Source organism: Ciconia boyciana, chromosome 8 (genome assembly GCF_034638445.1).
Source record: "Ciconia boyciana chromosome 8, ASM3463844v1, whole genome shotgun sequence".
Classification (NCBI taxonomy): Eukaryota; Metazoa; Chordata; class Aves; order Ciconiiformes; family Ciconiidae; genus Ciconia; species Ciconia boyciana.
In genome coordinates, this window is record NC_132941.1 from 44,383,595 (window position 1) to 44,629,046 (window position 245,452).

The window sequence follows — 245,452 nt, forward strand, 5'->3', positions numbered from 1 at the left end:
GATCCCAGGGCGCCTAAGCGAAGAATGATGGAGATAAGTCCGGAGCCCTGCAGTAGGCGGTGGCTGCTGTGCTAGCAGGTAGGCATGTCTGTGTCCAGGTTAGGGGATGCCAGCAGAAGAGAGGGCCTCTGTAGGTCTAGGTGTAGCTTAAGGAATTTCCCATCTGAACTGGAGCAGAGTTATGTAGTTAAGGTGTTTATTTCCTCGTATTTGAAACACTATGATTGCGAGTTCCTCTGATTAGGACTCAGTGAAATATAGATATGTATTTCAGAGATGGTGAGAACTTTTGGTGGTCAACCATGCTTCCCTAACAACTTTAAAGCTGTTTCTGAAAGTCAAATGTTAAGGCCCAATTATAATGGATAACGTAATAATCTGGTTTATGAGTCATTGTACTTTTATTTAGAAAAGTAAAACTAGCGCTTTCTCTTATTCAGCAGTTTTAGTGGTTGTATTGCTCAAAGGATGTGAAACCCAAGAGAAAGGAAAAACCAAAATCCCTTAGTTGAAAACTTTTTGGTTCTTGCTTGTTTTAGGACTTTTTAAGCATTTCTGCAAAGATAGGTTTGAGTCCCTGAAGCATATAACAAAGGACAAATATCCCCAGAGAGTAACACTAAAATGTGCTTTGGAACTCTTCTGTACCATGATCCCCCAGCCTGTAGACTACTACTACTAAGATATTCTGAATTAATAATCCTATTTTTCTCCTTCAGTAATAGGAAGAACTTTTTTTTGCCCTTCGTGTTCTTCTACGGTGTTTATTTCAAGGAATTATTCGTATTCAAAGACAGATTTTATGAAACTTGCCTAAAATGCTCCTGACTGTGATAGATGAGAAACTTGGAGCAGGACAGAATCCATAATGAGAAATAGGCTCAGCCCAGCCTGGCATAAAAAGGGAATAGTTGGTGTTTGCTCCACCGCAGCTGTGGTGACTGATTTCTTCTCCCTGCAGCCTTCTGGCCCTGGCTGAAAAAAGTATGGACTCTGTTCTAGATACACACCTGTCTATGTAGCATTACAGGTAGTCTCTAAGTGAAGGACAAACAACTGTGGTTTTTGCTGGAGCGGTAGCTACCTCTCTGCCTAGTGACCAAGAACTAAATCTGCTACCTGCAAGTAGCTATCAAGGGTGGATAGAAGTCTCCTGGCAATATGGCAAAACCTTCTGCCACTGCCAGGAGCCTTCAGCATTGGAGAGTTTGTGGGGAATCTCCAGCGAGATGATGTTCCCAACTCTGCCTGCATGTTTCATCTGTTTTATCAGCCTACAGCTAGAGACCCTGACAGGCCTCCTGCCTTAGTGGTGATGGAAAATAGCCTTCCTCTTTTTACTCCAATTTCCTTCTCTGCTCTGGCTGCTCCTAGGTGGGCCCTATGTTTTCAGAGCCCTCCTTGCCAAAAAGTAATTGCGTTACCTCCAAAGCAGAAGGTAATGGTATGAAATGTAAGTTTTGGACACCTCCCTGCAGACCTCCCAAGCCCAGCAGGTGCTCAAGTAATTTCTGCCTGGCTGGGTGCAGAAATCACAGTGGTTTTAGAGTTTGTTGCCTGGTGAAAGCCATATAGCTTTGTGCCCCAGGTGGATTTAGCTTCATCCTCTCTGTAGACAACTTTCTACTGGCAGAGACAACAGTAGCAAGGGCCTTTCTCCAACAAGACTTCAAGGCAGCTGTGTGTGTTTTGCCCACAGGGTCTGCGTCTCTGGGTGGAAGCAGCAGATGCGGGTGTTGTTGTTGTCTCCTTTGGCATCGGGATCCGAGCTCTTCCAAGTGATTTGGTGGAGAAGATGGCTGGTGCGTTCGCTCGCCTCCCGCAGAGGGTGGTGTGGAGGTGAGGAGGGAATGGGATTCCTCTTAACTTGAGCTGGATGAAAAATCAGTGTTGAGGGGTGATTCATCTAAAAACACAGAATTTACTTTCCATCTCTTGATCTGACTGAATTTATAATTGTTCTCTGTGTGTTTCTTTTCCCTTTTTTCCCCCCCTCCTTTATCTCCTCCCACAGATACTTTGGGCAGAAGCCAAGAAACCTGGGTGAGAATACGCTGATGATGGGGTGGCTGCCCCAGAACGACCTGCTAGGTGAGGTTGGGCTCTGTGTGTGTGTGTGTGTGCCGCTAGCAACTTCCCTGGAGTTTAGTCCAAACCACAGCAAAGGCATACAAGGACAACAGCACCTGTGTGGGTCTAAGTCTGTTGCTTGTTGTGAGTCTGATCTGTATAAAACATGGTCCTCACCTAACACCTGCTTGAAGCTGGATCTTGGTCCCTATCTCCCTACTCCTCCAGGCATACTCGGCAAGTTTTGGGCTGCCAAAAGCCAGGTGTGTTTCCAAAGAGTAACATCCTCTCTGCTCAGTATGCCTGGTTTTCCCTAAACTTACATCAACGCTGTGTGTTGAGGAAGCCACCGGTAGCCCTGTTTCAGCGTGGAAGGCACTGACCTGCTGCTGTTTCTTTGCCTGCAGGCCATCCCAACGTGAAAGCCTTCGTCAGCCACTGTGGGATGAACGGAGTGTTTGAAGCAATTTATCATGGTGTGCCAGTGGTGGGATTTCCTTTCTATGGGGACCAGTTTGACATCATGACCAGAGTGCAGGCGAAGGGCATGGGCATCCTCATGGACTGGAGCACAGTAAAAGAAGAGGATCTTTACCAGGCTGTTGTCACAGTGATCTCTGATCCCAGGTGAGGCATCCAAAAGCATCTAGCTCTTCCTTGATGCAGGCTGCATGTAGGGACCAGCGTGTCTTTGTGTTGTCCCCTACACAGCCTGTGGTGGCTTCTGGACCAAGCAGAGTTGCAAGCATTGCTCAGCTGGCCAGACGTGTTAGTGCCTCGAAATCCTGACGTGCGTCCAGGAGGAGATACTCCACCATTTGCTGTTAGAGTGTGATCTAGTCCTGTTTGGCTCTGACTGTAATTTTCTTAGAAAGCTTTCTGAGATGCTGAGGCACAAACCTCTTCCCCTTTTAATGCCAGCCTGTCGTCAGGGAAAGTGAGATCACAACCTCACCTTGGGATCTCGCTGGCCTTGTCCAAACAACTTTCTGTAGAAACAGTTAGCGTGGAGAGTGGACTGCAGGTAATGCTCCATCTGTTCCTTCTGACAACCACATACTCTGCCCTTTCCTAGATCTGCTGCAGTACAGTGACGCAGGGCTCTTGCTTTCTAACAGGACATATGCAACTGCTAGTGTTTGAAATGCTGTCCAAGAGCTTCAATTTTTTGTTTGGTTGGTTTGGTTTGGTTAGCTATTAGGAGTTCTCAACTACTGACCTCAGTGTCAGTTGTTAAGGTGTTGCCACTCAGTACCTTGAAGGATTTGGCTAATCATCAAGTGTGTGACTCTTGCTTGATGCTGGGTGAAGTCTTTGGGTGCAAATTCCCTTCAGAAAGCAACGATCCACATGAACCCATTGAGCAGGGTCTTGGGAGCTGAACTGCCAGTCTTGTTAACAAAACACATAGTAAATGTACTCTGGCTTGTGCTGCCTTGGCTAACAATTGCCATCAGAGTGGCTTTCAGAGGCAGACAGGAAGAGAATTGTGGAAGGAATTTGCCACTCTCCCAAGGTATCATTTGGGACTTGACACCTCAGACCATTTCTCAGCTATGCAGCTCCTGTCAGAAGGATAACTTCTTGTCTTCTTCCCTTGCAGCTACAGAAAAGCAGCCAAGCTCATCTCAGCTCTGCACCTGGACAGACCGATGCACGCTCTCAATAGGACAGTGTACTGGCTGGAGTACATCCTTCGTCACGATGGGGCACCATATCTTCGCCCTGCTGTCTATGACCTCTCCTTATACGAGTACTTCTGCCTGGACATCTTGGCTCTACTCTTGCTGTGTCTGGCTGGTATTGGATTCGTCCTCTACAAATCTGTGGTGTGGTGCAGAAGGAAGGGGGCCAGCCCTGTGTATCAGAATGGCAATTGCATGAAAGGCCACTTCACAGAAGAGAAGAAATTGCAGTAGTGGCTCAGCATGTTCCAGGGCACGTCCCAACACTGTGAAATGAACTGCTGCTGTGCCAAGAAATGTACGGCATGCAGGCACGGAGAGAGGTGAAAGATCAGCAGGTCTGGATGAGAAGAGAATGGGGAGGGAGGAGTATTGCAAAGTCCTGCATGCACACCTCTGTGTACAGCACCTGTGGGTGGGGGCGTGAATTCAGGCATGGGTGGAAGCACTTGGCCAGGACGCTGGGAATGGGGCATGGGTAGGTAGACTTCCAGGGAGGAGTGCAAGTTGTTCCCTTTTTATTGCACATTGGTTTAGATGCTGGTGTTGCTCTTCTGGCTTTTTGGATCTCCGTGGAGGCTCTGGAGGTAGGAATAGCATTTCATGTGTGGCAGACACCATTTCTCCTCTGCCTTGTTACCAAAAGCCCCAGGAGTCAGGATTCCTTTATGTGCAGGTGAGGACCTGAAGTAGAGCTGTGGACAGGAAAGGGCACTGAAAGTATCATCTACAAGAGAATGAAATTGGTCTTTTTTTTAAGTTCTGTGGGTAAATACTGTTCTTCCTGCTTCCATCAACCCTCTGCAATCCTGTTTGTGTTTGAGCTAAATTATTTTTTTTAAATAAAGTTATATTCTTTCCCCTGTGTGGCAGTTCTCTCAGAGTATTGTTCAAGCAAGATTAAAGCACTTTTTCTTATCACTGCTGCTATGGTCTCCACTTACCTCTGGATCCCTACAAACCTCTGTTAGCAACTTGGTTTGGTCTTCCCACAGCGTTTCAGGCAGTGCCTTCCCTCTTCTGCCAGCATGTGACACGCACCCATGCCCATGGAGTCTCCAAACCTGTGATAAAAGAAGAATTTGGAACAGTTGCAAGTGCCAGGACCACAGGAAGAGCAGTCAGTAGCTCGGAGAGCTGGTCATAGGCAATGGGCCATACAGCTCGTTTATAGAAGCAACAAGCTCTGCTCTTTCTGAAGAAAACAGAAAGACCCGCTCATTTCAATGTGAACAGACATACTGTAGTCCCACTTGGGGACATGGTATGGAGCGATACCCTTGTGTTTCTACTCACCCTGGGCTCTAAGGCAAACCTATACTTGGGTGCAGTTGCACGACCCACCTGCAGCATTGGCTGATGGTCCAACTGGTGATGCCCCGTGCCAAGGGTTGAGGGCTCTGCTCCATGCTCTCAGCTGGGGCCATCACAGTGCTGGCATAAGCTGGAGAGTAATCTCATTGCCACAGCTGCCCTCACCGGTGTTTCCAGGCTCTGCTCTTGCTTGCTATTGCACGTTTCCGTTTCCAGATGAAAGGTGCGTTGCCATGTGCAACCTAGTGAACAGCAGTTTGGCTGGGCTCCTGGGATGCTCTGGGTTGGGACAGTGCCCAGCTCTGACTCAGTGGCTCCTCTGAGGCTCAGCAGTGCTGCTTTCCCTCCTCAGCCCTCAGCTTGCAGAGGGGCTGCAGTGAAGAAGGCTTTGGACGAGAATCTCATTTGCTGTCAAGGACAGATGAGAAAAGCCCATAGACGTAAGGTGGGACCTGTAACTATCCCATGGCAGAAGTTGCTCTTCCTGGAGTTTCTTGCTGCCTCCTGGGATGCTGAAGCCTGACCGTGGTTAGTGGTGGGCATGGCAACCCATTGGTCTTGCTCTGTAGCAGTCCCTTGTGGCTTCATGCCCTCTGAGCTGAGGATGTGGAGTCTAATTGTCCCCAATGGGGGATGGGGGGACATCGGAGCAAGGTGAACTGCTAACAGATAGTAGGGGAAAAGCAGGGGTTGTAGATAAGTGGTAGAAACACTGGCTACCTGGCACCTTTCTGCCTGTGAGTTGAAATTTCAAGGTTGATGGGGTTGGGTTGTTTTGGGGGGTTTTTTTTGGGGGGGAAAGATACTGGTACAAGTTTGCAGCATGCCTGCCCGTTGCCAGTTGTACTATGGTGGCTTTGTTGTCATCTCCTAGCAAATAAGTGTGGACAAGGGAGTAGAGGTGGGGCATTTTGCTTAGTTCTTTGTCATCTCTGGGGTGGAAGAGGGAGATCATTACTGCTGCCTACATGAGAGTTTTGCTGTTTAGATTAGGCTGAATATAGCAAGCGAGTTGGGAAGTTTGTGGCTTGGTGTCAGCGTTGGATTGCTTTGAGCTTAAAGAGAAGGCAAAAGAGCAAGAGGACAAATGCACCATGTTTGCAAACTGATGCCTCAGCTGAGTGGCTTGTCTCTATCCCCCACAGCCCGGCTGTGTGGCAAAACACATTGAAGGCGAGGGGCTGCTTCAGTTTGGCTGTGCCCCACAGCAGTCATCTCTGGCCTTGGAGGAGCTGCAGGAGAGGGTACGAGCATCAGCCTTGCCCAGCAAAATCCTCCAGGCCAGAGGCAGATCACCAGTGCTGGCACTGCAGAGGAAACGGGCACCATGGCCTGATGGGGCCAGAGACCTGCATGTCGTTTTGCTTGCAAGTAAAAGAGCAGAGAGAAATGTAAAAGAGCAGAGAGACCCAAGGAGCCTGTGTGGGCTTACAAAGACGTGAGTCTATTTTCCAGCTTACTGAGGCTGCTGCCATCTTGCTATTGACAGTTTCAGAAAGAAGTTCAAGCCAGCACCACGTGCAGCATTAGCATGTTGTCTCCTATCAGATATGTCCTTAACTCCTTGAGCTTTTCATGACTACTTTCATTTCCAAATGTATAGCAGAGTTCGGAGGCATGTCTATCCAGGGAGTCAAAATATATATAGTGTATTAAAAAATTATTCAACAATTTGGTGAGAACTATTTTTGATGAAGTAAAGCACAAACCTGCCCAAGGATCCTGTGAGTAAGAAGCAGACATTCAAAAAGCATTCCTGAAGTGAAAAGAGTCTTCCCCAGGAAAAGCTGTGTACAGGCTTAGAAACTGTCAGGAGGCATTCTTTGAGTTATGGGGGGGCGGGTCTGGAAGTATTTGGATATACTCATTAAAGATGATGGCTCCTCTAGCTTTTCCAGCTTTATTCCCATCCTCTGTAAATCTTCTCTCTTCCTATTAAACACATAGCTTTCTCTCTTTACTTTTCTCCTTGTTATTCTTCCAGTATTGAATACAGAAGGAAAGTATAACAAAGCCTTAAGCTAGTTATTAAGTTCAATTATGAATAATGAGTAGCCTGTCACACATATTAAAAGCCTTGGTGGGGGAAGGGACGTAGGTGAGCTTTATCATTCAGGCAGCTCTGCCTTCAGCTTGGTACCTGATCTCTGGGCACGGTGCCTCTCAGTTACTGCGTGCCCTCCCCTGTCACAGGCACTGAGGCGGGCAGGTAGGGCTGTGGCGTAACTTAGGAAATTAAAACCGTGGTTTATGAGGCAGCAAGCAGGGAACAAGCCTTCCCCCCCCAGGGAAAAGTAGGACATGAGTCAATACTTTTATGAGGGCTGAAGAAGCCTCACCCAGGAGCTGCAACACCAGTTGAGCCCTGCGCAGTGCAAAGCTGCCTTCTTCCCCCCGTCTTGCTCTTGGCAAGGCACAGGGGAGCCTGAGCGGGATGCCAAAACGCCAGCAGCCTCGCTACTGCGTGCAAAACTCCCTGTGAAGGCCCCGAGTGGCTCCGCGGGCGGGGAGGCGTTTGGGGCGCGCGTGAGCCAGCTTTTCAGGTTTGCCTAGCCCCGGCAGCTCCTCGCAAACCTGCTCAACGCATGAGGCACAGCAGCCCTGCGAGCAGGAGCCATCCCAGTGTTTGAGACACCCGGGGTTTGCAAATGAGTGTGTTTTCCAGGTGATGGCCATGCAGCTCTGCCCAAACCCTGGGCTGGGGGCAGCATCTCTGCTGGGAGCAGCTCCTTGCTGGCAATAGGAAAGGGGAGAAGCCACATGCTCGCACCGCTTCTGTTGCAACCCCTCTCTTAGGCCAGCGTCAGTGGCTATACCACTGCTGGAGCACACAGCGGGGTCTGGCACTGCCTCAAGTGCTGCTCTCCTGCAGGACTTTGCAAACAGCTAATAAGCTACTGCTGCTTCAGCCCCAGTGCTTTTGTTTGTGGGAGGGTCCTCACATGTCCCCCGGCAGCATCCCTACCAGAGGGCCTGGTCGTGGGCAGCAGCAGGGCCACGTCAGCTCCGCGGCTGGTTTTTCTAGCCTGGTAAGGTGGCGGCACCAAACTGTGTCAACAAAATTCGGCTAATAAAGAGGAGCCATCTCCCTCTGCAGGTGAGTGTGAAATCGCTCCAGCTGTGAGAGGAAAGCCCCAAGGAGGACGGGCTCCTCGAAGATGATGATTTTGACTGACCCCACCATTAAATGCCAGTGAGCAAAGAGCACCTCCGTGCCAGGAAACCCTTCTCTTTGGCTGATGCAGGGATCTGTGCATGGCTCAGCCCCAGCCACTCGGCCCCAACAGGCAGGCTCTGCCCATGGACCTCTCCCTCGTGGTCTCCATGCACCTCTTCAATGCTCTTGAGATCGTGGGCAATGCCACCTTCTGATGCTTCCACGTTGCAAATACTTCCCACAGAGGAAGGGAATGAGCCCAAGCTTTGTGGGTGTCCAGTCCCCAGCAGTGGCCATTTGCCATCGAGACCACTGTTGGAGCGGGCAAGTCCTCCTGTCCCCGCAGGGACCTCCCTGGGCCTGTGTCACAGCAGGTGGAGCTGCACAGCAGGTCTTGCTCCTGATACCTATAACCACCCCTGTTCCCGGGAGCAGGGAATTATCAGATTGGTGCAAAGGTCCTGGTTTATTTGAGGAGGGAGGTTTCCTTGGAGGGACAAACTATATTTCAGCGGTGGGGATTACCTGGCTTGCCAGCTGTGTTGCAGGGGCTGGAGTGTTTCAGACTGCTGGAGTTACAAGTCATCTCCAGGCAGTAGCTGTTTGCTGCTGTGGTGTCAGCCCAAGGGGCAACACACAGGAAGGGATATTCCAAAATAAAGCACCGCTCTCCCCAGCATCAGTCTGCAGATTGTTATTCCTTGTTCCTGGCAGAGAAAAGCCAGCTGCTAAGCTTGGCACAAGCTCCCAGCAAGGTGCATAAGGGACAATGTGACACAAGCCACCAGCGGTACCCGACAGGAGTACTCCCACTGTCCCGCCTAGGCAGTGGTGTCAGGCAGGGATGGCAGATGGAGGCGAGCTGCAGAGCAGCGGCAGGCGTGGTGGCACGGGGGGGGGCTCCTCTGCAGTTGGCTTACAGCAAGAGCCTGCTTGGTCATGATGTGCAGGGACCCTGCAACAGCAGCTCCTCGGGTGGTCTGTGCCCTCTCCTGGTACTGGAAGTGAGAGAAATTCCACTTGCAAATATGGCAAAACTTTTGGACAGCGAGGTGATGAATTTTTGGCAGGCTTTAGTGGACGCACCAACACTTTTGTGCTTGTAAATCAGATTTGGTGCCTTTCAGAGAGGAGCAATGTAGCATAAATTACAGGTCGCAACGTGCATCATCCTAGGGGTGCAGGGGGGTATGTGAATGGGCTACTCCTTGTTGGGGTGCAGGAAGGACCAGCTGCTCTGCAAGGCTCAGGAGCCCAGTGGGATGGCAGGGTCAGCGGGGCAGCACCTCCTTGCCAGGGCCAGCCAAACCACAGAATGGGGGGAAGCTCATGCCAGGCCCTGACACTTGTAGCAGCCCCTGCTTGTCTGAAGAGCAAAGGAAGCGAGTCCCAAAGGCATTGCAATGGAAAGCATCTGTTCTCCCAGGCGCTCAGACAAGGCATGATCTCAAACACCAGAAAGACCCGTGGTGCCTCCCAAGCTGTGCTTCAGAAGGGCTCCCCGAAGGCTTGCAAACGCCAGGGAGACATTACCCACGCCACGGGTGCTCCTGCACCACTCAGCCAGCCGGGAGCTGGGCACTGTGTCTTTCAGGACAGCTGAGGGCAGCCAATTGCTCCGAATAGCTGACAGGTCTACCGGGGTTCAGGAAGCTCCTCTCTTCCTCTCTCAGCCTCTTCCCTCTTGCTGAGGGACTGCGGCTGGGTAAGATGCCTCTCACCCTCCAGCTGAGCCTGTTTACCCCCAGCAGGGCCACTCTACCTGCTGCTATAAAAGACTCTAGGTGGGATGCCACTGGGGCTAGCTCCTTCTCAGCTTCTTACAGCTACCATCGGTGGTGTCTGTAGCAGTAATGGCTGTGTAGCAATCTTCTTAAGGAAAACTTTTGAATTATAATTTAATAATAAATTTGTACCAGTGCTATGGTAGCAATGCTGTTGACTAACCTAATCCCTGACTCCTTTGAATTCAGTTATATGTGTTCTTGTAAGGCAAGCTCTTCTGGAATCGAACCATGTGCTGACGTAAAACTCGGCAATCTCAGTAAAGAGCTTTGCAGACCTGAGTTTTCTTCTGTTATTGGTAATCCTGGAAGACCAGAGTGATCCTGCTTGATTGTGAAGAGGTGAATGTGCTCCAAGTGATATGTAGAATGATTTAGCAGTAGTTTAAAGGAAACAAGATGGCATTTTGTTTTTATGAAATCTGAGAGAACACGGAAGCTTGGAGGAGTTATTGAAAGCAGAATGGTAGTGTTCATGAGGGTAAGGGCAGCCCCATATATCTAATGTCTGCTCTTAGAATAAGCATGTCAAGTAACAGAAGAATAATAGCTAAACCACTCTTGAAAACAACACAGATTAACCTGTTTATCTTGCCACAAAAGAAAAAAAAATAGAAACAACATTACATGTTCTGCAAGTGGTAAGCTCAGTGTTATAATCCCGATGATATGAGTTCAACAGAGGCTTTGGCTGGAGTTAAACTTCAGTGCCCCTCATGCTAAGCTTCGGGTGAGGTGATCTATCAGTTCAAGCAGTGGTAATGCTGGATTTTGGGCTCTAGGCAGGGAAACATTAATGGCTGTGCCCTGAAACCACCAATGAAATGCATGGGCTGCTATTAAGGCCAGTCTTTTTAAAATCTAAACTAACTGGGAAGAAGGGTTGAATGGTTAATTTTCATTAAAACTAAACTGGCAAGAAGCTAAGGGCCTCAGCAAGAACAAAAGACAGAGATTGGTAAAAAGTGATCTTAAAAATGAATTGCTTTGCTCTCTTTCCTCTTGCACTTGCCCCCTGGATCAGCAGAGTGAAGGATGGTGCTAAAGACATATTTTTGGCAGGAGATGAATGAACAAAGCTGAGAGTAACTACAGATAGTACAAAATCGGCTGAATTAGGACTAGGCCTGGAGGCATCTCAGAGGAAGTCTAAAATAATTAATTGTAAGCAGTGTGGCTGGGGTGGGAAGTTACAAGTAGGACTGGGCTGGAGCTGGTGGGGAGGAGAGCCCTTCAAGCCATGCATGAGCCTGTGTGCTGTGCTGCTGCCGCTGCCTGCAACTGCCTAACAGTAAAAATATCCACCTTCTTGTCCCAGGTCTGTCTGAGGTGTCCCTCAGGGCCATGTTCTTGTTTCAGAAGAAACATGTTTTTATAATACTCCCACCTCCAGACCTGTGTGCATTCCCTCAGGCCTTGGCTCTGGCTGCAAAGCTGCTTTCTCTTTCAGCCTTAGCTCCTCTGAGTCAAATGAGCCGTCCTTTCCGTGCCTGTAGTTTGGGTTAGGAGGTGGGGAGGACCTGAAGAAACAACTTCAGACCTTTTGGGCAGCACACAGACACCTTTCACAGTTCAGTGTTTGGATTACAACCCATCGATGGTTTGTCAGGACTGCCCAGTAGCAAATGGAGCACCTATATTGTAAGAATAGGTTGAGTCTGATCAGGGAAGTTGTATTACAGTAAGCCTTGCACCGAATGGGTTGAAAAAAAACCCAAATGTCGAACCAAAGGCTTCAAGACTGTCCTCCTTTGCAGGTTATACCTTGCCAACCAAGGAATCCCTCTGACTGTATCAGTTCAGTGCTGGATAAAGGAGCATGGGCTCTCATTAGCAGGACTTTCCAAAGACATTTCACAAGGGGTTCTCCAAAAAGCTGCAAAAAAGAAGGCAAGTAGCTGGCAGTGGCGAGCAAAGCTTTACCAGGGATCAAAATAGCCCTGAGACAGAATCAAGTAGGATGAATGCTGATTTTTTAATTTTATTTTTGTGAAAAGGCAGAGACGAGCACTTTCTGCTCTGGTTACAGGAATAGCATTTTAGTCCCACTTCTGTAGCCAGCAGGATTTACAAAGCAAAGTGCTGAACTTTTATTTTGCTCACTCAACTTTGCCTGGGATTGGCAAATAGACCAAGACTCTGCAGCCTTGACAGACTTCAACTGGAGGAAAGAGGTGAGGTTTTGTGTGTGTCTCGTGTTGGTGTAACTTCTACTAACTGTAAGTGCAGATGACTTAATTGGGCTTTGTAGCAGGAGAATGATGAAGTGGAGAGGGGCCGACATAGAGCCATTGGCAAGGTCTGGCTATGGGAATGACTCTGGGGATAATCTGTTTGGCTTAGCAAAGGAGAAGGTGCTTTGTATGTTTGAGAATGCAGGGTGGAGAGCTCTTACACACCGTAGCCAATGTAGGCAACAACTCACAGTGACACTTTCGTTAATGCGATGATGTTGTTACTGCACTGTGATTTATTTTATATGTGGCTTATTTTATATTTATGATTATATTAAAGCACCGAACCTGTTCTGGCTGAGAAATTATGAATGTTTTGTACAAAGTCTCTCTAATGAACAGTTCAGAAAACACGAATAGGTACAGGCATGAATGCCTATAGATGTTTTTTAAACTCAGCCTGAGCTTTGAGCCTTCTGTGATAAAGATGTAGCTGATCAGCTTGTTTAAAGGACACCGTTGATCTTAATCAGAAGTCTTTCAATATGATTTTTGTACAGGTATTTGTTCAAGAACTTGTTAGGTAGTCAGACTGGTCTCCTTCAGCCTCTGAATTTTCAGCTGTGAAAACAGACATTGATGGATTAAATTGGCAAACTCTCTACCAATCTCAGGTTCTCCAGATTCTGCATGTGTATTCAACTGTTTGTTTTCAGAACAAAGTTTTAAGACATAGAAACTAGGCAAAATCCCAGCTGCTCAATTAATGCACTTGTCTTAATCACTGTTTCCAAACACCAGTTGGCCTACTTACAGGATCCAAAGAACAAAAGGTTTTGTAAATGCTACATGCTAACACAAAGCCAACAAGAAAGCTCCTTAGAGGTGATTTGCATCCTTGGTGTTTCATATGGGATTTGTAACCCTTAGCTTAGAGCTGTGATAGCATTCATCTGAAGGGTGATTGCAGATTATGACATCTTTGGGTTAATAGCTCCTGATGTCACCATAATTTTGTTTAACCCTCAGGACATTAGCTATCTCTTACATTATTATGTAAGGGGTAGCTAATCCCTTACATTATTATGTTTCACAGTGGTAAGAGCAACTAGGCCAGAGAGCAAGCCGTAACTTGGAGCACTAGTAAGGACTCCAAGTAGTCCCTTCTGAGAGTCTTCATCCTCCCTTTTAGTGGGTTTGCTTTGCTTTTGTCCTGTTTGGGAAACACTGTCTTGCCTGGAAGGGGGAAGGCAGTCCCATCCAGCGTGTTCCCCAGAAGCAGTCTTTTAGAGTACATATGCATCAAGGAGACAATGCTTTGGCTAGCTCTATGCAAAATTGTTCTAAAATGTCTAACTTTCTCAGTCATCATACACATCCTTCAGAAGGACCATGCCAAAACACTGTACAGACATGAGGGCTGCTACTTATGGCTGTATCATGCCAGGGTAAAAAAGAGACATTATTGCTGAGCTGTGTCTCAATGACTGCCAGTCAAATGCCATTCAGGGATCTGCAAGGAAGGACTATTTCCTCTGGTGCTGTGAAAAATTTGAACCTAAACTGTTTGTATCAGCCTATTTGGGTGACTCTTGCAAGGAAATGCAGCTGACCTGAGACTGGGGAAGCAGAAGGAAGACAGATGGACTGCTTGCAAGGAGCAGGGGATCCTCTCTTCTCCCTGGGCCTGAGGGTCCTGCTTCTCCAGGGGAGGAGAGCTAACAGCTCAGGAGTCTCAGGAAGGAGCACAGCCAGCCTCCTGCCTGCTCTTGCTTTTGGGGCGTGGAGGGCTCTGCTCAGTGGGTGATGCCTCCCTGCACTTTCGCGGGCTTTTGCTCCCCCCTAATAGCTAAAGAACTGAGAGCTCCTTTGCTGGAGACCATGGTGCCACGGGCCCTGGCGACTGGTGCCAGAGAGAGCCCTTGTGCTAGCAGACCTGTGAGGCACTGAGCCGACTTCAGCTCCAGGCAGGCTCCGGGGTCACCCAGCACTGCCTCAAGCATGGGGCCAGGGTCTCCCCCAGCTCTTCCTGCAGCTCCCATTGCTGGGTTTTTCCCTCCTTGTTTTCTGTTCCACCTCCCAAGAAATGCACTTGTGTCGTGGTGGCTGGGAGGAAGGGTTACAGCTGAACTTGGGAAAGAGGGGCAATGCAGGCAAGTTGGTAAATCTGCACAGATCTCAGAGTCTTCCCAGAGTCAGCGCCGCCTCCTGCCTACACCCCTAACTGAAGCTCTCTGCTTTGGCGCTTGCACTGCAGCTCTTCCCTCTCGTTGGAACAAGTTATGCCCACTGCCTGGGTTTTACCCAAACCAGCTATAAACAGTCTTTTGCAGACTTGTGCTTATGAGGCCTCGATCTATACAAAAATGCGTGTGTTCATGTGCTCGGAGCTTTGGCTTTCAAACAGCTATGCTATTTATTGTGTTGCATTACCTGCTGTTGCTCTCTTTTAAAAAAAGCCCTTCAGAGCTGCCCACATTTGAAGTGCCAGAAAATGTAAATAATATCTCACTTTGCATCAGCTGTTGCATCTGAGGATTATTATAGAATCATAGAATAGTTTGGGTTGGAAGGGGGCTTTAAAGGTCATCTAGTCCAAACCCCTGCAATGAGCAGGGACATCTTCAACTAGATCAGGTTGCTCAGAGCCCCGTCCAACCTGACCTTGAATGTCTCCAGGGTTGGGGCATCTACCACCTCTCTGGGCAACCTGTTCCAGTGTTTCACTACTTATGTGGGCATAAGGTTTGCATTAGCTGAATGTAAGCCTAACAGCCCAGGGTAATTCCTCCAGCATCTTCTGTTGAGTTCTTTGCTGCAATAGGTGTTAAACCTAGCTTGCTTTCCAAAATTAGGGAGTCAACCAGGAGGAAAGTTTCTTTCCTTATCCTTACCATTTCTTCCCACCTCTTAAACCTACTTAAACCAAACTGCAGTATGTGTAACAAAATCATAGCTTACCTGCCATACCACCTCTGTTGGCGTTAAAAGGGTTAAAAGATATTTTGATCAAGAACACAAGGATTGTTCTTTGTTTTCATAGTGCCGTCAGTGTGGTGGAGAAGCTGCCCCTGGGAAGGGCCCATGTATGATATCATATTCTCTGCAGTTGAGGGGGACATACGGAATCAGGGCATTATCCTAAGCTTTAATGAAAGCCTGCAGTGCTTGTGCAAAGAGATCCCTCAATGGCTTCCACTGTGCACTGATGTGTAAACCACAGCAATCGCAGGCAGTATGACAAGCTGATTCAGAGGTGGTTATGTGCTATCTTGGCCTGCTCATCCTTGTCTCCTGTGCAGAAAACTGGCTGTCCTCTGCACTGGTGGGGACAACAGCATAGCTCAGACCAGCATGGGTCTGTCTGAGCGAGGCTGGCTTTGTGTGCGCTCTCTCTTGTCCTGCAGAGACTGTCAGGGCTCTCTTATTTAAGGCCAGCCTGAACTGGCATATCCTACCTGGAATTAAAATAACTAAATAAAACATTTTTTTTTTAAAATCAACTACTCTGCCTCCTTGTTTCCACGTCCCCACCTGTGTGGAGCAAGTAGGTTATTGGTGACAGTACAGTACAGCTACAGAGTCAACTAGCCAACAAGCAAGTGAAGACCTTGGTGGCCACTCTGCCCCTGTCCCCCGTGCTGATAACATTTTGCCACTGTCCTAGTTAGTGTAGCTGCTTTCTTGTCTCCTTCTATACATCCACTGCATTTCAGCCCTTCTACAGGCTGTGCTGTACAGCCTTTTTGGTGCCATTTGCTACAGAAGTGATTGATCTGCAAGGCCAAGGAGCCATAGGTGCTTGTTGTTGTTTACCTTTCCCAAAGCTTAGTTTTGTTAATTTGTCTGTGAGATTCTTAGGAAAGACATTACCTACTCTATCTTCCTAGAAACCACTTCCTGCACTTTGGATCCTACCAGGATTTGATATGATGTTACTCATCCTGGATGGTACCTGGAGTCTTTCACAAACACCTTTTTGCTCTTCAGACTTGGCGGAAGTAAAACGTGCTATCTACCAGCAAAGTCGTTAATTTGTTACTTACTGTCCTGATATAGGGAATTGTTCAAGACTCAAGGTATAAATTGTCATATTTGGGCAAAAATAAATTTTCTTGTAATGTTGTCCACAGGGCAAATGAGACTGTAGGTGATGCTCAGTCACCGTATCAGAAACTAGTCCTCCTTCCACATGTACTGGTGAAAAAGTGAATCTTTACCAGAAAACTGAAATTCTTGTTGCAAATAGCAATTTGAGCTTTAAATGAGCATTTAATATATTCAGGGCTACCTCAATAAGGTTTATTTCTGGAACGCTGTAGAAGCAATCTAATGGGAAACCCCCTCTCTGGAAGGATCCACAGCCTTATTTCATGGTCCTCAGGAAATCGTCCTTTCTCTTTCAGGTCCCATCTAGCCATCATGGGCTCACATTAAAGGGATGGAGCCTTTTGCTCCGTAGCGTCTCTGTCTCCTCCCCACTGATCGGAAGGACAGAAGGATAAAGTCCCTCTCTCCCACCAATTCAGGATTGCAGCTCTGATGTTCCTGAATGCGAACAGTTATGTGTGAATTGTTGCTGGGGCTCTGCTTCCTCACCTGCAGCAGCTGAGCCCTGTGCAACTCACTGCGATGTGTGGAAATAAGTTCAGCTGTTTATTTACAAATCACTTAGATGTCTACATTGCATGTCAGCTTCTAAACCATCCTGAGTCCAACAGCGGCTCTGAGCACAGTGCCAGTGACCAAGCACTGGACTTGGCAGCTGCCTGTATGCTAGTCCACCCAGAGCTGGGAGTGCAGACAGGTGTATTTGGTATCGGGGAGGAAAGAGGATAATGGGAATGTCACAGCTGTATCTGGATTGCTCAGCTGAGCTTTCAGCCTGTCAAAGAAAGCTCTGCCTTACTAGGCAATGCAGGTATCTCGGAGGATGCTGAGGGCCTCATCGCTGCTGTCTGCTTCTGTTCTTTGCATGTGTTGCTCTTGTTCCCTTCTGCCAAGGAGGCACCTGCGGAGGGCTGCCAGCTGCCTGCTCAGGTGGTACCAAACACCTGCAGTCACAAGCTTCTCCTGCATCTTAAATGAACATGCCACGACCCAAGAGATGGACAGACGGACCTGCTGTAGGAGAGGCATGGTTCTTGTTCATGTGGCATGAAGCAATTTCAAAGTGAAAAATTTCACTACTGATCCCAGGACTAGGTTAAGAATAAGAAATTATGTCAACATCACCACCTTTTTTACCCAGCTAATCCAACTTGCCCTTCCATCTCCCAAGGGGTATTTAGAGACTTTTCCTCTTGCAATATGGAGGTCTTGTTTAATAATAATAAAGGAGGTCTTGTTTAACAATTGCTAAAGTGTAGGTCAAACAAGCAGGTATTTTGTACTTGTAGTCCACCAAGCAGCTAACCACTGTACTCCATCTAAGAATGGCAAATCTACAGGGAGTATGCAGGCAAAGGAGTCAGCAACAGCGAAACCATTGTCCAGAGCATGGGGAGGGATAAATTTATAAGGTGCCCAACATGGCTTTGCTGTAATGAGACTGAATGTCAACTTGTGTGCATTAGAAGCTGGAGCAAAAAAATAACCTGCTTGTATTACTGTGCTGTCTGTGTTCTGCTCTTATCCTTGGCTTTATTGGTGGCTGCGCCTAGTCTTTCAGCGTGTAGAGGCCCTTGCAACAGATGAAAGTTGCCTTCAGCACGTACGTGTGCTGTTGGTGTCCTACTCGGTGACGCGACTGCCCAAAGTGGGGGATGAAAGACAAGTGGCCTGACCTTTCCAGAAAGTTCTCTAACTCATGCTGGATGGCTGCTGAGCTGCAGGGACTGCAGGTGGGAATGTGAGATCTTCAAACACTTGTTGCTCTGTACAATTTCTTTTTTGTGTGTCTACTAATACAGTCTTTTTGTGTGCATCTTTCACATGCTGGGTGATCCCTGTTATAAACTCTGTTCTGTAAAAGTCTGTTGTTGAAACAAATATGACGTTTCCTCTGATAGTTTTCAGGTCATGACCATGCCACCCTGGCTGTAAAACTGCTGTAACCAACAGCAGAGCCTTTCTAGGAGGTCTTTGCTTAGCCCAGGGAACAAGCTTCCCTGTATCTACAGGAATTCCCCTTTGAGAGTAGTTGACCGTAGTCAGAGATAGATAGTAAAGGTATTAATAGTTCACAATTAATAAATTAGAAAAGTGTCTGCTGATAAGCAGGAAAAGTATATGTTAAAATATCCCATTAAGGATGGAGGGTGTAATCCTGGAAATACTCTTCCTCGGGTGCTATGTCAAAAAAAGTTGCCATTTTGTGTTACATGGCAGGAATGAAAAAAAGCTTTACACTTTTCCCTCAAGTTTTAAGAAACTACAGGAAACAGGCTTGGAAATCACCAGACCTGAAAGATAACCTTGACCCTGCGCTAGTGTAACTTCAGGGCATCTACTCACAGCGTGCTCCACAGTCAACATGACTGGATCTGGTAATGTTCCCTCTTCAGCTCAAAGAGGAGCCTCTCCTCTACTTGCAGGCACAAGTCTTCATTTTTTGCTGTGGTTTATGTGATCCTGATCTTTGGAATCCAGCATTCCATGAAGGAACAGAGAGGCTACAAACCATGCACACCACTGACCCTGTGGTCCCTCAGTCTGGCCTTGTTCAGGTAAGAGCCTTTGCTAAAGCTGGAGACAGCTGTAAACCTTCCCTCAGGACTGGACTGATGGGAAGTTCTGGGTATCCACTATGTCATTAGGGAAATAATTTTTTTTTTCCCCTTGGAGGCCCTTTCCCATAAGGGGAAGTGAGCTGCTCATACAGGTTGTTGGTTCCCCACCAGAAACACTCCAGCAAGTCAAATGAGTTGCAGAAGGACCTCTGGGGACTGTGCTTGAAAATCATTAGTGGGTAGATTTGAATGTGAAGTCTGTAAGAGCAGAGATCCTCATTCAAAGAGTGCTTGACAATTATAAGTTTGATTTGAGGTCTATTACTCTTAAAAATGGAGATATTTTTTTTCTCCCCACTTTTTTCTAATCCTGTTGTGTAGGAGGTGGGGAAAATTCTGGTACACTCACAGAAGCACCTTTCTTATTATAAATCTAAAGAAGGGCATGAAAGAGGCTGGGAGGTCCTCTCTGGCTGGTAGCATAAACTGGTTGACTGTATCAAAGTTACTGACAATTACCAGTCCTTGAGTTGTCTTTCCATTATGCTTTGATACAGGGGAAAAAAGAAAAAAGTATGAGTAGTTGCAATGGCAGGAGAATGATGGTATGAAGACAGGGTTATTTTGCTGCCCATTTTTTAGAGACACCTTTTAAGAACAGCCTTGTACTACTGCCAAGTTCTAGCTCTGGGTTGTTTTTTTTTCCCCCCAGCCATGCAAGATGTGAAGATCAATCTAAAATATCTGTTTTCAAACTGTCCAGTCTTACGGTACTGGTTTCCTGCAGTGACCGTGAGAATGATTCAGACCATGCTCCGCAATTAAACAAGCAGATGTCAATTTTCCAACATTCCCCTCATCTCCACACCCTTTCAGTCTGTTTGGTGGGAGGGAGCAAAACTAGACTATGGCCACTGTAACTCCAGAGGAGTGTCTCTGCCTATGTGCACAAGTGGGCTTTGGTCAAGTCTAAGGGATGCTGGTTGCCCTCTGTGAGGGCAGGGCATGGCAGTGGTCTGTAAAATCACAAGTTGTGGGAGGGAGGGGTCAGGAATGGCTGTTCATGGTCTGTTCAGAGACAAGCTCACGCAAATGAAACGTATAGGTTGATAACAAAGGAAAAGGGATGTTTCTTCTCGTAAGCTGTAGGAACTGCCTGCCACAGGAGGTTGTAAATGTTCCCTGGGCATGCACTGTTGGCCCCTGTCAGGAGATGGGACACCAGAGCAATTGTCCCCCTTTTCTGACCAGACATGGCAGCTCTTACTCTTGGGTGCCTCTTCAAGCAGTGGAAGCAGAGGGTCTAACGAGGGAGCATTCTTCGCTGCTCAGACCTTGGCTGCTGCCATCCTCCAGGAGCTGCCACATGGCACCAGGCAAGCCAAAGGGCCATGTTGGTGGCTCACAGTCTACTTACTCCTTGTGCCTTGCTGTTGTTCTGATGTGAGCAGCAGCAGCCCTTCCCTGCTCTGTCTTCCAGAACTATGTGTGTTTGAAATCCTGGCCAAGAGGTCTTGGGCAAGCCTGTGCCCAGCAAATGGGGAGCTGAAACCTGCTTGGAAGTCTAAGACGACAAGTTTGTTTAGACGTCCTCAATGCTGCCCTGGGCATTGAGGTGGAGTTAGCTGAACATTCTTAGGTGCAGAGCTGTCGGAGGCTCTGGTGGGGCCCTGGGCATAGTGTTCAGCTCTCCTCTGGTTTTCTTGCAGTGCCATTGGGGCCCATTGCATCTGGAAGCAAATGGCCTTCATCCTCTCTACCAAGGGATTTAAGCAATCGGTGTGTAGTCAATCCTTCTATGTCCACCCCATCTCCAAGCTTTGAGTCTATTTATTTGTGCTGATGAAACTCCTGGAACTGAATGAGTCTGAAATTTCTCCTTATCCTATGTGTTCATAAAGCCTTTGCTTTTACAAGCAGGTTTTTTTATAAGTCTCTGTCCAAAAGTTATTCGGAGAACAGGGCTGTCTAACCATGCATGTGTCACTCATTTTCTTGCTCCCTGTTGCTCAACCCAGACGACGTGCTCGCCCTCCACGAGCTTGTAGCCTGATGTTATTGCTCTGGTTTGGTCCCTGGGCCAGCACCTGGACTAGGCAATTCTGCACTGGGGATGACTGAGGCGAGGGGGCAACAGGCAGGCAGGGGAGGACTGGGCTTTCCACCCAGTTTCCGTCAAAAGAAGTACAGAAGAGCTGGTCTGAAGTGCTGTGTAGGTAGAGCTAGGTAAGCAAGCCTGGGGCAAGGGGCTCTTGTACCACAAACATGCCAGCAGGTAGGTGCCTACATGGGCTTTATTGATACGGATGATTCCAATGGGAACCTAGGTTTTGGTGGGATCGAGCCACATAATGGCTTCAGCATTGCAGCTCGCTCATTCTACCTCACATGAAAACTTAAGCAACTGCTGTGCTTTTACATGACTAACAATGCACCTCTCCCCCAACCCAAGGTGACACCGAGTTCATTGTTCTCCAGAAAAAGAAGCTCCTCTTCCTCCACTGATACCACCACGTTATCACGCTGATCATCACCTGGTATGGCTATAAGGATATGGTGGCTGGCAGCAGCTGGCTTGCAGTCTTGAACTTCAGTGTCCCTGCTGTCCTGTACTCCTACTACGCCATGCAAGCTGCAGGCTTCCAGTTATCCCGCTTCATCGCCATGGCAATCACCTTTTCACAGATGCTGCAGATGCTGGCATATATAATACTGAATGTCTTGATCACCTTCTGGATGGAGGATAAGGTCTGCCACACCACCTGGCCAACTGTTTTCCTTTCATCCGTGATGTATCTCAGTCTCCTGGTGCCCTTCTGCAACTTCTTCTTCAAGACTTATCTGAGGAGCACCCAGAAATCAAAGGGGGAATAAAACCAGGGAGGGAAGAAGAGACTAAGGTGGAGGGGGTGAGAGGGAAAGGGGAAACTTTTCACTCCTGTCTGGAGCTCAGGTGCCTGCTGGGACCGGTGTGATGGGGGTTAGGAGGAGGTCACTCTGGATAACAGCCTTCAGATTAACCTGCGCATTGGCCTTTAGTGTGTCTGCCTTGCAGTGGGTGGCACGCCAGAGTGAGGTGCGGGTTGTCACAGGCTGATAGCAGGAGGAGAGGGGAGGTGGCCGGGGGCTGGAGACCTCAAAGCCATGGTTCTGCTTTTTCCTCTTCTCTGCATCACTCAGGTTTGCCTTGTGCCTCACCTCCTTCCCAGGGACTGCTTGGATCCTGCATGCACCAAGTCTATCCTTGGGAAACAGTAGGGAAACTCCTCTTGAAACAGCACTGCCCACTCCATGGTCCCCAATTCTGGGGGAAAGCAGGAGAGCAGAGCCCAAACCTGCTGCTATTCTGTGTGCAGGGCAGCCCTGGTATATTGCCAGTGGGAACAGCACTGAACTGGAAAATCCCTGCTGTTTTTTAAGGTTGTGTAGGAAGGGGAAACAGGAACGTCTTTTTCATCCTGAAACCAAACTTGTAAGGCTCCTTCAGAGCGGCTTCTTCCAGCCAATATGATGTTGCCTGGTTTTAGGCTCACCCAGCTAACGTAGGGAGAGGAAGAACCATTCCCTACCTCACATGGTGCTCCTCTTGGCTCTGTCCTGAGCCATGATGAAGACCCCTCTCTGCCTTTGTACGCTGGTACTAGGAGGGCAGGATGTGGGCCAAGGCACTCACGTGCCCTGGGACCAACCTCGTCACACCTTTGTACCATGGCCTTGCACAAATCCTTCCTTCCAACTCGGTGCCTCAGCTTCTCCTCTTAGCTTAGAGTAGCACTGACCCCCTCGTACCAATCTGTAGGGACAGGGCCTGCTTAAAGAGCATTTTGTGGGCAGATGCTGTGCAGACATTTAGTGCTGTGCAGCACTCATGGCTCACCACGCCCGGGGCAGTCAGAGCCTGAGCTGGCTGCATGTCCTTTTTCCACCCAGGCCAGAGGGGTGACACCTTCCCCCTTGTGTCATCTTCCAACCCCAAAAGTAACCTGTGTCCTCAAACAGGGAAGCAGAGCACGTGAGCCTCAAGGTTGTGGCTAGCACGTGAAACCCTGTCGGGATGTTTCCCTTCCCCAGTTTACACCAGTTTGGGCTTTACCAGTGTAGCAGTGATGTTGGCCCTCAGTCTCTGCCCCTCCCTCAGCTCCCTTCCCCTGGGGCTGGAGTAAGTGCTGTCCCCACTGGCGTCTGCCTGGGCTGAGCTGGTAGCAGGAGGCTGACAGGACCCCCTGGGGGGGCTTGTGACCCATAGCCCCAGGAGGGGCTCAGTGGGGTCCTTCCCAAGTGCCACACACTCCCTGGAGCTCCCCAGGAGGGTCCTGGGTCAGGAGATGAGCGGTGGTGCCTCCTGCAGCCAAATCCCAGCCGCTGGTCATAGGAGCACAAAACGTACAGCTGGAAAAGCAATGCCAAGACTGTGAACTGAGCCCAAGCAATGACCTGACTAATGCCTTAGCTGATCTGCTGTAAATGCAGGTTTAACTGTTACCCCCCCATACCAGTGATCCAGCTGAAATGAGCTTCTGGGCGATGGGGTTATCCGTGAAGGGCTCTGCCCAGGCTCTCCCTTCTCCTCTGTGGTGCAAGGAACTGAATCCCATGAACTTTAATGTCTGGTATCTGGGGTGTGCCCCTTGTACGATATTAAACAATCTGTTTAACCTGACTAGCTACTGCCTCAGACCCTGGGAACTGAGCAGGGCCCCGCTCTGCCTTGCAGACCATGTCAGGCATTGCCTACAGTCCCAGCCCAGGGCCAGCCCCGTGGGCTGGAGGCAGAAGGGTCCCAGAGCCAGCTCCTCTCAGGGTGCATCTGCCACTGTGTGATGTGTAAAAATGACTAATAAATGCTGTCATGTATGTATTGATTTATTTGATGCCTTTTTCATACCTGACCTTTGTTCTGAACTGTGAGAGAAGCGTTGCTTTCTCCATCTCAATCCTGTGTCTTCCTGAGGGTTAGCAATGCGAGGTGTCCCACAGGCTCTGTCCCTCTGTGCTTCCTCCTTCTGCAGCCACCATCAGCTGGTCTCCTGCTGCCCAAGCTCCTTTGCTCACCACCAGGGAACTAGAAACGAGAGGGAGATGATAAAAAAATCAGGCTTTTGTTTTACCAGCTGAACTGAGCGTGTGGTTGCTCAAAGGCATCGTGGTTCATAAAGCCAAGACAAGCCTCGGAGCCTGAGTCTGGCCAGGAGCACCCCAGCATCCAAGCCTCTGGGCAGATGCTGGGTCCTGCCTGGTGAATGGGATTTGGCCCTTCGAGGCAGTGAGCTGGAAAGCTACCGCAGGTCTGTGGGCTGCTCTTCCCACCCCGAGAGGTGGCAGCAGCCTGCACCCTGCCCAGCCTTCCCTGACGAGCAGGGCTCCTGCTCTGGACTTCCCAGAGCGGTGGGTAGGAGCGGAGCAGCACCTTCCCCGGCTTTGGGAAATGCAGAAGCAGGCAGCTGAGGTGATGGTGTTTGGGAGGAAGAATAAACTGTCCTCCACGTTTGGAAGCTCTCTTTAGAGAGGGGATGGTGAACACATGGGAGTAACGGAGTGACTTCTCTCCTGCGTGGTACTATTTGGGACACTTTCTGTGACAGCCGTGGTCCCGGTGAGGCAGCCGCCAGCTCTCTCCTCACACATGCCTATGGCTGCCCGAGCAGCGCTCGCTCAGCTGCACCAGGCATCCCCCCAAGCACAAGAGCATAGAAGAAGTTGTGTTTCCACAGTTGCTCTTTTCTGCCTGAACTGCCTGACGTGTTCTTGGTGCTTCAGAGGTGATGCTCTGTGGGATGAGGTCAGCTGCCCAACCGCCCTCGCCCTCACTCAGCGGTGCAGAGCAGGGCACTGGAGGCAGGGCTCTGCATCTCCAGAAGGCTTCATCACTGGAAGAGCTCTTTGCTGCCGGTCCATCCATGCAGGCTGCTGGGGTGGGAAGTATCTTTCACCAGGCAGGAATCACCCCAGCAGAAGGAGGGTTTGCTGGGAGTGTCTTTCAGGAACCCTCTCCCCCTCCAAGAGGCATTGCAGCTTTTCAAATGGCCACATCCCTCCTCCCAGAATGAGGGCACTCCCTTTCCAATGCTGCCAGGAGAGCTTGCCTTACCCTGCCTGCCCTGCGCCCTCCCCAGGGAATGCACACCGTGGGCCCAGCATCAGCCCCTTCGCTCTGCTGTTCTCTCCGGTTAAACAAGAAATAACAATAAATTGCCCAGACCTAGGCAGGGGAGGAGTGATTTCTCCTGTGTTTTATATTGCTGCTGCTGCTGTTTGGCAAGTTTTCTGGAGTGCTGAGCTGTGAGTGTGAGGAAAGTGGCGGTGCTTGCTAGGGCTCATGGAGCTAATAACAGCAGCCTTCTTCCCCAGGCCAGCGCCAGGTCCCTGAAGCTTTGTGGAAATGACTCCTCCTGGTACTCTGTGAAGAAAAGTCCTTCTTATGTTTTGCTGGTGAGCTGAAATAGCCTGTTTTGGAGGGGACATGTCTTGAGTTTTTGTCTATTTTTGTTCTTTTTTACTTTGAGGGCACAGACAGCAATTAGTTGCCTCTGTTGTGTGGGAGCCGTTGCTCAGGGGGAGCCACGTCCCCGCTGAAGAGACCCTTGTGCAGCTGGGGCAGCTTGGCTTAGGGGCGGCAGAAGGGGTGCGGGGAGCAGGGGAGCAGCCCCGCAGCTCTGGCACAGGCCGGGCAGGGGACGTGCTGCAGAGAGGAGGACTTCAAGGGAGGCGGAGACGGAGCCCCAGGCCGCAAGAGGCGGTGAAGCAGGGCTGGAGAGCCGGCGGGGACCGGCGGAGGATTTTTCCGGAGGCTTCTCCCGTCCTCCGGAAGCGGGCAGGAGCGCGGCAACCCTCACCGCTGCGCCGCCCGGGCGCCGCTGCCGGCGGGGGCCGCGGGCCAGCCCCGGGCTGCCCTGGGTGCCGGCAGCCGCCAGGTGACTCCACTCACCGGCTCTCGCCGGCGGCCCGGCCCGCCCGGCTGGCGGGGGACGCTGCCCGCCCCCGGCGCGCTGCGGCGCGGCGGCCCGGCTCGCCCCGCGGGGCTCCGGCCTCGGCCCTGCTGCGGGCGGTGAGGAGCGCACCCCCACCCCAGCCCTTCCCGTGCCTGGCTGCGACCAGGTCCTAAAAGCAATTAAGACAGAAACTCGATCCACCTCTTACAGCTATCCGTCTACCTGAGCCCAGTTTTTAATACCTCCAGCTTGGATGTTCACATGCAGGCTGCAGTTGGGAGCTCTGTTGAGAGACGGTGGTAAAAGCTAGCATGCACCAAGCAAGAGATGTCAGAAAACAAGTCTCCGTTGTATTAACAGTAAGAGACTAACCAAAGACGGTGTTGCGCTGCTTTTCAGCAGAGAGGGGAAACACTGACAGCAGCCACTGCGGAGGCCCAACTGTTCAGTGCACTTTGCGTTAGCCTTCAGACAGACAGCTATGGGGAAATGGATAGCACAAGCCATGCCGGTGATGGGGGCTAAAAGTCTGGCCTTGAATAAGGAAAGTGCAGGTAAGAGAGTATTTAGATAAACGGAAATTTTTCAGACAATCTGGGCATGGTGAACTTCACGCAAAGCGATCCCAGAAATATTTGCTGTTATCTGTGAGAACTACTGGGGGACAGTGAGGCACGGAAAGACTGTAAAATGCAAACTTTGTACCCCCCCTTCAAAACAGGGAGTGGGGTCAAAAGCCAGGAACTGCTGACAGTTAAATCCCCTCGCCCACCCACCGCCCAAAAATGCTGGAACAAATAATCTCACTATTTGTAAGCAGTGGAGATGAGCGGGAGCCATACAGACCTCTCAAGAACAGAATCTGGTCAAAATAATCTGATCTTCCTCTATGACATGGGTAAGGGCGCGGTGAAGAAGAGTCCTGGCTGCCATTTAAGTGGCTCTTAAGGATGTTGATCTTAAGGATGATGATCTTAAGGATGGGATGTTGGGTAGGTACAAAACCCACTGGAGAATTATACCCAGAGACTTATCTATGGTTCCCTGTTGAAAAGGAAGAGGTCTGTTGAGTGAAGTTCAGCGACATCTGTTCCAGGTCTGGTATTGTTCAGCATTTCCATTAATGACCTGGATGATGGAGGTGAATGTGCACTTGCTAAACCTGCAGATCGGGAAGCATCCAGTGACAAAGTTACTTGCCTAACAGGTCTTTAGAATAAGCAGGACCCTGCTAAAAACCGCCTGCTTGGGTTGCAGTACCAAGGTGGTACAGCTAGGGAGGTATTGGGGACTTGTGAGAGGGAGAGGTCCTGGAGAAGGTCTGTAGTACATCTGCTGTATTTGTGCTGGACCAGAGAGCATGATGTCCATGTCTTGGCCCCATGGGGAGGGAGCCAAATGTGGGAGACTGTACTGGCTCAGCTGCATCAAGAAGGCAGGTGGGATCTGGAAATCAGGGGACCTCTCCCAGAGCTCCCTGCTGCCAACTTGCTCACTTCTTTATTTCTGATGTCTGTAGATTTTAAGGTTTTCCTGAGGTTGTGTCAGTTATTTGGTGCCATTGTACAGAGCGCTCTCAGCTCAGAGCTAGTTTGTGGTCTGCCTTCTGGTCTGGATCCTACACAGTGCAATACCTCTGACTGCAGAAACAGACCCCATCATCTTCTCTGTACAGGATTGGGAAGGAGGAACTTCAGCCAACTAGCCAACCTGCAGAGCCACTGGCTCTTGCATGCACCAGTTGCCTCATGTGGGTACTAACTGAGTCTGTCCTGCTCAGAAGTCAGACTGGTCTGGCACAACGTTAATTGAAATTGACTGCATGGAAAACCTCACATTGAAAAATCAGTACCTAAACTAGGTCTTGACTTTTCTCCACTGGCTCCAACAGGAGATCATGAGAACCATGTGTTGGAGTTGGCCTTCTGCTCTGTATATTTGGGCGTATCTTTCATCGGCTGAATCCTGCAACAGTCAGCAGCAGCCAGCCTTGTACACCCCCACACCAGCTGAGCCTCATCTTCTCTGTGGGACATGTAGAGGATCTTCACAAGCATCATAGCAACATGGAGAACAACCAAAGCTGCACAGAAACTGCTCAAGGCAAAGCACAGCTACTAGAGCAGGTTAAAAGGGAAGGAGGAGCTCATGTTGCTTTTGGCTTCAGCCGGGGAGAAGAGAAGGGAGAATTTTCTTTCCCACCACAGACACGTCACCCAAGTGAAAAGGAAGCTTCAATTTCTTCTCCAGGCAAAGCCGCATCTTTATGAGAGATGCTTGTTCTGGCTTTGCTGCGTTCCCACCTGTGCTTGAGATTAGCACAGGGTGGAGGGGCAGGGTGCATGGAAAGGGTGTAGGGGAAGGACCAGGCTCAGCTCCTTCATCAAGGAGTAGGAGAGGATTGTGGCACCACCTGGCTTGGGCTATCAGGGAGAGGAGTTGGACTTAGCTGCAAGTCAGGCTCAGTGGAGGAGAGGATATTAGAGAGAAGCCCAGGCCCTTCTTTCTTCCCTTAGGGGGAAGAGCCATGGCAGAGAAGGGAGTTAAGCACAATAGCACCGAGATGAGGCGTGTGTTTGGTGGAAGGCTGCTGGATGGAGGCTCCAGCACAGAACGGAGACTAACCACTGAAGCTACCTCAGCAGCACTGACGCCCAGCAGCAAGGTAGGATCCAGATTACAATGATTAGTCTTGTCTTGGATGTGCTACGTCTATGTTTTAGATGTTTATGTTTGATCTTTGAATGCACGTTGCAGATAGGGTTGTGCTTCCAGCAGTAGCTGTTTCGGTGCAGTGTAACTTGGCTCCATCATTTTGGATTAGCTCAGAGCAAAGAATCATTTTGTTACAGTGAAGTTGGGCTGACATCTGTGACTGCTTTCAGCATCTGCTCACCAATACCTTCAGCAGCAGCTGCTCTCTGTGGAATAGACTTTGGCAAAGACCGAGTGGTTTATATGATTTGCTTGTGAGGGACCTCTTACTGTGTCCTAGTGAGGATACCTTCTTAGCAAAGAACTTGCTTCCTCTCTGCATGCTAACAACGTTGCAGAAACGGTTTATGCCAGGTTTGCCTGTCCCATTCATCCAAGTAAGATAGTTTGTTGTGGTGATGTGGTTTTGTTGGTTTTTTTTTCCTAAGAGAAAAGTAAAATATTGGGGTTGTGCTTTCCCCTTGGAGCATGTGCCTGATGAAGGGAAAGGAGGCTGCAGTGGGTAGGGGTGTCTTGCTCCCCTGCTGCACGTGGAGCTTCCTTGGGCCTTTGGAGAAATCAGCTGCATCCCTCTGCATTGGCTGAAGCAGCAGGTCCCCCTGGTGCATGTACATTTCAGGAGAGCCACCTCTGTTTTACAGCTTTCCCAACAGAAACTGCGCAGGGGCAGGCTAGCAGGGCAGGTTGCTGCAGCTGGTCTCTCCCCTGGGGACTGCTGTTCAGAGTAGGAGTGCCTGGAGGGGCTCCCCTGCCCTGGGCTGCCGGGAGCCCAAAGGCACTGGCCCTATCCAGCACGGCAGGGAAGCCTGAGCCAGGAGAGGCTCGACCTTCCTGCCGCAGTAGGTGCATGCAGATAGGGAGCAGGGAGGGGTCTTTTTTTCCCCTTCATACTGTGTCGGGGGCTTTTGCTGTCCTGAGAAGCCAGGTGTTTGATTTGCAAGTGAGGAACAGAGATGGCCTGTCCAAACCTCAGGCCCCTGTTCTGACTCGGGCTGCCTTGTGCTGGCGCTCCCAAGGATGCTCGCTCTCACCTGGGCTGCTGGTGCTCGATTTCTGAGTCTTCAGACGCAGGTTCGTGCTCTCAATAACCAGACAGGCAGAAGCCTTAAAGGGATTGTGCCAACTTTTATTTTATTATCTTTTTTGGAAATGGGATTTGGAGAAGGGAAAGCAAGGAGATGTGCAAGGGGGAGCTGATTGTTGCAAAAGGGGATGCTTTGGATGTACACTGGCAAAGGTGTTCCTGTCTGACTGGAAATGACTGAAGCAGTAAAGCATGACAGGCAGGACGCTGCCTCGGTGGATGTGCTTGCTTTACAGGGTTTTTGGTTTTAAGGTCTACTTTGTAGGTTATTTCATGTACAAAACAAAAAAGCGTATTTTAATGTCTATATATGTATTTGTATATATATATAAGATATATACACACACACATATTTTATATCCTTACAACTCCCAGTTCCTAAAGGCTTCAAGTCTGAAGGGCCATGCGTATATATGCATTATAAAGAGAGATGCCAATCGACTGAGACAAGGCTTTCCTTACTGGCTGTGTGATAAATAAGTGGGCAAGACGTCTTTGACTGAAATCTCACATGCGTGCAGGGAGAAGGGGTCAGCCAAGCACCGAATGGCAGCCCCGCATTGCCCTGTCCCTGGCTGTTCCCTGCAAGGGTGGTGTCCGGGTGCCCGTGCTGTCCCAGGGATTTGGGGACCTCACCCCTGGGGGGCTCGGAGGGGCAGACTGAAACACAGTTGGTTCTGCTGCCCATGGGTCAGGCATTCCACATGTTGGGGCTCCTATTTCCCCATGGGGCTTCCAGTAGACTGTTTTGGTTTCTTTACCACAAAGAAGGAGGTTTGGTGGGCAAGAAGGGAAGGGGTTTGGGAGGGGAAGGACAGTCAAAATTCACCATACAATAGTTAGACAAATCTTCATAGAGGTCCATCTGCCTGCTCGCCTCTCGCTCTCGCTCTCTCTCGCTCTCTTGCTCTCTCGTGTTCACTCTCGTTCTCTGCAGGACATACGCTGTTGTAGGGCTAAAGGTCTCCTTTTGTCAGGCTAAGGTCAAGTCCCTGGTTGGCGGAGGGCAGCCCTTCATACGGGCCTGTCCACGGCGTATTGGCAAGGGCTCAGGTTGGAAGCTGCCGTCTGCACCGCTGGGTAGGTGAAGTTAGCGTGCTGCTTGGCCTTCAGTCGCAGGCTGGCCAGGCTGGAGTTGCATGTGTCCCTGTACATGTAGGGGCTGGCTGTTGAGGCGTAAGGACAGGCACTGGATGAGACAGCAGAGTTGAGGCTTGGGCTGTTCAGGTTGTTGATGTTTCCCAGGTTGTTGAGGCTGGAGGCCGGTACTCCGGTCACCGCAGAAGGGACCATGGATGAAGGCATGGTCATCGAGGCGATGGAGCTGGGTGGGGAGAACATGGGCTGGGAGGAGAGGGGACTGACATTCATGGAGTTGAAGAACGGGAAGCTCTTGGCTGAGAGCGGGCTGGTGGCAAGCCCCTTGGTGGCCCAGTTGTTGTAGGAATAGCTGGAATACATGTCATCATAAGGCTGCATCAGTCCGTTGAACTGGGCTCCAAAGCTGTTCTTGCACAGTTCAGCCTGTTGGTTCCTCTCCCGTTTCCTCCACTTTGCTCTGCGGTTTTTGAACCAGACCTGAGAGAGAGAGAGAGAGGGAGGGGATGGGAATTGCTCTGGGCTGTCCCTGGAAGAGGCCTTGCTTCAGTCTCTTTGCACAGCAAGCCAAGAGCTGTTGAAGGGCCAGGGATGGTCCCAGGGGGCTGGGAGGCTGAGTATCAGGAAAGGGTTGCAGCAAGATGTCTGGGCTGCAGGGTCATCTTCCAGTGAGAATCACCACCTGGATCAAAACCCAACCACTGCCATTTTACAACGCACAAAATAACCCACCTCACTCAACAAATGGATGCCCTTTATATGGGGAAAAGGGAGGAAATACTTGCTGTATTTCCAAGTGACCACATCCCAGGAGGAGGGGTTGGGGTTGTGTGACTTGGGAGCAAAGTATTTGGGGGATGTGACTTGAGAGCTGCTGAGTGGAGGAAACAACCTCTCTTGTTTTAACTTCACCTCTGGACCAGCTTGGGGTGGGGTGTTAGAAGTCTGTCTCCTAACAGGAAAATCTGTTCGTGTTGGAGGGACTCAAACAATATAACTTCCTAGAGCATGGAAGCTGCTGGAAGGCTATTCATGGTGCTGCTAACTCATATTTCTAGTAGCGGAGAGAAGCTCTCATTCCAGCTGGAGCCCTGCCACGCTATGCCTGTGACTGACTGCATAGTGGTTTGGGAACCCCAAAGACTGCCCTCCAGCAAGGCTAAGGCTGGGGGATGATGGCACGGCTGGGCAGCCAGCTGATGGGGCTCTGTGGGGCAGAGCCTGGGCTTTGCGTCTCCCTGTGTTATTGCAAGGTGGCACTGGCTGAAAAAGGCACCACCAGCATGGGGTATGTGTGTAGCTGGATGTGTCAAATCTCAGGTGTAGAGCCTGATGAGGTGTTTTCAAGACAGGGAAATTTTCTAGTGCCCCTAATTCCTTCCTTGGTTTGGGGACAGCTTGGTGACTTGTATCACAGCTGGCTTCCTCCCCACAAGCTCGGGCCTGGGAAGGCGGGAGGGCTGCAGTCCTACCCGGACTCGTGCCTCCGTCAGGTTGGTCCAGACTGCAATCTCCTCCCTGGTGCTCATGTCTGGGTAACGGTTTCTCTGGAAAGTGGCTTCCAGCTCCTGGAGCTGCTGGCTGGTGAAGTGCGTCCTCTGCCTCCGCTGCTTCTTCTTGAGTGAGCCGTCTTCAGGGTTGGAGTCGTCTGTCTGGTTTTGCTGGGACTTCTCGGTGTCTGTGCAAGAAACAGAAAGATGGGAGAGATCCCCTGAGTTAACTCAGGGGCTTGGATGCATTTGCAGAGCCCATCCTTGGGGCAACCAGTGCATGCTCAGTGAGGTCCCCCTCTGCTGTGGCCACCAGCAGCTCCAGCTGCACCCACAGGAGCGGTCCCGTCTCCCTCCCTCACCCTTGTGAGCTGGCATCCACCCTGCAGCAAAACCAACAGCCCCTTGATGCAGCATGGCTTGCCCTTGTTTCACTGCTGGAATGGATGTCAGCTTCCAAGTGACTGGATTTGGATTTTCCAAACTTCCACTCTCTGGTTTTCATTTGTCACAGTTAAGATGGGTGATAGTGGCAGAACTTACCCAGGCCAGCAGTTTCCTACTCTGCTTAAAACTCCCTGCCTAAGGCGCCCTGTAGAAAAACTGAACAGAAATTGCCACTTATGACACAGCAAAAGATCCAGTAGTGTTTTTGTGAAGTGATGGGAAAAGGCAAATTGCCAATGACAGCAAGTTGACGCTCTTAACTAAACCTGAGGAGCACAAACTTTTATGCTTCCTCCCTTCTTACTCTTCTACCTTCTTACTTAGGTGCACGTAATTTTACTTTTTAAAAGTAGGAAAAGGCCTCTCTTAGACCTTACCACGAAGTACTCCAGCATTTCCCTGTCCTTCTGCCCCTGCCCTCCTCCTCATTCGGAGATCCCTCTCCTAGAGCCAGCGTCTTTCATTTCATTGACCCTTAAACGAACATCTTGAAACTCTGCAGTGCTCGCACTGGTATCTAACTGAAAAGTACAGCTCAGCCTCCTCCTGGGCATCAAGCCCAGGCCTTAATGCTGAGCTTCGGGCTGCCGTGGCTGGAGGTGGGCAGCCAGATACTTCCCTGTGCCACAGCACCTCCTGGGGCTGTTGGTACTCTGCAAACAGGGGCAGAATGCAAATATAAATACCTTCCATCATCAAAAGAAAACGTCGCATTTGAGCTCTTGGGCAATCTATGGAGGACAACTACATGGAGGAAAGCTACAGCTCGTGTTTAATTCTGCTGGGAACCAAGACAAGTCGCCATAGAATAAAATTATTCCAGTGAAAACAAATAATTTGATGTTCACCTCCTCCTTCTTCTGATCTAGAAGCAAGGTGAAGCAGTTCCAACTGAAAATCAGGTTTTCAGCAGGGAGGGGATGTATTCTTTTACAGTGGGAAATACTCAGCTAAACTAAGTAGAAATTATTGCAAACAGTTACCAAACTGTTGCATCTGGGAGAAGAACCTTTAAAAAAAATCCTGGCATCACTCTGCTGAGATTCAGATTAAAAGGATTTTTTGTTTGGTTGTGTTTTTTTAAGTGGAAGGTAGCTTAAAAGGCTTCAAAGTCCAGAAAAATCCTAACATGGAAGGTGTCTTGTACAGCTCCTTAAAATGCAGGGAGGCAAGAAAACAGGAACCTGGAATACAGCTGGGCAAGGAAAAAAAAGAGTTTCTCAAGTCAGATGGATGTGCTCTGGAAAAATATGCCCCATAAAACCTAAATGGAAAAGAGAGAGCCTAAGAGAGAGGCTGAAAAGCACTTGAGCCCCAACAGAGAAAGGACTCTGCTGCAGGGCAGTGCTGTACCCAACGGCAGGTGCTTTAATGGAGCCTGGCCCTGGAGGACACTCCTGTCCCTGGAACCTGGTGCCACTACCCCGTTCCTGTGGCAGCATGTTAATTCAGAAACCTCTCCCTGCTGTTCCTGGGAAAACCCTCCTTGCACCTGCCTTCCTCCGAAGGGAGCAATGCTGGAGTCACGGAGAGCGTCTGCAGGAGAGGCACTCACTCTTCATGGAGGAAAGCCTGTGTGAGGTCAGAAAAGGTTTGTTTCTATGGGTATGCATTGCATTGACTGAAGCAATGTGGGTTCCTCACAGGCTCCCCACCGGCCGCCTCCGCTTCTGTGGCACGTTTAATGCTATCCACCAGCAGGAAACCTAATGCAAGGAGAGCAAGCTGGCTATTGCTCACAACAGCAGGGTGCAAGCTGGTTCTGCTGAGCAGGAAGGTGCTGTCTCCCGTTCCCAGTACCAGGACCAGCTCCTGTTTCCATCCAGGGTGTACCCACAAGAGAACTTTCCCAGTGCACTCTTGAAACAGATGAAGCCATAGGACCTGAAAAGTGGAACGGTAGGAGCTGGCTGTGGTCTTGTGGTACTCTCCTCCTTCCCATGAGCATCTTCATGTGGGGATCCCATGTTCAGCAGAACTCTTGGAAGCATGCTCTAATGTGAATCTTTTTTATAGTTGTTTTTATGAAGGAGATAAATCTGATTTCTCTAGCTCAGAGCTCTAAGCCAGTGTTGGAAGAGGGAGATTCCCGCATTATCCAACTCTAAAACAGATTAAAAGGGGAGTGATGCCACCACATCTGAGCTAGTTATTAGGGATGGCTCAGTACAGATGAAGGGACAACATTTGGTTGGTTTGTTCATCTGCTAAGTCTGGGTTAATTAAGAGCCTGATGCATACAGGGGATATGTTCCACAGGAGCTCCTGACAAATGCCAATTTCCAAAGGGGCTGCTGCGAAGCCAGAGGCTGTGCCCTAATCAGGAGCACCTCCTCAGGACTGCCCTTCTTCACGCAGGAAGAAACTGTACCGAGAGGGAAGGAGAATGGAGCGAAGGTACCACTGGCTTACGGGCTGCATCTGGGTGGAAGAGCTCACCAAGTATCTTGCTTTGGTATTAATCTTCTCCATACCTTCTGGTGTAGAACTTTCCATAAATCTTGTGAAGTCCAAGGAGATGTAGAAATCCTGACTTTGAGCCTGGAAAAATCTCTGCAGCTACACATTCCTCTTACTGTCCTCTCCGTTTACGTATGTGCTACCTGTGGCTCTTCCTGAGCATTGCTTATAGGGATTGTCATGTCCATTTCTGCTTCTTCTCTAGGCAGGGGAAAAGTGCCTTCTGTAAATGGTGCAGAGCTTGGGCATTGCAGTGGGGACCAAAAGTGTGGCAATACAAGGAAACAAGGGACCCCGCAGGAAGGACGGACCCTGTGGGTGCCCGGAATCCATGCTAAGGAGCAGAATACAGGGAGATGCAGGGCAGTTCCTCACCTCCTCCCTCCTCATCCTTGCTCTCCCCCTGACCTGTGCTGCCTGATGAAACCTAACAGAAGGCAGTGTCACAACGCACGCCACACCATCAGAGGACACTCGGGATCTCCAAGAGCTGGGCCCAGACAAGAAACGTTTGTGCTCCCTTCCTCAGGATCTCTTACTCTGCGGATGAAGGAAGCAGAGCCAAGAAGGAGTAGGGAGGCTGCTCTCTTGAGAAGAGGCAAGAAGTGCCAGAAGCGCAGCCCTGCCCCGTCCCGGGCAGCCCTCGGTGGCACGCTCTGCTCTGCCTGACACTGGTGACGTGTGGCTGCCATCAGCCTCTCTAGTGCGAATGCACAAGCTGCCAGCCTCTGCGTGCAGGTAGCGCTGGCAAACACCCACCTCCCAGAACCATTTTATTTCTAGACCATTTAAGACAGCGGGGAGTGATGTAGCCAGGCACCCAGCATTTATTGTCAACCCAAAATAGGTTGTGGAATATATCTCGTGCACGTTCGCCCACTCAATGAAATGACTGCAGTCATAGCTGGAATTAGCTGCTCACGCCTAATGGAAAAAAAGTCAGCTCCTAAATTGGCAGTTCTGCGGCGTGCCAGGGTGGGCTTGATCGGGAAGGCCGCTTGAATGGAGACGACTGCCGTACATCCAAAGCAGCTGACGAGGAGCCACTGAGCTTGGGGATGTGCCCAACTAAGGTACGCATGCAGTGGGGAATTCGGCGGGTGGATTCTCTGACCATAGTTATCCCAGCGTAACTCCCTTCACGATATTTACTCTGGGGAATTTTAATCTGCATCATTATGCTTATTAGCTTTGCACGCGGGTGAGCCTGGAGGCTTTACGCGGGAAGCAGCAGGCTGTCCCTGGCCCTCGCCTCCCCTTGCACTGGCACTGGCAGGGGCAGCTTTGCATTGTCCTGCTACATCCAGAGCAACATGGGATGGAGCGGTCACAGGACGGATGGAAAATCCAGGGGAAGCCACAGCATTTGGTAGCTGATTTCTGAGCAGGTGTGAATGGTGATGTTTCTTCTTCAGAGCCTGATAAAGAATGCAGTAGGCCTGGGGTTTGTTCAGCCTTTGTGAACGGTCAGAGGCACCTCCTTGGGACAGGAGCAGCCCACTGTGGACCCTTGCACCAAGGCACACATGACCAGGCTTTTTCAGTTAAAGCAGGGGCAAGACAGTATTTCTCTTCCTTCTTATCGCCTGAATCTGGGAAGTTCAGCCCAAGGTTAACCCATAGCACGGGAAGTCTCAACCTAAGCAATTTAAGCAGTTAAAAAAAAAAAAGGGCAGTTTATAGCTAGGTTAGTCTTCTGTGCCTTGGATGAGATTTCCCACATTGTGGGGAGAGCTCTCCCGCCCTCGGGACCAGTTTTAGGCAAATACAATAAAATCTTGGTTGGGCAGTGACCCAGCTTGCCTGGCTCCTGCCTGCCATGGGCTGTGCACTCTGCCAGCTGGGATTGCAGTGCTCTCGCATTGCCGATCGGTGTCATTGCAATGTCACACCCCTATGCCGGGATGGTGCTTTCCCTGGGGTTTGTCATTGCGAACCCCATTGCCGGGATGGTGCTCTGGCCCTCCCGATGGCTGTCATTGCAATACACACCCCTATGCCTTCCCCCGCTTGCTGGGATGGCCATGCCACCGCAGCACTGTGCTGGCTCACCATACAAGAGGAAGCTCAGCATGTCCCTGGGAGCACCGCAGCCGGCTCCTGCAAGCCACTGGCCACCCGGATCCACCCACAAGGATGGGTCGGGGCCTCTCTTGCATCTTAAGCCTTGCACTCACCGCTGTGGTCCTGCCCTTTGCAGCTGTGCTCGTGTTGAGGGGTTCCAGAGTCTGAGAGAGACAAGGCTGGGCTGCGAGCCTCCGCATCTGCCAGCAGGTTGAAATCCATGGGGCAGGGATGGGTGGCAGAGGAGGAGGAATCTGAAAAAGAAGCAGGCACAGGGTGATTAGGGAGATGAATATGTGTGCGTGACCTGTCCCCATCCCCTCCGGCAGGGACTTGCCAATCCTTGAGGAAAGGTCTAGGAAAAGCAAAGGATCCTTGTGTGATCCTTGGACTCCTTTGAGTTTCCTGGCTGGAAAATGGACATGCCAGGCTTTCTGCTGAGCTTCCCTATAAATCAGAGATCATCTAGTGACACTTCTATTTGCAGCCTTCAGAGAAAGGGCCTCCACTTTATAGGTGACATTCAGACTGAAATAGCAACGCTGGGAGCATGCTGTGTAACGGAGATCTGAGGAAGTGGTTCCGGGCCAGCCAAGGGCTGTTAGCACCTTCCCCAGACATCCCACCTCTCCCATCCTCCCTGCTCAGCTTCCCTCCTCTTTCTCCCTTGCTTCTCCACAAACCAGTCAAGCCCAAGTAAAGCTGCCCAGAGAGCACTAACGCAGATGTACACGCGCACATCCCAAAAGAAAAGCGCTCCTGTGCATGGCACTGATAGGAAGGCACATCTGCCTGCACAGCCGCTGCCTCGACCAGGGACCTGGGGCAGTGCAAGTGGACTCCTCTGGGGTACATAAGGACCTCTGGAGCCTAAATTAACACAGGAATCGCATTATACACCCTTGGGTGCCTGGGAATGAGTGATGCTGGCTGCAGCACCAGCTTGCTTCCAGCCTTAGGTCATCCTGGCTGAAGGCTCCCTGTGTCCCCTCAAGGGACTGTGCCTGTGAGCCACCTCCCCTGGCTGAAAGCATCCCAGCTGGGAAGCTAGCGGTGCTGCTCCCCGCAACTGCAGGCACTGCTGGGACTCCTCTCCACCTCTTTCCACACCCCTCTGTCCCAGGATCAATTATTCTCATCATGTTCTTCCTCAGGGCCCCCGCGCCCTCCACCTATATTGCCCAGAAGAGCTCAGCTGAGAGCACCACTTTGTTCTGAACCACACTGGACGCTCATGAAGAGGCAGGCATGAAGCAGTAAGTGCTACAAGCCCAGCCACATCACCTTGGAAAGGTGAGCTGGCCCTCTGTTAGCCCTTAATCTGAGTTTTGGATCATAACCCTGCTGTATGCAGGACGATGCATTGCCACCAATGCAGGGGTAATGGTTTCTGAAGGCTGGACCGCTTTGAGGGGATCACAGCAGCTCCTGAAACTCTGGTCACCCCAGCTAATACCTCACCTTCCCAGCCAGGGAGCCTCTCACTCTAAAACATAACAGCAGCTGATGCACCGTGCCGGGATATGAGACCCCCAGGTTTAGGGGTGTTTGGACCAGGCGTTTGGGACTTCCAAACTGCAGGTGGAGGTCAGTTGTGAAGACCGGATTCTAGCTGGTGAAGGATTGCCCGGCCCCTCAAATCCATGCGTGTCAGGGAGGGAGCCTGCTGAAGGCAGTATTTCATCTGGACTGCGCTAGCGTTTAGACATGTAAACAAGAGATTAATCAGATAGCTGTTGCACCTCCTTTGGAGGTGGATGACAGTGACTAAGAATGTATTTTCAGAGCTGTCTAAAACCTCCTGTCAATTTGAGCAGGGCTGCTGCCAGGGCCCTTGGCAAGGCTGACCCCCATACCTGCAGCGTGCTTCCCAGGCCGTGGTGAGAGGGCAGGGAGCCATTTCTAATGGTTATCTGCCTGGTTTTTGCAGCACATCTTGCTTATAAAACCCCCAGCAGTTTCCCTCGCTCTCCCCTTTGCTTGACCTCCATCCCCAGCCTTTCCTGGGCGCTGACAAATTTGCCTCGACACCGGGCTCAATCAGCGCTCTCCAAAAGCAGCATCTAATGAAGGGACCTGGTGCCGGTTTCCCAGACCTTTGCCTTGCTCCAGGCTTCTCTTCTCCTGTGGGAGAGAAGTGGCAGGGGCTCCATCTTTGCTGTGAGGCTGGTTTCCATTTCCACCTCACAGCGAGCCTGACCTTTGATGTCCGCCGGCTGTGTGAGCTCCTGGCAGCAGCAGGGCACAGCCCTGTTGCTTTTTGCCATGTGTACGTACACGAAGTGATGTGACAGGGGCTGTGTTTTCTTTAATACCTTTGCATGGAGTAGGGGGAGTCCATCTGCTGCTGATATTGCCATGGCTTTTAGCATTACTCTTGGAATTATGCAGAAACGCGCAGTGAATTAATTCCATGGATTAAGTCTTGATTAAGATGTGTGTCACTTTGCTGTCTCAGAATTTATTAAGAGCCCTTCTTGAGGCGGCGGCAGATGGAATTTCTGCCCAATGTTTGTAGATGATAATTTCCCCTCTTCTACAGCCATTTGCATATCATTGCATCTGTCAAGCACAATTTCCTCTCTTCTAGGGCTTGACTCTGTACTGGACCAGATTTAAGGAGGAATTCAGACTCCTGCCTTGCTGTAACTGAAGGACAGTGTCCTCCTGCACAGGGTTCTGTTTGCTTTGAGACTCTTTTTGCACATCTTGCATTGCTTTTGTCTGTGCAAACTAGAGCAGAGATGGGAAAACCAGGGGGGGAGTATTTTACACCTAGTTCCATAGGTGTGAATGACAACACAAGGTATAAGGCTCAGGGCAACCCAGTCCCGGTATTGAAAATTCATGCCCCATCCTGAACCACACCAGTGCAGTGGTTACAAGGTTGATCCAAGCCATTGGGCACAATGCAGCATGCTTGGCCTGCCTCAGAGATGCAGTGGGCACCTAGATTAAGACTGGGTTTAAAGTACGGCCCATATTCAAGTTGAAACTGGGACTTGCAGCTCAGAACAAGTTTGCTTTTTGAACTGAATTTAAAACTAGGAGGATTTCGGAGAGGAGATTTTGTATGTATATATGTAATTACATACCTATTGCATGTGCCCTACGTGGTGGCATCAAGGAAGGCCTTCTCGGCTCACTGTGAGCAGGTCACAGAGAAGCAAAAGCAAAGGGAGAGGGGGATCTGCTCAGCACGGTTATGAAGGACCTCAGGAAAAGTCTGATGCGGACAGCACGTGAGCTCTGTACCAATGTATTTACCCAAAGGCAACCCCATGCCACCGACACAAAAGGCTGTAGGTATTATTCTAGATTATACAGCCCTTTCGGATTTAATTAAAGGAGCTTTCTTCCACATTGGCTCGATCTCGCTGTAGGCAGAGACATTAAGAAAGCCAACGCTAAACCTTCATGGCATTTCTACTAAGTTGTTTGCCTGGTCTCAGGGAGTTACTGAAATTGGCACCTCAAAAACGTCTTTAGACAAAATCAAATTTATCATCTCCATCTGAGTCTTCACCTCACTTTCTTTTAACATAAAAGAACAGTTTCTTTAGGGACAGCTCCTGTAGCAACATGCAGCCAGGCTTGCTCAGAGGTTTCAGTTTTGTAAAACTAGCCCTGGCTCCTAGCCTGCTCCGGCACCTGTAACTCCTTCCACCGACATGTAATTGCTCCCAAGGTAAAGGTTCCCAAATCTGTAACAAACACGCCTTTTCTTCCAGTGCATGTGCATGTACACTCCACCCACGTGCATCCTCTCCCTGGCTCCATGTGACAGTGCTGGCAACCGCCTCCGCAGGTCCCTCCAGCCAGATGGGGAGCTGCTGTCCCTGCCCCACGGGCATGGCAGAGGGCAGGGGGAAGAGAGTGGCTCTGGCTCTAGGCTTTTTCTCCTTTCAAATTCACCCCCTTTCTATTTCTGCATCAGTGCCGGGCTGCCCAAGCCAGGGCCATGGGGGCAGAAGGAGGAGGAGGGCACTTCTATATGAGGAGGGCAACCTTGTTTACCCAAAAAGAGCAAGCGAGGGTCCCCGTGACCTCTCTCCTGGTTCTCAGTAACATGCTGCTCCATCACCTGGGAGCAAAGATGCCTTTGCTTGTTTTTTTTGGAGGGGTGGGAAGGAAACATAAAGGCTGACTGAGAGCCAAGTAAGGCTAATTATAGTGGTGGCTTTTGTGATGTGGATGTTGCCTGCTGAGAGCTGCCTTCAGATTGACGAGTGCGTGCTGCTCAACTCCCTGCGCTACTGTCAGGGAGCAGGCTACCTGCTGAACCTGCTTCGGCAGGTTGATCTGGAGGGGAAAAGCTGTCTCTTGGGTTGTTTTGATGTTATTTGGCTTCTCGTGGGCATGCAGGGGTGCTTCAGCAGGGACCTGATACTTGGGATCCCTAGGCAGCAGCACAGGGACCACTGGTAGCCTGTGGGCAGGGAGGAAGCGCAGCCGGGCTCCCTCCACCAGATTGGCACGGTCCCGCAGACCTGTGAGCTTCCCCTACCGCCTGTGCCTCCAGCCAGGCTGTGGTAGCTGCAGCCTCTGCTTGGGATTGCTGATCTCCACAAAGGGTTCACGGTTATCCCTCAGGCTGAAAGGTGCTCCGCAATCAGTTGGGGGGGGGGTGTCTTTTCTTTCTTCCATCCCCTGAGGTGAAGGTATGATGTTACACTAGATGTCTTAGGGTCAGAGCTGTCTCCTCCTGCTCCATCAATCCCAGAACTCAAACTGCTGGGAGTAACTAGATTCCTGACGGAGTCTGGCCAACTGCTTCACTCCTCTCATGCTCACATTCCCTGTGTGTTGGCTTACTTTTAGCAGAGGTAAACATGTGGGACTCTATTTAACTGTACATTTTCAGGAAGATGATCTGCCTCTGTACTTTGGTCCCCAGGAGGGGCTGAGCTAAGTTGGAGCAGCCTCTGTCTCTTCCTCTGCCCCATGTCAAAGGGGAAGGGGCTGAGGCTGCGCCTGTCCCCTCCTGGAAGAGCATTTTGTTCTCCAGATACATGCATTTGTTCAGGGGAAGGTGCCATCAGAGTGCCTGCAGGCTAGGATTTCAAGTGCCACAGCATGCACAGCACATGAATCGCACAGCAACCCGAGAGCCAGGCTCTCTTCACCAGCTCATACGAGTGCTGCCTACGTGGGGCTCTTTCCCTGCAGCCAGAAAGCAAAAAGGATGGAACGCAAGACAAGAGTTAATCTTTGTTTCCTCAAGACTATAGAAATACAACTATGGGGAGACCAGGGTCACCCACTGCTAAACATCTCAGTGTAGCTTTAAGTCTCTAATCTTAATGGAATTGCAGCAGGAACCAAGAGCGACCATTAATCACTGGAAGATAAACAGCAGCAGCCAACCGGTGACCCACAGCACAGAGCCATTATGGGACAGGAGAGCGAGCTGCCTGCCTCCAAAAACTTCAGGCTGTGCACAGCCCCAGGCTGGCTGAGCAGCGCTTTCGGGCGCACACTCAGAAATGGATCATCGACCTCCAGCAAGCGCTGAGTCACAGGTTATAATAAACTTTATTTCTCAATTTAGTCCTTGCAGTTGGGCACTAACCCCTGAGCTCCAGCTCTGGATGGTTTCGTAGCGGTGTGTGCTGCTTTGAAGCCTGGAACATGGTTTGGAGTTTTTTTCCTCCCATCAGTAAGAATTGCCAAAGCTCCCTGAAGCGCTTGGTATCTTATTGCTGTCAGAGCAAGTTGCTGGGGTTGGCTGGCAGAGCCCCGCACACGGCGTGGGCTGCACGAGCATCGCCAGCAGCGCGCGGTGCCACACTAACCGCAGCAGCCTGGGCCCTTGCTGCCGGGCTTCCTGCCCGCAGCTGGCGGCACGGGCTGGCTTTCTGAGGAGGGTGTCCAGGCTGTTTCCACTCTCTTCTCTTTTTGTGCACGGCTCCACAGAGAAGTTCCCAATAACGTGAGGCAGGGAGAGGATGGGGGAGATAAGGCAATGTCGCTGACTTGGCTTATGATGTAGGTAAAACCACTCAGCTGTTCTGGGACTCCATCCTTCATCTCAGAAATGATGTTAATGAGCCTATCTGAGCTGGTAGAGGCAATGAAGCAAAATTCCTTTAAGTGCTTCCAGATCCTCAGATAAGAGGTGCTAGGGAAATGCCCAGCCTTGCTGGACACTGCCTAATGCATTCCCTGGGGGCTGGCAGCAGCCTGCAAGGTGAGAGCAAGCCGCTTGCTTCCTCCGCTTCGGCAGGAGCCTCCAGCTGCAGCAGAGGGTGACCGCTGAACCCTCTGCTCTGGGCAGCAGAGGGTTAATAAATTGCCTGTATTCTGGAGGATTATCACAATGGAAACACCCCAAGGATTGACAGCTCCATACCCATGTCAGCAGCAAAAAAAGCCCACAATGGAATGTGTCCCGTTCGCTTATTTGATGGGCTGCATGGTGCCCCAGCGCCGGGGAAGCGCCCTGCTGTAATCGTGCCCTGTACATAACACATTGTCCTCCCTGACGGGTGTGTCTGCGGCCCCCAGACCTGACCGGTGCAGACCCTGCTGAGCTAAAGCATGGGGGTCTGCAGAGACAGGGCGACACACTTGGGCTTGGCTTAAATTAAGCTATTTGCGTTAGTATCTTTGGACCCCAGTGCTGCCCTTAGCCTCCCTGGTTGGTTTTTGAAGTGGCGCCCACACTTTGGAAACGAAGAGCTAATCCTAATGCAGAAGGAAAGTCCTGCCAGACTTTCTGCAAAGGTGGTTTTTTTTCCTAAACTAAATGTTCATGCTTCTTGCACTCTTGTAAGCATTGCACGGCAGGTCTTGCCATGTCCAGCTGGGTTTCTGGTACCCCTTGAATGCACTGTCTCGGTGGGGCTTTCGGCACCTTGGCTCCATCAGCCAGGACTGGGATTTTCTTTCTGACAGGCTATGCAGTTATATTAATAAAGCTGTGCTTTGTTATGGCTTATTTTGTTTGTTAGGCATCTGGAACAAGATAAATCAGCAAAGGCTCAGCACTGCCCAAATGAATTGTGATCGCACAAAGTTGCTGGTGTGGTGAGGCTCCACGAGGAGTGCTGGGAGTGTGACCAAGGGGGAAGAAAAGTCCTTCGGAGAAATTAATCCCTTTGCTTTGGGGAAGGGAGAAAAGAGACTGATTTCCGTAAGAAGCTCGGCCTGGGAGAATCTCACAACCGAAACAAAAGACCCACTAAGGCAGAGCACCGGTGCTTGCCTGGCCCAGATGTACTGATGCCATTCATCCCTGCCTGCCCTTGCCCACTCCTGCAGCCCTGGCAGGCTGGCTCCAAAGTGACTCGTGTCAGCGCTGCAGGATCTGCCTGCATCTGCACAGGAGAAATAGCTGCACAGCCCCAGCATATGAGGGACTGTGATCTCCCCTTGCACCCATAAGCTTAGCAGAAGCGGAGCCGGGAGCGAGACAAGACAGTTGCAAGCTCGGATCCGGGGCAGGAGTGAGAGGCACAGGCAGCCTGCCTGCAGCCTGGGAGCTGGGCACGCGCTGCTCGCACAGCAGCAATGGGCAGCAGGGGCTGGCATCAGCAGATCGGTATGTGTTGCTGTATTTATTTGGGCGATTGTATGAATTTGACTAATTATTCCGGCAGTCAAAGGAAACTGGCCCGATTCCCGTGGGGGCTGCGCTCACAGCAGCATGGCAGGGTCATTTCTGTATCTCTGCGGCCGTAAAGTTGGCCCATTTTAGGGAGGCTCAGATAGCGAGATCAAGGACTGGAGCTCTATGACTCCAGCTGCTGTCAGGAGTTTTGTATGCAGATGGAGGGCAGCAGATGACTCAGATGTTACCGAAGATGTAAATGATTCTCACAATTAGTAAACAAGCTCAAGAAAGCCCCTAATCAAGTGGGTGATGCAGGGGGTTGAAGGTCAGGAAGGATCCCGCCATGCCGTCAGCATGTCACACCCTTACGGCTGGCCGACCTCGGCGCACTGTAGAGCTGCCCGCATCCGCCATCCATGAGTGCTTCTGCTAGAAATCCTTTCTGGAGAAGTTCGACTTGATCGTAAACATTTGTTCTGTGACAAAACTTGGCAAAACCGGCAGCTAGAAAGCAGCTTTTTGGGGTGGGGGGGTGCTGGATCATTGTTTTAAAACAACCTGGCGGAGCCCAGAGGGTTGCAGGGCTGCAAAGGGAAAAGTAGCGACTGGTAAGGGTGCCGTGAGGGCCCCACCAGCTGCCATGGCCAACGAGAGCCATGGCTTGTTGTTTGTTAAGGCAACAAGAGCCCAGAAGCGGCTGGCTCGCTCCGAGGGATGTGTTGTCTCACAGTGCAAACCCGCAGTGCCGGAGGGAGCTGATGTCTGCTGCGCCTGGCTGTAAGGTTTCCTGATGATTTGTCTTTTTTTTTTCACCCCCCAAGCAATTTATATCTAAATTTTTTTTTAAAGCTCTTTGGCAGGAAAACCCTTGCAGGATGCAGGCTGTCGTGAATAAAACAAGCGGATGATCTCAGCCCGCAGTATCCCTCCCTTCTTCCTCGGGATACTGTGGCCAGTAGTGCTGGGGCAGGGGGAGGGTGGGTCTGGGAGGGATGCTGGAGCTCACTCCCCCACCTATTCCGCCTTTATGGACCTTGCAACATGCCCTGAAGGTCAGCCTGTTTACCCAGACGTTGTTTGAAGGGGGACGAGGGAGGCGATCAGCCCTCCCCACTGCAAACACTGCTGGGTCCGATCCTGCAGCGTTTTGCAAGTGGCCTGTGCCGGCAGGATCAGGCCCACAGACCACCTGGTTTTCGTTCCGTGTGCCCGCAGCGAACGGTCAAATTGTGCGTGTTGGGGGCAACGAGGAGGAACGGCGGTGGGCGAGCAGGGAGGGCTGGCAGCCCTCCACCCCCACAGCCTCTCGCCCAGGTGCCCCGCTCAGGGCTGTGGCAAACCGTCCCACGTCCCTAAATTCGGGGACACAACAGACATCACAAGCAGCAGGGCAAGAGGTTTGAATTTCAGGGTCCTGAAATGCACTGTGCTGCCTAAGGACTGCGTACAAAGTCTGTCTCTTTTTTTTTTTTTTCTTTCCCCTAAATCCTTAGTTTTTCCATCTGCTAGAGGCGGCATCCCATGCCGAGCCTTGGGAGGTAGGCAGTTTGGGTGGGTAGGAAAGCAAGCTGCAGAGCCCTAATTACTCATCCAGTCTGGCCCTCGGGCAATCCCATCAAAGCGGTTCAGAGAGAAAAGGGACCGGGCAGAGGGAAGTGAGCTGTCTAAAAACACTGCTGCCTGGGTCGCACCACCTCCCTTCAACTGCCCGGCCAGCCTGCCTGGGATGGGGACCCTGCACCCAGAAATACCTCTGCCTCCCCCAGCCCCCTGTGACAGCCTGCCAGCAAACCCCACCTGCAGCTCCAGGGCAGCGGGAACAGCCTCCCCTGCCTCCCACCGTGGCCTGGGACTAGGGGCATATCTGAGCTCAAGCACTGGGTTTTTTAAACATCATTATAAAAACCCACCTGACACAAATTAAACTGCAAAACCCTTTTAAATGGGACACAAAAGCACGTATTGTCACTTTGGAATTTTTCCCTGCTTAGGTATGGATCCATACCCAGACTGACCTTTATGGCTTAATTAATTTAGCTTAAAGATTTAGATATTTTTTTTTTTTGTCATCCTGGTACATCCCAGTCCTCTAGAAAGTCTTACTTACTTGATTTTGGAGGAAAACTTCCATGAATTTACTTTAAAAAATAACCTCGCAATAAATGCATACAAAAAAAAAGCAACCAATCCCAACTTGTAGAACTGGAAGTTGGGATATTGTGGCACCAAAAATAAAACTGATGGAACAAAAAGGGAATTTCATGTGGTTTTCATTGTCAAGTCTAAGCTCAGAAACAAACAGGAAATAAAAATGGCTAAAACAAAAGAGATTTCTTTTAAAGTGTGTTTAAATCTAAGTGGGGAGCTGCTTTATTTGGGATGGATTCTCTGTTTATTTGTTTTTCAGAAAGAGGAGTAAATAAAAATGTCCACACACAGACAGGTCAACTTGATTTACAGTTAAATCCTCATGCTTCTCGCTGGTCATTTATAATAAGCTTTTTTAAGAAAATTAGACTTGCATAAATGGCAGCATTGGAAGGGGGAGCAAAGGTGATAAGGGGGGGACGCTTCTGCTTGAAATGAGGTTGGGGGGAAGAAGGAACAAGGAGGGAAAAAGAGGTGAAAGTAACTGCAAACTCTCCAGTCATTTGTTTTATTTCATCTTTGTACTTTTTTAGTTTTTGCAGGCAACTGCAGGCGCTGAGCCTTCCAGCCCATGCCATCCCACTGAAGCTCCCCAAGCAGCAAATAAATGCATTTATTTAATAAGAGTAGTCTGCAGGATCAGGGCTATGTGAAACAGAGCGGCATACATGCTATATCCTGCAGACAGAAGTGTTTCTTAGGCTCTCAAATTTAGGATTGTGGAACTTGTTTGATAGGGGTTTACAAAGAGGTGCCTCAATCACAGTAGCTCCGATGGTGATTTTGAGGGGTTAATTTAATGCAGACAGGACCCAGCTCCCCACATCAGCTGAGATCCCCAGCAGCTACAGCCCCATTAATGCATGTCTGAACACTTTGAACAGTTAAAAAATCAGACAGACAAAATTAATAGCAGCTTCTGCAAATTCAGCTCTGGTTTCCCTCCTCTTTTGCACTAGTTAACAGGGTGTAAATGTTTATTTTCTGGTGGAACGGCGGTTTGGGAGATAGCAAAGAGCATCAGATTGAGGGTCAAGGGACAGAGGTTGTATTTCTGGCTCAGATTAGATAATTCTGCCAGAGCTCAGTTTCTCCTCTGCAGAACAGGGATATTTCCCTTCGTACTAAAGCATCCAGAGATCTGCCTAGGGAAAGGCTAGGTAGCTGCTGAGGAGAGACATCATAAGGTGCAGCTCTTCAGAAATGAGGGCTCTGAGGTTGAACTTGTACCCTGCAAATCAGCAGGAAATTTCCTGTTCAGTGTGCGGAGGATTGGCCCTCTTCCCGAACCTGCTGGGCAATACTCTGACACCAGTGGGGAGGGAAGAGGGGGACCTCCCTCGCTTGCTCCCCATCTCTTTTTAAAGCCTAATAATAACAGAAACGTTTCTCAGCTTCTGCCCAGCTAGATCTCCTAGTTCCTTCCTGAAAATAACTTTTACTATTTAATTGTTGTAGAAAAACAGCAGCTCCATCACTAACCTCCCACAGGAATTTGCGGCTCTGGCCAGGCTGCCGTACCTGTCCTCCTCCAGGGTCGGAAGGAGAGGAGGATTTCGAGCAAATCCTTTCCCATAGAAGCAACTCCCTCTGTGCTGAGTCCGGCCCCGGTCCCTTATGCTGCCGAGCCTCCAGAACAGCCTGTGGACTCCCTTAAATGCCCCAAGGAAGCCCAGAACTAATAACCAGCTTCATTCAATTCCCAGTCACATTATTATCCAATCTGCCAGAGGCATTAATATTCAGAGGTGAGGCGGGAGGAGGGCAGGGGTGCTGGCAAGGGGGAGCGGCACACAAAGGGGAGGAAGGGAAGCGCGGCGGGCTGGCCTCAGAAATCCTCTTTCTCCAGCCGTCTGAAACCCCAGCCCATTTCAGCTGGGTGTTGACAAGAGAGGGTTTTTCCTACGGCCTCAGCACTTACTTCGATGCCAGTTGGTGGAGGCTGTCCCCCTGCCAACAGCAAATGCCCGGGCTTGGCACAGCCCGATGCCCATGGCCCCGGCGGCCCACAGCAAGAGGGAGAGCTTTGCCCCCTCTGCCATCAGGCTCTAAGTAAATAACAATCTCCCATTTTCAAACAGCCGGATAATCACTGAGCCTGCTTGGAGACGCCACAGCCTCCTGTTTCTGACCCCCCCTCCCTCCACGGCCCCGCAGCCTCATCCCGCCGCCTTCCCGACACAGGGCACACAGCATGAAGCCACTGGTTCTCCCCATCTGGGACTTCGTTCCCAGCCCAGGTACCTCCTCTGTCCCCACAGCCGGGGCACATATGCAAGGTCACGAGACAGACCTCATGTCCCCGGCTCATCTCATCTTCCTTTTGGAGCAGTCTCCTAGATCGGGTTTCTGGCTTTTTCTTTTTGGCAGTCTCCAAAGTCAGCCTCACCTCTCAATCTCAAGGTTTTGGGTAGCATCTGACGGAAAGAGAAGATGCCACTCTTTTTTGCCAACTCTCCGTAGGGTACATTAACCAATACTTTTGCAATCCAGTCAAAATTTGCCGATCTATTAATTGCCTGAATTAAGCCCTTATAGAAATGTAATAGGCGAGGCTTGCAACGGTTTCTCTGCCAGAGAGATACTGGTTTTTAAAGCAGTGCCGTGGACAGGAGACAAGTCAGGAATATAGGTGGGCTTTCACAGGGGGAGCCTGGGCTGCAGGTCACGCAAACCCAGTAACACCAGTAACAACAGGAAAAATACCACACTCGCTCAGACCCCTCTCCAGGCTGTCGGGGAAAGACATCTCCCTGTAAGGAGTACTGGGCATGATGTGACCGTTTGCTAATTTAAAAAAAAAAAAAAATCAAACCCTGCTCTGCTTCTGCAGGCATTTGTGGAGACTGAAAACAGCTACCATGCTCTGCTGGTCCCTCAGGAGCCAGCAGGCAGCTCTTTGTCCCTCACAGCAAGGCACCATGGAAGCCTGCACAAACACCCATCCCTCTAGCTCACCGACAGGCCGAGGGGCTGGGAGGGAGTGCGAAGAGCCACGGAGACCCTGATCCTATCTCCAAAAAGGTGGCCCTTTCCCTGCCTTTGGAAGGTGGGACAAGAACAGGAGTGACACTCCTGAAAGGCACCTTCCTGAGCTGTTGCTTTTAGCATCTCACAAAATTGCAGAGGGGGTAGAGCCATTCATCCCCAGCATCCTCCAGGCCACAGGCCAGGTGTGGAGGACGCACAAGCTTGTCTGGGGGATGCCAAATTCCCGTCTTTGCCTTCAGCACTAGTCTCCACTTAGAAAGTGCACAGATCATGGGCCCATCGGTCGGGAGGCTGCCTCCCTCTAAGGCGGGGGGGGCAGGTGAGGGACTGGTTTTGATTCCTGCACGCCAGCTCGAAGCATCAGCCGGGTACGGTGGCGGGGGGCTCACACCCGGGCTCTGCCGGGCCTCGGGCTCCTGCAGCAGCGTGCCCCTCTGCGGCTGCCCGTGCGGAGCCGAGCTCTGCATCTCATAACCCGCCGGGCCGGGTGGGAAAGGTGTGCGGAGCCCCCGGAGCTCCGGCCGGGGGACTGCTGCTCCGGGCTGCCCAGCCCCGGCGGGGAGGGCGGGCGGGCGGCACCGACCCCCGCCAGCGCCTCTGCAGGGCCCTGGCGCTGCTGGGGGGGCAGAGCCGGCTCCCCCCCAGCCGTCCCCTCAGCTGTCCAGCCGCGGGGCGCCGGGCGAGGGGCCGACAGGTGTGCCCCGCTCGGCGGCACCGGGCCCGCCGCCCCCCGGGGCCCCGCCGCCCCCCCGGGGCCACTCCAGCAGCTGCGGCGGAGAGCGGGCGTCGGCCCCCGCCTCGGCCGCCCTCCCCCGCCAGAGCCGCGACAAAGCCGTCCCTCTCCTCCGCTCCGAGGAGGACGACGGGGGAAGGGACAAGGGGGTGCCGCGCTGGCGGGCTAGCCCTTACCCCGGGGCCGCACTCGTTGAGCGGGGAATAGCCGGGGGAGCGGCCGGTACCGGGCTCCATCGGGCGCCCGCTGCGGTCGGCCGGGCTTCCCGGGCACCCGGCGGGACGGACGGACTCCGGTCTGCACCGAGCCCCCGGCGCCGGGGAGACGGCGGAGCCCGTGCAAGCGCCCGGCGGTCCGACAGCCGGCTCTGCCCGCAGCCTCCCGGCGCCGGGGGGCCGCGCTCCGCCGGGGCAGCTCGGAGCTCCCGGCGGAGCCGCCGCGGGAGTCGGCGCTCCCCCCCGCTCCTTCCCCTGCAGCCCGGCCAGGTCTGTTATTCCCGGTCGGGCCCCCGGGAGCCCCGGCCGCCAGCGGCGTCCCGGGGCAGGTTCGCCCCGTCCGCGGGGGCCGGCTCGCCCTCTCCCCGGCGCTGCAGGGAGATCGGCTCTGCTGTAAACAGGACCCAGCCCGTTACATAAATATAATTTATCCAACTGTCCAAAAGCCGTCGGGCTGCCTTCCTTTTCCCCGGCGGCGTCTCCCCGCCTCTGCTCCCCGCGCCCTTCTCCCCCGGACCCTGCAGACAGCTGAGCCGCAGCGCGCAGCGCCGTTATTTACAGCGAGCCCCGGCTAATTTAAACAGCCCCTGCCCCGCTCGCCCGAGTGGAAAATGACTAAGTTTAGCAACGGCGAGAGGCTCCGGCAGCGCTTGCCGGGAGGGGCCCGCGGCGGCCCCGAGGGGGCGGCCGGGGCTGCGGCACCCCGGCGGCGGCGGGCAGGGGGCCACCGGGCCCTGCAAGGGCAGAGCGCGGGAGGCGCCGCGCCCCGCCGCCGGGCGGGCAGCGGTCGCGGCAGCGCTGGGGGGGCAGCTCCGCCGCACACGGCCCCGGGACCCCTTCTCGGTGGCACGGCAGGGCTCGATCCGCCCGCTCTCCCCCTGCCCCTGGCTGCCGCCCCTTGCCCGGCGGGAGGCGGCGGAAAGCGGGCCCCGGGCGGGAGCGGGGCTGCCCCCGCGCTGCCGGGCAGAGCGCCCCGAGCCGCCCCGCCGGGGATGCTCTTACCCTGCGCCGGCGTTGGACGGGCTGCGGCCGGCCGGCGCCGCACGCCCGGGCTGGCACCGAGGGGCTCACGGGGAAAGAAGGGGAGAACCCCGCCCGGGAGGCCGGGGACGGAGGGGCACTTACAGCGGCTCCAGATGCGGGCTCGGCTGGGCGGCCTTAATCCTGCGAGAGGGGCGAAGCTGGCCCCCGCCCCGCGGCCCGGGCTGCTCTGCCACTGTCAGAAAGTAAATCCCCACGGCTCCCCGGGCACTCTGCGCCTCGCTGCCGGCCCGCGGCTCACGGGGAGGGCGGAGGCGGAGGGCGCCGGCCGACTGCCTCCCATTCACCCTGGCCATTCACTTTATGGCGGGCGGCCGGCGCCCCCCGCCAGCTGCACCGGGCGCCCCGCTCCCGCCCGCCCCATTCCAGCTGCGCGCCCGCCGCCGCCCGCCCCGTCCAGCACCGCCCGCCCCGGCCCCGCCCCGCGCCCCGCCCAGCGCTCCCACCGCCCAATCGCCCCGCGCCTCATTTACATCCCGCCGCACCCCGGCCCCCGGGCTCGCCGCGGAGGGCGGCAGGCCCCGCCCCCGCCGCGCTGGCCCCGCCCCCGTCCCGCCGCTGCGGGGCCGCCGCCTCGGCCGCGCCGGAGCAGGGTGAGCGGCGGGGCGGCGGGCGGGGGGCGTTTCCCGGGCGCTGGGCTCCCTGCTCTGCCAGGGGGTGTCTCTGTGTGTGTATATATATGTACACTTAGGTATTGTTGTTATCGCTGCCGTTACCGTTGCCTGCGTGCGTTGTTCGCTGCTTGGCGATCCGGTAGCCTGGAGCCCGTGCTGGGCACCCGTTCCGCTCAGTACCGGCGCGGCGAGCCTGTTCGGGCTTTACGGTTAGAGCCACCAGCCGGGCAGAGTTTTCTGGGGGGAGCCAAGTCCGTAGTCGGCTGCTGGAAGCGTTCCCCTGCCCGATGGAGCAGCAGTTACAGGGGATGCTAATTGCAGGCTAATTACGGCACGCACTGTTCCGGCTCTCGGCCGTACCGAGAAGCGCTCCTCTGGCAATACCGTGCCGCTTTTCCCGGGACACGGGGGCCGCAGGCTATGCGGGAAACACCGCGCTCCCGCCCGCTGACGGCTCTCTGGGAACCCACATGCTTCTTGTAGTTTTGGCTCCAGCCTGGCTCCTGCCGAAGTTCATGGCAAAATCCTGGTGCAGTGGTGCAGGGTGCGACCCCTCCCTGAAATGTCCCCAAATGCTCGTCCCCGCGACAGCAAGCCTTGGACGTGTTTGCACACACATTGCACTCCAAGCGGACACGTCCCCTCTCTCCCAGTGCTCACAGGGAGAGGTTTGCAGCAGTCGGGCTTAGCCTCTCCCTCCTGCCCTGGGATGCCTGAGCCCAGGGGAGAGGTTTATCCCTGCCAGGCTCTTACGGAGCTGGATGCGTGATTCTATGGGCTGATTTTCTTGAGGTCATTTCCATGTCAACCGGCTTGCCGATTTATGATGCCAAAGGTCACCCTCAAGCTCTTCCACTGACATGTTTTAGAGATTAGGAAATAATGTTGTGAGAATAGGAGTGAATTTTAACCCTGGGTGATTTATGAGCCATATTTAGGGAGCCTGCTAAATGCATAACGTGGCATATAGATATGTATGGGAAGACGAATGCACATGAAGCAGCACAGGATATAAAGAGAGGTTAAGTGGACCCAGGCATTATGGATTACTGTTCAAAAACACACACAAACATGTTAATTCAGTAGAAATGTGGAGAGTTTAAAAGGAGTCACAATGTTGACATGCTTATAAGAAATTACCGTGTTTTTTTAATGGTAGTAATCTGGAGTTTGTGTTTGCCTTACTGCTTTTTTGCCTGCCAAAAATGCCAGCAAGCTAGAGCACATCTTTTTCCAGATTTTAATCCATCCGGGCATAGGCTTGTCTCCATCAAGAGAAGCAGACACAGTATAGCAGCACTAGCACTTTCCACGGGGCAGTCTGTCTCTATCACCACATGCCGCAGGGAAGCTGAAAACCCTGCTCAAGGTCTGCAGCAATGAAGGCACCGTATTTTGAATTGCCTCCCTCTCCCTCCAAACCTTTCACCATCAGTAACCCACAGAAAATACAGTTAGTACTTACACTTTCAAGTAATAATGAAACAAAGGTATTTTTAGCTATTTCCCTTGGGCAATTGGAAATATGAACTGGCGCTATGTCACAAGCTTGCTCCCTGTGGAGCGCAGTATGAAGACTGCTGGATTAGACCATCCAGGGACCTGCACTAGGAGTCTTTCATGAGGACAACCTCGGTGCAACTGCTGGACTGACCCCTGAAGGGTCTCTTTGGGAGGGAGCGCTCTAGCATTTGTAGTTGAAATGCAGTAGCAGATCTTGCTGGTTAGTGCCAAGACTTCGTAGTAGCGTGTCTTGTCTTGCCAGCTGGAGAATTCACTGCTGGGGAAGAGACCAAGACTTCACCTGGGTTCAGGAGACGGATGTTACTATCTTATATAAAATAAAAATGAACAGGGAAAAAAAAAAAGCAAAAGCAAACTAAACCCAGAGTGAACCTGACTCACATCTTGGCAGAGAGATGAGATATGCAAAAGGAGGGAATTACTCAGCATCTTAGACATACTTCATTTTTCACCAGCCAGGAAGAGCTTGTTCTCAGAGAAAACCCTGTCTGTCACAGACAAACCTGGTCCTCATGCTGGATGGGTCCACTGCTCTTGGAGAGTGGCGGAGCTGTTGGTTGTTGATCATGGTTTCCATCTTTGTGTCTCAACTGATCTTTTAGTCATGCTGGGTCCATGCCATCAAATGCCTTGAAGATCAGAACTCAGGCTTGAATTTGGCTTAGCTTCCAAGCCAAAAAGTGGCCTAGGGAGCAGAGGGTAGGTTTGATGCGTTTGTGGTAGCCAGGGCTCCCACTGCAGCATGCTCTTCTGGTTGGTATTTGCCAAGTGCTGTGGGCTTCATGCCCAGGTGTATCACGTAGCTGTAGTCTAGCCAAGAGGTGATGAAGATATGACTAACTGAGCCCGGTTTGCTCCTGCCAAAAAGGCATGGCTTGCCTCGGCCAAGAAGAGGCAATGGAAAACATTACATTGGGATGTTCATTGGGAGAGTTTCATGTCACCGGGAAGTGCAGGAGTGTTCCTGAGACATGGGCTAAGTAGAACAGCTGGCGGGGTATTTTAGCCTAAGGAGGCCGCTCTGCAGCTTCAATATTGTGCTTTGTATAGTTTCCAGAGAAGGGTTTTAATATTTTTGAGTGTCTCAGTTTAGCTCTGTTGCTGCAGTTGTAGGTCCTGGCTCAAGTGCAGGTTGCACCAGATGCAGCACATCAGTTTTCCTTTGGAGAGCCTTCAGCTGGCTTTGGGCTAGCCTCTACCTGAGCTTGCTCTGGAAAGGAGCAGCTGCTTAGAACCACTGTGTTCAGCATGCAGTAGCGTTTTTGGGATGCTCAGTTCTGGGGAGAGTGGCTGCAAGTAGTTTCTAGCCGCGACAACTGCTTGTACCTTCTGAGTCAACTCCCTCTTTCTTCCCTTTTTCTGGAGACCTTACTAAGCCTCTGAGAAATAGCAAAAGCCTCCAAGAGGAGGGGATGGAAGTTCAATCTCTCTCAGAATATTTAACCTGCTGGAAAATTTCTGTGTTGCATGTGCCCATGGGTCTGGTATCTGGGCTCTGCAGATGACCATGAACTGGCAGGGGCTGAGCAAGAGTAATGGACCATGCAAAGTCGGTCCCATCCATCAGTGCAGATTGCAGCGGCGGAGGTGATTGGCAACATGGATTTGTGACAGTCTCATCAAAGGCTTGTAGGGAGCAGTCTGGACCCAAATGAAGGCAGTTGGTGTGCCCCATGGAGACACTGCTCTTTGCAAGGAGCTGGCTGCTCAGGTGTCTTGGATGAAAGTGGGTGAGCTGACCAGGTACCTAGGCAAGGCCTGAGGGGATGATTGTCAGTGAGTTTGCAGCCCCTCCCTATGCTCCTTGTGGGCTGAGGAAGAATACTCAAGAGAGAAACTCTGCTGAAAAGTTGCATCTTTGCAGTGAGGATAACGCCCAGCTTTCCTGACCGGACAGCAGGAACGTGAGGGATTTGCACAGACTGTACTTGTCTGATCTTTGGTTTTATTGTACCGTGCTGTGTGTAAGAACTAGTGCATTATCTTGGGAATAAAGGGATAAGGGACTGTTCTGTGTCCTGCTCCTACACCTGGATCCTTTGTTGCAAACAGAGTGCTCCAACTTGCCCATACGGGATCTGTACACAGCTGTGCACCACTCTGGATCAGGCAGTCCAGGCAACCCAGGTTTCCCCACTGCTGCCGAGCTGGGGGCATTGGTGCCGCACTGTCACATCAGCAGGATTTTCTGTGCGGCCAGGGCGGTGCTGGGCTGTCTGAGGGCTGACTATCGCAGTGCCGTAGTGCGTGTGAGTGAACTCTCTTCTCCCCAGGCAGCGCGGGGCCGTACCGTATTGTTTTTCTCTCCAGACAATGCAGTGCTGGATTGTAAGTAAAAATGCAAAGCACATTGCAATGTTTGCTCTTTATTAATGCACTAAGATGCATTTGGGCGAAGCAGAAGGCTCCTGGCTGGCTCGGTTTCAAGCTCCGTGACAAGCTTCCATAAATAACACCTTAGCAGGGTCCAATTCACCAGATCGGACTGGGTGGGAGCCTGAGCTGCGCAGCTGGTACTGGAAGGGGCAAGAAGGCATGAAGAGGGCTCCAGCCCCTTCCCTCGGAGGGCAGGCAGGCTTGGCTGACCTGGACTGAGCTGTGCTGTGTGCAGTGGCCAAGCCAGCACCCAAAACCCCCTTCCCTGAGCAGGGAGCGGATGGGCAGAGTGGCGATGACAAACTCCTGTGAATTTCCAAATGGCTGGCAGATACCACAGGGGCTTTAGTGGCTGCTGGAGCGGGGCAGAAGGGAAGAAGAAAGCTCTAGCAACTAATCTGCTTGTTCTGCAAACCTTCACTCATTGCTTAGGTGGTTTTTGCAATCTCTCCGTGCTAGGTGAGTATTTGACTGCCTGTTCTATAGCTGAGGAACTCAAGCTAAAAACTGCATGTACCACGGCTGCAGCAGAAGCTGGGGTGATATGTTATAGCTTCTGAGCCCATGGTTAGGCCACTGGAATTTGCTGTTTCTTGTTCCACTTTTGGGGAATAAATGTGGCTGCTTAATGCAATTACAGCTTAAGCTTCCAACTCCAAAGACTTACTACATGTTACCAGGTAAAGCCAGCTGAAGCAGGTCCTCTGGCCTCCAGCTGTCAGAGCGGGGAGATAATAGCAGTTTCAGTCTAAGATATGTTGATCCTCGATCAGACAATATTCAGGCAGCTATTCACGTGGAGAGGGAAGGATATGGTGCCCATCATTTCCAGAGTGTCCCATCCCACAACACCCTCTCTGGAGGTTGTGCCCTCAAGAGAGGGACATGATGATATCTGGCCATCTTCTAGGGTGGCATTGGAGTCAGCCTCAGATTTGAGTTTGGCTGGCCAGGGAGGAGTCCTGTTGCATGTTCCCTTGGGCCTTTGAGAACTTCCCTCCTTCTGCCACACTGCAGCAGATAAAGTTGTGATTAGGACAGTGAGTGAATGCTTTTTGACCCTTTCACCTTTCCTTCACCTTCAGTTTGATTTGTGTTTTCCCTACAGACAGGGTGTCAGATTTTGGGGTAGCTGCTGCTTTGACCACTCTAACACCTGCCACAACAGATCCCCAGGCTGACCTGGCTGCAGATGCTAGCGCTATAAAACTGCTACGTAACTGCAAGGACCTTCTGTCCTCTGCCCTGAGTTCAATGGGCAGAGGCTTAAACAAGCAGAGCGACCCCTGCCATTAAGTACACTGCATTGACACTGGGGCACAGACATGGAAAGTGGCTGAGAAGGTTGGACCAGCACCAAGAATTCATTGTGCTAGGTGCTGTACAGGTGCAAAGCTATGATTGATTTTGCTGCAAAGAGCTGGCCAATAAACTGGCTTCAAAGAGCAGTTAAACCGAATTGTGGTCCCTGGCTGCCAGGCTAGCTGGGCTGGATGAACTGAGGCTGTAGCACACGACTTGTAGCCCAACTTGAGCAAAGCATCAGTTGTGTTCAGGTTTGAGGCAAGTTACCAGTCGGGCAGGGCTGCGGAGGAAGGAAAAGCTGCGTGTGCCCCTCTGGGTGCTACTGTGTGTACCCTCCTAACAGCTGCATGCCGTGTTCCATCCATTTGAATTTTCCTGCCTGCCCACTCAGGACCTGGTCTGAGGGAGCTGTTCCAGCAACGGGCACAGTAAAACTGTGACCCAGGGAGGTGGCCAGGAGGAAACAAGCTGCTTGCTGGGCACCACCTCCCAACAGGCTCCAGAGAAGCTGGGAGAGGCTGTAGGAGCAAGTTGGGAAATACTTGCAAAGCGCAGAGGAGAGGTACTGCTGCAGCCTCTGCTTCACCTTGCCAACAGGAGGTGGCTGGTCCAAGCAGTGATTGCTTCACAGGCCCTGTGTCCCTTGCAACCCTTTGCTCGATGTGTTTCTCCTCCAGGAAGACCCGCAGGCACGCGTCTGAAGGGCCCCTTCGCGGTCACCCACCCTGCCCAGGCGTCCAGGCGGGCTGGCCGGGCGCCGCACCTCCCCAGGCACGCACACACCGAGCGGCCGGGCCCAGGGGCGGCCCGGGACAGGGCCGGCCCGGCCCGGCCCCGGGGGCGGTGGCCGGGAGTCCCCACACGCCCTGAGGCGCGGCGTGGGCGGCCCACAATGCTTTGCGAGGGCAGCCCTTCCTCCGGCGTCCGCTCAACCACCCTTGCTGCGCCCACTCAAGCCTGAAGCGGGCAGGACTCCTTCGCGATTGGCGAGCGGTTCTGCTAGTTCTACCCTCTCGCCCCTCATTGGCTCTCTTCCGCTTGTCATTGGAGGGTCCGCCTCCTCCGGTTTCAGACCGTGATCCCATTGGGCACCTTAGGGAGTTGCTCGCCGCATCGCGTGCGGGTTGGCTCTCCGGGCTGTCTGTCGGCGCAGTAACCAGGCAGCGGGTTACGGTGCGCCTGTTTCCACGTCAGTGAGAGCGGTGCGGAGCCGGTTTCGCTTGCCCGTGCCCGGGAGGACCCCGCGCTCGGCGGCCTCGCCGGGACTGCCGCCGCCTCCTGCCGCCGCCGCCGGGAGGGAGGGAGGGAGGGAGGGGCGGACAGAGGGAGGGCCGAGCCCTCCCGCTCGCGGCGCCGCCCGCCTGACCGATATGTGAAGCGGCCGCCGCCGCGGGGAGCAGGCGCCGCCATTTTGGATGCGGGGGTCAGTGCCGGGCGGCGAGTGCCTGTCGCGATACTGTCGCGACGCGGGGGCGGGCGGGAGGGAGGTTGCGGCGGGGGAACGGTGCGGTGCCGGCGGGGGGCGTGGAAGGAGCCGAGGCAGCCCCGGGGGCGGGCAGGGGGCCGGGGGCAGGCCGCCGCGGGGGGTGCAGCGGGCCCCGGGGGGGCGGAGGGGGGGGATGTGCGCGGCGGGGGTTGGCAGCCGCCCCCTCTGCCCCCGGGCGGTGACGTGACACGCGTGACGTCCTGCCTGGGGTGCCCCACAGGGCGGGGGGCGGCCGGGCCGCGCCGGGGAGAGCTGCCCGGCTGTGGGCAACGACCGGGCGCGGGCTGGAGGCCTAAGAGAAGAGCACGGTCGGGGCTCGGACCGGGGCTCCTGGCCGCACCGCAGCGTCTGGGGCGGCCGGGCCAGGGAGGGAGGTGCCGGGCGTGCACTGCACCTGCACAGGCACCCGCTTACCGTGCGCGGAGTTGGCTTGCTTAAAAATCGGTGGAAACAGAGACTTGCTGGGGCATATAGCCAGCTTCTTAGCTGTCGCAGGAGGAAGGCTCAGAGCTAACTTGGGGTGTACGTTATGAGTTCAGCTGATACCATGTTTCTTAGTTTGAACAGTATGAAGTAATTGGAAGAAAGAAAATCCCCCTCTCCATATTTACTTTAGGTTTCATTTTTACTCTGCAGTTTTGACAGATAGATGTGAGTTGCCTTCTCTTCTTGATTCCCAGGCGCTATCTCACTGTTGTAACTAAATGTGGAGACTTGCAGAGAAGCCTGTCCCACCTTCCTTTCTGATGCGCCACCACTGTCATGTTACTGCTGCTTATCTTAGAAGGCATTCTTAATTGCCCAGAATTTTGGCATCACTGGACTGCATAGTTCATTGCCATACTTATAAATTTATACTTTTCTATTATTTTTGTCCAAGCATTAGGAGCTAGCCTTTGGAGAAACATCCTAAGTTCTCTGAACTTTTACTGCCTGTGATGTTTATTGCAAAGTAGTTATTACATGAAAAACCCAGGCGACTTCAGTTTCCTGATAGAGCTTCGTGTACCCTCTGTGTGCAGTTTAGAAAGAAGAAAAGGAGATTTTTCATTGTCAGCTGGGCTTCTGGGTAACCTGGCTAGCTCTGAGTTAGGCAGGAATTGTTTGTGATTCATGGACTGAAGGGTGTTGTGTGTTCTGTTTTGGTAGCACTGTATTGTATCAGGATTCAAGTGGCCAAATCTAGGTCAGAGATTATATAGATTATTCGTGCATTATCATAAACAGTGCAAATTTAGGTCAACAGACACTTACTTTGAAATACTACCTTTCTTGCATATGTAGTGATTATGTTGGTTTTTATTATTGCTATTTATTGGAGTAGTTTCACAGGGTTTGAGTCCGTTACCATAGATGAAGGCTAAAGTTAGTGATAGGAAGAAGTGACTTGATGGAAGTCTGCCAGACTTTTTCACTTCTGATGCTAACTCTTGCTTGTTTCCAGAAGAGTTGCAGACATTTCCCTGCAGGAGAGGGAGTGTTTCCTGAAAGTGTACCTGAGAATTCTTATGGTAATACCCAGGAAAAATTTGGGTTCCTATGCACTGGGATGTTTTGGGGTAGTGTGTTCCAGGGTTGAGCAGTGGAGCATTCAGTGCACGTGTGAGATAACATTTGCAGATGTAAATCTTCTTGGTGTTTTTATATGAAGATTTGACATCTGATACTATTTCAGGAGTCTCAGAATAGTGATAATTACTGTCCATAGAACATTGCTGAAGGCTTTGAGAAGCATATGACTGTTAGATTTTGTTCTTTTATGACATGCTCAGGCATCTACCTTTTTCCACTCATAGTGTTCCTAACCTTGTTAGCAGTGAGGCTGTGAATGCTAAGAGCTTCCTTGTTTCTTGTGGTGGGCTGGGCAGCTGTGTTGCCTTGGTTTGGAGCTGTTATTTTCACTGTGCTGCCTGTCGGAGTTCTGCGCAGGAGCAAAATCTGAGGACTGGTCTGCAGATTTAAGCAGATGTATGAACCTATCATGAGAAAGAAACAGGAGTTTATGTAGGACTAACTGAAGAGATAAGGAGCTAAAAAGCATTTGAAATTTAATAGGTACCTTTCCCATTTTTCCTGCATAACTCAAGACCACAGAACTTAATCCATATGTTTCTGTACTGAGTCCACTATCTTGTGTTTGATTAAAGATTGCTTTCAAGAGAGGCATCCAGTCTTGATTTGAAGACATCAAGAGGTGTTGGAATCATGGCTTTGCTAGGGTGGTTGTTTCAACTTTTTTAATGACCTTCAGCATTAGTAGTTCTGTTAACCTGTCCAACCAACAGTTATACAGTAGCCCACTCTTCAGACCATACCTTTGTAACATTAAGCCTGAATTCATGTTAGCAATTTTTTTATGTTGAACAAACATTTAGTGGTTTTGCTTGGCTACCATCATGCTCTTGTAAACCCAACAGATTATTCAATGTTGGTCTGGTAAATCTTGTAACTTTCTCTCTGCAGCTTCACAGCATTAATTTCAATCTTAAAACTTCTTTCAATATAGTACATCTATACTGAGCTCTAAAGTGTGAGCAATCATTGCTTGTGATGAAGATATAGTTATATAGAAGGTAATGCATGCTGAAATTATTTGATAGTTTAAAAGGGGTAGGCTTTGGGAAGGATGGAGTTCAGAGAAGCTATTTCCATTGCTTGAAATAAACTTCTAAACTTTTAACGGGATGTTAAACTTTAAACTTCTAAACTTTTAACTTTTAAGCTTTTGGTGGATTTAGCTTACAGGGTACATCTCTCTGAAAAATAGTTGTTTGGTTTTCCCCCCACCCTGTAATTATTTTCTGTTTCCTTCTCCAGCACACAGTTGCAAAGGTCCTTTGTGTGAATGAAGATAGCTGGCTATGGTTTACTTTGGAATGTGTGTGTGCTATTGCTTGGTTAACTGCAAGCTTAAATGTAAAGCAGTCTTTACCCAGTGTTTGTGGTGAAGTGGGCTGTATGTGTGATGTTCAGAGATCTGAGAGTGAATTTGCGTCTCCAGCATGATAGGTTATTTCAGTTGCATTGGACCACTAAGTTTTTTGGCATGTGTAAAGTGAATTTTTGTACTTTTGAGTAAAGCTACATTTAATGGAATCTGCAGTAAGGAAAGGAGTGCATTCTCATCAAGTCTTCTCAAATAGTTAGCAATGAAAGGATATAATTGAGAAAAAAACCCTTAAGTTTTGCAGGATTTTGATATGTCAGGAGAGCCCTGCCAAGCAACATGGATTTTTTGCACCCTTGCTTGAAAGGATCAGTATATTCAGTTTCCCAGCAGGTTAAAAGGAAAAGGTGTGTGTTGGAGGTTTGTGTCTATCTTCATGTTTTGCTGCTTGGAGATAGCACCAGGTTTGGGAACAGCTGAGCATTGTAAGTCTCCTACATTCAGGAAGGACTGACTTTAACAAACTTTTCCGTCTTGATTCTTTTAGATTAAAAGTGGGGGAGAAGAAATAGGAGTCCTGCAAGCAGATTCAGTAGTATGCAGAATAGCATTTAAGCTTTGACATCACTTTAAATATTGGTAGAACTATTGAGTATCTGTGTATGTGCAAGGCATGTGATACCCGTGTCTGGTATTTCTTTACACACTTTTTCAAATCAAGTTGGGGGAGCCTTTGCTTCCATGTCAGTTTGCTAAATGCCTGGAATGGCACTACAAAGTTTACATGCTCAATATTGTTTTGTAACAGTGAAGACAGGAAAAACTTGAGTTTTGACAAATTTGAATGTATAAATTATTTCCCTAAAAGTACTTCTGTGGACCAGAGTTTTGATCCCTGAAACTGCCCATGTAGAAATATGGAAAATACTGGGATTATTGAAAGAAGAAATAAGTAAGTGAGGAATTTTACATGGAGGAGAGAATCTCCCATTAATGCCTTGTACTAAAACAAAGACAGCATACTGAAGTAGAAAAAATTGTGATCAAGGGTATTTTTATGCAACATTTTTACGCAGTCATATAAATAATATATGGAATAAGTTACTATTGAGGATGGGAACATCTCTCAAACATTTAGACACATGAGTAAGAAGAATATCTGTGGTTCTGTTACATACAGCTGTGGAGGGAGGATATAAACCTTTGTTCTTCAGGGCACAAGCAAATTACTTGGCAGAACTATTTGTTTATTTTTCTGAATCATCTAGTAGTGAATGAGATAAACTATTGATCTCGTCTGTCATGGCAGTTCCTATATTATAAAATACTTCTGTCTTTACCCCTAATTTATTGTGTAACACTCAGGAATACCGTTATGTATAATTAATCTAATGAAGTAAGAAACAGTTTTGCCATAAGATTATTCATCCTATTGCAAACATACAAAAACCCGAAACAACAAATCTGATGTTCTCCCTTGATAAGGTATCTTTTTATAAAATTTTGATTTCTTTCCATTATTTACAGAGTCCTGGAGCAAATTGGTCTCTTTCACTCAGAGGATATTTGTATATTTGAAGTGTTATTGATAATTCAAACATGTTAGTTAATGTAAAGCCTGACAGATCCAGGATGTATGTTCTGAAATTTCTGTAGTGGTGTTTCTAAAGTCTGGAGTAATACACCAAAACTGTTTCCTTCCAGCTTTGCTTTTGCTACATGGGCAAAAGTCCTTCTCATATTCTCTGTGTTTTATTAACCCCCACTTCCCTACCCAACTGAGTCCTTTAAATGAGCTTGTCTGATTTGAAGTGTTATGATCAATGTTTCATCTGTTTTTGGTCTTTTGCTTCCCTGTGGATGGGCTGTTATGATTTCAAGCTGGATTCCTCATTTTCCTTTCATAGCTTCTGAAAAAGTCTCATTACTTGGCTACCATTTCACTAAATCCTTATCATTTGCAGACATGGTATCATCTGACTCTCTGGCCTCTTTATAAGTCCTGTTTATTCTTATAAACAGTTGTGTCTGTTCATTCGCCTCCATTCTTATTTCTTTATGCTTGACTGTATCTGGGCTACAGCTAATACAGAGAGAACTATCCTACAGTAATCCACTCTTTGTTTCTTTTTCTCAGGCGATTACAAATATTTATTGCTTGTAAAATTTTTTCCTCTCTTCTGGCTCTCTCTCTGGGTACATCAGTTCAAGTTTTTCCCTGTAAGACCTCAGGCTACGTGAGAGTAAATGTCTGCCTTGAGCTTTCTCACTTTTTCTCCCCATGTTCCATCCAGTTTCATCTCTAGTTTTGCTCATTTCTTCATGGGGTCTTACCCATGACTTTTTTACTTGCCCGCTTTCTTGAAAGCTTTTTTCATGAAGCAAGTGTGAAATCAACATCTGTTATAAATTACTTTATTTTGTCAAAGTTTAAAGTCCCAAAGAGTTTTGCTTTGGCCAGCTTATTCAAGCCACTGATGCTTATTTAACAGAGTACAAGATTGGCTTTGTGTTCTGTATAGAGCTGCGGGACTTTGCATAAGTGCTGGAGGTGTGTATGTTATTGCATTGTCATGGATGTCTGCCCTGGTATCCTAACACTTTCATCTTTCTGTGAACTTACATAGACTGGAAAAAAACAAGGAATGTGCCTTGACAAAGTAGTCTCTTCCTTCACAGATGCCCTGTTATAACTAACTGTCTGGTCTTGTGGTCTTGAAAATGCACTCTGTGGAAAAGCATCTTCCTTTTGACAAAATAACTGTATTGGTCTGTGTGCACAAAACAAAGATCTGAGAGTTTCTTGCATCTCTGCAGGCCTCCTGCTTGACTAGGGCCAACTTGATGTTTCATCTGAGGAAGAGAATGATTCTGAGGGGCTGGAGATTAATTTGAGTTACCTTTATTTTCAGGATTGTCAGGATGGTGGATAAGAACATTTACATTGTACAAGGTGAAATCAATGCAGTGGTGGGAGCCATAAAGCGTAATGCCCGGTGGAGCACTCACACACATCTGGTAAGTTACCTTGAATTGTTGCTACCTGTTCATGCTATGGCAGAAACTACCTGGTTTTAGAAAAGTACCTCCATTTTTTTTTTTAGCACTCATTATGGTACTTCTGTAAGTAAAGTGGAATAACTTCCTACTTTATTTCATGCTGAGCAGTTTTGGCTTCTTGTGTGCCAGCGACTGTAAGAGGTACAGAGCTGGAAATCTTCTACCTATATACCCTGTAAACAAACAAAAAATCCCACATTGTATTCCACATGGGAATAATCTCATTTAGACTTTTATTGCCTGCTATGTCATGAATTTTGAATATATGGTGTTATTTTATTTAGCACAATGTTTTTGTATCTCTTTTGTGCCCTCTTAGAGAAGACAGTATTCATAATGAAAGCCATGAAATAAAAATTGGGGAAGTCATTAATTTGTAGGGTATTTTTAAATTTTTAATGTGGCATAGTATCTTTTTTAGCTCTGTTTTGTGACTGCTAGCTATATTCCTGACTGAAACCTGTTAATAATTTCAAACCTGTTTTGTTAAAAGCCATTAATACAATGTTTCCAAGTCTAATGATGCATTGGTCAGTTTATGGCTTCCACAGTGTACATGTGTGCATGTGGTGTACTGTATCTGTGGTGCACTTCAGAATGTCACATGAATAGCAGATGGCTGTCATCCAGCACAAGTGGTTTCAGTTTGTCAAAGGGCAGGGCCCTTTTTCTTTCTAACAGGCATTTCTTCATTAGAGCTCACTGCCACCCAGTAGGAGGTGTGGCTGCGGATGTACACAGCTTGGAGAAACTGCTGCTCCTCTGTACTTTAATATCGTAAAGATAGACTAAGGCTAAAGGATGCAGCTATTCATATAAATTTTGCACTGTGATTCTTTCTTCAAGTTATTTTAATGACACCAAATGTCACTGTATTTCTGTTCCTGTTACAATCTGCATAGATTAACATTATAGGAAATCCAGATGAGCCATTTCGATATGGTGTGAGGTAGATTTGCTCTGAAATTTATTGAACAGCAGAAGGCTAATCAGAAATACTTCTAAGGACAATAAAACCAAACCAGAATGCTCGGTCCTGCACCTATGCTTTGACATTTGAGCTGTATGACATTGGGGAACACTAGGAGGAAAATAAAAATGCTTCTCTTGATTTTCATGGAGTAAACAGACTGACAGTGATAAACTCAACCCACAGTACTTCTGTGAATATGAAGGTGAGGTCTTTACAGACCCATTATTAAGATTTGTCTTCAGGAATATGCTTGCCTCATTAATGACTTCCTTCCTATATATAACCTATAGGATGAAGAAAGGGATCCCCTGCTGCATAGCTTTAGCCTCTTAAAAGAAGTGCTGAATAACATAACAGGTAAGCTTATACAGAAATCAGCAGGTATGTGTACCTGCTAGGGTATATGCAAATAAATGTACAGGTGTACTTGTTTGTCTTATTTGCTCTTTTCTTATTATTCAATATATGACCTCTGGATAGTAAATATGTGTATACTTTTAGACAAATAATACCAATGTAAACTAGTACACAAATACCACTGCTGCCACTATCTGGAGAGATATATATGTGTGTGTGTGTAAGTATATATATTTGTGTGTGTGTATACACACACACACATTTTTATATATAAATATGCATGTTTCTTCAATATACTGAAGCTTGTAGTAATATATGAAATCTGGTGTATTATTATGCATAGTCTTTCTGTGCTTTGTTTATACTTTCTGATCTGTGAATGATGGGAAAAATCTGTTTAGAAAGTAGCCTCCCATTACCTGTTTTCTCCTCACATTCTTTGGTTTGTTGTTTTTCATCGTCTGGTATCAGTAATAAGTGAAGCACAGGCTTCACTTTCCATTTGGGGCTCTTGAATCTTGACGTGAAAGGCTTTCTTTGTGACCATTTGCACTGAAAGGAGCTGGAAATCTGTATTAATTACAGAAGTAGAACACGAGGCTGTGATGTGTATTCTGTCCAGGTTTTTCTTCCCAACTCATTTTTCTCTCCTCTCCCCCCACATTTTTTCTCTTTGTAGTTTCAGGAGTGATTGTTTAAGTGTAGCCTAAGTATATGTTGAGAGTCTGGAAGTGAGGCTAATCCTGAGCTGTGTATGCATTCTGCTGGTTTTTCCCGGGGTTTGGCTTACTGACTGTAATATTTGAAAGTAAGCTTTATTTCTGGTCCCTTTATTACAGTAAGTGTTCAGAACTGCACTCAACCTAAGTTTGAGATGGACTTTTTGCATTTCTAATTGCGAAGTGTGCCCATTCTTGTGTCAGCACTGAGCCTGGAATCCCATAAAAAGTATGTTCCCTAGAAGTACAGTAGTGCTGCTTCCAGGTGCTGAGGACACGTGCCAGTTCTAAGCCCTTATTCCTTCCTCTTTTGTGGCTGCCTGTAAGTGTAATGCTTTACTTTTCTTTCCCTTGGTTGTGAGCAGGATTCTTCTGTCAGGTCATGACATCTTAGGGAACTCTTGCACAGCTTGCATTTCTGGATAGTATCTTCATTCTGGATGTTATGCTTGTACCCAGACTACATGGCAGTCTAGATTTGTTGTTTTTTGTAAGCTCACTCATCTTCTGTAGGATATGCATACAGTCACCAAAAGTGTTTTGGGAGGAAATTTTCCTTCTTACTCTTCTATGAGATAAAATTTTATTTAAAATAAGACTCTTGAAGTTCTTTGCCGTTATTGCAAATATCTCCTCTCATCAACAAGAGCAGCGAATGTCAGGATGCTCAAATAAATGCAGTGTGAGTAAATGTCAGGGACTGGCCATTTATCTAGAGTAGCTAGATGCAATGTGCTTGACTTGTTGGGGAAAAAATGCAAGCCCACTATCTGCTTCTGTTAGAGAAAGCAAAGTTTAATGTACTGAGAGATTCAGAGACTCCCTGTGAGTATTAGTCATCGTGTAAGTGTGGTTCATGCTGAGGTAATAATTGCTTATATGTGGTGATGATAGTGTGTTGGTTTGACTACATGGGGTTCTTTTGAACAGGTCATTTCAGCTTCAGTGACTGCTATTTACCAACTAGTGTCTTGAGATAGGACATCATTACTATGCTCCATTTTTTTCAGTTTTAGACATGGACTGGTTCCCAAGCAATACTTTGAACGATATAGTCTCCTGCCTCATCTTCCAGGCAATGAAAAGTCCAAGCTTATGGTTTTTTTGTGAGTGTGTTGGGTTTTTTTGGTGGGGTTTTTTTGGGGGTGTTTTTTTTTTTTTCCTAGACCTTCCTTTCACGTCTCTTTCATTAGCTCATGGAAACGCATTGCTTTTATATTTAAATTTATTCAAGCTGTAATCTTTGACATTTGAGTTAGCTTTTAGTACAATTTTGCATTTATAGTAATATATATTATGTATTTTCTCAATCCCCCAAGAACCCATTTTAATCTGTTCCGGATGCAAATTTCAGGCTGCCTTGTCCCATCTCCCCTCTTGCTCTCGCCCTCCCTTCCCCTCCCCCATGGAGCATGTTTGATCAGGTGTGGCAGGAATATCCACTGTCAAGCTGCGCCCTTTATATTAGTCAATATTATCCTTCCTTCCCTCCCACTCCCTTCATTCTCCTCTGGGCTTTACCAGTTGATTTATAATTTTGGAATTCTCATCGGAGTCTGTAATACAGTTTGTTCATTATTTAACCAAAACCTGTTTAATGAGCAAAGAGAGGCAATGTAAATGTTAGGCATGTTGCAGTGGAGTACCTTTTGTTCTCCTCTGAGCTAGTGGGTATTAACTCTGTCATGACTGTGATGCTGAAATACCCTGGTCAAGGGTATAAAGATACACCGTATGCCTCCAGCAGCTAAAGATTCCCACTTCAAGGTATTGCTCCTCAAGAGTAACTAAATTACATAGTGTGTTTTATTTGATTACCAAAATAGTAAAAGCTTGCCTGCAACTAAGTAGTGGTATCCCATCCCATGGTAATGTCTAAATGGGCTCTTGAAGGAAGCATCTAGAGAAGATGCTGTTGCTTGGCACAAACAATCCCATGATTATGGTAAGAGTAACTTCACTTCTACAGTTCAGCATACCTAGCTAAGGGCCTTGGACCTGAATTATGTGGAATGATGTTGCTCTTTAAAATTCTGACAGAGAAACTTAATTTCTGTGGCAATTTTATGTAGATTTATAAAAACAGTTTAATAATTTGAAGATGAACAGCATGTCTGCTCTGATCCACTATAATTTGGTTTATTGTATGCCATTTTTAGACTTTTATGGGCTGCATAGTATTATTGATAGTAGTTGCCTGAAAAACAGAAAGGAAAAATAGAGGTTCTGTCATCTTGGGTGATGCGTAAATTACTCCAAGATGAATTTAATAGCTGAATGCTTGTTGTACTAAGATAAGCACCATAAGCCTAACTTTGATGTGGTGTCTCGTATTTCCAATGCTTAGAAGAAGCAAAAATTGGTGTCTTGAGTTCCGATCATATGGAAGCGGTGACTATCAAGCTTTGTCCATGCATGCAAAATTGAAATACAACTACATCTTCAAAGGTTATTTTAAAACTGATGGAAGCCTTAGTATTGATAAAAGTTTGGATCTAGGGTCACTGTCACCACAACTTCCATTTGACTGCTTTTTAAAGTAAGCTGAGTATCTAGAAAATGTGTCTGGATGTTGAAATATTTGTTCATTTCATCAGTTTTGTTATGGATTTAGGTCAACAAAAGGAAGCTTCTTTTTGACATCCAGTGATAACTGAGCATCTTCTCTTTCATGAGTATTTCCAACTTAGGATGCTTGAGATCACTAGGGAGAGGTTTTATAACCACAAATGGCTGGAAGTAGGAATTCATTATGAGCCTGCTTTTCCGTGATCTGATGAGGATTGGGTTTTCTTAAATTTTGCTGTGGCTGTTGAAGTCTTCAGACCATTCCAGTATGATGTAGAGGTAAGAGCAGATACTTCTGTAGTCGTTATCATCATTGCAGAATTTGTGCTTTGCTCTGACTGGGGGGATGAGTCAGTAACCAGGATTTTCGTGACTGAAGTACTGCTTACTGGTGTGTAGGATGGCTTTAGGACAGAAAATGACTGAATACAACTGCCTTGTACAAGTCAGCACTGCAGTGGGAGAAGCAGGTGTTTGTGGAAAGTGTGTGCATCAAGAGTCTATTTAAATAAGGTTTAAACTAGGTAAACACACCTGTGAAGAGGTGCTTGTGTATATTTTAGGTCCATGAGTGCCAGACTGGAAGGTTTGAGTCCTTTTATCCTCTGGTGGTTCAGAGTTAGTGCATTTAAACAGAAGCTGCAAAGTAAGCTGTTAGAAGCACTCTGATTTCATGCACATTCATGACATTTTAAATGAATGCTTGTACAGTGGGTTCAGAAGAATCTTTTCATGGCTTATTTCAGACAAGAAGCTGCTGCAAATCTCCATCTTTAGAGGGCTGGCTGGGGCATTAAGAGCTGGCTAAAGGTCAAATGACTGTAACCGTAAGAGAACCTTTGCCCAGTGTACTGACTTAATATACTTGTTACTGTAGCCATCAGTTTTCTCGTATGTAGATTTGATTGCACACTCATTTTCTCATGTCTGAGCTGTGGAAACTCAGTTTTTAGGGAAAATCTGACATTCATATAAAACAATACAGGAATTTTATCCTGATTTGGGATTAATACCTGAGCTTTTTCTGAAAGATCTAGTTTTAAGAAGTGGTAAATAGGTAGTAAATAGAAATGTGTGGCCTGTTCTCAATGCTGTTGCAGTGCTATTTAGTAGAATCTGAGATATTAATTGTGGTCTATTCAAGTTAAGAAATCAGAAAAAATAATTTTTTTTTAAAGAAGTGTAGGAATTAGATTATATGGATGTGTGATATGTATAGTGCTGCAGTGCTTGTAACTTTGCACTTTGCAGATAAGAGCAATGCTGTATTGTATTTATTATTTATATCTTGGGTTTCTGCAGGAAGTGCCTGGATGATTAGCAAATAACAAATACTGATGAACTGTAAGCTGTGATACTTCTCCCTTTGTTTGCATCAAACGATTGCAATGTAATCTAGAGCAGACGTTAAAAAAAAAATCACCTAAGCTTTCTTCCTTTGCGTATCAGCTTCATATAAAAGATCTAGAAGACTCGCTGGTCTCCTAGATTATGTCCGTTCCTGTGATAACTTAAATTTTTTTTTTTTTTTTTAAATAACAGGTATCCATACATGTTAACTTGGCATTTTGGAAGACCAAGCAACTCAGGCTGACATTTAGCTTTTCTTGCATTCTCTATAAAATTTTTAAGACGACTGGAAAGGGTGTAAGAAAGGTTAGGAAATTGATAGAGTAAGGTTTCTTCCATAACTTTAACTCAGCCTCACTCTGATTAGTGGATGGCAATACAATTTTAGTCTATATCGAATGACCTGACACAATGTACAGAAGTGGTAATTAATTTCTCTTAATATTCTCTGTCACCTTCTTACTATAAGAAAGATGAAGATTAAGGTGACAACCTTAATTTGATGCTTTGCTTGCAGGCTGAATACAGACTTGATTTTTGCAAACTGTGTTGAGACGATGCAGTAGAAGTTGTCATTTTAAAAGCAAGTTTCTAGTCTTCATGAATGCAGACATCCTTCCAAGTGCACAGAGAATGTAAACCAGTGCATTATTTTTGCTTTGAAGCTGCAGGTAGTTCCAAATACTCTATTTGAGAGAGATTAATCTTCTTTTTAATCTCCTTGTAGCATCAAATGAATCAAATGACTGTCTTATGGCTGAGGTCTTTGAATTTCGCTCAGATAATAGGTTTCTATTGATATTTTTGGCATAGATTTTCTTGGTGTTACTGGAGAAATAATAAATCAGACTTTTCCCGGGTGGTTGCTAATTCTGTGCTTTACTTCCGAAGCGATTTTCCTGGAGTGACACTGATGTGTCCTAAGAATGGTTGCTGCACTGGGAGACCCGGGATGTGAACTTCTCAAGCCCAAAACTAACAGCAAAATTGTCATAATTCCATTTAAGATTTAGTTTATTTTCTGTATAAAGAAAGAAAGAGGAGGAATGTGCTTGATGAAGAATAGCCGTTAGTATTTGTGAAGCTTATAGATGCACCAAGACAAGCACGATAACCTTTTCTAAGGCTTTTCTGTTGTGTGCAGGCCAGCATTTATGCAGAGTGTGTGAGGAGTCAGGTATGGATGGGGGCACTCTGAACTCTAATTGATTCTGTTGAATTGTTCACTGTGCCCAGTTTTATTATTATCAATAAATATTATAATAAATAATATAGTCTATATAGCATACTTAATGAAACTGGGACTGCTGAGAAGTGGAAGCTTGTAATTGAGAGATCGTATATCTAAGACTGAACAGGCAGAGAGGGCTAAACTGCAGTTGTGTAGCATCCTTATTTTGATAACTTGTTAGCTCTTGTGTTCGTCTTCTATTCTGTGTTTCCGAGCAGTAAGAAACTTATTGAGTAAATTCAAAATAAATTGAGTGACTCTGGGAATATCTAGAGCAAAAAAAACAACGAACCCAGTAAGATGGTCTTCACACAAGGTATTTCTGCATGTCTCTTCAAGACAGGACATCAGAACTGTCCCTTCTGCAGTCCAGCACCACCACCCTTGCAATACCAGCTAAGCATCCTTTTAATACAGTTCTTTGGGTGCAATTCAAGACTAGAGCTTGGAGTTTAACCGTCTTCCATCTGTGCATGGCTAATGACTGGCAGGTACAGGCAGGAGGTGGTGCTGTTGGAAGGAATTGTTTCCTGACCCCTAATCCTTAAGGACCCAAGGATTTAGATGGACAAGCGCTCCTGGCTGTTGCTTGGCAGAGTTCCCACAGTGGGCTTGTTCTTTAACACCAGCCGTCTGTTACCACTGCAGGGCTGGGCTCTGAAGAGCTGCCACATGTGCATGGTGTGCAACTGACTCTCTCTTGTTCCACGCTTGTTGAGCAATTACTTTCCCACTTGTTGGGCACTCCATTATTTCCTTCAGTTACTGCTTCTGTGTGAAGTGGAGCCATAAGGGAAATGGCCTAATGTACATACATTAGAGGGCAATAAATTGCAGTTTGATTTGGTAGAAAGGCAGTACCAGATGCTCTGCTGAAGTTCAGGTTCCTCTTAAGTCATCCATGGAGGTTTTATTCCAGGCTTTTTTGATGATGATATCTTTGTTTTGATCAAGAGTAGTTAAAAGCATTTTTGGCCAATTAAGAGACATTAAGGCTATTTGCATTATAGTAAAACTCCTCTGGAAGTAGGAGTGTATGTGAAATTGCTGAATTCCAGTAGAAGTTTATTAAATATATGGCTCTTCTGTTCTGTCACCTTTCCTTCTTTTAATTGTCTTCTTGCTAAACTGCTGCCATCTAACTTGTTAAAAACAATATCTCAAAAGTGATTTACTTCAAAGAAGCAATAACTTGTGTCAGAAAGTGCAGGTGCATATTTATACAGTTGCATAATATGTAATAGGACTGCCAAGAAACATTGGTCACATATACACAGCAAGCATACTGAAGCATTCCTCACCTCAAAGAGTTTGTTGCTTAAGAGGGTGGAAGCAGAGAGAAGTCATTAAGTATACAAAGTTGTTAAACACTTGAGGGTTTTTCTTAATGACTACCTCCGTTTGTCCTTCAAACACACCATCGTTGGCTGATCCCTAATGTGGTTTATAGCAAGATGTGAGTTTGAAGGAGAGGTTTGAAAGAAGATTCAATTGGGCAAGAAGTCCTTTTTTCAGGAATAGTGCAGGGATGTGTGATGAAGTGCTGCTTCTCTCAATAATTAGCGTGGAAGAAAAAAGCCAGCTAGAAGAGAGGTAGAACAGGAGGGATTTAAAGGTAAGTATAAAAGTAGCAGAGTAATGGAGAACATTGTTATTAAAATAGCAAGTTGATTGGTTAGGGAACGTTAATAGTGAGGGATGTGCAGTTGGTGGCTTGCCTGTTGGAGGTAAACTTGCAAGAACTTTTTCTTTTTAAGGTAACTGTACCTAGCTTGTCTGCTATCTGACTGTTGCGGAATAGATTATTGCTGAAGGTTTGTTTGGGGGTTTTTTGTTTTTTGTTTTTTCAATCAGGGAAAAAAAAATTTCTTCCAACATGTTATGGACCTCCTCACTGTAAGTTCTTAAAAAAAAAAAAAAAATTTCAGATGGATAGTCAAGATCTTGCTTTTGTAATTTGCCTTTAGAAAATGATACAAGACAGCAAATTTTTCCAGGAAAGAGCTATAAAACTTACAGCTGCATTCAGTCCTCTGAAAACTCCTATCATCTTTTAGATTACATGATTTTAACTTGCTTTACAGCACCTCTAAAAGCTACAAAGAAAATAAAGTTTGGTATATATTGCCTATAATACAGTGGCTTAAAGGTAGGGTCTGAGGTCTTGTGATATGATGGATTCTGAGGTGAACGAGATGGAAATGTCATGTCATGGATGAGTTTGAAGTGCATTCATTCCAGGGTTGGTGGTATCAACAGATACTTTCTGGGGAAAAACTTTGGGAGTGAATGGAAATCTGTGAATTTGTTAATAGAGTGAGGAAGGCTAAATTGTGAGTGAGTTAAATATATGTAAATTTTCTAGGGACAGTGAATCAGTACATGTCATCACAAAATTGTGGGAAATATAACCCATCTTGAGAAGGAACATTTATCAACTAGTCATAGTTATTGTAGCAAATTGATAGATCTGCATTAGTATTGTATGATGTACTGTGTCCATGTGACTTGGAAATCCCATTGGAAGTGTTAAAGCAACCTGCTCTTGCTTTGAACTCCTAATTATATTTGGATATTTCTTGTTTAGTTTAAGGGCATGGATAGACATAGACTTTTCATCACTTGAACTTCATGAAATGAATGTGTCCGTGCTCTTTGTATGGTGCAACTGTGAAGTTAAAGTTGTCAGTTCAAACTACTTTTGTATTCAAGCATGCTGTAAAAGAAAGAGGAGGTGTATAGTTACGTGGCAGTTGAGGAACAGGGTGAGACATTATGACAAAAAAAAAAAAAGGACAATGTGAGATGGGTAGAAATGTGAAAGTAAAACATGTTAGATGAAAGCTTGCACATATATGCAATAGTACTAAAGTTTGGGGTGATATTGGCCTTAGCTATCCTGTTAAAATGATAGATTGATAAACTGTTTCTATGACAGCTTATGCTAAAGTATTTTGCACTGTAATCACAATTACACAATTGTAATACTCGAGGGGTGCACTTGATTAATGCTTGTTAGCTGAATATGTTACATTCTTCAGTGATGGTGGTACTTTGATCCTCTATCTATACCCTAACATAAGCACGTCAGAAGTTCTGATTTCCAGTTCTGTCCTTGTAGCAGTAAGCTGGAACTTATTCGTAGCCATATAGAAACAGTAAGTTATAAACAGAGCAGTCTTTCAGAAGGTGTATGCTGCCTTTGGTGCAGGAGTCTGAATGCTTGCATGACTGTAAATAATTCTTGACATGTGTGCTACTTAAATGAGATGAGAGACTTCAAAACAATGCTGTTTGCTTTTGATCATGTTTAACTTCATTCTGGGAGGAAGTTTTTTTATTAAAATGTATCTTTGTGCCCCGCTACTTTTCAGGAAATTGTCATTTTTCTTGATACAGTGACAAAGTCTCCCAAGTGGCTGTTGAATTAGATTCCATTTACCTCTTGATTAACTGCTTAAATAATTTAGGTGGCAAATTTGTAAATATGAGGTATTGTTGAAATATATCAAGATGTGGTTGTTACCTTGATCATGGCATATTGAGGGAGAACAGTCTATTAGTTCTGGGTATAGCCTAGGGGAGGGGCTTTATTCTAGAAATAAAACGAGTGGCAGTGGTAAAATGTGGTTGCTTATGTAAGCATCTTTAGTAACTGCACTTAGGAACTTGGATGTTCTTCAAAGCGGGATTAGACAGTTTATAGTGGCCTGTAATAGTTCTGTAATAACTAAGATGGCTGTCATGGCAGCATGGGAGGAGACATCATTAGCTGGTTTTTCACTTCAGTCTGAGGTTTTCACATTTGTCATTCAAAAATACTATGTTTTTCTTTGCATACTCAGCTCTTAGTTAAAACATTTGGTTTTCCAGTGTCTGAAGTGCAAATATATTCAGTCAGACTTAAGACCTAACAACCACTGTGCTTGCTTGCTTACTTCTGTGCTTCCCCCATCAAATATATTCTGCCTCAGTATGAAATTAGCACTTCAGATGTGAAGTGATCAGGCTGGTACAGAGAGTGGGGAGAACACAGTCCTGGGAATGTTTACTTTGGTGGCATTGTTGATGATGAACACAAAGGTGCAGGAAATATGTTTGCTCAGATATTTACCAGTCTGTTAAATACAGTCAACAGGAAGAGACTTTTTCAGTTGAAACAGGAGTACTGTGATATTGTACGAAAACTAGATTTTGGGTTGGCAAAGAGATAAGTTCTAAACAACAAACTTTTCTGAAAGCGTATGGCTTTGTTGTGTGATACAGGAATCTGAACACTTTCATCATGAAGGCTTCTGCTTCATTAAGAACATAAGGGAAGAAATATCTATGTTTGGTAAATAAAAAAAATAACATTTTATTGGGGAAAAGGCTTTGCCAAGAGTGTTGGAAACATCGGAGAGGAAGAAATGAAAAGATTCAGATGTTGTAGAAAGCAATAGAGCAACTCTAGCAGAGTAGCTGAATGGTAGGTCAGTAATTAGAAAAAAAAATTTTCTTCAGAGAAAAAGAAATTGCTGAAGAAATATATTATTAAATAATGGGGGGGAGACCATCAAAGGCATCCTGGAATGCTTAATTTAATGGTTGTTTGGTAATTGACTATTAAAGCTTTGTGTCAGAGACAACATCAACTTAAATTTTGCAAACTGTTTTCTGCCTTCTGCTTTTACTAACAATCCATTAAAAATCTGAAAGCGAAGTTCATTCTCATTCATCTGCCTTTAAATTGTAGTTTCTTTTTGGATGGCAGTTCTTAATGCTATTGAGTTTCGCAACCCGTACTGGTACTTGTTCACATGCACAAGACCCATGTGCTGCAGCGGAAGGTCACACACTCCCTTTCACTCTGCAGGAACAGCAGGTGATGGTACCAGCTGTTCACATCCCTGTATTAGATGCCTGAATTTGAGCAGCTGTATGAGGCTGCTAATAAACTCTAACATGTAATGCAGTTCATATTTTGCCCACATTTCACTTGATCCTGCTCAGCACTGGCCAGTATTTTTTTTTAACATCTCTCAATGCTACCCGTAAGATGCTCATTTTCTTTCTTGTCGTGCTGGTCTCCGCTCCTCTTGTATGATGTGCCAGTCGGATGCTTGAAAAGTGTTCCAGTGTTACAGATTTGAAAAGGAAAGGGTACCAGAAAACGTGCAAATGTACAGGGTTTAAGGAAGCAGGAATAATCTCTCTAGTAAAAATATCTTAAAATTTTTAAGTTTTAATGCCGTGGTGAAAATAATCTAGACTGTTCTAAAGGATGTATTGTCCTTAAGCAATACTAGTTTTGGATACAAACCTAGATGTTTTTTCGTTTGTTTTAGAAAAATGGGTCAAAAGTGCTTTCGTTCTGAGGAACCTCTACCTGCATTCAGCTAGCTGAAGAGGTCTTGTTATGTGAATCTGCTATTAAAAGAAAGCTGCAGTGTTTTAATTCCACCTCGAGTAATAAAATTGGCCTGGCCATGAATTTTGATATATCCACAGTTGATTTCAACTTGTGCTTTTTATTTAAAAAGCTTATTTGTGACCTGTTAGGACCCTCTGTTAAGCCAGTTAAATAAACGGTGGAAAGGTTGAAACTGCCTGTCTGCGCTTTCCAGAAAAGGGGAGGAGGGAGCCAAAGGAAGGATATTTACAATTTTAAACCCTTTCAGCTCCTCTGTTCACCTCTTCCTCTTGCATCACTGATTTAGTTCCCATCTCCTTCTCTGGAAGATTCATATTACCTAGAACTGAGAAATAACTTGGTTCCACTGACTGGCCACCAATGTGATGACAAAGTTGTCTTGCTAATAAGATCCTGAGAGGTGACTTTGGTGTTTTGTGGTTTTGGGGGTGGGTTTTTTGTTCATTCGTTGTTTATTCCCTCCCCCCCACCATTGCTGTAGTCTCAAAAAATGCACTTTGGAATTGAAGACATATTGAGGTAGGAGCTGTGAAGAGTATCTTTTAAAAATGTGGAGGTGGGGAAGAGAGTTTATTTGGTCCTTTGCTCAAAGGATCTCAGGGAACTTAGAAATTCAGCAAGAGCCAAGATAATTATCAGAAGTCATGTATTAAGTATTTTATAAAATTAGGAAAATAAAAGAACCTAGCTGTGCAGTTAGGGTTGGAAGAAATAGCACGAGATCAGAAGTACACGGTAGAACATAGGAAGAATATAACTGTTGGAAGAGATAGCATGAGATCAGAAGTATATGGTAGAATATAGGAAGAATATAACTATTAAAATAGTAAAGTGGCTTAGCTCAGAAGATAAACCTAGCTTGTCATTAGATCCTATTCTTATTGCTCCACAACTCAACTCATTTTAGCTGGTCAGCATTCTTAAATTGAGCTATCGGAAATCTAGAACTGGTTTTCCTTGCTTGATATGTGTTCCTTTTCTCCAGCAAAGATGGCATAATTTTTTTTTTTTTTTCTGGATGAGGAATTGTCTCTCCCATGGTAGATTAGAGCTGTAAGCTCCTTGTTTAGCATCTAGCCTTTTTTCAGACAGCCTTACAATTTCTTTCTAGACACCCAGTATTAATTGGTTGGAACAGCTAGTTATTTTTAACTGCATGTTTCAGATATTTTTTTTTTTTTTACTGTTCAGGTGTCTCTGTCAGCCATAAAGAAAGCAGTTGAAGTAAATAGCTGTATCAAATGAAGTACCTCTTGTCCCCACAACTGCTTCCAAAATAAACCAAGAATAATGCTTTACACACTTTGTCTCCTTTAACTCTAAAAGCAAGCAAGAGAGGAAGCATGGATTAACATGTAGTGATTTCTAGGAGTTGTTCTCTGCTCAGATTCCTCTGTGCTTGGGCTGACTGACAGGGACATGTGGCTCAAGTGCATCTGGAAATATATCACTGGCAGAATTTGGTTGGGTAAATATAGCAGGAACGGGTTGTCAGGGCAGGAGACAGATTGTTCTGGGAAAGGAAGTGCTGTCTGTCTGTCGTCTGAATAACAATTTCCTATACTTCTGAGACTTACCTATTTCTTTCAGTGTAGCTAAGGTACCAGCAGGATCTGACACATTTGCTGTGTTCTGTTGTCGTATGTTCTTATGGTAGGAGTGTTACCGTAAAGTTGGTAGGAGTAGCTGTAGAGAACTGATACCAATATATCCTATGGTGTTTAGTAGTGGCACACATTTTGTTCTAGTTTAAGCCCTTTTTGAAAATAGGCAGGGACATCAAATGTGAAAAGCAACTCCCAGAGTTTCAGGACATGGTCATATTGAAGAATCCTAACGCTTGCTTAGGTATTTCTAGCCCACATGGTTCCAGAAAACAAACAAGCAAACAAAAAAACCCAAACAAAAAAACACCAAAACCCGCCTTGAAAGTGGGCTGAAAGCCCATGTTCTAAAATTATTTTCTTTTGTTGGCAGTTGATGAGTAGAAGATGAGCAGGGATAGGAAAAGCCAATTACAAGGCTTTCCTCCAGCAAAAGCTGATTGGCAAAGGCATAAAGCTTCTTGAACCATTGTGATACTGATTCAGGTCTCAACACAAATTATAATGTTTGTGGAGAAAATGGAACCAATGGCGTTAGAGAGTGACCTACAGAAATCTGTGCAAGCATAGGAGGGTGTAGGCTATATTTTACACAGAAAGGCATGATCATGGGCAATGACAATTAAAATCTTAACAGATGCAAGCAGTAGAAAATGGAACATTAAATTACAGACTTTCTGAAGTTTATCAAGGGAAATTGGAGATGACTACAGAGTGGAGGAAAAAAAAAATAAACAAACCCAAGCCCTACTTAAACATCAGTGATAGCTGAGTATGCTTTCTCCCTCTCCATAAAGCATTGAATAACTTAATCTATAACATTTCCAGCATATTCTTGATTCAGTGGTTTTTTTTATCTGCTTGCTCAAGAATTTATGGAAGATGGAACCCATGACAATTTTGTGCACGGTAGCTGCCTGTGGTTAGTTACTGACTCTGTAGCTTATCTTGAGAGGTTGCACGCTGCTTCACACCGTAGTGAGCTCTCAGTCTGCTGCCCTGTGATGTGGCTGTGTCTGGGGTGGGGTTAGCAACCAACAGGTGCACAGCATACCACACGAATGTGGAGGCAGAGAATTTGTGTCCAAGGGCATTGGGGGTAAATAACTGTAGTTGTAAAAAGTGTTACATGAATGCTAACATTTTCACTGAGCAATGAGTCTGTTCTAAAATCTGCCCCACAGACTTCCATATAATAAGCTTCAGTTTTTATCCTGAGAAGTCTGAAGAGCTGAACTGATGTTGGAACTTTCTTTGACATATAGGAAGAAGTTAGTAGTTTGCTGGAGGATGCAACTGATTCAGACTAGAGGCTGTCCAAAAACTTTCTGTAGTTACAAGCGGTAGGATAAGATATGGGATTCTGTGCTTTTTGAGTAAAACCTGCATGACTAACTAGAGAAAACTGTTTTGTCAATGTACAGTGTTCTTCAAAAATATTTGTAAACCCTCAGGATTACTTCATTATTTCTTCTGATTGCACCAGGTCCAAATACTGTGCTGCTTGTTACAACTTATGCAGGGATAAAACCTCACCATTTCGTGTTCATGGAGCTGACTCAAGTCTTGTAACTCCATTTACTATCTGTGTTACATAGCACACCTGACTTGCCTTGGCCTTTTGCAGTGTAAACCTCAGAGAAGGACCAGTACATTTAAAAAAAAAAAAAAAAAAAGTCTGTGCTCATCTTATTGTTGCATTATTGCCTACATGCATGCCTCTTATCCCAGTTGTTCCAGCTTCCAGCAATCGAGATTTGAAGTCTACCCCTTAGAAGTCTCTGTTTCTATTCAGAGTGCCCAGATGCTGTTCCTCAAAGCCCTTTTAATCAAGTTCTTTATTCCATTTTATTTTTCCTTTGCCTGACTCACCCTGGAATAAAACTTGAAAGGGCTGAACTTCATATTGCAGGTGAAATTTCACATGAAAGGACACTTGTGTTGTCTGATCATCTGGTGCTGGTAAACTGTTGTTTGTTTTTCTGTGTCTCAACTGTCAGTATGTATGGCAACAAACTACTTTTTAATCAGGTATCTAGCAACAGAAATTAAATCAAGTATAACATATATTCAGAATATATTATCTTTGCTTGTGTGTCTACCAGCATTTAATAAAAGGATGTTGTTCCTTTCCCCAACACTTATATTTTGTTTTAGAATGGCAGGGTTCTGCTGTGAACTAAAGACAAGAAGCTGAGATTTTCTACAGTGCATTAAACGTGTATTAAAAGAATCAGACTGTGATATTAAAAAGAATTGCAGTTACTTAAATTCAAAAGAAATCTAGAAGGACCAAAGCACAAGGAGATTATTTGTAAAGGGCTTTGAAATTGTAAAGTATTATGTACAATGATATATAGGGTAGTATTGGGAGGCATACAAGAGGTGTGTTAGTTTGAATAAGCATAAGAAATGGGGTATCAGTGTATTAGCAGAGTTTAAATTTCCCACAAACACTTACTGTTTCTGAACATGAAGAGATGTGAACAGAAAGCCCAAGTATTTGTAGTCTGTGAAAAGTAATCCGTTTTCTTTGACTTGTTAATGAGCAAGATGACTAAATATCTACTACTTTAAAGCAGTAGAAAATGTACAGGTTTCTGTTGCTTATTTTTGGTCATTACATACCTCTTGCATGGAGTGCTCTGCAACATTGTAAGGGAACCAAATGTGGATTAGAAGTTGAAGCAGGAAGAGTAACAGTAGCTAATTTGTGCTAGGTGAAATTGGAAGGAAAGGAAAGAGAGAAAGACTCAGTAATAAGTAAAAACCAGAAAAAGGCTCAGACTGCAATTCTGGAACAATTATAGAAGGTTTTGGACCTGCTGCTGTGAGGATAGTGACCAGAATAGTTAAAACTCTTCTACAGGAGCTTTTGCTGCAGGAATTTCTTCTGGGACCACTGTTCCAGTATAAGAATGGCTTTGCTCTGGATATGTCTGCATGACTTATTCAGGATGGCTGTAGAATTACATGTAACTCTGATCTAGCTGTGTTGATAGGTGTTGTCGTGTAAATAGGAAGCATTTAATCTCTGTAAGTATAACTATTTTGCATTCTACAACAGTCAGTTGCAACTGTCTAGGTAATATTGAAAGCTTATGGTATTTAAGCCTTATTTACTGGTAGTAAATGCTGAATTGTTAACCTGTTCTGATGATGTCAGCTGTTTAATTGTGTGATGAAGATAGTTGTTTCATTTGAAATCTTTAAACTGTTTTACTGTTTTAGCTACTAATTCTGGGACAAGAATGCACATAATAAGATGATGAAAGGAGCAAACAGGGACGTGTAGGTATATAGAATCTAAGTGGGAGCATAGTTACTTTGTTCTTGACTTCCTCTTGAACAGCTTCTAGGTGGTAAGCTGTATGGGAATGGAGATGATTATTGCTTTTGTGAGATGCCTTAGTGTCTGGTATTTTCTGAGCTGAAATTCCACTTTATGAAAATTGCCTGAAGTATTAGCTTAATTTAATCTTTCAGTCTGAGTCCACAAACTTAAACTGCATAGAACTTTATTAGCTACAACAAGCTGTTGTAAAATATTTATGCTGCAACCTTATTTTTGGTTTTGAGAGAAGAATCACTTATGCTTAGAGACAGAAAAAGCAATGAAAGCAGGCAAAACTTGGGACCAGGACATAGACCTTTCAGGTGTACCCTATGCAGGCATAGCTGAAGTTTTATACCTGCAGAAGCTGCCTGAGTTTTTTGTAGTGCACAAACAGCACTTAGGGCCAAATGTAAATGCCACAGAGGCTGCTTTGCAAAAAGAGTATGCTTTTCCAAAATTTTTTTTAGCTTTGTCTTCCATGACGTGGTTCCTTTTTTCCCTTTTGCTGTTACTTTCTGTTTATGCTTTTTTTTTTGCTGTCTGTTCCTGTGTAAGCCCATTAAGACTCTAATCTTTCTGTGTGAAACTTACAACTAATGTGACTTTTCAATAGGAGAACCCCTGTATTTGTCTGACACAGTTTTTCTCACTTCCTGTTCTTTATGTCCCTTTGCACAGTCAGCACTGAGTTTTTGTTGGGCTTAATATAAAGGGGCTTAGAAAGGCAGGTGCTTCTGGATTTGAATTTATGAGACTTCCAGACATGAAGTGTCATATGTGCTTCACTCCCCCTGCCCCCTGTCGTCTTCTCTAATGCTCCATAGTCTGTAATAGGTTGAGTTGTAACATTCATTAAACCATTCCTCACATTCCCTGCTTTGAAAGCTTATCAGGACTGCTTTGATTTAGTTATCTGGAACAAAAAAAGCCGCTTGTGAAGGTTGGAATGGAGCTCTGGAGCAATAATATATCGGAGATCAGATTCAGGTCCCAGTTGTATTATTCCTAGGGATTTATTTGCCTGTGTACACACAGGAGCAGAGTGGTGTGTATGGAAGGCTCGCAGGAATGCAAATTGGACACATTTTGTTGGGACCAGTAGGGGATTTTCCCTGCTTCATAATTTTTCAAAGGTTTGTTATACATCAGGCAGTCACTGCCTGTTCTCTAAACCTTTAAATCCCCCCTCTTTTTCCTGTTCTAAAGGTCAGATTTTTTGACAACTGTGTGCAGGAACAAGATTTGTTAAATCCCTTCATTTTTATTCATACAAATATCGGCGTTTAGCGAGCAAGAGTCACCCCAGGATTCAGAGGCACATAAATCTCAGTACAAGCCTTCTGAACCTAAATTCAATTCAGAGATGCATCTCTTCGGGACTGAACCTACTATCTGAATATTAACCTTTGGCACTGCACATGGAATGCATGGTAGAGATTGCATCTCTTTGTATCATTGAGTGGACTGGCTTCACAGGGTGGCTGGTGTCCTTATAGCTGCGGAGTTGTGTCCTGAATCTTGTCCTGGGTGCTTCCTGGGCACAGAGCTCAAGGCTGAAGAGCTGTCATATCTGGACAATACCACATTTACTCATCTAGCACTAGTCCTTTCTGGTGAGACAGTAAAATGCTTCATTTTGAGGCTTTCCTGTTCTGATCCAGTCAAGGAAGTAATGGAGATCCCAGTGTTAAATCCTCTTGAAGCTATTTTTAGTTTGGTTTTATACAGTTATATGCAACTCAGCTTTGAAAAAGCTATTTGATGTGCTGCTGATCTTTGGGATGTGAACGAAGACTAGGTATCCCCTTTCTTTAGGGATGACTGGCAGTGATTTTCTCCCTGGAGAGCTAGTCATAGGCATCGTTCAGTAGCTGTGAAGTCCTCATCCTTGCCTTCCTTCAGTGTGGGTGAAGGGAAAAGGTTTAGGAGAGGGAAGTTCCTTTTCTTACCCCAAATAGCTTCTGTTGACTAAGGCAATTGACAGATGAGATCTGGCAAGTCATACTGTGGTGTTTTATACAATATTGTAAACGATTCCGTTAAGGAAAATGCTCTGCTGGCAGGGTGGAGTTTTTGTTGTGTAATTATCCATTTAAAAAATTTGTGTCAACATAGGATTAATGGTCAGGGGTTGTGCCTTTTTATCATCTGCTGAACTTCATACTGAGGTGGCTGTGGAGTGGCCATATGTTTCCTTTGTTTAAGTCTGCTGTAGGGATTGATAATTTTGGAGGGAGGTGGAGCAGACAGCTGCAAAAGCTGGGTTGGGTAGAATCTTGAGTGCTTATTTCGTCACAGCAGGATTCTCCAGAGCTAGTCTATCTGCTCCTCAACCTTACCTGTGCTGTTTGTCTGTCAGCACATCTATGCTAGTTATGAATTAGAACTGTGTTCCCTAACCACTGTCACTGTATTTATATATATTTATGATACGAATTGTTAGATGTGCAGAAGTCATTCTGCTTACGTAGCATGTTTTGTGTAGAGTTATGTACAAAGCAGTTTTGTTAACTTTCGTCATGCTAAGTTTTGCCAGTATAATATACATCCTCAGACAGTGCAGATATTCAGAACCTGGATCTTACAGTTCCTTTCCATCACAGCTAGCAACACAGTGTAGATAACTTCAAGGATGGGCTATTTGTGTATTGATGCAAAAGTATGGGGCAGGGAGGAAGGTTGTCAGAGCCGTTTTCATGACTTAGCACGTTTACTGGATTTAACACACCTGAGATACCACAAATGGTTAGACTGTGATCTGGTGTTAGGAAAAATAAAGAAAAATGTTAAATATTTTAGCCCAGATCACTGTCAGCTTGCTTTTAATATTAAATGTCTTTTATTTTTTTTTTAGCTGCTGCAAAGACACTTCTCTGGAGATGTTCTGCAGCTAGCCAAGAGTTTCTGCACTGCCTTAGATGTAAATTGGCTAAGTAGGTACAGACTTAGCTGGTTGCTTCTTGCAAAGTTCTCAGCCCTATGATGAGAGTGGCAAACAGTTGTTTTGGAGCCTTGGGGACTGACCTCTGAGGCTGTGCCTGCTCGCTCCTGTTTAGAGAAAGGTCTTGATTCTGACTGGCCTCAATGCTAGAATACTATTTCATTCTTGAGTTTGGTGTTCTGAAGCAGAAAGGTGATGGTCCAAAGTATTTTAGTACACTGTCTGCTAGCCAAGTGAGGTCCACTTAAAGGCTGGCTAATGAAGAACTGTTTTGGCAACCACTTAACACATGTGTTAACTCATCACCTCTCCTGTGCAAATGGCTTTTGGCTGCTAAGTGAAAAAATGTGGTGGGCAAGGATGACTTGAGCTCGACACCAGCAAAAGGAAGCCTGCTTGTCACTGTGCTTAGTGACTGTACTGCTGTGTTTATATCCCTCATTCTTGGAGTGGGTAAAGCCTGTGTTGGGTTCCATATTGTCCAGGATGAGAAAGGTTGGGTATGGGAGTTGAAGAAAAGGACATAGTCTGCTTTCTCAAAATAACAAGACAGCTAACACCACCTTGGAAAAAGACCTGCTCTGTGGAGGAAGTGTGTTCAAACAGCATTGCTAGAATAGCTGAATGGACTGTAATGGAATCTGTTGAAGATTAACCTTGGTGCTTTATAGACAAGCCAGGCCTTCAGAAGGGTTTGACCCAAGTAGCAATTTTAAACATAAGGTCGTGGTTAATCAGTCAGAATGAGAGGGAGGGGAAGTGCATAAAGCTTGTCCTTCTTGGTGATTGCATTAAGAGGCTTTGGTATCTCAGAAGCTTTACTTCTTTTTCTTTTCAATGCTCAATTTAAATGTGCTCCACCCAACTTTCTGAAGCCTCAGAAAACTGGTGAGGAAGGGCATTTGGCGAGCATTAAGGTAACAGCTAACTAAAAAGACATGAATAAAATTAAAACAAAACAAGAGGTAATTCCCTTTTGTGTGGATAACCTGGCCTGCAGAGTCTTTATTGTGCTGATAATATGGGCCAGATGTGACTTGAAATAAGCTACGAGAGAAGGAGATTTCTACATGGATAATGAGCTGTCTGGAAGCATAAAGGATTAATCTGTTAATTTGTTAGAAAGTGGGATGCAGTTTATGTCAATGAGATGTGTATTTAATTTATCTCTTTTGAGTAACTTTTTCCTGTTGTCTTTGTTGGGAAAATGTTTGGGATGACACCCCCACCCATTGCCCCTTGAAAGGCCGATGGGAAAGTTTCCTTGGTGTTTAAGTAGCAACAGAGGCTGATGACAGCTGCTTGACCTGACTCATCTCCAGCTTCATCCTGGTCATTTCTCTTACCTGTTTGGACATGACTTACATCTGTTGAAGGCGTTTGAAGAACATCTTGTCATTTTCTCTTCCTTTCTGAAATTTCAACCACATTGATGGATCCCTTCTATTGTGTAGTAATACCCATCTGTAAAGAAGAATGTAGTGGGCAGTCACTGTGTAAATTGCTGCTTAAAGGATAATATTCTGGGATTCATGGACAGGTAAATGACCAGGTGTAGAAAGGATAGTACTGAATTTTCTTTGAAGCCACCCATGTAACACTGAAGGTCACTTTTTTTAAAGGTTTGGGTTTTGGTTTTGTGGTTTTTTTTTTCCTTAGTTTAGGCTTTTTAATATCTGAAAGTTTGATTTCTATACATAAATCAAATTATTGGAATGATAGCATAATTCCTGCTGCTGCTACTAGAAACAGAGACAAATGTGCAATTCTGGTGCCCATGTAGGCTTTGAAGTGACTTGTGGCTGAGAGCAGAGAGGTAGTCTTTTGGGATGAAATGTTGTTATCTGTATAACCCAGACTGGAAGGAGCAAAAGACTGCAAGTTTCCACGGGACTTGGGGCAAATTGTAGTGATTAATAGAAGGCATTACAATGAGCTGCCTTGGAGCGGCTGGTTAGGAGCTGTAAATCTGGCCAGTTAATGGCACTTTAAACAGGGAATGACAAGTTTGGCTTATGCCTGGTGTGAAGGAGGGTGCAACTGCTGTCCTGCTTCAGCAGCTTTCAACAATATGCTGGGTGGATGGAGGGTCCCAGACAAATGTAATTAATCAGGTTTGGGGTCTCTGAAGTGTTGACAGAAGCATTGTGTAGGATACAAAACCAGCTTCTGAACTGCAGCTGCTGGATTGCTGGATTAACTTTGACCAGTAGGGTTTGTAAGAGGCTGAATGGCAATTGATCTGCGGCATGGGTTTTTAGTGGTAGTATAAATCAGAATGGTAGTAATTCTGATTGTGGCTGATGAAGCAGTGGTGAAACAGGGTCTCTGTTCTTCTGTAGCACACTTTAACCTTAGCATGTGTACTGTTGGCTACTTCCCTGTATTAGAAAGGAGATGTGGCTGTTTGCTGTGTTGTGTTAAAGCAGTGCATCCCCTGGGTTTGGATAGCACTTGTATTTCATCTGCTGTTAGTTATAGCAAAAATAAATTCCAGCATTCGCGGAGGCTAATAATTTCTAGGATAATCAAATCTGGCTTCATCATTCTTTGTCTTTGTTCATGTTAAGAGTCTTCTCTCACAATTTTTAGTTTAATCCCTTGGTTTTAGAATGGTTGGTACCTCTTTGAGCAGTCGGTATTTGGAGTAGGAAGCATGGAGTCTATCAGGCAGATTACTTGGGGATGGGTTTTGTTTTTTACCTTGATATGATGGAGTTAAGACTTGGTGGTAAGGAGAAGCACTCAACTGGATACTTGGAGAGGTACCTTTTTTACAGAACAGGGGCAGTTTCCTGTTTAAAATTTGTCATTTAAATTTTTGAAGCTTGTGCATGAGCCACCTTGGGGAGGGGGAGTGAGGGAGGAACTTCCTTTTCTTTATAGGAAAATCCAGTTTAAAGACTGAAATATGCGACCAGTTTGTCTCAGAAAAGTACTTATTTTACTACCTTACAATTGCAAGTAAAAATTTGTCTGATCTACTAGCGCTGCCTTTCCCCTTCAACCCCAAATAATTGTAGCATGTCAGCTTTGTCTGGGCAAATACTAGCTTTGGTTTCCTACTTAAGACTTAAGTTTTAAACAGAAGGCTAGGATTTAGTTGGTTTCTTCTGTGACAAGAAATTCCGTACATCCTCTGTGAATGTGTAGGGTATCAAGTATAGAATGGATTTCTGAGAATTTGTCAGTAAGCTTCTTTACACTGAAATGAATTTAAAATGGAGATGTAGGGGTTTTGTCTTGAGCTGAGTTGGGTTTTAATGGAAGATGATTTTTTATTTTCACACTTGGGAATAGGGAATCTAGCTAGCCTAGGCAGAAATGGCAAAAGTAGGTTTTAATAAAGAAATTGTCCTTTAGTGACCTGAAATTTCTGCAGCCCAAGATATGGACAGTTACAACAGTGGAGGTAGCCTGTTACAACACTGGAGGTAACCATTGCTCTTCCTGTGCAGCTGACTTTCATGCAGAAATTTCAAGTTGGTGTAAAGGACTTTGGATATACCCACCAACAAGATATTTATTGTGAATTGATATTTAGATTAATGGGAACTTGTCATGGTTTAACCCCAGCCGGCAACTAAGCGCCACCCAGCCACTTGCTCACTGCCCCCCGGTGGGATGGGGGTGAGAATCGGAAGAGTAAAAGTGATAAAACTCGTGGGTTGAGATAAAGACAGTTTAATAGGTAAAGCAAAAGCTGCACATGCAAGCAAAGCAACACAAGGAGTTCATTCACTACTTCCCATGGGCAGGCAGGTGTTCAGCCATCTCCAGGAAAGCAGGGCTCCATCACGCATAACGGTTACTTGGGAAGACAAACGCCATCGCTCCTAACGTCCCCCCTTCCTTCTTCCCCCAGCTTTATATGCTGAGCATGATGTCATATGGTATGAAATATCCCTTTGGCCAGTTGGGGTCAGCTGTCCTGGCTGTGTCTCCTCCCAACTTTTTGTGCACCTGGCAGAGCATGGGAAGCTGAAAAGTCCTTGATTTAGTATAAGCACTACTTAGCAACAACCAAAACATCTCTGTATTATCAACACTGTTTCCAGCACAAATCCAAAACAGATCCCCATACTAGCTACTATAAAGAAACTTAACTATCCCAGCTAAACCAGCACCTAACTGGAAAAATCACCTTGGCAGTCTGTGTCTTAAATGTCACATTTGAGATAAGTAGGCTAAAGACACCAACATGTAACGCATTGAGAGATACAAAGTTGAAAAATACAGTAATATTGTGTAACTGGTTGTAACTTGTAAAAATTTCATAGTATTGCAATATAGCAAATTGTTCTGCTCTTAGCTCTGCCTCTAAGTAACCTTTTCTAACCCAGGAAATTATTGTAATATACAAAAGTTGATTAAACTAACCTTCAGGAACTGCCCATAACACAGTCATGTGATGTGGTGAATGGAATGTGGCAAATAGCTGATGAGTTGCTGTGAGGGGCATTGGATATGGGCCCTGTGCCTCCAAAAATTAGACAGCCCTATTAAAACAGTCATGCGTTAAATAACACATCACCAGGTCCCTTTGTGTTTCTTTATTCTCATCAGGTGTCGGAAACCATTAGGATCAAAGTTTTCCTTTTCAGTTAGATAATAGGCATTATGAAGTGGAGGAGAGAGGGGAGAAGCTGAGGCCACCAGTCCTGGTACTGATTAAGGGTACCTTCCTAATTTCATTTCTTTTGCTAGGCAGAATTGGTGGTTTGCCTATGTGCAGCCTGCAGGCAATAGGATGAAGTTTTCATTTTAGTCTTGTAGTGTCAATGAGTTGTTTTCTAGCACTGAGCATGTATTGGTAGGCAGACTAAGTAAATGAAGGGTAAAGTGTGAGATGAAGGACAATATGTAAAAGTAAAGATGAGTATGTACTTTTGCCCCCAAATTAGAATTCTACAGGTGGTGTTTTTTCCACTCTTCCTTGAGTTTTTGAAGATTATTGGTAAATTAGATGTTCAAATGCAAGTCATGCAGAGGGTACTACAATAATGTGTTTATTTATGCATGAAAATACCCAGTTTTCTGTTATCTTTGCACTATTGTTGTATTGTGTGCAAGTAATTCCCCCCACCCTGAACCCCTTCTGTAAGCAATCACTTTACTCCCCGGTAAAAATTTATCTATACTTTAAATGTTAATTTGTTTTAAGGGAGAAGGTGAATTTAAAGCACAGCAGCTTTTCTGCATAATACCATGTATAGATTACCTTTCTCCTGTTTATCATAGTCCATTTTGAAAGTTAGTATTGAATAATAATGTGTAAACAAAACCCTAATGAATGTCTCATTCTTATTCATTAGGTTGTATCCCTTCCTCTCCCTTAGAGAAGAGATGATGGAGTAGGTATTGGTGGGTCATCAAATTGTACAGTAATCCTTTCCTCTGGTGTCCACTTTGTTTGTGAAGAGGATTGAATGCCTCCTCTTCTTGAATACTTAGAGGGATTTAACTAGAACTGGGAAATGGATATTCTACTTCTTCTCCATACATCCAAGCAGTTCTGCTTCTGAATCCTGAAGTGTTATTGCTCTGGTGTTTAAGACTAGTTATTGCTCATACCATGCTTCAGCTGCAGAATTTCCTAGGCTAATGGGAGCAGAGTAATTGGGGAGCAATTTGACAGTCCCTATTTTCTGTTATTGGGGGATATACTTGGATAAAAGTAACGCACATAGAGTGGGTAGGGGATTTTTTTTTTGCTAGCTTTTTTGTTTTAAGTAATTACTTAAACTGTGAGGCAGTTGTTTTCCTTATGAAAACTGTTATTCCTCCAGGAATAGAACTCCTCTTCTTTCACTCTGTGAGTTGACCAAGTCTTTTCCAGGGCTCTGTGAAATATCATGGATGTTCTTGGAGGGAGGAACTATACAGTAAAGGAGTTAATCTCCTGGGTGAAAATCCTCATATGCTACTCAAGTTATGGAGTTGCAATCAGTCTCCAATATAGTGGAGTCCATTTGTTCTCAAACAGTTGATTATAGTACATTGGGAGCCTGCCACAGTTCCTGGTTTGCAATGGATGCAGAATGGTATTCAATAGTGATTTCAGTGAAAATAGTTCACAGGAATCTGGTGACTAATTGAACTTTAAATCGAAGTGTGAGCTACTGCTTTAATGTATTTATTTTAATAATATTATTTGTACTTTGGTAGTTCTCAGAAGCTCCGAGTATAGTTAGGCCAGTTGGTTTTCAGCGCTGAGCATGTATGTTTCAGTTAAGTGGCACAGAGCAGGAGAGAGGAAGCATTCCTGCCACTTTACAGATGGGGAATTGAAGCACAGAATTAACCTTCACGGATTCCTTAGGAACTCTGTTGTACACACCCCAAGGAATTATATCTGTGTTTCTTGTGGATCTAATCTGGTGTCAAACTGCAAAGCTATCTTTTTGCATGTGGCATGTTGAAGTAAATCGAAATGAGAAGGGATTTCCTTGCTGGCAGTTTTTGCTTTTCGCTTTCATTTTATGTTTTAATTTAGCCAAATAGAGAGCTAAGAATAAGAGATTAAAATGAAATTCAGACATACGTGCTTCTCCACTCCCCTCTTTCCCTGCGATTGTGATTTGCTTCTTGTAGAGAAAGGAACTGGAAGACAGTTGTGGGCAATGGAATTTAGTAACTTTTTTTGGAATACTAGCTGGAAAGCCTTTAATAATCTTCTTGCTCCCAGTGATGTCAAGTCTTCATGGCAGTGTGGATTTGCAGTCAGTCACTTCTGTGCTAAAATATTTCCATTGTAAAGAACGCTTATTATTCTGTATTATATTGTGGTGGATTGTACTGAATTTTTCTGAGCCTTTTGGACGGTTGAACATGATTTGTTGGTACAGCTCTGTGAATGCACAGTGCTAGAGAAGCAAGTCTCTAAGGACCTGAGCTCCTAAGCAGATGGATAGAGAAGTAACAGTTCTTTCATAGGCTTTCTGTGCCTTTGAAGTGGAGATGTGAATGGTGGAAATTTCTTTATTATTAGCAGGTTTGGGGCACCATCCTGTTTTAGTCATTGGGCATGTTGATCAAAGAAGGAAATGAAGTAGTTCTCATGGCTGGAAGATGAAGACTGGACTCTGCAACAGCTGTGGCTTCTGGAGTCATTTCCTGCTGTCAGGTTCGTGCTCTGTATTAGAAGATGACAGCACTGGGCAAACTTGACTCATGAGCTAAAAAAAATCTAAGGTCATCCTGGCATAGGCTTTTTGCACTTGTGGTGGGAAGAAAAGTTTTGTGGAGCTTTGACATTATAACTGATAAACTTAGTACTGGAATGGCTGGACCGGTTTTATTGGGGCCATGTTGCTGGTTTTGAAGTGATTGGTGTGAGCTAGAAATAGCACAGTGTAATACTTGCTCGCTTGCGTTTGCTCAGCGCTGCCTTGGGGCTTGTGGACTCACTGAGGGAACAGTGTCTTGACAAGATGGCTGTGTCTTCTTCCCACTAGATGAGCATGCTAGATGACTTGTATGGAACCCTACCTGGCAAAGACAAAACCAGCACACAGCACAAGATGCTGGAAGCATCTAAAATTCTAAATATAAATTCTAAATGACTTTTCATTCATTGATTCATATGCCGCCAAGGTCAGGGAAGAGGTGGCTAAAAAAAAAAGATGCACGTGCAAGATGTGCATTTCAGGACTGCCTTCTGAACCTCCAAAAACACAGGTATAAATGAAAATTCTTTCTGAGCTACTCAGTAGCCTCTGTAAGGTGAACGATACCATTTTGTTTCTGCTATTATTTTTCAGTTGATATATTGCACTTGGTGTAAAAATTGAAGTGCGTTTGGAGAGAGACCGGTCTTTTTTCAAGAATTACTCCTTCCTTTATCTCTGGATTTAGCCTTTGTAGTGGGAATTCAGGCTCAAGGTGGTCATGCTTTCTCCTTGTTTTTTTACTTCCTCTGTGAGTCTGCAGAGGACTTTTGATCCTTGGACTGGTTGTTTAGCATTTTTGACCTTAATCACTTACACACAGAGAAGGAGGAGGGGGATGGATTTTGCAGCTATTGCTGTTCTTGCTGGCCTGTTCTTACCAAGTGTTTGCAAAGATGATAGCAGCTTTGTCATGAACAGTAAAGCTGCCTTCCACTAACGTGGGCATGCATTTGTTAGGCTTTGGAGACTGATGTGCAGCTTGGACTCTAATCATATCTGGTTGTCAAGAGAAAGCTCTATCTGATTTCTGCGCCTGATCAGTCACTGACTGATATGACAGTCCATGTGTCCAAAGTGTTGAGCAGCAGGTAAGTGCTGACACTTTGATTGGACAGGCCACAGTTTGGGGATTGACAGCAATGTCTGCAATGACGTTGGAAGAGCAGCCAAGAATTTACTTTCAGTGGACAAATGGGATTAGTTACTATGTTTAGCTGACATTAAGCTATAAATTATCTGAAAGGTGGAAAGAGATTCTGCTCGGAGTTCATGTAGAATTTCCATTTACTAATCTGGTTGCACTGGGTCTGAATGTTTACAAGGGTCTTCCTGTACCATGTGGTATATGTTTTTGATGCATGTTCTTAGTACTTAATTTGTTACGCCATCCAAAGAACCCAGTTAGAAGTGAGGCCTTGTCATCCCAGGTGCTGTGTAAAGCCATAAATTCTAGCCCTGGGGACCTTACATTATATTACCCTTATTCTGAAAGTAGTTGGGTATTCGCTTAAAATTAGGCTGATGAGTATTTGTGTTGTTGGAGTTTCTGTTTAATGATAATTTAATGTTTACTGCGTGTTTCGTCTAATTCTTCTGTCTGTGGGGTACTTGCACCCACACATTTATTACAGTAATTCTTAGGTTCTTTTCAGAAGTGGACGACAGTCTGCCTTGTTTAACTCTGTTGAGAAGACAGGTGGCCATTGGTGCTGTGTAGGCATCTCCAGTGTTAGATACCTGGTTGTAAGAAAATCTCAGCACTGAGTCACTCTTTATCTGTTAGTGCAATACCAGCCTCAGCAGTCCTCAGCTTGAGTTTTAGGGTTGTGGTTTTTTTTTTTTTTATTCCTAATATTCAGTCTCCTTCCTCAGCAAAAGTAAATCACTATCTATTATTTTCAGATAAAAGTATGTAAAGCAAGTAGAGCAGAGCTAACGTCTTGTAGGTGTCACAAGAGCTGGCCTTCAGGGAGATGTTTATCACAATTCCTAGATAACAAGAACTTTCTTTTTCAGGTCATAAATAGAGTTTTGCCTCTTAATTCACCTTTATGCAATTCACAAGTGTAGGTATTTTTTTTCTTGTCTAATAGGTTATATTTATTCATTTAAGTGACCTCAGTCAATAAAGTTTGCTGCTATTGCTTTTTAAATTTTATTTGTCCATAGCTATCTCTGACAGAAAATAGAGGGAAGATATTCCAGTCTCTGAAGAATAGGCAGTAAACATAAAATAACTGTTAGCTTTAATAAAAAAGGTGTTTCGTTAATTTATTTCTACCTATTGCTGTTTGTGGCAGGAAGCTGCCTAGTGGTTCAGTGCATTAAAATGTCATACAAATTTTGCTCTAAGCTGTTGTGTATGGCTACTTTGTGAATTGTTTAGTAATTGTGCAGCCACAATTCCTGTTTGAAGTGAACCTGAGGACAAGGAATTCAATGTACTGCTCTACAAGCATTGCTGTCTGGTCTTTTTTATTGCAAAGGTTTTGCAGCTGAAAAGGGAAAAGTTTCGATGGTTGCTGTCTTACAGCTGCCAACTACTTTGCACACATGATATTTTTGGGGTGGCTGGACAGCTTGTTTTCTCTTACAGTGTTCTTTTTTTGTTGCAACTTTTTTCTATTACACTTTTTCTTACTATTTGTCATATAGATTTAATTTTGTGTGTGCATTATGAAGGATGCCCCTTGGTTTGAGTGAGGATCCTTGAGGAGAAGTCTCATGGAGCAACTGAGTAGGAGAGGAAGGAAAAGAGGCTGTTTGTGCTTACAGTGCACAGGTGGCACTTCCTCACTCTATGATTTTTGATGTATCTGTACTCATAGTGCTGGTGAAAATTTATTTCAGGAAGAGTCCGTTAATGAACTAATTTAAAAATCGGCATGCTTCAGGGTGCAACAACTGTAATTCTGGTGTTGGTGTACCAAATTTTACAGAGATTTTTGATACATTGTCTGACTATTCAAAGTACTCCAAATTGTTGAGAAAGATTGGAATTTTTCATTCAGTTCTTTTCAGTTATTGATTTCCTAAACCTATAGTTATTCAGACAGACTTGAAATTAGAGATGACCAGCATGTGTATTCCCTTCCTGTGCACAACCTAGTGATTCCATCTACAGAGAGGTAAAATCTCAGATCTCAGAGCTTGGCTTTACGCATCTCCACAGGTTTAAAGCAGTATTTGCTTTCAAGCCTCAAGTGAAGATTGCCATAGATAGAAGAGTGGAAGGCTAAACTAATTGTTCACGCTCTAAAGTTAGTTGTATGCATTTATTAGTTGTATCAAGGTTTTCAATACTTTGACTTGGTGACTTTCTGATTTCTTGAAGCAAACTTCTTTTTCAATACGAAATGCTTTGAATTACTGATATTTTTCTTAGTTCCACATGTAACTTGCCATCTGTCATAAAGGGTGCTAACAATATACTCCAGTCCATTAGCTGTTTGAGTTTTGTATGCATGTTACTTTCCCAGTTGGTGATGTCTTCTGTTTCTTTTAAGAGAAGCTAATATTGCTAAACTTATTTTGCAAAAACAGAATTGAGAACCCTTCTCTATGAGGTAGTCTTTTCAGCAGGGAGGTGAACCAAACTTCATCATTTTATGTAGTCTTTTTTTTTTTAAGCTCTAGCGCTCAAGCAATACTGCATAAGAATAATCATTTATGTAAATGCAGTCATTTCATGCATGACCATTTAAAAGGACTCTGAAATTTAAACAATTGGAGGTATAAGAGGCAAGTATTTTCACTGAGTCAGCTCTTCTTTGCAAACATTTTTCACTTAGTCTAAAAGCCTTGTGGATATCAGCTCAAAGCAGTAGATGGGACTTAATGAGTAAGTGATAAATTAATGTTTCCTTTTGTCCCACTCCTTAGGGGGATCACTTGATTTAAAAAAAAAAAAAAAAAGTGGATGAAGGCTTCCTCATGCACTTCCAGTTTCACCCACTACCTTGTGCTGGCAGTAAATAGCCTGCAAAAAAAAGTCATTTGCTGGGGGATTGTTTTTCTGTTTATTGGAGGTGACATGAGCAGTGGGGCAGCGGCAAAGAGGCCGTGTTGCCATTGCTAAATATACATCCCTGACAGTCTGATAATAGGTTCCAGGAAGTTCAGTGGAAAATTAAAACAAAGCAACATTTATAGCTGATTGAACTTGAAAAGCAGTTTTCATGTTGAATGGCAAATATGTGGACTTCAGCATTCCAGGAGACTGATGCAGCTCCACTGGATGGGCCTGACCTGGTGTGCAGAATGGACTGTGGACACAGCAGCAGGCAGAATGGCTTCATCTATAGAGGACTTCATGGGGAGGAAAAATTTGCTATCGTGCACAGAAATAGTTCTCACATACGCCTATATTTATACAGTGTCCACAGGTCTGAATAGCATCTTTCGTATGAGGGTTTTGCAGCCTGTTAGCACTACAAGAATGTCTGGTACCGGGACTGTCTTTGTCCCTGCCAAAGTACTAAAAATATCCTGCAATCTACCCCTCTTCTGAAGCTGTAAGCAGAGTTTGCTTTTATTGGTTTTGTAAAATAAGGTGAAAGTTTCAGATTGTGTTCTCGGCAGTGTTAAGGGGGTTTGAGTGTAGAGGGCTCTATTTTAAATGTCTTGCTTTCTACATTTAAAAGAAATCCCCCCCCCCACCCTAAAATCCCAGAAAACAAATAACTTAGAAGGCATTTAATATGTAAAAGTATTTATTTACTTTTGGTTCTAAATACCAAACACTTCTAGAAAGGAAACTAGTTTCTTGCTCACAACATTGTGTCAGCTGAGGTACTAGAGTTAGAGCTTTCACGGCTCAAAAAGCAAACTGCAAGCTGGATGGCTGTCTTTCACTGAAACCTGTCTTCTAAAAGTGGGTTTGACGAAGACTCCCTTGTTTAAGAGGACCCAGAAATAGAATTTTTAAGTAAGCTACTACAGTTTTTGAGTATGTATTTCAGATTGGACTAGAGTAAATGTGGAAAGACAACTAATGACTAATGACTCCCATTTGGTCACAAGAGTATAGAGTTCACTACTTCGTTTCTTTTGGCTGGTTCTCTGCCTTAGAGTCTGCACATTCAGTATTAAGGGCATGCATAGATGAAAACATGTCCAGTGCTCTAGCCTCTTGCAGCCTTATAAGTTTAGTAGATGTTACTTTGCTGTTAGACTAACCATAATGGTATTTGAGGATAGCTTAATAGGAACTTAAAACCTTCAAACCTGGGGACAGATACTTTGTATTTCTCCAGACTCTTTTGTTTGTTTTGTGGGGTTTTTTGTTTGTGGTTTTTTTTAATAATAAATTTGAATGAGGAGATTGAGACTTCAGTCTTGTGGGGTTTTAAGTATCAAACTCAATATGCGTCAGTTTTTAAATCAGCCATTCTAGAGTTTAGTGGCTATATTTAACATTCATTCTAACGTTTAGTGGCTATATTAGCTATCTGGTTACTTATCCTGAAAAATATATTCAAGAGCCTGCCTATATCTGAATGTGCGTTTGGAATGTAAAATGTTCCATCCATTCCAAAATAGCATGGCCCACTACACAAAGTCCTTCCTCAAGCATCTGAAATGGTTTTATCTGTATGGCCTGTAGCACACCTTTTAAAAGGTGCATTGGGAATTGAGTTCTTTGATTGCTGAGGGCTAACGGAGTATAAAACTTGTGTGCATTGCATCTTGTTGAATCTTGAATTTTCCTCCTTTGTGCTTTCCTTAAAAACAAACCAACCCCCCAAAACCAAACAAAACAAACAGGTGTAAGAGTGTGTGCTGTGCCCTTCCTTGCTGCCAGATATTTCTCATGTGAAAGAACAGCAGATTGTTTACAAATACAGAAAATGTCGACTCCATCTCTGCTCCGTTCTGCCTCTGGAAGGGTTGGACAGTGCACTTTATGGACCCCTTCCCATCTGCTCAGCTGCATATGATGCAGTTCCACTTTAAGTCTGTTTCCTGGTGTTTAGTCTATGAACTTGGATAAACTGGCATCATTCCCTCACATCACTTACATGTTAGTGTAAAACAAGTTCAAGACTTTTTCTGTCATATTTAAAGCAGTGGTCCTTTCCTGTTCTGTCAGTTGTGAGCCACCTGCTTCCAAGCTCTGCATATTCAGCTCTGCACTGTATCCATGCTGAGTTTTGAGGCTGCTGGTGTGCAGCTTGTGACAGTCCTATACTCCAGTTTAACCTGATCTCTGACTTTTTTTTGAGGCTCTAGAGTTTTTTCAGTGAAGGCAGGGAATATTGCTGACTCAACTCCCCCTCTTCCATCTAGTGTTTTTCCCAGCTAGTCTCCAGGATGCAGCTGTTCGACTGACTCTTGTAGCTTCTGTGGCGCTCTGAATTAACTGTGAGCTGGAAGCAGCTACTCCTTTTTCAGCACTCAACTGTATCTAAATTTGCAGTAGACCAAGACTGACTTGGAATTTTTGTGCTAATGGTTATGGTTGATATTCTTAAACGTCAGTGAAGGTGAGGCAAGGACCCTCGCTTTGGGATCTTTGCCGGTGCTATGATGAAATGCAGCAGTCTGCCAGAAAATAATTTTTTTTTAGTTGTATCAGTCCATTTTTATGTTTTAGTTTAACATGAACACTGTAGAAAGGGCTTTCTCTCCATTTTTAAGAACTCCTGCTTGTAATTATCATTCTTGCCAAGAATAAAGCAGGTCAAATCTGTTGGAGTCTGACATCCTTTTTAACCTCAGTGCAAAGAGTTACCCTTTCAGATTCCCCTGCTGCTCTCATCTTCTCTGAACAGAGCTCATTTTAGCTGTTAGTTCCACAAACTCATTTAAAATGAGTAATTTATTATGAGTAATGAGCTGTGTGCTTTTATGTGAAAGAAAACAAATTGGCCACTGTGCAAGCCTTTCAAATTCCTGAGTGTGCTTGGAGGTGTGGGTTACAGGAGAAGCAGATAGCAAGTGAAAACAACTCTGTGCTGGGCTCAGCTGCTCAAAGTATTTGTGGTGTTGCGTGTTTATTTATGAGCCTGTCTTTGCTGGGGATTCGCTGCCCTGTATCCTGGTAGAGAAGACTCACAGGCAGAATGAGGAAGCCCTCATTAATCTTCGTGCTCTTGTTTAGAATTTCTTGCGCTGCCTGCTGCGGCTCCTGTTGGAGCAGGGACTGGCCTCTCGCAGTGAATTGAAATGGCTAAGATTAATATTAATCCCTTTAATACTGCAGCTCATGATATAGTCATTAGGTGACTTGGAACTAATCCTGCCCACCTAACTAGTGTGATTTATTAAATACACATGGAGGATTTAGTGTGAATACAGCTTCGTGGAACAGGCATCAAATAAATACCGCTGTGTATCTGTGTTAATGCTGGCAGATTGGGACACAATTGCAGGACAGGCTAGGAAGAAACAGGAGTGCAAGGGATACTTATCATGTGGTTCAGTGGAGTTTACCTTCTTTGAATTAGTAGTAATGATTTTTCTAGCTGGACACATCATGTGCCAAGAGGTAACCACAACCAAAATGAGACTTAAAAAATAGAATTAAGAGATTGGAGGAAGCATGGACACATTTGTCCGCTGCACTCAATAGCAGAAATTTCTCAGCTTCCTTGCTGTACTGTGAGGAGACAGTGGATCCTCTTAGTTGTCTGCTCTGATCCTCCCAATGTGGTATGCCAATTAACATCCTGTCTGCAAACATTCGAGCTATAGAATAGGAAGACAGTTAATTAGTACTAAGCTAATGAGCATTAACCTGCCATTTCAAAATAACAGAGGCTCCTGCTACAACGGTTTGAAAAAATAGCTGGGTTTTCTCCTTATGTGGTTGACAGAGGTCTCTGCGGAATTGTTTTTGATGGGTTATTTACTGGTTTTGATTCAGAAAGGGTTGTTTAAAGAAACTGAGCAGAAAACAGTGGTCTGGGCAAGGAGTGTCTGTGTATATAGCTCTGAAGAGATGACTTCCTGACCTCAGCCCTGGTGACATGCCCATTTTGACATGGTGAGGAAGAGAGATCAAAGGTAAAGTTGATCACTTTCTAGATGCTGGAGGTAGAAGATTGTGAGAGTTTAGGAAACTATCTAAGTTCAATCTGATCCGTGCCTGCTAAAGCTGACAGGCTGCAAGATGCTGTATTGTGAGCAGTACAGGATTCCTTGCTTATCCTAGAAAAAACCTTAGCATGAGCTGAAGAGGCCATGCAAAAGCTGGCAAGGGAAAATTAAGATCTGTATGCAAAGATTTTAAGCTCTTTATGCCTATCATTTGCTTTTTGTGCTTTAAATCTTTTTAGTTAAAAGCATGAAATGTGAAGCTTTTCTTGAGACTGCCTCTTCTGAGATGCTTTCAGTAGCTCACTCACAGAGAAAGGATGAAAATATGAACCCAATATGGCTGGACCAGTAGCATTTAACAGGGTGGGAAGTAAAGTGGGTTGTGGCCAGATTAATCCTTCCCAGAATGTGGTGCAAAGGGGCAGATTTGTTAAACCAGAGCTGCAGGCTGGGAAGGCAGAACCGGGTGTGAGGGACAGAGCTTGCTGAGCTGTACCTGACACCAATTCAGAAATGATTTATTAGTAGATTTTATTTTTCACTTAAACTTTCAGAAAAAGAAGTGGAGTCCTATATCTAAAGAGTACTTGAACTGAAGAGGGATTATCTCTGTGGAAGGAGGACTTGCAGTTTGTCCTACTGACTTACTTCTTCAGTATTAATAAGAACAGAAAGTTGCATTTCAAGTTGAAATGCTTACCTAGGCAGAGATTTGGAAGATGTTGTTTAGTATCACACTAGTGTTTAACAGACTAGTCTTTCTGTGCAATGGGACAGATATTGACCACTTGCTAACTCTGGGCCAGTCTGTTGCTCAAAGTATCAGTCTGATATATTGGTCATGTCAATCATGAGTTCTTCCTGCTGCTCCCAAGCTTTATTAACCATACTTTGTCTAACCAGCTATTCTGCTTCCACAACTACTATATCTTCTTACTTTTTTGTGTGTGGTTTTTTTTTGTTTTGGGTGGTGTTTTGTTTGGTGGTTGTTTTTTGTGGGTTTGTTTGTTTGTTTGTTTTTAATTTCTGTATCTGACACTTCTTCCTGACTTGAAAGACTTCTGGTTTCGGACTGAATCTTCTTTGAGACCTAACCCAATTCTGACCATACTAAGATCTGTGTTGCTAGGACATTAGCCTTTAAAAGGGGATGTATGAGACCTCATGGTATTTTTCTTACCTTTTGTCCCTTGGGATCAGAGTATGAAGTTGTCTGGCACTTTTAAGTGTGATCTGTTTCATTTTGAACCATGTAATAGAAAGCCAGAAATGCTTAATTATGATGGCAGCAAATAATTTTTCAGTGAGATGAGTTAAAATGTCTGGCCTGTTTCAAAGAGGGGTTGGGACTCTGCTTGCCTGTTCAGTTGTCTTTATCAGTCAATGTGGGAATACAGCTGTGACTTCTCATAAGAGATGCAAGGTCATGCACTAGTTCTTCAGAGACCATATACAATTTCTGATAGAATAAATCTGGTTGTAGCTAAGGAAATTCAAAGTATGCTAAATATGAAGCTTGCTGAAATGTATGTTTTGGTCTTGTATGTTTGGGGTTTTTTCTTGTATATTGTCATTGATTCTGAAATAAGATTGCCTGATACAAAGCTATAAGATCGTAAAAATAACTGCTGTCCTGTTAATGATTTATAAATCAATTTATGTTGTTTTATTTTATCTAGATTTTGGGTTTTACTGAGTAATAGTAATAGAACCCTGACATTCTTGTTTTTTCCCCCCTGACTTTGAGGTGCCTTCTCCCCAGCCTCACCCCAAGCCCCCTCCCTAGTGCTGCTATACAGCTCTTCAGTGGCTAACAGGACAGTGCAAAAGACTTGGAAGACAGTGAAATTCCATTATGTATAGGAGGATCAACATATCCTCTGAAGCCTCGTGTCTTCTGGATTGCTGAGTTGATTGTTACTCTGAAAACACACTAAAAAGCTAAGAAACTGCTAGGACTTATTCCAGTATCAGTTTTTGATTATTAAAATTTAAAATTTTAATGTAGAGCAGAGCAAGATATATAATTGTTGCTTTTAAAAAGCCTAACAATGAGGAGGCAGGGAGATTTTTTTGTTAGCTTACCTGGTAGCTGTTCATATGTTAGTCAAATTATTTCTGAGATAGTTGCTTAACTCAGAAAAATTTATTTTAAATAGGCTGCAGTCATGATTTCTGTTAGTCTGTGAAAAGTGCTTTGGTTTGTCCTAGTTCCTTGCTCTCCAAATAGTGCACATTTGTATATGCTGATGTTTGTTCAGTGGTTGCAGGAGCTATTTAGAATACAGTGAAGCAGAAGTTGGGGGTTTTGGTTTTTTGTTTGTTTGGTTTGGTTTTTGGGGGTGTTTTGTTTTGTTTTTTTGTGAAATGCAGCATTGACTATGCAATGGGTAACAGCATGGCTTAGTGGCTGATGATCGCCTATTAGTACAGTTAGGGCAGATGTAACTCTCAGCTGAATTCTATTAGAATGTCATCATACATTAATTTTGTATAGTAACAAGTGAAATGTAAGGGTTCTTAAATGCTCCCCACCAATGACTTTCTAAAGTAAATAAATGTCTGTAAATTCAGTTAATAAACGATGTATAGCATTTCAAATAAAAGGATTTAGAATTGAGCAAAGTCTAAAAATACAATTTTTGTTTTGTTTTAGTAGTCTGAAGAACTTGGCTTCTTTATAAGCAAGGCAGCTGCTTACACTTTCAAGTAGAACTGGAAAATATAAGGGACTGCTTCCCACAAGATAATAGTTATTGAAGGAGGAAAATGTTAAGGTGGTACAAAAGCTAATTTCAAAGTTAAGATAACTTCCATCTTCTCCTTTCTATGAGTTACCTTTAGTGCCTGAAATTCCTGAAATTCAAAAGAACCACACCCCAAATCAAACACACTTTAGGAGCTTTCCCAGTTAATAATAAATATTGACATGTTGAATTATAGGTCAGTTTCTAATCTCTTCTCAAGTCTGTCTTGCTAGGCAGCCACACCAATCATCATTCATGCATATAAGTGCAAGAATAAAGACTGCAGAGTCTGATATGCTATTAAGTAATTTGCCCCCTCCCCCTTGCATATCATATTGGGTACCTTAAAAAGAACAGCTGAATAAGCTCTCCAGTCTGTTTCTGATTTTGATGGCCTCAAGCATTGGAAGCCATGAGTAAAACCTTTAAGCCATGAGATCTTTGATAATTAATTTTAGAGTTATTTAAAATAATTTGAGCTTTGCATCATTGAGGTTTCATTTTTTCAAGTGGTCCTCTGTAAATCTAAAGGATAGAAATCCTTAGCAGAAAAGTAAGTCCCTGGTAATCACAGGATTCTCTTTGGAGCTGAACCCTTATGAAACATTTTCAGTCGCATGGCTGTCAAGGTAGAACTGTAAGAACTGCAGAATGGCTGAGGTTGGAAGGGATTTCTGGAGGTCATCTGGACCAACTCCCCTGCTCAAGCAGGGCCACCCAGAGCTGGTTGCTCAGGACCATGTCCAGGTGGCTTTTTAATATCTCCAGGGATGGGGAGTGCACAACAGCGTAGAATCATAGAATCGTTTAGGTTGGAAAGGACCTTTAAGATCGTCAAGTCCAACCATTAACCTAACACTGCCAAGTCCACCACTAAACCATGTCCCTAAGCACCACATCTACATGTCTTTTAAATACCTCCAGGGATGGTGACTCCACCACTTCCCTGGGCAGCCTGTTCCAATGCTTGATAACCCTTTCACTGAATAAATTTTTCCTAATATCCAATCTAAACCTCCCCTGGTACAACTTGAGGCCATTTCCTCTTGTCCTATGGCTAGTTATTTGGGAGAAGAGACCAACACCCATCTTGCTACAATCTCCTCTCAGGTGATTGTAGAGAGCAATAACATCTCCCCTGAGCCTCCTTTTCTCCAAGCTAAACAACCTCAGTTCCCTCAGCCCCTCCTCACAAGACTTGTGCTCTAGACCCTTCACCAGCTAATACTTTGAATTATTGGAAGTTACCCACCCACATCCTGAATCTGAACTTCTTCCACTGTGTCCTGGTTATAATAAAGTTTGTGATTGGCACTTAGTGGTCTTTTAAGGGGTTTGTTTTTCATGGTGTGTGGAAACAATTTTTTTTTTTTTTTAAGAAATCTTTGTATTAGTTTCTTAGCCAATATCTAACAACATCCAATACAGAACAATGGCAGATTCTAAGAGGCCCTTCTCTCTGAGACAGAGAGGAATGTATGGTATTAGGGTCTGTAGTTAACTACAGTTCTGTAATCTTCTGTAACTCAAAAGATTAGATGCAAGTATATGTTGCTTGTGTGAGCACTGTGGGAGATAGTTGGGACAGGAAGTACAAATCACTGTCAGTATATATAAAAGAATATAAATGAACACCTGATTACAGTTCAGCGAAAGAAAATAAACTCACAAAGTACTTCTACGTTCGTGTGATATGACTTAGGGATGAATCATGTCTGTTTTACTTGGAGTTTTGGTAGTTTCATTGGAAGAGGACACTGGGGAAAGAGGGATGTAGGTTTTGTTTGTTGATTTGTGTGGTGGGTTTGGGTTTTTTTTTAATAGTTGGTGTGTTCATTAATGAAAATAATTTGGAGTGTGAAGGTAGGTACTTAAGGTCAGCTGGGAAGTCTGTTACATAGCCATGGTGAGAGCAAGTGATTAATACCTTGCTGTGAGGGTCTTTTGTAACCTTTTAAGTTAGTTTATGTAGTGAAATGGATAGAGAAAACTGAAGCAGTGATTTGCTCTAATCTGCTCACCCTGCATTTATGCGTTCCTGTCAAGGAGGCAGGGCTAGAAAATGGTCCTTATGTACTTGAACAGAACTTTGTGGGCATTTGGGAAATAGGGTCAATAGAACAGATAGACTGTTATAGTTAATCAAGGTCTTCCCCACCTGCCTTCTTTTTAAATGTGGACACATAATAATCCCCTTTTGAAAAGTGCAGAGCAGAAGTTCTCTGTCCCTACCTGGCACAGTGTTGGGCATCCTGGAGATGACAGTAATCATATGTCTACTTCTACTTCAGATATTTTGTCTGCCAGCTTTCTGCTTCTCCCTGTGTAGTTTGATAAAAAATGCTTTGAGGAGAAGAAAGTGTTATTGTGTATATATAATCTACTGTTATTTACTGATTATAGGGAAGATAAGTATAAATGCTAGCCCCTCTGTGCCTGTCTTTTGGCATTGATAACCCCTCTTGAGATCTCTCCTTTCAGTGAAGATACATCTTTTATTTTTTTTCCGTTTTCCTTTTTTAAACACTTTGCTGCCATTCTGTAACAGAACAGTCTTTGGTCAGAATAAAAACCCCTATGACAGGTACAAATAGTGTTGATTTTGTCCATGCAGTCTGCCAGACTTTCTCCAGACATTGAAGTATTCCCTAAAACACCCTTCTGGCTGATCACTAAAACACTTATCTGGCTCATCCCTAAAACACTGATCTTTTCATCCAATGTGGATGAAAACAGTATGCCATTTCTGTCCCCCCCCCATCTTTATGAACAAGCAGAATAGATCATAGCCTATAATTTCTGAAGCTTATGAAGTGGTTTTCTAACTGTAGTGTGCTTAACCAATTAAAACTTCTGTGAGAATCATCCACATCATGAAATACCATATTCTTTTCCCTGTTGACTCTAGAGGATCACAGTCTGCTTTGCTTGTTCCTTTTGCAGTCCACTGCTTTCAAACACTTTATTGCACAGCCCCATGGCTGTAGTCTTCTAAAAATATGTAGGTTTGTTTAGTCTGGAAAAGGCTGAGGGGGACCTAATTGCAGTCTTCCACTACCTAAAGGAGGATCACAGAAAAGGCAGAGTCACTTCTTGTCAGAGGGGCTGAGAGATCCATAGTCATGAATTTTTAACAGGAGAAATTCCAGTTGGGCGTAGGGGGAAATTCTTTCTAGAGAGAGTTAAATACTGGGACACCGGAAGAGAGAGTGGAATCTCCATCCATGGAGACTTCTAAAGTTTGACTGAATGAGGCCTTGAGCAACCTGATACAACTCCAGAGCTGTCCTTTGCTTGAGCAGGAGGTTGGAGTAGGTGACCTCCAGAGACCTCTTCCAATCTGAACCTTTCTGTGGTTCTATGCTGGTTGATCTTGGTAGTTCTTAATCTCCACTGTGTAGTTAGCTGTGATCAGCTAAGTGCTTCCTTTAAGTGCTACTTTAAAGATCATCAGTTGATCTTTAAAATCCATGTGCATGTGTGCCTGTGCGCACACTGTTCCCTGTTCACTCTGTACAATTTCTCTTTTTATGTACTCGGATGGCGCAGAAGTCTTCAGTGTCAGCTCAGGTGACTTCTGTGCCGACACGTCTAGTCTTAAACAGCGGAATCAGCTCTGCCAGACCATAGGCTTGACTTTCCAGTATGTTCCAAAAAATGTGGGAGCAGGGAAGGGAAGGACTACTTCCTTCCATTTATTACATTCCCCCCCCCCGCTCCTTGGCACCTCCTCTCTGCTTGAAATGTGAAGTAAATCTGAAGGATTCTGCTGTTCCCTAGAGCATGTCATTATCCATTTGAAGGAACCTAGCAGGTGAAGCTAATATATAAGGAGCATTTCTTTTTCTCCTACTCTCTCAAATGCACACAGTTGTGGATGTTTGTACTCAACAGAACCAGTGTGAAATTTAGTCACAGCCACAGCATGTGTTCCAATTTTCCAGGGAAACTTTCTCCCAGCTGTGGGTTAACCCTTTCTTCACTCTGCTTTCTGCCTCTCCAGCATTTTGGGAAATTTCAGTGAGCAGTTTCTGTGGCCAGGGAAGCCTTGAGAGCTGGAAGAAGAATTAGATCTCAGTGGTCGTTTTGGCAAACAGAATAAGATTAAGTAAGGTTGGGTGTTGATGTGATATATGTAGGAGTTTTTTAATAATTTCTTTAAAACAATTGAGATATTTGTACTTTTGCAAACTTGTTACACAATCCCTGCACCCCTCCCCCTATGCTAGTGGCAAATGTAAACTGAAGTTAAACTGCTGGCAGTAGTCTGTAAGTGCAGCCTACCTGCTGTGAGCGCTGCCATACTGTTGCAAAGGCTCTTACCCCAGTAAAGCTGCGTTCATCTTAGGAGTTTTGCCATTCTAACTCCTAGGCTTAAATTACATTCTTAAGGGAGATAGTACAGATGCTCTGTGTTGACCAGGGGTGAAGAGTGTGCCTTTTTTTTTTTTGTCTTGAAGCAGACTGTTGTGCTAAGAGTGAGGGTTTCTTTCCTGTTTGTGGAAGGAATCTGCTTGTAGGTATATTCTTATTTCATTTTTGCAATCATTTGTTAAGAGACCTATTACAATGAGGAATAAATGTGTTTGACTTTATTTCTCTGCATGAGAAAAGTATGTCTTGAATTATATTTTTGAGTTATCAGTGTGTCCTTATGTAAAAGAAGGAAGCTTCCCATCAGCATGCTGGTATAAAATGAACCTGCTCATTTTCCTCTCAAGAGGGAATTTATTTTATATTTCTAGATTTAAAATTCTAACGTTACTGTGGTAAACAACCCTACTCCATAATGTCTAGTAATAAAGTGATTCCAAATAACACAACAGTGTTGAGTCATATTGTACACCATTCTTTGAAAGAGTGTTGTCAGAAATGTGGAAAATAATGCATACTCAGCACTGTCCATAGTAATCATCATGAGGCAGAGCGTGAATAAGATGCTGAGTTGTAGAGGGGACGTGGTACTTTGTAGCACGCAGTCTTCAGCTGCTCTTTGGCCATATTAAGTTATGTTGTGGCTTCCTTTCCCCGCTGCTGCTCTTTTCACTCATTTCTCTATTTGGATTCTTTTTGTACGGTGATTCAGTCCTTCACAGAGCAGGAAAATTACATCTTCAGACTGCCTGCTGCCGGATCACAGTAGTTTCAATTGGACACTTAAAAGCTGAAGCAGGTGCTGGAAACTCTATTCTCCCTTTGGTGTGATTCATTGAGTGCCAGCCTTCAGCTGAGGAATGGGGAGGGGAGGAAAATTGATTTTGTGACTAAAATCTTGGACTGATTAATATTTGCAGTGCTTCAAACAGTAGTGTGAAGGCTCCATAAATTAACTCTGAACTTAGTGGCACTTGAGGTGGTTGCAGTGCAACTGGGGGAATTGGTCTGGATCTGAAGTTGTGACTCAGGACCAAGGTGCTGTTTGTTGGATGACCTTAATATCTGCAGCAGATACCATATCTTTTTAAGAAGATAGGAGCAACATGCTCTATTTCTGCTAGTTTTCTGGAAGTCCTCAAATTTGGTAAACTGTGGGGTGGGGTTTTTTTTTTGTTTGTTTTGGGGTTTGTTTCCCACCCCCCCCAGTTCAGTCACAGCCTGAGTCTGCAGCTTCTGTTTAGAAGACTGGTTTAGAAAATCATGCATGTTTTCTAGGGAAGATAGTTCTGGAATGAGCTCCTGCTTTGTATTTAATTATTGCTGTTACTAACCAGTAGAAGATCTGGGAAGGGAAACCCTTCACTCAGTGAATGTTAGAGTGGCTACATTCATAACATACAATGTCAGAGGCTTTTTTTTGTTTCTGGTAAGCACACGTCAGAACTGGAATAATTTAGGTAGGAAGAGACCTCTGGAGGTCATCTGCTCCAATCCCCTGCTGAAAGCAGGACCAGCTTGGAAGTGGGGTTGTGTTCAGGGTTAGAGCCAGCTGAATTCTGAATATCTCCAGGGGTGGAGCTCTCACAACTTCTCTGGGCAAACTGTTCAGGTGTTTGACCACCCTTCTTTGAAAAATGTTTTTCAAAGTATCTAATTGGCATTTCCCTTATTGCAGCTTGTGTCCACTGCATCTCATACTCTTCTGCATTTTTCCGTTGCTTTATTCCTATTAGAAGAGACTCTTTTCCTAAAAGTGTAAGGTAATATGAGAATGAAGAGACATTCTGCCATGTTTGGACTAGAATAGAGACTTTTTAATGTGCTATTTGGGAGAAAAGGCACAGTGAGGGCTTCTGCTGTGGGCTTTTTCAGGAGCTAGTATTGATTCATATAGGGCCCTGTAAGCTCTGGGGTTTCTTGACCTGTAGTGTGTAACAACAGTAACAGTTGTGGTATAACAGCAAGCACTGAGTCTTTAATAAGTTGAATTTGGATGTTTGGTTCCAAACCTTGATCTAGAAATTGCAGTAGTCTTTGAGCGCAGGGCATTTACTTCTCTGGTTTATCACTCAGCATTGACAGGTGGAAGCAGTGCTAGGCGGGAGAAGAACCCACAGCTGATTAGGGGGTGTCTGAGGAATTATTTTTGTAATGCTGAATAGGCATGAGAGATTAAAGTATTTTGAAAGATTTATCTTCAGACAGTGCTTAGTTATTAGCCTTAGCTTTTTGTTAACCTAATTGAGATGTTACAGACCAAAACCTTTTTGTAGAAGCCTTATATTCTCATGTCTCAATAGTCTGGATCAGGACTTACGTGTAGGTGTTTCCAGAGCAAATACTAGCTCATGCATCATTTCCACTTGTTATTGGAGAGCAGTGAAAGAGTTAAAGTGATACATCAGTTGGATTTTTTTTAGCCACCCTTAACAGGAATAACTTTTGCTTCTGCTCATCACTAATCCTCTTGTCTGTTGCTTTTTTTTTTTTTTTTGTTAAAAACATTCTTTTTAATTCAGTGTGATAAAACATCCGTTATTTGTAAGTTGATTGAGCATAAAGTATTTCATTATAAAATGGTCATCCATCACTGGAGGCTGGGGGCTGCAAAAAACATTAACTGTGCACTTTTGGCTGGAATGCAGCTTCTCCAGAATAATGCAGCTTCTGTGTAAAGTATGCAGCATAAAAAAAATTGACTGTTCAGGAAAACAGGTGCTCGCCTTGCTCTCCCAGAGCTTTGGGATTTCATCCCAAGTTTTTGGAAGGGCCCTCGAAGTCCTTCTGTTACCTAGAGTCACTTTCTGGTTTTAAGCACTGGCCTCAAAGCTAAACAAAATGCTGCTCTGTGTCAAGTAGTTTCATTCTGACAAGGCTGTGAGAATTTACTAGCTGTTTAACTGTTGCTTTTTAGAAAATCATGTACATTTTCTTCCTCTCATTCACTAGGTCCTCTGAAAGTTAGTTGCCTTTTTTTTTTGATAAAGTTCCTTAACACTGACACCCCAAAAGTGAGTGGCCAAGCACTGCCAAGTTGTTTCTAGATGTGACTCTATTATGTCCCTGTTAATTTCCTTGATACTTCACAAACTGAACTACTGGTTTTCTGTGTGATAGATTATAAAGATTATTTTGATCTTAACTTGTGTAATACAGTGCTTGTCATATTTCCCTAACTTAAATATGAACTTGAAAAATAGCTTCCTTCACGAAGTGTTAGTTAACTTTTGGTTTTGGGGAAATATGGGATGATAGGGCAGGAAGCCTTTATGGGATTGCTGTCACTGTGAGCTGCTTTTTTGGGGATTATTTCCAGGTAATCTAATGGCACAGCACTTGAAAAGGGAACACATTGGCTTTTTTATATGAGGAATTGAAGCAGAGGTGAAGTGACTTGTCCAAGAGCATGAAGGGGAGACAAGTAGACTGATTTACCTATCTGTGATCAAGGACCTTGCTATCATCTGATGCTCAGTTTATTTGCATATGTGCTTATGTCCTGTCAGAGCAAATTCTATAGGTCTAGGCTTGAAAATCAAAAGGAAATTCTTCTGTCTTTGCCTTTTTACCAAGTTGTGGGAACAAATGCTGTTGAAGTATAACGGTTCCATCCCAGAGGTCATGGTAGCAGAAATGCTAAGGATGAGAGGTTAAAGCAGAGTTGTGTCCACTGACCTGTTCAGTGTGTATCGTGTATTGCACTTGGAGAGCCAGGCTGCATTGTGCCCTAAGGGAAGGAGAGAGGGATTGAAGAAGCCTACATAACTGTGTGAACCGGGGGCTGGCTTGAACAAACAGCCCTGTTGATCTGTGTGAGTTAAAGTTTTGTGCTGTGCTGTCGCTTTTAGATCACTCTTGCTGGGCAGTGTGCAGTCAGTGGTGGCCTTTATAAAGTTAGGACAGCATCACTCAGTTGAGCTTCTGAAGCACTCTAGTGGTTTCTTCTGTCATGGGCATGTACTAGATCAAAAACATTAGCAATAGACTAAACCAGATCTATTTGGCACTTTCTTAGAGACTGTAACCAGTTTTCTCTTTTAAGGTATAGTGCTAGTGGCCTGTATACCAAGGAGTTACTCATACTTCTTATACAAGCCGGCTGCTCAGGACGCTGGTTATCTGTCATCTGTTAAATGACCTCTTCATAGAAGCTTATGCAATAGGGAGCAGGACCATGGAGTTGCCAATGTCAAGCCATACTGTACCTGAATCTTTATTTGGTGTTTGCAGTCTTCCCAGGAGAGTTATGAGTTGTCAGTATACACATGGACTCTTTCTGCCCTGAAAAACTTTGTCTAAATTGGGAACATTAAGGATTTGAGCAGGAAAATTTTGTCCTGGATTGCAACCGATCATTGACCAAAGGTGCTGCAGAGGGAGCTTTGACTCAGTCTGGTGCTTCAGAGTATCATGTTGCCTCATGGAAATAGTTGCATTCATAGGCTACCTGTACTTGTGTGCGTTCTGAAATAGTAGCATAAGTAGGATTTGTAGCATTGTTTAGACCTCCTGATGGAAATCCCATCAAAATCCTGGATAAGTTTATAGAACTGGGTAGAGCACAAATCTGAAACCCCTAAAATTCTTTAATTCTGGTCACATCAGCTTCTTCAGACAGTGCAAGTGAAACAAAATCAATAGTATTTAACCTTGTAGGCTGTAAGAAAAAAGTGTTCTTGGCAAGTTTTCTTGACCAAAACAATCCCAGGTTTGGTTTAAGAATGCCAATTATGGACCTTGCCAACAAAGATCATCTCTTGGTGGGGGAACAGCTAGTTCAGGCTGAACCCCAAGTGGCACCAAAATCTTGCTGCTTGGAGGAGGAATCATTCCGAACTACCTGTACCTTTTTTCTGCTGAAGGCATATCTTTTCTATTTAAGTATATAGATCTACTGAGTCTGGAGAAGCAGACAGAATAGCAGTCAAAAAATACTTTTCCACCTCTCACCTGTTAATAAACTTTGCTGTTTCCTTTGGGATGGTGCTTTGACCCCAGTAGTTAATGGGTTTTGTTAATGGAGGCTGAATTACTGTTTTCGTATTCAGATATGGTGAAGTATAATGCTTAGGCTCCCAACTGGTAGAGAAACTAACTGCTTGTGTATTCCTCTGTCCAGGCTGCAGTAAGGATAACTAATTTTTTATGAATGTATGGAATCCCTTCATTTCTTCACATTGATTTTTAGGTCACTTTGATTCCTCGCAGACATTTTATTGTTTTACAGCTGATACCTGATTCCAGGACATGGAAAAAAATGTATTTGATGGAGTTGGGGACTGATGTAATGTTTTTTCCATGATGCCCATCTTAAGATACATCCTATTTGGTGGTCACTGAAGTTGAATTGCATTCACAGATCTCTTCAGTTGCAAAAACTGTAAATGCCTGTTAAATTTCAGGCTTCCACTTCCCTTTGTGTACCATTAGCACCTTGTATCAGTAGATCGCTCTAGCGCGTAGCAGCATGGAGACATTAATTTCTTTCCCCAGTCCATTCTCAAGAACATAATATTCACTTGTTTTCATTATTCTAGGAATCAAGCTGCCTTTTAATGGAGGCAGCCTGAATTTCTGCTTGTGTGTGTGTATGCTGTGTGTACACCGATTGCTTTAATTATTGCTGCGGGGATAAAAAATGTTGCTTAATATTTTTACTGTTGCAATGTCTTAAGGCAACAGTTGGATTGACTGCCACCAGGCCAATCTCTTCTCCCTTCTGCTTTTTTTCTCTGGTGTCCCTTTTCCACACCTGTAGGCTTGAAACTAGTATTCCCATGATGTTTTGCACCCTGCTCTCCCTGAGGCTCCCATTTTGCATTTGTGATAACTTAGTGCATTGGTAATTGAGCTTTGGGCAATTGTATCTTGCCATTAGCACTTGGGAACTTTACTTTCTGGTAATAACATGGCAAAGCACAATGTCTCGTAGATTGGTTCAGGCTGGATAGAAGAATTTGTGTAAATCATAACAGCAAGGTACGTTAAACCTTGGAGAGATTTTTTTCATTAAAAGATTCTCTCTCCTCTTGGGCCATCAGGCTTTTCTTCATTTCATTCTTTGGATTTTGTCTGTCTCACTGATGCTTTTTAGATTCTCTGACAACACAAGAAGTGTCTTGGCTTGTTTGGGATTTGTTGTTCTTCAATTTCCGTTTAATTTTTCCCCTTGGCACTCATGGGCTTCCCTTGAGGAAGGGGTAAACAGAACGGGGTAACATCCAGGCAGCTAATTGATGATAAAACTGTAATCTTTTTCTCCAGCCTCTTAGAAATAGTGAAGCTTTCCTTTTCACAGCATGGTGAATTTGCAATGAGAGAGCTATTCATAGTGTGGTAGACACACAAAGCTGTGGAGAATTGCTGTGCTTTAAAATACCAGGGAAGAAGTTTTAATTTCTCCTGGGCTTTTAAATTGCCTACTTAGTTTGGGCCTGGTACTGTGCAAGAAGTATAAAATACCATAGTGAAGCAAGTCCAGTGACTGAATAGAGTTCTGTAGAGTGTCACAAACTAATTGCTCTTCCTTCGACATGTGCCAATTTCTTTTAGAGAGGAAAAAGAGTGCTTAAACTTGACATACATCGAACTCGTGCTGTCAGTAAGATGGATGGATCAGTCCATCCTCTGGACTTGGCAGTGTGCAATGCAATTCCCCGTAGGTTTCATTTAGCCTAGTCGGCCTTGTTAGAGTGACCATGCTCTCTTTCTCGTATTAGGAGGGAACCTTGGGAAACGTGGCCCTAATTCACAACAGCAGCAAGATCAATAACTATCAGCGTTTGGTCAAGGGCAGATGAATTTGTCATGGGATGACTGCTTTTTGCTTTGGTTTAGTTTGGTTTAGTAATTTCATTTAGAGTTGAATGTCGTTGCATCAGAGGAGTGCTCATGGGTTCTGAAGCTCAGAGCTGGTGCAGGTTCATCACAAGAACTGGCTGTTTTCATGTGTGTGGTGATTTTCTGTAAGAAATCTTTCAAAACAATTTCAGCTGCTTCTAAACAGAGACAAAAGGTGAAGCTTACCTGCATTTCACTTACCCTGTTGTTTTGAGATGTTTTCTTTTTTTAAAGAATAGATGTTAAACTTCCAGTTACCTGTGAAACTCATTGCCATTTAGCTTACTGAAGGACTTTTTCCTTGTAGGTGTATGGGAAGGTTGATTCCTCTTCCCTGGAGGTTGTTCAGAGCTTCATGTTAAGTAACTTACACCCATGGGGAAAAAAAAACCTTCAGAAGGGGGTAGGATCTCAAATCAGTTTTTGTAGAGCTATTGAGGAGTTCAGTTTTCTGGAGTAGGATTAAGTGCCATTACAATGGGCACTAACAGTTTAGAGCTTGCATCCGTCTGAAAAAGCCACAAAAGTAGTTGTATATTCCAGAACCTATCAGAGGCTCAGGTCAGCTGTATTCCCCCATCTCCTTTCCCTGAGAGCAATCGGCCTTTCTATAACGGAGATCAAAATTTATTTAAGTAATTCTGAATTTCCATATGTGGCTTTACAAACCATGGGCCTTGATCTAATCTTTCTCTGGAATGTGCTAGCGTAATCAGGTGTTGCTCTAGTGCTTATCCTCTAGTATGACACAGGAGGAAGGGTTTCAAGAAAACAAGTATAGGTTAGCATTGAAATTACACTTAAAGGTAGATGGGTATTACTGTTCACACTGGCAATAAACACACACATGGGAGACCAATTTGGAAACAGTAGCCTTTTACTATGTAGAGTTAATTGATTTGTTGCCTTTCATCAGAATAGTTATGGTCCTTTCAGAGGTATTCAGGTCACAGAGTGGGAGGAAATACTCTAGGATTCATAGCAAGGTCTTCTCCTGGTGACCTTCAACCTTGCTATGCCAAATTACCCCTCAGTTCACTTTAAGAGCTATTCTTGTTTTGATGCAGAGCCTTTTGAATATGACCTCTGGCTAATACATGTCAACCATAGCTCAGAAAAAAGTTTGTCAAGATGCAGTTATTCCCATCCTTGCTGTCTCCTCAGTGCTAAGAAATAAGAGCAGAATTAAACAACTTTAACTTTTGAAATAAGCTGCTATCCCAACAACTTAATTTTTTTCTGCACTCAGCAATCTGTGTGACTGATGTTAAAAATTCAAGAAGTGAGTAGCTGTGTCTGTACTTTAAGTCCATCTGGATAGAAGCCATGAAAGCTTGCACTTTGTGTAGCTCCATACTTCCTGTTGATGGCATTTGTTTTTCTTGTGAATAAAGTGAGTATCTTCTACTTCTCATAGTATCACTCCCTCTGGAATAGAATACTATGGCTAGGTGAAAAGCACTTGGAATAACAATGGAGACACAGCTGGAGTTTTCAGGGTGATTTTGGCTGAAGATATTCTAGCAAGTACCTGCTTACGAAAAAATGCCCAGGAATTTTTAATGGGCAGTCAGAACAGCTGAATTTGAAGCATGGCATCAGATGAAACCCCTGTTGACTAATGGCTAACACTGGAGGGACTGGCAGTGCTCCTGCTTCACTGGTAGATGTAAATAATTCCTATAGGAGCCAATATTTCAGTTGAATTTATGCCACCCTGACCAGAGGATATCAAGAGTCAAATGCTCAGTATGCATTCTGTCATCCTTCCCCAAAATAAAAATCTCAGTTCTGAGGGGCGCTTGAGATCTTGGCACTATGGAACAATCATTTGTTAAAGTCATGTTTAATGAAAGGGAGATAAACACATGAAGCTGGAGTGTGACAAATGAAAGCATTTGTGCCATTGTAATGAAATTGGGCAAACAGAACAGGCTTGACAGCTCTGGGTTCCCCCTGTCAAACTGCATTTGTAATTCCAGCCTTGCGTTCATGTGTGGCTGTGAATGGCACTGTTTCCCTCTTGATATGGTGGGCCTGGGCCCCTGAATGACCACTTTAATTCACAGGGAACTAGCTTTGAAGAGTATATTTTACAGGCATACTGAAAAGGATCGCAGTTAATTCTTGCTTCTCCTTCATTGGCTTGAATATCCTTAATTTTGGGCCTATGTTTACTTCTATCATATGTAAAGCTTTTGGTAACACTTACTATGGTGAAGTATTGATTTCAGAGATACACAAAGCTTGCTTCCACACATCCCACGGTGAGCTTGTATGCTGTGTTGTGCAATCGCAGCAGCCTTTTAAAATAGCTTGCAGTATTCATGTGTTCTGGAAACTAGGATGTAGGCTCCTGGCTCCTCAGCTTCTCCCTAGCTGTCAGAATCCAGTTCTCTTCATCTATTAAGAGCTTAGGCTGGGATAAGACAATGATATTTTGGGAACCTGTAGGGAATGTCAGGTGTCTGCTCTTTTTGATGACCTCTCATTTATCAAGTTTAGTGGACATTGCCATCATTATTTTTAGGAAGTAGGACTAGAGATTTCTCTGATCGCATTAGCTTCTAGGTCAGACTATATAAGTAGCAATCTGTTCTCATTTCCGATAAGAAAATCTCTAGAAACGTGCTATGCATTGCACCATGTTGCAAGGGCTGGTCTAGACCTTGCAGGAAAAACAAAACCAAAACAACAACAAAAACCCCTTGGGGAGAGAGAGAGATGGCAGAGGATTCTTTTCACTTGAAACCTTGACTGTACCAGGACTGTGCGGAGGGGAACATACGTTCAGGAACAAATGAATGCGGATCATCTAGCTTAGCTTTTTTACACTTCTTACCCTACATTAATTGGCCATTAGTGAACTGGAGCTAAATGTTAGACTAAACTTCCTAGCTAGAAGAAATCAGGGCATGTCTTTCATTGCAGGTGCAGGGTGACGTGTTCCAGTGAGTCTGGAGAATTTGTTTTCGAGTGGTGAAACATGCGCTGCCTCCACTCATCAGCTGTAGAGCTGCTGAAATTGTAGTTTTGCCAAAAGACCTAGAACCAATATGCATATACCATTCTGTGTCTGTTACCTAACTGACTCTATGTAAAGCAAATTCAAGCTCTGCAAATTTTTAGAGAGGAACAAGTTACTGGAGTTCTGTTTGCTAGATTTGTTAATCTGTAAATTAACCAACAGATAATCACAGGACTAACTCAAAGGCATTTCTCCTTTCCCTGTAATCCTGCATTTTGATCTGGATGAGATTAAGCCAGTATTTATTCCAGCACTTAAGACTTCAGAAATGTTTTTGAAAATCTGAAGAGTATGGCTACTCAATACTTTCAGATGGTTCTTAAAAGGCAAGTACAATTTTGTCCTTTTTCCTTGTAACTTTTCTTCTCTCTAACTTGCTGAGGGAGACTGCAGGGACTGCTCACCCTTGGGTGAAAAGACAAAATGTTTTGGTATTTGGTGGGTGAACTGAGAATAAAGCGCATATGAAGTCACGTAGGCCAGAGGTCAGTGTTTGCAGAAAGTCTTTTTGAGGGTGAGCCAGGAAGTGCCTGCTGGTACCTCAGTTTTCTGTGGCATAAACTCATTGAGCTCCGAGGCAGGAGTCCTGAAGAGCTGGATTTCTGCTCTGTTACAGTGTTATTTTTGTCTTTTTCTCACCTTAAGAAGAAAAGAGGATGCCTGTTCATTGTACAGCAGGGAAGGTAATAGCACATGCTTGAAGCATTGCTCTTGTCTGAGCTCGTCTGCATTGGAGAGGTGCGTGGGATACAACTGAGACAGCCTTTCTGAAGGCTGGGCGTCAAAGGCCAACAGCTGCTGCATAAGAGGAGTCCAGGTCATGTGGTTTGGGTTGCAGTTGCCTGTCCTGGGGACAAATGATGTTGAAATAACTTGTCATAAACAATTTTTTCTCGTTCATTTACTCTGATTCGGAACGCATAGCCGATCCTGATAAGAGTCATTCAGGAGTGAAGAGTTGAACTGCCAGAGAAAGCAGCTTATGTGAGCATTTTAGATCAGGAATGTGCCAACAGTGTGCTAACAATAAGAAACCTCTTCCGAGGGGGACCTGCTCCTGTACTTCAGGAGAAAGGGGATGCCGGAGGTCTGATGCAGCTTGTTTGCTGAAGTGCCTGAATGGCTGGATGGGATTGCTGAAATGGGAGTTAGGTGCTTAAACATGAATTAGTTGTTTAAATATCTTTATAGACATGTGTGTCTAAGCGCAAATAATCCATAGGATGAATGAAGGAAAGCACTGTGGTCTCAAAGGAATTCCTTCCTCATATTAAAATTGCCAGCCTGAAGAGATGGCTTTCTGATACGCTACTTAAGATATTCTTTCCCTTCTTCTCAGTCTCCATGTACTGCTTTGGGCTAGCTGAGCATTTTTGGGTGTGGTGCTGGTCTCTGTTTGATTCCCTGAAATTTCATTGAAGGGACCTGTGTGAAAAGAATGGGAGGTGCTTTCCAGCTGGTCTCCAAAGCAGCACAGGCTCTTCATGTAAGACTTAATAATGTTTTAATATAATTTTCCCTAGCCTTGGGTAGATTGAAAAGGAAGGCTGCTTGTAGGAATTCCTAGTGAAATTTTAATCTCCTTGTGGACACTTGTTCAGTTTTTCCTCTTGTAAGATCCGAGGCTGAGGTCTTGCTTGCAGGGCTGGTGGGTTTTGGGGTGGGTTTTTTGTTTTGTTTGGTTTTTCCCCCAGAGTTGAAAGTAGTTGCCTAAGCAGAGAACCATCCCGTGTTTTCTAGTTCAAACACTGAGAAATGACTCTTGCTAGGAAATGCACTTGGAGAAACATCTCTATCAGCAGTTCTCAAGTCTCTCACTGGTTATGGTTTCCTCACTTATAATGCCTGAACCTGAATCTAGCAGAGCAAGAACCATATACCTGAAAAATCAGAGCTGCTTTTTTTAGAAAGCTTTTATAAAAGTTCAAGTATGTACTTCCAAACATTCAATATTTACTTTATATAGCCTTTGTTTTGGCAAAGGAATTATTAAAGTTATAATTGATTTTACTGCACTTTCTGAGGTCCTTGGGTATTTTCAGGAGAGCATAGCATTGCTATTAAAGTTACGTGTCAGAAAAGATCAAGACTTCATGTAGTGTCTCTTTCATGAAGTTTTAACTTGCTGGGCAGAGCAATTCCCTTTAAAGACTATGGTCCTACCTTACCAAAGTATTGTGAAAAGAGCATTATTCAGTTCCTACTGTTCTGTGCTCTAGATTAAACTTGAACTCTGGTAGTAAAAGGTAGTATGGAGTGCACCTTGCAGTTGTAATTACTGATCTGAAAGGGCTGGCAGGTTGGTTCTGGACACTGCCACGTTCAGGATATAAGGCTATGAAAACCTTTCAGGGAGAGAGCTTCTGAACTAACTTCACTGAGCTCAACAGGATTGAGTTAAAAGAAGAGGATTGATCTTTGACTTACTGACTTGTTTGAAACATTTTTACATGGTTAAAAACTTCCAAGTAGCTTTAGTGCCACTTTCAGATGCTGAACTGATACTTCAGCCAATGAGAGTAATCTGCTTCAAGACAGGATATAGCAAGACAAGCTACAGTATGAGTGTTTTTCTGTGCTCCCAATCTTCCTATTGAAGCAAGCCCTGCTACCAAGATTGAGTTCTGCTTTGAAAAGGGAGCTAGTGACCCCTGTAAGTCCTCAATGCCTGCAAATGCTGCTGGTAAGAAGAGCTCATTGTAGTAATCAAGTGAATACTCCTCAGATGCAAACAATTAGCAGTGTGATTGATGTTTCACTGATATTCAGATCTTTCACACAGTAGTCCTTTAGTGGGTGAGTCTTGCACTAAAAATACTCTCTTCTTGTTTAGTATATTTTTATAATTCTTTTCCATAACACAGCACCAGCTATCCAGTCTGAAACAGTTTTACAGCGTACACAATCAGTTTCGGAGACCTTAATGTAAAATGCTGTGTTACAGTCAGTTTCAGAGAGCTTAATGTAAAATGCTGTGTTACCATAAAAGCTAGAGTCTCTGAATATCAGGGAAGCTGGACAGAGTTGCTGTGTAATCAACAGTATGTGCCTAAGTTAAATCCTATCTATGGTTAGGATGACAAGCTATGACAAGCCATTTTGTGATCTTCATGTAAGTTGGGAATTTCAGTTAGACTGCAGGGGAATCTAATCTTTAACCACATCAAGATTCACAACTTTAATGGAAAGAAAAAAACTAAACTCCCCCCACTCTTGTAAAGAAAACATCTATTTATTGTCCCCAAGATGGATTAATTGAGAGTGTAATACCCTGTGTATCGTCTGCTTGCTAGCAGTTTGTCTTCATCATCTCATTCCACCTGTGCAGCTATGTATGTCTGCTGAAGTCCCATTTTTCTTACTAATCAAGGTGCAGCTTTTCCATCGTGGGGCTCATTGGATTGAAGGAGGCTGGAGGAATTGACAGGATTATGATGGTTCTGACTGTTATATAGAAGGGGGGATCAGTTTTGGGGACGAAGAGTTTGAGCGTTGATCCCTAGAAGTCTTACTATATTTAATGTTGTCCAAGTGCTTGTAACCAGACAAGCGCTCTATAAAGCACACTTAAATAAACATTGATGAAAGCATGTCTTATGATCCTCTGCATTTCCATGAGCTATTGAGAGGTGACACAATTGTAATGTCACACCAGGATATTATCTGACAAGTTGGGGGAGTTGTTCTTAAGCCAAAAAGATTGAATCATCACGTTCCTTTTAACCTCTCACAAGTTAGTGGTGTTGGCCTGAATTGAACTGGTGGCTGAAAGGTAAGAGACTGCATAATGATTCTCAAAGTTCCTTTTTTTAATTGCAGTTTTGCTTTAGTTAACAGCAAAACTATTGCACTTTGATGTTGCTCTCCATCGTCTTAGCTATTTAAAACAAAAAAACCTGCATTATTCTTCCTCCTTTGCTTCCTCATCATAATTTGTCACAGTTATGTTAACATGCTTTCTGATAGGCTTTTTACTTTGACACTTCAGGCTTTTCAATAGGAACTATGATAAAATGGAATTTCACTTACCTTAGAATCAGGAGGGTTTGATTTTTGTTTTTGTGTTGTTTGTTTGCTTTTTTTAAGTAAAATAATTGAGTTATGTTGGTAAACAGAAAAGCAGCAGCTTGTCTAAGGATTCAGGAATTACAGGCTTTTTTTCTCCCCCGCCTCAGAGAAGCTCATATGACAGCTAAGTGCAATATTGGATCATCAAGAATATAAATGCCAGTGTTCCTGTGACACTATTAGCAATTAGACTTGTTAACTTTTATTAGGAATAAAATGTAGGTTTCAGCAAGTTGAGCCAAGTGTTTGTACTTAAATATTTCTGGTCTCAGGATTATCCAAGTTACTTTTAATACACTCTTTTTTGCCTGTGTACTGGCTGTATTGTGGTTGCCTTCACCTGCTTTTTAAAGCTTTTTCTCCTAAATCCTCAGGACTCCTCTTATCTTGATTCCTTGTGTTGGGTTTTTTGTTTGGGTTGTTTTTGTTTGTTTTGTTTGGGGTTTTTTGGTGTTTTTTTTGTCACTTTCCCTAGTTCTGGCTATCCTTTTTTGTGTTTCTTTTTCATTCCCAAAGCTTCCATTGATCATCTTAAAGTTTAGGAAGCTTGTTAGTTGTTCTTTCTCCAGCTCAACAGCTCAGTGCATCTGCCTTCTTGTATTGAAGCTTTAGAGATGATACTTGCTGTGCAAAGCAGCAAGTAGAGAAGAATGCCCTTTTTTTTTCTTTGGTTGAGAGGCTTATACAGGTATTCTGAGAACAAGACAGAAGAGTTTTTAAATTTGTTTATCTTGTGTTTTTTCCTGTCTTTGCCAAGCAAACTTCTAGTGTTGCAGAAATGCAATTTGTATTCAGGCAAAGAGCTGCAAGAGATCCAACTAACCTGGTTGTGTATTTGTACTATGCATGTGATTAGTATGAGGCTGTATGCATAGTAGGATGTTACAGAAGTGGCGGAAGGTGGGGCAAGGCCTGTATAGTTCATGTGATGACACAATTCCAGGAGTACTAGGAAAACACAACCGTATCTGCCAATTAATTAAAGCATGAATTTAGGTAGCAGTGGCTCTGTGGTGTTTACAGAGTGTTCTTAGAGTAGAATTTGTTTTAGAAGGCTCCAGAATGGTGTTTTGAAGTTCGTAAGAAAGTGAACTTCACAAACCATTGCTTTTAAAAATATATACATATACGTATGTGTATGTGTATATATATATTTAAAAGTAACCCTGGCCTTCCCACCAGCCTTCTGAAACTAAACTATTGCAGGCCTTTTTCTTCTGAGATTAAGCTTGCTGTAGATTCTTAAAGAGAAAATGAATCCTAATGAATCCTAATTTAATGTATCTTTTAAATTCTTTTTATTTTAACAGAGCTATCTGAAATTGAACCCAACATCTTTCTACGGCCTTTCCTGGAAGTAATCCGTTCTGAAGACACTACAGGCCCCATAACTGGATTGGCCCTCACCTCTGTGAATAAGTTCCTCTCGTATGCACTAATAGGTATGTTACATGGCTTCTTGGGATTTACCAAAATGCCAGCCAAATGCCTCTCCTTGAGACGTGTCTTTGGCCAGGATACATGCTTGCAGTCTTAACGAGGAGATTGCGGAAATAAGACAATTGTCATTAATGCTGGGGAAGTAGGCATCTGTAGTTTCTTTATATCATACCTTGTGGTCTTTCATGGCAGTAGAGCAATGGCTGGAGACAGAGCCAAAGCTTCTATTCTGCCCTGACTGCTGCATGTGCTTATGGCCTGCTGCTGGACTGTGGTGGTCACCAACTGCTTTTTAATGCAATCTGAGCAAAAGGGGCAGGGAGGGGAGAATACCACCTTGGATTACAATGTTGTAATATACATAAACACAGCAGAATTCATTTAGTTTTGGGGACTAATATTTCTGCTCTAGAGTGAGGATGGTTTTTTGTGTCATCCCAGACCCTGTCCAGTGGTGTGCCAGTACTCTTCACTTGTCACAACTGTCATGGCAGAGACAGTTTTGCCACTGCCCAGACTTTCAAATGTGCGCATTCTCCTTTATATTTGTGAAAGACTAATAATGTGCATGTGGTGAGTTCCCATGGCTCACCTGGCTTGTAGTTAACTTATTAGCTGCTTTCTGTCTGCCTTCAATGTCTCATCCAGTTGTTAGTTGTGCTTGATTTTTCCATGTAAATTCTGTTAGTACTTTCTGATCATACCTGTGTGAATTACAAAACTTGTTATCTGTGTTTGTTTATATGTAGTCTCACTTGGAGAAAATTATTTTACCCATCTTCCTCCCCCCCAAGTTCAGATTTCTCAGTTCTTTTCCTCCCTTACATTGTAGGTGAACACTGTTGAATTTTTGGCACTATTGTTTTAAATATTTATTTCTTTAGAGTTAGCATGAGGGAAGTTAGAGAAAGAAAGGGCTTGATGTAGATGCAGACCATTTTTGTGAGAAAGACCCAAAAGTAAAATGAGCAAAAATGGGGACTTGCAGGAATAGAATTTTTTAAGAGTTTGATGGAAATCTAGTGTATCAAGACATCAGTTAGTGGGCAGTATTGGGTATAATTAAGCGGCAAAAAATAACAAAAATGATGCAATATTGATGTCACTTTGTAGGACAATAAAGAAATCTTAATAAATAAGCCTGTAAAACATGTCCCTCTGAAGGACTAGGCAATAATGCAAAATATGTTAGTTTCAACATAGAATGAGGGATGAACTCTTCTTCTGGGCTTTTATGGTTTGGATGACATCAGAACATCAGGCTGGTATCACATGTCCAGGCAAATGGCTACAATACTTGATTTGAGGCAGAAACAGGAAAAAATGTGGTTAAAAATTTGTAGCCTTTCTCTAGCTACTTGTTATTTAGGATATTAATTGGGTCACTCCAGCAAGGGCGCATCCCTGTAACTGTTGGTAGGCATGTGTCTTTGTAGTAGGCAGTGGAAAAGACCTTCTGCCTAGCTTTTGTTGCAGAGCAGAACCTGTAATCTAAGACCTCCATTGCTGCTTCAGGTGACATTCACAGTGGCCTTGTCCTTTGTGCTGCTCCAGATACCAGTGAGGCTGGGATTAGTGGTGCTGACTGAACATCTGGCTAGGGTTGTGTTGTTAAATTAAAGCTTTTTGGTCTTATATTTCTCTTTGTAATATAAGACTAAAGGTAGTCTAAAGACTGTTTGCCTAAAGATAGGAAAAGCTTAAAACTGTCCTTAATATACAAATCTGTTTTAAACTGCACGGAACAAGGAAGGAAGGACTCTGGCGTAAGCACAGTGGGGAAATTTCTGTGTGGCTGATATTTGTGGTGCATTTTGGGGCTGTATAGTTGACAGGTGAAACCAGCACTTTTTTCAAAAGAGTCATTAGCTGTGTCTGTTCTGTGAGCGGATGGCTTTTGCTCTATACACTGGGTCAAAAACCAGGGGGCAGTGAAAGGGCCAAACTCCTCTGATAATTATCTTTGTTTAAAACTGCTTTCTTTTCCTATTTCCAAAGCATTTCATTGCTAATCCTTGTGCCGTCTCACTATTTTTCTTATGCTGTCTCATGTCAGCAGGTGGTTATCTGTCTACTTTTCAGGCCAGTAGTGCTGAGGAGTATGTTTTAAAACCAGTTACAAAAGAATAATTCTTGAGTACCCTTTGAGACTTCTGGTCTCTAGTAGCCTGAATAGCAAAGATCTGTTCTGAGATTGTTGGAACTCAGTTCACTAATGGTATAGCGTGCAATCACAGCTCAGTTAGATAAAATGACCTGATATCCACCATGCGTATTTTGGTAGGAATAGGTTTTGGTAGGAATAGTTAGCCTTACAGATTATCCTGTGCTCTGAAATAAGTACTACTGTTTCAAGAGTTATAGTCGATATATTACATAGTAATTTTTAAAGTACAAGAAAACTGTGCAACAATACTAAACTCTAATTGATTTTTATCCCTCAGATTCATTATTTCCTTACTCAGCAGTTTTGCACTAGCTAGCTAGCTGTCAGCCTTTCCGATGAGCTCAAATCTTAGCTATAGGAAGACTAGTGGCTGAATTTCATAACTGTATTTGTTGTATTTTCCTCAGAAAAGGTATGTGCTCTTTTTATTATCACAGTGTGTCCACAGCAGCTTCTGGCTCCATTTCTAAAGTTAACTTTCCCTGGTGGTCCCGAAAACCACGTATCTGTAAGTGAGTAGCTGTTGCTCAGCTTCCAGCTAGAGGACTTGCTGTTTGGGGAGTTTAAAGCTTGTTCTCCCCTCTATCTTCTCTGTCTCCTTGGTGATTTATTTTCGTTCCATTGAAGGTGTTACTGAGCAGGCTTCTGGATTTCCCTGATGGTTGAGAGCCTGGATTTTCTGCTTTCTGCTTGTTCCTTTGCCCACCTGTTGTGAGAGTGCACCCTGTATGAAATGTGTAGGTCTAGATGGGGGTCTCTGGATCTTTGCATTGTAGATAGCAATTTTCAAACTGATACTTTGCTTCATACAAACTTACTTTTGTTAGTGATTCTGAGCAGGCATTGACACATCTTTCTGTGCTATTTTCTCACAAGGGAACGAAGAAGCAGGTTGATCTTTTCTGTATCTTGTTTCTGCGAAGTAGAAGTATCTGTGCTTTTAATTGAACTCAAGAGGCTTTATAAATTGACCTGAATTTGTAGGGCTGTTCCACGGAGCCAGGACTGAAGTAGTCAGGCATGATGTGTGTTGGGAGAGAGGTTTGTTTATTAGCGTTGACGGGACTAGAACACTGAAGCAGTAGTCATAGATCTGTTAAAGAAGCATATGCACAACTTGCATTTCTTTTTCACACAGACTATTTATCCATAACTATGACTAAATGTATCCCTACAGCAACTCACATCTACTGGAAGAAGTGACAGTGAAGTGAATCTGTGTGTTCTGCCTGTGGGAGCCTTTTCTGCAGCAAGTGGCTTTTTCATCTTGATGCCTGCTTAGCTGCTTTCCACTGTAGTTGTTGAGGTTGGTTAACAGTAATGCTAACGTAGGTGCTGGCATTGTAACACCACTTGTCTTTACGTGATTTAATTGAGGCAATTTAGAATGATCCTACATCACCATTGGTGGTTTAAGCTATTATTTCCATTTGTGAATAAGAGTGCACAGGGTACCAACATATGGGTGATTTTATTGCCTCTGGTAGAAGAGTGGTAGTTTGTAACTGGATTATAAGCCATTATCAAAGGTACACAGAGAACTGTCTTTGACAGCCAGGCCTCTTACCTAATGCTTCCCAGTATCGGAGTTCGGTATCCTGTTGAGTGCTGCTGCTGAAGCAGGTAACAAATGACTGATTGGTCTTAGAACAGACTCCTTGATAGCTCAATTAGGTTTGACTAGCAAACCAGGAGAGGAACTCACTCTCAGCTGTGCAAGATTTTTGTGTGTGTGTGAGACAACTATGTCAAAAGTAGGCAAGCTCTGCTCTTAGTAGGGATGTGTAAGAGATGGCAAAGGAGCAGTGCTGTTCCTATGCAGATTTACGGGATTCTGAAGTACATTGATGCCATTTCAGTTTTTTGAAACTATGCGAAGTTTCTTATCCTACAGCCCCTCAGAATCCCCACAGTGTGGTGGAGGCTGCTCTCTTTGGACCACAATAAGGGCAGCTTTCTTCAATGCCCAGGGCTTAGCCCTGCCTAGGTGTGAACACAACTGGAGTCAGAAAAGGAGTCTGCAAAGCTTCTCTGCAAAGTATACAAGGTCTTACTTGGTTCCTCTGTCAGCTTCATTCTTGCTGGAGTTCAAGAGGCCCCATTACCAATTAATGAGGTATTAACTAGTGTTTAGGTTGTCTCCTTTCTTTCCTAATGACTGTTTAGGTAGGAAGGTAACAAGATTCTTGCCCAGTGCCGTATTGTTTAAGTGAGAATGAAATCAAAGCCGGAGGCAGCTTTTCTGAAGCCACTGTAATGTGGCACAAGATACGGTTACTAGCAACAACCTCGTCCTAAACATTCTCTCAACTGCGCCGTTGTTTGTAGCTACAGAAGACTGAAACAGAGAGAAGGAGCCTTGATGAATGATTGAAGCGGGAGGCCTGCAACTCCGATATCTAAACTGTGATCATGTCTGTCTGCTGTTGTCTCTGGGGAAAGCTACTGGTCCATTCCTTCCCCAGCTCCTATTCCTTGGGAGGGATGTAGAACAAGAGACAATTTTTCCTTCTCAATCTAGTGGAACCTGTTCGGCATTTTTTCCTCGTGGGAGTAAATTTGAGGTTCCCTATGTTTAAGAGCTGTTTCCTCTTCATTCCCAAGGAGGAACTGAATGCATTTAACAGCTGATTGTGCTGTATTGTAGGGAACAGGACATAGTCTTACAAATTAACATCTAAAAACATATGGAGCCAGTAACAACTGAATTGCAATTCTTTTCTTTGTTAGGTTAGATCTTTTCAGAAATGTAAATAGACTCTTGATAAAGTCTTTGTGAAAGCTCACAGTTTTCAACTCTTTCTGTTACTGGGAGGTGAGTTTTGGTCTTGTAGGGTCAACTTACTCCGCTCACACAAATTAAGGAAGCAGGTGGCAACAAAGTATCTCTGTGTAGATGTCTCCCCACAGAGGTGGTAGGCTGTAGGTGGCCTTTCCCTGTCATACTTTTATTCTGTTACTCAGATCCCAGCCATGAGGGCACAGCGGAGGGGATGGAGAACATGGCAGATGCTGTCACTCATGCCCGATTTGTGGGCACAGATCATGCGAGCGATGAGGTTGTCCTGATGAAAATCCTGCAGGTAAGTGGAGAGAAACGGTAATTACCATAATGGTTGCTGCCCGTTGTGGAACATATCCTGTTACATGGAGATGAAGAGGAGGGAGCAATGTTTTGACTCTGCAGGAGCTTAGTGACAGACTTTATTTTTAAACAGATGGCTCATATACCTGTGGTAAAAGCTTTTCCAAATGAAAATAATCAAAAGCTTAAATTAAATGATTTTTAAATTAAGGGCTTGATAATGTGGTAGTGTGGATAATCCTACCTTGTGCATGGTCTATGTTAGTGACGGGTAAATTAAGCATATGGAGCTCTCAAACTTATTTTTGAGAAAAATTCTTTGTAGAGACAAACCTATGAACTATACACCTCTTCGGTCTATGTACTGTTGAGCAGATAGCTAGTTACTGAATTTAAATATTGGGTCGCATGCAGCATATCAGGCCTCTTTCAGAAGTGGGTCAGGAGATCATTCTTGTCTCCTAATCTGTCTGTTTCTTGAGCACAATGTTCAGTTTTAAATGACTCCTGGGAAACCCTTAGGTTTTCTGCTCATGGCAGTCCTTGAGGAAGCCAGCCTTCTCTTGGAAATGCATGCAAGTGTCATTGTACTATGGGACATATGTGCACTGTTCTTTGCAGGTTTTGAGGACCTTGCTGCTCACTCCAGTGGGAGCCCACCTCACCAATGAATCTGTGTGTGAGATCATGCAGTCCTGTTTCCGCATATGCTTTGAAATGAGACTCAGCGGTATGTTTGTTCATACTTCTGCAGTTAAAAAATGATCGGGTTTCCTCAGCATTAACTACTTTTATTGTAGAACTTGCAGCCGTGGAAAGCTGCTGAGCTTTATATTATTGTGTCTTTCTACAACTTCATGGAAAATTTGTTAGGAGTTCACCGTACAACTTCTGACCGCTCTTTTTCCCCAGCTTTGTGCGCCACCTTGTGATTACATGCCCACTTGCAGTAATGCGGTGTTGGAGCTGGTTTTAATAAATTTGCCGTAATCTCTGTAAACAAGGCTCGGAGGGGAGTCTGCTTGAAGAAGCCTCTTGATAATATCACACTGAGTAATGACACCTGTGTTATTTGTTTTTGTCTTCGCAGAGTTATTGAGAAAATCTGCAGAGCACACTCTGGTCGACATGGTGCAGCTGCTCTTCACAAGGTAAACCTGCTTGTGTTTGCCTCAGCATTGCCGAGATGGCCCTCTAAGGACAGAAAGATTCCACGCTTCCACTTAAGGGCCCTCAGAAAAATCATCCAAAATGGTCATTATTTAGAGGTGGAAGGGGATGAAGGATTTGGCACTTTTCTCTTGGGCTGACCCTGTCAGACTGTAGGGAGACAGAGGTAGGGAAGGTTGCCTGGTTTAAGGTGTCCTTTGAGGAGAGATGGACAGCCAAGTAATGAAGAGCTTTAGGATAGGGAACCAGTTTGAGGACAGAGAATGCAAACTTCACTCTAAAAAAAAAAAAAAACCACCCTCTAAAAAATATAGCGCTCTTCAGGAGAGAGGATAGAAATGGTGTTGAATAGTCACATGTTGATTTCAAGCTAAGAGCTTTGACCTCGCATATCGAAGAGAATTTTAAACTCGAGATCATGTGTCTTGGACAAATGTTCTGCCCTTTTCATCACACTTCAGGTAATTAAGGTTACTTCTTTTAAACTCAAGTAAGTTATTTAACTTCAAAACTGTTTCTCCAGATAGTGAAGTAACTATAGACTTTCTCTGGGTATTGTAAAAAGGAAATGTGCAGATACAGAAATAATTTTAGTAGGAAAGGATTGTAGTGAAACTGACAGCTTGTGAAACACAGCTCTCATAATTTTTTTTTTTCCCCCATTGTCACACTCAGTTACAGTGGGTTCTGAGGTTGTTTTTTCCTCTGTGCCCCCAGTGTCATGCAGTGCATTGGGTGAATGTGGGGCAGAGTCACAATCAATCTCTCCAAAAAGGAGAGACTGCATTACTTTTTCTCCAAAGGCATATGTGAATTTTACTTAGTGCTTATTCATTACTTATTGTGTATCGTCTCCTCTGTCCTTCTTGATAAGGCTTGGAGACACCACCACCGTCTGTGCTTGTGGACATTGGGATATAGAAGCAAGGCAAAGACAGCAACTGCAGGGATGGTTTGGCCATCTTGCTTTCCAGAAAAAGAAACAGCCAAAGCTATGCTGCAAGGCTTTTATATCTTCAGCAAGCAAAGATAGAAGTGTAGTAAAGGAACAGAAGGGAGAGCAGGGTGTGTGGAGTTGCAGGGTTGTATGCATTTTTCACTTGGTAGCACAGGTGAGAGCTGTCTACCTCCTTTATTTCTGAGAGAGGTACTGCTTAGCTCAAAGCATTCAGCTTAAACTTAGATCCACTGTGCACTATAATTGTGTTTATATGATGCAGAATAGAGGGTAACTACTGGGGTTTCTACAAAGTTAATGAAAAGGGTTGCCATGACTAGTAATAACATGTACACTGCAAGAGTCCTCGTGTGGATGACACTCTGGCTCAGCAGCTGTTTTTAGCAGCATCAGAGAAACCTGTTTTGAACCCATCTGATTAGTCCACTGCTGAAAACATACACTGAAGTGTCAGGGATGGAGCGAGGGTGCACTTCACTCGTTAGAGAGAAGTAAAAATATAGTTTATTGATACAGAATAGGGAGTTAACAAAGTTTAATGCGACAGTGTTTTAACAAGATTCGATGGCGAGGTACACTTGATTATTTACTGCATAGAGGACAGGGTCAGACAAAACTGTCAGGGAGACCCTCCCGGTGAGTCATGAGGTTTGGAAAAGGATCCCCTTGCTTTCTAAACTCCTTCTCAGAGAGGAGTCTAGGTGCGGCTAGATCCAGTCCTAGTCCCAGACTTGGTCAACGGTTTATATCTAAAGGATTATATATGTGCGCAATCAATCCTTTATATCACTTAGCTAAGATTTCAAAGTTTAGCATGCTATTAGTCACTTACCGAGGATCTGTTGTGGCAAGGAATCTCTCAGCCTCGAGGAGTAACCTTGAGAGGCGTCCCTGCTCAAGGGGAGATCCTGGCGTGCAGCCCGCTGCCGTGCAGGAGAGCTCAAAGGGCTCTCGGGCTGCTCACTATTTATGGGGATAAGATGATTGACCCATAGTCATATTTGCATGCTGACCACAGATTTTAGTTTCTTCGGTGGGTGCATTGCACAATAGCCCTAGGCTATTGTGTTGTTATCTGTCTCCTGAATCCACTTTGAGCCGATGCAGGATGCAGCCATTGTGACCAGATGCATCCATTACAATCACCACTGGTGGTTATCACCTAAGCAGGGTTGCAGGAGATAAAGGTCAGGGGCAGGGGAAGCACACCATCACATGAAGGAAAAGAAACTGTACGTACATGACCATTAACAATGAAAATCAATATAGCAAAACTGCCATTAGCAGTAATAGCATGCAAAGCACCTCTCATCTATACTTGCTTTTTTTTACCTCAGCAGATTTTGGCAGGAAAAGAAACTAAGAACGTCTCTTTTTGTGGAGAAAACCTAATTTTGGTTTTCTAGTATCTCTCTGGAAAGACCAGTCTTTTTTTTTTTTTTTGCCCTTTTTGTTAACCCAAGAAAGTTTATGTATTTTGGCGGCTTCTTTGTCTTTCAGGTTGCCTCAGTTTAAAGAAGAACCTAAAAGCTACATGGGAACAAACATGAAGAAGGTAAAACTCAGCACTGTGTTGGTTGTCCTGCTCTTGTCTCGGGCTTGTGCTCATCTCCATATTGTTTGTTTTCACACTTGTGTTTCTTCATTCCTGCAAGCCCCTAGTTCACTGAAAGAGCATGTTTAACCCCATAAATGGACATAGCTCATTAATTCTGTGGGATTAAGCCCACATAGTCCAATAGTGAATCTTGTTAATGATACTGCTGCCTAAGTGAGTCAGTCTGGATTCTGGGAACAGCCATCAGCTGCTGTGGGCTAGAAAAGCCCAGCAAGTTGTGGGACCTGATGGTGGCATCTTCTGATCATTTGCTGTCTTCTGCTGTCTCTCCAGCTTCTTTCTCATCTTTCTTCATTCACTGTAGGTCTAATACTGAGCTCTCGGGATGTATTTGTCCAGTTCTCCCTATGCAGAAAGGAAACCTTTTGAGGCTGGTGAAACAGCACGAAAGCATTATGAAATTGGGCCATTGTAGAAAAAGCTTTGGTGGCTTCTGGAAGGGACAGCATTCTGTAGCAAAAAGCTTGGTTCACATGGGCAATGCCATCTCTATTAGCAGCCCGATCAAAGTAGACTGTTATTTTCCTCCCTTTTCCTAAATGCACAGTTTTCCGAGGGTGGAAGGTCCAGGTTTGTTCAACACCACCATCTCCCTCTATACAGTGAGGTTTTTAGTAGCTGGATTCAGTATGGCAAATACCATAAATGTGACCATATGTGATTATTAATGTAATAATTTCCTAGATGGAGGGAGGTCCACTTGAGGAACTCCATATATGCTTCTATACATATATATATATATATATATATACTTCATATTCCATATAAAGAATGTCAGTAAAAATACAGGATTCTACTGTTGAGAGCAACAGGATGGGAAGAAGAGTGCTAGAGAAGAAATAACCACCTTTGAACTTATGCTGAATATACTATTTATAACGTTATAACTTCCACTCTGTTTTTATTTTTAATGAGTTGAGAAAAGTGGCAACATCGGGTAAATGTACATTTTGGAGCCAGTATAGCAGTGTTTTGAGAGTTTGAGTGCTTACTTGCAGGAATCTGAAACTATCCTGGGGCTTTAGTTCTTGTGTAGTAACTTAATGATTGCTTGTTTCCCTTGCTGTGGGAGAAAAGTGGCAAGATTTGTGATGATGGTAGGTTGGCCTAAGGAAAGCTAAATGAGATCAGGCTAATGTACTGCAGGTATCAGAATTTGTCGTGGTCTGTGTAGAGGAGGTGTAATGTGAAGGTGAATTTGAATTTAGGAGGTCTACCCTTATCAAGTGATGGCTGCTCCCAGCTCGGTTAAGTGATGCTCTGTCTTGTGTCTTGATCTGTGCCGTTACCTTGTACTGTCTCTTCACTGTGCATGCCAGGAGTCTGCCCTGCAGCCTTGCGCTCTGCCAGGTTATTCTCTTTGGGTTTATTTTGTTTTGTTTAAAACATGCATTTGCCTATCTTTCACAGATCTCTTCATGTCTCCTCAACAAACTGGAGCTAAGTAGTGGGGAACAGCCCAAAGCCCTGAACCAATTAGAGAGGGTATTGCTCTTTAAGAACCTGAAGGTCTCTCTCTCCCTTCTCCCTTCTTACCTTACTCCCCTCTTCCTTCTCTTGTAAACACCACCTGAGAGATAGTTTTGTTGTGTGTAGCAAATCTCCCTCCACTCATTTGACACAGCATGGCTTTGGGGGACAATGCATGCAGCGGTTGCTTTGCAGTGTTGTGGCTGCAGCTGGGGCAGGCTTGGGACGGAGAGACCCTTGTATTACTGCAGCATTCGGTGTCTTGGTGAGTGCCACCTAAGACACCATCTTGGCATCCTCTGAAGGAAGGGAGTGGGAGGGTATGGGCAAGATTTGAGTCCTCTATGACAGTGAAAAACTGAAGAAAAGAAACACCAGAAATGTAGATTGCTCTCTGAAGGCTCAAGTGTTGAGTCCTAGCTGTTGATCTTGGTTATAGATGTAGCAGCATACCTGAGGAGCATCTTGACCCAGCATGCCTTAGACAGTTTTACTCAAGGTGAATCTCTGAGCTTTGTTACTTGGTACAGGACCACAGAGTTCAATGCTCTCTAAAGCTTTTTTGAAGGAGACTGCTGTACATTTTCAACATCTTTTGCCATGTTTCTTCTGAAATTAAATATGGTTCCCAGCACAGTATTTGCTAATGTGGGATGAGTGGGGCCGAACTGAATTATGACATGTGTTAGTCCCTGCTAGTTCCCCTAGAAAATACTCCTAAAGAAATATTGTAGGCCTGCAGATTCTTGTTTTCAGACTGATCATAGAAACCCTGAGAAACTAGCTTAGATGGGACCCTTCTCAGTTTTCCATCTTGGTTCATAAACTTAATGTAGCTTTAGTTTTTGTCTGCCCTTAATACTATTTGGTGCAAAAGGAGCTGAACAGAACATTTAGAGATGCATTTGCCATTCCTTTGTCCTGTGTCTATGGTCAGGACAGTTTGGAAAGACAGTGGCTGGAGACTTGCAGATTTATGCAGAGTTACACAGAAGAAAAGACGAAGAAATGTTTCCCTTTGCAGTAGAAAGTGTTGTAGCTAAACATTGGGTTCTGTGGTGGGAGTCAGGAGGAACCCAAATCTGAGTTTTCACAGATTTTGGGGGTGGATTATGTTCATAGTTGCCTAAGATGCATAATTACATTTCACTAGATAAAATTTATTAGTTGTTGCAGTGCAGGCAGGGAGGTAAGTGAGATGACTGGACTGCATTGGTGTCTCCAGGACTTGAATCGTGGACTGCGTTCTCTCTGCATGCTTTTGTGTCTTGAACGCTACTTGGTGTGCTGACCAGTTCCATGCTGCATCTAGAATGAGCTCATGTTTTAGTATAATCACTTTAGTTACTAATCAATGGCCCCTGCCCTTTTCTCTTGAGGCTTACAGTATCTTATGGAAAAACAAACGAGTGCAGGTAAGGTGGCTTGTAGAAAAATGAGATCTCACGGACCCTTTAAAAAGAATTTTGTAGTATTACCTTTTTCTTCACCTTCCTAGACCTTAGCTGGAGTTTTATTGTTAAAACCTCATCTATCAAAGAAAGCATTTGGAGTCTTATAATTTTTTTTTTCTACAATTTTGTGTACACGTTTCTTTATGCAAAGGTAACTCAGGTAAATGTAATGGAATCTGTACTGAGTTCCAAGATGAATGAGTAGTAGCTCTGAGCTCCCTCTACTCTGATTTCTAAATAATGGTTTTTAAATACTAACTTCAGTTGTTTTTTACTGTGGAAGTACAAGTTTAATCTAATCTGAAGGACATTGATAATTAGAAAACTAATGCAACTATAATATCACTAGGCATTAGAGAGGGAAGGAGAGTTTTAGATTATGTTTAAAATTCAGGATATTTGAATGATCTATTAAATGCTATTTACCTGCAGCATTTAGTCAAGAAGGGAACCTCAAGTTTAAGACTGTTAACATGCAACCAAGATTTCTAGCAAAATCAGGATATGCCTTGGTATTGAAGGTAAAAACAAGCATTAGAAATAGTTCCTTTAGTCAAAGACAAACTGTAGAAGTTTTTTGACACTTTTATAATAACATAAAAAGCAAGAAGACTGTAACATTTTAATTCAATACAAAATACAGAATGAAAGCTGTTACTTTGCTGTCCTGTGATACATGTATTGTTTTAGAATTCCCAGACTCAGTTTTGTTTGTTAAAACAACATATAGCCCCTTGACACTGGTGAAACATTTCTATTAAGCATTTCTGTTTGCTTCTGCAATTTTTTTTTAAGCTATGCAATTGGCATTGTAGTTTGCTATCTCTTATTTATAGGAGATAGCAAAAGAAAAAAAAGGGGGGGGAATGATATCGGAGGTAGTCCTAGGTAATCCTAGTAAGTAATTCTAATAAAAGGATACCTGTTTGTGTAGAATGTGGAATAGTGGATGGTATGAGATGAAAAAGACCTACTGGGTAATCTCACCTTGTCTGTTAAACTGTAAAAAAAACAAACAAACAAAAAAAAAAAACCCACCAAACCAATACCCAATTCCCCCCCCACACACCCCCCTCCAAAACAAAACCCACCCAAAAACCCAAATAAACTTAGATTCTTGTGTGAATGCTTTATACTTTGATTCAATGTTTGGGATTCTTTAAAAATCAACTGAGTCTTTTTGCTTCCCTGACTAAATGGTTTCCCATCCATGTGGCTGTTGTGACTCAGTCTCTGAAAGATGGCACAGGTTCATCAAAATTATGACAGATGGGCATATGTCCCTTATGAAGCTCAAGAGGAGAAATCTTGGAGTTAATACAAAACACAGGACAATCACTAAAAATGGGTATTGCGTCGAAGGAAAAGTGCTTTTTCAAAAGGACTAGTGTTGAACTGAGATGGTATTTGGTGTTGTGTGAAAGGGGAGATCAGAAATCGTAATTAAATTGTCAGCTTAAACCTTTTGATAGGATGATTCAAAAGTTACCTATTTCTCAGGAACATGACTGAGGGTAAAAGGAGTGGGACCAACATGCTTAGCTCCTAGTGATATCTTGGCTCCATTTTGCTGATTCAATTCTGCACCCCCTCCAATTTTTATTAGCAAGTAACTTTTTACCTGGCAAATCATAGCAACAGGATATAGTAGCTGGAAGCGAAGTCTGTTATTTTGAAATTATGTGAAACAGACTTTCTTGGGTTTAACATATAACACTTCCAGGTTTCCTTCCTACTTGAAGTAGTTTGGTACAATGAACCATAAGTCTTCAGATTTTATTTTATAAGTTACTGAAAAGGGAGAAAAAATAAATATGGCTATTTCTAGGATAGTTTGTAGGTAAAGTAAAACTACCTGGTCTAATTAGAAGCTTAAGCCTTTAATGAATAAAACTATTGGTAATATTTAAGGCTCAGAGAAATTTTTAAATGGAAAGGGAAACAAACGGAGGCGAAACATTAGGAATTGGAAAGAATTAAAGATAAAACATACTTTGTATAGCCCTATGAAGTAGTGAATAGGAAAGATGAGAGAGCAGACAATTTTTACATGAAAGGATTGTGATCCATAAGCATTTTAAAACATTTCGAAATCTACAAAATTTTGGTTTTAGCTGCGTGCTTGTCACAGAACTGTTTGTCAGAAGCTGTGATTTAGAAGAAGATTCTTGCTGCAAAATTTGGGAGAAATAACAAGGAGCAAAGTAATTCTGAGTCTGTTATTAATTAACAAGCTCAAGGAAACTGTAGCATAGCTAAAACTTGGGGATTAGTCATCCAACAAATACAATTTGTGGTGCAAAGAAAAGTTACACAAATGATTTACTGCACTGGGACGTAACATTTTCCCAAGCTTTGTTTAAATGAGAAAAATTACAGGCCATGTACAATGAGTTAGAATTCTAGCTGGGAAAGGGAGAGAGATGGAAAAACAGTATCGGAACCTAGAAGGTTTATTGGCATTTAAGGAGAGGAGTAGCTGGAGGGAGGCAAGTTGCAGAAAAAGGAAGAGACTAAAGAATATAGCTGTCTTCTAGAGAATTTAAGTCTGATGCTAGGGATATAAGAAATGAGGAATATTATAGCCTAAAATATAACTTAACTGTGATAAATTTACAAAGAAGAATACCAAGTGGGGACTGGTACTGAGACTTGCTGAATGGTTTCCACTACATGCAAAGTACCTGTTCAGTGATTAGATTTGCACCCCAAATCGAAGAGGTGTGACAGCATCAGAAAAGTTGACAGCAGCTACCAAACCCAAGAGGTTTCCTCTAAGTGCAGTCCTGCACTTAGAGGAACTTACTTTAGAAGGAAGCTGTTTTCAGGTGTGCTGTTGCCATTGTCAATGTGACTGAATATCGTATTGTTTTTAGGAAGTACTGGAGCGTCTGTGCGTGCCTGCAATAATGGTGCACTGCAGCAAGTGCCACGCAGTCTGCATTGCTCCTACTGTGGTTCTTGTTTGCCTGATCAAAGATCTGTATAAGAACTAGAAGTGGGATCCTGGTCTATCAAGGATATCAAGGGTTAGGTTAGATTTAGATTTGAAGAGGAGTAATGACAGAAGGAAGGTGAAAGCAGAATATGGTTTGTTTCTAAACCACTAGGGTGGTATTTGCAATGTGTCATGCACCAGGAGTGAGTGGAGTGTTAGAGAAACCCTTGTTAATGGTGAAAGATACCTGGAGGAAAGTGAACATGGCATTGCTATGAAGGTGAAGAGTGAATTGAAGCAAGAGAGAAGTGACAGAGCTGCAGACTGTGCAGCGTGGGACTAGGTGCTCAGGCTTCATTCTCAGCCTTCTTGTATAGATGGTGAAATTTTAATTGAACATCGAACCTAACTAGTACTTGCTTATGTAATTTAATTGATGACCTTTAGAAGTCTGGAAACATTGGCACAAGCAAAGAGATTTGACGTGTTCCTGTAGGTCTAAGAGAATTCGTTATCCTAATGCAAAGCTAGGAGGTATTGATAGGGAAGAGGGAGTGCTGTGATAATTGAACTGTTAAGAGTAACTGCAGAGTAACTGCAGAAAATTGTCCCTTGATTCAGGCATGGAGTGTTGGCTAATATGTGGGTAGTGGGGAGTCAGAGGCTAGTTTGCATGATTTTGAGGTGCTGATTAATTTGTGTGATATCTTTAAGTGCTGTTACCTGACTTTGAGGGTTTTGAGACAGTCTTTGTGGGTTGGCTTGTGTAATCCATTGTGCTGTGTGGTTTTGCCATACTGATATTCTTAATGATTTATGGTTTTCAGTTGAAAATGAGAGCTGGAGGAATGAGTGAATCGTCAAAATGGAAAAAGCAGAAGAGATCGCCAAGGCCTCCTCGCCATGTAACTAAGGTCTCTCCTGGGACAGAACAACCAGCAGCCAATGCTAGTAGCATCGCAGGTAAGTTGAAATCTGTTTCCAGAGACCAGACAGCATCTGCTCTAAAGCTTTTTTGGAATCTGTCTTTATTTCAGTTTTCTTAACATCTTGTTCTGCATTAGATTTTTTTATATTAGTTCTCAGTGACTATAGCAATAAAACATATCATAGCTTTTCAGGTCCAAGAGAAAGAGTTTGAAAGAGATGGAATACATATTGATGGAGGAAAACATGGTCCTGTGGCTAACTTGACAGCATTTCTCTGCCTTCAGCATGCCTTACAGGGATAGTTTGTTCAAAAGGGAATGGGGACCTGGCTGAGGTTATGGGTAGCCATGTGGTGCAGAGCAGTTGGAGGTTGCAGCAGGTACATGGAAGAGATTGAGAACAATAACACTGGCAAGAGGAGAGCTAAAGGGAATGGAGCTGGGGAGAAGGTTTCCTGCAATAGGAGATTGCTGACTTAAGTGACATTAATCTTTCCTGTGTTCCTGAAGGGTGTACCAAAGGGTGTGGGTGTGGTGGTAACAAGGGAAGAGCAAAGTGTGACTGGGGAAAATATACAGGTAGAACTGAGGGATGTGCAGAAATGTAGGTATCAAGGAGGAGTAAATGAACAGGTCTCTCACTGCAGATGTGAAGACTGAAAGTGTGCACCCATAGTCCTTGAAATTTGAATAACAGGCTACACTCATTAAGGGAAAGGGAAATACGGGGTGCCCTTACGACTGTTATTATGTAGGGAAAAAAGTAGAGGGAACAGCAAAAGTACCTGAAAGGGGATTGTGTGCAGGAAACTAATGGGTATACACATGACTCTTTTTTCCACGTGCTTTGATTCAGCCTGCAGAAGTGATACAGTATGTGACTAGTGCTGCGAGCTCAAGAGTATAATGTTGGGGGCTTCCATATCCTATTGTTGTGTAGGAGTAGACTAAATAGTTATAAATGTTTTTAAGCTCTCCTCTGGATAAATGAGTCCCTCTGGCTGCAAAGTACTCTCTCTTGTGCACTCTACAATTTGATAGCTCAGACATAAACATTAACAGTGAAAGGAAAATTGAAACAATAGCTGTGTAAAATACCTAGTTCTGACACTTACTCTGTCACAGGAAACTATTCGGTGTAGTTCCAAGTGTGTTTCTACACAACAGCATGATTGGTGAAAACTAAGGAAATAATAAATGTGATCAAATTGCATATAACTCAGAACATCCATCCAGATGAGAACTTATCTCTACATAAATCATCATTATATTTACGTTTCCAAGTAGATATCAAATTCCATTAAATAGTATTACAACTCCTGTAACATTTTAGAGAGAAAGTTGAATTGTGTTACAAAGTATGTCATTAACTCTGACCTTGTAGTGCTAGGTAATATACTCATTGTGCTTCTTAGGGCAGAATCCTGGCTTAACAGGTGAAAATAAAGGATTGCAAAATTGATCATGCATTCCATTTCATTTCTTAAAAATCAAGTAACATCCTGCTACTTAAGACACTTCCAAAAATCAAGTCAGCAATAGAACACCTCTGTGAAAAACCATACACATTTCACATGTAAATTCATAACTCTGGTTTGTACCTTTATTTTATTACTGAAGATGTCCCTGCAGAATATCTTCACTTTTTAAAATATTTTTTTTACAATTTTTAAGTCTCCTCAGAACCATAAGAACTGCAAATATGTGGGTTTCTTTTAAAGGAAAGCTTAGATTCTTGGAGCACTATCTCATATACAGAAAAAGTAAAAATACTTCACTGCTCTGTGTCAGACCCATTTGAATTCTATTGTAATTCCATCTGTTTAAGGAGAATTAAAGAAATAGGTCTTGCCTTACAATCAGGTTAAAGATTCTCACTTTGAAGGAATGACTAATTCTTGATACAAGTCTTTAAAGTGGTTGTGCCATTGTATCAAAGAATAAACTACACCTTTTGGACTATTTTCAGATTTCTTCTTAATTATAGAAAACCTCTGCACTCTTTATCTAACTGTGAATGATCTTATTTGCTGTCTGTTAGATTCCAACTATTGTATTTTAATTTCGAGAACTGCTAGTATCTCACCTGTTCATCTATTTGATTCATTCATACCTGGCAAAAGAGAACTTAATTTATCTACATTCTCTGCGTTAATGCGTAATTATCTGAGATGATTTGTAGTGTGAAGTAGTAATCAAAGTAATTCTTTGTTGCTGTATTCAATGCATGAACTTGTGGTTGAGGGACAGAATAATACTGATCTTTTTGCTTCTGTTTCTCATCAGCAAGTGGAGTTACTTTCATAGATGCTCCTTCTCCCAGCTCCTCTGGGAGCTCAGAAAATACTTCATCGGCAGTCAGCCCTGCTACAGACAGTGGTTTGGAGTTGTCCTCACAGACTACCTCCAAGGAAGACCTGACAGACTTGGACCAAGTCACTTCTTTGGGACTTAATGCAGGAATGCCTTCAAATGAGGCCAAAGTCACCGAAAATCAAAATCAGCCCGAACTCCAGGTACATGGATATAACTTAAAGAGAAAAGTTCCAACTCCCAGCATAATCAGTTGTGCATTTAGCACACTTAGTCTCTTTCTATCTCTCTTTTTGGTCATAATGTTTATATTCTGTTTCAAGGCTTAGGGTCAGAATAAAACATCCTTTGCTGTGATTTGTAAATTCACAAACATTCATTCTGTGTTTTCTCTTGAGACCATCCCCATTGGCTCAGAAATTGTAACTGTGCAGCCCAACAATGCACCTACGTACCTAGTTGTACTTCTGCCAGTACCATCAACCTTAATTAAAGGAGAAACTGTTAGGGGGAAACATAGAGGAAATCTGCAGGAGAACTCATTTTACTATCTTTAGTGAACAATTTTTCTTGAGCTTGTAGAAATTCAGCTGTTGGTGTTTGTGCGTATGCATTGCTGTTGCTGTGAAATATAACTAGCCTGAACTAAGGCCTTTGTCGGTAAATTTTCCTCTGTTTTGTCTCCACTTCCCCTGCAACAGTGATACTGTTGAGAGGATGGATTAGAACTGCAGGGAACCTTTCAGAGCTGCAGATATTTTGAATGGTAAAAATGCTAAGAAGGCATAGATAGAAATAGTGTGCTGAAATTATGTAGCATTTAAAACCAAAATATGAGCCAAATCCTAACCTTAGGGGCAGTAAGAACTGATAGGTTATAGGAGTATCTTCAAAGTAAAGTCTTTAGTCTCGCAACCTAGTTATGTAAAATAGGTGAGAACTAGATGGACGTGAAAGGGCAGACAGGGCTGCAGATTATCTAGAGGTGCTCTTTTCTCTTAAATTTTGTTTTCTTGCTCCTCTTCCATGAATGACCTGTGTAGTTTTAATAGTTCTGAATGAACTCTGAACAGGTTAGCCTTTGTTTTAGCTTGTCTAGTGCTTGTTAACTCTTGTTTTGCTTCTTTCATTCTCAAATGACTGATATCAATGAAGAATGGAAGTCTGAGGGAGGAGAAGATCCAGTCAGCTTCTGTCGAGTCTATCCCCGAGGTCCTAGAGGAGTGCACATCTGTAGCAGAACATTCTGACTCTGCCTCAGTTCATGATATGGACTATGTAAATCCCAGAGGAGTACGTTTTACTCAGTCTTCCCAAAAAGAAGGTGAGAGGTGGGCGATGTTGCTGAAGTCGTTTCTCCTTTCCACTATTCTGTTTCACTTTCTGCTGAGAGGGTTATGAGCTCCTGTTCCTCGGCTGGTCTGTAACAATTTCATTTGTAACACTTGTTAGGCACCTGCAAAAAGCAAAGTTAAGAGTGCTAATCTCTCATTTTCCTTTAGGAGCAGCACTTGTCCCATATGGACTACCATGTATTAGAGAACTGTTTCGCTTTCTTATCTCACTCACCAACCCTCATGACCGCCACAACTCTGAGGTGATGATCCACATGGGGCTGCAGCTGCTAACTGTTGCCCTGGAGTCAGCACCCATTGCAAACTGCCAGTCCCTCTTGGGACTTGTGAAGGAGGAGTTGTGCCGGCACCTATTTCAAGTGAGTCTGGCTTATGCTAGCATGGCATATGGCACTGGGGAGGAGTCAGATACTAATTTGCATCAGAGAGTCTATTGGAATTCAGTAGTCTGAGGTTTGGCAGATCTCTGTCTTCAAATGAGCTCTCTGCTGCATTGCAATGAGAGTTCTGAATTGCACCAGTGAAACAGTGCTGTTGCAAAGCCAGAGGGGTTGTCATGTGCTACTTTCTGCAGACCAGGGCCAAGAAGGATGAAGGTGATTTGAATGAACTGTTACTGTGGGGTAACACTGTGTTTTGATATAATTGGTTTTGAGGTAATCATGGATGCAAGTTACCAGTTTAGTAGTAGGCAGAACCTTTGGAGTACCAAGCTATTAATTGCACAAGGACCATCTCAGAGGCAGGTCTTCTCCCAGGTTCCTTCTCCACTAAGAGGATCTGTGGACTTGGCGAAAGAACAAAGTTGTAGTAGGAAAAGTGCTATGAGAAGCAGAAGGGAATTAAGTATATTCATCCTCACTAGCAGAAAGTGAGATTAGGAGGTTGAATAAGGGATTGTTTTTTGAAATACCATTGCTATGGGAAGCGAAGTGTGGATCTCAAGGCTGTTGCAGGTGATGCCTGCAGTGCCACAGTACTGCTACTTATAGCACATAATGACTAGCCTTTGTAATTCTTAAAGGGTTTTTTTTTTTTGTTTCTTGTTCAGCTACTGAGTGTTGAACGGCTCAATCTGTATGCAACCTCCCTCAGGGTGTGCTTTCTTCTCTTTGAGAGCATGAGAGAGCATCTGAAATTCCAGCTGGAGGTGAGTTTTTTTGAGTATCACTGGGTGCCTACTAATAGTTTCTTGAACCTGTTAAGTGCATATAGCTGAGCAGTAAGATACAGTTTAAATATCAATTTACCTTAATATAAATGACTCAGTGGGTTATGGGTAGGCTGTGTAGGCCTTTTCTTGTTGGATAATAGAATGTCTTTGAGACTGGTGTACTGCACTGCCTGCCTTCGTACTGTTTTTTTAGAACGGTAAATCCAGGTGCACTGAATGGTAGAACTATTTGAAACCTTTCTACAACCTTCTTCAGAATGAGCCATCATTAAAGACGGAGTGTCATGTGGGAAGATGAAGCTTAAATCTACTTCTGTAGTCCTCAAAGCTATTCACTGTCCTGCTTTCTTTTTTCTTTCCTTAAACTGAGCTGCCCTGTGTTTCTGCCAGATGTATGTCAAGAAGCTGATGGAAATAATCACTGTGGAAAACCCAAAGATGCCCTATGAAATGAAGGAGATGGCTTTGGAAGCCATTGTTCAGCTGTGGAGGATTCCCAGTTTCGTGACCGAGCTGTACATTAACTACGACTGTGACTACTACTGTGCCAACCTCTTCGAGGAGCTCACCAAGCTGCTCTCCAAGGTGCTGGACCGCGGGCCAGGGGCTGCCGGCCTCAGCGGGCTGGAGGGAGGGAGCAGCGGGGTGCCGAAGGGGAAGCCAGTAACTCAGAACAAGGGTAAGCGCAGACGCAGATCTTAAGAATGGGAGGGGTTGAAAGATTCGGGGTGAGTAGTCTGTAGAGATGAAGGCAGCCATTTAACATTTGGAAGCAGAAGAGAAAAGAATAGCCATGATGCTTTAATATCAGAGCAGATAAACCATTAAGTATATGCTAGAAAGCTTTGTTTGAAAAGTTCACTGTGTTCTCTTGTATGCCTTAGGCTTCCCCAAGCTGTGGGGGAAATTTCCTTCCCCCATTATGGTGAGAGAGGCATGAAAGTCGACTAATATTTATATTTTATTTCCCAGAATGCCTTTCCAGTTTCTGGACAGCTGTATACTGTCCATCTGCTGTCTCTGGAAGCATTGCTGACGGTGATAGATAGCACTGAGGCACATTGCCAGGCCAAAGTGCTGAGTAACATACATCAACAAGAGAAGGAAGTTGTCAAATCCAGCCCAGAAACCATGAACAGCACCAAAGAAACCAGCAATAGTAAGACCCCTTTCTTTGATATTTTGATGTTAAGCTTAGTCTTGTGCTAAACTTGCAGATCTCATTTTGGTAGCTGACATAGTAAGCTCCTTAAATATATGTTTTCAGTCTTCCTGTTGCATGTTTTATAACTACACACTGATGTTAATAACCTTGCTATTTGCAAAATTTACAGATATTAAAATGTGCCCCTCATGTGAAGCTTTATATAAAGGCCATGGCAAGACTGGCAGTCACAACAGAAGGAGGGTATGCCATGGAATTCATGTAGACAAAATACTGAGGATACTGAGGAATTGCAGTTACTGGAGGGAACTCCTTTGAATAAGCACATGTTCAGTTTAGAGCGATCGGTTAATTATTTCTCTGTTGCTAGCTTTTTCCTTGGCTTATGTGTTTGTGGTTTTGATTGTTGTTGGAGGCTTTTTTTTCTGGTGTGTGGTTTTTTTTTTTTTTAAACTTCTACAGATGAGAGAGTACTCAGTGAGGGAAAATCTTCCAGTTCAGTCTCAGAGCCAGCTGGGGCATGTCCTCCCACCAGTGGGTGCCTTATGGCTGACCAGATGAAGGAGGGCTGCGTGGAACTGGAAGGAGGAAGTGAGGCAGGTAATAGTCTCTGTGGTACCCTGACACTCTGAATGTGTATATGCTGAGAATGGTCCTGACATTTGCTGACTGGTCCTGCTATACTATAGACCACTGTAGCTATTGTGTGTTCGAAATTAGAAGGAGGTATGTGGTGAATATTTGTTTATTATATGTGTGCTATATATGCCTACTAACTGTTGCATTTCTTCCGGGAGGGGGTTAGATCTGGTGGGTCACTTTAGGGCAAAAGTGTGTGAAATTCATACCAGTGCTTAGTATGTTTAAGGTAGTCAAGGGCTCTCCAGGGGATCAGTAATGTAGGTAGTCAAAATAGCCAGAAAATTAAATCTTGTGGATGTGTGAAATTGTCCAGGACAAGAAGCTACTATGCAATTATGCTGAAGAAAATGTGGGTGGGAGGAATGTAATAATTGAATAGTAGGAGTGTGACTGCCATTTTCAGGGCAGCACGTTGCAGCAAGACTCTATGGCTGAAAGTTATGATGGGACACTATAGTGGACTGAGTGCTGCTCTGGGGATAGGTTTGACTGTAATGACGCTTTGTCCTTCTAGCTGAGAAGAGTATCCCCAGGAAGCCCACTCGATTTTCTTGTATCCTTCCAAGCCCTCAGGAACTTATGCAGATTAAGAACAAAAAGAAGGTATGATTTGGAATATACTACAAATGGATCTTTGAGTGTTCTCCTTGTTTCCCATCCCATGTGGGCTTTGCATGACTTGTCATATCTCAGAAATTTTGAGTTCTAGTCTCTGCTGATAAAAATTAAATAATCACTGAAAATCCTGCTATACTGCAGAGACAGCAGTGATTATTATCTGTTCTGGTTTAGCTGTGCTAGAAGTTGCAAGAGGTATTGGGGAAATTTTGTGGCACAATTTGTAAGCTAGGTCCACCTGATTTCTGGGTGGGAAAGTTGCTGGATCTAGTTTGCATTATGTGGAGATAATCAGGTACTTTCATCAAAAAGGACGGGTTCCCTGCTCTTATTAAAGCTGTAAATGGGGAGCGTACCAAGAGGCCCATAGTAGAAATTAACAGTCTAGCCTGCTATTCTGATTTGTTTATTCCCATGTTTGCTTTATCATAAGGGTGACTGAAAAGATTGTCTTGATTGTGGCAAACCCATTCTTTGTCTAGATGTCTGTTTCTTTGAACCTCGTTAATCCAAGTTATAGTCTAACCTTTGTACAGCTTTTCCATTCCCTGAGTGGTTCCAGTCTAGGTCTACTGTTGTCAAAGGTGTTCCATGCTGATGGCTTTGTATTTATCTGCTGTCTTGTGTCAAACAACGAGTACTGACCTGCTTGTTCACCTCCAGAGAGAGCAAATGAATATGATATCTAAAGTCCCTATGGGTTACATGGCACTTTTTTTTTGGTTGGGTTGGTTTTTTGGGTTTTTTGTTTGTTTTGTTTTTCATTCACAGATGTTCTTTGTACAGATTTTGTTCTCTTTGCACAACATATACAAGAGGTAGTTAGTAATCTCTCACTTCCTAAGTAACCTAAATTTCATTATGAAAATGACACATATTCTGGATGAAACATGAGTGGCCATAGTAGTTGTGGGGTAAGGAGCCAGATGATATAGTGGAAAAAGAAATCAATGTCTTTGAACAATTCATTGATGGTAAAGAGAAAAGTTTTTGATTTGTGCCTGACTAAAAGGCTTCTGGCTTCTCTCAGCATAGGTGTTTTTATTTTACATTATTATAAGGGAGTGGTGGTCATATTTGTTTAAACTTACTTAAACAAAAATACCAAAGAAAGTACAACAGATCTTTCTGCTGCCATATTAATCTGTGCTTTGTGATCTGCTTTGGCAGTCTCTGGATCTGAATGTAATTTAAGGCATTGGTTTCTCTCTAGGAAGTCTGCTGCAGTACTTAGGAACTTGGTTCTTTACCTGCAACACAGTGCTGCAGTGGCATAATGCTAAACTGGCTTCCTGAGCCACAAGGACAGTGGGGGGGAAGTGATTGTCAGCACAGTCTTCAAAGGAACCACCAAGTTTTGGCATTAGCTAGTTTCTAAGAAACAAATATTGATTTAGTTACTGTTTCACTTGTAATCCTTTGCTTTGCATTAAATCTAGCTTTCATGGCAGCTTTGCTGATGGACTTTGTGTGAAAGTCCGTTGTTGAGAACGGAGCTTGCATAGTGCTTCCACTGTTCTAACTGAAAACCTCTGATAATACTCCAGCTTTACTATGCTGGAAAAGAAGGTTAGAAGAAATCAAGAGCATTGCCAGTGTCTGAGAGTTCCTTAAAGAAAGTTCCAGGTGGCCCTAGAAAAAGGGCAGTGCTTTACACTACAGCAAAGGGCAGAAAGATGTTCATAAATCTCTGTTAGTTTGCCCAGGGAAAATCCTTTCCTGACCCTAAATCTGCTAATGCTTTCATCCTGAGCATGTAAACAGGGCACACAAAACATTGAGCTTAAGTAATGTTGATGCTAACGTGGCACCAGCATGTTCTGCTTCCTTTCACCTCTGAAGTACTAAACATTACCACAGCTGGAAGGAGAAAAAAAAACTTAATAAAAGTAGAAAACAAATTGTGTGTCAAATGGAAAGGTTTTTTTGATGTTTCCAAAGGCAATGACCAGAAGCTCAGAAGCATAGGACTGACATGATCATATATGCAGGGCAAACTGCCAGCAGTCTGGTCTCCTTTCAGGTGGTCTTAAGAAGTATAACCAGTCCATAGAATACCCTAGGGCTTGGGTTACAACAGCTGAACAGAAATGCTGCTAGCGTCATACAGTCCCTTCAGGCCTGTTATACCGGGGCAGCACATGGTTGTTATTTTGTTATGCCCTCACTGGGTCCTTGTGTGCTCCATGCTGTTTCAGGGTCTGCGTTTCACTGCAATTTGAGGATGTTCATACAGGCAGGGGAAGCAGATGCTGGTGGCTTCTGAGGTACTCAGAAACCTGGGGGAGCTAGTAATCATGATGGTCACGAATTTAGTTCACTGGGTCATCGCTAGCAGTTTGATCGTGATAGGAGCTAACAGGGAACTGACATTTATTCTGGTGCCTTAGTAAAGTTCATACAATTGTTTGTGCTTTTGGTTTTTCTGAACACCACCAAGAACATTCAGTTAACCCTTTCTTAGTCAGGTGTTTTATTACACTGTGACTGTGGTACAGTCTAGTTTCCTAAAATAAGAATCAAGCAGGGCAGCGTAGTTGACTTCCCTTCAAAACCAAAAATGCCCCTGCTCTTCCCAGCCTACAGATAGCGTTGTCATGCTGGAATACCAGATGTTCCTGGGACCGTGTCTCACTAGCAGAATGTTTTCTGGTTCTTAGTTTAAGCTTTTGCAGTACTTCTTCCTTGCACCTGCTGAATAAGTGCCAAGGATTCTTGCTGCATGTCTCCTGGCAGTGAGGTAGAGTACAAGAGCCTGGAGCCAAAGGGGACAGAAGAGGTCATGGAGCAGTGCTGCTGTTGTAACTGGGTAGAGTTGATCTTGCCACATGTATGCGGTTCATCAGAGACCTTCCTCTGCTGTTTACATACTAGAGTAGGTGAGGCATTTGGGGTGGCAGAGCTAATTGCTTGGTGAAATGTTAAAGCTTTTCAAAGACAGCAGCTCATGCTTGCTCTGTCCAGTATTATTTGATAGTGAATCCTTGTGATGAATGCAGGTTTTCTGGCCTTAGTTAGCCTTCTTGCTGGATTGCACAGTACAATGAACTTGATGATGCTGAGGTTGATCTATTTTCTAGTTTGCTTTTGGTTCAAATGCCAAGAACAATCTAAAGTAAGAAATGCACTTCAAGCTTGTAATTATCAGAATGTCTCCTTCAGCTCCTGATAACCGGCACAGAACAGTTCAACCAAAAGCCAAAGAAAGGGATACAGTTTCTGCAGGAGAAGAACCTTCTTGCCACCCCCATTGACAACAATGAGGTGGCCAGGTGGCTACGGGAAAATCCTCGCCTGGACAAAAAGATGATTGGGGAATTTGTGAGTGACCGTAAGAACATAGACTTGCTGGAAAGCTTTGTTGGGTGAGTATCTTTCTGTATCTCTTTAATCAGAAAGGGGTGAAAGTTAAGAGTTCAGTCATAAAAAAAGCAGTAGAACAGTAGTTCCTGGAGGCATTGGATTTGTATCGCTTGGTTCTTTGTGTACCACCGTGCCTTAATTCTATGCCTCTCTTGCATATGGTAACACCTTAGATACATATACTATTATAATACTAAAGCTCCTTTCAGTAGCTCCAGTCTCTGTGAAGACTGGAGAGATGATTACATACATAATCACCTGCAGGATTGTTGACTCACTTTTATTGCTTTTTGCACGTTCATGGTATATTTCTTCTCACCCTCCCCTCTTTACTGTGTGTTCTCTGTGAAATCTGGTATTCTGATTCTGAAACAAACAAAATCGTAGTCAGTAAGTTTATCCTACCTTTCTCATCCTGTTCCAGTTTCTCATTGCATTTCCTTCTTCTTGCAGGACTTTCAGCTTCCAAGGTTTAAGGCTGGATGAAGCTTTACGACTTTATCTAGAGGCCTTCAGATTACCAGGAGAGGCACCTGTAATCCAGAGACTATTGGAAGCCTTCACAGAACATTGGAGGGTGTGTACTTGGTGGGCAGAAAGCTCAAAACTGTGTTCTTTCTGGTGCATCTGCTTGCCATGATGGACATGTCAGACCAAACTGCCTATGTAAGCTTACTGTGCCCTGCAGGCAGCAGCTGTTGTTTTGTAGGAGATGGCAGTGGCACATAGATTTCGCGGGTGCTTTTTGGAAGCTAGAGCCAGAGCCTGGGGTTTTTGTTTGTCCCAGAGATGATTCAGTACCATGGGTAGGAAAATGGCTGTCTTGGGTCACTGATATCGCTGTTCCTGTAGGACTAATTTGTGCATACATTTGCCTTTCAGAAATCAAATGGATCCCCATTTGCTAATAGTGATGCCTGCTTTGCCCTGGCCTATGCAGTTATTATGCTGAACACTGACCAGCACAACCATAATGTCCGCAAGCAGAACGTCCCAATGACTCTGGAGGTGGGTATTACCAGTGTAGGCATTTGTCTTCTCTGGTTTTGGTAGCAACGTAGTACCTATTTTTATTTCAATGGCATTCTCTTTTTTTTTTTTTTTTTTCCCCTGGCATTCATCATGCCTGTACACAATAAGCTGGTGTGCAGCACTGAAGTTGAGTACAGTTGGAGAGGGGAGCTGTGGGCAAGGGGAAGTCTGAAGAAATACAAGCTTAGCAGACAACTTGCCACGTTCATCAAGGGGCACGTGTGTGTGTGAGCAAACTGTATCCTAAGACATAGTAAGAATGAGAAGATTGTTGAACCGCTGTGGGCTTCTAGGGAGTTCAAGTCCTATGAGTGTCAATGCAGTGGTACAGACTTGTCATTCTCATGTCCAGCCTCAGCTAAGCATGTGTTACGTTGTGTCTCTGTTCTTCCCTTGTGAGCAGAGACAGGGGTTGCTGCACACTACTGCCACTAAGAATAGCATTAGTCTTTGAACTTTGAGGCTGCAGGTTGAAGAATGCGGGAAAACCTCCTTCTGGTCCCGTGAAAAACAAGTGGAGTACCGATCCTAGCCAAGCAGTTAAAGCTGGAGATACTAGGAGTTAACGTTGGTGTTACTTTTTTCAGGAGTTTCGGAAGAACCTGAAAGGTGTGAATGGAGGCAAAGACTTTGAACAGGACATATTGGAAGACATGTACCATGCCATCAAGTAAGAATCAACCTGTCATCTCCTTGTATGTGGAGAGCAAACTAGAGTTTTTTGGTCTGTGAGACCTCTGGAGAGTATGGAGAGAGACTCATTGATCATGTGCCTGTTTGCCTCAGTCCAGCTTCTAGCTCCATGTGGGGCCGTGGTAACAAGCCTGTCACAATGATTGCACTGGATTTGTATCTTTGGATTCTTGCCATGGTATTTTAATCCACAGAGCTTAAGCTAAAGTTAAAAAATGCGTTACTTCTATCAACATGCAAAAGAATGGCTGAGCACATGTGAAATCCTGTATCTAAGAAGGCTCTGTTCTCTAGACCAAGCCTTTAGACTTCTTTAGAACTTTTTATGTAGTGCCAGAGATAGTATCTCATCCCCAGGACAGCACTGGTACCCTGACATAACATGTCCAGGTCTCAGTTTCATATGTTCTGCTTTTGAGGTCTTCATATGAGGCTGCTATCTGCACCAATCTCTTCTGCCACCCCTGAAGCTCTTGGCATGTTGACCAGTATTTGAGGAGAATTCCTGGTGGCTGAGGCCCTTTTGTGCACAGGCTAGCTCTGGGTGGGGAGCTTTAATAATAGCTCAGAAATCTAGCCAATCAGTAAATCCAGGCCCAGCCAATTTGAAGCTGAGAGGATTACATCTCTGAGGAGACAGGATGTGACTCTGACTCTCAGCTGGTTTCAATCTGCAGTGGCAGGCAGTGGCTCGGGCTGGAAGCAGGGCAGTGTGATCAGGCTGGCTCTCCCTTTTGAGCCTTCTCCAAGAAGGTGAGGATCCTGCCTGTACTGAATATCTAGAAATTCTTCAAGAGGTAGCTCTAGCTTTCAAATAGACCTCTAGTTTTGATTGGCCTCTCTCCCTTGAGTGTATTCTTAATGTTTTGAGTAGTACCCTGAGAATATCCTCCTATCTTTCAGTTATCTAGTGCCTCTGTCCCAGTCTATTCCCCTTTATCCTCCCTTCACCAGTTACTTCAGCTTTTTCAGTATGCTCTATGGCTAAAACAATTGGTGTATCATTTCCATATTGCTCTGTCTCAGATTGCCCCAGTGTCATAGTTGAGACTGAGGAACTGTTTGGTTTTTTGTGTTATTAGGGGGAAAAAAATATCAGACTGTAATCTGTACAGAGTAGTGCAAGATCTCTTCACGATCTCAGCATTTCACTTTTTAGCACAATTTCATTTCCTGAGACTTTCCAAGCAAACCCATTCACTTGCTTCTGTTAATATTATCAAATATGGGTTATTAGAAAAAATACACTATTGACTGCAAACATATTTTTCCTATATAGTCTCAGTAATGATTGCTCTTGTCAAAATATGTAGGCACTTGAAACTGAGAAGAGCTTATTTCTTATGCATAAATCAACAGGGGTTTTTATAGTTGTTGTTAGCACATGAAAATTGCTTCTTTGGCAACCGAAGCGCATTATTTTTTGATTGTTGCAGAAAGACCTCTACTTCTCAGATTGGCTGCAATCTACTATTCTTAGTAGATTTGAGACTCTTGTTCAATTAGTTGGTCATTTACAGAGGGTTATCTCTTGTGCAATGTTACCCAAGTCTAGGGAGTATGTATTTAGGCTTGATATATTTTAACCTGGGATTGCAAGTACTACTTGTCATTAATCATAATTGTTTTATTGTTGTATGGCTTTAATCCAGTTAAGAGTAATGAGCTGTGGTACCCTGGTTATGAATCACCTATCATACATTTTGTTTCTGGTTTTGTCTTTAATTTTGTACTCCTTGGCTTTCTGATATTTGATTTTGGCATAATGTGAATATTTGCATTATTCTTATACAAGGGTACTCATGCCTACTGTTGACTGCAGTGGTATAGCAATTTAATTTTTTTTTTATCTGGGAGTAATGAGATATGCGGAGCACTCTAACGGGGTGGGAGTTGGGATGGGGGGGTGAAGCTATGCCAGTGTGCCGTCCAAAATTTTCCATCATTTAACTGCAGTATGTGTTGCGTTTTGCACTTGTGGTAGCTGCTTCTTCAATACTATCCTTACACGGTTGCTGCTGGGTGCTGCTGAGAGCCACCAGGCTTTATATGCAGCATATCAAAGAGGGGCAGGGGAAGCAGGCAGACCTCAGAAAATAGAATGTTTCAGGAGCTGGCAAAATCACTCCAGAGTGATTTTGGGACCATGTAATGAAAGGCACTGTGTAAATGTTAGGTTTGGCTCAGAATGAAAAATTCAACCTTTCTGCCTTCCTCCCTTGTAGAAATGATGAGATAGTGATGCCAGAAGAACAGACAGGCCTGGTGAAGGAAAACTATATCTGGAATGTCCTGCTACATCGTGGTGCCACCGATGAGGGAATATTTCTCCATGTGCCTCCCGGAAGCTATGACCATGATCTCTTCACCATGACATGGGGGCCAACCATTGCAGCACTTTCTTATGTTTTTGACAAGAGCTTAGAAGAAACAATCATCCAGAAGGCTATCTCTGGTTTCAGGTAACTCTTGCATTCATGAAGACCCAGGAGAGTTAAAGTGTGGCCATTGTCTCCTGTTTACCTGCTAGAGACATCACAGTGAATATCAACTGTTATTTTTCCTAGCAATTGAAGAACATTTTATTGTGACCTACAGTCCTCTAGTTTTGTTCTGTCATTTGTATTGATTCATCCCATCTTGCCCTCTCTTGGTTGCCACTCACTGTTCGGCTTGACTGCTGTGTTGTCATAAATCCAAGTGCCTGGGGTTATGTATTTTTAAACTCCAATCTGGTTTAGAAGACCTGCTGGCATAGTTGTGCTGCTTAGAAATGAGGGGAAAAAGTCACTCTTAACTTGCACAGTTACGCTGGCAAAATCCCTGTATATGAACAAAACCTCCCATGTATGAGGCCATAGCTGTGGCTGAATAGGATGGGGGATTTTTTTTTTTCTTTTTTTCTTTCCCAGATGACCAGTATTCAAAAAACTTGCTATCTGTGAAAACCTGTATTGGAACGATCTTTGGTCATGCTTAGATCCAAACAAATGATGCCTTAAGCATAGTTTTAAAGCTCTGTTAATGTACTGCTGTATCCATGATCTCTTGGAAACTAGACCTTCAACACTACTGCCAGTCTCAGCAACCCTCTCTTATGTCAAGACAGGAGATTAGGTATATTGGCTCAGGTGCAAGTGGTCTGTCTTTTTAGACTCACTTCTTGAAAGTGATCCTTGCATCAGCACAGACAAATATCAGGATCTATGGATGAGGATTGAGATTATTTGAGGGATAATAGGAGACTTCTATACATTAGCATTCATTATGAATGGGTGGAGAGGAAGGTCTAAAATGTCAACAGAGAGGCTCTCTGATTTGCTGTCCTGTAGACAGACTTGTCTGTGCTGACTTATTACATTATTTTCTGTTTTCTTCTTTCCCCAGGAAATGTGCAATGATTTCTGCTCACTATGGCCTTAGTGATGTGTTTGACAATCTCATAATTTCTCTCTGCAAGTTTACAGCCCTCAGCAGCGAGGTAAGTTTGCAAGGAGGGGAAAGAAGCATGGCTTTTAGTATATCGGAGCTCTCTTCCTCTGTTAAGCAGTAATATTTGCTTATTTTAGTTATCACAATATCTGTAGATATCCATCAGCTCCTGCCCAGAGTTTTCTGGAGGAGGCAATGAAAAGCGCGTAGCGAAGTAGGACTTCCACAGGACACGTTCAAATATACAAATTTCCTTCTAGTCACTCACAAGTGGCAGTTTGTGCAGAGCAGAATGTCATGATGTAAAGTGTTTATTCCACCTACTTGACCTGAGGAGACTTAGATCTCCCTGTGATCAAGACAGTGATCATCCATGGATCCCAAGCAAGTTTATGCATTTCAGCTATTGAATATTTAGTTATAGGGCTTATGTGGTGCCAAGAGGGACTGTTTTGTGAGCTGTCATTCCAAAGTGTAGGGGCTGTGCATCCACCCAGCATAAAGGGGTTAGAAAAACAAATGCTTTGAATTCTCAGTTGGTGTGTGGAGTCTGGTAATAAGATTGGCTGTTAGCCTCACTTTTGGCAAGCTCTAAAGACCATTTCTGTGGATTGTACTGTGAGAATAAATTCAAGGTACAGTGGTTGGTGTAAGCTTTTTTTTGCCCAAATCTGTTTGTGTGTTACAGCATCAGCCTGTTTTTCCCCAAGGTGTTTGATAGACAGTGCGTGGCAGACCATGCATTGTGCTAAGGAGAAATGACAGCAACTCCTTTAAAGGGTCATAACTCACAAAGAATCTCACAGCATTGCTCTGAGAACCAGTGCAAGACCCACAGTAAGCAGAATAAAATTGCCACACATACAAAAAAGGGAAACAAGATCATTCAAGACTGAAAGCATGGGAGTAAAAAGGCCAAGACAGGTGATTTTTTTTTTTTTTTTAATCCCTTGAAGGGATAGTGGAAAGGGAACAGTCCTGCAAATTAATCCAGTTAATGGAATTAGGCTGCAGGGAAATGGAATTGTTTGGACTGGGTGTTTTGTATCACTTGCATTCTGGCATTGGTAGCAGTGAAAAAGTACCAGGTTGACTATTAAAAGACAAAGAAATCCCAAGTGGTTGGGTTTCTTTAGATACCGTCTTCCTCCACAGCTCAGAACAGTAAAGATTAAATACTTGATCCTCTCCAGGCATACCAGACCTCGAGACTACCAATGCATAACACAAACAGAGGAATGTCTGCCATGAAACAACTGTTTGACACAGATTTACACAGCAGAAGCAACTAGACTAAGCCCTCAGAGGCACTAGCTATTGCCAGCTGCATCCCATCTAGTTGTGAGACTGGAATCTGGAGCAGTCTGGGGTCTGTGTAAATTAAGAAAGCATGTCTTTTGGTGATGATGTAGAATCAGGGACTTCTGGATTTGAAGAAGGTTGTGAGTTCTTATCTTTGTCCAGATTCCAAGTACACCAATTACTTTCTGCTGTCCTAAATTCCTGTAAGGCTTGGAGACAGTAGTGGAATATGACAACTGAACAAATATTTGAGAGACAGTCTGGTGGAAGGGGAGAAGGAGGGGCTGTCTTCAGGGGCTGAGGAGACAAAACAAAGAGCAACTGTTAGAAAGCAAGGGAAGAATATCAAAGTGTCACTTAGTTGCTAGTCACTTCCCAGGTCAGATCATCCTGGTGATCAGGCATCCTCTCCAAGCACTGCAATTGCTATGCATGGCCACTTTGGTTCAAAGAAGAGGAATGGAAAGAAACATGGAGGGGCATTAAGTGATTTAAGAAGAGCAAATGCCCCGCTTCTTGATCCACAGTTAAGACTCATACTGACTCAGTGTATAAGTAGTAGCAAAACCCCTGTGTGTTTTAATTCAGTGGTTGTGGCTTGTTGCCACAGTGCAAAACCAGGCGTATTGCTGTTTGCACTCTGAGAGTTCAGTGATGTATTAATGTGGTTTCCCCATAGGAACAATGGAAAAAATGAATTGGTTGTCACATTTCTGCCAGACTTCTGATGGAGTTCACCTCTAGATCAAAGACCCATTTTGATAATAGTTTTTGCCAGCAATCTGGCTGAAGCAAGAGCTAGTTTTTCTGAACTTCAGGTCTGAGATTGGAAGAGCCACATTTTCAATCCATCCTATCTCCTGTCTTCTCTCTCCTTTCTTGATGAAGGAATGAGTATGGGTTTTGTCCACATAAGCAAGAGAATGGCAAAGCCCATCTCTTGTCAAAAGGAACATTGCAATGAGCTTAAGTAACTGCAGAAACATGGAGCGTGTTACAGTGTCTGATACTAGCTCACATGGTTGCTGGGGTTTTTTTCTTGTTTTGGCACCATATACTTTGGTTGGTTTAAATGACTTAGCACGCTTCTTGTATTTTGAAAAGCTGTGAGTATGTTGAACAGATTATGAGGAATTGTGATCCAGCATTTATTGGCAGAGACTATGTCAGGGTTCATCACTCTTACTTTGAATCTTGCTGTTACGTACTGGTAGGAGTAGCTTTGCAAGTCAGTAATGCTTTTGGCCATAGTTTCCTTCTCTAACAGTAAAGCGGAGTAATTGCTGCTTCCAGAGGAGATGTGGTACTTTTTGTAGAAGGCTTTGATCCTGGAATGAGTTCCCATAGCAGAATAAATTAGTGTTAGTGAGTTTTCAGCAAGCACTTTCAAAGTGTGGTGTATTGTTGTAATTCTTGGAGAGCTTATGTCTAGGTGGTTCAGGGATTCAGCTTGTATCAGGTAAGTTGTCTTGTCCTTTGTGCAAAGTGAATGAGCTGAGCAGTTATCCAAGCATCGTACACAGAATTGTTGTCTTTCCCGTAACCAGTTCTGAACAGTCTGCCCTAATTTGCGTTGAAAATAAAACATCTCTTGCTGACTGATTGCCACCCCCTCTTCTTTCCTGCAGTCTATTGAGAACCTGCCCACTGTTTTTGGAAGTAATCCCAAGGCCCATATTGCAGCAAAGACTGTGTTTCACTTGGCCCATCGCCATGGTGACATTCTGCGGGAGGGCTGGAAAAACATCATGGAGGCCATGCTACAGCTTTTCCGAGCAGAGCTGCTGCCCAAGGCCATGGTGGAGGTAATAATAGCTGGCCCACGGGTAATTGAAGAGTAGGGGAGTGGGAAGCTGGCTTTTCATAGAACCAGTTCAAAGAGGAGGAGAGCTCTCTTGCAAAGGCCTGGCTTTAGTAAAGTGTGTACAGAGCTAGAAAGCCTGCAAAGGGTGTAGTGTTCGAGTTATGTGCAGGGTCCAGCTTCTTTCGTAGGGTTTCATTTTTTTTCTCATTTTACTTTTTGTTGGATTTGAGAAATTCTGGCATTCATTTTACTTGAACAGATTTTTAATATTGTGCAGAAGAGGGACATGCTTATAGGCATGAAGTATTAGAGCACAACATTGGTATTGCCAGATGGGGGTGACACTTTACTGAAGGGGTGAAGAGCTGGGGTTGACTGCCTACACATGGGCAGTTGGGTGTAGTGTTTCATCACTAAGTGAAACATTATGGGGCTGGGGGGGAAGGCTACAAAGAAGTAGACAATTTGTCACATGCATGTTCTGGTCTGTCTTCCAGGTTGAAGACTTTGTGGATCCTAATGGCAAAATCTATCTGCAACGTGAGGAGACACCATCTAACCGGTGAGTGTCAATAGCCCAGGCAGTCCTTTTTGTACCAAAGCTGGAGAATAATATTGATTTCTTGTTTTCTCACTGGTGCTGGTGTCTTCTGATTTGCAGTGGTGAATCTACAGTGCTGAGTTTTGTTAGTTGGCTCACCCTCAGTGGGACGGAGCAATCTGGTATGAGAGGGCCATCTACAGAGACACAGGAGGCAAAACGAACAGCTCTGGAATGCATAAAGGTAACGTACAGGCTGTAAAAGAACCTGCTTTTGTTTGTGGTGACAGTACTATGTGGATAACGGGCAACAGAACCATAAATATACATGCTTCTAGGCAGTATTGCAGGTTCCAGAGGACTTGGGAATTGTAAGAAACTACAGAGGAGCGTATCTGCATTGACAGCTAAAGGGTCTTACGTGTTGTTATGCACAAATGTAGTAGCACATGAAAACAGGAACGATTCCCCACAAGAGGCTGGGATCTGCCCTTGACATCACAGTCCTATAATTGAAGACAAATTAATAAATTCTCAAATGACTAATCTTTTCCAAGACAGTGTTAAGGCGTATGGTGCCAACAAAATCTGAACGTGGGGTTTGAGAAGTGTGTGGACAGAGGAGTTACCTGTTAAAATCTGTCTAGCACAGATCAGGTCTGTTAAAGGTAGTTGATGTTAAAGGAGTGAACTAGCTGGCAGGAGTTGTGTTCAAGCCACTATTTGTATCTTTCCTGGGAACAAGCTGTGTTTCTGGAGGATCTGTTTGTATGCCTTCCCCATCCCCCAGATGCGCAGTCCTCTCTTCTGTCTTTTGCAGCAATGTGATCCTGAGAAGTTGATCACAGAGAGCAAATTCCTCCAACTTGAATCCCTCCAGGAGCTCATGAAGGTGAGATAGATATTGGGCAAGGAATTGGACTGGAGATGGAATAAGTATACTATGTATGATTATGGATATATGCTGTCTACTGTGTAGGAGCTTAAGGTTATGGTTTTTCATCTTTTCTGGTGTACTGTGTGCCTAATGAGAACATTCTAAAAGGCCACTTTAGAGGCAAGAGCTGTACAGAAATATTTGACTGTGTGCCCCTAGGTAGCGTGGTACCTGGGTGCTGTGGGAGACGTAATAAGGCTGGACTGACTAGCCTTTGGGCTAGAGAAGCTCATCTCCCTGAGGGAGGGTAGTTACTTACCTGGTTCTCAGGCTAGTGTGGAGTTTGAGACCACTCCAGGGTGTAGAACGAATCTGGCTGCTACTCACCATTTCCAAAAGCAAATAGTGCAGTGCAACCCTTGTGGGGATGCAGTGTGGGCTGGCAACGTGTGTTGCCTAACTCCATGGCTCCTTAAAGTGCAAGTGCCTTTCCCTTCAAGCTGCTGTAATTGCAATTCACTGGCTTCATGAGTAGGGCACATGACACTACTGAGACTTGTGCTAAAACAAAGGAAAGGTTTATTTATCAAGGCTTGCTGCAGAGGTTCAGAAGAATAGGTATTGAGTTTCAAAATAAAAGATGAAGAACAATACTTAAAACAGCTAAAGCAGAACTTGATGTTTGGATCACACAAAGACCACGTAGAGAAGTGGTGACTCAGTTTTTGTGTACTATCTCAGTTCTGGGGGAACATTTTACTCTTACCCCTATTATGTCAGGAATTCTCCCTTCATATGCAAGCCAATGGCTTGAGAGGAATAGTTCCAGTATTGGTAGTCATTCCTAGGAATGTCTGCCTTTTCTGTGCTTCACATATTCTTAGCAAGATGCTGCTGTCTTTCAGAGTTCCTCTCCATCTGAGAGACTTCGTCAGAGTTTTAATATCTTTTAAGTTCATATTGCATCTTGCATAATAAAAAGATATAATTTTTCATATATTTAGCTTTACCTCTATCCAATGCATTTTTGATAAACTATGCATGACCTCACTAGACAGTGGAGTGCAGTTTTTCCCAGACTCAAAGCATTCTGTTGGTCCTTACTTGTTGGTCCCCCAGTTTTCAGGGCTTGTGATTCACAAATATTTCCTGGCTTTTCTAGGCTCTAATCTCTGTGACTCCTGATGAGGAGACATATGATGAAGAGGATGCTGCCTTCTGCTTGGAGATGCTTCTGAGGATTGTGCTAGAGAATAGGTATGACCTTGAAATACATGCAGATTCACTGTAAATGTCCCTGCTTTACTGCAGCTGCTGCCTGGGTCCAGGGAATGAGTTCCTTATGTGCTTGGTTTGCCAGCTTGAAACAGCATGTGGCTGTAATTTCAGGGCTTAGCAATTCCACTCTAGCATGTGCAAACAGAGGGGCTATTCGCCCATGAATTATTGCTTGATATCCTGAGATTTGGAGAACATAAACTAAACTCTGGAGGGAGAATTCTCCCACCTGATTGCTTTGCAAGTAATGAAGTAAATAAGAAATTTGACGGCTTTATTGTTTCTATGTGTCTGTTCTTATATCTGCTGGCTGGAGTTTTTCATTGAAATGAAGAAATACAGGGTTGTCTGGAGTTCTGGGAGAGGTAGCTGGATCCCGCTTGTCTCATCTCCTTTCATCCTACCCTTTCCCTCCTCCTTGTTGTGGCTAGGGACCGTGTGACCTGTGTCTGGCAAACTGTCCGAGACCACCTCTATCATCTCTGTGTCCACGCAATGGAGTTCTGCTTCTTGGTGGAGAGGGCAGTGGTGGGGCTGCTGAGACTGGCAATTCGTCTCCTTCGTCGGGAAGAAATCAGTGCACAGGTAAGGGATTTTTGAAAGTCATTTACAGGGGTTTTGTGGCTACACCTGGCAACACAGGAAACCAGTTGCTGTTGGATGGACCCACATTTAACCTGTCTGTGCTGCAGGTAACAACAAACAGCAGTTGTAAGTAGCTCTAAATAAATGAAGGGGGACCTTGCTGGAGAATGGAGTGTAAATAATAGGGTGTTATTCTTGTCTCCTTCTCTGGCCAGGTTCTCCTCTCATTACGTATCCTGCTCATGATGAAGCCAAATGTGCTGTCCAGAGTTAGCCATGAGGTTGCCTATGGCCTCCATGAACTCCTGAAGACGAATGCTGCGAACATTCACTCCGGGGATGACTGGTACACGCTCTTCACCCTCCTGGAGTGTATTGGGTCTGGAGTGAAGCCACCTGCAGCCCTGCAGGTTACAGCAAGGGCAGATAACGACACAGGTAAGACAGGCCAGCTTTTGCTAGGAAATCTGATGCCTGCCTGCCAGATAAGCAGCTGCTTCCTCAAGCTTTTCAATTAGCAAAGGGGACTGCAAGAAAACAAAGCTGATATTAAACTACATTAGCAAGATTAAAGACCAGCACCTGCTGTTCACTCCTATCCCATGGTCTGTCCCTGTCTCTACTCTGCCATCTCTTCCTACTCAGTGAGCAGCAGTCCAGGTGCTAGTCCCTGGGGGAGCAGTGGGAGGAAAACTGATATCAGTTGTAGCAGCTGTAGAAGGTCTTTGCTCTACCCAAGGAGCATTTTCTGCTGGTTGTGCTCTGGTGCCTTGGGTAATATAGCCTTAATCTCTCATCTGGGTGTGTAATGTAAACCCAGCTGTTGTTCCTGTCATACTTGCTTCTTTTGTGGGACTGACTCCTTTCTGTCCCCATTTTAAGGATCTCGTAAAGCGAGTTGTTCTTTAAAATTCTATTTCCAAATCCATTTGTGTTCAGAGTGCCTGAACCATTCCCACAAGACCAACCCACTATTTCCCACTTCTCTTGACTGTGTTAGAAAGACGGTCTTTTCAGCAAACTGTTCCTGTTTCGCTTTAGCCAGCTGGCAGTGTATTTGAGGCTGACAGCTTCAGACTTTTAAAGCAAACAGCAAGAATAGGCTTTTCCAGAAGCCTTCGTTTTCCTCTTTGCTTGTCTAGGTCCTTCTTCCTTGCTATGTCCTGATGCTTTGTGCTAGACAGATGGGAGAAACCTGATTTTGCAAAATCGCTATGGCCTTTGCCTTCTGGGCTAATGCTGGGCTATCTTCTCCCTTTTTTTTTTTTTTTTCCTGCTTCTGTCTTTGCTGATTGAGCAAACTACTTGACTGTGGCACCTTGCACATCAGAACATTAGTTCTCTTTACCTCCTGAAAATGTTTGGTGCACTGTGTTCACAGCAAGTCTGTCTCTCTGCTGTTGAGTTTCTAGATAATGTTGAATCATGGAGAGAATTAATTTCTGCTTCTAAATAACATTATATCAGTAGATTAAATTTGGCCCTTGAAAAGGTTTCTGTGCTTGGGACATGAAAATTAAGGTTATCCTTAAGTCCTAAAAAAGGTCAGGGAAGGTAGATCTGACAGGTGTGGAACATGCTGATGTAGATTGCTGTTCATGAGAAAGACTTTACCAGTATCAGTGTGGAGCTGAGTGACCCCAGAGGCCCTACGTGAGTCATGTCATTCCATGTTGTGCTTTTGGAGTTGTCTTGGCTGAACCTAGCACCTCCAGGTGCTACTTCTGCTACTACAGAACTACTTTAAGTAGTTCTTAAAGTGTGTGGTACATCTGATTCTTCCCCCAGGGTCAAAGCGCTACTACAGAACTACTTTAAGTAGTTCTTAAAGTGTGTGGTACATCTGATTCTTCCCCCAGGGTCAAAGCACTAGACTTCCTGCCCTTTTTAAATCCACAGTCAGGCTGACAAGTGACATAGCAGAGGATGGAGAGCCCCTTCTCTCTGAAGGGGAAAGCCAGACATACCTACAGGGGAGAAACAGTATCAAAGATCTGTGTTTCCTGCTGTCTCCTGTGCATGCTCCTGTCATAGTTGTTCTTCCTCTCACAGGAGGAGAGGCCTGGCCCAGTTTCTTCCAGGGCCCACAGGTGTTCCTAGCTGATGCTGATCTGACTAATCTGGATTGCTTCTCCCTAATCCATAGCTACTCTTCCAAGTGCTTGATTTGGCTTTGATTGAAAACCCATGCCTTTTGTCTTGAAGGTGCTCAGTCAGACAGCGAGGTCTCCTCCTCCTATCATCCAAGTGACATGAGCCTGGACCGTGGCTACACCTCTGATTCGGAGGTGTACACAGACCACGGGAAGCCAGGCAAGATGCATCGCTCAGTGACAGATGTGGATGTCATGAACAGTGGCTGGCTAGTGGTAAGTAGCTAATGGACTTCTGGTGCCTGAAGAAGACTACTCCTAGCATGGTTGGGGGCAGAGGGTGTGGTAGGGAGAGAAAGAACAAGACAGTAGAAAAGAGAGATAAGATGAGCTGACAATGTAAATGGAGGTAAATGGAGGATGGGGAGGAGATGCAGATGGAGAGGAGAAAGCTTGGAGGCAAATGAGGAAGAAAGGGAAATGGATCCTACAGAAACGTTACCTGTTGGCTTCAGAAGAAAGGCCTTTTCAGCGTGTGCATGAGGTGCTGCTTGTTATGCTGCCCTCTCCTGCTGCCCTCTTGCTGTGCCCTGCAGGTGGGGAAAGATGACATCGACACCTCCAGATCCCCTGCTGGGCTCAGCAGGTTGGGGCCATCTCCTCTTGTCAACCAGTACAGCCTGACTGTGGGGCTGGATTTGGGCCCACATGACACAAAGTCTCTTATGAAGTGCGTAGAGTCCCTGTCCTTCATCGTGCGAGATGCTGCCCACGTTACACCTGAGAACTTCGAACTCTGTGTCAAAACGATCCGCATCTTTGTGGAGGCGAGCTTGAATGGGGGTAAGATGGCCCTTGGTTTGACAATCAAGACTGGGCTTGGGGTGGCCAGTTGGGAAGAAGTGTGAAGTATACTGTCTGGGAATGAGTCCCCAAACCCCAGAAAATGGTCTGCTGTGAAAAAAGTGTCCTGGCTCCTGCTGGCAGCAGGGACCTTATTCTTATCCCTCTCTCTGGGATGGAGGGGAGGTCTGGAGCTGATGTGGAGGTAGCAGTATCAGCTGTTGCTGAAGGCTGTTCCTGAGGGGTGCTGGCTACCTCTTCAAGCGGGTAGTTGTCATTTCACAGGACAGGGCCCTCCACTGGGGATATCAAAAGGTGGCTGCTGTGTGTGTTGAAAGGCAGAAAATTTTCTAGTGGAGTGTGTATATGGTATGTTGCTGCCTTTCACTTTCTAGGCTACAAGTCCCAGGAGAAAAGGGGGAAGAGCCACAGGTATGATGGTAAATCCAGTCGGTTAAAAAAAAAGCCAAAGGAGAGCTCCACACGGCGATCACGGGTCTTGAGCCAGCACCAGGCGCACACACATAGTGATGAGGACGAGGATGAGAGCATCCCTGCCAGCTACCACACTGTGTCTTTACAGGTTAGTCAGGACGTAAGTATAGCAAGGATTTCCTCCTCTCCTTTCCCATACTCAGGGCCTTGCTAGGGAGTCACTGGGATTCTTCATGGGGTGAGGGGGGGCTGCATCCTGGGTTAGTGTGTACTGGATGGCAGAGGGTGGCTCTGGTGGCAGTGTGTGGTTCTGCAGTGAAAGAGGAAGACTGCAATTTGGCCAGGCAAAAGCACAGTAGCAGTGTACTGAAAGCAAGAAGGGTGGGATCTGGAGCTGTGAGTTGCTATAGTAGGTAAGATGGATATGGATCAAGGACATTTGGAGGCATGAGGTTCATGTAGGATTAGTGGGGAGTCTGACAGGGCATCTGAGCTTATGGAGAGGGGAAAGCCCTGTGGGCTGAGACACTGGGATTTCAAGTACAGAGGACTGGGATAAGGGAGTCCATTTCTCTCTCCAGCTGGTACTTCAAAGGTGTGAAGGCACAGGCCTGCTGACTGCCAGGCTGTTGGGCCTCAGTTCAGTAGTAAAGTGACTAGAATGCTGTGACTAAATGCCCATACGGAGTTGTTCTGAGGGAGCTTTGCTTGTGCTTCATGCTTTTCTTGTTAAAAAAAAAAAAAAAAAAAAAAATTGCAGAGAGTTGTCCCTGGACAGCGTAGCTGAATCACTGGGTTTCTCCCTCTGCCTGGGAGAGTCAATGCTCTGTGCCAGGAAAGGCTCCATTCTTTCTCCTGGCAGGACTGGGATACTGTTCCTTGAAGATGGGATTGACATGGCTACTGAACTGACACAAATCTTGCTGAAGATGCCTGGCACTTGACCACTTAGGGAGAGCACAGACAGCAGGGCCTGACACCGTCTCCATAGCTATACATGGTTACGTACACACAGGAAGAAGGCTTGAGTAGCTGTAAGCCTTTTAGTATTGGTTTGGGGAAGAGCAGAGACCAGGGTTGCTTCAAAAATTTACGTGTGTGTTGCTTAATGTGATGCTTGACTTGCAGCTCCTGGACCTCATGCACACCTTGCACACACGAGCGGCCACCATCTATAGCTCCTGGGCAGAGGAGCAACGCCATCTAGAGACAGCAGGGAGGAAAATCGAAGCAGATTCCCGAACACTGTGGTCCAACTGCTGGTGTCCTTTGCTACAGGGTAAAGCCATCCCCTTGTGATGAGAGTGAGCAGAGAAACTTCAAAAATAATGGCAGCACTCAGGAAAGTTGAGGAGCCAAGAACTAACTGCAGAAAGCAGGCAGAGATTGTTTTTAGGGTCTGCTGTAATTGAAAAAGAACTTGGATCAGATCCGGAAAGGTATCTTTAAGCATGAGTTAGCTGCCATCTTGCTTCTGGACCCAACAGTAGATTCCCAGTCTGTGGCCTAGAACAAGTATAATGCTTTTTCTTTTTTTTCCACCACCACTCTCCCCACCCCCCGAGAATGTTTGATCTTCATTAGACTTTTCACCCTAGACTAGGGAAGTAGGGATGTGACACTTTCCCTGTGGGCTTTGTCCTAAATCCCTCTCTTGCAGGTATTGCCTGGCTGTGCTGTGACGCCCGACGCCAGGTACGGATGCAGGCACTCACTTACTTGCAGCGGGCCCTCCTGGTACATGACCTGCAGGCCCTGGATGCCCTGGAATGGGAGTCCTGCTTCAACAAGGTAACCTCCTGTCTGGGCTGGGCATGTAGGCAGGAGAGCATTGTCATGAAGAGCAAAGCTGTGTGCGGGAGTGGCAGAATGGTGTCCTACTTCAGCACCATCTTCTTGAGCAGCTTGTTCACCACAACAGACAAGGCATTCCCTACTCTGATCCTGTGAAAACTTCCTCTCTGCCTAGGCTTCTGACAGAGCCTCTTGGAGTATTGGAATGATCCACTCATTTCCACTTCCCATTGCTTCTCCCATGCTCTCTGCCTAGAAGCCACCAGTCCCAAAAGCCAGCTCCTTCCTGTAAGGCTGTCTGTGCAAATCTCATCAGTCACTTTTCAGCTCTGAAATATCAATGTGTCTGATCCAACAGGTGCTGTTCCCTCTGCTAACCAAGCTACTCGAGAACATCAGCCCAGCTGACGTTGGAGGGATGGAAGAAACTAGGATGAGAGCCTCAACACTACTCTCCAAGGTGAGCATGCTTCTGCTGCCTGAAAGCTCAGGGGAAACCATGTGCCTCAAAAAACCCAAACTGTTTGCTGTATTAGCTTCTCAGCATCTCTGATCTGGATAGGTGTCAGTTTGCTGGGCTTCTCCACCACCTTCTGCTGTTGGAACATGCCTTCTTTCCAGAACTGTCTCCATGATCCTGGCCTTTGGAAAAGTTGTCAGGAAGGAGTTTGTGACTTTATGAAGAATGGAGAGAGAAGTATTTCACCCAACATTAGTTGAAGACAGTCTGTTCTAGTGGTGAAATGATGCATGTCACAAGCTAATAGTACTGACCTAAGGCAGAGAGTCTGGAAGGGCTGGAAGGCATGGTGATGCAGACTGCAGTGGCCTCATGCAAAGGAGACAAGATCCACTCCTCTACATAAGCAGCTCAGAAGAGTGGAGGCCTCTGGCATCTTCACGCTGGGCCTATGCATGCTTCTAGCCTGCCACAAGGAGGGGGAATTCCAGATTTGCAAGACTGGCTTGTCAAGCCATGAGCAGCAGCCCTGATGCTACTTGTTGACAGTAGTTGTGGGGTTTTTTTCTAGGTGTTCCTTCAGCATCTCTCCCCGCTGCTCTCACTGACCACCTTTGCTGCCCTGTGGCTGACAATCCTGGACTTTATGGACAAATACATGCATGCTGGCTCCAGTGACTTACTGGTAAGGTGCTGAAAGTGATGCTGCAGTGCTTTGAACAACCATTTATCGATTTTAACCTTCTAAACTTGAAAGGTGGTTTGGTGTGGGTTGTTTTTTTTTTTTTTTAACCTTGTAATCCTTCCAAAAACATTTTGTTCCATGGTCTCTCCCCTTGGCCTCTGTTTCCAAGTCAGCTCATCAGCTGGTTTGTGCTTTTGTTCATTGCTATATGTCCATTCTCTGTGTCCTGAAGAGCGTCTCTGATTACAGCTGGAGGCCATCCCAGAGTCTCTGAAGAATATGCTGCTTGTAATGGATACGGCTGGGATATTCCACAGTGCTGACTCTCGGACAGGATACTCAGATCTCTGGGAGATCACCTGGGAGCGGATTGACTGTTTCTTACCTAGGCTGCGGGATGAGCTCTTCAAACAGACAGTCATCCAAGGTACAAGGGGCTGAGAAACCTTAAGAAAACAGGTCTTGGACCCAGTGCTTGCACATTGTCCAGTACCCAGCTGCCATAGTGCCTAGATGCTGATGAAATGATAGTTGCAGGAGGCTGTGGGAGCTTGGGAGCTTGGCACAAGGAGGACAAACTGAGGATGGGCAAAAGGAGTGAGCAAACTCATGTGTGGGTTCACTGCTTGTTTTGTTTTCCTAGATCCTGTCCCCAGCATACCAATGGAGCAGCAGCATCAGAAATCAATAGTGTCTGCCCTGCCCCCTTCTGTGGGGGATGTGAGACCGGCCACCCACCTGGCTCCTTTGGAGAAGCCCTGTGAACTGGGTGCCAGTGGTGAGTCCTGTTTTCTTCTTTCTGGAGTCATCTTCCCAGCACAGTGGCATGGATCTGCTTTTCCTTGGTTTAGCATGATCTACAGTGACCAGGCCTCTGGTGTTGTGGAACTGTTGTGCTTCCAAATGGATAGGTTGTGCTGAGGTTATTGGGGTGGGCAGAGGTGGGGGCAGAATGCCTGTGATTGGCACCTGTTCCTCAGGGCCTCGTATGAAGGTATATGGAAGGGACAAGTCTGAAAAGGCCCCTGACTTGATCTTCAGCCCTGCTTAGCTTTGAGCTGAAAGGTGACTTTTTCAGGGCCTGTGTAAGGATATATTTTGTCTCTTCCTTCTTCCAGAGTCTGAGAGAGCCACTGCACCTGCCTCACCCACCATCAGCACCTCTGCCTCTCCTTCTTTCCCAGCATCAGCTCCAACAAAGACAAGCCCTGTTACAGACATACCTCCTACGACAGCACAGCCGCCTCTCATCCTGCAGCCTCTTGCCTCTCCCCTGCAGGTTGGGGTGCCACCTATGACTCTTCCAATCATTCTCAACCCAGCCCTAATTGAAGCCACCTCTCCTGTTCCCCTTTTAGCTACTCCACGGCCCACTGACCCCATGACAACCTCTGAAGTCAATTAGTTCGAGCATGTCTGAGAACTGTCTGCTGAGGAAGCTCTGTGGGTGGAGGATGCTGGCCAAATGTTGTCTGATAGTGGGCATGTTTGTTTTAGAAGATGATGCTAACCTGAGCAGAAGGGCTGCTGCCACAATCCCTCTGGAGCACATCACATTCTGCTCCCTTTTTGTGGCAACCACCTAGAAATCCACCTAGAAAATCCCTGTCTTCTTGGAGGGGTGCCCGGTTCCACTGACCAGTCTCCTTCCTGCCTTCACAATCTCAGGGGCCAGGCAATGCCCGCACCCAGAAGCCTGGGACCACGCTGCCACCAGTTTATCTGGTGAAGAGGGAGAACTCTTTGATGTCACACCAGAGAGGGGCTGCAGTACAGGACTGCCTCTCAGATTATTCAGTCCAGTTTCTGGACAATTCCCCAGCCATTCCCTAGCTTTCCTCCCCATGCTTCTGGTCACACTGCTTTGTTTGGGCTCCGGGCATGCCTGGGTTCAGCAGGTTGAGAATTTTGTGTAGAAATGTGGATTGCTTACAGTGCAGCTCCCAGCTTGCTACATAGGGCTTCTTGTCTGCTCTAGCCACATGCTTTCCTTCTGCAACATGGATCACAGCAATCCCCATGCCAGATAGGGAGTAGGCAGCACGGGAGACTGGTAGGGGCAGCACTGCTTTCCTCCCTCCTCCTGTAAATGTGATCAGGCTTTCTGGTTGGAGAGAGCAAATTCAGAAGGCTCTGCCTAGTTGAGCAGATGAGAAGAAAATGCAGAGTCCTGTGAGCTGAGAGCAGAGCACCATGGCCATCTCTCAAACAGTGCTTGGGGAGCCACTCCTGCAGGGTGAACAGCAGTGCTGTGTTGTCCACCACTTGCTACATTGGCCTCTTGGTGTCCAGTCCCATTCCTTAGGAGAATCCTCTTCAGCTAGAGAAGATGTGGGGATCTGTGGCACCTGCTGACAGACACTCAGCCAGTCTGCTGTGCTTTCTCTTGGAAGCTCTGCAGAGATTGCACCCTTCTGCATCTTCTAGTTGTTGGGAGCCCACTTCCTTCTCCACCTAGAACACCCCTGCAGCTGAGGCCCTGGTAGTCATTCTTGTGCTTCTGCCTTGCAGCAAAGATGTCCCGCTCTTCCACCCCCTCATGCCCAGAGCAGAGCTGGCTGCCCGGCAAGCGCTGTGTCTCCGTTCTTCCTTCTCTCTCGATTAGTTGGCTAAATTCTCAATAATGTCAATCTCAGAAATCCCACTGGTGACTGGGAGGGGCATGGGTGTGACTCCAACCCAGCGTATACTGTACTGAGAGGAACCGACAGTTGGGGGTGGGAGTACAACCAGTGTACATATAGAGTAAATGGCTACAAATCCAATGGACTTTTTACAGTGTAATAAATACATCCTGTAAATGAATGCTCCAGCGTTGCACTCCTTTTCTGTCGTGGTTCTGTGGCTCAGAGCTTTGGGAAGAGTGGAGTTTAGTTATCAAGGTGTTGTGCCTGGCTGCCAGCCCCCTGGCTCCATATACCAGGACCCTCCAACAGAGTGCTCTGTCTGCGGGGAGCACAGAGGGACTTGCCCTAACAGACATTCAGCTCATGGGGGTGGGGGGCTGCAGTGGAGGTTGGCCATCAAGGGGCTAAGCAGAAATGGTTCCCATCATGGGCAAAGCAGAGCTGTACCAGCTAGATTGCTCTTGCTTCTGGCAAGAAGTGTTGGCTAGAAAATTTCTGGTGTTATGCTGGTGTGTGCTCATGCACCACCAGGACTGAGGGCAGAGACTAAGGCTGAGGAGTAGGTGACCTGCAGCATCTCAGCACGCACCCAGAACACAAACCTCGGTGACAACTTGGCTGACTTTGGAGAAAGGAGCATTTTCTGTCTGATAAGGAAGAAATCCTCGTTTCCACTGACAGGACTTGTACTTGGAGAGAGCATGAGAGATCCCAGGCTCTTCCAGGGCTAATGCTTGCCATGGATATGGACAACCGCACATAATTCCCTCCCATTTTTTACTTTGGCTTGTGGCAAGATCCACGCACTGCCACAAGTGTCCTTAGAGCTGCGTGAGACACCAGTGCCTTCCCTATTGCAACGATTCCAGGAGACTTACAGGCTTGGTAAGGAGTTTGAAAACTTGGGAGTTTGTTTGAATTGTATGAGCAAAGGTCTAAATATTGTGTAATGGAAGAGTAATGCACATACTAGGAAAGTCCCGTTAATAAATCCTGGTTCCCTTACCCCATTTCCACCATTCCTGGAATATTTTCTCTGCTGCAGCCTTCTCTTCCTCACCCTCCACTGCTTCCAGATTGTGTCCTTCCAGCCCTTAGATGTTTTCATTCATGTATTTGAATCCTTGCGCTGCCCATGGCCCTTCTGTATCCAGCCCGCCTCTGTGTCTTGTATTTCCGAGCCTTGACTTCTATTTACAGCTCTGTTTTTCTGAACTGTTTCCAAAATGCTCGCTGAAACCTTTAGATGATGTTAGATTTAACTCTTTGTAAACCATTGCTCTATTGTCAAGTGCCTTGATGTCAGCACTACTATCCTCTGATCCCCAGACAGTCCTTTGACTTCTTGGAGTGGTGTCAGCTAATGGCAAAGCCCAGTTTTTCCTGCTGCCTTCACATAGTTGTTTGGGGGATGCTATGTTTTAAACTGGGTTTGCGAACCCAGTTTCTACTGAGAGCATTACATCTTAATTCAGACAATTGCGGTGCAAAGCAAAAGCCACCCAAGGAAACTGCAGGAAGCAGGACTGGAATGGAAAGAATGTCGGCTGGAAAGACAGACAGAATTGCACTTTAAACAGTTTTCACTAGCCTGTAAATAGGAATGGACTGGAAAACCAGAAAAAAATTATTTGAATGTTGTTTGGATTTTGCAATAACGAGGTTTCATATGTTACAGAGAAAAAATAACAGGGACAGTGTTTGAACTGAAAGGAGATCAGAATCAACTGGCAGGTAGCATGTGCTGTGATACATATTTTTATCGATAAGTCTCTTGGACTCTATTTGTAACTTAAATTGCATACAAGACAGTCGTACTACCAGCGGCTATTTGTGAGGAGCAGCGTTCACAACACTAGCCTTCAGCTTTGTCCCAGCATATACTTTTTCTAGTTTTGGACTTCTTTCTCATTTTTATGGGTCTGACTCACTGTTTTCCAGAGGAGGCTGGACAGACATCACCCTAGTTTGGATTTACATACCTCTTCTGTTCCCAGTTACATCAAGAACTCCCACTGCCGAAACAGAATAGGAATAAGTAGTGGGATTTAGCATGTGTCAGTAGGACACGTTACTGTGGAGCTGGTGTTTCCTCATTAGTGTGAAGCTTCCTAGTGGGAGAAAGCCCTATTGAAAGATAAGCACTGGCTGTTAAACCTAAATTTGGCACTGAAACTTGTGAAACTGAAGCAATGCTGCTTTTAGATTCAATTTTTAAATTGAATCTGAGCATACTCAGAAGACCTGGTTTGTAGGAAAGATTTCCCTGAAGTGTCTTCCAACAATGAGCTGGCTTTTTTAGAAGTTACCCTCGCTCCTAGAAATGCCAGCTGTTGAACTCCTCCGGAAAAATCTGTGCCTGTTATGGAGCCTAAGTATCCTGTGCTCCGCTCCTTCGCCCCACCTGCGCGGAAGGCAGCCTGGTGGGGTTTGTACCGCTCGCCCCGTGGCCCGGGAGCAATCTGAGCCCTGCCAAGGCTGCTGGAGGCGGCAGCAGCTGCGCCGCTGGCCCAGCGCCCACCACCCTGGCCAGCACTGTTCCCACCACCGTCTGTCCGTGCAGCCGTGGGGGTTGCTGGGAGAGGGAGGGCCAGGCCCGCTGTGCACTGGCGGACAGAAATTCAGGGGGCAGCTCTGGGAGCACGACCAGCTTGGGAGCAAAGTTCTGGAGTGCAGCTCCTGCAATGAAAGGTCGGGGAACTGACGTGCTGAATGGCAAGGAGAGGCCCTGGGCCTGCGAGGAGGCTGCCCGGAGTGGGATTCAATGCGTAGGAAGATGAGATTCCCCTGAGACTACAAGTCCCAGTATGCAATACTACTACTCCAGTTGCATAACCTGCACCCTGGCCCGGGCAAGGTGGTGGGCAGCGGGAGCTCCTCTCCCACGCAGGCCAGGGCAGGTGCTGTTCCTGGGCAGCTCCTCTCTGCAGAAGGCGGCAAGAAGGTGCAGGCTTCGTGAGCACCAGCCACTGCGGGGCCCAAGGGGTGCATGCACCCATTGGCTACACCGGATGTTTTGGGACTTGCAAACACATGCCCACAAGCAGCCGCAGGGTTGGAGGGTGGGTTATTGCTGAGTTAACTGATAGGGAAATGGGGCTCCTTGTGGCCTTGCCACAGCCAGGCTGCTCTGCCAGGGGAAGTCGTGCTTCCTCTTCTCAAGTTTTTCATGTAAGAAAAACAAATTTCTCTGGGCAGCAGGGTTGGTGGGTGGCTGCTAAACATAATCCCTAGTTGAGCCATTTGTAGAAAGCGTCTGGGAAAGGAGAGGTCAGGCTAACTGGGTTGGGATGGTGCGTGTGGGCGGTGGCTTGCAGTGTGTGAGGCAGCCGAGGTGTCGCTAGCCTCCTCAACACAGGAGTGCAAACTGAACGTTGTCCTCAGGAGGGAAGGCTGAGCCCACGTTAACCCTCTTCCCATAGGGAAGAAGAGGGGACTGAGCAAGGTCTTCTGTGCCCGGCCATTACCTGGTGCTGCACCTCCTGCCTCACCCCTGAGACAGTGCCCTTTGGGCCACGCTTGCTGGAGGACCCCACGGCCTCGTGGACATGGGCACAGGGATGGTGTCTGGGGCAGAGAGAGCATCATCTGGGGCTGGGGGGTGCGAGTCCCCAGCACCCTGCAGCCCGGTGCTGCTATCCCATTCAGCCTTGGCAAAGGCTGCTCCAGGCTGCAGCTCCAGGGAGGGGGTGTTTGCTGCTGTTCAGTGCCCTGCTGTCCCCTCTGTGCTCTTTTCTGGGGGCCGATGCCAGTGCTGTGGGGCACATCCCTGCCCTGGGGGTCTCGCCGCGCAGGAGCCTGACCCCCCACGCCGGCTGTGTCCTGCAGAGGACAAGGTACAGCAGACCGTGCTCTGGGGGCTGGCCGGGCCACAGCCAGCCCGCCCTGCGGCCCGAGCGTTAGCGGCTCCGTGCAGTCCCCGCTCCTTCCCCAGCCCTGCCCGGCGGGGGTGCGGGCGCATCCCCCCGGGCCGGCAGCGCGGCCGCCACGTGGCGCCCGGGGCCGCGCCGGCCCCGCTCCCGGCTCCCGGCTCCCCGCTCCCCGCTCCCCGCCGGACGGGGCGGGCCCTGCCCGCCGAGCGGGACCCGCGCTGCCCGCGGGGCGGGGCCGGGCTGGGCTGTCCTGGCACGGCTCGGCTCGGCTCGGCTCCGCACGGCCGGAGTTCGCTCCGCCCGCTCTGCCCCGGCCCCGGCCCCGGCCCCGGCCCCGGCCCGGCCGCCCATGGGGAGCGCGGCCCGGCGGCCGCCCGGCAGCAGGAGGCAGCGGGGAGGCTCCCCCGGCGGCCCCGCTCGCCCGTAGCCCGGCGGGGCATGCCCGGCCCCAGGATGCCGGCCTGGGGGATCCTGCCCGTCACGCTGCCTGCCTTCACCATCACCGGCATGTGGATCGTGTGAGTGCCGCGGGACGGCCCGGAGCCGCCGCCAGCCCCCACTCCTCCGGCGGCGGGGCCGGGGCTGCCGGGCCGGGGTTGCCCGGGCTGCGGGGCGGGAAGCTGTGGGGCAGGGGGCTGGAGGGTGCTGCGGGATGCTGCGGGACGGGGGGTTGCGGGGCACCGCTGGGCCCGCGTCATGTCGGGGCACTTCTGCACGCTCAGTCGCTCCCACACCTCCCCGTCCCCCCACAGCCACCCTGCGTGGTCACCGCTTCCCCTGCAGCGGCGCTGGCGTGTGCCTCCCTGGCCTCGCGCCCCTGACACCCCATGGGATCGTGTGCCCCTGTCCAGGTGTGAGCACGGCCGATGCTTAGGCGGCACGGGAATGGTCTTGGGAGCGATGCCAGCAGCCCAGGTCCTGCCGTGCGAGGGCCGTCACCAGCACGTGAGCACCCATCCCATCCTGGCCCCAGATGGGATGGATGGGAGGGCCAGGGGACATTTGCCCCTTGTGCTAGGGGCAGAGGCCGTGTCTCCTGGGTGAGCAGCACTAGCCCACCCTGCCGGTCCCTTCCCTGGGCCTTGGCCCTGGGATCTCAGCTGGTCACGTAGGGCTGTCCTGCCCCAGTCCATCAGCCCCCCTGAGCCACTAGCGCAGGGGTGGTGGGCACTGGATAAGGGACTTTTCCAGTAGGTGATGAGACTTTCTAGGGTGTGGGATGGAGCAAACACACCCCATACCACACGGGTCCCTCCGAGAGCTTCCCCCCTGTGGTATCCCCTGTCCTCCTTCATGACAAAGCCAAATGCTGACCCTGGTGTGGGGAACTCATGCTCCCAGTTTTTCCCCGGACACCCTGTGAAGCCCTGGCCATCTCCCATGGGTGACCCTGGGAGGCAGATGCCCCTCCAGCCCAGAGCAGCATGGGTAGGAGATGCTGCTCGTGGTCCTCACAGCCAGAGCTGCCCTGGGAGGAGGGGTCTCAGGACCTTTTTTGTGGCCCCGCATGTCCTGCAGCCACCTGAGGGATGTGTCCCCCCTCAGCGCAGTGGCAGGGTGAGGCTGGGCAGTTGCATGTGGGAGCGCGTGGCCCATGTGGGGCCCTGCCAGCCACGCCTGGGATGCAGAGCCATGAGGGGGAACCAGGCAGGTGGGGGTGCATCCCGCTGGGGGTGCCCCCACCTGCCCGTGTGCCTCTCTTGGCTTCTTGCCCCCTCGCAGGAGGGCATGGAGGGCTGGGACGGGGACTGGGTGCTTGGGGGAGATCTGTGCTGGGAAGTGGCTGGGCGAGGAGTCTGGGGGGTGGGGGGTCATGCTCTTGGTGGGCGGCCCTTGGGGTGGGCAGCACTGCCCCTTGGTTCCCCTCAGCTGTCCCACTCTTTGCCCTGGTGCCTTTCTGCTGGGATCATCCTTTTTGCAGCCTGGCTGTTACGTGGCCAGCTCGGGCAGGAGAAAGGTTTTCTTACCGGTGTCGGGGCCTATTTTTAACCTGAGCTGTTTACGGCCGCTGGCGGCAGCGATTTGAACAGCGCAGGGCAGCCCGCTGCTGTGGCTGCCAGGCGGAAGGGCTCCTCGCCGGCTGGGGGGGCCACAGGGCTGAGACCCCCCTGGAGCTGAGCAGGATGCCCGCCATGAACCCCTTGTTACGCTGACTGAGGTGCAGGGGTGACTGCACAGCAGAATGCTTGACAGAGCTGATCTGCCCAAAATGCCCTGCCAACACACCAGCTACTTTTCCAGACTTCTTTTAGCTCCAGGTGCCGGCCAGCCAGGGGTGGGGGAAGCACGGCAGAGCCCGGTGGCCTTCGGGTGACACCCTGCACGGCTGTGAGCTGGTGGAGAGCCCTGATGCTGGGGTGGGGGGCTCTGCGGCAGAGCAGCCCCCCAGAGCCCGGGGAGCACGGCAGTGCAAAGGGGAAGAGGCCCCACAGCAGCAGCTGCATCCACGCTGAACAAGAGCAGGAGGCAGCTCTCGGCACGGATGGGGGTACCGGGCAGGGGGGCCTGGTTCTGGCAGTGAGAGCTCCCTGGAGCGTGGGCTGGGCTCGTGCACTTGCTTTTCTTTTTCCTGCTTTGTAAAGCAGGAGGTGCTGCAGGGTGAGCGCTGGCCCCTGGCAGGCAGTGAGTGCCTGTACCCCCCGCTCCCATGGCTGGTCCCTGGGGCTGGCCCCGGGTGCCGGCCAGGAGCGGGGATGCAGGGAGGCAGGTGGCTGCGGCAACCCCTGTTGTTGTCTCTCCCCCAGGTACGCCATGGCGCTCTCCAACAACCACATCTGCCCCGTCCACAACTGGTAAGGCCTGGGGGGTGCTGGGGGCCCTTTGCCAAGGACCCGCTCAGCTAAAGGCCCCGGTAATGTCGGGTCCCCCTCCAGACCTGTCCCGCTTGAACCGTGCCGTGCTGTGCCAGACCACTGGGAAGCCGAGGCCCCCTGCGCTGTCGCCATGCTGAAAGGGGGGCCAGGGGCCAGGCTGGCCCAGGGAGGGGGCCGAGGCGGCGGGAGAGGTGGGATCATTGAGCGGGGCACAGAGCCACCTTCTCCCCTAGGAGATATGGGGGTGAGAGTGACGGGGCGCAGTCGCCCCGGGGCATGTGTCTCCTGTCTGGCCCCGCGAGTGGCTTTTGGGAGCAGAGCCTCTTGGGGATTAGCTGCTGGCAGGGTTGGGCCCTGCATTTGCGAAGCGGTGAGGTTGCCAGGGCCGAGCAGGGCTATCGAAAGCCGCCCGCCCTCCCTCCCCCGCCCAGGCTTGCCTGCGGTTACGGCTGCTCCGGTGGGTGAACGGTCCAGCCCTGTTGCAAACCAGGCGGGGAGAAGGAGGCCATTGAAAAAACACAGCATGGAGGAAGTATGAAAATAAGTGGTCAGGGAATTACAGAGGGCCGTGTGTCTCCATGGAAAAGGTTGAAGCTTTCTTGCTTGAGGCTAAATCTGGCAGTGCCGGGGGGACGGGACCGGCCGCACTGCGCCTGGCCACCCCACACGCAAGAGCTGCCTGCAGCACCCGGGATGGGGGACGAGGTGTGGGGAGGCGAGGACTGGGAAAAAAACCCCTGTTTGCTCTCTTGGTAACTTCTTCTGCAGGGTTTTTGGCTTGTTGTGTCTCCTTAAAAATCTGCCCAGAAAAATCCATGTTAGTTTAATTCTTGCTGGAGTGTTTGAAGGAGAAGGGGAAAAAAAAACCCGCTGCCATTTCCTGCCTGATGGCTGATTCTGCCCTGGGAAGAATGTGTGTGTCTGGTTGTCTTTGCCGCACAGCCAGCCCTTAATGATGAATAATGCTTCCCGGCCTCGGGCTGCTCGCTTTAAACAAAGTAATAATACAAAAACCCGTCCCAAACCAAACATGGCCCCAAGAGCAGCCCTTGAGGAGGCCGTGGGGCTCCACGCCTCGCTGGGGTTTCGCAGTTGGAAAACAAAGCCACCAGTAAAGGAGGAGACCGAAAAAACACCAGATCCCAGCGCCGCCCTTTCCAAAAAGGCCTTTTTAACCGTGCGCTTGCTGAGCGGCTGGAGATGGCTGATGGTCAGTCTGGGCCAAGGGCAGGGCAGCGCTGGCCCCCCCACGGCTCCCGTCCCTGCCATGGGGCTGGGGGTGTCTGAGGGGGCCCTTTGGGGCACAGGACTTTGGGCTCCCTGCCTGCGGGGTGGGGAGGGGGCCCCGCACAGCCATGCCAGGCAGAGGTGCCGGGTGCTTGGGTGATGCTGCAGCAAAGGGGCACCCAAAAACCCACTGCAAGTGTGTCCCAGCTCCCGGGAGAGCTGGGAGGGCGAGGGGGCACCTACCCCCGGAGGGGGGAATTTGGTTATGGTTGCAGGCAGCAGCTGGTGGTGGTACAGGCAGTGGTACAGGCAGTGGTACAGGAAGGTGTCTTGGGCTGATAATAGCTCTGGGTCCCTGGGTGCCCGGGCGCGTGGGATCTGTGGCTGCAGGAGGCGCTTCCAGGGCTCTGCGGTGGTTGCGGGCAGCAGAGCCCTGCCCCAGCCCAGCAGCACTGGGGGCTGCTAACAGGCCCCCAGGGGGATGCCCTGCCAGTGTGCCAGGTTCCCCAGGGCAGCCTGGGGGCTTGCTCCTGTCGTGTACCCCCGCAGGCAGCTTCCTCCCAGCTCCTCAGGCAGCTCCCTCCCTCCCAGGTGGGGTGGCACTGCCCCGGGTGCTTGCGGCCATGTGGGCCGTTTCCCGCTCAGCTCAGCATTCCCGTCCGTCCTGTGCAAGCCCGGAGCTGTCAATGGCTTCGTGCCCGGCTCCACCCATGCTCCCACCCCAGGGATGTGTGTGATGGGGCTGGCACACAGGTGCTCCCGCTCCCGCGTGGGGCATGAGGCTGCAAGAACCCACCGAGCCCAGCACCCCGGCCCGTGCACCCAGTGGGTGCCTGCAGCCCCCCGCCCCGCCATGGCCTCTCCCTCACAGGCGAGGACTCCGGGCGGGCAGCAGACCCAGCAGGCAGGGAACAGGCTGTGGAAACCCAAGCGTGATGCTCCCGGAGGACCCTGTTGGGCAGTGGGTCACTCCTTGGAGGGGCTTGTCCCCAGGGCACAGCCACATCCCTGGAGTTGGGCTGCGCTCGCTGGGGAGCAACTCTGCTGCCCTTGCAGGGCCTGTGGGCAGGAGGCAGGAGGGTCCTGGGCAGCAGCTCGGCTCTCCTACCCTGTCCCTTTGCTCCCGGCAGGAATTACAACCAGTCGTGCGGCGTGGATGGCCCTGGCTCCTGCTGCACACTGGACCACATCCCCCTTGTCAGGTGAGCAGCCGCGGGATGGGAGTGCAGGGCCAACCGGGGGTCAGAACCGCTCTGAGAGCCCCCCTGGGGCAGCCCAGGAGTGTGTCGTGGGCAGGGGGGCAAGCGCTGCACTCCAGTGCCCCCCGCCTGAGGGCTCCCCGGGCCTTGCCTTGTCCCCGCAGCAAGTGTGGCACCCTGCCTCCCGAGAGCTGCTTCTTCAGCCTCATTTGCAGTCTGGGCTCCTTCATGGGTAAGTGCCCGCTGCCGGGGGAGCGGGGCCGGGAGCGAGGCCGGGAGTGGGGTGCCCTGTGGCACTCACCCCCAGCAGGGAGAAAGGGCAAATCGGGGGGATCGTCGTGCGATGGGGCTGTGTCTCCCTCCTGCAGTCATCCTGGTGGGGCTGCTCCGCTACGCCCACCTCCTGGAGCGCCTCGGGCCATCCCTCCTCAACACCCTGGGGCTGGCCACCGGCTGGGTCTGCGCCGCCGGCCTCACCATGGTCGGCAACTTCCAGGTAAGGCATCTCCTCGGGAGGTCCCCAGGGGCAGGGGGGCAGGAGGGGACCTTGTCTGGAGCGGGGTAGTGGCAGCGCTCGGCGGTGTAGGATTTGAGGTGGTTGTTTTGGTCCAGCCCCCCGATCTGTGCACTCCTTCACCTCTGCCGGGCGCTGTACTTCCCCAGGCGCTGGGACTTCTCTTTGCTTGTACACTCATAGTTTCGGGTCCAGATTAAGCCGCCAGGTTTGGTTTAACCCTTATCTGAGACCCTCTGCGTGGTCTGTCCCCTCCACGGACGCGTGACCCTGCGCGGGCAGAGTGGTGCCAGGCAGGCAGAGGAGACCCGGCCGAGCTGCCCATGCCTTCCCGCTGTGGATGTTTGCTGCTCGGGGGAGTGATGCCAGGAAACTGCCTGGGCAGATCCTGCGCTCGCAGGGTCCGGAGCAGCCCAGGGCTTGGCGGCAGATGGCGGCGCTCAGCCCCACGCCTGTGCTGCCAGGCACCGGCCTCCCGGCAGCTGCCAGCCCTCTGCCCGCGGCAGCCGGTCGCTTCTTGGCAGGAGGCTGCTGCCGGCGCCACCCCCCCCGGAGAAGCTTTGCTGGCCCCGATCCCCGTTGTGCCCCAGCCGTGCCTCAGCGGCTCTGCTGAAGGCAGGGCTGTGACCCCCAGGAGGGGGTGCAGGCAGCCCCAGGTGCTGCTCAGGCCGGAGGGCAGCCCCTGCCCCGTGCCTCCGGGCACAGCAGGGCTGTTGGCCCAAGAGGCTCGGAGCTACCACCCCACGGATGAAAGAAACAGAAGCGCTTTGAGATCCCAGCAGCAGACGGTGGGTCCAAATCTGCTCTTCAGCCAGGAGTTGGGCACAGGGCGAGCTGCCTGCACCCCTGCCTGGACATGAGCCCACCCCAGGGAGCAGAGCCGTGCCGGGGGAGTGTCCTGGGGTGCCGGCACCGATGGTCTCTCCCCTGCAGGTGGATCACGCCAAGGTGCTGCATTACATCGGGGCGGGAGTGGCCTTTCCCACCAGCATGCTGTTCCTGCTCCTGCAGTCCATCCTCACCTACCGCATGGCCAAAACCCGCGGGCAGTACTGGACCGGCCACTTGCGTAGCATCCTCGCCATTGTGGCTTTCCTCACCCTCGTATTCAGTATCCTTCTGAAGGGTGTGGGGAGGAGATCCGGGATGGGCTGGTGACAGGTGGTCCTCGTAGGGGGTACGCGCCCCACATCCTCCATTCTTTGGTTTGGCAGCAAGGCACGGTGCCAGGAGAGGGGCTGGGCAGGGGGCTGAGGGCGGGCAGCTCGCTGCAGGTGTAGGCTGGAGGAGCAGCAGTATCGGGGCTGTGGAGGGGCTGAGGAGGGGAAGGGATGCTGGTGGGCATCTCTCAGGGCGCTGGGGTGCCCCAAACCAGCCCTGCCCTGGCTGCTGCAGCCCAGCCCAGCCACCACTGCAGGCTCCAGCCCCACACCTTGCAGAGTGGAAGGGCCAGTTAATGTTGGGTTTTTTTAATGAGATAAAGGTATGTTGAGTCCTCGGCAATGCAAAGTCCATCTGAGTTACCTGTATGGCAGAAGCTGAGTACAAAAGCGCTCTGTGCGGGTGCCAGGCAGGCGCGTGGCAGCACCTCTACCAGCTGGGGCTCACTGGCACCCGCTGGCCGACCTGCCCATGGGACAAGGGAGGGCTCGGTGAGCAGGCACTGGGGTCTGCAAACACCGTGCCAGGGAGCGAGGGCACGGCAGCAGGTGGAGCGGGGCTGGAAGAATGGTCCCGAGTGTGTAGCCAGGGGCTTAGGGGCTAGGGATAAATTGGGAAACAAAGTGGTGATTATTGGGCAGGAAGGGGAAAAAGCATGTGGCAGCCATGGGTCCCAAAGAGACTGGCTGGGGTCTGGCTGGGGCGAGCAGCGCAAGAGGAGCCTGGGGGGTGCTGGCAGGCCTGGGATGTGCCAGAGGGCCCCACTCTGTCACTACAGCAGGCAGGCAGGCCAGGAAGCAGGCAGGGAGCTGGGAAGGGCAGGAGTGCCGTGGGGCTGTGCCAGCTGGGAGGGACAGGCAGGGCATGTAAGGACAAGGGAGACAGGACTGGTGCCCGTCTGCTGTGGCCATGCTGCTCTGTAAGCACTGGGGACCGGAAGTGTGAAAGCAGCGAGCTGTGGTGGGGTCGGTGTGGGGAAAGGGCTGGGACCTCTCCTGGTGGGATGGGGGGAGTGAACAGAGGGCTCTGCCTACCCTGCGGAGGTCAGGTCCCTGCCTCTCGGGCTCTCCCAGATCTTGGTCTCACTGGCAGAAGGCAGGGTACTGCCAGAGGCTTCACATGGAGGGCTGGGGGATGTACCTGCCTTCTCCCCTCACCTGTGGTGGCTCTGGCAGTAGGTTTTCCTAGAGATCCCCAGTGGGGATGAGAGAACCATAAAGAAGCTCTGGCAGTGGTAGGACCTGGAGGAGAGGGAGCAGGCCCCCCCTTTGGGGTGAGCCAGCCGGCAGCACCGAGGGACAGGAGGTGCTGCAGGGCTGGGACGCAGCAGCCCAAACCCCCTTACCAAGGGGATGGAGGGCTGATGAGTTTATCGACTTTGACTGCGTCCTGTGGGAGGATGGGGAGCATCAGCCTGGTTTGAGGAAGAGGTGAGGGGTGTGGGGAGGGTGAGGCAGCCAGCTTGCCCTGAGGGCTGCAGCCCGAGTCCCCCCTACCCCGGCCTCTTCAGAAAATCCCTGCTTGGTGCAGTCCTGTGATTTACTGAGGCTGGTTTGGGCACACGTGCCACCGCCTCACCCGTGCCAAGGCCCTCCCAGTGCTGGGGGAAGCATGTGGAGTTTCTTGGTTTTAAGGGTGGTGGTGTGTTTCCTGCGGAGGGGGGCTGCTCATGGCCGCCCCAGCATGCAGTGGCAGTGGGACGTGGTCCTCCATGGGGTGGTTGGGGCCCAACTGTGCTTTCCTTGACAGGGATGCCCTCAGGCGGTGTGTTCTTCATCCAGGAGAGCTTTGTGCTGCAGCACGTGGCCGCCCTGTGCGAGTGGATGTTCATCATCGATGTCCTGGTCTTCTATGGCACCTTCACCTTTGAGTTTGGGGCAATCTCCACAGACACCTTCCTGGTCCTGCTGAAAGCCAGCCGAGCCCCCAAAAGTTACAAAGGCGAGAGCGGCGTGGCCAGCACGGCCCACATCCACAGCCACACGGAGGGCCTGGCTATGGCCTGACCCCCACGGGAGGCAGGCTCACGGTGGGGACCCCCAAATCAGGCTCTACTGGTGACTCCCCCGCCTTGAATGTCTCCGAGACCCCGGCTGCCTTGGGGTGCGTGTGTGCGTGTGTGTGCACGCGTGGGCGTGCGGTGCCCTCCCCTCCTGGTGGGAGCTGCGGCCGGGGCTCCTCCGGCAGCCACTGTCCCCTGCAGGAGCTGCCCCCTCCCTGCCCACAGGGTTTGGGGTCACTGCCGGGGTGGGGGGATGCCAGCCTGGTACTGCTATCGGCAGAGCTGGGATCTGCCCCTGAGCCTCTGGGGTTGCCCCGTCTGACTCGGGGGCTGCTGGAGGCAATCATACAGAGGCCCCCTTCTGTAGGGGATGTGGGGGAACAGGAGGCTCACCCTCCCTTCACCACGCAAGCCTGGTGTGCTGGGGAGGGTGGGATCGCCATTCCTCCCTCCTCCACAGCCATGGGGGTAGAGTTCAGCAGAGCAATCCTTCCAGCTGGCCGCTGTGACTGTCAGAGGAGCCAAAAACCCAGAATGCCTTTTCCCTTCCTTGGGAGGTGACAGCAGTGCCGGTCTGTCTGCACCCCCAGTGGGGACGGCAGCGGGGGTCTCCCCCTGCCTGCCCGGGTGGGGGTGGTGCCTTGCGCTGCTGCAGGATGACACCAGCAGCCCCAGCTGGACGGCGCTGGCCCTCCCAGCCAGGGCTCTCGCTGCTCAGGGCCTTCCATGCCTCCAGCCGATGACTTTCCCGCATTTTCTCAGCCTGGAGGAGAATTGCTGAGGCAGATTTCACCTCCTGGGCCATGGCATTCCCGTGCTCCCTGGTGGTCAGCTAGGTTAGGAAATGGGTCTCTGCGTTTACTGTCACACCGGGGATGTCCTGCAAGCACAGTGCCTGCGGAGCAGCAGATTTCCCCTCCATAGCGCTGCCAACCTAAGCTGTCCCACTGGGGAGCCTGCACGCCCCAGCCCTGGTCTCCCAGCCGGGGGGTGGGCTGCTGCCAGCCTCCCACACTGGGAGCACAGGCACAGAAAGGGGAAGCACTTCTGTAGGAACAGAGGAAGCCCGCATCCCGTTCTGCTGGGACTCCCAAATCCGTCCTCTGGTGCCTTCCCCAGCGCTCAGCCTGGCCAGCGCCTGCCTGGTGAGAGCCTGTCCCGCTCAGCCCCAGACCCCTCGGGCTGAGCCCCAGCCTGGGGCGTCCTGGGCAGGGGGCTGGGGTGTAGAGAGGGATGAATGTGTGCGTGCGTGCATGCGTGTGTGTGTATATAGATCTACATATATATATATACATATATATATATATATATATATAAAAATTCTCCCTTGTCCCTGGAGCGGGGCATTTACTGCTGCTGTGCGCATTGATCGGGCTGGGCTTCCTGATTTGCCCACCTTTTCAAAATCGGCCTATAAATCCACCAGTATATGTAGTTCGAAGAGGAGCATTTCTGACTTTTATATCTAATATATGTTTAAAAATATATATATATAAAGAGAGAACAGTGAATTTACAATAATAAAAGTGAAAATCAGCCAAGGGCAAGGCAGACCGTCCTTCCCCACTGCGCAGGACTGGGGTAGGACCGGCTTTGGGGCCAGGGTCCAAAGGGATGGGGGACGGAGGGCCCTGCGGTCTCGGGGGAGAGCCGTGAGCCCGGGGCTCGGTTCCCTGTCCCGAGTGTCGGGCTGGCAGAACCAAGCGGTTTCACCCGGCACGCAGCGGCCTGGGGAGGCACGTCCCGTCCCGTCCCGCCCCGTCCCGTCCCGTCGGGGGGTCCCCCGGCCCCCCCTGCCGCTGTCCCCGCCGGGGCGGGGCGGAGCCGGGCCCGGGAAGCCCCGGGAGGCGGAGCCGGGCCGGGACTTTCCCGGGGCCGCAGCCGGGGCGAGGCGGCCGCGCTGGGACGGGGGCTGGAGGTAAGCGGCCGGGGTGGTGGGGGCCGCGCCGGGCGCTGGCTCCGCGGGGCCGGGCCGCCCCGGGGCAGGCTGCTGGGCCGGGAGCAGCCCAGGGGTGGGGGCCGCTGCCCGGGGGTGCCGCTGCCCCGGGGCCGGGGTGAGCGCGGCGGAGCCGTGTGCCTGCCGGGCAGCGCGCCGGGCTGCTTGCATCAGTGGGGAGAGAGAGCATCGCGGCCGAAAGCACCCGAGTGCCCGGCCCCGGCCCGCGGGGATGCGCCCGAGGGGTGCCCGTCGTGCAGAGCAGCCTCCCGCGCTCTGCCCGGGCTGAGCGGAGCTGCCCCGCTCTCGCCATGTGCACGCCGGGGCGACGGGTGCAGATGTGTCCCGGTTCCCAGTGGAAAGGGAGCTGAACTGGTCGAGAGGTTTAAAGTTTCAGTGCCAGGGCTGCCCGTCCCTGCGGAGGGGTCAGCAGCGGCCGGCCCTCGGCGGCTCCTGGCCTCCCACTCGCCATGGCAGCCGCCGCAGTCCCTGGCTGCCTCTCGGCCGGCTCTGGGGTAGCTGGGAGAGGAGGTGCTGCAAAGATGCAGGCTGGAGAGAGATCTCCTGTCTTGGCGTGGCGAGGAGAAAGCAAGTCCCAGCGTGGGTGCTGACACCCGTTTCCCTGCCAGTGGGGAAGTTGCTTATTTTCCTGTTTCCGTGTTGCTGGTGAATACTGCCCCATCCTGCGGCTCTCCCGCCCTGCGCTGATCCCTGCCTGCAAGGTGAGCAGGGCTGGCTTGCTGCCTGCCCCGAGGGGAAGAGATCAGTGCCCGCAGGCCCAGCTAGCTCTACCCCAAAAGGAGCCGTGAACACCAACGTGATAGTGATACCGCGGGCAGAGTGGAAACCAGGGAGAGTGAGAGACGGCAAACGGCTGGCTGGCGCTGAGAGGGGTTTTCTGAGGGCGCACAGATACACAACTGGAGCCAATGGTTCATAACACAACAGCAAAGCAGCTGATTTAGAGGCCCTAGAGGAGAAAACCAGAAGATCAGTGGGTGGCTGGGGTTTGCCAAAACCAACTTGATAGCCACGATGGGAGTAAAGGCATTTTATGCAGAGAGATACAAATGGCTTCGGTGCTCGAGGGCAGGCTGTTAAGGAGGGGAAGGCTTGGACAGCTTTCAGGGAGAGGGGATTTCTCTCTGCCACGCTTGCAGGTCAAGGACTTGGTTTCCAGGAAGGGTCTCAGAACAAAGTCCCTGTGAACGCTGTGTGAGAGGAACTCAGCAGCCTCTTGCCAGACCCTTGCCAGCAGCTGTTGAGACTCCTGGGATGGAGCAGAGCACAGGATTTGTGCAGAAAGCAAGGTCAGGTATTTAGGCCCATCATTTGCAGGCATTAGCAGGCCCCAGGGGAAACAAAATGCAGAGGGAATAGTATGTTAGAGGAGCAGCCAGCTGGGTGGCTGGAACATGTCAGCTGTACACCAGGGCAGTTTGGAGCAGAGCTGCGCTCGTATGTTTCTGGAGCACCCTTTCCCATGGCTGCTAAGCGCTCCTACCGCAGATAGACGGACGGATGTTTCCCTCCTGCCCGCAGGCCATCGGCTCTGCAAGTCAGCTGGCTGTCATGGAAGGAAAGAAAATAGCACCTGCATTACTAGGTCACGTTCAAGGAGCTGCAGGCATGGAAGAATGGCTTTAATTCGTGCCGCTTGCTGGTGGCTGGCCCTTAATTGAAGCAGTCTGGCTGGCACGGGGAGGCTGCGCCATCTGGCAAGGGTGCCGTGGCAGTGCTGCGCTCCGGGGCAGGGAGCTGGTGCTGCTCTGGGCAGTGCATCGCACTTGGGTTGCTGCTCTTTCCCCCCATTCCCAGCAATGCCTGGAGAATCCTTCCTGAGCCCTAGGAAGGTCAGAAGATAGGGAGGAATTAGCCCAGCAAAGGGGGGCTGCAGTGTGTGTGCAAGCCCAGGGTCCAGGCCAGATGCGCTGGGTACCATGGAGCAGGGGATGCTGTTGATGGCAGGAGGGGGGGATGGGTCCCCTTCTGGGATGTGTGGGGGATAAAAGCCAAGTGTGCTACACTTCTAGGGGAAACCCAGGGGCTTGGGGGCCTGAAGGGCATGGCTGCTCGGCACAGGAGGCAGGACTTAGGTCGAGAGCAGGTCTGAGGTTGCTTTTCCAGGAACAAGGAAGCAGGCGACAACGCTCCAGCTCTGCTCGACGAGCAAGATGGGCTTCCTCTAACACGCACTGTGCAAGTGTGCAGGCATATGGCCAGCAACCTCCTGAGTGAGGCAGAGCTGCGCGGGCTGGGGGGACGCAGGCATGACCCCGTGATGTTCCTTAGTCATGCTGTTTGCTGCAACAAGTGGAAGTGTCTGGGGCAGCAATTGAGTGAGCTGTGAAAACCCCTCTAGAGGGGATGGGGCTGATGGCACTGGAGGCGGGAAGCTGTTCTGTTCAAGAGGCACAGTCTGTTCTTCTCCAGCATCTTCGGGCCTGGGCTCCCCCAGCAAGGCTCAGTGGGTAGGGCTCGAGGTGGCTGTTCCCAGTACACCGAGGAAGGATGTTTGTCCCCTCCTTCACCTTTCTGGGAAATCTGTGCCAGCAGATGAGGTGGCTGGCTGGTGGTGGCAGGCTGAGGCTGCTCAGGCGGGATGTCCGGTGGGATCCCGACAGCAGGCAGCAGGCAGTGCGTGCTGCTTCCCACAGGCCAGCAGGGGTTGTGTCCGTGCTCCCAGGCTTTCGGAAGCCCCTGAAGAACGGCAGGAGGAAGGTCCCGCTTTGCTTCGCTCAATCTCCACCTTCACCCTCCTTGCACCTTCCGCTGCACCTGCAGGTCCCTCAGACCCCACGTCCCGGGCTGCACCACTGTCTGGGCTGCATCCCGCAGGCAGGCTGGGCCGGGGCTGCTGGAGCTTGGCTGGGCTCAGGTGGCAGGCCAGCCGGGAAAAACCTCAGGCCTGGGGCCACAGGGCAGCCCCTTTGGAGGACTTGACTGGCTGGAAAATCTCCTTGAAAAGGCTCTTTTCAGCTTCTGAAGAATATGAGTCACGCACGGGTTGAACAAACCCCCTTCCTTCCCCTCTTCTCCCACACACCCAAAATCCCCCGAGCGGGACCTGCAGCAACCACTGATTCAGAAATTCATGGTATGAGGGCACCACGGAGTCAGATATGGGGGTTTTTTTTCTTTTTTTTCTTTCCATTGCTTAGCGAGGAGAAGAAATGTGGAGCAAGAGAGCGTGCCTGGAGGCTCTGCTCTGATCCTGACCCTTTGCTAGAAGTCTCCGGTGGTTTCCCGTGGTCAGGCAGACCTTGACCCCAGCAGGACCCCCGGCTGCAGTAGCCGCCAGTCCCCGCAGTGATGCTGGGGCTGGACGGGTTGCTGAGACCAGCCTCTTCCTCCCCGGTGAGTAGGAGGGTGCAAGCGCTGTGGGTGGCGGGGAAGGGGCCCTACTGCTGGCAGTGCCTTGCTGGGGTCGACGGGGAGCATGCGGCACTGGGTGCCAGGGTGGCGGGAGATGCTCCCACAGGGCAGCTCTGGGGCTGCCGGTCCCGCTTTGAAACCAGATGCTTCTTAGCGGGAAAGAGGGAATGGGAACACGGATGGCAAGCGCCCCTTTCAGGCCACCTCCGCAGGAAGGATGCAGGGGCTGCAGTGTAAGTGGAAATTGGGGAGCGGGAAAGCACTCCTTTGGGTGCCTGGCGAGGGGGTGCCATGCGCCTGCTTCGGTCTGCAGAGTCCTGGAGAGCTTCCCCTGGCGAGGGGGGAGACAGCGGGCTTTGGGGCAGCGCTTTGGGTCCAGGGGGGCTTGGAGGAGACGTCCCTGTGCGGGACGTGCATCATCACGGTGCGATGATGCGGGGTGGGGACCTGGGAGGCCCCAGGGGCTGCCGCTGGGTTTTATGGCACGGTCCAGGTGGTCTCAGCCATGCTGCGCTGCAGGTCTTGTCGGGAAAGGGCGCGATGGCTGCTCAGCGGGGACTGGCGCCCGAAGCGGGGCAGGCGGCTGGGAGCAGCGGGGGCAAACCCCTCTGCGCTCCCGGGGGGAAACTCGGGACCTTCGGGCGCTCCCGGCGTGCCAGGCAGCGCCCAAGCGAGAGCGGCCGGGGGAGGCGGGCGGGCAGCCGCCGGGATTTCCAGCCCGCCCGGAGCCTGAAGCCCAAAACTCCCAGGCGGCGAGGAGCCGTCCCGTCCCGTCCCACCGCCCCCGGGCCGGGGGAGCCGCCGGCGGGCGCACGGGCAGCCGTGCCCCGGGCCGTGCCGGGCCCCGGGCCGTGCCGAGCCAAGCCGCGCTCCGGGCCGTGCCGGGCCCCGGGCCGAGCCCCGGGCCGCGGCGGTGCGGGGCGGGGCGGTGACGCGCGGTCCCGTCATTTCCCGGCTCGGCGGGGTTTCTAGGGACTTTCCGGAGCGGCGGTGCCTTCCTGCCGCCGCCGGTCCCCGCTCACCCCCGCGCTCTCCCCGCAGGCCGGCGGCCGGCCCCGCGCAGACATGGACGAGCAGTTCCAGCCCGTGAGTGCGGCACGGCTCGGCTCGGCTCGGCTCGGCCCCGGGGGGAGTCTCTGCCTGGCCCCGGCCCCGGGGCTGGGCTGGGGGCAGTGCCCGACCCACGGGTGGGGTGGGAGATGGGGGTCCACGGGTGCCCCCGGGGCGGGAGATGGGGGTCTGTGTCCACCCCCAGGGTGGGCAATGGGGGGTCTGCAGGTGCCACTGGGGTGGGAGGTGGGTGGTCTGTGTCTGCCCCCAGGGTGGGCGGTGGGGGGTCTGCAGGTGCCCCCAGGGGTGGGCAATGAGGGGTCCACACCTTCCCACCCCCTTTCCCCAGGAGGGACAGGGGATTTGTGCCTGCCCCCCCCCGGGTGGGCAATGGGGGTCTGTGCCAGACTGCTCCCCCAGGGTGGGAGATGGGGACTCTGCCTGCCTCCCAGGGCGGTTGGGGGTTCCAGCCCCAACACACTCATCACACTCATCTTCCCTCCCGTCACCCAGTGCCTGGATGGGATTGACTACGACGACTTCAATTTTGGCTCCCACATGATGGAGCAGAAGGAGCCCCTGATGGAGACGGGTAAGGGCCCCTCTGGCTGTGCCCTCCCGGGGGTCCCTGCCTGCAGCGGGGTTTCCCGGCAGGCTGACTCACGCCTTGTAGTTCCCAGCAGCACCGCGGCTGTGTCCCCACTGGCCCCACTGTGGGCTGGCTGGGAATCCCTGCCCCATGTCACTGGGACAGGGACTGTTCGATCTGGCCCCGCTGCTCTGTCTACCAGGGACTTGAGGTTGGGCTGTGATGGGTCCCCAGGGGCCCCCCACTCCCCGAGTGCCAGAGCATCCTCTGGCTCTTCCCTCCTTTCCCTGCTGCTCTGACCACTGCTCCCAGCTGGGCTCTGACAGCACAGGGGCTGGGGGCCCTGAGCTCCCCATGGGACAGACAGGGGTCACCTCACCTTCAGCACCGTCCCCGTACCTCCAGCATCCTTACTGAGAGCACACACTTTGGTTATCCTGTGTTTCTCACCACTGCTTTGGTTATCCTGTGTTTCTCTCCTCTCTGTCCTCCAGTGGAAGGTCCCTACCTTGTCATCATTGAGCAGCCAAAGCAGGTAAGGACGTCACTCAGGTAAGGGCAGGAGTAGCTGTCACCCCCTGCTCTCACGGCGTCAGGTGTGGGCCACCCTTGGCTGACCCCCTCTTTGCCTCCACAGCGGGGGTTCCGGTTTCGGTATGGCTGTGAGGGCCCTTCGCACGGGGGGCTGCCGGGAGCATCCAGTGAGAAGGGGCGCAAGACGTATCCCACCGTCAAGGTGAGCACTGCCCTGGAGGGGACGGGGCAGCGTCTTCAGCCAGTGTATGCAAGCACCAGGAAGGTGCCTTGAAAGAAGGACGTGACCTGTATGTTAAGCTCTGCACGTCTCCTGGCGCTGGAGAGATGAGAGGGCTGCAGCAGGAGGGGTGGTGGCCATGGGGAGGGATAGCAGGGGTTTGCAGAGAGTCCTGCAGGCTCCTGGGATATTGTACCTGACTCCCATCTCCTTTCTCCCTGCAGATCTGCAACTACACAGGAATGGCCCGGATTGAGGTGGACCTGGTAACACACAGTGACCCTCCCCGTGTGCATGCCCACAGCCTGGTGGGCAAGCAGTGCAATGAGGCTGGCAACTGCATTGCAATTGTGGGACCCAAGGACATGACGGCTCAGTACGTGCGGAGGGAGACCTGGAGTGGCCTCTTGCCTACGCGGGGTGGCTGGGGGGCTTTCTGCAGCTTACGGGCTGGGGAGAAGAGGAGGGTTAGTGCATCCAGGAGCTGGGTTCGCTGGATGAGGCCAGCAGTGGGTTTAGACAAGGTCATCGGTACAGCTCTGTCCCCTGAGCATGTTGCCCAGCTCTGGGTCCGGCATATGCAGCTTGTTTTGGGCTTCTGTCCTCGGGGTTGCAGCTCCCCAGCTTTGCAGATGACTTCTGTAGCCAGCCTGAGTTGTGAGGTTATTCGATAAGTGCTGGTGGGCAGCTCCCTGCCCAGGCAGCTGCTGAGGCAGGAGCAGGCAAACTCCTGGCTGCGCCGGTGGCCGCGTGCCCTGACACTGCTGGCCCAGCAGCCCGGTTTGGAGAAGAGGGCGTTTTCCCTGGGTCTTCTGCTGGAGTGGGACAGGAGGGGCTGGAGCTGTGTGCACTTCACTGCTGCATATGAAGTTTCTTGTAGCTTTACAAGAGCTACAGATCTTTTACAAGATCCAGCCCCAGCTGCTGGCTCAGCCTGATCCTGTCTGCATCCCTCTGGCCTCCAGCCCTCCTGGTCCCCCCCTTTGGACTTGTCACCATTGGGAGCCTGGAGTTTCCCAGCCACCTCTTTTCTGGGCTCCTTCCCTCCCCTCTGCGGTTGCTCCTCTTTGCCCTACACATGTTGAGCCCCACTGCCCCGAGCGGCAATGCTCTGTGCTTTGCTCAGCTCCTTCCCTTCAGCACGCGGGAGCCTGTGTGCCCCCCGGGCCGGCTGCTCCCAGCCAGGGCACTCCCAAGCTCCCAGCGGGATCCCTCTTCTCCAGGTTCAGCAACCTGGGCGTGCTCCACGTTACCAAGAAGAACATGATGGAGATCATGAAGGAAAAGCTGAAGCAGCAAAAGATGCGTAACAGGAGCCATCTGCTGACGGGTGAGGGCAGCCTGGGGGCTCGGTGGGACTCGGTGCCCCAGGGGGAGTGGGGACCCACTGAGGGGTGACAGCTGAGGGGCTGGTGGGGGACGGGCAGGAGGACCTGGAGCCCTGTCCCCTTACCCAGCCTGATGGTATCTCCCCCCGCCCCGGCAGAAGCAGAGCTGCGTGAGATCGAGCTGGAGGCGAAGGAGCTGAAGAAGGTGATGGACCTGAGCATCGTGCGGTTGCGCTTCACTGCCTACCTCCGCGACAGCAGTGGGAACTTCACACTGGCCCTCCAGCCCGTCATCTCAGACCCCATCCATGACAGCAGTGAGCGTGGGGCCAGGCTGGGGAGAGGACAGGGCAGGACAAGCTAAGGAGGTGAGGGATGCTCTGTCTGCCACAGCGGCTCCCAACACCTCCTCTCGCTCTGCAGAGTCCCCAGGAGCTTCTAACCTGAAGATATCACGGATGGATAAGACGGCAGGCTCGGTGCGGGGAGGGGACGAGGTCTACTTGCTGTGTGATAAAGTTCAGAAAGGTAAAAGCTGTTCCCTCCAGCTGAAACCTTCTGGAGGGGCTGCGGCAGGAGAGATCCGGGGCCCCTGGGTGGCCAGGGGTCCGTGTCCCTGGAGCCTGGCCCGGGGCGGGGGGACAGGCAATGCCAGCGCCCCTTCTCTCCCCAGATGACATCGAGGTGCGTTTCTACGAGGATGACGAGAATGGCTGGCAGGCCTTCGGGGACTTCTCCCCCACTGACGTGCACAAGCAGGTACAGGGGAGGCGGGGGGGCGTTCTGCCGTGCCCCGAGGCGGGGTCGGGGAGCCCCGTCCCTGGCTCCGGGGAGGAGCGAGACCCCACGTCCATCTGTCCTGCCCACAGTATGCCATCGTCTTCCGCACGCCCCCCTACCACAAGCCCAAGATCGACCGTCCCGTCACCGTCTTCCTGCAGCTGAAGCGGAAGCGGGGGGGTGACGTGAGTGACTCCAAGCAGTTCACCTACTACCCCGTGGTGGAAGGTGAGCACCCCCCGGGCAGGCCGGCGTGCCCCTGCGCCGGGGCTGCCCCTCACCCCGCTGCCCCTCTCTCCCCGCAGATAAGGAAGAAGTGGAGAGGAAGCGCAAGAAAGTCCTGCCTCAGTTTCCCCAGCATTTTGGTGGGGGCTCGCACATGGGCGGTGCCGGCGGGGGGGCTGGGGGCTTCGGCTCTGGAGGAGGTGAGTGGGGATGCCTCTTCCCCCTCCCCACTCGGGCGGCCATGGCCCGGCTCTGAGGGCTCCCCGCTCCCCTCCGGCCTTACCTGTCCTCCCCTTTGATCCGCAGGTGGGAACCTCAGCTTCCCCTACTCCCCTGGGCTGGCCTACAACAGCATCTACTCGCCCGGCCCCCACCCCGTGGGGGGCTACCAGGGGGGTGTGCAGATGAAGGGCCCCGAGGCAGAGGGAGCCCGGAGCGACAGGCAGGCACCTGCAGAGAGCGTGTACTGCATGGAGCTGCAGAAGCATGGTAGGAGGGGGCTGGGCTCGAGCGAGGGCTGGGGGACATCGCTCCGGAGAGGTGGCACAGGTCGGGGACCTTTTGGGGCCGGGTGCCTCCTCCGTGCCAGGGGGCGATGCAGGAAGGTGGGTGGGGCTGCTGCTCCTGGAGGTGACATCCTGCTTCACCCCCAGCCCAGCTGTGCCAGCTGTGGATGCTGGCACTGGCCCGTCGCAATGCCCATGCCCTGCTCGACTACTCAGTCACCGCTGACCCCCGCATGCTGCTGGCGGTCCAGAGGCACCTGGCTGCATCGCAGGACGAAAACGGAGACACGTGAGCACATGAGGGGTTTGGGGGGAGAGCTTGGGAGCCTTGTTGGCCATCAGAGCCATTGTGGGGGCTCTGGGGGGTGGGAGGTGGCGGGGAGGACCTGGAGAAGCGTGGAACTGAGCCAGGGGCTATCCCACTCTCTCCACAGGCCTTTGCACCTCGCTATTATCCATGAGCAGACAGCTGTGATCAAGCAGCTGATCGAGGTCATTGTGAGCATCCCCAGGCAGCAGATCATCAACATCTCCAACAACCTGCAGCAGGTACATGTTTCCCAGAGCAGCCGGTTCTCCTTTACCTGGGGCTCGCTCCCATTTCCCAACCCCGGGGGCTCCCGTTGCTGCTCCCACTGGGGGGAGGCTGCAGGGCTGGGCACAATGCTGGCAAGGACAGTGGTGTGGGACTCGTCTCCTCCTGTGAGCACCGCTGAGAGGGTGCTGTTGTCCCACAGACACCGCTGCATCTGGCAGTCATCACCAAGCAGGCCCAAGTGGTCCAGCTCCTGCTGCAAGCCCGTGCCGACCCCACCTTGCTGGACCGCTATGGCAATTCCCTGCTGCACCTGGCGCTCCAGACTGGCGATGAAGAGATGCTGAGGACGCTGCTGGCCCACCTGGGCGGGGCTGCCCCTTACCTGCTCCACCTGCCCAACTTCCATGGTGAGCGGGGCTGGGAGACGACAGGCAGGGACCTGCTGGTGCTGTTGTGGGCTCGGCTGGAGGGCTGCTGAGCCTCTCCCCCTGTTGCAGGCCTCCTGCCTGTGCACCTGGCCGTGAAGGCAAAGAGTCTGGCCTGCCTGGACCTGCTGGTCAGGAAGGGAGCAGACGTGGATGCGGTGGAAAGGCAGGGCGGGAGGACCCCGCTGCACCTGGCTGTGGAGATGGAGAACCTGAACATGGCCACCCACCTGGTGAAGAAGGTACGGGGGGCTGGTGGGTTGGTGGCTGTGGGATGGGGATGGGGTGCAGCCTCCCCTGGGGGTCCCCTGTGGTCTGAGGGGTGACCGGAGGCAGGGGGGGCAGCGCCCAAGCAGCCCATCCACACAGCCTCGGGCCTTCCTTCGTAGCTGGGAGCAGACGTCAACAGGCGGACCTTTGCCAGGAACACCCCCCTGCACCTGGCTGCCGGCCTGGGCTCCCCCACCCTCACCAAACTGCTCCTCAAAGCTGGTAAGGCACTGCCCTCTCTCCCCTCCCCACAGCCCCAGCTGCCCGTGCTGGGGAGCGCCCGAGCACAGAGCAGACCCCTGGGCCCTGGGCAGACCTGCCCTTTTGGGGGCTCAGTCCACCCTTCCCTGGCAGGGGCGGATGTGCTGTGCGAGAACGATGAGCCCATCAGCCCATCATCGTCGGAGGCCAGCAGCGACACGGATGCCGACCCCGAGGAGCAGGAGGTGGCCATGGAGCTGGGGGAGCCAGCCCTGGCCGCGGAGCGTGGCACCAACCCCGAGCCCCCCGTGCAGGTGCATGGGCAGGCAGGGCACAGGCAGCGTCGCTGCCACATGCCCCTGGACCTGACTCGAAGCCAGAAGGTGCGTGGCACGGGGGGGGGTCAAACCCCTGGGAGCGTTTCCATGGGGGCTACGGCAGGGATGGGGCAGAGCTCCAGGAGATGCTCCTGCGAGAATGCCTGTGCCCCACTGTGTCCTGGGGCGAGCAGGACGTGGGGAGGCGAGGTGCGTTGGCCGGTGCTTTTGGGGATGCTCATGTCCGTGTGTCTGTCCTGCAGGTGCGGGAGATCCTGCTGCAGGCCTCCCAGCAGGGCCCCGAAGTGGAGCTGCCCGCTGCCCCCTGGCCAGGTGAGCAGTCCCTCTCCCCACGAAAGCTCCATGCCCGGGCAGGGCAGGACCCTCCTGGCAGCAGGGATGGGCAGCACATAATGGCGGCACCTCTCCCGCGCAGGGAAGGTCCTGTCGCTGGACAGTGAGGCACTGCAGGGGCTGGAGCAGCTGCTGAACCAGGACTGCAGCGGGTCAGACTGGATCGAGCTGGCCAAGCGCCTGGGGCTCTGCAGCCTGGTGGAGACCTACAAGGACACCCCCTCGCCCAGCATCAGCCTCCTGCGCAGTTACGAGGTCAGTGCCTGGCTGGGGTGTCCCCGTCCCCCCTGCCTGTCCGGCCACCGGCCCTGCTCAGTGCCCTCTCTCTGCAGCTGGCAGGGGGCAGCCTGGGGGGGCTGCTGGAGGCGCTGGACTCCATGGGGCTCCACAAGGCCGTGAGGATGCTCCACAAAACGGAGGCACTGGAGAAGCTGCAAAGCACAGGTACGGGGAGTGTGGGGCTGGGGAGGGTCCCCGCTGCCCTCTCCGACCCCCCCATCACTGACAGCACCCACGGCTTGCTTTGCAGAGCTGAAGGAAGACAGTGCCTATGGCAGTGAGTCGGTGGAGGAGGAGCAGGCGCCTGCGCTGGCCCTGAAGCCAGGGCCGGGGGGCGAGCTGCCCCACAGCCAGCAGCCGCAGGTGCACTGAGCGGCAGCCCCTACACCCGCCCAGGGGGGCTGCATCACCCCCCACCCTGCCCTGCCCACACAAGTGCCTTCTGGACTTGGGGCACAGCTGCCTGGACTCGGGGGGATGGGACACAGCTGGCTCCCACCCCTCCCTGCTCTTATTTAATGGTCCCTCTTCTGAATAAAGGGACAGTTTCTATTAGCCTTTGCCCTCCCTCTCTCCAGCCCCGGCCCTGAGCAGGGTGCTAACCCCCGAGCCCTGCCTGGGGCTGGGAATCCGGCAGCCAGGAGGCAGCTGCCGGCCCCTCCTCAGCATCCGTCCATGTCAGGGCTGTCCCCAACCAGGGGGAGAAACCACGGCACACAAAAGAAGTGAAGAGCGAGTTTTACTTCAGTAACCGAGAGAAGAAGCTGTACAAAGGTTTTTCTCCCTCCCAAGCCGCCTGGGGCAAGGGTGGATTTTTTTTTTTTTTTTTTTTTTTTTTTTTTTGCAATAGACTCAAAAGAGCAGAATAAAAAGTTTGACACATTCGCAAAGTCAGTGCTGAAACCAGCCAGGTCCCAGGCAGCCGAGAACAGGGCGTGTGACAGCCCCCGCCCGCAGCCGTTCCTCTGTCCCCGGACCCCTCCTTGCACACCCTGGGCACTCCTGCGGCCACGCTCCACCACCAGCACCTCGCTCCGGATGAGCATCCTCCAGCCCACCCCGGGGTGGTGGGGGCTGCCCCAGCCTGCCGCTCACCTTGAAGAGGAGGGAGCGAACAGCGAAGGAAGGGGCTGCACCACCGCTGCTGCAGCATGAGGACCTCACAGCGCTGCAGACAGGGCTTTGCCGGCAGCCTCTGAGGCCTCGCCACGCTTTGGAGAAGCGGCATGGGAAGGAAGGCCAGCTCCAGGCAGGCAGCAGGAAACCCAGGTCAACCCTGGCTTTGAGGTTCACCTCCCCTTGCCAGGAGTACTTACACACTGCCACCCAACACACCCCGGGTACGAAGCTCACACCCAGGCAGCAAAAACAGGAGTGGTCCAGGCTGCTGGGGCGGGGTGGGGGGGTGTCATGAAGCACCAGCACATCAGCCCTCCATGCAGCCATGAGTGCAGCAATGGGTGCTGCCATCCTAAGGCTGCCTCCTCGGTGCTGGTGGCTGCGGGGCTGTCTCTCTCTCTGAAAGGTTGCTGGTGCCAGAGCGGGGCTAGGGTGCAGGCAGTAGCACACACAGGAGCCCATGCTCAGCTTGCTGCAGGGAGGGAAGCTGGGTCTCCCCCGAGTCCATGTAAAAACCTCCTCCCCCCGGAGTACAGTGCCTACAGGACATGGCTGGGTTTGTGGTTTTGTTTGTTTTTTTTAAACAGTTCCCAAAAAGCATCAAAAGTAGCCCCAAAAAACCCTCCCTGTTGGTCAGCTCAATCTGGTACTAAAAAGTGCAAAACTGTATCACAAAAACCGTTCAAAAGTTGTAAGAAAGCAGGGAGGGTGCAGAGGTGGCTGGGGTGGCAGGGAGGGGGCCAGGTGCCATTGCCCTGGCTCCCCAGGCCACCAGATCCAGGAGAGGGGACAGGCCAAGGCTGGCCCCCTCCTGTCTGCCCCCCATGGCACAATGGAGCTGGAGGAGAAGCAGCCGCTGGCTTTGTTTTGCTGCGTTTTTGTCTTTTTTTTTTTTTTTTTTAAACCACTGAAGAATTGAGCCCAGTGGGTGGGTTTTGGTTGTTCCACCTCCCCAGGGCAAGGAGACTGGGTCCTGCAGCCAAGCGCAGGACAAGGAGGGGCAGGAACGAGTCTGATGGGGCCGACGATGCGGGCAGCTCCCGCGGGCAAGGACTGGGGACCGTCCTGCTCTGCCACCATCTTGGGCGGAGGGGCCGCAGCCCTGCCTGGCTGGTGCTGGTGGCCGGGGAAGGGCTGTCACCCCCCCAGCTCATGCCGCAGATGGACGGATTCATGCAGGGTCTCAGCAGGCACATGGCCTCCATCCCGGCACCGGGGGGGCAGGAACGGAGCTGCAGCGCAGGCAGCTGATGCCCCTTGCTTATGACTTCTGGGGGTGGCCAGGGGTCTGGCGGCCAGCGCGCTCTGAGACGTTGCGCTTCACCTTGGTGGCCGTGCTGGAGGGCTCCGTGTTGAGCGAGGGGCTGGAGGAGGATTTTTTCAGGCCATCATCCTCCCCGCCCGCTGTGTCAAAGAGGGTGGACTCGAACGCTGCCAGGTCCTCGGAGCCGGCCTTCAGCTTGGCCCGCAGCAGCATGGCATAGGTGCCATAGCGGGATTTCTAGGGGGCACAGTGCAGCAGAGAAAGGGGTTGGTGAGCTGGGCACTGCCCCTCAGCCAGCATCCCGGGGTGGGGGGGATGCTCGTGGTCCCTCCACCCCAGCCAGCATCTCAGGGTGGGGGATGCTTGTGGTCCTGGAGCACGGCAGTGGCACACTGCAATTCAGCTGATGGGGATGGGGGCGGGGGCGGGGAGGTCCCACCACTCAGGCTGGCCAGCTGGTGGGGCTGGGGGTAGACGGGGGCGTCTCTCAGCTCACCTCAAACTCCAGGTAATCTTCCTTCTGCCTCAGCTCCTCATACTCCTTGCCCTTCACCTTCTTCTCAGGCAGCGAGGAGCGATGCTCCAGCAGCTCTGCTGACATCGTCTTGAACTTGGTCTCGTGGCTCTTCACCTGCTCCTCCTGGGGAAGGGTGGCACCACATCAGTGCCCTGCTCTGCCCTCTGCTCTGCCCCCCCCGCAGTGTGAGCCGGCCGGGGCCAGAACAGGTTTTTCCCCTCCTAGGTGCACCCAGGAGCTCAGCTTCTGCTCCTGGGTTTGTTTGTTTGTTTGGTTTTTGTTGGTTTTTTTTTTAAATGGCAGGCAAGAGCACAGGCCATTGGAAGCAATCTGCTCCCGCCTCGTGGGGGGCTGGCTGCAGTCTTAAAGCAGAAGAATTTAATCCCCTCTAAAACTAGGCTGGTGGGTTTTTTTAATCCTTTCTGCTCTATGAATAACTGCCCTGGCATGCATGAGCGCCAGCTAATCCCCCTGGCCGGTCGCCTTTCAAGGTCCTGGCCCTGGCAGGACCCTGCAAGCTGTGGTGTGGGACCATGTTCTCCACGGTCTGACTCCGTTGCCTGTCTCCCATCCCTGCTGCCAGGAACAAGATCTCACTGCTCACCCCCAACCTCAGCACCCCTTGCTCTGTGTCTCCCCAGCCATGCTCCCTCAGCCCTGTACCCTGCTGGGAGGCAGCCGGGCACGTGGCACCACATGGGTCCCACCGCAGGGGACGGTGCCACCAGCAGACCCACGGGGTCTGTCCCATGCTCCCGGCTGCCCCCACACCACGGCCCACCTGGGACAGCCTGGTGTAGGAGCTGGGCAGCAGCGGGCGGCTGAACTTCTTCTGGGAGCCGATGGCCGCGGGGAAGGGGGGTGCAGAGAACATGGCTGCCACCACGTTGATGCGTGTGATCCACGAGTGCATCTGTTCAGGGTTCCTGGGGAGAAAGGCCAAACCAAGATGGACTCTAAGTGTCACAGGCAGAGGGACCTGCCCTGCAGACAAGATCCGGGTCCCTCAGGCCTGGCCCTGGCCAGCCACGGCACCTGGGGCTCTGCCCCCAGTGGCTTGGGCCATCGCAAGCCCATCAGGGTGGGAAGAGGAGCTGGGCAAAGCACAGTGCTGACATGGGGTCCCTTTCCTTCCAGAAAGGGCCAGGACAGGAGAAAGCAATGTGGCTCTAAGCCCCATGCCACCCTCTGCCCCAGTTGGATGAGCCCCTGCACCCCAGCACGGGGCACAGCCAGTGACCCTTGGGGACTCACTGTGCTTGGAAGAGGAAGATCCTCCAGTCAGCTGTCCTGAGGTAGAAGACGTTGGGTCGCTTGCTATAGTCAGACGCCCGCGTGGCAAGTGAATGGTGGATGCTAATAGCGTTCTTCAGCTCCTCTTCCGCCAGCGCCTTCCCTGGCTTATACTCCTCCTGTGAATCACAGGGCAATTCAGAGACAACTTAGGGATGCACCCCACTATGAATCAGCTCTACAAGGCCGTGGGGACTGCAGGCAAGTGCTTGCAGCAGTGGGGCTTGGACATCACCCTCCACCAGGGTGCTGCAGGCTCTGCCTCCAGCTCGTGCTATACCCATGGGGAGAGGCTGCACAACCCGGGTGCATGGGCCTGGCAACAGCATGGTGGCTGTTCCCCACTGCCCCGCATCTGGGCAGCACGTGTGCCTGCAAGAGACTGGATGTGCAGCCCAAACCCCTCCCAGGGCAAAAGTCCCGGTGCCTCCTCTCTGCCCAGCCAAGCCCCTGCATGCAGGGCTCTTGGTTGGCAGCCACTTTCACTGCCCAGGCTGAGCCCAAGCACCCCAGGAACAGGGATGCCACCAGGTCCCCAAACAACAGCTCAAGCAGGCATGGTGCTGAGGCTGCTTAGGCCAGGCTTTGCGATGCTGTGCGCTGGAGCCCCTCTCTCACTGTTGTGGGGACTGCTGTGACCTCCCCTCCTGGGCTGGGGATGATCCCTCTCCCTGGCACGGACACGGGTGGCCCCGCGGCTGCCTACCTTCTGCAGGTAGAGAATCATCCCCTTCAGGATGGCGTGGAAGGGCTTCCAGCCGCGCTTCCCTCGGGGTGCTGCCAGGGAGGAGAGAGCAGCCCAGACATCAGCCCCAGCACCAAGCTGGGGAAAGGCATCCCCCCCATCCTCCTCCAGCCAGCCCTGCCACGGCGCACGTCACCCCACCCCGGGGACGGGCAGCACGCCAGGACTGTCCCTGCACACCTGAGCCCGTGCCGGCCGCGTGGCTGGCAGATGGTGCTGCTGGCAGGGGGGCCGCTTGCCACCTCCTGGGGACGGCACCGCTGTGCTTCCCGCCTTGCCGCTTGCGCTCAGCTTCACCACTGCCTCCCCGCTCGGGGAAGGGACGAGGCAGTGCTGCCCGCCAGGTAATGCTGGCTTTGGAGGGCGGCTGCATCTAATCAGATCAAGGCGGCATTAGACAGCCAGGGCTTAGAGGGGATTTTTTACGGTGGAAACGGTGAACGTGCCTGGCAGCGCCCAACCAGCAGCAGCCTGCTGTGCGGCTTGTTTGCTGCACCACAGGATGCCTTCCTTCATCCCTGCCATCCTGTGGCAAGGGTGCATCCCCCAGGGAGCCCACCCCACCTCCCTGCCTGCCCCCTTCCCAGCGCTGTGGGCAAGGGCTGCGCTGCCTGCCACCGTCTCTGCCTCTGCCCAGTCCTGATGGTGGGGGCAGACGGGCAGGGAGAGGCTTTCAGGCTCCCCAGCCCGGGGGCTGAATTATGCCCAGCACAGCTGGACAGAGAGGGTGCAGAGGGCTGACACTGGAGACTGGCTTGATGCCACAGTCAGGCGTCATGCAGTGCCTCCTGCCCCGCTCCCTGTTAGGGCTTCTGGGGCTCGCCAGTGCCCCCTCGCCCTGAGTCCCTCCCGTGGGCTCCCCAGGCACCTACTTTTCTTGCAGTCGGGATCAGCGTGGATCTTGCGCACTAACAGTCCATGCTTGTAGGTGGCGATGCTCGAGTCTTGGGAGAAGTCCAGAAAGGGGTTACTGCAGCTGCTGATGCGCTTGAGGGACTTAGGGTTGGGGTCTGCCAGCTCCGAGAGGGACTTTCTCAGCTCCTCCTCATCTCTGCCAGGCACAGATTTGGGCCAGGAAAGGTTTTGTTACCTTGCTGGGGAAAGCAAATACCAAGCCTCCCACTTGCCAGTGCCACTTTTAGGCCTGGCTTCTGAAAGGGAGGCCAGGAAAGGCAGACCAGGCTGAGCAGTCTCCCATCACCACTGGAGAGCATCCCAAACCCAGTCATGCCTCTGTGCCCCTGCCCCTCTAGGCTGGCAGCTGAGGTGCTGCACGGCTCCTCGAAAGACAAGGCCTGGGGGTGTCTGCTTCTGGCTCAGGGTGGGTGGCCCTGCCTGCCCCAGGGAGCGAGGAGCATTTTTGGTCAGGGCTGGGACTGATGCTGGCCAAGCCGATGAGCCAGGGGCCCTGGAGGAGCAGTGCCCTGGGGCTTGGCACCACCACAGCCCCCCTGGCCCGTGGTGTACAGGCTCTAAGGCAGGAGCTGGCCAGGAGAGAGGGTGTAGAGGGAAACCCCCTCAAAGAGAGACCCAGGGTGCGGTCCCCACTCCTTCAGGGCAGCAGCTGGGCTACAGGGCTCAGAGCCATCAGCAAAGGGGTGCAAGGAGCCTGCAGTGGGGAGGGCTCGGGCAGCACGAGGGCTCCAGGCCACGGCCCCTCGCACTGCGGGCAGGCTGCTGTGGGCAGGCTGCATCGGTGCTGCTCCCCCCACCCGGCAGGAAGATGTGGGAGCCCAGAGCTGCTGCCTCCCCCCTCCCTCAGACCTGCTCGCTGCTAATTAAACCCCTCAGCATCTGCCGGCGTCTCCATGGCAGCAGCCCGAGCGCATTGGCTCAGCGCTGGCGGTACCGCCGGGCTGATTAATCCCCGCAGCGCGGGCGCTGCCGCTCCTGCTGCTGGAGATGGCAGCTGTGGGCGAGGGTGCGGGCACCCTGTGGGGCTCCGGCACAGCCACAGCCCCCCTAGAGCCTGCCTGCTTCCACCCCAGGCACGGCCGCCAAGGCACGAAGCAATGCCAAAGCTGCGGGGAGCTGGCCTCAGGCAGCCTTCCCCTAGCATGCCGGGGAAGGGGTCCCCGTCAAGGTGCTGAGGGCAGCCAGGGGTACGCTGCCACCGCAGCTCTCCAGGCACCCCCATCCCATCCCATCTCAACTCATCCCATCCTACATCCTCACAGCCCTGCAGCATCACGGCTGATGGGGTCTCTAGGGCAGGGCGATGCTCCGGTGGGGAGGGCAGGAGGGGCGAGGAAGCCCCCCGTGCCGGCAGGGCGGCCCCGCTGCCCGCCCAGCACCGGGCAGTAGCATCCCCCAGGAGGGATACTCACATGGCCCACTGCAGCTTCTCGTTCTTGATGGAGCCGTACAGCGCCTGCGGAGAGAAGAGCTGGGGATCAGCAGGAGAGTGGTGCCAGGTCAGGGGAGCTGCTCCAGAGATGGAGGGGCCAGGCCAGGCTCCTTGGGGGCAGTGGAGGTTAAGGCAGCCCCAGGCCAGTTCATCCTGGTCCAGCCCTGGCCTGGCCTGGCCAGCCAACTGGCCTTGTTTCAGGGCTACAGGTACCTTCTCCTGGGCACCACAGGACCTGCAAACCCACGCACACCCTGGGCACGGTTCTGGGACACAGCCCTGGCTGTCTCCCCTCTCCTCCCCTCCCTCTCTGCCTGCCCAAAACAGTGGCATGGCATTAGCGGCATGACAGCACGGCGCACCAAACGTTTCCAGTCCTTTGGGAGATCCACTTCTCCCCGCTCCAGGGTGTCCCAGGCTGGCCAAAGGGATGCCCTTCAGGAGGCCCAGGCCCCAGGAGAGCAAGCCTTCAGGCTGGACTTCAGTGGTGCAGGCCTGCACCCTGCTCGGCGGGACTTCAGCCTGCCCCCGTGCCTCCAGCAGCTCCATGCCACGACACGCCACAGCCAGTGACCTCCCTGCCGTCGGCCGTCTGTCCTGGGCCAGCAGAGGCGGGCTCGTGGCAGCACCCAGTGCTCCACAGCGATGTGATGCTCCCATGGGAGGCTGCCCAGGAGCACGCTTAAGCTTCGGGAGAGACTTCAGCAGGGTGCTGGCCCTGGACTTGCAGAGACACCAGCACACCGTCATTCATGAAAACCTCAAAGGACCTCATGGCTAGTCAAGGCAGGATGGGTGTTTGCCTACTGCTGGGCTGCTGCTGCTTGGGGTGGCTGTGGCCTGTCCCTACCCCTCCCCAGCACCCCCCAAGTACCCTGCCCTCCCTGCTGGCCCAAACACCGCAAAGTTGAGCAAGGCAGGACCCGCTGCCTGCATCTGAGCCCAGGAACAAGCTGAGCCTGCCTGCAGCGGGATGCTCCAGGGCCCCGCTCCCAAGCATTTGTCCAGTCCGAGCTGGGTGCAAGCCAGAAGCGCTCGGCACGGCTCTGCAGCCGGGGAGGCTCCGGAGGGGGTTTCAACACAGCGCTTGCAGAGGGCTTCGGAGCAAGATCTGGAAGGCATCATCCTCGGAGGAAAATAATCGAGTCTCGCACAGGCTGCTCAGGCAGCTGTCAACATCCATCACTGGGCCGGAGGCTGCTGCTGAGAGATCTTGCTGGTGGCTGAGAAAGTACAACTGGAGGCGTGCAGGGGCCCGGGAAAGCCAGCAGACAGGCCCCAGCGGGGTCTGGGGAAGGGACATCCATCACTCCCCGAGAGGCGCAGCGGCCAGGATGGAGCGGGGACCCGGCTCCTCCCGCACTTCCCTGTCGGGGCAATGCTGGCACAGCATCAGCTTGTTTCTCAGAGGGTGAAAGGGATCGCCCCGATCTGCAGGCAGAAAGCGGGGTTCATTTGTCTCCTGGGAAGACAGGAGGCTCACAGAGGGGGTATGGCCTCAGTGCCCAAGAGGAGATTAGACTCCCACCCCATTTGTGCAGCCCCGGTGCCGGAGGGGCAGGATGCTGAGGTGTGAGCAGTGGGTACCCACCAGAGGGCTGGCAGCCAGGCGGCCAGAGGAGCACAGGTTGCAGAGAGACCTAGAGAAGAGCCTGGGAATAAAAACCAGCCCAAAGTCCTGCAGAACATAACTGGGGAGTAGAGCAGGGGGAGAAGCAGGTGTCTCAGAGTAACGTGGACAATAAGGAATTGCCACGGGAAACAGAAGGGAAGGAATCTTACTCACTGCCAGGGACGCAGCCAAAAGATGCTGAGAACCAACAGATTAAAAAGAGACTGGAAAACTGGCACAGAGAAGTGGGGACTGGAAACTACAGAAAAGCTCCTCGGAAAGAGCAGGCAGGACAGGACATGTGGCTTGGCTTCCACCCGGCTCAGTGACAATACAGAGAGCGGCCAGCTCTGCGCCCCACGGAAGGAAGATGTGAGCCAGCTGAGCGGGGATTTTGGAGGACAGGGCAAGGTGCCACACCAGAGGGGACCGCAGCCCCCAGGTCCCCAGCTCCGCACAGGGCTTGCGGGAGGATTGCTGCTAAATGCCGAGAGAATGAGCTGATGTCAGAAGATGCTTGGGGAGTAATTCTGGACGGCACAGTGCCGGAGAACAGCCCGGCAGAGCACCACGCTACAAAAACCTGGGCTCTGGGACTGTCGGTGCACACTTTAAAGGCTGAACTGCTTTGTGGCTTCAGAAGGCTCCAGCTGCCCTGCTACAAGCCCCAACAGCATCCCACAAGCCCACTGCGGGCAGGAGCTGCCAAGTACCCCCACCTCAGAGAGGGGGAGCAGGGGCTGCTCAGCACTCCTGTGTGGGGGGACAGCAAGAGGCAAACGGGGGGCCTTGGGGGGATTGAGAGGGCAATGCAAAGCTTTACGTCTACACTTAAATCCTGCCAAGACTCTACTTGGCTAAATGCCACCCCCAGCTGACACCAGTCTCAGGAACAAAGCTGGTGGACTCAGCCCAAGTCTTAGCTGAGAATATGCGCTCCAGCCACAAAGCCCATCCTGCTTTTCTGGTCCCGTGGCAGTACCACCACCCATCAGTCCACTAAACTCTGGGCTCTTTGGTGCACAGACCATTTCTGCTGGGGAAGCACAGGTGGTGCAGGCTCCTGAAGCCTAACTCACAACCACGTCAGCAGAGACCAGAGACACCGCTTTTATCACTCAGCAGGTCCCTCTCTCCAAGCTGTCTTTGCTCTGTGGATTCATTGCCCCGGGCCGTAAGGATGGCACCTCTTGGCAGCTCTGAACTTGCAAGCACTGCCCAAGAGAAAGCAGGGCACTGGCCCCACGCCACTGCGGCCGACCCCAAGTGTGGTTGGGGTTTTTTGGCATCGCCGGGTTATGAGCTCACTGCTGCAGCACGCAGGGCCAGCCAGCTCTGCCCTAGACATGCGCAACACCGAAGAGACCTAGGAATATACTGTCCCGGTGGGATTTCTAACTGAACCAACAACATCTTTCTTCGGTGCCCTCCCTCCCGAAAGCAGGCTGAGAGGATGTCCCCGAGTCCTGCTCTAGCAAATGTCTCCAGGAGGGCTGGGGGGCTGCACTGGGCAAGAGGCAGGGCTCTGATGCTCCAGCCCAGCCTTAGCACCAGCCCCGCTGGGGACAGCCCTATGCAAGCAGGGCAGGGACAAAACATCCCCCTTCAGCTCCCCAGCTCAGAGCAGACCAGAGGGGAGATCCAGTCCTGGTTTGGGGAGCTGGGCAGCAAGCTGGCCTGGACACAGCTTTGGCACAGACTGGACTGTACCGAGGGCTGTAGCCCAGCACTCAAGTAACAGAGGAGGGTTAAGGCAGGAATTTAGACATCTGGCAGAGGGTTTTAACCCTTTCTGGGGTGCCTCTTTTATGGATCGTACCTCTTACAGACACGTCCCCTTTCCAGTCTGCTGGTTCCCGTGCTAAGCAACACAGTGCTTGGCTCTCAGCGCTGCAAGATGCCCTGCGCAGGTCAAGGCTCCCCTTCCTCCTGCCAGCCCTGTGACCATCCACGGTTGTGTGACATTCGGCAAGACAGACTTCACAGCCACCAAGCGCCCTCCCTGCAGTCATTCTCCCTCTCTCCGTGCCTGGCAGCATTTCAATATGAGAGCTCAATTGCTGGCTTTCCCCAACTTTTTCTTAGCAAAATATCTTTCTCTACACCCAGCCACAAAGCTCTGTCAGGTTCCCCAGGCATCCAGACCCCCCAGCTGCACAGATACGAATGGCACCGTCAGATCAGGGATGTACATCAGTGGGAACCATACTTATGTCAGGTCCCCTATTCACCTTCACAGCCCCCCTCCACCCCCGCTGCCTGCCCAGCACGCACAACCTATGCTCAAGAACAACTCATCACCTGGCATGCACTAACCCTGCTGCGCACACCCTGTGTCCCCCCCTCCCCTCCGGTGCAGAGGGGTTCCCGCATGCAGACAGAGCGGAGTGACTTGGGGACAGACTTTTTTCCCTGTTGGGTGGGCTGCCACAGGGACAGTGTCCTGTGCGTCACCTTCCGCCCTGCTGCAGGCAGCAACAGCAGGCAGTGGGGGATGGCTACCCATCCCTGCTCCACGCTTTCGACTCAGCAACATCACAAGCTGCACCAACATCTTTTAAAACATTCCTTGCCCAGCCGACTACCCACCCCCAGGACGGCAGACCCCTCTATCCCTCCCAGCGCAGCCCCACAGCGCAGGAAGCAGCGACCGAGCGTCTCCCTTCCAACTGCTTGTTTCCATCTGAGTGCGTCACAACTTAATGCTGCCCCCAGACCGTACTGCGCTATGACAGCATCGCTGCTTGTCACGGCCCTGATGTCCCTGCTGGGCTGGTTTTGACCACAGGGGCAGCCCAGGTGGCTCTGGGGTACCCCGCCTGCTCTCCCCCAGCCTGCCTCCAACGCGGGGGCCAGCGAGGACTCTCCTCTCGCTGCTACACCAGAGGCAGGCACCCAACCGAGGCAGGATGCGCCCAGAGACAGCCTGTTTGCTTCTCTCCACCTAGGACCGATGCACACCAGCGTAACACCTCCAAAACGGATGCCGGCTGACAGCAAGCTCTTGGCAGTAAAAAGCGCTTTTTCGTCCAGGCAGCCACTCCTTCCTCTCCAGCTCTGCTCGGCTGGGAGCCGGGGCTGCGGCGCTACCCCTCCGCGCTGCCTTGCGGCTCTCCCCGCCACCCCAGCCGTGTGCCAGCCTGCCCTGGCCGGGCTGGCACGGCTCGGCGCAACCCTTGGCGGGGAGCCCGCAGAGCTTGTCACTTATGCTAAGCTGGAGGGCTGGTCCCGGCGGTACGGCTCTGTCCTGGATTCTTCTCGCAGCGATGTTTTCGAGCGAGCGTTGCTGTCAAGCCATCGTAAGCGGCACAATGTCACCCAGGGCTTGCCGTGCTCCCGCTGCCCCCGTGCTCGGGGTGCGATGGGGGGAGGACGGCAGGGCGGGAGACGGGGACCCTCAGGCAGAGGGGGGCTGATGGGGACCCGTCTCCGCAGAGAGCGGGCAGGGGAGGGAGACGGGGCTGCCTCTCGCTACATCCATGCCACGGCGCAGGCACTCGCAGCGGGCGGGCCGGCGGCTGTCCGGGCGTGTCCGTCCCCCCGCCCGTGCCCCGCCGGAGCGCAGGGCGCTGCGCATCCCCCGCGGCGACCCCGCTCCCCCAGCCCGCCGCTTACCGGCTTCTTCTTGCGGCGGCTCTGGAGGCGGCTGACCACCAGGTCGGTGTAGAGCACCGGCTTGAGGGTGCGGGAGCGCTGGGGCCAGCCGTAGCAGAAGGTCTCCACGCCGCGGTAGTTGCGCCCGTAGCGCACCGAGCACATGGAGCGGGACCGCATGCGCCCCGCGCTGCTGTTGATGCTGTTGACGCCGATCATCCTGCCGGCGGCGGCGGGGGGGGGCGGCGGGGTGCCCGGCGGCCCTGCCCGGCCCTGCCTGCCCTGCCTGCCGCGGCCCGCTCCGCCGCCGCCGCCTGTTGAAGCCGGGCCGGGCCGGGCAGGGCTCGGCGGCTGCTGCCCGACAGAGGCGGGGCCCCGCCCCGCCCCGCCCGCCGCAGCCAATGGCTACCCGCGGCGCCCGGCGAGCCGAGCCGAGCCGAGCGGGACCGAGCCGAGCCGAGCCGAGCCGACGAGCCGACCCGAGCCGAGCCCAGCGGGACCGAGCCGAGCCGAGAGGGACCGAGCCGAGCCGAGCCGAGCCCAGCGGGACCGAGCCGAGCCGAGCCGAGCGGGGGAGCCGGGCCCGCGGAGGCAGCGGCGAGCATCCCGCCTGCTGGGACACCATCCCCGGCCCTGATGCCACACGAGTTGCCCGAGCTTCCCCCGGTGCACCAGCTGGCCCTCCCTGCCTCCTTTCCGCCCCCCGAGGGAGAGCTGGAGCAGGTGGCTGGACCTTCCTGGGCTCATGGGGCTGGGGGACAGCGGTGGTGACATCCCAGGGGCTGCCTGGGCTCCATCGGCAGGCGGCACCTCCACCCTGTGCCAGCTGGGCAGGCTTCAGAGCTGCTGCTGCAGCCCGGCCTGCACCAGGGACCTCCAAAGGGCTGAGCTGGTAGGAGCTCTCAGACCTTCCATCTTCAGTGCCCACCCCACACTTAACCCTCCTGCCCGTTCCTTCGAGGTCAGGCCAGAAAAATCAGTAGCTAGAGCTGGCCGGCTGATTAAGGGCAGGATGTAGATGCTCCAGGGAGCTGTTCCCGTGAAGAAGCAAAGGGCTGGGCATCCTTGCAGAAGGCATGAGGATCGATGCATCATTTAGTTAGGCTTGACTGAGTAGGAGATGCGGCCAGTGGAGAAGGGGAAATTTTCCACTCTGTCCTGGCTGCTGGCATAGCGATCGCTGGGCAAAGCTTGTGAGGGAGGGGGCATGGGTTCCCAGCCCATCAGACATGCTGGGCTGCCCCTGAGGCCGGGGGAGCCGTGGGAGACAGGGGCAGGGCAGCGTATCGTTCCCAGGGGAAATGGGAAAAAAAAAATAGCCCCGGGGATTAGACTGAGCGAGCGTTCCTGAGATTATAGCTCAGAGGTGGGAGCTGGGGCTTTCTTCCCACATTGCTAATCACTTACCCAGCACTCTGAGCTTCAGAGCCAGCTTGGAGCCTTGTGCCTCCAAGCTGGAAGGTGGGGGCCCATCCTACCTTCCTCCCCCGGGGACCTGACTGCATTGTCAGGCTTAATTCATTAACATCTGTGAAGTGCTCCAGCTCCTAGGCTGGAAGGCAGCACAGATTTGGCTCACTCCTGCAATCGCTAAGCAGCACTAGAGAGAAATGGGGTCTGATCTGGCCCTACTGTGTTGCTACCAGCCAGCAAAGCACAAGGTTAAGCTAAAAGAGTAAGGAAGATGGGGAAGAGCTAAGGCTCTGCAAAGTGATCAATCATGTAAAGGTCAAATCCATGTCTGAAATATAAGAGGCAACCAGCAACAGTGAGTGAAATCCCAGGGGGCCTGGGCTAAAATCACACTGACAGAAGAGCAACATCTCAAGAGCTAACCAAAATACCACCAGCTCCAGGACGTCCCACTTCGCCTCCTTCCTTGCGGGGTGGGCAGCTGCCTTCATTTGGTCACAGGAGTTCGGGTCCAAGCCTGCAGACATGGGCATCCTCGGCCATGGCATTATACGGGTTCTTATATCCCCGGCATGGCTCCCTGCGCTGGTGGGGAGGACACCCGAGTCGGAGAGCTGGGCAGCCCTGCCTGTGGAGTACGATTCTCCAGGGGAGCTTTCAGAGCCAGAGGAGTTTCCAGCAGCAGCAGCAGCTGGGTGACAGTAAGGCTTCGCTGCCTTAGCTCCAGCAGCAGTGCCATGCAGGGCACGGCGAGGCACTGCCAGTGAGGGGGCCGTGGTGCTCAGCTGTGAAAGCACAAGCTTTGAAGTGTTTTCATTTCTTCTGCATAAAACTGGGATTGTTTACATCTATTATCTAGTAGCAGATAAAGTTCTCGTCTGACTCAAGCTGCCACCCGCTGTCAGGCATCATGCTGCGTATGTCTTGGGACTCCCAAGAGATGAGGGGAGCACCCAGGCTCCCTGCAGGTCTATTCCTGATGCTGTCCCCAGAGTCACAAGGGATGGTGGCCTTGTGTCCCCTGCAGCCACCTACATCCTGCCCTGCTGTCCCCGTTTCCCCAATGGCGAGTGCTGTGCGTGGGGGCCATCTCAGGTCCTCCTGCTCTGAAGCTTGTGGGGCAGCAGCCTGCAATATCTCCCTGGGCAGGCTCGGAAGAGCCCCTAGGATCCTTCTGTGCTGTTGGAGCTGCCCAAGACCCAGCCCTGCGCTTTGGGAAGCTCCTCTGAAGCCTGCCAGCCCTTCCCCTCCCCTGCTGCCCTTAGGAAACACGTGTGCTCCTGGAAGGCTAAAATTAGCCAGCCAGCTGTGCGGCACGCTTGCACAGGAGCCTCAGTCCCCAGGCACGGCCCGCCAGCCAGGTCTGCCCAGGAGACAGCATCCTACCCAGGGTAACAGGACTAGCACAGGCTGCTGCAGGCAGGGCAGCGGGAGAGGCTTTCCCCATTTCTCTGCCCCATGAGCCTGCGCGGGGACCCGAGCACCAGGCAGCTGAAAGCAGTGGGCAGAAGGGAGAAGCTGTCTGCTCTGGCTGAGCCTGGCAAAGGCTGCCCAGGAGAGGCACAGCCCCTTCGGGCGCCTTTCCGGGCCTTGCTGCCCCTTGCTGGGCCCCTCCCCAGCGCAGGCTGACAGCGCTTTCCCCATCTCACCCACCCTGGGACCCCACTCCCCCTTGCACGGGCAGGGGCTCCTCAAAGAGAAGCGGTGCTTCAGGTGAGGAGCTGCAGCCTGCCCCGCACACGGTTCCTTGCACTGCCTTTTGCTCCCCCTCCCCAGCACGGCTCCTGTACAGAGGCGGCTGAAAAGCGGCGGTGGGAAGCACCGCAGCTGCAGAGGGAACAGGCCATTTTTAGCAGAGCAGCCTCCCCGCTGCTGGGCTGCGGGCAGAGCTGTGTGGGGCTGTGCTGCAGTGCTTCACCCTGCCTGCTGCCTCACGCCCAGCAAAGGTCTTGGCCCCTACCCATGAGAGAAAGCCTGTAGCTTCGTGGCACTTGCTTCCTGCCCTATTTCCCACTGGCTGGGATCTGATGGGATAAATTGATCTCATGTGTTTAAACTGCTGGTACTTTTGGGGGTGAATTTTAACAGGAATGTGGTGGTGCCTGAAGTGAGGGTACCCAACCGCGGGGCACCAGCGGCTGCAAAGGGGGCACGCTGAGGAGCCTGCAGAGCTCAGATGCTCCGGTGTGCAGCACCCCTGGAGGGCAGGGGTTCGGGGTCCTCATTTTGGATGTTTCTATTCCATTTAGGGTGCTTAAAGACTTTGCTGGAGCTGGGTTTAAAATTAGAGGAGAATTTTTCCTGAGTAACTCCTTTTACTGGTGAGGCGTGGGCTGAGAGGGAAGACAGCCCTATTGAGAGCTGCTGGTAACCCCTTAATGATGGGGTGAGCAACGCAGCCAGGAATAGACCCACAGAGGCTGAAAAGGGAGCTCAGCTTTTCACCCTCCATTGCCTTTTTTTCATCGACCATCTCCCCCCTGTTGTGGCTCCGGCACCCTGTGGAAACCCATCTTCCACATCACGAGTATTTGCCAACTGTAGCGCTTCACCAACAGCAATGGTTTCTGCCCGGCAGGTCCCATAGGAGCTAATCCCAGGGCCTGAGACGGGGAAACAGCAGCTCAGAAAACTCTCCCGAGAACAGGCGATGCCAGAGAAGCGCAGCAGTCTGAAGCCGGAGGTGCTCGCTGAACGCTGCCCTCCCTGGCCAAGCCCCCCTGGGTCAGGCAGGGAGAAGGCAGGAGTCCCCCCGGTCACAGCAGTGCAGTGAGTTCCCAGCTCCGGGACTTCAACCACCAGCCTACCCTCCCCATCGCCATGCCTTGCCCATTTCACCAGAAACATTCCCTCTGCCACCAGAGTTGTCCCCAGTTCCAGTTCCAGGGCCTGGCCATGGCTTTGGGCTCCAGTGCTCCAGAGAGCCAGGAAGGGCTGAATACCATGGGGTCAATGCCATTGCAGCCTCTGGCTGCAGCTGGGCAAACCGAGCCCTGTAAGCTGGCCCCACATGTGCCCCCTTGCCTGCGATGCAGGCAGAGCAAGAGCAGTGAGAGCATCAGGACCCCAGCCGGAGCTCCAGTGTCCTCCTGGGGGAACGGGACAGCCCATGTTCCCCTCAGCAAGGCAGGAGGAAAGCTGCAGGCCAAGGAACTGCAGGAACCACCGTTCCTGCATGAGGATGGACACATTCATTGCATCCCACATAGTCATCCATATGATCCCACCCAAAGCTCTCGCTTTTGCTCCTGCTGCTTGGCTGGCCAGGGAGAGCGACCGAATTTACCTTGAGCAGCTCCTTGGGGAAGTCAGTGCCTCCGTTGAGCCCCTCCAAGTTGGCAATGAAGTCGGAGCAGGACATTCTCTTCCCGATGTTCTGGGGTAGCCAGGGGGAGAGAAATGCAGGCGGTTACCTTTGGGCCAGAGGCGTGGTGCTGGCTGGAGCAGGTCCCACAGCCCAGGAACAGACCCCCTGTCTCTGCAGTGGGGTGAGGGACCAGCCAGGTCTCAGGGAGGCTGCTTGAAGGTGTGGGGAAGCTGCTGGCACTCCGGGAGTCTTAAATAGCCTTCTTTTTGTAAGTTGGGTGTTACCTGCTCCCATGACAGCTAGTTTTGGAGTCTCACTCCTACCCTCTCTCCTTGTCCACTTTCCTCTTCTGACCTCATCCCACCTCCACATCTTCCAGCTCAGCATGTCTCCTCCAAAGCCCCACTCTCTCCTTCACCAGCTCCCTCTCTCACTCAGCCTTTCTCTTTTCTCCTCCCCAGACACATTAGGGGTGACCAGCCCTCGTGGGTCCAGGGTCCTGTACCTGCAGTTCAGGTGGTGGGGACAGACAGTGCAGGGACAGACAGGGCCGATGGCAGTGGGAACTTACGTGTCCATGCAGATCTGTGTTTAGCAGCATCAGAGCGCAGGTGAGGGTATGGGCTCCGTCTGCAGCACAAGCACAGGACAGGAATTAGAGCCCCTGGCTTGGCCCCGCAGCTGGCGCTCCAGCCCCTCAGCATCTCAGGCAGGGCACAGGGGCTCTGAGCCCCCAGGACAGCCCCAAGCCCGCTCCTCCCACCCCAGGCACGCAGGGCACACAGCAATCAGCGTGGTGCTGGCAGCACACGGGCAAGTAGCTAGGAGGCACTGAGTTAAAGCTGGTCCCAAACCTGAGCGTACAAACTCCCTTCCAAGCCTGCAGCCCCTTCAGCCAGGCAGCGATGCTGCAGCTAATCCTGCAGAGCTCCTAGCACGGCAAGGTGGGACCCGGCACAGCCCTCTGCCAGCCAGGCAGCCCAAACCTCACCTGCCCCAGAGCCAGCCCAGAGCAGACCCAGCATGTGAACACACACAGGAGAGGCACAAAGACGTGAAACAGTACAAAGTGGGTGTCTGTGCCGCCCCGAGTGCTGGGCACCCGAGTTTTCTCACCTGGCTATTCCCTGAGCCGAGGGTCTGAGAGCTGGGGTCTATTTGGTGAGGAGGGCCTTCTCTCGCCTCTTGTGCTAATCTGCTCACAGTCAGAATTAAGGATGGGTTGAGCCCTAATTATGCATGACCCAACCAGAGCAGGTTTTTTTTTTAAGAAAAAATCTAAAGCATCTGTCATTTGAGAGAAATGACATCTCCGTAACTGGGGCTGTCTCCTAAGGCGTCAGTACAGGCTCTCAGCCTGCTCTCTGGTTTCAGTTTGAGCACCTTCACCAAGCTGACAAACACATGGGCTCAACTGAAACGCGCACACAAGAACACGCACAGTTTCTTACCCTCTGAAGAGATGGCGTTGGGATTACACTCGTAATAGCGCTGGGAAAAATGAGCCAGCACTCGCTCTCGCTCTTGCGTCTCTCCCATCAAGGCCAGCTCTTTTAGAAAGGACCTGAAGAAGCAGCAGCAGCATCACTGGTCACACTTGAAGGCCACCAGCAGCTTCTCCAACCCACCTTGCGCAGCAGTGGAGCTGTGCTTTCTGGCATGGAGACCCCCTGTGTGCTGGATGAAGCCCTGCCATCGTGCATCCCTTCCAACAGGCTGCAGGACTCCCCTCCAAGCCCACAGCATCATACCCTGCTGGCACGTTGCAGAGACCTACAGCCAGCCCTGGGCTCTGCACCGGGGAAGGAGATGGGGGTGACACCAAGACGCTCTGGGCTTAAGGCCTGTAAAGCCAGTCCTAGGTGAACCTGATTGTCACCCAACTGCACTGACTGGTGATTTAAGACCAGGGATGCACTTTTGCAGTTGTGTGGCTGAGACACCACTTTGGGACTCAACCCTCACCATATAAAAGATAAGGGGATCTCCAGGTGGGAGCCGTGGAGTCTGCTTGCTCCTGCAGATCCCTGTGCGGGTGCGGAGCTGCGGAGGGCATGGTCTGCTGGGACCCCACTTGGGTGGCCACCACACACGCACACAGGTACACGCACTCAGCTCTGACCTGAGAGCCTGGTCCAGGCTCATCCCCGTGAACACGAAGAACTTCAGATATTCCCCTGCCACCATCTTGCTGAACTCATTGCTGAAATAGAAAAGGGGGGAGTGAGAGTGGGATTGACCAGACCGTGGGGACAGCAAAAGGCACACAGGGGTGGGGTGGATTCCAGGAGGCCTGGAGCTCCCCAAGGCTGTGGGAAGCATGCTGGGGACAGAGACACCCCACACTCCCATGAAACTCAGAGGAGTCACCCACAGATCCAAAGGGAATACCAGGCATGTAAGACAAACTGGAGAAGCTAGAGTTGGAAGGGCCCATGAGAGGTCAGCTAGCCGTCCCCCTGCCCTGACACCTTACTGCAGCATTCAAGATGCAGTCATGGTAGGAAGGTATCAAAACCAGGATGTCTCTTAGGTTTTAAGACCTTTAGAGGTGTACAGATGTACCAGGTGTACCAGTCACGGGGAGCAGGCCCTGGGGTCCTGCCAGCTACTCCCTGCCAGCCTGGTGCCCTGCAAGGGCAGCAGCTGTGGGCACACCCTCGCAGAACGGGCCATTCCTTGCAAATACCCACACGTACTTCTTCCCCAAGTGACGGGCCACATCTGCTTTTTTAAAGCCATCCAGGTTGTAGAGCCTCTTGGCCAGGCGTTTGGCGGCCTCCAGGTCAGCCTTGTGTCCGTTGGAGAGGGTGTCCGTGCTGCCCAGGGCTAGCTGCTCCACACTGTCCATCTCTGAGTCCGAGTCCGAAACCAGCTGGCTCAGGGGGTGGTCGCTGCAATGGGAAGGGAACACTCCATGTTAGCCTGCCTACAGATCCTCTCCTCGTTCAGCTTCTCAGGAAACGCAGGTTCCTCACCCTGCTTTGGAGACCAGCTACTCATTGCTGGGACGCAGGATGAACAACACTGGTTAGAGACACTCCGAGGTCGGGTCTGGGAGCTAAGGGAAGGTTTGGAGATGTGGCTGGAGGAGAGGTGGGGTGACAGGACAGCTCCAGTGACTGATGACAGGACCAAGGCACCCAAACCCACGTCCAAACTGGATGTGGAGAGACAGGACAACTGCTCCAAAGTCCCCCACCCTGAGCCTGTGAAACTGCATGTGTGGGCTCAGGCTCTGCCAAGCTCTGCTGTAGCGGAGACTTGGAGCAGAAACATGTGCACATCACATGCTGTCCTACAGATCCGCACTCATTTTTTAAGCTGGACAAACTCCTCATGCTGCTCTCAAGCACAGTTTCTACCCAAGACAACACAACTATAATTCTTTCACTCGCCTCTTCCCACCCACCGACTTCAAAGCACTTCACAGAAGGGAAAACTGAGGCAGAGAGGGTGAAGATGAAGGACCCCCCCCAGCCTCCCAGCTCACAGCATGGTGTACTGTCTTCTTCAGGCTGCCCATCAGCTCTCAGCCCACCATGCCTTAAATGGCCACGTTAGGAGACGCTCTTGGCTTAGCCCCCAAAGCAGTCTGACTCAGCAGCACAGAAGTTATCCCAACCAGAAAACTGGTTGAATCTAATCAACAACAAACGTTAAGCAACTCTGACCTCGCCCAAATTTTCTGGCAGCCCTCGCAATGTTCCAGTCTGATTTATTTTTAAAAGTCTCTAATTGAGTTTTAAGAGGCCTGCTCTCCTGAGCCAATTACCCAGGCCAATATCCTTGAGGCTCTGCTTCTTCCACGAAGGATGAGGCTCCTTGCTGCTCAGCGCTGCCCGTCCCAGGGGAGCCCTGCACAGCACTGACAGGCTGCCCTGTGCCTCGGGGGGCTCTCAGGTGCCTTCCTCCCAGCATCCCGGCATCCCCGGCCGGCGTGCAGCACGGGAAGCTGTTCTGCACTCAAACCTGTGGGCCAGACACTTCCCTGGTGAAAGCAGCTCTGATACCCTGCGAGTCCCTGGGGAGATGCACTTGGCTCGGACCACTGCTGAGCTTGGCAGTGCCAGGTGGTGATTGTGGCAAGACTTGGGTGGGTGGCCCAGGGCAGACCTGTGCCCATTTGGCCCCAGCCCTCCCCAGGGAGCCTGTCCATCACCCCATGCCACCCTGGTGGGAACAGCCATGAGAGTGGCCACAAGGTCACTAGGAGCTCACCAGCTCTGAGTCCGCCTGCTCTGGGGAGCTGCGCCGGGCAGGAGGCTTCCAGCATCACCATCCGCATCACCAGCATACCCCATCTTACAGGCATCCCTCCCACCTGCCTAAAACCTATCCTCCTCCCAAAATAGAGTGGCCGCATCCAAAGGTGCCACTGGCATGAGCCCTGGTGCCTGCTGCCCTCCAGCTGTGCCCAGCTGTGCCTGCACTGGCTGGCAGAGCCAAAGCTGCCCCAGGAAGTGCCCGACAGCAGAACAGGCTGGGTGCTGCTGGGCCAGTGCTGGGCACACACCCTCGCCTCACTTCTGCTCCTTGTGCGGCAGCAGCCACTGTGCCCTCAGCCAAGGACAGGGCTCACAGGCTCTTTGCTTCCCAGCAGCAGAGGAGATGAATCCATCCCAGCAACTGGCAGCCATGGGTTGTGGTGACTGTATTTTTTGCTAAAACTCTATCTGCTATCACAGGGGCACAGGCACTGTCCTCTTCCCAGCCCAGCAGCTCCAAGGCTGCATTTCCAGCCACAGGCTGAGCTACAAAATTCAAAGCCACCCCTCCACCACTCCCCATGCTCCAACTGCACCTCCAGAGCAAGCGGCTGCTCAGTCACCCTCTGAAGCCCTTTTCATTCTCCTCAACCACCATCACTAAAAACTCCCAATACCCTTCTGGACCTTGCCTGTCCTGCCTGAGAGGTTGTCCTCCCTCACATGGCCAGTTCTTGGAGCCTTCCGGGAGCAAACCTAGAGCTCTGAGTCTCCCCGCATGACCTCTCTTCCCAATCTGTGGTCCTCAGCTTTCCTATCTAGGGCTGAGCATCCAGGCATGGGGCCATTTACAAAACCTCTCTTGCCCTTCAACAACTGTATCTCCCTGCAGGCTCCCAACCCTTGGCTGCAATTCTTGCCTTGCTTCTTGCAATGGGAATGCAGGAATCACAGCCTGGGTCTCAAAGCAGCTCTACCAGCAGGATCTACTGTCCCCTCCCTCACCAAGTCCCCATACCGATTTGGGGTTTTACACCAGCAAAGCATAACCTTGCTCTCAGGATGAGGCGCTACCCAGCCATGCCATGAAACAGGTTTTCTTCCAACACTCAAGCCACTCCCATGCTGTTAAATACGGACCATCAGCCTCGATAGGCTGGGAGCGCCCCATTTGTGGCACCTGTCTGTCACCACTCAAAGCCCCAGCTGGCTTGGAGAATGTGTAGTTTAAAGAGAGAAAACCAAGAGCCCAATCCTTAAGCAAATGGAGAACAGAGCAAAGAGACATGTCCACGTCTGAGACAACTGAGGTGATGCTAATTTTCTTGCCAATGAGCTAATGTCTCAGGGTGGGTTTTTTTTAGTGTACTTTCTAAAGCGACATTTCAGTTTGGCTTGAAGAAACACTGAGATAATATTTTTTACATTAGACACATTTTCAACCCGAGAACTGGCCCACACTTAAGGAATAAAGATCAAATTTGGTATTGTGCGAGTATCCTCGGCGTGCCTGAAATGAGTCATCCCCGAGCGGACCCAGGGCTAGCTCATCCCTCTCGTGCTGCCCGCCTAGGACAGCCACTGCCGCTCCCCATGTCGCCAGGAGCACAGGTCCCCCTGCCACCTCGGAGGTGTTTGCTAGAAAGCCCGGGTCCCCAGCGCCTGTGTCGGCAGCAGCAAGGCACTTCTGGGGGTATCTGCGAGGAATGCACATGATCCAGCTCAGAGCTCACCCCGGAACAGAGGCTCTTTTCCTTGACCACCTCCCACCCCAGCTCAGCACGAGGACCAGGTTCTGCTCCCAGCCCTGGGGAGTAGCTGCAGGACCACAGTCCTGCTTGGGGTCACTGCACCACAGACACTCCTTCTCCAGGGCCCAAATGTTCCTTCTTGGGGCCAAACGCTCCTTTCCTGGAGCCAGATCCTTGTCTCGCCCCAATATTCCTCCTCTGGCCGGCTGCCTGGAGCCCAGCAGGAGAGACTGCAGCACCTTCCCTGGCTGCAATGCAGCGTGTCACTGCAGGAGCCCTGACGTCCTCTCCACCTTGCCACCACAAACCAGGCTCACCCAGCACCATGTTCTCTCCATGGCTGTCAACAACCAGGAGCAAATCTTCTCTCCTGGTTGTGGGACAGCAATAAGGCACTAGCTCAGCAAAGCCTGCCCCGGAGGGCTGAATTCCAGCTCCTGGCTGCCAGCAGGGATGTATCTGCATGGTGGGACCCTTCCTACAACAACGCCCTGCTCCCCAGGAGCGGGGAAGGAGAGACATCCCTGGGGACAGGCTGGGCCGGGTGACCATTGGTTTCAGCTGGGGGTGCTCAGCTGAGCTCCTGGGTTGTCCAGGTCCTGCCTGACACATTTCCAGGTGAGATACCTGCTATAGGAAACTCAAAACCTCCAACCACAATCTGAGTGACACTTGCTCCGCATGGGAGGCTGGTTTGCATCCTGCACCATGAAGGCAGGGAGGGCAGAGAGCCTGGTCCAAGACCATGAGGGACACGTGCATGGGGCAGAGCAGCACTCTGCCCTCGATTCCTGATGCCCTGCACGCATGGCTAGATGCCCGATGCCTCCACCAAGCGAGCCCAGCCTACCTAATATTGCTGCTAAGAATGTACCAGACCGGATCTTTGGCTGAGCTAAATAAATGCAGCTCCCTCCATCGGTCTCAGCGGAGCGACTTTGATTTATGACAGCCAAGATCTGGGCTGGTTCATTCCTTGCAGAATTGAAGTTAGGGCTGGGAGGACACTTGAAGGTCAGCCAGACCAGCCTCCAAACACAGGCGGGGCTAGTCCTGCTTTCTGGCAGCTCTAGAGTCCAACCTGGTCCTCAAATCACCCAGCCACAGCAGCACCCGCCAGCATTACTGCTGCCACCTCCAGGTAGGACCAAACTTTGGGCAGCTGTGGCCTTCCTGTTTCTCTGCAGAATTCCAGAGCCTCCCCTGCAGCACCAGCCCTCTCCAGAGATGCCTGCCTGTCCTCCATCACCCCATCCCACCAGCCCCTCTTGTGGGGGGCACAACCGCTCCTGCAGAGGACAGGGGCTGACTCTGCAACCCCACCAAACAATTCCTGGAGCCAGCTGAGAGCCTTAAAATCCGGTTACTCACCTGCTGGGTGGAGGGTTGTCTTCTGCTTCAGAGACACAGATGCCATGGGGTTAGCGCAGGGAAACCTGGGTCTCTCGGACCCCAGCCTAGGGGCTCTGGGTCAGACCTGGGGGCTGGAATTAATGCCTGACACAACGGGGATGTGCTGCTGCCTGTGTCCCTGTGGGCAGCCCTGCCAGCCCTGGGACCCTGCCTGCTGCCCCCATCCTCCATGCCGTGGAGCGCCTGCCCCAGCCCCCAGCATTGCCACCCCATCCTGTGCCCCAGCTCCTGCTGCCCTTCATGGCTCGACACAGAAATGCTTGGGGGAAAATCCCCCCCAGGCTTGTGCCCCATTTCTTGCCGTGCCAATGCTTGTGGGGAGACCTCTTCATCCTGCACCCCAGCCTTGTCCCCCTCCTGTGCTCCCATCCTACGCCATCCCTCCCTTCCCCTATCTCCATCCTTTCCTCGTTGCCCTCCTTCCTCTGCTCAGCCCTCTCCCCCCACCTTCCCGCATTACACCCCGAATCCACCCCACAGGGCCTCAAACTGGGCACAGCCCTCAGGGCATCATCTCACCAGTTTGCCCAGTGCCAACTGGGAGCTCAGGCCAGCTGACAAACCTGCGCTGACCTCGGGAAGGGGGGGGGCACCGGCTCACCGACTGCTGCAGTAACAAAAGGGACCTTATAAAGAAACACAGCGGAGCTTATTGGCAGGGCCCCGGCGCTCCAGCACACGCCAGCAGCCGCGATCTGGCAGGGAAGAAGGTTCCACTCCCGGCGCATCCTCCGCCCGGGGCTGCTGCCAGCCCCACGGGCTCCCCGCGCCGCCCACGCAGCCGCAGCTCCAGGGCTGAGCTCTCCCTCTAGCGAGGCTCCGGCGTGCTGCCCCTCACTGTGGCGTCTGGCCCTTTTCACCAGGCAGTTTGCAGTCCCTCCCTTTGCTGCTGCTTCTCCTGCCTGCCCTTCTTTCTGTCCCGCCTCAGGCGATGCCCCCGATTCAGGTCCCGGCAGAGCCTGCCTCGCTCGCCTCGCACGGGGGTGGCACGGGTGGCAAGTCACATCCCCTCCCTCCGCTGGCACTCCTCAGGGACCGGCACGGCTGTGCCCGGGGCCAAGGCTGGCTCCCGAGGAGTGGGACGGGCAAGGGAAGCTGGGCAGCTGGATTTCAGGGGGCTTGCACCCCCAGGGAGATGCAAATTGCCCATTTACATCCCATCGTGCCTGTGGGGCCGGCATCCCCGGGCTGCCTGCGTACGGGATTGCAGCAGGCGAGGCAGCGGTCCGGGCCCTGGCTCGCGCCTGGCAGCACGGCAAAGCTTTGGGATTTGGATCCGCGGTTGCAAAAGTCTGTCTGCCACCGCAGGAGCAACCTCCCTGCAGTCCCCAGGGCTGCCCTGGCTCCTGCCCCACCGTCTCACCAGCACCGCATCTGCCCCCAGCCAGCCCCGCCAGCCCCAGGGGGACCCTGCCAGCCCTGGAGGGCTCTGCAGGTCACCGTCATGGCCTGGGGACCTGGGGACAGAACGCTTTAACTGCAGCCCTCTGCCCAACGAGAGGGCGGGACCTGCACACCTTCACCTCCCACCCAAATGGGGTGATAACCTACTCACACACTGGGGGTGCCACCGTGGGGCGTCCTGCTGTGGAGGGGTGGGGAGGGGGGTCCCACACTGGGACCCTTGCTGTTCAGCCACTGCTCCCTCCCTTTTAGCCAAGGCCAGCGGAGGAGGTGGAGGCACCCCAGTGCCCAAGGAGGCCTTGCCAGGTCTGCACTTAGGCACACTCCTCATGTGCAAGGTCACGATAAAAGCATGGTCTCAGACTATCGCATGCCGAGGGACACCAGAGCCTTGGTATGAGCCGCAAGGCTGCGTAACCCAAGGCCGCCAGCTGCAGGGGACACCCTGTCTCCCTGGCAGTGCAGGGGGCATCATTGGCTTGGCTGCTTCTGCCACTGAGAGAGATGGAAAGTCACGGGCTGCAGGGACACCCAGACCCCAACCATTGCAACAAATAACGTCAGAGGTTTCAGGGACACAAGAGGGATGGCCACAGGGCAGCACACACAGGTCTAGACCTGCTGGCGTTTGTCACCAATCACCCCTCATGCCAAAGCCCTGCAGCCTGAGGTCACCTCTACCAACCCTGAGGCCGAAAGCCAGCGTAAAGCACAGCCTCCACTGCAGAGCCCCCCTGCCTGGGGTCCCCAGTCCACCTGAGTTGGTGGTAGTCGGTCTGTACTGCTTGTGACCACAGGTGGTGGCACATCCCCTGCTCTGGCCTCGCTGGCATGGGTGATGTTGCATTACGATGGCTGCAGAGGTTCCTGAGCTCCTTTCCCCAGCAGTTTCCATTAAAGACCCCTTAATGGGAGCATCACAAGGATACCCCCCACTCAAGCAGGTGCCACTGCCAGGCACCAGGAGCCGCTGACTCCAGCTCATGGGAACCTTTGAGCAACCAGCCCAGACACTTCTTCAAACTACTTGGGAAGCTTCAGCTTCATGGTCAGCTCCACTCAGAGTCTAGAAAGTTGGTAGCACCAGTGACGGGGAAAGAGGAAACTTCTTGCATCTCTCCCTTGCCAGAAAGCCCTGCTGCCTGAGGATTGACCCTGCAGATGATCTGCTCTCTCAGCCCCTGGTACCCCATGCCTTCCCTGCTTCCCAGTCTAGCTCATGCTGCCAGTCCCAAGCTCCACTCCTCTCCACTGCACAAGACACCAGATCCCAACCACACCTGCCTCCCTGTCTGCCATCGCCCACAGGGGCTGCAAGGGGAGGCTCGCTCCATGGCGGGGAGCAGAGAGGTGGGCTGCTGCCTGCCAGGGGCCTGCGGCAGGGCCCTGCTCCCCCCCACCTCATTTCTCACCATCTTTCCTGCAGCCTCTGCTTCAGGCCGCTGCTGGAGCCAGGGCACCTGCTCAGTTGCTGCGGGGCAGCATGGCAGGTCTGAGCATCACCCGCAGCCCAGGAGATGGGCAGGGCCTGTACAGGACTAAGAGAAGAGCTGTGCAGGGACCTACCAATAACGAAGGGAATCGTTTCTAAATGGGGAAAGTAGCTGCTTGGGACTCTGTGTGCACGTGTAACAGAAGGTGAGGTTAGTGCTTATGGTGCTATGGAAAGCCCAAGCCTCAGGGTCCCCAGGCCAGGGAGTGCAGTGAGGGCTTCAGCCAGGTTTCCGCCACGCTCCCCTGCCACCAAAGCAGAGGTACTCCTGCTTGTGAAGGCTGGAGGAGAAGAGAAGACAAGAGGCTCAGCAAAGGTGGGCTCAGCAAAGATCCAGGGCAGTTTGGGGAGGGACACAACACCCCTCCATGGCCTGTGCCGCAAGCCAGCGCTGCTCTGAAACCTGAGCTAGGAGGGGAGGACAGCACCGCAGCGTCTTCGGCACTGCCGGCACACTCTGCGCTCCACTGACTACAAACCAGTGAGCGAAAACCTCTGTTAAGACACATTATTGCCGTTCCTGCTGCCAGCTGTGCCTCTGCACCCTCACACCTCCCTGTGCCCCTGCAGCAGTGTTGCTGTGGTACAATGGCACCCTGTGGACGGTAAGTCAGACACTGTCCTCTCAGTTTCTCCAGGGTGCTCTGTTTTGGTCCCTTGCCTTGGCAGAGGAATAGGAAGCCAATTCTTCCTGCAGAGAGCATTGATCGTGGCTGGATATTGCCAGCCTTCATTGCCTTGTGCCTCTCAGACATCACCAGTTTTACTGCACAAGCCTGGCCTCTGTGCCACCATGTCCCTGGCTTCAGTGTTGCAAAGAAAGGGAAGGCCTAACCCGGTGCCTTTCTGCCCCAAAATGCCCTTGGAGTGATCCAGGGACCACAGAGCAGATGTGATACCTCACTCTCCTCTCTTGACTGCAGACACCAGAGAGGACACAGAGCTCAGATCCCCACCTGGTCACCCCAAGCTGAGACTACGAGGATGGCACAGGTTGCAACCAGAACTGACATAGATTTGGTCTGGAAAAGACCAAACCCAAAAAAGTTTGGTGTGGAAGACCAAAGCCTAGAAAGTGGATGAGGGATTCAGGAGGCTCTGGCATTGCACAGAAGGTCACTGGGCAGAGAGACCTTGCAGGGAGGCAATGCAAACAGGAAGGTCAGAGCTGGCATGACTGAGACACCAAGTTCTCCGAGAGCCGCCAGCTCTGCAGCGGAACCACTGGACCAGACCTGACATCCAGACCGGACCTGACCACACTCCAGATGAGCATACCCTGGAAAATGGAAAAGACGCAGCCTGCCAACCTGCCACATCACAAGTGCCTCAGCCCAAGACCTTGCTGGAGGGGGGAGGAGTGCAGGAAGGTAGTGTCTCAGCCTGGACATGGTCTCACAAAGGGACAGGTTGGAAGTGGTGGGGCTGAGCTCCCCCAGCCTGCTCCACCAGAGATGTCCCCAAGCATGAGGCAGCCATCCTGAGCCTGAGTGCAGGCAGGCTCAGAGCAATGTACAGGGAGCTTCTGGTGGGCTGTACTCCTCTCTGCCCTCCATCTCCGAACATACACAAGGCTGAGGAGGTTCAGGAGGCCAGGACAATAGGTACAAGACTATGGGACTCTTGCCCTCAAGAAACAGGAGGCTGCTACTCAGATGGTGAGGGAGTATCAGCAGCAGTATCAGGAAGTCTTGGCCTCCACGAGGGAAAGGCTGTTGAATTTCTACTGGTACTCAACTTCTGACTGGCCTCTCCCTGCAACCACCATGGATGCTGGACTGTCCTGCAATGGGAACCATCACAGGATTGAAGTCCTGGGACTCCCTGCTTGCTAGGCTGGAGGAAACCTCACACCCCTCCAGAACCAACGAAGCTGGCAAAGATGAAAAAGGAGATGTACTCCCACTGACACGCCTGCCACAACACCATGGTGATCACTGGCCTGATCGGCCACTTCACAGAAAATCCAGCACACCCAGTCCTGACCCTTCGCCTCTTCCCCAGCAACACAGGTTAGGCTCTGGCTGCAAAAAATGCCACACAGGGTTAGACTCCACACCAAGCCTTGGTGGCCCAGCTGGACAGCAAGCAACTTTGGTCACTCACCTCATGTTGGAGGCCAAGGGAGTACCAAAGCTGTCCTCTGAGCGGCAAGGGCTGTGCCGAGCACCCTTCCTTCGTCTCCCCCGCTCCTCCTCCCTCTCTGTCCAGGGGGCATCTGTGGCCGAACTGGTCCCAGAGTCCGGCTCCAAGTGAGCCAGAGGAGCAAAGTTCTCCTCGATCAGCTTGGCACTGTCTCGGATCTGTCCCTGTATTTCTGGGGTGAGGGCTGGGAGGTCAAAAGTGAAAAAGGTCCCATGGGTGCGGGCTGGGGAGGAGAGGATGTCAATGGAGTCCAGGCTGGTGTAAGATGTGCCTTTGGCTCGATGGGACTCCACGATGCTCTCAAAATGCTTGCTGAAAGAGTCCATGCCATCCTTGGAGAGGCTGTGCCCTAGGAGGAAGGGCACTGGAGACTTGAGCATACCCTGTGTGTCTTGGTCCATGATCCTAGAGGGAAAGAAAGTGAGAAGAACTGGTCACTGAGGAGCAAGGGATCGAAGCCTTGAAACAAAAGCCCATGCTCTGCTCCAGAAGGAAACTGGGGAGGGCAGAAATCTCCTCTGAACATCTGTAGACCTCCAAGGAAACGCCTTGCCTGCCCAAGACATCATGGGAAGAGGGCCTGGGCCGGCCTCCCTCCAGACATATGCTTCTCCTTTAATGTGCCACAGACTTTTGTTCCTTTAGTGGCTCATCCTCATAAGAAGCTTATGAGATGGCTACTGTGCCCAGTCACTCGACTTGAGCTTAGATCCAATAAAGGGCTCAAGCACCAGAAGCAGGATGCAGTTCAGCTCCATTTCCAACCAAATCTGGAAGTGGCTGAATTTTCCACGAGCCTTCAGAGCTCCTGGCACCCAGAAGGCTCCTCCTGAACCTGCTCAGGACAGTGCAACACATTCCTCCATGAACACAGCACCATGGTCACTGAGCACTGCACTCAGAGCAAGACCAACCCACCTGCAAGGTCTGCTGGCTGGTCCCAGGAGACGTCTGGGACCCAGCACAAGGCGATGCTGAGCCCCAGGAGACATCTGGGACCCAGCACAAGGCAATGCTGAGCCCCAGGAGACACCTGGGACCCAGCACAAGGCAATGCTGAGCCCCAGGAGATATCTGGGACCCAGCACAAGGTGATGCTGAGCCCCAGGAGATATCTGGGACCCAGCACAAGGTGATGCTGAGCCCCAGATTTCCCCAGGCAGTACACAGGAAGCCTCACACTCAGCTCTGGGCTCAAGGACCTGAGCTGGCCCATGTCCTAGAGGCCAGGCTTGGTCCTGGCTCATCATCTTGTCAGGGATCAGCCCCGCAGGAAGGCCCAGCCTGTCTCCAATGCAGGTCTGGGTCCAGCCCAACACAGGAGCTTCTAAACCCTGAAGCCCTGAGTGTTTTGTCCTGTAAGTGAGGTGAAGTACAGCCTGCCCATCCGTCTGAGCACGTGACAACAGGGACATTTCCAACCCAGGGAACATCAGTGCTTCAGCCGTACAAGCATAAACGCAGCCCTAAAAGCCTACTTTACTCATAAGCCGCTATCATTTTATTAAAGCGGCAGAAAAGATACTTGTTATGCCACTCTCTCCTCTGATTAAAGGAGAGGAACTGCTCCAGCTCGTCATAACGTTTGTTACGAACAAACAGCTTCATGCAGAGGGCTCAGGAGATGCGCTGCTGTTACAAGCACCAAATGATTTTCATTCATTAACCTTCACATATCGCTCAAAAATCTCACCCTCATTACTTCAGCAGGCCAAGAGCTGGCAGCTTGACTCCCCGAGAGTGCCGGTTGCCTTCAAGGGGAGTGCAGCTAAAGCAGACACAGGTAAGCAAGGCAGGATGGAGGCTGCTCTCGCCCATCCACCGGCATTTCCCTGGCTGTGCAGCACTGCTCAACGCTCTTACCCTTCCCATAGGAGCCCCAGGAGCAGCCACCTCTGGGGTGGCTTTCTGGCGAGGACAAGGCAGAAGAGACCTCTTTAACATCTGCAGATGAGCTTTACAGATGCGAATGTGCATTCACTGTCCTTACCACCCAGCTGTGTGCTACCAAACCAAGCTAACACTGCTGACTTCATTTTGCGCCTCGAATCCATAAGAGGGCGACGGGCTGTGCCGGGGAGGGCAACGCCAGTGGGCGGAAGGGACCTCGTTCCCAGGAGAGGGAGCTGGGCTCATTCTTGTGATCAAGTATATTGCCACCAAGCCACAGAAAAAACACAGCTGGTTTTGTCCACGCCATCCGAGCTCTGGAAGCAATCTCTCCACCCCGAAATATCAAGCACAAAGCTGTTCAGCTCCAGAAAGACCTAGTCGCAGCAGCATGGGCTCAATGCTGCCTGCACACACCACTCCTGCTCAGACCTAGACGCTTCATCAGCCCCCATTGCGCTGCCCAGCCCTTCCCGGCTGCCGCCCCCCCGCACGCCGCTCCGGCCCCCCAGGAAGGGTCACCAAGCTGTCACCAAGCCAGACAAACGCAGCTGGGAGGAGCAGAGGAAGGGAAGAGACACAGAGGCTGTAATCAAGCATTTGCGCAAGGGCGACAGGCAGCGGGAAAGCAAATAGGTTTCCAGCCTTAAGCTGGTGCGGGAGAGGTGGTGAGTCTTCCTTGGGAAAAGGCCAGGTGGGTACGGAGGGGGAGAGGGAGCCGATGACCATGCTGCATTGCACATCAGCGCCAAAGCCAGCAGCACTTCAGGCGAAGGTCTGCCCGCGGGGACCGCGGGGTCTGAGCAACTGGGCTTCAGCAGCTGCGCCTGACAGCTGATGGAGGGGAAGGGGCTCGCCCCGTTCCCCCCGCCTGGTGCTGCAGAGCCGTGCCATCCCCAGCGGAGGGGAGAAGAGGAGAAAATCTCTCTCCTTGGGCCCTCAGCAGTTTTCTCTCCCTGCCAAATGCTCCTGTGACGCTCCAGACCCCTGACTGCCCCAGCCATGCCCCACTCCCCCGGCCTGCATGGGCACGGGAGGTGTTGGGGGGGTCCCAGCTCAGCCCAAAGAAAGTGAGGCCATACAGCACCACCCAGCAGCCCCTCGCTTTATTCCTCTCTGAACAAAGCTCTTGTGTGGACCGGCCCCAGCGGCTCCTTGCACTCCCCCAGGCTCCTTCACACATCTCCTCCAGCTCAGCAACTGCCCACTTTTAGGGCTCAGTGTCCGACTCCAACCCGTGCTCAGCTGCAGGTGCTGACCACGGGCGCTGCAATCTCCTGCCGGCTGCCCACACCCCCCTGCCACGTCCATGCCGTCACGCTGGGGTCACGCTGTCCCCAGTCCTCCCCCGCGAGCTACAGGCATCTCCTCCCACTCATTGGCAGGCGCCTGCCGGCATCACCCCGAGATCCCCTCTCCAGCCCCACCAGTGGGAGCCTGCGGGATGTGGGACCATCATCCCGCCGCAGCTCTGTGGCCACCATGGGCTCTGGGACAGAGGTTCAGCCTCAGCACAACACATCATAGGCTTGTGGCTACTGAGGCAGGCTAAGCCTGTGCTTAAGCGTTTGATGAAATCAGGGCCGTAACTGTTTTTTAATCCCCAGCAAGGCTTGCCCTGCAGCTATTTTTCTCTGTGCTGAGCAGCGAGCACAAAGGCTCTGGAAAGGCTCCCCAGGTAGCAGATCCAAGGGCTTTGCCAGGCGAGGCTGCTCTGCTTGCAGGGAGAAAAGGCATTTCTGCCTCCTGCCAGCCCTCCGCGCTCTTGGGGGAGTGGGGCCCCCCCTGCAAAGCCTCTTCTCTCTTATCAGCCCAAGGCACCGGTGCTGCTGGCCAAGCTGGGCCCTGCCTCCAGCTCAGCCAGCACGTCTGCCAGTGCTCGGGGGGGAGGAAGGGAGTTGAGCCTGCTCTCGCTGACAGGTCTCTGCTCTCTGGGACTAATGGGAATAAAGACAGTAAAGGCTTAGACTAGTCATTAGAGTCAGTAGGTCTGACTCTAAATATATTCAGGGAGCAGATTTGCTGGAAGAAGACACCGTTTCTTCCGTCACTTTCCATGTCTCGTTTGATTTTGTGTTGGTTTTTTTTAGCCCAATGTCTGGCCAGCTGTTAGCACGCTCACTTATTTTGGGAGGGCAAATCACCAAAGAAGATGCCTTTTGGCCACAATATGAAGGACCACAAGATAGTAACAAGCCAAAATCCCTCTTGCAGAGGGTGCTAAACCTTTAAGGCTAGATTTTCAAATGGATTTACATGTCTAAATGCTGCAAATCAGCATCCAAAGGTGCTTCAGTAATTTTGAGGACTGGTCCTTCCCAGCTACCGGGCCAGGCCTGGGGTACAGCAGCTCCTGCAGCAGCAGAACAGTGCAGGCTCCAGGGAGCCTGGGGGGCTTCTTATCCACCCCAGCATCACCCCTCCTGTGAGCAGACAAAGCAGAAAGCTTGAGGTAGAAAACATCAATACTGGTGACTGCTAAACAGGGAGGAGGACTGCAGCTGCAGTGCTCAGAAACAGTGCGTAAGCAAAAATCCAGGGCTGCGGTGCAGGGACTAAACCAGCTCATGGTTTGAGGCTCGTGATTTTCAAGACACTGCCTGCAGGGTCTGCACCTACCTGGTGAATATTCAGGGGGCTGCAAATCAAAAGAGCCACTGGTCTACAAAGAAGCCATGTAAAATGAACACAACACCCCTATTTACACATCAGTAATTATACCGGGAGCACTGTCTTTAGTGGCAACAATGCATTTAAGGACACATCCAAGCCTTCCAGCACTGTTTGGAGAACTACAGTAAGGTATCTCAGAGGGTGAAAAGCAGGCCTAGGCTTACAGCTCACAGGACTTGTAGTGGCTTAGTACATATTTGGAAATAAAATATCATTATGCAAGATAATTGGTACAGTAACTTGAAGAACTTGCTTGCAGTGATAACAACTTTACACCTTACTCAAAACCTCCATCACTATTCATTTGGAAAAAAAATATATTAAAAATGGCTTATTTTCAGCTTTTCTCTAGAACTCAAAGTTTTTGAGGACAGGGTGGGCAGCAGGGAGGAATGTATCCATCCCCTCCACTAGAGATGCAAGGGCTGGACAAACTGGCAGGAGCCCAGCTCCCCTTGGGACGCACACCTTCCCTCCCCATCAGCCCAGCACCTTCCTGCTGCTCCTTCCCAGTGCAAGGGCACCACTAGGGGTTATTTTTTCATTACCTTTTCCCACCACCGACATCAAACCCTCCCTTTTCCTTTTCTTCCACCTAAATGCTCCCTGCCTGCCTTTTGCACAGCTAGGTGAGTGCGTGCTGCCATGCGGCATCCCAGGCATCGCCCTGGCTTTGCGAGTCCCAGGCGAGACCTCTCCCCACTCCTGCGGAGCACTTGCTGATGATGCTGAGCACCCTCTTCTCACCCAAGACTCTTTGCCAGTACATGTCAGGAGATGCCCTTGGCCGCTGCTGCCTGCACAAGCATCTCCCACTCCCTGCCAGGGCCTTTCCCCTCCAGGCGGCTGTCCCGCACAGTGCTCTGGAGATCCTTCCCCTCCTGATGCCTCCTGGAGCAGGAGGATGATGCCAGTCACTCCTCATGGTCAAACCACCAGTCCAGAGGACACTCCATGGGCAGAGTCTCGTGCCACCAAGCCAAAACGCCATCTCCCATAGGTCCTAATTGGCCGTGCATGGCACAGGGCAGACGGCAGCTCAGATGGCGTTAGCTGCCCATGGGTGGGCAACTGAATGATAACCTTGATGTCACTCACTCCATCAGCCTCCCAGCACAGGATGTTTTGCCACACAAGTGAAAAACAACATGAAAGACAACAAAAGGCTTTTTCCAGACCAACGCATCCCCGACTCTTTCCCAAACACGGCAAATACCTACTGAGGCCAAGGAAAAGGGAACGCTCCCACCACCGAAGCACAGCCATCTGCAGAGGGGAGGGCAGCCCGGCAGTGCCTACCAGCACACAGCAGCTCCAGGACACGGCCTGGGCTCAGGTCCCCTGACACCATCACCCCAACACCCGGCAGCACCGGGGCAGGACGTAATTAACCTGGCAGGACTCGTGCCGGGAAGCCTCGGATCAGCCAGGTGACCTGAGCTGCAGGGCTTACCCCAGGGAAGCGGGGCCCACAGCGCAGCACCTGGGGCTGGATCACCAGCACTGCCCCACACTTCCCATGGGGTGGTGAGGGTCCCCTCCCAGCGCAGTCCCAGTGCCATCTCAGCCCAGGGATCCAGGACCCCATCTGACCCCCACACACAGCTCAGATGGAGCTACCGGGATTTTTGGCTCAGACACTTTTGTCAGAGCCCATTTTGCCATGCAGGGGATAATAAGGAGGGCGAGAGGAGCTTTTTGCCCTCACACATGGAGCCTCACCTTTCCCTGTTCTCCTTCCTCGTCGCCTCAAACACCTCATCATCCTCGTCCCTGTCCCCGTCCTGCAGCCCGTCCTTCGGGCAGCCGGTGCCTGGGGCAGGGGGCTCCTCCGGCGTGCTGTTCCTCCTGCCTGGGGTGCCCTCGAAGCTTGGGTTGCTCTCGCTGTCCTTCTGGCTTTCAATTGCTGAATCCACTTCCTCTTTCTCAGCCAGGATATCGTCGATGTTGGTTTCGCGATAGCACCTCAGGGGCACGGTGTCCAGGTCTGTCTCGGAGTACTTCACTGTCCTCCTTATAATCCCAGTCTCGCAGGAGCCGGGCTTCTGGCTGCCCGGAGGAGACATCTCTATCTCCACCTTCATGTGGCTCAGGCTGTGCTCAGGCACCGACCCCGGCGGCTCAGCGGGCAGCAGGCAGATGGGCTTCTGGGGGGGCTCGGCCAGGGGAGCGGAGTCGGGGGCAGAGGAGCCTGCAAGGGAGCCCCGAGCACTCAGAGTCGTGGGGAGCTGCGCCGGGGAGCCACTCCTGTGGCATCACACGCACAGCAAGAGTGGGGTCACATACGTGATGGGCACCGGGGAACGGAGAGGGGGAGCCAGAAGGAAAAAGGGTGGGAGAGGCAGAGACAGGGTGCTGTCAGTGCTAGTGCACCCGCAGCCAGCCCTGAGCCCCCATCTGAACCCCGAAGCCCTTCTGCAGAGGCAGCTGGGGGCTGCCAGGGGTCAGGGCTCTGCATCACCCCCTTTGCACAACACTTTGCACGGCCGCAGGGGACTCTGCGAGGAGGTTGACAGGTGCAGGATCTGGCCCCAGGAGGACATAGACTGGCCGATCTTGGGGGAATCTCAGCCGTCCAGTGGGCACTGACAAGTCCCAAAGGATGGGCAGCCCCAGGGGGAGTCCTGGCAGCAATTCAGACGTGCAAAGGAGAGGTCGGTCTGGCCAAGGGCATCCCCCCTCGACTTCTTACCTGTCTTTGGGGCATCCACGGAGCCATAGAAGAATTCCCACTTGGCCCTGGCGATGCGCTGGGCATGGGCCGAGCTCTGCCGAGGGTACGGCCACGCGCTGCCCTGCAGAGGGGAGAGCGGTGAGTGGGCAGTGGACGTTGGGGCAGAGCCCGTGCCTGGCTTGGGGCCCCCCAGCACCTACCTGGGGTCGGGGTTCCGGCTGCGGGGGGCTCCTGGCGAAGGCAGGGAAGTCCTCCGGCAGCCCGTTGGCGAGGGAGCGGCAGAGGCAGTCGGCATCGAGGGTGCAGGGCTCCTTCCCACAGGGAGGCGTCCCCCCCGAGGTCCTGCCCCCGGCCAGGAGCGGGTCGGACGCAGAGGCCTCCAGCTTCAGCGTGCGCAGGAGCCGCTGCTGGGGCAGGGGCAGGGGCTGGGGGGACCCCGCATCCCTGCCGAGCTCCAGACTGCGGCTGAGGCTGCGGGGGCCATTGTCCCAGCGGGGCTGGGGGAGCGGCAGGCCACCCAGGGTCTGCACGCTGGCCTTCTCGATGAAGCGGAAGGTGACAACGGAGCTGTGACCCTCCGGGGCCGCTGCCACCAGCGGGCTGCGGCTGCCTGGGGAGGAGAGCACTGGGCTGGGCCGGCCCCGCCGTGGGGTGCAGGGGGCTGTCAGCCGCCCCGCGCCCGGGCAGCTCCCGCTGCCAAAGGCAGCCGCCTCTGCCAGCTTGCGGGCCAAGGAGCCGGTGCTGTTGTAGAGGCCGAGGGGGCAGCGGCGGGCGTCGGGGGCCAGGCCCTTGCGCAGGAGGTGGAGGCGGCCGGCGTTGAGGTTGGGGGTGAGGCAGCGCGGGGGGCTGTGCCTCCCGGCGTCGGGGCTCCCCCCCGCCAGCCAGGGCCTCCGGTCCACCCCGCAGGCGAACGGCGGGGATGAGGCAGCGCAGCCCTCCTCGGGGTGGAAGCGGACGGGTCCCCCTGCCTGGGCCATCCCACCGGAGGAGGGCACGGAGGCGTCAGGTCTAGAGCCCAGCCGGGCAGCACAGGGATGGCGAGGCAGGTTCCCAGCACCCCCGAGATGATGGCTGGGTCAAGGGATGACGCATCCTCAGGCAGCCCTGAAACAAGGGCGAGGAGAGCTGGTTAGGGGAGGGGGGACACAAGAAGGAGTCCGGGGCCATGGGGAGGACAGGCAAAAGGTGTCCTGCCCTCATGGCAGGAGAAAATGATGGTCCAGGTGAGACAGCCCCCTTCAAATCCGCTCCTGCTGCAAGAAGCAGGCGAGGTTCATTGTGAGCATTCACACCAGCACCCCAGACATGGTGGGAGAGCACACTATGCACTTTAAAATGGGTTTCATTCATTCTGCTTTTGGTTGAATATATTTACTACCCACCGCCTACTAAAATCACTTCAATAAGGGGGAAAAAAAAAAGATATACTGGATCACTGAGACATTCTCCAATTAAACTTGCTCAAGGAGTTTAGCATGAGCAGCATGGGCAAGGAGCCTCTCTCTTTGGAGGTCAGCCCGGGTTTAAAGTGTGTCACACCAGCACTTGTTGCAGCTGCTATCCGTGGCACAGACCGAGCTGTCAACACCCGCAGATCCAAAAAGCAGTGGTTACGACAATGCTGCCCTGGGGGAATGGAGCACGCACGCCCTGCTCACAGCTCGCCTGCCTGCCTGCCTCTGCCCAGAGACCCTTCATCCGGACGGGAGACCAGCCACCCCACAGCAGCAGGGCGGTTGGCTGCAGGGGAAGGCAGGACCCGGAGCCCCCATTGGTGCCGCTGGCAGGGCTGCTGACGTTTTTCTTTCTCCCAGTGGAGCTAAAACTTGTACTCATCCTTCCCCGAGTTTCTGTGAATTCCTGGTGTGCAGAGAAGACTCTGCCTTGGCTGCTTTTGCCTGCTGACAGATGCTGGGATACTAAGTGCCTCACTTAGATCTCATCATTTGAAAGTGAGAAACCAAATGCCAGTTGCAAACGAAGGAAAGAATGATTTCTTCTCCCTCTTTCCAAGTACAAACCAGACGGGATTAAATTCCTGAAGGATGTGGGGCTGGATTTTCAACGGTGTTTAGGCTCCAGAGATACAGAGACATAACTGTTAATAAAATAGCCCAAATCACCCCCGTGGGGCAGGCGCCCATCTATCTGCACTATCACACTGCTAAAAAATCTGGCTCCTGCTGAGCAGCAGCAATCTGTAATTCACCCACCGCAAAAAAACCACGCTCCTCTTTGATATGTCAGTCAGTGTTTTTACAATCTTTTTCCCCTGTTATGGTTGTGTTCACATTCAAGGTTGCTGAAGTTAACTGATAAATAATAAAGATGTGGGGTTTATATATTTCAAATGAAATTCCACTTTTTATCTCAACGCAGACTAACACATGCCAAGGAAAAAAAGTTATCACTAGAACTAGTTGGCATTCACTGTAACATAACAAATCTATAAAAAACAGCCTATCTCAATACATGAGAGCTATTGCTAAAATAAATGGGATAAGCACAGCGTGTCCTCCTGGTTATCAAAGGAGAATTATCAAATTCAAAGTAAAGGCCATGCCCGCCTGCGAGCCACCAAAGCCAGATGGCTACACCATCTAGCGGAGTGAGCTTTTCTTTAATAATGAAAGGTAAAACACATAAATGCAACAGAGATGAAAAATCAATGATGGAGCTAAGGCTTCCTGCTTGCTGATTTAAATCGTGAATCAAATTGATGCTCTTTCTTTAAATCACTGTGATGAATGGGTTGGGCTGTAAGGCACCGGTGGGCTGGAGGGAGCCTTGCTGGTCCCACTGCCTGAAGGCAGGGGAAGTCCTGCAAAGGAAAGCTTACAGGGAGGCTGCCCGGGCAGCCCAGGGCACGCGTTCAAAGAGAAAAACTCAGGAGCTGCAGTGTGATAGCCGGGAGCTGCACATCAGTGGGGGATTTCATTTGTTCAATAAAACATTTCATACACACAAGAAACTTGCTCCTCCTGGCTGTCCCTTCTTAGCGGCCGAAGGGACGTCCAGGGATTTTTCCCGGCCCTTGCTTTGAGCTGTACCTGGTGCAACAGGGGATGGTCACTCCCCGTGCAGGCGCTTGCCTGGCTGAGTGGGGCCATGCGGGGTGAAGGCAGCAGACAGCAGGAACTGCTTATGCTGCGGGGGACGAGCACACCCACGCCAGGGCTGTGTGGGGACAACGCGCAGGAGCTGGGGGAGGATGCGAGGGGAACAGGCAAAGAAGGGGACAGGGATGGGAGGGAAGCAAGAGGCGCAGGGCTGGGGGCTGAATTCACACGATGGGCCGCATCTATGTGCCGGACACGGACCACTGTCAGCAGTGGTGGCAGGGAATGGGGGAAACCAGGCTGCGGGTGCCAGGCCCTCTGACGGAGCTGGGGCAGGATGGCCCCCAGGAGGTGCCTCTGCACTCTGGAGGGACACCGAGCAGTTTCGGGGGTGCATTCGTGACCGAGGAGGGGTGCCTGGTGGCCCTGGGGCTGTGGGACAAACAGGGGACCCCTTCCCCAGGGGGTGTCGGGGCGGGGGACGTGCCCCCCCTCCAAGATGAGGCTGAGCCTGCCCTTCCCTCCCCGGCCCTCCCAGCCCAGCACCTCCCGTCTCGGCGGGATCAGCCCTGAGTGGATGTGACATCCATCCGGATGAGGAGGGAGGCCCCCGGCCAGGGGGGCCGGCGGAGCCGCCCGCCCGCCCGCTCCCCCCGCAGAGCCGCCCGCCGCGCCCCGGCCGGGCTCCCCCTGCCCGGGCAGGGGCCCCGCGCCCGTCCCGCCGCACCTGCCCACGGGGGCCGCTCCGCGACAGCGGCGGGCGGGTCGCGGCCCCGCCGGGCATCCACCGGTGCCACCGCAGCCTGGTGCCGCCGCCCGCCGGTCACCGCTGCCGGGAGGGCGCAGAGCCGCCCCGGCCCCCGCAACAACTGCTGCAACTTTCCCCGCTCCGGCCTCCGGCCCCCGCCGCGCCCCGCGCCTTACCGGCAGTGCCGCCGCCGCCGCCGCATCCTGCGCGCCGCTGCTCCGCGCTGCCGCCGGCACGGCACGGCACGACACAGCACGGCACGGCACGGCTCGGCTCGGCTCGGCTCGGCTCGGCTCGGCTCGGTCCGCCCCGTCGGGCGCGGCGCGGTGCGGTACACTACGGTACGGTACGGTACGGTACGGTACGGTACCACCGGCCCTAGCCCGCCGCTCCCCGCCGCGCTAATCCCGGCCCGGGCCTGTCACTCCGCCCCGCTGACAGCCCCGGCAGCCAATGGGAAACCCCCGCTGGGCGCCGCGCCCCGCCCCACCCCACCCGGTGGCACCGGCACACGCGGAGCGAGGAGCGGCCGGACCCGCACCGGCCCCGGGTGCGTGTCCCCGTGTGCGGGCGGGCGTGTCCCTGTGTAGCACCGTGCACATCCGCCCGTCCCTCTGTCCTGGTGTGCGTGTCCCGGTGTAGCACCGTGCACGTCCTTGCGCCCCAGTGTAACACCGTGCAGGTCCCGGTGTCCCGGTGTGCGCATCTCCGTGTGCCAGTGTGAACCTGGCCTCGTGCACTGGTGGGCGCGACCCCGTGTGCCGCTGTGCGTGTCACAGTGTAACACCACACACGTCCCCGTGTCCCGGTGTGCACATCCCCGTTCGTCAGCATGCACATCGCCATGCCTGGCACGTCCCTGCTCAGCGGTGTGCACATTCCCGTGTGACCGTGGGGACGTGTCCTCATGCATGAGCATGCACAGCCCTGTGTCACAGGGCACAGGCTGCCCCCACACCCCACCACTGCTTGGGGACCACGGGGATGAGAAGACAAAAGCTGCCATGTCCTGGGCACCAGGCACCTGCAGTGAGCTGCTGGCCTTTTCCCTGGGGAGCAGATCCCACGCTGGGGACTCATATCTCCAGGGGGTGAGGGGTGTCTCACCCCCAGCACACCACAATCACAGGTACCAAGGTGTCCCACGCCACCAGGGACCTGACACTGCTGTGTCACCAACCACCCCAAGGATGGGAAATGCCACCCCAGTCTCAGGAAACCCCTTCGTGCTACAAGGAGAAAAAAACTCATCCTTTGCATCCCACCCAGGGGCTCTGCTGGCACCGGAGGCGGGTGCGAACAGAGCTGGCAGGGGGCAGCTGGGTGCCAAGGCGACGGGTGCTGTGGCAGAGCCCTCGGCCACCATGCTGCCACCGCGCTGGGTCTGCACGCAGCAGCCGCCAGGGCTGGCAGCCGGCCCTCCCTGCCCACCCAGGCTGACAGATCGATTCGCTATTAAACAGCACTTTATTACCCAGCCCAGCAATCATTATTAAATGTGTGCAAGAGGCGAGGCCCAGGGGAGCTGGGGCCTCACGTGCACATTCCTGCCTGCAAGAGGAATTCGGGGAGAGCTGCCCCTCCTTGCTGTTTTCCCTGCCTGCAGTGAGCCCAGCTCTGTGCCCGCCTGCCCTTGCTGTCATCCAGAAAGTGTGTCCCCTTCTCCCCTCCCAGGTACATGGGGAGAAAGCAGCAGCCTCTCCTCATATTTAATGCATTGAAGCACTGCCATTTTCTCCCTCCTTCTCCAGGCTCCTGCCTGCACGGGGCCCCTCTCCCCCACGCCAGGGACCACAGGTCCCCGAGCTGCCTCGCACACAGCCAGCTTTCCCAGCAGACTCCGAGAAGCTGGGCTAATTAGGGGCCTTGCTGCTGCGGGATCAACGACCTGATTCCTTCAGCAGCTTCTTGATGGCAGGAGGGTGGGAAGGGGGAAGGCTTTTCTCTAAGCCGCAGACAGAGTGACAAATTTAACCAAGTGGAAGAGCTCAGAGCTTTCCCAGTATGTCCGTACCAGGACAAGGCATGTCTGCACCTTCCCAGTGCCTGCAGGCAGCCCTGCTGAGAGCTGCAAGGGGTAAGGGAGAGGTCCTCTCCTGCCACCCTGGCTGGAGATCCAGGCCATCCATGGAAAACACATTTCCTTCCAAACCATGTGTGTTTCCCCCACAGTAGCTGCTGCTGTCCCTACCGCTCTCTGCTCCATATCGCCCTCACCTTCCCATAGCCCTGTAACTCCTGAAGGACATGTGCCCACATCTGTGTGTAGGGCCAGCACTAACATAAGCCTGGCTGGATCAGGATTTAGCCCTGGCTCCCCCAGCTCCTCCTGCTGTGAATCCCTCCCCAGCTGATGAGGGGCAGGAGGGAACAGGGAACCCCTCTGGCAGATGACAGAGAAGGGGACAGGTAGACTCCCCCATGCTCTACCCCACAGCCCCAACCCAGTGGGCTTAGATAGAGTGCCAGGAATGCCATGTACTGGGAACCCTCTTTACTGTCACTTGGGCACTTCAGCACCTCCAGTCCTTGCCTGCAGGTACCACGTCCTTCCTGCATGAGAGTCCACCGGTTCCATGTCATCCCTTTCAGCCTCCTGGTCTCTGTCAGTTCCTCAAGTCCAGCCACAGGCAGCTTCCAGGAGTTTTCTTTCTAACTAGTGCCAGCATTGCCCTTGCTCATCTTCACAAACCTGCACCACACCACTCCCGAGCCCAGAAGGGTGCAGGTGTCACCAGGGCAGCCCAATGAGGAACTTCTGGCTGGGAAGAGACCAACAACCTGGGATGTCATATTGTCCTGGCAGCTGTACAGATCCAGATGACAGTTGGATGGGGAGGGGGCAGACAAGGGCTCCTTTCCCAGCTGGCTCCAGGAGAGTCACACACTGCTGATCCTCAGCCTGTCCCTAGGTGCACAGACCGCTCCTCGTGGTCTCTAGAAAGGCATGCGGCACAGCTGGACCACACAGGCATAGTGTCTGGTGGCAAGCACCAAGGTTTCCCAAGCCTGGCTCTGTGGTAGGTAACTGCGTGACTTCTTGGCCCTCGCAACACATTTGCTCTCACGGCAGCAAGTGGATGCAGGACAAGGGCAATGGCACCCTCACATTTGCTGTGCCAGCTCTTCCCGCTGAGCAGTCCTCAAGCCCCCTTGGCCACTGGCTGTTTCAGACACACAGACACTGCTTTGCTTCTCCTGGCCCAACCACTCATAGCCTGAGAGCTTCTCCTGCAGCTGTGGCTCCACTTGGAGCAAACACCCTGGTACACCTCCGGGCTGCTCCCCTGAGCGCAGGGGGGCTATCAAAGCCATTTGCTTTGGCACAGCCTGTGCTTCAGGCACTGCAAAGGGCATAAGGGCCATATTCTGACTCACTGCTGCCAGAGTCAGTGGGGTTGTGCTTTGGCCTCAGGGCACAGCATAGCCCTGAAAGTGTGGGCAGTCACTCTGTCAGCAGGTGGGTGCTCCTCACCCAGCTCACTGGAAGCACCATGGAAATAGCAACTCCAGCCCTGCAGGAGATAGGTCCCAGTGAGGGCAAGGGAAGCTGAACTCCCCTTTTCTCTGCATTGAGGGCTCTGGGGCAACCAATTAGGTTGCATGTGTTCCCTCAGGGCCTAGATTTAACTACATGGCTCTAATTAATGCCTTCTGCCTCTGGTGCCAACACCCAGCCACATCCTAGCTGTATATTAGAAAAGCCACTGCAATATAAGCCAAGTCTTTAATGGACTGATGCACTTATCTGTTATTCCACCAGGCTGGTGGTTAAGGATAAATGGGGAAAATACCCTTCCTTGACAATCTGTTATGCAAATGCTGCTTTACGGCTTACTCAGGGCAAAAAGGCAGTGCTGGAGATCCTGCCTGCCCCCCCGCCCAAACCTCAGGCTTCTGCCCAGACCTGGATCAGGGGAGAGCACACCCGCACTGTCCTGTGGCTCTTGCAGCTCCCTTGCATGGGGCAGGCACTTGGGACCACGGCAGGATTTTTCAGGGTGAAAGACACTCTGGAAGAGGACACAGACTGCAAAATGTCTTACCAGAGAGAAGAGCCAGTGCAGACTACAGTCTATGTGAGGGACAGCTGCTGACTGCCCAACTGCCAGTGCCCTCCCCAGTGTCCCAGCTCCCTGCCTGGGGCTGCCCCCTCCCGCAGGAGGGACACAGGCTTGGAAGAGCAGAGGTGAGCGGAGAGGAGGTAGCGAAAGCTGTGTGCTGGGCCTCAAAGTGAGCTGTAAGAAAATATTTCTGCAACGCCCCGGGAATACCTGCTGTTACAGAAATCCCCTGAGCCTGTCCCAGCCCCGGGCAGCACCAGTGCAGCGAGCGGGCTTCCCCCTGCACCAGCATTGCTCAGTCAGGATGAAGGCAAAAATGCCAGCGTTGTAAAACTTGTCCTGGGGACGTGGGAGGTGGGGCCTCAGCACAGCTTGAGGTATAAATAATCTCCCTACACAGCAGTTAGGGGAACAATTGTGTGGGAGTATCTCTTGGTAGAAAGATGCTCAGGGAAAAGATGGTCTTGAAGGAAAGCAGTGAGGAGACTTCTGGCTGGTGGGATATGCTCTGTACTGAGGACAGAGCTTCCTGGGTGCCAGCAGGTCACTCATCAGACCTCACCATGGTGAGTCACTGCACTGAAGTGACAAATTTAGTCTGAAACTGCCCAAATCACCAGTTCTCTGGTGTAGCCTCCCAGGACACAGCTTGTGCTGCAGCACAGATCTTCAGATCTGCTCTCCAGCTAATCTCTGCAACAGTAAGATGTGATCCCTTCCCCCATCTTCAGCCTCAAGATTCACATGGGGAAAGGTGTAAGGAGGAGTAAGAGCAATGACTACAGGGAGTATCTTATATGGAAAAGAGACAGCAAGCCCCAGGCACACAGCCTGACCCAGCACAGGGAGAATGTGGTCACATACAGAATTGTATAAAAGGTGTGTAACTGACCTAAAAGGTCAGTTAAGGAGGCATAATTACAAGCATAGCAAGGAAACTGAGCAAAACCTGACAACATGGAGATGTGTGGAGACACATGCAAAAGACACGCTGAAAGCTTGAAAGCAGTGGATTCATGAGGGAGATGCTGCAGAACAGCCCTGCATTGGTGTGTAGCTAGGAGCTCCTCCTGCATGTTCCTCTTCCAACCCTGACTTGAACAGCTTGGCCTTGCTTTACTTCTATTTATTTTTTTAGCCCTAACTGTATCATCAGATTCTCTTCTCGAAAAGAGGAAGGGGAAGGTGGCATGTGCAGGGAAGAGTCGAACAGAAGGCATGGGGTTCCTGTTTCACCAGCTTAAGAGTAGCTCCTGGTGGCACTGTGCAATCTCAGCCCTCACTAAGAGCAGAGTTTGCCCTGTGAACTCAACATCTTCTCCCATGCAACCAAGAAGTCCAGCTGTGGTCCACTCCAACCCTGAAAGCAATGGAGGGCGTGAGACTTATCCCGCAGCCAGAGAGAATATGGAGACAGATCCTTTGAAAGATCATGATGAGAGTCCAAGGAAAAACAGTGTTGAGAGACTTTACTCAACTTCTGGGGTGCTGCATGCAGCCATCTCTCATATCTTAAGGTGCTAACATTGCGGAGTTACTGGTGTCCTTGAAATGACCTTGCCTCTTGCCCCACTTGAGACTAGTAGAAAACTGTAAAGGAGATGCCACCAAAGTCATTGCAAGGCTAAAGGTATTTAGCCAGCAAGGTGCCAAGCCATCATACAAGGAGATGGATCTTAGGACAGCAGGTTAGTGTTGGCTTGGCACCGTACCAATCTCCTAAAAATGTTTTACCCTCCCACAGCACCAGCCTTCAGGGACCCCAGCAGGCTTGAGGAAACCCAGACAACCTCTTAATACACCTTTGACATAGTAATAACATGGAAATAACCACATTTTCAATGCAAGGGGAAAGTCAATGGGCATGGCCGGGGAAGACTTGCCCAAGATCAGCCAGCAGATCAGGAGAACCTCTGGGAACCAAAGCCTGGCTTCCTGACTTGAGGTCAGCTCTTCAAACCACAAAGCTCCCTCCCTTCAGGCCCCAAGTCCCTAAACCTCACCCCTGCTTCCCAAAGGATGAGGTCAAGACCAAACTGTTCCCCTAGACTCTTCAAAAGTACAGCGAGGCACCAGCACTGCCTCACAGCAGTGGAGCTGGCTGAAGTCTCTGCTCACTTCAGGGGGATGTTCAGGAGGATGAAGATGCCAGCAGAATCAGACCCGAGGCCACGCCCTGGCCCTGAGAGCAGCCAGCACCATATGTTTCTAAGGAACATGCAAGAAAGCTGCAGCAGCAGTTGTGAGCTAATCTGCTTCCTCCCCCCCGGGCTCAGCTTGGTCTCTCATCACCACAGATCAGCTCAAGGCCTGACGCAGGAGCCCTGCTTTCCCTCAGAGGACATCAGTGGTCACTGAGATAACAGGAGACCCACGGGACTGACCAGTGTCCCCTGCTCATTGAAGGTACCTGTGCTCAGCCCTGCACAATACACTTCCCCAGCTGCCCTGCAAGCACCGCAGGTATCACAGGCCAGCACTGCTTCTGGGAACAGGCAGCTTCAGATGCACTTGGTCCAAACCAACATCTTACGAGGGGACAAAACAGAAGTGATGGGCACGTGCCTGGAGTCATGACAGATGCAGTTCCCCCTTGAAAGGGAAGCACCTCCAAACTCAGCTCATTGATCTTGCAAAAGGCACCCTGTTTAAGCCAAGAGCTGGGGCTGCCTGAATGACACCGGGCACACACTGTGCCATGGAACCAACAGGACATGCACTGAAGCCAGGCCACCTGGGTTCACTTAAGTTCTTGTCAGCTCCATTTCCCCGTCTCTCACAACCCATCTCCACCAGGCTTATCACTGAACTCATAGCACTTACAGACACCAGTAGACTTGCACATGAACAGGACCATAGCCCTTTTTATTTCCTTTTAGAAGATAAATTAAGAGAATTGGTTGGTCTTACAGAAGCAGTTGTGATAATCTTTCCCACATCCTCCTTAAAATCTAGAAGCTGGCAGTTATCCAAGCTTATAGCAGGAAGTTTTTAGCCCAATCTCTGCCCTCATGCTACTGCTTGACTGGCAAGGGGAATTCCCCCGGTCTTAAGGGACCCCCCAGACATCAGGGCCGACTCAGGAAGCTGTTTTGACAGACCAGTTTGCAGTATTAGGGCTCAACTAGAAATGTGTATCTAGCTGAAGCTTAAAAAGGAGACTTACAGGCACCTCTTGAGAAAAATGCAGACCCACCTTAGGCAAAGCATATGCCACCAGAAAGGTAGAACCTTGCTGCAACTCTTGACTGAATAGCAGAGCAGAACAAAACTCTGGTCCTTCAAGCTTTCCTGCTCTGAGTTGTCCCTTCACTGCTAAGCTACAGTGGATAACACCACCCAAGCCCTGTGCTACAGTGCTGCACAGCCACACCACAGCCATGCTGCATGGAGGAAAACTTTACAGACGTGAGCACGAGAAGGGTACTCGGTTTGGGACCCTTACCATTGGTGCAGTCCTAGGTTGCTAGCTCCGCTGGACATCCTGATGGTGTAAAGCTGTGTCTCAGCATATGCCCCTACAACACAGTAACAGGCTCTGATGATCTTTCTACATCTGCAACCAAACTGTGGAGAAGAAAGAGAACAGTCTGAGCATTTCACAGATGAAAACTGTCTATCACTCCTAGTACATAGCACATACATCTCAGTAGCCACAAGCCCAAACCTACCTACTAATTCCCCCACAGACCAACAGCTTGTCAGGGCCCTGGGGGCACTAACAAACCTTAGTGGCCCTAACCAGCCTCACTTGGAGCCTCCATCACTCCTGCCCATAGGCACAGGGACTCTAAGCTCAGTCTGGGGCTCTTAGTTCCTGTTGAGCAATGTTGTAGGAGTACTGGCCTCTAGCTTAGCTTAGTTATCCTTATGCTGGGCTATGGGCTCTGTTGATCTGCATCCTCCCTTGTGGGCTGATGTCCTGGCTGGACGTCAGCCCTGCCCCATCACCATGGCCTTGCCTGTTGATCATAGGACTGTATCTGACCCCGGTTTCCCTCAGTGGGCACTGGCCCGGTATTGAGTACCTGGTCTCTGGCTGGTAAGGCCCTACCCTTTCAGGTGCAGCCACCCTTGCTGTGCCCTGACACAGCTGGCATATTCACCCTGCTCTTCCCCATCTTGCTTGCACTCCCCTAAATGCTGAGACAGCAAACTTAGGGCTGCACTAGGCTTAGGGGCTAAAGGCGTTTGTCAGAGCAAACACCCCACAGCACCTGCTGTGGCGTTGTGTTAGGGAAGCTGTTTTCAGGCTGTAGGATCTGAAAGCTGTTCATTGCTTCCCAGGGCAATGCTGACCCTGAGACCTGCATCTGGAAAAGAGCCAGCACCACCTGAGAGGCTGCAGTGCCCCAGTCCTGGCACGGCGACTGCTGCCCTGCAAGCAGGCTGAAGTGAGCTGTGATTCCTGAAGAGCCCTGTGAGTGGCTCAGCGGAGATGGCCCTGCACTAAGCTGCTCTTGAGGTTCTGCCTTGCCACTGGGCATTAAAGGTAGGAGAGTCTTCACCTTCTCCATGGGCAGGGCCAAGCTTGTGCAGCCACAAGCCAGGAAAAGGTTGGGATGCAACAGAGGCCAACAAACACAACCAGGTCTCACTTCTGCCTCTATTGTAACAGTGCCTCCCAACCTCCTTGTGGTACCCAGAGTCTGTCTGGGCTGATTCTCAGCCCTCCTCTGAGACCTGCTACCAGCAAGCTCCCAGGGAAGTGACTCAGCCCGGCTGGATGAGATGAAACGAAAAACATAAACAGAGGTTAGTGTGGGAGCAAAGCAGGTCCCACTTGCCAGCCCAGCACGCGTGTTGCTCAGGAAGGATAACAA

At 49.6% G+C, this 245,452-nt stretch overlaps 6 protein-coding genes and 1 pseudogene across 14 annotated transcripts in view; 5 read left to right on the forward strand and 2 right to left on the reverse strand.

Moving 5' to 3' along the window:
* The window catches only part of LOC140655776 (2-hydroxyacylsphingosine 1-beta-galactosyltransferase-like), a 5,967-nt gene extending 1,978 nt beyond the window's left edge, over window positions 1–3,989 (forward strand). The window contains exons 2-5 of the mRNA XM_072870674.1: window positions 1,700–1,839; window positions 2,015–2,091; window positions 2,478–2,697; window positions 3,674–3,989. Coding sequence (XP_072726775.1) covers window positions 1,700–1,839; window positions 2,015–2,091; window positions 2,478–2,697; window positions 3,674–3,989 — 753 coding nt within the window. The remainder of the gene's footprint in view (window positions 1–1,699; window positions 1,840–2,014; window positions 2,092–2,477; window positions 2,698–3,673) is intronic.
* Window positions 3,990–18,000: 14,011 nt separating this feature from the next.
* Window positions 18,001–21,729, forward strand: LOC140655682 (very long chain fatty acid elongase 6-like; annotated as a pseudogene).
* Window positions 21,730–30,396: 8,667 nt separating this feature from the next.
* PITX3 (paired like homeodomain 3) lies at window positions 30,397–52,147 on the reverse strand. Its single transcript, XM_072870505.1, has 4 exons — window positions 51,910–52,147; window positions 37,256–37,396; window positions 32,154–32,359; window positions 30,397–31,161 (listed from the first exon to the last, which is right to left on the reverse strand). The coding sequence occupies exons 2-4, from the start codon at window positions 37,362–37,364 to the stop codon at window positions 30,598–30,600; spliced, it is 879 nt and encodes a 292-aa protein (XP_072726606.1). The 5' UTR covers window positions 37,365–37,396; window positions 51,910–52,147; the 3' UTR covers window positions 30,397–30,597.
* Window positions 52,148–58,818: 6,671 nt separating this feature from the next.
* Window positions 58,819–170,613, forward strand: GBF1 (golgi brefeldin A resistant guanine nucleotide exchange factor 1). Of its 4 annotated transcripts, none has more exons than XM_072869521.1 (40): window positions 58,819–58,846; window positions 64,930–65,035; window positions 66,341–66,407; window positions 123,153–123,284; window positions 128,414–128,532; window positions 129,156–129,264; window positions 129,625–129,685; window positions 132,163–132,217; window positions 138,970–139,105; window positions 141,358–141,587; window positions 142,540–142,708; window positions 142,887–143,098; window positions 143,791–143,889; window positions 144,304–144,498; window positions 144,886–145,072; window positions 145,541–145,678; window positions 146,235–146,323; window positions 149,501–149,703; window positions 150,155–150,278; window positions 150,584–150,709; window positions 151,321–151,403; window positions 153,652–153,888; window positions 154,814–154,907; window positions 157,789–157,965; window positions 158,462–158,526; window positions 158,626–158,749; window positions 159,326–159,397; window positions 160,545–160,639; window positions 161,092–161,245; window positions 161,461–161,683; window positions 163,451–163,614; window positions 163,935–164,181; window positions 164,577–164,776; window positions 165,745–165,895; window positions 166,277–166,407; window positions 166,769–166,870; window positions 167,442–167,555; window positions 167,805–167,982; window positions 168,199–168,333; window positions 168,674–170,613. In XM_072869521.1, the coding sequence occupies exons 2-40, from the start codon at window positions 64,940–64,942 to the stop codon at window positions 168,958–168,960; spliced, it is 5,580 nt and encodes a 1,859-aa protein (XP_072725622.1). In that variant the 5' UTR covers window positions 58,819–58,846; window positions 64,930–64,939; the 3' UTR covers window positions 168,961–170,613. The 4 variants fall into 4 exon arrangements, with proteins under 4 accessions (XP_072725622.1, XP_072725618.1, XP_072725619.1 ...); XM_072869517.1 differs by lacking the exon at window positions 58,819–58,846 and adding an exon at window positions 58,931–59,067; XM_072869518.1 differs by lacking the exon at window positions 58,819–58,846 and adding an exon at window positions 58,931–59,067 and having other exon boundaries at window positions 164,577–164,764; window positions 168,674–170,611.
* A 3,611-nt stretch (window positions 170,614–174,224) lies between these two features.
* On the forward strand, window positions 174,225–184,320 carry TMEM150A (transmembrane protein 150A). 4 transcript variants are annotated; one of them, XM_072870582.1, is made up of 8 exons: window positions 174,225–174,572; window positions 174,906–175,094; window positions 176,799–176,846; window positions 179,225–179,296; window positions 179,458–179,525; window positions 179,662–179,789; window positions 180,741–180,984; window positions 182,718–182,830. In XM_072870582.1, the coding sequence occupies exons 1-7, from the start codon at window positions 174,493–174,495 to the stop codon at window positions 180,963–180,965; spliced, it is 810 nt and encodes a 269-aa protein (XP_072726683.1). In that variant the 5' UTR covers window positions 174,225–174,492; the 3' UTR covers window positions 180,966–180,984; window positions 182,718–182,830. The 4 variants fall into 4 exon arrangements, with proteins under 4 accessions (XP_072726683.1, XP_072726681.1, XP_072726684.1 ...); XM_072870580.1 differs by having other exon boundaries at window positions 174,259–174,572; window positions 180,741–180,918; window positions 182,730–184,320; XM_072870581.1 differs by lacking the exon at window positions 174,906–175,094 and having other exon boundaries at window positions 174,268–174,572; window positions 180,741–180,918; window positions 182,730–184,320.
* A 441-nt stretch (window positions 184,321–184,761) lies between these two features.
* On the forward strand, window positions 184,762–196,739 carry NFKB2 (nuclear factor kappa B subunit 2). 3 transcript variants are annotated; one of them, XM_072869924.1, is made up of 24 exons: window positions 184,762–184,888; window positions 188,068–188,263; window positions 189,254–189,367; window positions 189,845–189,923; window positions 190,415–190,455; window positions 190,558–190,656; window positions 190,899–191,050; window positions 191,898–192,004; window positions 192,161–192,319; window positions 192,426–192,530; window positions 192,676–192,761; window positions 192,872–193,010; window positions 193,088–193,207; window positions 193,314–193,496; window positions 193,730–193,802; window positions 193,948–194,062; window positions 194,251–194,458; window positions 194,549–194,718; window positions 194,866–194,968; window positions 195,101–195,330; window positions 195,528–195,597; window positions 195,701–195,873; window positions 195,951–196,062; window positions 196,148–196,739. In XM_072869924.1, exons 2-24 carry the CDS (start codon window positions 188,219–188,221, stop codon window positions 196,267–196,269), a joined length of 2,805 nt encoding a protein of 934 aa, XP_072726025.1. In that variant the 5' UTR covers window positions 184,762–184,888; window positions 188,068–188,218; the 3' UTR covers window positions 196,270–196,739. The 3 variants fall into 3 exon arrangements, with proteins under 3 accessions (XP_072726025.1, XP_072726023.1, XP_072726024.1); XM_072869922.1 differs by having other exon boundaries at window positions 184,763–184,888; window positions 193,661–193,802; XM_072869923.1 differs by having other exon boundaries at window positions 184,763–184,888; window positions 189,323–189,367; window positions 193,661–193,802.
* On the reverse strand, window positions 196,576–233,735 carry PSD (pleckstrin and Sec7 domain containing). Its single transcript, XM_072869921.1, has 16 exons — window positions 232,959–233,735; window positions 232,777–232,879; window positions 231,807–232,275; window positions 225,483–225,926; window positions 215,808–216,002; window positions 215,231–215,311; window positions 214,560–214,672; window positions 213,680–213,738; window positions 213,088–213,177; window positions 203,163–203,206; window positions 201,708–201,886; window positions 200,797–200,867; window positions 200,052–200,209; window positions 199,579–199,723; window positions 198,777–198,920; window positions 196,576–198,517 (listed from the first exon to the last, which is right to left on the reverse strand). Exons 1-16 carry the CDS (start codon window positions 233,733–233,735, stop codon window positions 198,278–198,280), a joined length of 3,312 nt encoding a protein of 1,103 aa, XP_072726022.1. The 3' UTR covers window positions 196,576–198,277.
* Between the last annotated feature and the right edge of the window lie 11,717 nt (window positions 233,736–245,452).

Bases quoted from the DNA above. Each gene is read 5' to 3' on its own strand.
- NFKB2 (XM_072869922.1), top strand. From the start codon at position 188,219: ATGCTGGGGCTGGACGGGTTGCTGAGACCAGCCTCTTCCTCCCCG. The intron at 191,051-191,897 runs GTACGTGCGGAG...CCTCTTCTCCAG, and splicing joins CCCAAGGACATGACGGCTCA to GTTCAGCAACCTGGGCGTGC. The intron at 192,762-192,871 runs GTACAGGGGAGG...TCCTGCCCACAG, and splicing joins CCACTGACGTGCACAAGCAG to TATGCCATCGTCTTCCGCAC.
- PSD (XM_072869921.1), bottom strand. From the start codon at position 233,735: ATGGCCCAGGCAGGGGGACCCGTCCGCTTCCACCCCGAGGAGGGCTGC. The intron at 213,178-213,679 runs GTAAGTTCCCAC...TGGCTACCCCAG, and splicing joins ACACAGATCTGCATGGACAC to AACATCGGGAAGAGAATGTC. The intron at 198,921-199,578 runs GTGGGCCGTGGT...ACCCTTCCCCAG, and splicing joins CCTACACCAGGCTGTCCCAG to GAGGAGCAGGTGAAGAGCCA.
- TMEM150A (XM_072870580.1), top strand. From the start codon at position 174,493: ATGCCCGGCCCCAGGATGCCGGCCTGGGGGATCCTGCCCGTCACGCTG. The intron at 175,095-176,798 runs GTGAGCAGCACT...TCTCTCCCCCAG, and splicing joins GCAGAGGCCGTGTCTCCTGG to GTACGCCATGGCGCTCTCCA. The intron at 176,847-179,224 runs GTAAGGCCTGGG...TGCTCCCGGCAG, and splicing joins ATCTGCCCCGTCCACAACTG to GAATTACAACCAGTCGTGCG.
- PITX3 (XM_072870505.1), bottom strand. From the start codon at position 37,364: ATGGATTTCAACCTGCTGGCAGATGCGGAGGCTCGCAGCCCAGCCTTG. The intron at 32,360-37,255 runs GTGAGTGCAAGG...TTTCTTGCACAG, and splicing joins CAAAGGGCAGGACCACAGCG to ACACCGAGAAGTCCCAGCAA. The intron at 31,162-32,153 runs GTAGGACTGCAG...TCTCTCTCTCAG, and splicing joins TGACGGAGGCACGAGTCCGG to GTCTGGTTCAAAAACCGCAG.
- GBF1 (XM_072869517.1), top strand. The intron at 158,750-159,325 runs GTAACGTACAGG...TGTCTTTTGCAG, and splicing joins CAGCTCTGGAATGCATAAAG to CAATGTGATCCTGAGAAGTT. The intron at 159,398-160,544 runs GTGAGATAGATA...TGGCTTTTCTAG, and splicing joins CCCTCCAGGAGCTCATGAAG to GCTCTAATCTCTGTGACTCC.